General features: G+C 41.0%; 20 protein-coding genes, 1 long non-coding RNA gene and 1 other non-coding gene across 24 annotated transcripts; 14 read left to right on the top strand and 8 right to left on the bottom strand.

The window, feature by feature from the left end:
• Window positions 1-5,084: 5,084 nt before the first annotated feature.
• On the top strand, window positions 5,085-5,489 carry LOC119738287 (protein shisa-5-like; the record flags this gene model as incomplete). The annotated part of the gene is made up of 1 exon (XM_038213127.1): window positions 5,085-5,489. A coding segment is annotated over one exon (378 nt), but the record flags the coding sequence as incomplete, so codon positions are not given.
• Window positions 5,490-10,024: 4,535 nt separating this feature from the next.
• Window positions 10,025-16,798, top strand: LOC119736980 (neuropilin and tolloid-like protein 2). The gene is made up of 6 exons (XM_038211027.1): window positions 10,025-10,352; window positions 11,622-12,005; window positions 12,685-12,798; window positions 13,540-13,923; window positions 14,559-14,672; window positions 15,613-16,798. The coding sequence occupies exons 1-6, from the start codon at window positions 10,193-10,195 to the stop codon at window positions 15,990-15,992; spliced, it is 1,536 nt and encodes a 511-aa protein (XP_038066955.1). The 5' UTR covers window positions 10,025-10,192; the 3' UTR covers window positions 15,993-16,798.
• Window positions 16,799-18,470: 1,672 nt separating this feature from the next.
• Window positions 18,471-28,409, top strand: LOC119737759. The gene is made up of 2 exons (XM_038212331.1): window positions 18,471-18,727; window positions 27,354-28,409. Exons 1-2 carry the CDS (start codon window positions 18,532-18,534, stop codon window positions 27,716-27,718), a joined length of 561 nt encoding a protein of 186 aa, XP_038068259.1. The 5' UTR covers window positions 18,471-18,531; the 3' UTR covers window positions 27,719-28,409.
• A 3,641-nt stretch (window positions 28,410-32,050) lies between these two features.
• On the top strand, window positions 32,051-40,154 carry LOC119737758 (CUB and sushi domain-containing protein 1-like). The gene is made up of 6 exons (XM_038212330.1): window positions 32,051-32,280; window positions 34,735-35,118; window positions 35,775-35,888; window positions 36,636-37,019; window positions 37,670-37,783; window positions 38,724-40,154. Exons 1-6 carry the CDS (start codon window positions 32,121-32,123, stop codon window positions 39,101-39,103), a joined length of 1,536 nt encoding a protein of 511 aa, XP_038068258.1. The 5' UTR covers window positions 32,051-32,120; the 3' UTR covers window positions 39,104-40,154.
• Window positions 40,155-41,539: 1,385 nt separating this feature from the next.
• LOC119737756 (protein shisa-5-like) lies at window positions 41,540-52,123 on the top strand. Its single transcript, XM_038212329.1, has 2 exons — window positions 41,540-41,911; window positions 51,125-52,123. Exons 1-2 carry the CDS (start codon window positions 41,767-41,769, stop codon window positions 51,484-51,486), a joined length of 507 nt encoding a protein of 168 aa, XP_038068257.1. The 5' UTR covers window positions 41,540-41,766; the 3' UTR covers window positions 51,487-52,123.
• Window positions 44,773-45,451, bottom strand: LOC119737757. The gene is made up of 2 exons (XR_005272404.1): window positions 45,282-45,451; window positions 44,773-44,869 (listed from the first exon to the last, which is right to left on the bottom strand). It is a non-coding gene; the product is annotated as an uncharacterized LOC119737757 (long non-coding RNA).
• A 2,730-nt stretch (window positions 52,124-54,853) lies between the features above and the next one.
• Window positions 54,854-60,415, top strand: LOC119738752 (protein shisa-5-like). The gene is made up of 2 exons (XM_038213701.1): window positions 54,854-55,176; window positions 59,221-60,415. Exons 1-2 carry the CDS (start codon window positions 55,098-55,100, stop codon window positions 59,556-59,558), a joined length of 417 nt encoding a protein of 138 aa, XP_038069629.1. The 5' UTR covers window positions 54,854-55,097; the 3' UTR covers window positions 59,559-60,415.
• A 1,495-nt stretch (window positions 60,416-61,910) lies between these two features.
• Window positions 61,911-66,358, top strand: LOC119738085 (protein shisa-5-like). Its single transcript, XM_038212821.1, has 2 exons — window positions 61,911-62,185; window positions 65,209-66,358. Exons 1-2 carry the CDS (start codon window positions 62,107-62,109, stop codon window positions 65,556-65,558), a joined length of 429 nt encoding a protein of 142 aa, XP_038068749.1. The 5' UTR covers window positions 61,911-62,106; the 3' UTR covers window positions 65,559-66,358.
• A 5,033-nt stretch (window positions 66,359-71,391) lies between these two features.
• LOC119737847 (small integral membrane protein 5-like) lies at window positions 71,392-73,308 on the top strand. Its single transcript, XM_038212472.1, has 2 exons — window positions 71,392-71,666; window positions 72,268-73,308. Exons 1-2 carry the CDS (start codon window positions 71,588-71,590, stop codon window positions 72,507-72,509), a joined length of 321 nt encoding a protein of 106 aa, XP_038068400.1. The 5' UTR covers window positions 71,392-71,587; the 3' UTR covers window positions 72,510-73,308.
• Window positions 73,309-80,514: 7,206 nt separating this feature from the next.
• On the top strand, window positions 80,515-84,997 carry LOC119737066 (tolloid-like protein 1). Its single transcript, XM_038211138.1, has 2 exons — window positions 80,515-80,883; window positions 84,280-84,997. The coding sequence occupies exons 1-2, from the start codon at window positions 80,520-80,522 to the stop codon at window positions 84,435-84,437; spliced, it is 522 nt and encodes a 173-aa protein (XP_038067066.1). The 5' UTR covers window positions 80,515-80,519; the 3' UTR covers window positions 84,438-84,997.
• A 799-nt stretch (window positions 84,998-85,796) lies between these two features.
• Window positions 85,797-94,571, bottom strand: LOC119737711 (cleavage and polyadenylation specificity factor subunit 5-like). The gene is made up of 7 exons (XM_038212260.1): window positions 94,409-94,571; window positions 91,049-91,249; window positions 90,586-90,649; window positions 90,388-90,477; window positions 90,154-90,229; window positions 89,288-89,402; window positions 85,797-87,928 (listed from the first exon to the last, which is right to left on the bottom strand). The coding sequence occupies exons 1-7, from the start codon at window positions 94,528-94,530 to the stop codon at window positions 87,907-87,909; spliced, it is 690 nt and encodes a 229-aa protein (XP_038068188.1). The 5' UTR covers window positions 94,531-94,571; the 3' UTR covers window positions 85,797-87,906.
• Window positions 94,572-100,154: 5,583 nt separating this feature from the next.
• On the top strand, window positions 100,155-116,948 carry LOC119737508 (zinc finger protein SNAI2-like). The gene is made up of 3 exons (XM_038211924.1): window positions 100,155-100,514; window positions 111,709-112,600; window positions 113,404-116,948. Exons 1-3 carry the CDS (start codon window positions 100,415-100,417, stop codon window positions 113,678-113,680), a joined length of 1,269 nt encoding a protein of 422 aa, XP_038067852.1. The 5' UTR covers window positions 100,155-100,414; the 3' UTR covers window positions 113,681-116,948.
• A 460-nt stretch (window positions 116,949-117,408) lies between these two features.
• On the bottom strand, window positions 117,409-120,937 carry LOC119737509 (cytochrome b-245 light chain-like). The gene is made up of 5 exons (XM_038211925.1): window positions 120,745-120,937; window positions 120,357-120,423; window positions 118,572-118,646; window positions 118,186-118,269; window positions 117,409-117,794 (listed from the first exon to the last, which is right to left on the bottom strand). Exons 1-5 carry the CDS (start codon window positions 120,806-120,808, stop codon window positions 117,542-117,544), a joined length of 543 nt encoding a protein of 180 aa, XP_038067853.1. The 5' UTR covers window positions 120,809-120,937; the 3' UTR covers window positions 117,409-117,541.
• Window positions 120,879-134,340, top strand: LOC119737507 (probable D-lactate dehydrogenase, mitochondrial). Of its 3 annotated transcripts, none has more exons than XM_038211923.1 (13): window positions 120,879-120,980; window positions 122,051-122,196; window positions 122,605-122,714; window positions 123,577-123,718; window positions 124,633-124,774; window positions 125,504-125,663; window positions 126,606-126,711; window positions 127,219-127,312; window positions 129,539-129,667; window positions 130,319-130,446; window positions 130,634-130,724; window positions 131,114-131,225; window positions 132,287-134,332. In XM_038211923.1, the coding sequence occupies exons 2-13, from the start codon at window positions 122,056-122,058 to the stop codon at window positions 132,456-132,458; spliced, it is 1,527 nt and encodes a 508-aa protein (XP_038067851.1). In that variant the 5' UTR covers window positions 120,879-120,980; window positions 122,051-122,055; the 3' UTR covers window positions 132,459-134,332. The 3 variants fall into 3 exon arrangements, with proteins under 3 accessions (XP_038067851.1, XP_038067849.1, XP_038067850.1); XM_038211921.1 differs by having other exon boundaries at window positions 120,958-121,028; XM_038211922.1 differs by lacking the exon at window positions 120,879-120,980 and adding an exon at window positions 121,081-121,100 and having other exon boundaries at window positions 132,287-134,340.
• Window positions 134,341-135,227: 887 nt separating this feature from the next.
• Window positions 135,228-149,061, top strand: LOC119736533. Its single transcript, XM_038210545.1, has 12 exons — window positions 135,228-135,335; window positions 137,009-137,121; window positions 137,544-137,755; window positions 138,736-138,837; window positions 139,007-139,216; window positions 140,104-140,293; window positions 142,440-143,805; window positions 144,742-145,030; window positions 146,069-146,213; window positions 146,789-146,931; window positions 147,714-147,851; window positions 148,773-149,061. Exons 2-12 carry the CDS (start codon window positions 137,013-137,015, stop codon window positions 148,860-148,862), a joined length of 2,994 nt encoding a protein of 997 aa, XP_038066473.1. The 5' UTR covers window positions 135,228-135,335; window positions 137,009-137,012; the 3' UTR covers window positions 148,863-149,061.
• Window positions 149,062-150,936: 1,875 nt separating this feature from the next.
• On the bottom strand, window positions 150,937-152,176 carry LOC119738729 (beta-1 adrenergic receptor-like). The gene has a single exon (XM_038213664.1). It carries the CDS (start codon window positions 152,160-152,162, stop codon window positions 151,221-151,223), a length of 942 nt encoding a protein of 313 aa, XP_038069592.1. The 5' UTR covers window positions 152,163-152,176; the 3' UTR covers window positions 150,937-151,220.
• A 7,888-nt stretch (window positions 152,177-160,064) lies between these two features.
• LOC119737921 (lysosomal protective protein-like) lies at window positions 160,065-171,630 on the bottom strand. The gene is made up of 12 exons (XM_038212582.1): window positions 171,528-171,630; window positions 170,589-170,790; window positions 169,584-169,743; window positions 168,299-168,385; window positions 167,313-167,477; window positions 165,897-165,988; window positions 165,375-165,459; window positions 164,734-164,913; window positions 164,295-164,437; window positions 163,270-163,345; window positions 162,180-162,374; window positions 160,065-161,032 (listed from the first exon to the last, which is right to left on the bottom strand). Exons 2-12 carry the CDS (start codon window positions 170,765-170,767, stop codon window positions 160,949-160,951), a joined length of 1,446 nt encoding a protein of 481 aa, XP_038068510.1. The 5' UTR covers window positions 170,768-170,790; window positions 171,528-171,630; the 3' UTR covers window positions 160,065-160,948.
• A 952-nt stretch (window positions 171,631-172,582) lies between these two features.
• Window positions 172,583-199,803, bottom strand: LOC119737591 (probable RNA polymerase II nuclear localization protein SLC7A6OS). Its single transcript, XM_038212047.1, has 4 exons — window positions 199,418-199,803; window positions 181,285-181,713; window positions 177,491-177,812; window positions 172,583-176,962 (listed from the first exon to the last, which is right to left on the bottom strand). The coding sequence occupies exons 1-4, from the start codon at window positions 199,631-199,633 to the stop codon at window positions 176,793-176,795; spliced, it is 1,137 nt and encodes a 378-aa protein (XP_038067975.1). The 5' UTR covers window positions 199,634-199,803; the 3' UTR covers window positions 172,583-176,792.
• Window positions 199,804-200,049: 246 nt separating this feature from the next.
• On the top strand, window positions 200,050-208,079 carry LOC119738259 (mitochondrial inner membrane protein OXA1L-like). Its single transcript, XM_038213088.1, has 9 exons — window positions 200,050-200,175; window positions 201,986-202,171; window positions 203,164-203,368; window positions 203,779-203,922; window positions 204,449-204,534; window positions 205,093-205,257; window positions 206,472-206,576; window positions 207,474-207,636; window positions 207,733-208,079. The coding sequence occupies exons 1-9, from the start codon at window positions 200,101-200,103 to the stop codon at window positions 207,930-207,932; spliced, it is 1,329 nt and encodes a 442-aa protein (XP_038069016.1). The 5' UTR covers window positions 200,050-200,100; the 3' UTR covers window positions 207,933-208,079.
• Window positions 208,080-209,883: 1,804 nt separating this feature from the next.
• LOC119737589 (tetratricopeptide repeat protein 5-like) lies at window positions 209,884-223,226 on the bottom strand. Its single transcript, XM_038212045.1, has 10 exons — window positions 223,093-223,226; window positions 216,577-216,709; window positions 216,157-216,368; window positions 215,482-215,629; window positions 215,111-215,202; window positions 214,418-214,471; window positions 213,851-213,997; window positions 213,296-213,510; window positions 212,541-212,685; window positions 209,884-211,416 (listed from the first exon to the last, which is right to left on the bottom strand). Exons 1-10 carry the CDS (start codon window positions 223,132-223,134, stop codon window positions 211,297-211,299), a joined length of 1,308 nt encoding a protein of 435 aa, XP_038067973.1. The 5' UTR covers window positions 223,135-223,226; the 3' UTR covers window positions 209,884-211,296.
• Window positions 215,988-216,060, bottom strand: Trnas-gga. Its single transcript has one exon. It is a non-coding gene; the product is annotated as a tRNA-Ser (tRNA).
• A 38-nt stretch (window positions 223,227-223,264) lies between the features above and the next one.
• LOC119737590 (MIP18 family protein galla-2-like) lies at window positions 223,265-228,624 on the top strand. Its single transcript, XM_038212046.1, has 5 exons — window positions 223,265-223,421; window positions 224,507-224,586; window positions 224,880-225,005; window positions 225,867-225,912; window positions 227,948-228,624. Exons 1-5 carry the CDS (start codon window positions 223,295-223,297, stop codon window positions 228,040-228,042), a joined length of 474 nt encoding a protein of 157 aa, XP_038067974.1. The 5' UTR covers window positions 223,265-223,294; the 3' UTR covers window positions 228,043-228,624.
• The last annotated feature ends 22,187 nt before the right edge of the window (window positions 228,625-250,811 follow it).

The raw sequence follows: 250,811 nt of genomic DNA, 5'->3' as shown, positions 1-250,811 counted from the left end.
CAAATCAGTTGGAGACGATCTCGAGCCTTGGTTCAATCGTCCATGTGAGGTTTTGGGGTGGTGCTCATTATGTTAATAGCCTTAGCTGACCTTAAATGTCGATTTCTTATTGGTCGATCGTTGCGTGGAAACTTGCATAGTGAAACGTGGCACCGTACATAATCCATACACGTACACGTTGTGTGTCTCTGCACACGGCACCAATGCACAAAAACTGTGGTTCCTGCCACGTCCGCAAAAGGCGAATAGCTGCAAATAATTTGATGACGTCCGGATTTACCATGGTGTGATTGGACACTCCACATATTAGCCCCGCCTACATTATCTGTATTCGCATACGAGGTCGTGCGCTGGAAATCTAGCGCAAAGTAAAGAAAAACATAAGCTTTGGCCGACGATTGAACCAAGGCTCGAGATCGTCTCCAACTGATTTGCATAAAAATAGTGGCCGCGTGAGGTCGCTGTTCGCGCTGTATTTTTGTGCATAGCGCATGAGGATATATATATGCCGAAGATTGACCGCGTACGGGATGGGACGAATAACGACGAGAGCATTGACCAAGGTTATCCGTTGCCTTGACCAAGAAAAGACAGTGCACCAACTGGCGGATGTCAACATATTCAGGGATCTAAATAGCGTCAGAAAACAGCGTGATCCCTTGAACATTACATGTGCAGATCACATTATACTCGGTGATTATGAAAACGACAAAACGACGTGATAAAACGACGTGACACATGAACAGATCACCATGTTACATCGATCGTGAATACGTACATGTAGCTATACAAATTAAAAAATACTGAAAGTGTGAATTATGAATTCATTTTTGCACCACACTTTTCAGGTGTCCAGAACTGTTGATCCGTGTGCTTTGTTGAATTCATGAAAAACTTTACTTTTTTGTATGCCTATTGACGTTTCCTGCGATGATACCAAACATTTTTAATGGGTGAGTTCAGTATACTAAGCAACGGTGGGTAAATTAGTTGTGGCGATATAAGTCAGTAGGAAAAAAAATGATCTAAATAGCAATCTCAATCTAGTACATGTAAAAGCAGACAGTTTGAATACCCAACCCATGCAGGTTTTGCACATGCCCCCCCCCCCCGCCCCGCCCGTACAACCACATCCACGTACGCCACACCTTGAAAACGCATTACTCAGAACGGGAAATCCCTTGAACAGAAAACCTGAACAGGAATTTGGCAGTACAATATGTAAAATGACATTGCTCATTAAATGTTCTGTTTGTGGTACATACATGCATGTACATAAACGTACGCCAAGTACACGCAATCTGCAGCTGATGCTGAACCTCACACAGCGAACATCATGGCGGAACTCAAGCATCGTGGAGTCTTTGTCTGGAGCCTGCTGCTGACGTTACTGTACGCCAAGGGCGGATCCAGGGGGGGGGGGCCAAAGGGGGCCATGCCCCCCCCCCCAAAAACGAAACCAATTTTTTATTTTTTATGTGACATCGCAATAAAGGCAGACAATGAGTACACCACCATCTTTTCCTCAAAAAACCATTGGTTAAAGTGGTCAGAAATTGCCTCAGATCGCACCACAGAGCATCTAGAATCCAAAATTTTTTCGGGGCCCTTAAGCGGGCCCCGAATCCCACGCCGTAATTGTTTTGACCCACTTTTTGGGGGGACCAAAATTTTTTTTGCCCCCCCCCAAAAAATTGTGTTCTGGATCCGCCCTTGCTGTACGCGGCAAACGCACTATCCTCTGCGCCAGTCACGTTCCACCTGAAGGTTTTAGGTATGCAACTGAATGTTGTTGGAGGATTTGGGGCAAGTAGTTCTTAATCTCAAGGCAAAACATACTACCGACAAAACAACTCTTGCGAATCGTCGCCTTGCTCTGGAAGTGACAAAAACTTCTAAATCTGGCCAAAGTTCATTACGAGATAATCGCATTTGAATGCACGCAATCTGCAGCTGATAATCGCATTTGAAGTTAGGCTATTCCCTTTTTCAAAAGACATTTTTCAATGAATTCGGAAATGTTTGCATTGTCCAATATCTTATGATTTGCTCTTGTTAAACATCTTTTTGTTATTATTATTTTAACCGTATACTGATATGAATTCGAAAAGTTTTTCCAAAAAAATGTACTTTTAACTCTCCATTTGTAAAGCTATAAGGCGTGCTTTTATGGGGTCATTAGGCAGTGTTGGATTATGGGGATTGTTGGGATGATTAACCATCATCGTCCGTCTGGAAAATGCCAACTGGGTAGAAAATACCAATGTTCCCTAAGATACGTAAAATAACACTCGTCATACAATCCCCAGTAATAAGCCATTTGCGAGTTAAATTTGAATAAAATCTGGAACGCTGACTTAATCCAATGCTTTGCACATTTTAACTTTGCATTCTCCCGACCAAAGAGACTGTTACTACATCACGTGATTCGGGGCAAGCCTTATGCTAGCAACACCCAGCTCTGGCATGGTCTGGTGTCTTTGTGCCATTCTCACCCATTGTGAGCGATGTATTGATGCTGAGCGTCTCTTACGTAACTATGCAAGAGCTTGCCCCGAATCATGTGATTAGCAACAGTGTCTTTGGTCTGGAGAATTCAAAGTTAAAATGTGTCAAGCATTCTGAGCAAGTCAGTGTACCAGATGTTATTGAAATGTAAATCCCAAAGGGTATAGGTTACTCGCAAATGGCTTATTGCAATAGGCGTTTGGTCCCATTTATTATTTGTCCTCCGCTTACCCTTTTTACAAATCCAGGATCCGCCATGCAGGGTGGGGTTACACCATAAAAACTTTATCTGGTTTTTGTTACTTGAGGAGCAAAGCGAAACGGTGGATTGGCACACATGAAAATAGTACGAATTGCAATTATGCTGGGCTACCCTTCCCGATGAAAAAAGGATGCTCATCGTTTCATAGGGTCGTTTTTGCTTTTTATGCATTTGTTAATACCACTCAAAATCCAAAGAAGAATGTTCAAAACCTAATGAAGTTTCACCTCAATGCGTACACCTTTCGAGAAAACAGTGAAAAAAACATGCACAATTAATCTTTTTTCATCCATAGCACCCTTTAATTCCAACTTGACTGATGGAACTTCAAATCACCTACATTGCTTGATTTCTTCTAAAACAGCAAGCCAGCTGTTTGCTATCAGTTCAATCTTTTATCCAAATACGCTGTTCGATAATAATTAGGTAGGTTGCTTCAATTATTGGAATATATGCAATAATCCTTAAAGCATTGACACTTTCTATTACATGTACTACAATTTAAAAGGAAATATCTTATTACAAAGGAATTTCTCCATTTGAGAACAAAACACTGCACATCCTGTAACAGACCAAGCATATCCTGGTTATACTGGAACAATGGTGCCAGTCGGTAGCAGTTTGAATTTACGTCGGATGTCAGTAAACATCTGGTGAATGTTCAAGAAGCTTTTTTACTCAGTTTTAAAAACAACATAGGTTTCTGAGCGATTAAAATAATGATTATTTTGTTTCAAATAGTTTTTTAAATACTTTTTAAATTTTACATTCAATTCAATAAATTGAGACCTCCGCGTGAATAAACTGAATCAAGTATTCGTCGCTTATGTCATGTGCAGTGAAATGATTGGCCTATCCATGTGTTTTAAGGTAGCCTTGAACCAGGCTATCTGCTTGTTCCCATACGAGCTTGTTCCCGCTACCGCACACCGCGCGCGCAGCGACACAATGTTGTACTATACCGTTAGCCCCAGCGACCCTTGCGTGTGCTTTGTGTGCATGTACGTACGCCCCCCACACACTTCCGCAAACAGCCGTACAGTAAGTCGAGTTCCGCCTCGAATTACTGTACGGCTGTTTGCGGAAGTGTGTTTGGGGCGTACGTTCATGCACACGAAGAACACGCAAGGGTCGTTGGGGCTAATATATTACAACATTGTGTCGCTGCGCGCGCGGTGTGCGGTAGCGGGAAGAAGCTCGTATGGGAACAAGCTGATTGCCTTGGTCAAGGCTAGTTTTAAGGTAGCCATGATTTCCTTGACCTTTGACACTGAAATTGCGTGAAGTTGGGAAATTCCAAGTAAAGAAGTGAAGAAGAGTGGGGAAACCCCCATAATAATGAGCAATGGCCTACATCAGAAGCTGCTGTATGCATATTTACTGATTTGCTCTTTTATTTTTTTTAAATATGGACTCCAATCTAATTTTCAATACTTTTCGGAAGTGTTTTATGAATATGCGGTTACAAAGAAATACATGGAAAATGTTTGAAAATTTGGAATAAACGTTCATAATTTTTCCACAAAATGTGTGATTTTATCTCGGGGAGGGGATTTTTTTTGGGGGGGGGTGGAGTGAAAATTGCTCTGTGGCTTGTTATTAGATGAACTTCACCTGGGATTATAAGAATGAAGTTGCTGTCGATCACAATTACTTATTACATTATTTTGTTATTATCCCGTATATATAGAAGGATTGGGCCACAATTGTCACATTTTTTTTGCATTTCCAATTCCTCGCTGGGCTCATGAGTTATAACTGGCAATTGGCAATTTCAAATTTGATTTTATGTGACACATGAAGCTTTGACATTTATAATGCGACACGAATCAACGAAGACACTCCAACTATCAATTGTCATAAACGTCCTTTGCTTTCAAAACCGATTCTTAGAAACATAATTGATTGAACATAGAGTTAACGACAGTACCCACTCAAAAATATGATCATTATCTCGAGACTGTTCATCTCATACAACTTCCAAACAATGTACAATTTATACTTGCTATATTGAAATAGCTGATGTAAGCATTTTTGGTACAAACAAACTTTGGGCACATTCACGTCGCACTGTTGTAGGAGTCTGATATATGGGTTGGAATGAACTTTGGACAGCAAGCAGTATACATGCAAAGCTATTGCTAATACAAAAGGAGGGAAAAGATAACTCGCATACTATAGCTTATAGCCTTATAATACATTTAAGCTTATAGCTTATATACATTTAATGTTGCCACAGCCCTGACATAGTACACGGGCATCACTTAGATAGACAAACAGGCGTTAAGTAATTTAATTACTGTTTTATACGCACTCTGCAGAAGTAGTTGGCCCGGTCTTCGACGACACCACGTACACCATCCCGGGTTACGATGTCGTGTCTCTTAGCGTCGGTGTGATCATTGCCATTGTCGTGGGCTGTATCTTGTTCCTGGTCCTGTGCATTTGCTGTTGCTACTACTGCTGCTGCAGGAGCCCTCCTCCACCCCAGCAGACAGTCATCGTCGCTCAGTCCGCACCAGCGCAGTCCACCGTGGTCGTAGCTCAAGCTCCCCAGGCAGTGTACAACCCCCAGCCCATGGGTCCACCGCCCATGCAACCACCGGTCGGCTACGGGCAACCACAGGCGGGCTATGACGGGCCGCCACCCTACCCGGGCCAGCAGACGGGATACGGTTACGCTAAACTCTAAATTTGCAACCTGGTGCTGCATGCAGTTAGTTTTACTCGTCTTCCATTTGTATAGCCACTTTAATATCCATTTTTTTGTGTCGCCCAAACGAAGTTTGGGTGGACACTCACCAGTCCTAAATTCTGTATGACCGTATGTTTAAAGTTTAGGTTAAGTTTTTGAAAAACATGTACAACTCTATACTTTCATGGATTTTGCTGAAACTTGGATGCGGCGACCCTTGGGTGGGAAGACACGGTTCGTCATCGGATTACTGAGGTCAAAGGTCATGTAGGGGTCATAAGAGGTCATGGTTCAAATCTTCTTCAAATGTTTGTCTACAGAATTTGATGGATTTTAATGCTACTTGGATGGAGCGTTCCTTATGTGGGGTTCATTACAACTCTTCCAAAATTGGAGGTCAAAGGTCATGTTGGGGTCATTTCAGGTCGCTGTTTAAAAATGCACAAAATCGTGCTGACTACTTGTTATAAGGAAGAGCTAATTGGATGATAAAAATGACATAAAAAAGGAGCAGCTGATTTTCGTTTATGCCGGCAGTGTAGTTGACTGTGACAATCAGTTGCCCCACCTGGCAAAACCAACTTTTTTGGGCTCATGACTTTCTTGGTAACAAAATCAATCAGTCCGCGGAAGAGATTTTATTTGCCTGTTAGTTTTTTTTCTCAAGGGAAAAGGGGAACAAAAGCAACCACAGTAAATAGACTCTGAAAAGTTATTTAGGGCCCTAAAACATTTTAAACCATTCATGTTTCAAGAGGTGTAGGCACATGTAGTGCAGAAGAGACCCGTTTGTTGAAACAGTGGCGCACCCAAGGGGGGAGGGGTCGGGGGGCTTGAGCCCCCCCCCCCAAGAGGTTGTATTTTTTTTTTTTTTTATTGTTTTGTAATTTTGTTTTAGTCCCACAATTGGTTCTTGGTGATATGTATGTGGCCTATTTTCGAGTAGTATAATAGGGGTGTAAGTGGCGCCACCAATGAAAATAGTCCACCCCAAAATAAAAAATTTTCTGTGGCCAAATATTTTGGCCAAAATTTTCTGAATTTGTTTTCAAGTACTTCAACAAAAATTGGGGGGAAAAAATAATTGTGAGCCCCCCCAGCCAAATCCTGGGTGCGCCACTGTGTTGAAAGATGGAATCCCGTGACCACAACATCCAATTTTGCATACAAAGGTCACATGGCCTACATAGTCAACTCATAGCTGACCTTACATTGGCCTAATATTAATGAAAACAATTTGCCTTTTCCAATAAAATGTAGGCCTATACGTTAAGGAGAGAAAAAAACTTCAAGAATTGCGTTGGTCATTTTGGGAGTCCGGTAAGCCAACATATAATAATCGTGCGACAGAAAGTTTATGATAATTTTATATGCGGAGGGTAGAATGTTTTCTATAATTTCTCAAAAAACACGAACCATGTAACCTGTACATGCAAATTAAACTTTGAAGTAAACATGAATTTGATGTAGGTCTATCTACTCTTCGAAACGATCACTGTATACAGTACTAATGTAGTACAAATGTATAAAGATTTTAAAATACTGTATAGACTTGATGGCCATAAATAATAAAGGAATGGTATCTTCTTCTTTTTTTTACATAAAAGTACACCTTTTTATGAGTTTTTTTTATAAAAGTTATAAGAAATTTAGTACTTTGAAATTGACTTAAAGGAAAATTACGTCCTGGAATGCCCCAATTGGGCTACAAAACGCGTTTTAAACGAAATGATATTAATTGGATAGAGCGTTTAAAAGTAGGATGTAAACGTCCACACAACCATCCTGTAAAAACTCGGCCTTTTGTGTTATTCTTGTGAGAACCAAGCGAGAACGAATTTCGGGGTCACAGTTTTGACTCTCAAAAGCTGTTGGGTGCTAGTTGTAAATCCTGCCGCACAAAGCATTGTATTCTGCGGACGTGCGAGAGACATTGTGTATTGGTGCTGTGTGTGTTATGTGACACACACATAGTGTAGCGTACATTGAATGGACACGGCTGGATATACGTATGCGTATATTGCCACAAAATGTCATCCGCGTCCGATTTAAACAACCGGTTTTCCCCGTCTTTTTTTCGAGAACGGTAAGACATTAGGTTTGCTAACTTTCGACCGGACCTTCAAAGAGGATAAGCAAACAATCCAAACATAACATGTTGGGGGATTTCAGGCCGTAATGCCCCTTTAACTACTTTAATTACCTTTCCGTTGTCTTGACAACCTGAACCAACTGGCGCATGTCAACTTATTCAGGGATCTAAATAGCGTCAAAATACAGCATGAACCATGCACATGTGCAGATCACATCCCAACCGTAATTAATGCTCAGTGATGATGAACATTATGACACAAGGACACGAATGGATCACCACCGTGAACTTATGTAGCATAATGTTTCTTCTTTAGAACAAAAAAATATTTCAACTTCTTTTGTCTGTGGCTTTATATTAAACAAGCTGATTTACACGATCATAGATCGGGTATATAGGGCGTAGTGTTGGGGACGAAAATGTGGGGAGTTAAATGTAAATGGGGCCTTGGGATTTAGTTGAAAAGACATGCAGTTATAGAAAAGCAATTTTTGTGGTGTGATCTGAGGCAATTTCTGACCACTTAAACCAATTTGAGCAAAAGATCATCTTTTAAAATCATTTTCCAGCTTGGGATAATTGAATCAGCTACACGGTATTCTGAGCAATAGAATCATTATAGTAGGCTACAATTTTTATTCGGGGAAGAAAAAGTGGGGGGGGGGGGACCAAACAATGTCCCCGCTTTAAAATGGGGGGGGGGGTCCCTCTGTTCCCCAACGATTTACGCACATGATAATTATGTACCATGACAACTGTTTGTAAATGTTCCCGTTGGTCTGTTAAATTGGCATTTTGTGAGGCAGTCGTATTGCCGGGAAAACGTAGTGAAAAGGTTACCGTAGTAAACATGCGAAGGTTGATTGTACAGTTTTGACAATGAATTATAATGCAATCAAACGTGAAGTTGTCATTTACAATGAAAATGTTGAGTGTTACCATAAAATTACAAACGGTCTGAATGATGGAGGAAGGTCATAATTAAGTTTCAGTATTGGACTCTTCAACACACGTAAACTTGAACTTCTTACAATTTGCGAGACCGTCAGCGAGGAAAAAGTCGATTCAACTTTTATTCAAGTTGGTCAACCATCTATATAAGAGCAAGTTTTACTTGGCCTCCGAGAAATGTTCGCTCCTGAAAGGATCCGAGACCGGTCTCCCGCGACGCAAAAATGGCTCCACGTCCATAGAAAAATACGGAGAATTTCTTCCGCCAAATCAAGCACTTCAGGTCGTCCTAATTTTTCCGTACGGACCGGCGATCCGTTTTGTCGAGTTTTTTGTGACTGCATTCAAGATCGCGATATTTGAAGCAATGCATCGATCTTTCGTTGATCCCAAACAGGCCCCCGAACAAATTATAACGTGACACTGAATTATACCGTGACGTGGCGGGCAGCGAACTCACAACGCTCAGGCTTGGTAGAAGCATAGAGTTAGTGGAAGCATGGAGCTGTAATTAAACACATATCACGCGACGTCACATGCTTGTGCAATAGCGAGCACCGTAGACCCAACCTCGTTTTCAGGGTGTGGAGCAGGCTGCAAGGGCGGATCCAGGGGGGGGGGGGGGTCAAAGGGGGCCATGCCCCCCCCCCCCCAAAAAAAAAAAACACGAAACCAATCTTTTTTTATTTTTATGTGACATCGCAATAAAGGCAGGCAATGAGTACACCACCATCTTTTCCTCAAAAAAACATTGGTTAAAGTGGTCAGAAATTGCCTCAGATCGCACCACAGAGCATCTAGAATTCAAAAAAATGTCGGGGCCCTTAAGCGGGCCCCGAACCCCACGCATCCTGACGTATCATACGCTGACTTTAGGCAAAATAGTCAGACTTTTGCGGTCTAGTAACCAGACTTTGACTCTTAACGAAACATCGAATGAAAAGTGAAACATCAAATGCATATTGCAAAAGATCGAATGCAAACATACCGATGAAACATCGAATATAAAATAGCTGGAAATGTCGAACATATTTGTAAAACATTGCTCACATATTTGAGAATATCGCAAACATATTGTAAAACATCACACACAATTGTATCGAAAAACATCGCACATTTAATGCAAAACATCGAACATAACATTGAAAACATCGCACATATATATCGTCAAACATATCGCACATATAAATTGAAAATCGGATATAAATGTAAAACATCGCACACATATATTAAACATCGCACACATAATGAAAAAGTCGCACACTTATGTTGAACATCGCACATAAATGTAAAAGATAACAAACACATATTGAACATCCAACATATATATTGTAAAACATTGAATATTGCAACGTTTGACACGCCATACTTTTTAGCCTCGGGTAATTTTTTGTTGTTGATGAAATCGCTTGGCTGACATTAATGATAGCAAAAGGCTGTATAGTGGCGGACGGTATTCAGTTATTAATTCCTGGAGATAATCCGTATACGACGCCAAAGTTTTATAAACATTGTACATGGTCAGGTTCACTAACCTTGAACTATGGTCCAAGGTTCAAGTGACGGGCCGGGACTCGCAAAAGAATGCATGCTGCAGTGCAGTACGAGGCCTACGTGCAATTTGGAATAGAGAGCACTAGCTGGTACACATGTACAATGTACATGTATAACTCATCGGTCACCGATGCTTGATCACGCCGAATGTGTGGAAGACCCAACACATTTTGTTCATTCGCAGGAGCATCGGAAGACCATGGCAGGCTTCAATTACTGCACTCGTAATCTTGCCTGGTGGTTTCTGCTGTTAATGCTGGGTCTACTAGTCAAGTCATCGGCATCAGAACGTGAGCAAATGGGGTTTCTTCTACGATAAAAACTGAATGAGTTCAGGGTTATCATATGGGGCACAAAAGCCATGTTTGGTAATTTCTTTCAGGTTAATTATTGACATTTCATCTGATTTTTGAAAATTGTAATATCTGATCTGCTGTATTGGGATGAATATAATCAGTGTTCTCCTCGCTTTTCGCGGGTCTCAGGGAGAACGTATTAATTACATTACTGACATTATATCGTATCTTTATCAAAGAGTGAAGTTGAAATGAAACTTTGTTCCAGTCATGGGATCGGAAAGAGGGTGTCAAAACTACCTTTTGATGGTTAAGTCCAAATGATTGCCAGCCTATAGTCCTCTTTCGTGGCCCGGCTGACACACTGACCCTTGACTGACTGACTGTGGCTTTTAAAGCCCGCCGCACACGAGGGCTACGTGCTGAGCAAAAAGTCATTTGAGGCCGTTTGCTCAGCACAAAAAACTCACAAAATCGTGTCCGGAAGTTGCTGAGTTTTCTGCCTCGCGAGGCCGTTTGGCAAATTCTCCCCCTGTTCGGTTTCTTTCGCCTCGCGAGACGACAAACTCACCGTGTGCGGGCAATCCTAGCTATCTGAGCCAAAAAGATTAACTACCCAATGAAAGCACATTATTATTGTTTGTCGGTCGCGTGATTTAAAAAAAAAACGAGGGGACAAATACCAGCAGGGTCTAGAAGATTTGTACAAAAATATCTTAAAACCTCGCGTACAGAGAACATGATTTCATCGGCAAGTTAATCTTTTTAGCTCATCATAATGTAACTCATGTTGACCGCACACGGGGAGTTTTTCGCCAAGATAGATATTTGCCTCACGGCCTCGCAAGGCAGAAAACTCTGCAAATATTCACCACACACGGGGATATTTTGTGAGCTACGTGCTGAGCAAAACGGCCTCGAATGACTTTTTGCTCAGCTCTCGTGTGCAGGGGGTTTAAGTCACAGTCAGTCAGTGACTTTCAGCCGGGTCACCTGGGCTATACATGCTGGCAATCCCTTGGACTAGCAAAAAGTTACTTTGACAACCTCGTGTGCGGCGGGCTTCATGTTAATGTTAAAGTGTCACCTTGGCTCAAACATTTTGACAAAAGATTACCCCATTACGCCAATGACATCTAGCCCATTGGGCCGCGACAAAATAAATGAGACTTCCAAGTTCCCGTGCATATCCGTTCTCGATCCATTGAATAAGATTGTGTGCACTCTTGATCACAAATAAGCAGTTTTAAACTTATTAAACAGAGTACATGGCGGAACTGTGTGGTCGTACGATTCATGCCGAGAGCAGTGGTGGTGTCCTGCACTCCCAGCGCGGGCCACATTACCGAAATAACGTCGACTGCACGGTGACCATTACAGCCGACCCAGGCCGAAAAATCCTGCTCACTTTCTTGTTCCTGGAAACCGAGGGGATAGCGCCCAATTGTCGTTCGGATTATCTTCAAATTTGGGATCATCGTGATGGGGATGACCAGCCGGCGCCTGATCTAGTGAGTCTCTGTGATCGTTTCACGGGGAACGTTGCGTCGAAGACGAATGCTGTCTCTCTGCGGTTTGAGACTGATGGTAGTGTGACGTATCGAGGGTTTAAACTGGCTTACACATCCTTTAAGAAAGCTGAAAATGGTAAGGAGGTGGTCAATCTGTATAATAAGCCTAAGACCTAATGACGTCACGCTTTGTTTACATTGTGCGCTATCCTGTGTGGTAGACGGTTCCTGCTTCGTCTGGCGTCCCGACTTCGCTCCCATAGGAAAGCGCCTATGTAAACAAAGCCATGACGTCATTAGGTCTCAGGTCTATTCTTACCACCAATGGTGTGATGTGCTGTGGTGTCGTGGGGTGGGGTGAGGTATGTTGCGTTGTGACAATTGCATTGTATTGAATTGCGGTGTGTTTTATTACGTTGCGTTGTGTTGAGTTGTGTTGCGTTGTGTTGTGTTGTGCGGTGTTGTGTTGTGCGGTGTTGTGCGGTGTTGTGTTGTGTTGAATTGAGTTTGTGTTGTGCAAGGGCGGGTCCAGAACACAATTTTTTGGGCCCCCCCCCAAACAATTTGGTCCCCCCAAAAGTGGATCGTACAAAAAATTACGGCGTGGGGTTCGGGGCCCGCTTTGTTGTGTTACAACAAATAACGGCCCCCGTTATCCGCCCTTGGTATTGTGTTGTGTTGTGTTACAATGAATTGTGTTGAAATGTCTTGGAGCCTATAGGTACTAAGCGAATCATTTTTATATTCTTGTCACACGTGCTCGTGAATTGTCTTGCGTTAGGCCTATTTGATCATGAATGTTTGACTTTTTCAAGGTTCTTGTGATCTGGGAGAGTTTCTTTGCGACAACTCCCGATGCATAGATTCCAGTCTCAAAGATGATAATTTCAACCACTGTGGTGACTACAGCGACGAACGTCATACTTTCAGTAAGTATACTACATCTTCACGACAAAGGCTTGAAATCGGCCTTACTGCCAGGGGAGCACCCAGGGGGGGGGGGGGGCCTCGTGGGCGGAGGCCCCCCCCAAGAGGTTGTCAATTTTTTTTTAATAAAAAAAAAAAAAAATTGTCCCAAGATTTCACCTTGTAGATCTGTATGTGGCCTATTTTTGAGTAGTAAAATAAGAGTGTAAGTGACGCCACCAACGTCAAAAAAGGCCGCCCCCCCCCCAAAAAAACAATTTTTTTCTGCGGCCAAAAATTTTGGGCAACATTTTTTGAAAAAATGTTTACTTGTAAAAAATTTGAGAAAAACAAATTGTGAGCCCCCCCCCCCCAAGTCAAATCCGGGGTGCGCCCCTGCTTACTCCTGGTCATAAAATAGCTCCGATGTGATTGAAGATACTTTCTGCAAACTGCATGTGGCTAATATTCAATATGAGATTTTGAATGGTTCGCTCGAAATACGCTGCATCTGATGGCAGCCATCTTCGCTCGCTTAGTATGTATTAAAATGAGATTTTGTTAAGATTTTTTTTTAAATTTTGTGATTTTATCCCGCGTTCCTTTTTTTCGTCAGCCTTAATGGAACAGTTTTTTAGACCGCAAGAAACCTTACAACAGTGCTATCGTCATATAAACTACACCAACTTTCATTTTACTAAAGTTTTTATAGAAAGAGTGAATCCAATATGACTATCTCTGTATTTTCATCTTGGTATCAACAGAGGCCATGGATCAACTGTGTGGCCAGACCATCACTGCGGGAAAGAACGCTGGTTTACTGCACTCACAAGCCGCCGAGCGGTACTCCAACAACTTGGACTGTACAGTGGCCATCCAGGCTGATTATGACCGAACACTCCTGCTCCGATTTGAGTATCTAGACATCGAGGGGGACGGAGACGGGAGTGGTTGTCTTCATCGCGACGTCTTGATGGTCTATGACGGGGTGTCAGCTGGAACTGTAAATAGAACTTTGCTGTGCGGATCTCGGGCGGCTGATATCGCAACTAGCGGACGTGTGGCGACGCTCAGATTTAAAACCGATTCCTCTGTTGCGTATCGTGGATTTGTCGTCTTGTACACATCAATGAGGACTCCTGGAGCTAGTAAGTGGATATACAAATCGAAACAAACAAGCGTTGTACAGGGTGAGTCAAAACAAACGATACCCTAGTGTTAGGACCAATTTTTGAATAAAGTTTTGCCTGAAGCAGGATATGAAAGCCCAATCAATAAGCTTTCATTTAGTGTAAGAATCATTCAAATTACTCATGTACTTCTAAAGTTACGGAATTTTAAACACAAACACCGTTTTAAAGTTCTGTTCACGGATAAAAAAGGGTAAGTGTTCTTTCAGCAAAACGAAAACAATTCACATGGGGATGTATGGGAATTGTTTTCGTTTTGCTGAAAGAACACTTATCGGTTTTTGGTTTAAAATTCCGTAACTTTAAAAGTACATGAGTAATTTGAATGATTCTTGTTCTAAAAGAAAGCTTTTTGATTGGGCTTTCATATCCTAGATTTTAAAAGTGCTTCAGGCAAAACGTTATTCAAAAATTGGTCCCGCCACTATAGGGTATCGTTTGTTTTGACTCACCCTGTACACAACGATCATGATCCGCTCAATTACGGCATATTATTGACGGTACGGATCGCCAATAATCCCAGCACATTCCACACTGTTGCAGACTAATGTCCATACTGCCTTTGATAAATGAAATCATTTCCCGATTTTCAGGTGATTGTTACTGGACTGAATTCAGGTGCACCAACAACCGCTGCATCAATGCAAACCTCACGTTCAATTCCTTCGACAACTGCGGCGACAATAGCGACGAGCAACATTTCTTCAGTAAGTATTCAAACTCATGTAATTCAAACCCACGGATGGATCTATAGAGGGCGCGATCCAAATGTTAATCACTGTTTCCAGAGGGCTCCACTGGTCAAAATGTCATCGCAAAACTTCTGGATCCTGGCTCCCTGCTGTACGTAATGAATGCGCGCGGCTATTGGTTACCAGCGATGCAACCAGACCCAGTAGGCTGGTTCCGAATAGTCGACTAGCGTAGTCAACCATCGTCGACTAGACAGAGTTCGGACTAACTTTAGTCGAACTATGGTTAACCATTGGTCAACAATAGTTCTTGCGCGAACTTGCCCAAGGATTAACGCTTGCCTGGGTGCGTTTTGGCGGTCATAACCAAGAATTGGTTCGGTGGTTTCTCTTTGATTAATTGTTTTGGGGATTTGAGTACTACATGGTCATGTGTAATTCTAACCCAATTAAAATTGCCGAAGAAATTCACTGACAAGAAACTACCGAACCAATTCTTGGTTATGACCGCCAAAACGCACCCCAGTAGTCGACTGATGGTCCTTGCCCGAACTTGCTCCTTGTCTATAGACTTTTCTATCGCCGACGCGTGATTGGCAACCACGGGTTGCCAAACTAGGGAAGGCCCAACACTGCAAAAATGAGGAATAGTTATTGGTGATTACACAAAATTTTATTTGATTTTTGAAAATGCAAAATAATCAACTAACACACACAAAACAATTCCTAAACATGCCTTCTAATGAGTGTAGTGAGGACTTTTTTTGGGAAAAGTATGTTGCCAACGACGGCTTCAAGTTATGCCTCTGCGGCAGGCCATACAAAATGGCGCTCAATGTTTACAAACGAAAGAAAGGACTGTAGAGGATGGAGAAAAGCGTGAAAAATATAGAGGGACGTACATGTATATTTTTCACAGTTTATTGACCCGTCGATCTGTGATTTCTTGCCCCAGCTGTTGGTGGAGGGGACGATTCAATCATTACTACTCACTCTGACACAGTCTTCATAGTGGCTGCATGGGTCATCGTTGTCATAGTCATCGGTTGCATTGTGGGACTGGTGCTCATCGTCCTTTGCTGTGCTTTCATCTGCTACTTGGCCTGTAGGAGCAGCAACCGACCCGCACAGCAGCAAGCGTCGTACACCGCTGTACCAGCACCCCCACAGCAAGTTGGGGCACCGTCAACGGATTACAATCAGCAACCACCCATGGCCATGCAAACTACGGGTCCTCCTGCAAATCCTCAGCCCGACGGACAAGCAGCAACCTACCCGCAACTGCATCTCGAGCCCAGCGAACAAGCGCCACCACCGTACGAAATCAAGTCTTAAACACTGCGTCATTTAAAAAAAAAAGGACGAATGATAATCACAATTTGAAAAGGGGGAAAAACCAAACAGTCAATGTAGCAAGAGGGCGCTCTTTTACGTGTTAACACTATCTAAGCTTCTATGGACCATGCCCTGTGACATCATGCCGTTATGCCCTGTGATGTCATGCATGCTTTTGCATGTTATTTGACCCATAAACAGTTTATTATGTCAAAATTTTGTAACCTTTCATGTTTCAAGAGATATACATGCAGTACAGAAGAGAACCGTTTGTTGAAAGATGAAATCACGTGACCACAACATCCACTTTTGTAAACGTCACATAACATGGTCTACAGTCAACTGTAAATAGTAGGTTTCATTATCCTAATATTAATGAAAACAATTACTTTTTTCAATAAAATGTAAATGTTTAGGAGAGAAAACAAACACCAAAAATCGCAGTGGTCATTATAGCCACCCTCGTGCGACAGAAAGTTTGTGATTATTAATTTGTATCTATGGGGTGTAGAATGTTTTCTATAATTTCTCAAAAATACGAGCCATAATTATATCCTATACGTGTTACTTTGAAGTTAACTCAAAGCAAACATGAATTTGATATAGGTCTTATTATTATATTATTCAATGTAAAGATCTATACTGTATAGGCCTAATGGCCACAAATTATAAAGGAATTATATCTTTAAAAATACATCTTTTATGTGTGTTTGATTAGAATTTATAAGAAAATGAGTACTTTAGATTTGACTTTTGGACCGGTAATAAAATGCACTTTTTTGCGTGAACCAATTGGCGGATAACAACATCAGAGATTTAAATACCGTGATCCTTTGAGCATTATATGTATGGTGCAGATCATGTGCTCGGTGATGATTAGCCCCACTAGTGTGGCCGTCGGTATGCTGCGCTGAACCTTTGGCCACACACCGTGGTACCGCGCGCTACTGAGGACGAAGTTTTCATAAAAATTCAGGGCAGTTTCTTACATTCTCAGTTTCTTACTTTCTTATGGTTGTATTCTATGATGTCTCACCTGTCACTTCTGGGATGCTTAGGTCTAATGATGTTCCATTTTCCGAGATATTCTTCAATCTTTCTGGAGTCCATATGCACTCGTGAAACGTCTGGTGGTGGCAGCCATTTTGAATGGGACAAGAGATGACCTCAAGCTGTGACGTCGCGTGTATGCAAATTGCTTGTCGAGCGCGCGAGGGCGCGAGTTGCAAATGCATCATTAGACCTAAGCATCCCAGAAGTGACAGGTGAGACATCATAGAATACAACCATAAGAAAGTAAGAAACTGAGAATGTAAGAAACTGCCCTGAATTTTTATGAAAACTTCGTCCTCAGTAGCGCGCGGTACCACGGTGTGTGGCCAAAGGTTCAGCGCAGCATACCGACGGCCACACTAGTGGGGCTAGGTGATGATGAACATTATATGCCAAAACGACATGACACATAAACATCACCGTATTATATCGATCGTGAATTTATCATAGCTAACATTAAAAAATACCGAAAGTGTGATCGAATTATGAATTCATTTTTGTACTCAACGGTATAAAACTTGTTCATTTAGATTTCTTTTAAAATAAGTTATTTCCACTTCTCTTGTCATTATGCAACTCATAAACAACTCACTCTGTATGCCTACTTGGAAGTTTCCCGCCATGATACCAAACGTTTTTAACGGGTTAGTTCAGTATACTTACGGTGGGTAAATTAGATGTGGCGATATCAGAAATTGATATAAATAGCAATCTCCATCTAGTAATTGCAGACAGATCCGTGTCGCCGCACACCCGGCCATCAGAAGCCAGAAAAGATACAGTTTGCATACCCGACCCATGCAGGTGCAGCACATGCCCCCCACCCACTTGCTGGAGCGAGCACCTTTAATGTTTAATATCCAGTGGCTGGATGGAATGTTTCCATGACAACATGTAATTTGAGCCACCCGACCCTCACAACCAGCCCATTCACCCCTGATTAACCTCTGGCATGTCTGGAGTATCTCTCAGGCCCCAAACAGCCGTTAAAACCATAGCCTCGGTCAATGCTCTCGTCGTTATTCGTCCCGTACGCGGTCAATCGTCGGCATCCTCACGCGCTATGCACATGCATGTAAAAATACAGCGCGAACAGCGACCTCACGCGGCCACTGTTTTTATGCAAATCAGTTGGAGATGATGTCGAGCCTTGGTTCAATCGTCGGCCAAAGCTTATGTTTTTCTTTACTTTGCGCTAGATTTCCAGCGCACGACCTCGTATGCGAATACAGATAATGTAGGCGGGGCTAATATGTTGGGTGTCCAATCACACCTTGGTAAATCCGGACGTCATCAAATTATTTGCAGCTATTCCGGCTTTTGCGGACGTGACAGGAACCACAGTTTTTGTGCATTGGTGCCGTGTGCAGAGACACACAATACGAGTATGGATTATGTACGGTGCCACGTTTCACTATGCAAGTTTCCACGCAACGATCGACCAATAAGAAAACGACATCTTGTTCGTGGTACGGTGAGCACATTCATGTACTGTACATATACCGGCAGTACGCCCACGCATCAAGTACAGCGCAGTATGTGGTCTGCTGTTGAACCTCACACAGCGAACATCATGGCGGAATTCAAGCATCGTGGAGTCTTTGTCTGGAGCTTGCTGCTGACGTTACTGTACGCGGCAAACGCACAATTGTCTTCGTGGGAGGAGGCAGGGGAGAATTTTGGTAATGTTCCGAGCCCACATATATTTAATTACTGAATGTTGTAGGAGGAGTGGGGGTAAGCAGTTCGTAATCTCAAGGCAGAACATGGCACATAATTATTACGACGTACTGACAAACCCACTTGTGCAAATGATGCGGATTGGCAAACATGAGATACGAATTTGCAATTATGCTTGGCATAATTGGCAACCCGGTAAAAAAGGTGTTCATCTTATTGGTGCATTTTAAACTATAGGTATATAGGATCATTTGTTTTTATTTATGCATTATGTTCGTTTAAATAATAACACCGCTCAAAATCCAAAAAGAAGATTGCTCAGAACCAATTGAACTGGCTACACACCTATGTTCCGACACCCCTATGTACCGACACCCCTATGTTCCGACACCCCTATGTACCGACACCCCTATGTTCCGACACCCCTATGTTCTGACACCCCTATGTTCCGACACCCCTATGTTCCGACACCCCTATGTTCCGACACCCCTATGTTCCAACACCCCTATGTTCCGACTACACGTATTCCTATACCTAACCCTAACCCTATTAAAGGCCAAGTAAAAAAAGTTTATCGTCCTGCTTTTTGAAAAAAGGGAAGGAGGAGGCCCTTATTTTTCCCTTCCAAAATGGCCGCCCGACTGGTCTATTATTCAAGATGGCCGCCAGCTTTTTTTTCTCAAATGGCCGCCACTTGGACTCAGGAATGACATACCAGCTTTATATGGGCTAGATGCAACAGACAAAGAGGCCAGAATGATGTCACTGTTTAAAATTTATCATTTTTCGTGTTTAAAAAAGAAAAGAAAAAAGAAGGCAGCCTCCAAAGGAAGCGGGAGGGGACGCTAAACATGTTTTTTTTTTATTTGGCCTAACCGGGAGTAACACCATCTTATGTGTGGGTTGTCGAACATAGAGGTGTCGGAACATTGGGGTGTCGGAAGAATAAGATAGAGCAACTTCGCCTCAGCTCAGTGGGTACACCTTTCGAGAAAACAGTGAAAAACCATGCATAATATCTTAATGTCCAGCGCTCTTTATTCAACTTGACTAATCGTTGAAATTGAAAATAACTAGGCCTACTCCCATTGCTTGATTTCTTTTAAAGGACTACATAAGTCCTTGCTCTATGATGACAGCAAGCCAGACTGAATAGGTTCATAGGGTGTTTGGTGTCAGTATACGATCTCAGTGAAATGAACTCTTTCATAATAATTAGGTATAGGTTGCTTTTGGGATAAATGCAAATGAGTCTGGAGCAGTGACACTTTCTATAACACTGCAAATTCAAAAGGAAAATTCTTATTACAAAGGAAGTTTCCCCTTTGAGAACAAACACCGCACATCCTGACAAAGAGCAAGCATATCCTGATTACACTGGATCACTGGTGTACGTGTCAGTCGGTCATGTGTCGGTATCGGCAGCGTATCCAGCTGTTGATGTCAGGGGGGCAACCGCACATCCGCGCCGAAATGCAGACATGTTTTTTTCTCCGGACACTTGCTCTCAGATTATCATTTTGGTAAACATGTGGTAATTGTTCAGGAAGCTTTTTTTCACTCAGCTCTCGAATTACATAGGTTTTTGGAGTGATTAAAATGATATGTTTTAAACCTATTTCTAACATTCTTTTAACATTTTACATTCAATTGATCAATTCAATAAATTGAGGCATGCATGTGAATAAACTGAATAACATATTCGTTGCATGTGTCATCACGAATGAACACGCTCGACATTGTCAAGGTGTAAGCTCTATGCGTCAGTGACGTCATTGGCCTGTGCATCATTTTAATGTGTTTTGCGGTATCCATCGCCTTGACCTTTGGCGCTGCGTTGGGTTGGGAAATTCCAACTGCGCGCTAAAGGAGAGTTCATGGGGAAACTTCCATAATAATGAGAAATCGATATTAGGCAAAAAATAAATAAAAAATAGTCAGTCTCTGGTCAGCACGCGCGTCGATTTTAAAGGGAGTACTGCGTCCTGGAACATCCCAATTGGGCTACAAAACGCGCTTTGAACGAAACGATGTTGATTGGAAAACATTTAAAAGTAGGATATAAACATCTACACAACTATCCTTTAAAAACTGGCGTTTTTGTGTTATTCCTGTATCATGCATGCGAGAACGACTTTCGGGGTCCACTTTGGGACCCCCTAAAGTCGAGCAGTTTGGGTACTATTTGTGATTTCATCCGTGAAGTGTTCGCCTTTTGCGGACGTGTAAGAAACCTCATTTTGTGCATTGGTGATTGGTCACCGCTGTTCGCGAGCACGGTGTAGCTGTAGTCTGGTTCCCAGACCTGACAATTATTCCCGACGCTCACGTCTAAATTGTAGGTCAGGCAGCCTCCGTGGCTAAAAGTAAACATGACCACATTGACGGCCCTTTTTAAAAACTCGGCTTTGTTTTCCGATTCTCTCTTCCTTCATAATATCATACAGTTATGATAATACAGTTTGATATTTCTGTAAGAAGCATTGTCTGATGTTGACCTGAAATCTTCAAAGTTAGGCACCCAAATAGCACTGTTAGCAGGCGGAGCCGAATGAGGACCACACCGAGTTTTGGAAAATGCCGCTATAACGGTCGTAAAATTCAAAACAGTACATGACGCAGCAAAAACTTCGCCCCTCGTATACGATCCGAGTACAAAATCGTCGTTGAATTTCAAATTTTCTAACTAAAAGCAATGAATATTAATTATCATCTCGTTTCTAATAAGCAATTAGCAGTTAATAAAACCTATGTTATACTCGGGCGCTATCCGATTGTCGACAAAACGAATTCGGCAAACTTCGGAAATTTTCGGAAAAAGGAGGAATTCCTCCCGTTTTGGTCACGTGACGTTATTTGTAATACAATGTATTACCAGAGGCTACCTGACATAAGAGTCATCAGGAATACGCAGAATCATTTGGTCTGGGAGCCAGACTAGGTGTAGCTGTATACAGTGTTGTAGTCGAGACCGGATAGTCCGAGACCGAGACCAAGACCGAGACCTGAAGCTGCGAGACCGAGACCGAGACCGAGACCAGCCCCTTCAAGGCGGACCGAGACCGAGACCGAAATGGTCCGAGACTGAGACCGAGACCGAGACCGCGGATAATAAATAACAATAATCTAAATAAACAACAAGACACTAATTACAGCTGAACAGTCTGTCCTTGAGATGTTGATGTTCATGGGGATGTGAAGGAAGTGATTAAAAGTTAGGAATAACTTGTAACTGTTTAATTGTGTCATGCAAGTGCTCTTCGTGTTTGCTTCATGCCATAAATTACAACATGGCAACAGAGCTTGTTATTGTCACAATCAATTAAAAAAATATCGTTTAACAACTATAAAATGTAAATCTGATGAAGAAACTCTAACTTAGGAGTACGACAATTTGTACTAGTTTTTGCAAAACTTGAACATGTTGAAACTTGACAAAAGTAAAAAGTTAAAGGTGGATGTTTCATCTGTTATAGGAACTCGGACCCTAAACTCCAGAGCCATCCCTTGGTTTCAGCAATGACCACTAACGGATATTTAAATGCAACTTTAATTTTACATTGGACCTCCTTGTAAACCTGATTCGAAAAAAAATTTGGAGCAAGAAAATTTTGATTTATGTAGACCAATTTTTTTTTTTTTAGAGATGGTAGCCAGATATGGATTGGTCTGGCCCCCCCCTCCCTGCATGTTTGTGTGTCCCCTACATGTTTGTTTCTTGTTCCTCTGTAATTTACCTCTGAAGAAGGCCTGGCTAAGGCTGAAATGTAATGCCACTTTATTTTTGTTAAATGTCAATAACGTTACATATACTATAAAAGATCGATGAACCATATTTGCCTGATCTATCTTCTGTTCATCTGCCCGCCGTCATCATCGTCATAAGCCTGGCCGACACAATAGAAGGGCGCTGTAACAAACTGAATGTGGTGGGCGAGATGCACTTTTAGGATGCAAGGCTCAGGTGCACGCCTCTCTGTGTTTTGTACCGTGCCAGCGTATCGCTCGCATCGGCTACTTCGTCGGGCAATTTACTTGAGTATTTTAGTGACAAGTACGACATTGCCAATATTCTAATCGCTTATTGTGGTGGCTGTAAACATCATTAATGAAACAAAAGTCTTCTCGACTCATGCAAACGCAATTGACATTTAGGAAGGAGACGAGGCAGGCAATTAGACTCTAGAGAGGCGTGCGCACTGAGCCATGTATCATAAAAGTTCATCTCGCCCACCACATTCAGTTTGTTACAGCGCCCTTCTATTGTGTCGGCCAGGCTTATGACGATGATGACGGCGGGCAGATGAACAGAAAATACACAATCTGACGGTGAAAATAATGTTTCAGTCTGGATTCATAAGATTTAAATCTCATTTGTATTTGGAATCAATGAGGATGGCTATAAAGTGCTTGTTTCAACATATCATCCCACAATAAAAACGAGAAATTAGAAGAGGAGCAATGGTTATTGGACTATGCCTCACTCACTAGAAAGTGAAGAGAGACATGTCCATTAGCATCACACTGCAGTCACGTTTGCCCTAAATGGATTCTTTACTTATACCTAAAAGGGCCGGGGGCGGAATCCGCCCGCCCCCCCCTCACTTTTTGGCTGGTCTCGACTCGAGACCAGCCAAAATATCGAGACCAAAGGGGACCGAGACCGAGACCAAGACCGAGACCACAGCTCCCGAGACCGAGACCGAGACCGGCAAAAAGTGGTCTCGAGACCGAGACCGAGACCGAGACCGGTCTCGAGACCTACAACACTGGCTGTATACGAACACGCCAAATCGTTAGAATAGACACACACACACACATCCACCCACACCCACATGTAGCACATCGTACATTGAACGACAGCAAATAACGTACTCGTACTGCGACATGTCCGATGTAAACAACCGGGTTTTTTCGGGTTTTTTTTCTCAGGAACGGTAAGACATTAGGTTGGTTTCCTTTCAACCAGATGTTTGAAATAGGAAAAGTAAACAATCCAAAACATGAAATTTTCGGGGATTTCAGGACCTAGTGCCCCTTTAATCATACGCGTCAATCTTTTTTTCCCTTCCAATTTTCCGCGTTAGCTACAACAGCGCCCTCTATTGCCACACCTCCTCAAAGTTCTGTACCAAGGAATTGGGAAATTGCACAAAGGCAAATTATGGAGGACACCAATGTATATGAGGTCGAGGACACAAAAAAGCAAAATAGTACCCACCATGTCTGTACAATCCAAGCTTGGAAGCTTGGAAAAAATACAAAAAAAATAAATTAAAACGCGTCTCCGCATCAATTCCGGAATTTTGGTCTGACCAGAGACCGACTAGCCTATGTTGTTTTTTTGGGCCTTAAAGTCGTGTGAAGTCCTACATCAGAAGCTGCTGTTTAAATTTTTTAGGGGGCACTTAAAAATAACTTAGTGAAGAATGTCTTTTATACAGTCATAAGGACTCCAATCTGATCTTCAATAATACTCGGAAGTGCTTTGCGATAGAAAGAAATTCATGAAAAATGTGTGAAAATTTGGAATAAACATTCATTATATTTCCACAAAATGTGAGATTTTATCTCGGGGGAGTGGGAATGTCTTTTTTTTTGGGGGGGGGGGGGGTTGGAGTGGAAATTTCTCTGTAGCTTGCTAGATGCATTTCACCTGGGATTTCACAAATTGTCTTTCTGTAGTTCACAATTACATGTACATGTATACTTACACTTTTTTCATCCTGTAACGTATAGCCTCAATGATTGGGCCACAATTCAGTCATATTGTTTTCTATTTTTCCTATCTCCTATTTACTTTTTGGGCTGATAACGTAACTGGCAATTGCAGGGCAATTTCAATGATTGCATTTTATGTAACGCATAATACATCTTTGACATTTTGTAATGCGACACAGACCAATGTAAACACTCTAGCTGACACCTGTCATAAACGTCTGCTCTGCTTTCAAAACCGATCGTTAGAATCGAACATATTGTGAACGATACGGCAGTGGCGGCGCCAGACTCTGAATGGGGGGGGGGGGGGGGGGGGGATTGGGGGCAATGGTACTGGCACCCGCTCAAAAATTATCTCTACATTGTTCCTATCATGCAACTTCCAAACAATGTCAAGTTTATACTAGCCATATTGAAATAGCTGAGGTGACATTAACTGGGCCGCTTAATAAACATCGTTGGTTTTGGTACAAAAAAAAACTATGTGGTTCAAATAGGGCACATTCACGTCGCACTGTTGTTAGCCTGCGTCTGATGGGTTGGAATGGACTTTGCACGGCAAGCATAATTATGTGTAATGCTAATACAAAAGGAGGGGAAAAGATCATAAGCAAAACTAACAACTCGCATAGCTTATTTGCCCGTTTCCTTTCGTATAAATTTAACGTTGCCACAGCCCTGACATATAGCTCTGTTGTTGATGGCCCCTTGCGTGGCGTGGCCCTTAAACGTGGCTCGCTTTAATTTTTCACCTAGCGCTTTGCTAGAGCAAAGGTTTGACCATACATGTCACAGTAAGTGAAATTTCTTCAGCCGCAGGCTCTAAACATTCCCGTTCATACATCGTGAGTTTATCTACCCATTACAAAGTCAGCAGAGATATTTATTTTGGCGTGATTTTTCGATTTTATTTCGAAGTGCACACTGAACCTTTGACAATGCGCTCAAAATTAAGAAAATCATTTTCCGACATACTTCTCGTTGGGTCAAGGGCGGATCCGGGGGGGGGGGGGGCAAAGGGGGCCATGGCCCCCACAAAACGAAACCAATTTTTTTTTTATGTGACATCGCAATAAAGGCAGGCAATGAGTACACCACCATCTTTTCCTCAAAAAAACATTGGTCAGAAAAACAAGTGGTCAGAAATTGCCTCAGATCGCACAACAGAGCATCTAGAATCCAACTTTTTTCGGGGCCTTTAAGCGGGCCCCGAACCCCACGCCATAATTTTTTGTACCCACTTTTTTGGGGGACCAAATTTTTTTTGGGTCCCCCCCAAAAAATTGTGTTCTGTATCCGCCTTGCGTTGGGTATGTGAGTAGGGATAATAATGGTCCATCCGAAATCTTCAATGTTAATTTGGGATTTTCCGAGGCTTGTTCAAGTGTGCCACGTTAGGGAACACTCAGCCGATTGTGTGCCCAATTTCCGGACGCCACCGTGACCGTTTTTTAAACTTTCATGACACTGAAATAAATTATTCACAAAGGTTCAACAGCAAGCATTAAAAGGTAAAAGTACCCAGTATTTAACTGAATGAATTTAAAGTTTGTCAACAAGGAAGTTTGGCAATACTGCATGAGTAAAGTTGGGGGAAACGTCGAAGTGCGCCACGTTAGGGAACACCACTATATTAATGTGATCCAAATTACAGTACACATGGACCAACACTGAGATATACACGCGATCAGTAATTAAACTAAAGGGTTCATGCAATGTAATTTGTTTTAATGTTATCCTTCAAAATGCACATTTGTGTCCCATTTAATCTGAGAATCAAATTTTGTTGTTACAATCTGTAAGGGTATTTTGGTGCCTCTTTGGTTTTAATGCTAATGCTAATGCGAATTTCCATACTCATGAGCAAAACTGTGATGTCATTCTGGTTAGAAACTTCAATGTTACAGCTATTGCAACACCAGAAAAGGTGCTAGAACTTTGAATATTTGCTGTCATGAAATTTCTTTGGTGATTCCTTGTTGTATAAGTGCATGGCATGCAGTAAGCCAGTGATCAACCATTTTGTTTTTAATGAGCAAATTTTGGGTTCACAATTTGAACAGAAAAGCCCCAAAATGAACAGTGTCTTCCTGAAATGACATCGCAGCAAGAGCGCTCTCAGTTGTCCGGAAAAGCGTGGACAATTTTAAAAATTAAAAAAAATTGCACTTTTCGATAAAATGAACCTTAAAGGGATGTCAAATAGTTTTCATACATTTAAGAGGAGTAGAAAGTTACACAAAATGTGTTCCTAAGAATACTTTACGCAGAACCCTTTAAATCATTGTTACGCACTTTATAGTTTAAAGGGTTCGTGCGATGAATTTTTCTTCGGAACACATTTTGTGCAACTTTCTACTCCTCTTAAAATGTGTGAAAACTAATTTACATCCGTTTTTGGTTAATTTTATTGAAAAGTGCACTTCTTTAAACACTTAAAATGTTCCATTGTTTTCCGGACAACTGAGGGCGCTGCTGCTGTGTGATGTCATTCCAGGAAGACACCGTTCACTGTTTAGGGGTTTTCTGTTCAAATCGCGAACCCACAATTAATTTTGCTCATTGAAAACATTTAATGACAAAGGTTTGCTCAGTGGCTCACTGCCATGTACTGACAAAACAACGATTCACCAAAGAAAAGAAAAGTTACAAAATAGGCAAAATATCCAAAGTTCTAGCACTTTTTTGTGCTGAAATAGCTGTAACAGTGAGGTTTCTGCCTGGAATGACATCACAGTTTTCTCATGAATATGGACATTTGCATTGCATAAAAAACAAAAAGGCACGGAAATAAACTTGAAAATGGCAAAACGAAAATTGACAATAAGGTTAAGTAGGACACAAAGGTCCATTTTCAAATTACATTGCATGTGCCCTAAATTGTGATGTCTTATGTTTTCCTTCCAGTGGACCACTACTTTCATAATGACGTGCAGGACACAGTCCACGATGTCGTATCCCTCAGCGTTGGTGTGATCATTGCCATCGTCGTGGGCTGTATCTTGCTCCTGATCTCATGCATTTGCTGCTGCTACTGCTGCTGCTGCAGGAGCCCTCCTCCAGCCCAGCAGACAGTCATCGTCGCCCAGTCCGCACCAGCGGCCCAGTCCACCGTGGTCGTAGCTCAAGCTCCCCAGGCCGCGTACAACCCCCAGCCCATGGGTCCACCGCCCATGCAACCACCGGTCGGCTACGGGCAACCACAGGCGGGCTATGACGGGCCGCCACCCTACCCGGGCCAGCAGACAGGATACGGTTACGCTAAACTCTAAATTTGCCACCCAGAGCTGCATGCATGTTAATTTTACTCGTCTTCCATTTGTATAGCCACTTTAATATCCATTTTTTGTGTCGCCCAAACGAAGTTTTGGTGGACACTCACCAGTCCTAAATTCTGTATGACCGTATGTTTAAAGTTTAGGTTAAGTTTTTGAGAAACATGTACAACTCTATACTTTCATGGATTTTGCTGAAACTTGGATGCGGCGACCCTTGGGTGGGAAGACACGGTTCGTCATCGGATTACTGAGGTCAAAGGTCATGTAGGGGTCATAAGAGGTCATGGTTCAAATCTTCTTCAAATGTTTGTCTACAGAATTTGATGGATTTTAATGTTACTTGGATGGAGCGATCCTTATGTGGGGTTCATTACAACTCTTCCAAAATTGGAGGTCAAAGGTCATGTTGGGGTCATTTTAGGTCGTTGTTTAAAAATGCACAAAATTGTGCTGACGACTTGTTATAAGGAAGAGCTAATTGGAAGATAAAAATGACATAAAAAAGGAGCAGCTGATTTTCGTTTATGCCGGCAGTGTAGTTGACTGTGACAATCAGTTGCCCCACCTGGCAAAACCAACTTTTTTGGGCTCATGACTTTCTTGGTAACAAAATCAATCAGTCCGCGGAAGAGATTTTTTTTTTTTTTTTATTGTTTTGTAATTTTGTTTTAGTCCCACAATTGGTTCTTGGTGATATGTATGTGGCCTATTTTCGAGTAGTATAATAGGGGTGTAAGTGGCGCCACCAATGAAAATAGTCTACCCCAAAATAAACATTTTTCTGTGGCCAAATATTTTGGCCAAAATTTTCTGAATTTGTTTTCAAGTACTTCTACAAAAATTGGGGGAAACAAATAATTGTGAGCCCCCCAGCCAAATCCTGGGTGCGCCACTGTGTTGAAAGATGGAATCCCGTGACCACAACATCCAATTTTGCATACAAAGGTCACATGGCCTACATAGTCAACTCATAGCTGACCTTACATTGGCCTAATATTAATGTAAACAATTTGCCTTTTCCAATAAAATGTAGGCCTATACGTTAAGGAGAGAAAAAAACTTCAAGAATTGCGTTGGTCATTTTGGGAGTCCGGTAAGCCAACATATAATAATCGTGCGACAGAAAGTTTATGATAATTTTATATGCGGAGTGTAGAATGTTTTCTATAATTTCTCAAAAAACACGAACCATGTAACCTGTACATGCAAATTAAACTTTAAAGTAAACATGAATTTGATGTAGGTCTGTCTACTCTTCGAAACGATCACTGTATACAGTACTAATGTTGAATACAGATTTTAAAATACTGTATAGACTTGATGGCCATAAAAAATAAAGGAATGGTATCTTCTTCTTTTTACATAAAATTACACCTTTTTATGATTTTTTTTTTAAAAAAGTTATAAGAAATTTAGTTCTTTGAAATTGACTTAAAGGAAAATGACGTCCTGGAATGCCCCCAATTGGGCTACAAAACGCGTTTTAAACGAAATGATATTAGATAGAGCGTTTAAAAGTAGGATGTAAACGTCCACACAACCATCCTGTAAAAACTAGGCCTTTTTGTGTTATTCTTGTGAGAACCATGCGAGAACGAATTTCGGGGGTCACAGTTTTGACTCTCAAAAGCTGTTGGGTGCTAGTTGTAAATCCTGCCGCACAAAGCATTGTATTCTGCGGACGTGCGAGAGACATTGTGTATTGGTGCTGTGTGTGTTATGTGACACACACATAGTGTAGCGTACATTGAATGGACACGGCTGGATATACGTATGCGTATATTGCCACAAAATGTCATCCGCGTCCGATTTAAACAACCGGTTTTCCCCGTCTTTTTTTCGAGAACGGTAAGACATTAGGTTTGCTAACTTTCGACCGGACCTTCAAATAGGATAAGCAAACAATCCAAACATAACATGTTGGGGGATTTCAGGCCGTAATGCCCCTTTAACTACTTTAATTACCTTTCCGTTGTCTTGACAACCTGAACCAACTGGCGCATGTCAACTTATTCAGGGATCTAAATAGCGTCAAAATACAGCATGAACCATGCACATGTGCAGATCACATCCCAACCGTAATTAATGCTCAGTGATGATGAACATTATGACACAAGGACATGAACGGATCACCACCGTGACCTTATGTAGCTAACATTTTTTCTCAAATATAAAAAAGTGGTTCGTTGTTTTGCATAATGTTTCTTCTTTAGAACAAAAAAATATTTCAATTTCTCTTGTCTGTGGCTTTATATTAAACAAGCTGATTTACACGATCATAGATCGGGTATATAGGGCGTAGTGTTGAGGATGAAAATGTGGGGAGTTAAATGTAAATGGGGCCTTGGGGGTTAGTTGAGAAGACATGCAGTTATAGAAAAGCAATTTTTGTGGTGTGATCTGAGGCAATTTCTGACCACTTAAACCAATTTGAGCAAAAGATCATCTTTTAAAATCATTTTCTAGCTTGGGATAATTGAATCAGCTACACGGTATTCTGAGCAATAGAATCATTGTAGTAGGCTACAATTTTTATTCGGGGAAGAAAAAGTGGGGGGGACCAAACAATGTCCCCGCTTTAAAATGGGGGGGGGGGGTCCCTCTGTTCCCCAACGATTTACGCACATGATAATTATGTACCATGACAACTGTCTGTAAATGTTCCCGTTGGTCTGTTAAATTGGCATTTTGTGAGGCAGTCGTATTGCCGGGAAAACGTAGTGAAAAGGTTACCGTAGTACACATGCGAAGGTTGATTGTACAGTTTTGACAATGAATTATAATGCAATCAAACGTGAAGTTGTCATTTACAATGAAAATGTTGAGTGTTACCATAAAATTACAAACGGTCTGAATGATGGAGGAAGGTCATAATTAAGTTTCAGTATTGGACTCTTCAACACACGTAAACTTGAACTTCTTACAATTTGCGAGACCGTCAGCGAGGAAAAAGTCGATTCAACTTTTATTCAAGTTGGTCAACCATCTATATAAGAGCAAGTTTTACTTGGCCTCCGAGAAATGTTCGCTCCTGAAAGGATCCGAGACCGGTCTCCCGCGACGCAAAAATGGCTCCACGTCCATAGAAAAATGTAGAAGCATAGAGTTAGTGGAAGCATGGAGCTGCAAACACATATCACGCGACGTCACATGCTTGTGCAAAAGCGAGCACCGTAGACCCAACCTCTTTTCAGGGTGTGGAGCAGGCTGCAAGGGCGGATCCAGGGGGGGGGGGGCAAAGGGGGCCATGCCCCCCCCCCAAAAAAAAACGAAACCAATCTTTTTTTTATTTTTATGTGACATCGCAATAAAGGCAGGCAATGAGTACACCACCATCTTTTCCTCAAAAAAACATTGGTTAAAGTGGTCAGAAATTGCCTCAGATCGCACCACAGAGCATCTAGAATCCAAAAAAATGTCGGGGCCCTTAAGCGGGCCCCGAACCCCACGCCGTAATTTTTTTGACCCACTTTTTGGGGGAACCAAAATATTGAACGCATTGCGTATGCTTAAAGAATTACCCACAGGTCCGGTTTTTACCGTTTAGGTCTGGCTCTAATCACTTACGCGATCCCCTGACGTATCATACACTGACTTTAGGCAAAATAGTCAGACTTTTGCGGTCTAGTAACCAGACTTTGACTCTTAACGAAACATCGAATGAAAAGTGAAACATCAAATGCATATTGCAAAAGATCGAATGCAAACATACCGATGAAACATCGAATACAAATAGCTGGAAATGTCGAACATATTTGTAAAACATTGCTCACATATTTGAAAATATTGCAAATATATTGTAAAAATCACACACAATTGTATCGAAAAACATCGCACATTTAATGCAAAACATCGAACATAACATTGAAAACATCGCACATATATATCGTCAAACATCGCACATATAAATTGAAAATCGCATATAAATGTAAAACATCGCACACATATATTAAACATCGCACACATAATGAAAAACGTCGCCCACTTATGTTGAACATCGCACATAAATGTAAAAGATAACAAACACATATTGAACATCCAACATATATATTGTAAAACATTGAATATTGCAACGTTTGACACGCCATACCTTTTAGCCTCGGGTAATTTTTTTTTAGATGAAATCGCTTGGCTGACAATAATGATAGCAAAAGGCTGTATAGTGGCGGACGGTATTCAGTTATTAATTCCTGGAGATAATCCATATACGACGCCAAAGTTTTATAAACATTGTACATGGTCAGGTTCACTAACCTTGAACTATGGTCCAAGGTTCAAGTGACGGGCCGGGACTCGCAAAAGGATGCATGCTGCAGTGCAGTACGAGGCCTACGTGCAATTTGGAATAGAGAGCACTAGCTGGTACACATGTACATGTATAACTCATCGGTCACCGATGCTTGACCACGCCGAATGTGTGGAAGACCCAACACATTTTGTTCAATTGCAGGAGCATCGGAAGACCATGGCAGGCTTCAATTACTGCACTCGTAATCTTGCCTGGTGGTTTCTGCTGTTAATGCTGGGTCTACTAGTCAAGTCATCGGCATCAGAACGTGAGAAAATGGGGTTTCTTTTACGATGAAAACTGAATGAGTGCTAGGTTATAATATGGGGCACAAAAGCCATGTTTGGTAATTTCTTTCAAGTTAATTATTGACATTTCATCTGATTTTTAAAAATTGTAATATCTGATCTGCTGTATTGGGATGAACATAATCAGTGTTCTCCTCGCTTTTCACGTGCCTCAGGGAGAACGTATTAATTACATTACTGTCATTAGGCCAAAAAAAAAAAGTCTCTGGTTTCTGGTATGCGCGCGCGTCGCCGTAGCCATGCGCTTCGGCAAAATGAAAAAGTGTTTTTTTCAATACAAGATGGTGTCTCAAAACCGCCAAACTCACTGGTTTGACTGGAATGCTGCTGCTGCTGCACAATTTTAACGTGTTTTTAGATGGGGTTATGATCGAGAATAAGCTTCATGTGGCCTCTCTGGACTCCCATATATTTGCACTAAGTTTAGTCGGGCACCATTTGCAGTCATCAGCCAAACAGGTAAAAAAAAAAAAAAAAGCCGCGTCGCCGCACCACTTTTGGGGCAAGCTCCATACCAGAAACCGGAGACTTTTTTTGTTTGGCCTTATATCGTATCTTTATCAAAGAGTGAAGTTGAAATGAAACTTTGTTCCAGTCATGGGATCGGAAAGAGGGTGTCAAAACTACCTTTTGATGGTTAAGGCCAAATGATTGCCAGCCTATAGTCCTCTTTCGTGGCCCGGCTGACACACTGACCCTTGACAGACTGATTGTGGCTTTTAAAGCCCGCCGCACACGAGGGCTACGTGCTGAGCAAAAAGTCATTCGAGGCCGTTTGCTCAGCACAAAAATCTCACAAAATCGTGTCCGGTTAAAGGGAATATATACATCATTTGCTTTTGCTGTAATGTTCAGAAATGGATGGAATTGGGGGTTGGAAATATATCGCAAATATAGTTGAACTGACTTTTTTGAGGTTTTGGGTTCGAAAATGCTATAAAAACCAAGAAAAACAATCATTTTCCTGTAGTAGGCAGGCCTTAGGGCTCCAGTGTTTAAGTACACTTTTGTTTACCCTGGCCGGGTTGAAATGTTATATTGTTCTTGTTTTCCGTCCCTCTATCTCCTCTCCCCTGTCAAACTGTCCACCCTCCCTTCCCTCCCCCCTCCAACCCATTCCTACTCGCATCAGTCTTCAGTCTTGTCTGGTCATACTTTTCAATTTCCATTTTTGTTTACTTTCTGATATATATTTGCTTTGTCATTGTACTTTTGTTCATTTGTTGGCCGAATAAATAATAATAATAATAATAATAATATTAGTCTGGTTCCCTGACTCCATATACGAAGAAACAGAGCAGTTTACATACATTGGGGAATTGTAAGGTCAGGGAACCAGTCTAGCTGGCTTGTACCCGTTCATAGGTGTGTAATCGATTGCAAACAAGTGCGATGGTCAATTGGGGCCAGTATTTGAAAAAAAGCAATTTTTTTCCAACGCTGGTCGGCCGACCAGTGTTGGAAATTGATACAAAAATATCACTTTTCTTGAAAATGACAGTATACCAGGTGCCATGATTTTACAGGATGCTTTACACTGTCATTCACTTACAGTCCAGCAAGGTATTTCAAAATGATTTGGTAGTTTTATTTTTTGATGTTTGCAAATGTTGTATTTTCCCTTTAAGTTGCTGAGTTTTCTGCCTCGCGAGGCCGTTAGGCAAATTCTCCCCCGTTCGGTTTCTTTCGCCTCGCGAGGCGACAAACTCACCGTGTGCGGGCAATCCTAGCTATCTGAGCCAAAAAGATTAACTAGCCAATGAAAGCACATTATTATTGTTTGTCGGTCGCGTGATTTAAAAAAAAAGAGAGGGGACAAGCACCAGCAGGGTCTAGAAGATTTGTACAAAAATATCTTAAAATCTCGCGTACAGAGAACATGATTTCATCGGCAAGTTAATCTTTTTAGCTCATCATAATGTAACTCATGTTGACCGCACACGGGGAGTTTTTCGTCAGGATAGATATTTGCCTCACGGCCTCGCAAGGCAGAAAACTCTGCAAATATTCACCACACACGGGGATATTTTGTGAGCTACGTGCTGAGCAAAACGGCCTCGAATGACTTTTTGCTCAGCTCTCGTGTGCAGGGGGTTTAAGTCACAGTCAGTCAGTGACTTTCAGCCGGGTCACCTGGGCTATACAGGCTGGCAATCCCTTGGACTAGCAAAAAGTTACTTTGACAACCTCGTGTGCGGCGGGCTTCATGTTAATGTTAAAGTGTCACCTTGGCTCAAACATTTTGACAAAAGATTACCCCATTACGCCAATGACATCTAGCCCATTGGGCCGCGCCAAAATAAATGAGAAGACTTCCAAGTTCCAGTGCATATCCGTTCTCGATCCATTGAATAAAATTGTCTGCACTCTTGATCACAAATAACTAAATAAGCAGTTTTAAACTTATTAAACAGAGTACATGGCGGAACTGTGTGGTCGTACGATTCATGCCGAGAGCAGTGGTGGTGTCCTGCACTCCCAGCGCGGGCCACATTACCGGAATAACGTCGACTGCACGGTGACCATTACAGCCGACCCAGGCCGAAAAATCCTGCTCACTTTCTTGTTCCTGGAAACCGAGGGGATAGCGCCCAATTGTCGTTCGGATTATCTTCAAATTTGGGATCATCATGATGGGGATGACCAGCCGGCGCCTGATCTAGCGAGTCTCTGTGATCGTTTCACGGGGAACGTTGTGTCGAAGACGAATGCTGTCTCTCTGTGGTTTGAGACTGATGGTAGTGTGACGTATCGAGGGTTTAAACTGGCTTACACATCCTTTAAGAAAGCTGAAAATGGTAAGGAGGTGGTCAATCTGTATAATAAGCCTAAGACCTAATGACGTCACGCTTTGTTTACATTGTGCGCTATCCTGTGTGGTAGACGGTTCCTGCTTCGTCTGGCGTCCCGACTTCGCTCCCATAGGAAAGCGCTTATGTAAACAAAGCCATGACGTCATTAGGTCTCAGGTCTATTCTTACCACCAATGGTGTGATGTGCTGTGGTGTCGTGGGGTGGGGTGAGGTATGTTGCGTTGTGACAATTGCATTGTATTGAATTGCGGTGTGTTTTATTACGTTGCGTTGTGTTGAGTTGTGTTGCGTTGTGTTGTGCGGTGTTGTGCGGTGTTGTGTTGTGTTGAATTGTGTTTGTGTTGTGCAAGGGCGGGTCCAGAACACAATTTTTTGGGGCCCCCCAAACAATTTGGTCCCCCAAAAAGTGGATCGTACAAAAAATTACGGCGTGGGGTTCGGGCCCGCTTTGTTGTGTTACAACAAATAACGGCCCCCGTTATCCGCCCTTGGTGTTGTGTTGTGTTGTGTTACAATGAGTTGTGTTGAAATGTCTTGGAGCCTATAGGTACTAAGCGAATCATTTTTATATTCTTGTCACACGTGCCCGTGAATTGTCTTGCGTTAGGCCTATTTGATCATGAATGTTTGACTTTTTCAAGGTTCTTGTGATCTGGGAGAGTTTCTTTGCGACAACTCCCGATGCATAGATTCCAGTCTCAAAGATGATAATTTCAACCACTGTGGTGACTACAGCGACGAACGTCATACTTTCAGTAAGTAGGCCTATACTACATCTTCACGACAAAGGCTTGAAATCAGCCTTACTGTCAGGGGCGCACCCAAGGGGGGGGGGGGGCCTCGTGGGGCTCGAGGCCCCCCAAAGAGGTTGTAATTTTTTTTTTAATTAGAAAAAATAAAAAAATTAGTCCCACGATTTCACCTTGTAGATGTATGTGGCCTATTTTTGAGTAGTAAAATAGGAGTGTAAGTGACGCCACCAACGTCAAAATAGGCCGCCCCCCAAAAAAACCCAATTTTTTTCTGCGGCCAAAAATTTTGGGCAACATTTTTTGAAAAAAATGTTAACTTGTAAAAAATTTGAGAAAAAAATTGTGAGCCCCCCTCCCCCCAAGCCAAATCCTGGGAGCGCCCCTGCTTACTCCTGGTCATAAAATAGCTCCGATGTGATTGAAGATACTTTCTGCAAACTGCATGTGGCTAATATTCAATTTGAGATTTTGAATGGTTCGCTCGAAATACGCTGCATCTGATGGCAGCCATCTTCGCTCGCTTAGTATGTATTAAAATGAGATTTTGTTAAGTTTTTTTTTAAATGTTGTGATTTTATCCCGCGTTACTTTTTTTCGTCAGCCTTAATGGAACAATTGTTTAGACCGCAAGAAACCTTACAACAGTGCTATCGTCATATAAACTACACCAACTTTCATTTTACTAAAGTTTTTATAGAAAGAGTGAATCCAATTATGACTATCTCTGTATTTTCATCTTGGTATCAACAGAGGCCATGGATCAACTGTGTGGCCAGACCATCACTGCGGGAAAGAACGCTGGTTTACTGCACTCACAAGCCGCCGAGCGGTACTCCAACAACTTGGACTGTACAGTGGCCATCCAGGCTGATTATGACCGAACGCTCCTGCTCCGATTTGAGTATCTAGACATCGAGGGGGACGGAGACGGGAGTGGTTGTCTTCATCGCGACGTCTTGATGGTCTATGACGGGGTGTCAGCTGGAACTGGAAATAGAACGTTGCTGTGCGGCACTCGGGCGGCTGATATCGCGACTAGCGGACGTGTGGCGACGCTCAGATTTAAAACCGATTCCTCTGTTGCGTATCGTGGATTTGTCATCTTGTACACATCAATTAGGACTCCCGGAGCTAGTAAGTGGATATAAAAATCGAAACAAACAAGCGTTGTACAGGGTGAGTCAAAACAAACGATACCCTAGTGTTAGGACCAATTTTTGAATACGGTTTTACCTGAAGCACTTTTAACATATGGGATATGAAAACCCAATCAATAAGCTTTCTTTTAGTATAAGAATCATTCAAATTACTCATGTACTTTTAAAGTTACGGAATTTCAAACACAAACACCGTTTTAATGTTCTGTTCACGGATCAAAAAAAAAGTAAGTGTTCTTTCAGCAAAACGAAAACAATTCACATAGGGATGTATGGGAATTGTTTTCGTTTTGCTGAAAGAACACTTATCGGTTTTTGGTTTAAAATTCCGTAACTTTAAAAGTACATGAGTAATTTGAATGATTCTTGTTCTAAAAGAAAGCATTTTGATTGGGCTTTCATATCCTAGATTTTAAAAGTGCTTTAGGCAAAACGTTATTCAAAAATTGGTCCCGCCACTATAGGGTATCGTTTGTTTTGACTCACCCTGTACACAACGATCATGATCCGCTCAATTACGGCATATTATTAACGGTACGGATCGCCAATAAGCCCAGCACATTCTACACTGTTGCAGACTAATGTCCATACTGCCTTTGATAAATGAAATCATTTCCCGATTTTCAGGTGATTGTTACTGGACTGAATTCAGGTGCACCAACAACCGCTGCATCAATGCAAACCTCACGTTCAATTCCTTCGACAACTGCGGCGACAATAGCGACGAGCAACATTTCTTCAGTAAGTATTCAAACTCATGTAATTCAAACCCACGGATGGATCTATAGAGGGCGCGATCCAAATGTTAATCACTGTTTCCAGAGGGCTCCACTGGTCAAAATGTCATCGCAAAACTTCTGGATCCTGGCTCCCTGCTGTACGTAATGAATGCGCGCGGCTATTGGTTACCAGCGATGTAACCGGACCCAGTAGGCTGGTTCCGAATAGTCGACTAGCGTAGTCAACCATCGTCGACTAGACAGAGTTCGGACTAACTTTAGTCGAACTATGGTTAACCATTGGTCAACAATAGTTCTTGCGCGAACTTGCCCAAGGATTAACGCTTGCCTGGGTGCGTTTTGGCGGTCATAACCAAGAATTGGTTCGGTGGTTTCTCTTTGATTAATTGTTTTGGGGATTTGAGTACTACATGATCATGTGTAATTCTAACCCAATTAAAATTGCCGAAGAAATTCACTGACAAGAAACTACCGAACCAATTCTTGGTTATGACCGCCAAAACGCACCCCAGTAGTCGACTGATGGTCCTTGCCCGAACTTGCTCCTTGTCTATAGACTTTTCTATCGCCGACGCGTGATTGGCAACCACGGGTTGCCAAACTAGGGAAGGCCCAACACTGCAAAAATGAGGAATAGTTATTGGTGATTACACAAAATTTTATTTGATTTTTAAAAATGCAAAATAATCAACTAACACACACAAAACAATTCCTAAACATGCCTTCTAATGAGTGTAGTGAGGACTTTTTTTGGGAAAAGTATGTTGCCAACGACGGCTTCAAGTTATGCCTCTGCGGCAGCCCATACAAAATGGTGCTCAATGTTTACAAACGAAAGAAAGGACTGTAGAGGATGGAGAAAAGCGTGAAAAATATAGAGGGACGTACATGTATATTTTTCACAGTTTATTGACCCGTCGATCTGTGATTTCTTGCCCCAGCTGTTGGTGGAGGGGACGATTCAATCATTACTACTCACTCTGACACAGCCTTCATAGTGGCTGCATGGGTCATCGTTGTCATAGTCATCGGTTGCATTGTGGGACTGGTGCTCATCGTCCTTTGCTGTGCTTTCATCTGCTACTTGGCCTGTAGGAGCAGCAACCGACCCGCACAGCAGCAAGCGTCGTACACCGCTATACCAGCGCCCCCACAGCAAGTTGGGGCACCGTCAACGGATTACAATCAGCAACCACCCATGGCCATGCACACTACGGGTCCTCCTGCAAATCCTCAGCCCGACGGACAAGCAGCAACCTACCCGCAACTGCATCCCGAGCCCAGCGAACAAGCGCCACCACCGTACGAAATCAAGTCTTAAACACTGCGTCATTTAAAAAAAAAGGACGAATGATAATCACAATTTGAAAAGGGGGAAAACCAAACAGTCAATGTAGCAAGAGGGCGCTCTTTTACGTGTTAACACTATCTAAGCTTCTATGGACCATGCCCTGTGACATCATGCCGTTATGCCCTGTGATGTCATGCATACTTTTGCATGTTATTTGACCCATAAACAGTTTATTATGTCAAAATTTTGTAACCTTTCATGTTTCAAGAGATATAAATGCAGTGCAGAAGAGACCGTTTGTTGAAAGATGAAATCACGTGACCACAACATCCACTTTTGTAAACGTCACATTACATGGTCTATAGTCAACTGTAAATAGTAGGTCTCATTATCCTAATATTAATGAAAACAATTACTTTTTTTCAATAAAATGTAAATGTTTAGGAGAGAAAACAAACACCAAAAATCGCAGTGGTCATTTTAGCCACCCTTGTGCGACAGAAAGTTGTGATTATTAATTTGTATCTGTTGGGTGTAGAATGTTTTCTAGAAGTTCTCAAAAATACGAGTCATCATAATATCCTACGTGACACTTTGAAGTTAACTCAAAGCAAACATGAATTTGATATAGGCCTTATTATTATATCATTCGATGTAAAGATCTTAAAATACTGTATAGGCCTAATGGCCACCAATTATAAAGGAATTATATCTTTTAAAAAATACATCTTTTATGTGTGTTTGTTTAGAATTTATAAGAAAATGAGTACTTAGGATTTGACTTTTGGACCGGTAATTAAATGCACTACTTTAATGTTCTTTCCGTTGCCTTGACCGAGACAGTCATGTAAAGTTTTTTGTGTGAACCATTTGGCGGATAACAACATCAGGGATTTAAATACCGTGATCCCTTGAACATTATATGTATGGTGCAGATCACGTGCTCGGTGATGATGAACATTATATGACAAAACGACATGACACATAAGCAGATCACCGTGATAATAATATCGATCGTGAATTTATGTAGTTAAAAATACAGAAAGTGTAAATTATGAATTCATTTTTGTACTCAACTGTATAAAACTTGTTCGTTGTGACTTCTTTTAAAATAGGTATTTCCACTTTTCTTGTCAATGGCAATAATGTAATAATGTGTTGAATGCAATGCAAACGGAGCATATTTCACCAAACTGAAACTGTGCTTGTAGCATATCAGTGGCGTAGCCAGGAATTTTTCAGTGGGGGGCCGCTGGGGGGGGGGGGGGGGGGGGGCTGGAACATTTCATGGAGGGGGGGGGGGGCGTCATGTAGATCAATGATAATTTTTTTAGAAACTCAAAATCTCAGTGGGGGGGGGGGACAAGGTTTCATGGGGGGGGGGGGCGCCCCCAACGCCCCCACGCCCCCGCCCCCACGTGGCTACGCCACTGACCATTATGTAACTCATGGATAACTCACTCTGTATGCCTATACTTGGAAGTTTCCCGCCATGATACCAAACGTTTTTAACGGGGTAGTTCAGTATACTTACGGTGGGTAAATTAGATGTGGCGATATCAGAAATTGATATAAATAGCAATCTCCATCTAGTAATCGCAGACAGATCCGTGTCGCCGCACGCCCGGCCATCAGAAGCCAGAAAAGATACAGTTTGCATACCCGACCCAGGCAGGTGCAGCACATGCCCCCACCCATAAAAGGGTCAGAAAAAATGGCATCAAGTGGTTTTGAACTTCTGGAGGTATCTATTAGATCCTGAGAGTTTCAAAGAATGTACCCGAAAATGCACATGTCTTGAGATGTCATTTTCGACCGTAAGCCCACTGACTAGTACGCCACACCGTGAACACGCGTTACTCTAGCCTTTCGCCCAGGCCATCGTGGCTTAGAGCGGCGGAGTTGCGAATACCCGAAGCGACTGGAGCAAAGATTAAGTCAGCACGCACGAGTGGCAAAGCCACGAGGCCTTTCCCAACTTAATTTTGTTTAATTATTCATAGTTTTTATATGCAAATAAGAAGAGTGCTGAAGGTTAACCAATCACAACGCGGATTTTGCCTAGTCGCTTCCATTTTTAAAAGAAGGGTGAGTAAGGAAAACGTAAGAGCAAATAACTGTAAGTTCAGATGAAAAATAAGTCAATACACTAAAATAATTTCTTGAAATACTTCTATAAGTAAAATCTAAATAAGATAATGCAAGAACAATTACGCGGTCACAATCTCGTGGAAAACTAGACTCCCATTTTATGTTTTTAAATTTTGTGCAAGCATCCGGGCGCGTCGACGCGTCTGGGTAGAAGCCACGCACGCACTAAAAGGCAGATGATTGGTTGGAATTTTGCTACCCTTTTGGGGCGGTGAAAATCGAGATTATAAAGAAAAACAAGAATTTCTCGACAAGTTAGAAAAAACCCTCGTGGCTTCGCCACTCGCGTGTGTGGTCTCCATCTCCAGTCCCTTCACGGTTTCGCCGCTTTGAATGCGGGCAAGTTAAGCCACGATGGCCTTGGTGAAAGGCTAGCGTTACTCAGAACGGGAAATCCCTTGAACACGAAACCTTAAGGAATTTGGCAGACACCCAATCATTTTTATTACAATATGTAAATGACATTGCTCTTGTTCGTGGTACGGTGAGAACATACATGTACATATACCAGCAGTACGCCCACGCATCAAGTACAGTGCAGTATGTGTTCTGCTGTTGAACCTCACACAGCGAACATCATGGCGGAATTCAAGCATCGTGGAGTCTTTGTCTGGAGCTTGCTGCTGACGTTACTGTACGCGGCAAACGCACAACTGTCTTCGTTGGAGGAGGCAGGGGAGAATTTTGGTAATGTTCCGAGCCCACATAGGCCCTATTTAATTATTGAATGTTGTAGGAGGAGTGGGGGTAAGCAGTTCGTAATCTCAAGGCAGAACATGGCACATTTATTACGACGTACTGACAAACCCACTTGTGCAAATGATGCGGATTGGCAAACATGAGATACGAATTTGCAATTATGCTTGGCATTTTGGCAACCCGGTAAAAAAAGGTGTTCATGTTATTGGTGCATTTTAAACTATAGGTATATAGGATCATTTGTTTTTATTTATGCACTATGTTCGTTTTAATAATAACACCGCTCAAAATCTAAAAAGAAGATTGCTCAGAACCAATTAAACTGGCTACACACCTATGTTCCAACACCCCTATGTTCCGACTACACATATTGCTATACCTAACCCTAACCCTATTAAAGGCCAAGTAAAAAAAAGTTTAGCGTCCTGCTTTTTGAAAAAAGGGAAGGAGGAGGCCCTTATTTTTCCCTTCCAAAATGGCCGCCCGACTGGTCTATTATTCAAGATGGCAGCCAGCTTTTTTTTTCTCAAATGGCCGCCACTTGGACTCAGGAATGACATACCAGCTTTATATGGGCTAGATACAACAGACAAAGAGGCCAGAATGATGTCACTGTTTAAAATTTATCATTTTTCGTGTTTAAAAAAGAAAAGAAAAAAAGAAGGCAGCCTCCAAAGGAAGCGGGAGGGGACGCTAAACATGTTTTTTTTTTATTTGACCTAACCGGGAGTAACACCATCTTATGTGTGGGTTGTCGAACATAGAGGTGATGGAACATTGGGGTGTCGGAAGATAGAGCAACTTCGCCTCAGCTCAGTGGGTAAACCTTTCGAGAAAACAGTGGAAAAGCCATGCATAATATCTTAATGTCCAGCGCTCTTTATTCAACTTGACTGATCGTTGAAATTTGAAAATAACTAGGCCTACTCCCATTGCTTGATTTCTTCTAAATGACTACATAAGTCCTTGCTCCATGATGACAGCAAGCCAGACTAAATAGGTTCATAGGGTGTTTGGTGTCAGTAATACGATCTCAGTGAAATGAACTATTTCATAATAATTAGGTATAGGTTGCTTTTGGGATAAATGCAAATGAGTCTGGAGCAGTGACACTTTCTATAACACTGCAAATTCAAAAGGAAAATTCTTATTACAAAGGAAGTTTCCCCTTTGAGAACAAAACACCGCACATCCTGACAAAGAGCAAGCATATCCTGATTACACTGGATCACTGGTGTACGTGTCAGTCGGTCATGTGTCGGTATCGGCAGCGTATCCAGCTGTTGATGTCAGGGGGGCAACCGCACATCCGCGCCGAAATGCAGACATGTTTTTTTCTCCGGACACTTGCTCTCAGATTATCATTTTGGTAAACATGTGGTAATTGTTCGAATTACATAGGTTTTTGGAGTGATTAAAATGATATGTTTTAAACCTATTTCTAACATTCTTTTAACATTTTACATTCAATTGATCAATTCAATAAATTGAGGCATGCATGTGAATAAACTGAATAACATATTCGTTGCATGTGTCATCACGAATGAACACGCTCGACATTGTCAAGGTGTAAGCTCTATGCGTCAGTGACGTCATTGGCCTGTGCATCATTTTAATGTGTTTTGCGGTATCCATCGCCTTGACCTTTGGCGCTGCGTTGGTTTGGGAAATTCCAACTGCGCGCTAAAGGAGAGTTCATGGGGAAACTTCCATAATAATGAGAAATCGATATTAGGCAAAAAATAAATAAAAAATAGTCAGTCTCTGGTCAGCACGCGCGTCGATTTTAAAGGGAGTACTGCGTCCTGGAACATCCCAATTGGGCTACAAAACGCGCTTTGAACGAAACGATGTTGATTGGAAAACATTTAAAAGTAGGATATAAACATCTACACAACTATCCTTTAAAAACTGGCGTTTTTGTGTTATTCCTGTATCATGCATGCGAGAACGACTTTCGGGGTCCACTTTGGGACCCCCTAAAGTCGAGCAGTTTGGGTACTATTTGTGATTTCATCCGTGAAGTGTTCGCCTTTTGCGGACGTGTAAGAAACCTCATTTTGTGCATTGGTGATTGGTCACCGCTGTTCGCGAGCACGGTGTAGCTGTAGTCTGGTTCCCAGACCTGACAATTATTCCCGACGCTCACGTCTAAATTGTAGGTCAGGCAGCCTCCGTGGCTAAAAGTAAACATGACCACATTGACGGCCCTTTTTAAAAACTCGGCTTTGTTTTCCGATTCTCTCTTCCTTCATAATATCATACAGTTATTATAATACAGTTTGATATTTCTGTAAGAAGCATTGTCTGATGTTGACCTGAAATCTTCAAAGTTAGGCACCCAAATAGCACTGTTAGCAGGCGGAGCCGAATGAGGACCACACCGAGTTTTGGAAAATGCCGCTATAACGGTCGTAAAATTCAAAACAGTACATGACGCAGCAAAAACTTCGCCCCTCGTATACGATCCGAGTACAAAATCGTCGTTGAATTTCAAATTTTCTAACTAAAAGCAATGAATATTAATTATCATCTCGTTTCTAATAAGCAATTAGCAGTTAATAAAACCTATGTTATACTCGGGCGCTATCCGATTGTCGACAAAACGAATTCGGCAAACTTCGGAAATTTTCGGAAAAAGGAGGAATTCCTCCCGTTTTGGTCACGTGACGTTATTTGTAATACAATGTATTACCAGAGGCTACCTGACATAAGAGTCATCAGGAATACGCAGAATCATTTGGTCTGGGAGCCAGACTAGGTGTAGCTGTATACAGTGTTGTAGTCGAGACCGGATAGTCCGAGACCGAGACCAAGACTGAATCTGCCAAAGATTACTGACGAAAATATGCTGTGCGCAGATCCAGAAGATTTTATTGTCTTGTACAACTTCTGACAGTTTTGGTAGTCGTACACTTGTCAGGCTCAGGTATAGGCACAGATTGACTACAATAAATAAAATGGAAAATAAAATGTATGTGTTACAAGAAATTACATGTATCAAGAGTTTGTGTAACCTAATTAACAGAATCAGCTCAAATTACATATCACCTACATGTACATGTACTATATACACATGCACACAAATGTCCAAACTTAAAGCAATGTTTATGAAAATACACGTGTGTGTAGACCCATACAATGTACAAGGACAGATGAGTTTATCGGCCATGACCTAAATGCAAGAAGGGTTTATGTACACCCTGTATGATACTTGTACATGTGCTTAATAACAAGATCCAAAATAACATGCGTTGAAAATACATGTACATTTGTACATCTTTTAGGCTTACAAAATATCACTAAATATCACATTAATTACTGACTCATTGATATAAATTATTTAAGAGTAACCAACCGTTTAATAAACCTTGGCCAGTTAATGCTTTGGGCGAAGAATTCCACAGGTTGCAAATTCTGTCGTCATTGACATGATTGAGCTGAAGCCATGTTGCTTTTTGCTTAGCTCCCGTATTCCCGCAACAGCGCCCTCACTTGGCAAAACAAAAATAAGAAATCTATCTGAGTTTGGCCGCTACAAAGACCGAGACCTGAAGCTGCGAGACCGAGACCGAGACCGAGACCAGCCCCTTCAAGGCGGACCGAGACCGAGACCGAAATGGTCCGAGACTGAGACCGAGACCGAGACCGCGGATAATAAATAACAATAATCTAAATAAACAACAAGACACTAATTACAGCTGAACAGTCTGTCCTTGAGATGTTGATGTTCATGGGGATGTGAAGGAAGTGATTAAAAGTTAGGAATAACTTGTAACTGTTTAATTGTGTCATGCAAGTGCTCTTCGTGTTTGCTTCATGCCATAAATTACAACATGGCAACAGAGCTTGTTATTGTCACAATCAATTAAAAAAATATCGTTTAACTACTATAAAATGTATATCTGATGAAGAAACTCTAACTTAGGAGTACGACAATTTGTACTAGTTTTTGCAAAACTTGAACATGTTGAAACTTGACAAAAGTAAAAAGTTAAAGGTGGATGTTTCATCTGTTATAGGAACTCGGACCCTAAACTCCAGAGCCATCCCTTGGTTTCAGCAATGACCACTAACGGATATTTAAATGCAACTTTAATTTTACATTGGACCTCCTTGTAAACCTGATTCGAAAAAAAATTTGGAGCAAGAAAATTTTGATTTATGTAGACCAATTTTTTTTTTAGAGATGGTAGCCAGATATGGATTGGTCTGGGCCCCCCCCCTCCCTCTTTGTGATTCTCCTTCCAACCCTGCATGTTTGTGTGTCCCCTACATGTTTGTTTCTTGTTCCTCTGTAATTTACCTCTGAAGAAGGCCTGGCTAAGGCTGAAATGTAATGCCACTTTATTTTTGTTAAATGTCAATAACGTTACATATACTATAGAAGATCGATGAACCATATTTGCCTGATCTATCTTCTGTTCATCTGCCCGCCGTCATCATCGTCATAAGCCTGGCCGACACAATAGAAGGGCGCTGTAACAAACTGAATGTGGTGGGCGAGATGCACTTTTAGGATGCAAGGCTCAGGTGCACGCCTCTCTGTGTTTTGTACCGTGCCAGCGTATCGCTCGCATCGGCTACTTCGTCGGGCAATTTACTTGAGTATTTTAGTGACAAGTACGACATTGCCAATATTCTAATCGCTTATTGTGGTGGCCGTAAACATCATTAATGAAACAAAAGTCTTCTCGACTCATGCAAACGCAATTGACATTTAGGAAGGAGACGAGGCAGGCAATTAGACTCTAGAGAGGCGTGCGCACTGAGCCATGAATCATAAAAGTTCATCTCGCCCACCACATTCAGTTTGTTACAGCGCCCTTCTATTGTGTCGGCCAGGCTTATGACGATGATGACGGCGGGCAGATGAACAGAAAATACACAATCTGACGGTGAAAATAATGTTTCAGTCTTGATTCATAAGATTTAAATCTCATTTGTATTTGGAATCAATGAGGATGGCTATAAAGTGCTTGTTTCAACATATCATCCCACAATAAAAACGAGAAATTAGAAGAGGAGCAATGGTTATTGGACTATGCCTCACTCACTAGAAAGTGAAGAGAGACATGTCCATTAGCATCACACTGCAGTCACGTTTGCCCTAAATGGATTCTTTACTTATACCTAAAAGGGCCGGGGGCGGAATCCGCCCGCCCCCCCCCCACTTTTTGGCTGGTCTCGACTCGAGACCAGCCAAAATATCGAGACCAAAGGGGACCGAGACCGAGACCAAGACCGAGACCACAGCTCCCGAGACCGAGACCGAGACCGAGACCGGCAAAAAGTGGTCTCGAGACCGAGACCGAGACCGAGACCGGTCTCGAGACCTACAACACTGGCTGTATACGAACACGCCAAATCGTTAGAATAGACACACACACACACACATCCACCCACCCACACATGTAGCACATCGTACATTGAACGACAGCAAATAACGTACTCGTACTGCGACATGTCCGATGTAAACAACCGGTTTTTTTCGGGGTTTTTTTCTCAGGAACAGTAAGACATTAGGTTGGTTTCCTTTCAACCAGATGTTTGAAATAGGAAAAGTAAACAATCCAAAACATGAAATTTTCGGGGATTTCAGGACCTAGTGCCCCTTTAATCATACGCGTCAATCTTTTTTTCCCTTCCAATTTTCCGCGTTAGCTACAACAGCGCCCTCTATTGCCACACCTCCTCAAAGTTCTGTACCAAGGAATTGGGAAATTGCACAAAGGCAAATTATGGAGGACACCAATGTATATGAGGTCGAGGACACAAAAAAGCAAAATAGTACCCACCATGTCTGTACAATCCAAGCTTGGAAGCTTGGAAAAAAATACAAAAAAAATAAATTAAAACGCGTCTCCGCATCAATTCCGGAATTTTGGTCTGACCAGAGACCGACTAGCCTATGTTGTTTTTTTGGGCCTTAAAGTCGTGTGAAGTCCTACATCAGAAGCTGCTGTTTACATTTTTTAGGGGGCACTTAAAAATAACTTAGTGAAGAATGTCTTTTATACAGTCATAAGGACTCCAATCTGATCTTCAATAATACTCGGAAGTGCTTTGCGATAGAAAGAAATTCATGAAAAATGTGTGAAAATTTGGAATAAACATTCATTATATTTCCACAAAATGTGAGATTTTATCTCGGGGGAGTGGGAATGTCTTTTTTTGGGGGGGGGGGGGGGGGTTGGAGTGGAAATTTCTCTGTAGCTTGCTAGATGCATTTCACCTGGGATTTCACAAATTGTCTTTCTGTAGTTCACAATTACATGTACATGTATACTTACACTTTTTTCATCCTGTAACGTATAGCCTCAATGATTGGGCCACAATTCAGTCATATTGTTTTCTATTTTTCCTATCTCCTATTTACTTTTTGGGCTGATAACGTAACTGGCAATTGCAGGGCAATTTCAATGATTGCATTGTATGTAACGCATAATACATCTTTGACATTTTGTAATGCGACACAGACCAATGTAAACACTCTAGCTGACACGTGTCATAAACGTCTGCTCTGCTTTCAAAACCGATCGTTAGAATCGAACGTATTGTGAACGATACGGCAGTGGCGGCGCCAGACTCTGAATGGGGGGGGGGGGGGGGGGGATTGGGGGCAATGGTACTGGCACCCGCTCAAAAATTATCTCTACATTGTTCCTATCATGCAACTTCCAAACAATGTCAAGTTTATACTAGCCATATTGAAATAGCTGAGGTGACATTAACTGGGCCGCTTAATAAACATCGTTGGTTTTGGTACAAAAAAAACTATGTGGTTCAAATAGGGCACATTCACGTCGCACTGTTGCTAGCCTGCGTCTGATGGGTTGGAATGGACTTTGCACGGCAAGCATAATTATGTGTAATGCTAATACAAAAGGAGGGGAAAAGATCATAAGCAAAACTAACAACTCGCATAGCGTATTTGCCCGTTTCCTTTCGTATAAATGTAACGTTGCCACAGCCCTGACATATAGCTCTGTTGTTGATGGCCCCTTACGTGGCGTGGCCCTTAAACGTGGCTCGCTTTAATTTTTCACCTAGCGCTTTGCTAGAGCAAAGGTTTCACCATACATGTCGCAGTAAGTGAAATTTCTTCAGCTGCAGGCTCTAAACATTCCCGTTCATACATCGTGAGTTTATCTACCCATTACAAAGTTAGCAGAGATATTTATTTTGGCGTGATTTTTCGATTTTATTTCGAAGTGCACACTGAACCTTTGACAATGCGCTCAAAATTAAGAAAATCATTTTCCGACATACTTCTCGTTGGGTCAAGGGCGGATCCGGGGGGGGGGGGGGGGGCAAAGGGGGCCATGGCCCCCCACAAAACGAAACCAATTTTTTTTTTTTTATGTGACATCGCAATAAAGGCAGGCAATGAGTACACCACCATCTTTTCCTCAAAAAAACATTGGTCAGAAAAACAAGTGGTCAGAAATTGCCTCAGATCGCACCACAGAGCATCTAGAATCCAACTTTTTTCGGGGCTTTTAAGCGGGCCCCGAACCCCACGCCGTAATTTTTTGTACCCACTTTTTTGGGGGACCAAATTTTTTTTGGGTCCCCCCCAAAAAAATTGTGTTCTGTATCCGCCCTTGCGTTGGGTATGTGAGTAGGGATAATAATGGTCCATCCGAAATCTTCAATGTTAATTTGGGATTTTCCGAGGCTTGTTCAAGTGTGCCACGTTAGGGAACACTCAGCCGATTGTGTGCCCAATTTCCGGACGCCACCGTGACCGTTTTTTAAACTTTCATGACACTGAAATAAATTATTCACAAAGGTTCAACAGCAAGCATTAAAAGGTAAAAGTACCCAGTATTTAACTGAATGAATTTAAAGTTTGTCAACAAGGAAGTTTGGCAATACTGCATGAGTAAAATTGGGGGAAACGTCGAAGTGCGCCACGTTAGGGAACACCACTATATTAATGTGATCCAAATTACAGTACACATGGACCAACACTGAGATATACAAGCGATCAGTAATTAAACTAAAGGGTTCATGCAATGTAATTTGTTTTAATGTTATCAATGCACATTTGTGTCCCATTTAATCTGAGAATCAAATTTTGTTGTTACAATCTGTAAGGGTATTTTGGTGCCTCTTTGGTTTTAATGCTAATGCGAATTTCCATACTCATGAGCAAAACTGTGATGTCATTCTGGTTAGAAACTTCAATGTTACAGCTATTGCAACACCAGAAAAGGTGCTAGAACTTTGAATATTTGCTGTCATGAAATTTCTTTGGTGATTCCTTGTTGTATAAGTGCATGGCATGCAGTAAGCCAGTGATCAACCATTTTGTTTTTAATGAGCAAATTTTGGGTTAACAATTTGAACAGAAAAGCCCCAAAATGAACAGTGTCTTCCTGAAATGACATCGCAGCAAGAGCGCTCTCAGTTGTCCGGAAAAGCGTGGACAATTTTAAAAATTAAAAAAATTGCACTTTTCGATAAAATGAACCTTAAAGGGATGTCAAATAGTTTTCATACATTTAAGAGGAGTAGAAAGTTACACAAAATGTGTTCCTAAGAATACTTTACGCAGAACCCTTTAAATCATTGTTACGCACTTTATAGTTTAAAGGGTTCATGCGATGAATTTTTCTTCGGAACACATTTTGTGCAACTTTCTACTCCTCTTAAAATGTGTGAAAACTAATTTACATCCGTTTTTGGTTAATTTTATTGAAAAGTGCACTTCTTTAAACACTTAAAATGTTCCATTGTTTTCCGGACAACTGAGGGCGCTGCTGCTGTGTGATGTCATTCCAGGAAGACACCGTTCACTGTTTAGGGGTTTTCTGTTCAAATCGCGAACCCACAATTAATTTTGCTCATTGAAAACATTTAATGACAAAGGTTTTCTCAGTGGGTCACTGCCATGTACTGACAAAACAACGATTCACCAAAGAAAAGAAAAGTTACAAAATAGGCAAAATATCCAAAGTTCTAGCACTTTTTTGTGCTGAAATAGCTGTAACAGTGAGGTCTCTGCCTGGAATGACATCACAGTTTTTCTCATGAATATGGACATTTGCATTGCATAAAAAACAAAAAGGCATGGAAATACCCTTGAAAATGGCAAAACGAAAATTGACAATAAGGTTAAGTAGGACACAAAGGTCCATTTTCAAATTACATTGCATGTGCCCTAAATTGTGATGTCTTATGTTTGCCTTCCAGTGGACAACTACTTTCATAATGACGTGCAGGACACAGTCCACGATGTCGTATCCCTCAGCGTTGGTGTGATCATTGCCATCGTCGTGGGCTGTATCTTGCTCCTGATCTCATGCATTTGCTGCTGCTACTGCTGCTGCTGCAGGAGCCCTCCTCCAGCCCAGCAGACAGTCATCGTCGCCCAGTCCGCACCAGCGCAGTCCACCGTGGTCGTAGCTCAAGCTCCCCAGGCAGTGTACAACCCCCAGCCCATGGGTCCACCGCCCATGCAACCACCGGTCGGCTACGGGCAACCACAGGCGGGCTATGACGGGCCGCCACCCTACCCGGGCCAGCAGACGGGATACGGTTACGCCAAACTCTAAATTTGCCACCCAGAGCTGCATGCATGTTAATTTTGCTCGTTTTCCATCGGGATCCACTTTTTAATATCCATTTTTATAAGAGGGAACTAAATGGAATTAAGATCAAAAAGACGAAGCAGCTAATTTCGTTTATGCAGTGTAGTTGACTGTGATAGTTAGTCAGTTACTATACCCAATTGGCGATGCCAACTTTTTATGTTTTTCTGGTCATTTATTCACCAAATAAGTAATTTTTAATTACAGCATGACTTGTGGGGTTAAGGAGTCCTTTCATAATTCTTAAATATAATTTTTACTATATATTAATACATTAAAGTTATCACACTTTTGCTTTAGCTTTTTTAATACATAGAATACATCCATGATTTAATCTGATTGATAAGATTCTTGACCTTGGTTAATCATCAAGTGTCTTTTGGTTACTTTCATCTCGATAGTTAGAAAATATCAGATGACAATTTTATTTGGTTAAAGACCTGTTGACGATATGCCTAGTCAACTACCAAAACGTTTTAATTCAAGTAATTATTGTCGTGAGCTTTAATCATAATATTTAAGTCAACCTTTATCTGTCATTTCCTTTGATCTTCTTTTTCCTCGCATACTCATTGCAACTTAAAGATATAGTCCATCATTTTAAAATTATATAGATATAGTCCATGTTCGTTTGAATCAACAAAAGTGCTCAAAATCTAAAGAAGGGTACTGAACAACTAACCTGATGAATTTTCAGCTCAGCTTCAGCTGTATATTCCGAGAAAAACAGTATTCTAGGATCTCAATTTCAAATCAAAAGTTGCTGAATCATGTTTTAAATTGGGCCTGAATGCAGCGTCCGAGACACGTTCTCACTGAGCCGATTGCAGCTATGCGATGTCGCGCACTGATCTGACGAATTATTGCAACCGTGCATGTGCGTGCGTCGTGTCAACGCTTGCGCGCGCTTCGCCGAATAACAAAACGAACTACTAATTTAAATTTCCCACGGTGTGTCTTAAGAAGCACCGTTGGAAAGGCTTTCTTTCATTGATTACTTCAAAATGACAGCTTGCCAGAAAGAATAATTTCACAGGGAGTTTAGTCCCCTTACTATCTTTCAACCATGTATGTTTTTCAACAATAATTACGCCAGTTACTTTTCGGATAGCTGCAATGATGGACTATATAGCTTTAATTCATTATAAATTACACCTTAAGAACTCCTACCCCCGGGTGATGCTGATTATAATAGCTTTTGTGAGTGGACGGTGGGGCGGCGGCGGTGAAACTTTGAATCTGCCAAGCAGAAAATGGCTGCTGTCTTGTTGCTGGCACAACTATTACTGAAGCTTCACATGTCTCCCTGTACGTCTTGATTGTACAGGCTTCAGTGAATTTTCCATTGTAATTATGATTTGCATTTTCATGGTTATGTAACCACGTACTAAATGGGATTCAGCTTTCTGCTTTGTTTCCTGTGATTCTTATGTAACTACCATGTGCAGCTCACAACTCCTGTTGGGTTGTGATGCACTCAATTAAATGACCATTCATTCATAAATTTCATTAAGTGTTACTTAATTTATTTTTTGTTGCTCAGGACTTTATTGGAAACAAATCAATCAGTTTTTGGAAGAGGTTTTATTTGCCTGTCACTGTCAGCCATTTTTCTCAAAAAGCAACCATATCTGAGGACAAGCAGACTATTTGGGGCCCTTAAACCTGTAAAAACAACATTACACGGTCTCTAGTCAACTTTAAATACATGTCATGTTGTAGGCCTTATATTATATATGGGGGTGCTGTGGTCCAATGGTTATGGTGTTCGACTCGTGTGCCGTGGTACATGGGTTCGAATCCTGAACGTTGGAACATGGTGCTTGCGCTCCTGAGCAAGGCGCTTTACCATTATTGCTTCGTCCTTCAGATGGGACGTAAAGCCGTAGGTCCTGTGTGTTGTGTAATGCACAAAAGAACTCATTAACACTTATCGCTAAGAGAAGGGGTTTGCCCCGGTGTTTCTGGCAGTGGCTGCTTAATACGCCGCAGCACCTTGTAAACCATTATAAAGGTGCTACATAATGGTTCTCATATTTTTCATCTTAAAATACTTCATTTACCTGTCTGTAATAATATACATAATATCCAGCGCCTTGAGTACCTAATTGTTGGTAGATACGTGCGCTATATAAGACTTCGGTATTATTATTATTATTATATTATTAGCATATGTATCCTATTACTGTTTTTTTTTCAATAAATATAATAAATGTATTACTGTTTTTTTTCCAATAAATGTATTCGTTTGGGAAAAAATACAAATAAAACACAAAAAACCGCCTTTGTCATTAGGAGTCTGCATGGTAAGCCACCCTAATAATCGGGTTGCAGAAAGTTTATCATGACAATTTTATCTGCGGAGTGTAGAATGTTTGGATACGAGCCATGTAACCTATATAAAAGCAACTTCAGAGTGAACATGAATTTGATGTGTTTCGTTTCAACCATCATCGTGTACGAGTTAGTGAGTGACACTGTTGAATAATGATTTTAAAATACTGTATTAGGTTAATGGCTATCAATAATAAAGGAATTATACACTTTTTTACATTAAAAAATACGTGTGTTACGTGTTTTTGATCAGGATTTATAGGAAAATGAGTTGCTTTGAATTTGGCTTTTGGAAGGGAAATAAAATGCAGTTAACTACTTTAACGATCTTTCCGTTGCCTTGACCAAGACAAGACAGTCAACCAACTGGCGGATGTCAACATATATACAGGGATCTAAATAGCGTCAGGATACACCGTGATCCCTTGAACATTGCGGGTTCAGATTACATCACAATGCGCTCGGTAACAACATCATCCATCCGACATGACACATGAACAGATCGCCATGTTGCATCGATCCTGAACTTATGTAGTTAGCTAGCTTGTTAGCTTGTTCCATCCCAGGGTCCGAAGAAGCATGATAGTACACAACAGTACTTCTCAGGTGTCCAGATGACACGTCTGCTTATTTTTTTAAGTCAAATTATCGTTATTGTGCAATTCATGACAAAATCACTCCAGATCTGTACTGTATAGGCCTAATTGATGTTTCCCGGGATGATATCAAACTTTGTACTATCCAGGGAAAGTGGTAGGCCTACCCGACCTTTTACAACTTCTGGGTTTTTTTTCAGTTAGGGGTAAACGAGTTGTGGACATTTCAGGTTAATGGGAAAAATTCCGGAATTGATCCAAATAGTAATCTTCAGACAGATCCCCTGGACGAAGCCTGTCTCTCCCCCCCCCCCTTAGGCCCCGCCTGGAAGACAGGAAATAGGTTTTATTGTTTGTATGCCTGCAGAGCCCACAAGAGACACGGGGCTGCGGCACATTCGACCCCACGCGTCGTGCGCCGCGCGTAAACTCAGAACAGGAAATCCCTTGAACATGAAACCATGAGGCATTTGGCAGGCATGGACCAAATATATTATTACTGTATTGTTATCATGTACATAAACGACATTGTTCGTGTCGATCGTCATGTCTATGGTGTTCGTGGTGTACACGTAACGCCCACTCATCATCAAGTACAAGTACACGCAATCTGCAGCTGCTGTTGAACCTCACACAGCGAACATCATGGCGGAATCCAAGCATTGTGGAATCGTTGTCTGGAGCCTGCTGCTGACGTTACTGTACGCGGCAAACGCTTCACAAGGTAGGACATTATTGAAAACCCAGGAGCCGAATACCGGGTAATGTTTCGAGCCGATATGTAACTGAATGTTAATATAATTGTAGCAGGAGTGGGGGAAATTAATTCTTAATCTCAAGGCAGAACATGGCACATTAGACATACATGTACCACACCCAGTGACAAACCAACGTAAAAGTTGCAAATGGTGGATTGGCACACGAGAGATACTAGACCATGTCCCCCGCAGGCGCGGCGAGGCGTGATCAACCACGCTTGGTCACCCTTCCCGGTAAAAAAGTTCTCCTCGCTTTGGTGTATTTCTGTGGTGTATTTCTGTCCACCGTTTGCCTATTAAAACTAGGCATGATATAGGAGCATTTGCTTGTTGGGTGATCGGACACAACCCGATCTCCGTTTTAGAAGTCTTTATACACCTATAAATTGTTTCCCCCCTCCCCCCGGGCTGCCCCACCCAAGACGTGGGGACTGTCACTTTTGAAGTGACAATACCCCCACCCCTCGGGCAAATTTTAGTGACAATCCCTAGTGTTTGCGCACTAGTGATTGCCTTTCCGTGTAGTACGCCAATGGTAACAATGTTTTTGAGTGACCAAAATCCCCACCCTGGGGGCATGAAAAACGTGACCAAAATCCGACATCGGACCTGGGGAAGCGGGCGGGCGGGTAAGGGGAGGGGAAGGGGGTACATTTTGATAGGCGCATTACTATAAATAAATATATATTGGGCTCAACCCGATCACCGTCAATTTAAAATTGCTCGAGTTAAATTTCGATTTAAATAATTCTGTGCAACTTTTCTCCTGAACGGTATAAACATAAAACAAAGATCAACCCTGATTCCGAGTTGTGCATTTTACTCTAACGTCATGATGACGTCATTAAGTATCACATTAAAAGCTTAGATTTTGACAAAATGGCACTTTCTTTCACTTATAACTCTTGAACAAAATGATCAATCATGTTCATCATTAATTGATAAACATTTCTTTCCGGAGCTACCAGAAGGTCAAATTTAGGTTAAAATAATATAGACATTCGCCTCAAATCCAAACAAACCAAAATTTCTTCAAAACGGTACACGAGATGATGATAAAAATTTGGTATTAACTTAATGTCAAAATCTGAAAACAATACTTTGAACAGTAACTTTTGGATTGAATAAAGTACCGTTCTCATTTTTTGTAAAGTGGTAGACATCGCCTCTGGCAATATTTTGGATTCCGGGCACAAAACTGTACCGTTTGACCTTTACTTCCGGTGTCACCGGAAGCGCAATGAAAATTGAATATAACTTGAGAACGGAGGCATTTCATTATACAGTCAAACAAATTATGGATGTATAGTGAGGAATGTAAAAAATACAAAGCAGCTGTGATGACGTTATCACTCGAAAGCACGCCCTTTAGCGACACATTAAAGACACTAACTTTTTGAACTTAGAAACCATTTGCCAAAAGTTTACCAAATTTCCCCTATATATTCTTAAGACAACTGCAAAGACTATGTTTGTAGCACAACAATAATATTCGGTGCAATGTTAACCCTGGGATTCCAAATTCTATGACGTCATGAACAGGATATTTACAATTATTCTCAAGTCATAAAACTGATTATCAGTTTGTTAAGCTATATACATGTACACCAATTGTGCAGTACCTCGAATTGCTAGTAAAGAGGAAAACAATAAAGGTATATCACACACAAAATAATAAACTCGGTATTTCCTTCTCTAGCTCGGTTGTGAGCAATTCGAAACAAAACAACCCAAAAGAAAACTAGAACTATGTTTGCTCGATGGACAGAACACAGGGCTTTTCCGCAATAAGTTTTTATGAAGTTTTAAAAGCTTTTTTTGTCCATGTGAAGTGATGTATGGATTATCAATTTCAGGTGCGGACAAAGTCCATGAAAATGCGTCTTTTTCTACTCAGAAATCCATTTTAGTACATAAGGACGTATTTCTTTTGCACAATTCTGTGAGCATTAGCATGATCAACGGAGCAAGTTTTAATTTGTTTTTTAATGTACCATGTTCAGTGTGCTAGATGGAGTGAAAAGATTGTTTAAAATCCCGACAGTATTAACCAAAAATATAAATCCATATAAAATAACATGATGACGTCATCATGACATCATTTCAATTAATATCATTTCATTACGGTATCTGATGTTCCGAAAAATAGAGCAAGGAACAGAGCTCGGTACCGTAATGAAATTCGGACGTACATGTCAGACACTTTAATGAGCTGCTGTTGGAAAAGTGAATAAGATGCATCACTAATTTTGTGACATCTAATGAGTATTCTTAAGATGGAATTTTGCGTCGGGGTGAAGCAGGAGGTCGTGGGTTCGAGTCCCACCCGAGTGATTTTTTTCCCAACTTTCACTCGGGAGGTAACACACTGAGTATACAGTGTTTATACGTCGGTGAAGGGCAAAACCTAATTTGATCTAATGAGTAGAAAGCAATTACATGTACAGACCAAACTAATGTCTCACGACTTTGTACATCATGTGGTGGGACAACAGGGACATACACAGAGAACTGGATTTTACGGAATTGCCCTTTAGGGTAACATTATATTTAAAGTGATGACAACCAGGCGCTGAAGTAATCACATATAGTGGTTTCTTTAACTGTGCTTATGACGGTTGTTTGTTACCAACTTTCTGTTGATAAATGGCCACATCTCGTTTTCCATCAATCACTACTGACATTTTCCTCCCAATCGGATTTCTATACATAATTTTACTGGTGCTGTCGATGTCGTTTCCTTGTGACAAGTGTGTGATGGTTAGTGACTGCTGTCTTGTCATCTTTTGATATTAACTTGAAGATTATGGATGAAAACATTTTCCTCAAAACAAGATTTGTGTGCTTAATAATGAAGTATGGGATATCTGCTGCTGCATGATTTTCTTTAATTCAAGGTAATTAATACATTACAGTTACCTTGCTAAAAAATACTGTCCACAGTTACTGTCTACAGGTGTTTTTTTTTTAATTCCAAACATGCTGTGAGGAAGAAGAGTGGGAAACCCTCATAATAATGAGCAATTGACACAGAAGTCATGTGTAGGCCTACATCAGAAGCTACTGTTTAAATTTTGAAGGCACTTAAAAACAGATTAGTGAAGAATGTTGTAATTTATTAAGGCCCTCCAATCTGATTTTCAATACATTTGGAATTGTTTTATGAATATGCAGTTAGGCACTATAAAAGAAATTCATGGAAAAGATCTGAAAATTTGAAATATATATGTTCTTATTTTTCCATGCCTCTGCTTTCAAAACCGATCATTAGAACTGAACATGCAGTAAAAGACAGTACCCGCTCAAATCATATGGTCATTATCTCGAGACTGTTGATCTAATACAACTTCAAACAATATCAAGTTGTTTTTTTAAACATAGCTGAGGTGACATTATCTGGACGCATTATGATACTTGATAGCATAATAATCATCGTTGGTTTTTGGTACAAAGCAAACTGTGTAATACAAAAATACATTCACGTCGCACTGTTTATGTGTAAGCGATTTAGGTTGGAATGAACTTTGGACAGCCAGGAATGTAAATACAAACGGAAGAAAAAGTTCGTCACCAACATCAAGAACTCGCACAACATGATTGCCTACTTCCTTTCTTACACATTTAACGTTGTTTTGAGATTTTTTTATACAATTTTTGCCACAACCCTGACACTGCCTAAATATATATGTCTATATACTCTATTAATGCAATGCACACAGTGGTGTAACTACTGGAGGGGGTGGGGTGGGGGGGGGGGAGCACGTTCCCCCCAGTGGAGATCCGTGCCCCCCCCCCCCCGTGCCTACAAACAATGTATACGTTACCTTCAGTGCCCCCTGAAAAAAAATTGGTGCACCCCATGCAGGTGGCCCCCTATAAAAGCTTAACCCTATTACGTCGCTGGATGCACAGATAGACTAACGCTGAGGTAGATAAACACAGGCAAATAAGTAAATCCCTCTAGTAACGCAATCAGAAAATAAAAGGCGATATTTATGTTTTCCTTCCAGTTGACGACACGATCAACGACGTCGTATCCCTCGGCGTCGGTGTGATCATTGCCATTGTCGTGGGCTGTATCTTGTTCCTGGTCCTGTGCATTTGCTGTTGCTACTACTGCTGCTGCAGGAGCCCTCCTCCAGCCCAGCAGACAGTCATCGTCGCTCAGTCCGCACCAGCCCAGTCCACCGTGGTCGTAGCTCAAGCTCCCCAGGCAGTGTACAACCCCCAGCCCATGGGTCCACCGCCCATGCAACCACCGGTCGGCTACGGGCAACCACAGGCGGGCTATGACGGGCCGCCACCCTACCCGGGCCAGCAGACGGGATACGGTTACGCCAAACTCTAAACTTGCACCCCAGTGCTGCATGCTGCAGTTAGTTTTGCTTATCTTCCACTTTTTATTATCCATTTTTTATGAGTATTATTAGGGAGCTAATTTGAAGATAAAAATGACGAAGCAGCTAATCATTTCGTTCATATAGTGTAGTTGACTGTGACAGTCAGTTACCCCACATGGCTATAGGAGAAGCCAAGCTTTTGTTGCTCATGATTTTAGTGGGGAAAACAATTCAATCAAGTTTGGGAAGTGGTTTTATTTGCCTGTCAGCTATTTGTTTCTCATTGGAAAAAGGGGAACAAAAAGCAACCAGACTCTTAAAGTAATTTAGGGCCCTAAAACATTTTTTTTAACACTAGCAAGTTGAATGAATAAATAGGACACTCCATTTCCAACATTTTGCTATTTTTTTCAACCGCTGAAATGTAGCTTTTCGTTTAGTATCGCTAGTAACTGCTAATAACTATTGCCAACAAACTTTCGCTGCCTTTCTAGATAAACGTTTATACTTGTGTTATTATCTGCTACTTGTATAATTTTGCATGGTGGACATGAACAAAATGGTAACACCATGTGAATATTATCTCTTTTGAGCTGTGTGGTTCTGAGGAGAACCAGTTGGTGTAACTCGACGTTTCGAACAGTGTGCTCTGTTCGTCATCAGCATTCTGTTCGTCATTTTGCTCTGTTCGTCATCAGTCCCTTGATTAGGATAAAAGCACACTGTTCGAAAAATCGAGTTAAACAACCGGTTCTTAGGACTCAGAACCACACAACTCGAAAAAGAATAATATTCACATGATGTTATCGCAAACTTTCCACACTTGATCTACTCTAGAATAAATATTGGGCAGTAAACAAGACAACATTTTGTTCTCAGTTAATTTGCAAAATAACTAACAACGTCATTAACCGAATCTCCCTCTGATTCATCTAAAGTTCGTGATATTTGCGATTGGAATTCTGTTCAAATCTAACTTGTGTGAAAGGTTTTCGCAAGATTCACCGCTACCTTAATTAGGCACAAAGGGTCCATGAAATGAATTTTCTCAGGAACATATTTTGTGCAACTTTCTACTCTTCTTCAATTTATAAAAACTATTTCACACCTCTTTTTGGTTTAGTTGATTGAAAAGTCCACTTCTTTAACCTTTTTTTTAATTGCATGCGTTTCCGGACAACAGAGGGCGCTGTTGTTGTGATGTCATTTCAGGAAGACGCTGTTCAGTTCAAGGGTTTTCTGTTCACATTGTGAACCCAAAACTGTGCTCGTTGAAAACTTCTGTGTGAAAAGTTTGATCATTGGCTTACTGCCATGTACTGCCAACGAATCACCACAGAGAAAAATTCTGCCTGGAATGACATGATCACACTTTTGCTCATGAATATGAAAGTTATATTAGCATAAAACCAAAAGGCACCAAAATGACAAAACGAATATTGGAAAATAAGGTTAAATGGAACACAAGGGTTGACAGTATTTGTTTTTGGACAAAATAAATTGGGTCCTTAACTATGACATTTCGGTCCAAATCATTGATCCGCACCCTGCCGAAACTACGTCCCGGATGTAAGGTGCGGACCAATAAAAAAAAAACTTATGGTGGTGGTAGAGTGCGCGCGCATCTTAAAATTAAGAGAGAAAAAACAAGAAAAAGAGACGCAAAGTCATATTGGTTTAAATTTAATTGGTTGGGGGCGGGGGCAAAATGTCTTTGCCCCCCTCTAAAACTGATAAATCGAGAATATGTTTAGAAATACAGGAATTTTTTGGGAAATATATGTTTTGCCCCCCTCTCGAAAAAAAGTCTTTCAATTTCTTTTCATTTTTTGGTAGGTTGACCACTGACTTTTCGAGAAATTGTCGCCCAAAGAAGACGACCCCTATTTTCCCCAAAGCGGAAGGGCAGCCATCTTGAAAAACGATCCCTCCACAACATGGCAAAATAGCGCCACTTTCAAGCCCAATTGTATCCAAAATACTCAGAATTGGAAGCCCCGAGTCCGGGCCAGAAGTTTATTGCCATATCTTTTCAATTCCCCAATGTTATGGCTCCCAGAACTCTCTAATATAGAATATTTTGAGAGTATAACTTTTATTCATGAGCTCGGCGGACGGATTTAGGCCTATTTACCGGTGTGCACTCCACAACGTTTCCACGGTGTCGAGTAGTACGCTTCCACGCTATCCGCTTCTATTGGAAACTAGGTTCTATTTACCGGTGTGCACTCCACAACGTTTCCACGGTGTCGAGTAGTACGCTTCCACGCTATCCGCTTCTATTGGAAACTAGGTTGAAAATAAAGTAGGCCCTGGGAAGGAGATTGGTCCAAACGTACATTGTACGTGTACGATCCTGACCCGTACCCGGTGAATACCAGTCACGTCGAGCGCTAGCTAGTGATGCAAGAGTACGAGTACGTAATTTAGCCATGATTACACATATTGCTGAACGCGCGCGGTGACTGAGTACCAGCAGTTAGTATCGATATACTAATCACAAACCCTCAGTTTGTGAGTTAAATTTCGGGAAACAACGCCACATCGAACAGCATCATGGAGTATTTCACGCTTGGACGCTGTGTGGTGGTTTTGTGTCTGTTGGCGGTGGTTTGCAACGGGGTCAATGCAGATGGTAAGAAAATAACCCTTTAATTTAACCATGGAGGAATTCCTCCATGATTTAACACACTGTATGTAATAGGGCGACAGTGCATGTTGTGAATGTGATGTACTTTGTCCTTTTCATTGCGTGGCGGTACATGTTTGGCCTTGGAGCACCCTTGCTCTGTGCACGTACATGCATATGTACATGTATGTATAAGCCTGCGCCTCAAGGACTCGGATAAACATTTGGGCTGGTGATGATGTCGTGTGGTATCGCGCACAGTTCGTCAAGTTCTTTGCGAATGCGAGAGTACTTTCCACAGTTGCAAACATTAAAAAAATTAAAACTGTGCACAAATTAGTAGTAGTACCCCTATGAGACTGATCTGAAACATTGGAAAGTGTTCTCTCAGTAAATGCTTACATATTTTCCCTGCCAAATTTTAATTGAAGGACATGTTATGGCTCTCTGATGGCTGATACTCAGGTCACGCAGCAGGGGAAAATTAGTGATGTCCAAGTAGGGAACTCTTTCCATACATTGTAACATTGTTCAAGATCGGCACGGACCAGGCTTGCAAGTGTCTTTAAATACCCAGCACGATGTGTGAATTGTCCTCGCCGTATCACTTTCAGTGGAAGACTGCGGCTTCATCCCTACCCAATGCACTATCGAATCTCCCACTATCCACACTGGACCCGAACAGGCAAAGGCCATTAGGGCCGTGGTTAATCAACAACTCCCCTCGTCTGATAGTAGCGGGGTACCCCCAATCTCCATAAACATCCCCTATAGATATCTCACAAAAGAATTCCTGAGATTAACACAAAAGAGAAGGGGGGTCCCTCTGTCGCGCTTCCTAACGCTATGGTGTGCAGTATTGTAAAGCGAGGCCACGCAGGGAATAGGCCCAACCACAAAAGATCGTGAATAATATTAATAGTCATTGTGTTAATCTGTATAATGCCTTTGGATTTTGCTGTCTTCTATCGACATTGAACGATGTGTTCTGTGCAGTATTGTTAACAACATACCCTTTTTTTCACTACTTTCCCTAGCTATATGGTTTCAACACAGGGTGTATTTTTTGGTAATCCAAGTGCCCCCTTTTTCAGGAAAAGACTACACTACAACCTTACATAGTTAGTTAATTTAAAACCTCCTACAAAAGTTGGAGCCCCCATTTTTCCAGAACAAAAATTTAGACATATAGGCTACAACTTTGCCCACGGACCAACCCAAAGTGACCTTGATTATACAAGCAACACGGTGACCTCCTGTGTGTTCGTATATACATCCGGATCCGGCAGATAATATTGCGCCACCATTAGAAAGGCCACCAACTTGCAATGTTATTGTGCAATTGGCCATTTTGGTTTCGTCAAGGACGCGTTTGTGTACATGTACATGTACATGTATTTTATAGAATGTCATGAGCATGCGCCACTTCGAATTGTTTATAAATGTACATGTGCCATGTGCATATGAACATACATAACTTGGGTGAGTAAAAAAAACCCGAAACCCTAAATGTCGGGACTCGAGACCATTGTTTAGTGAAGTTCTGCATGTAGCACTTTCAAAATCTAGGGTATGAAAGCCCAATTCACAAGGTTTCTTTTAGTACAAGAATCATTCAAATCACTTATGTACTTTTCAAGTTACGGAATTTTAAACACAACCACCGTTTTAAAGTTCTGTCCACGGATCATATAAGAAGGTAAGTGTTCTTTCAGCAAAACGAAAACAAATCACATAGTAGGGATGTGTGTGAATTGTTTTCATTTTGCTGAATGAACGCACACCTTTTTTGTGATCCGTGGACAGAACTTTAAAGCGGTGTTTGTGTTTAAACTTCCGTAACTTGAATACTACATGAATGATTTGAATGATTATTGTACTAAAAGAAAGCTTGTGAATTGGGCTTTCATATCCTAGATTTTGAAAGAGCTGCATGCTGAACTTCACTAAAACAATAGTCCTGACATTTGGGTTTCGCTTTTTTTTACTCACCCTGTACATGTACTTTGTGTTTTGTATAGGGTGGTGTTAAAAGAAGGAAACCCACTACGAGTTCGACAGAAATGTTAACCTACTTACTTAACTTATTGGAACTGATTTTTGTTGTGAGGTAGTCTATCAGACCAGTTAAACAGCAGTGAAGTACATGTATAGCTCTTCAACCATACGTGGTGAAAAAAAATCTTTTTAACAATCGCAAGGATGGTGGTGTTATTATGCTAATTTTTAAATACAAGTCACCAAAAGTCTTCTTACGTGAGGCTTTTGTCTTCAAATCAAGCTCCGGAGCTCAGTCAAGCGGATGGAATAAAAGCCGTCCGTTGAAAAACACGTGTGGGACATGAAAGATTTTAATCTACCATTATCTCAGAGACGAAATATATGCGTTTTCAATTACTTTTCGTCACTTATGTTTAAAGATAAATATTTTGATACCATAACATTGAATTTTTGAAATATGCTCAACATGTAGGTGAGAATTGCTGTCAAAGTGGGTTTCCTTCTTTTTATACCACCATGTACTACTCGTATTTTATGTGTAAATATGCACATGGTTGGCATTCTTTTGGTACTTGTATAATTATAATGTGGCAAAAAGGATATTTTCTTTTAATACGGAGGGTTATAAAAAAACATTTTCACTATCTACATTTTGTTGAAATTTTTCAGGAATATTTTCGAAGTACATGTAGTTTTGTGGTATTTGTTTTAGTTCAAAACTTCAAATATTTTATTTTCAGAACCATGCTGTCCCTCGATTTTCCGAGCCTATAGTCGGATACAACATGCTCATGTGGCACTGTCTGCGTTTAATCTTGGATCTTTATTCTTGGCTCGACTCTTTCCTCAATTTGTTATTTCAGGGAATTATTTCGGACCTGATTTCACATTTTCGTCCTTGGCCTTGTTTCCTCGCCCTTGTTTCCTCGCAACACTCTATTTGGATAAATTCGCTCCCCTGTGTGCGCGTCGTTTTTGTAAAACGAGTCCTTTATTTCAATTGTTTTTTTTTATTTGTATAATTACAGTGACGGACGACCCTTTCAATTTCAACAACTTCGATAGTTTAGCCGATAACATTGAGGAGACTTACAGCAACGCCCTCAAACTGGGCGTGGGGATCATCGTCGCCATTGTCATCGGTATCATTGCCGTTGTCGTGCTTGTCATCGTCCTGTGTGCCTGTTGCTGTTACCATTGTTGTTGCAAGAGTCGCCCGGCGAGCCACACCGTGGTTGTGACACAGGGTGCCCAGCAGCGAGGCATGGTCATGCAGCAACCGGTGACTTACGAGCCAGTCCACGTACCGAGCAACGGGCCGGACGCGGTGCCACCCTACCCGGACCAGCAAGCATCTTACGGCTACGTCAAGCTCTAGATTCCTGCTCGACTGGACCTGCTTCGGACATAAGTTCTTCAAAAAGTTGACTTCGAAAAGCAACTATCGATTTCATTGCCACATCATAATCAAAAGTTTCTCCGACATCCTATTAACAACGTCCTTTGTCATTACGCACGTTTCAAGAGAAAGAACGTATTAAGAGAAAATAACCCGCTTGCATTTCAGTGAGCTATGATGAAATTCGGGATTTGCAAGTTTACTGTTTAACTTTATTTCGTGGAACTTTTAATTTAAAATAGTTATGAAAATAAGTTCGTTTTCTTCTACGTCAGGGTTCTAAATAGCAAGAATTTAGTGTGTGATTAACCTAAAATCGTGGTACTCAATCTGAAATGAACCATTTTTCTTTCTCAACTTCTGATTTTTTTTTTCTTAAGTCATGTATTTCGTTGTGTTAGTTTTACTTTTTGTAGTAGTAATAGGCCGTAGACGTAAAATAGAGAAAGCCACAGTTTGCCTGTTTGCTTGATAATGCAACTTACATCGAAAATTTAGAAATATTAATTTAAAGATCAAACTTTCTTGTCATCCTAACCATTTTGTAACAAAGGATGAAACAAACAAGGGGAACAAAGGTACACTTGAGTTTGACTGAAATAAAATTTCAAAACAAATAATGTTGTCAAAATCTGACAAAAAAAAGAATGCTACTCCATACTGTCAAAATGCAATCGCCGTAGTTCATGGTTTTCCAAAGTCCATTTGTTATTTTTCTTTTCCAAAAAAAAAAGTTGTTGAAGAAAACAGATTAAATTTGTTCTACTCGACAAAACACATTTTAATGTCTTGTCTATTTTACTTTCACAGTTCTTGTTGTTTATTGTTTTTTGTGTGCTAATTTTAAGATGATTCGTTGTGTTTAAAATATGTATGTTATTATTGATATACCATCAGCCGTGGCGGAACTGTTTTCAAACGGGGGGGGGGGGGGGGGGCATCACCAACAAGGGGCACATGCTCAGTAAAAAGCATCTTCCGTCGGTGCAGCAGCGTATCCAGCATTTTTTTTGGCACATCCGTGGTGAATTTTCACCGGACACTTGGCCTCCGTAAAATGGTGTTAGGGTCCGTGGACGTGCGTTTGTTTATGGTGTAAATCGAGGACACACACGTGCAACATCATTGATGAATTGAGGACAGGAACCAAAGCGAGGACGAGTTCGATTAGAAAACGTGTACAAAACCAACAAGAGCTGTTGCAAAAAAAAAGGTAGTTTAAATAAAAGAAAAGGGAAGAGGATCAATAGAAAATCCTCGATTTACGCCATGAACAAACGTGATGAGTGGGTGTGTGTGGGGGGGGGGGGGGGGGGGGGGGGCTTAATACTGTCTTCCAAAATAGGGGGCGCTCTTCAAACTTGGCCATTATGCAAACCACGCATTTATCATGTGCCCATTTTCAGGGTGTACTGTAAGGGTTTGGGGGCTTGGTTTTCATATTCTCTATACCTTTTTGAGAAATGGTTACTGAAAACAAAGTATCCGAAATTTTAGAGTCGGTTTTGTTTTCATCTCGAGGGGGCAATTTTTGTCCGCAAGAGGGAAACTTGGGTAAACCTGGAGTGGGAGGGGAGTCCTCCCCTTCCCACCCTGTTCTGCCGCCCCTGTATGCCATAATAATCGCTTTGTGTTAAGATCCATTTTCACCCGACCTCGTTTTTCCAACCTTGTCCTCCGATGAAATTATGGGCATGTTCGAAATCCCATTCTCGGATGGTTGCTGATTACGAACGCTTAAGTACGTGTGGAGTGTAGCTGGGTGAATATTCAAGATGGCTTCCGCCGTATTAAAACGCCAAATGAAAAGACTGGGGACCAAAAATCGAATGAACACGAAAGTATAATTGGAATCCCGAAACAGCTGTAAAAATTGGCAAAAACAAGGCTGACATGCCCACTCTATAACCACGTACAATTTTATTTTATATCATAACTGCTCCTGCACTAAATGCTTTAATTTGTATGCAAAAAAAACTAATGCGAATTCCGGGGGAATTTTTTTCCATATCACTAATTCGCTTTAGGCGTATACTGAAGCACTTTGAATTACAAGTCAGGTTCTCGGACTATATTTTCCCTTGAAAAAAATCCTCCAAACCACATATTGGTAAGAAAAATGTTCCAAATGACTAACAAACCTTTTTAAGAGAGAACAAAAAAGAAGAAGTGAAGAAGAATCAATTAAAAAAAAAACCATCCAATGGGAATCGAACTCACACCATCGGATTTGTAATCCAATGTAGTATCCATGAGTCTACAGCAGTGACTCGGTCGATGGGGTAGTTTTAAACATTATACTACTACATATGTAGGGCCCTCCAGCATAATTCTATAGTAGCGAGCATGTGGTATGGAAAAAAATGCTTCCGGAGGCATAAGTCCGCCATTTGTGTATATGGAGATCAATGGGTGCACCCATGTGAAAATTCCCATGCATAGACACCAGTGATAAATGGCCATACTTCAAAAATTATTTTTTTAAATACTCAGAACTGTCACAGATGTTCAGTCTGCACAGACAAGTGATGATCAACATATCATCTTTCATTTGCTTTTCAATTTTTGGTGGGTTGACCATTGACTTTTCAAGAAATCCTCACCCAAAGAAGACCGCCCCTAAAACGAGTGACCAACTGGAAAAGTAGCCATCTTGAAAAGGGATCCCTCCACAATATTGCTAAAAACGCCACTTTCGGCCCAATTGCATCCAAAAATGCTCAGAATTGGAAGCAAGTTTTTCAGGAGAATACACGAGAAACTGTGTACATGTAGGCCTATTCGTAATTCGTAAATTCACCATTGCGAGCGTATTCTCAGACTTGCGTCAAAAGAAGTATTGTAACGAACTGTCCAGTTGAGTGGAGATGAAAAGACTTGCGCATCTCGTATGGTGGCCATCGGGCGTAATTTACATGCAAAGGAGTTTTTCTAAGGCTCTTACGTAATCAAGCGCTGGATTAGGGTTAATGGGAAATGAATTGCCGTGGATTCCTCCTTAACTTGAATTTAGGCAAGATAAAAACCGTGAATTCTTTAGTTTATTTATGTGAAGGGAACAAATGGAAAATGTTTACAAATGTATATAGAATGCGTTAAAAAAGAATGAAAGTTAACGTGTGAAAAGTGTTATGACTGTACTCAGTAACATGTTTATAATAAGTACAATGTTTAAAGTAATAATTCGTAGTCCGAATTCACACTTTACTAAAGAATCGCCGTTCCGAATCCACACCTCTTTTTTTTTACCAGTGTAACAGATTCGTATTCTCGAATCCACACTTTAAATTACAGTGTGGCATCAAAGCAATAGTTCAACTTTTATTCATGATCTCGGCGGACAGATTTTGGCCTATTTACTGGGCTGTACCTGGACGTTTTCAGGATCATCTACTCCCCATAATGTGGGGATTGTAAATCTTGTTCGCGAACACGTACTGTCCGCGTGTTTGATTTCCGCCATTAATCGGAACCCGGTCTCGTGTTCATTCAACACGAGAACGTGGTTTCGACGCCCGGAAGTGTCCTTTATGTTATGGTTACAGACCAGTAAATAAATTTCCATAGACCCCAATGATAAACGCCCCCACTTCAGAAATTCAGGAAGAATACAACTCTCTGAGGTGTTCAGGACGTACATCAATTTCAAGCTATTTCATCATCTTTGATTTTCAGTTCAATTTTCTGGAGGTTAACCAATGACTTTTGGGTGACAATTCCATCCAAAGATGATCACCCCTAAAAGCAGCCGTGAAGCCCATCGCCATTTTGAAAATGGACGCTTACGCTCCATTGCAAAATAGAGCCATATTAGGGCCTTCATCCATATTTCACAGAAATACGAGCTCGCAGTCCTCTGTTCGGCTTCCACCCTTCTTCTTCTTCTTCTTTTTTTTTTGCATATCATCGAGTTCACGGCCTTCAAAATGCTCTGATTTGGCCGGCGTAGGCAATTTTTTGACCGATTTACTGTTCTGCACCCTTATGGACCTTGCCGTCATGTTTGAAAACATTAAGCGCAATTCTGCCGCAAGCGTAAAAATTGAAGCCGTGATTGGCAACATAATTCTTATACTTCAAAAAAAAATTTAAAAATCATAAAACACCCTCATTGCACAAGAAAAAGGCACGTTTAGGAATAAGTTTTTAGCGTTTGTAGATAATTTTGTATTTTCAACAATCAAATAATATGTGTGTATAATAATTAAAACTACTTTTCATTTTTTGCAGTGTTGGACCTTCCATAGTTTGGCAACCCGTAGTTGGCAAAATGTGCCATAAACACTCTGTTCCTTGGTCTAAACCATAGAGCAAGGGAATGTAAAACGCTCTGCTGTAACTAAGTACACCATGTAACTAAGCACACGCTCTGTTGTAACTAAGTATACACAATGATGTGTGATAAACAACTCGGGGGTGTAATGGTCTGTATTCTTATATTAACAATGGGTTGGCCATGTTAAATTCAATGCATTCACAGGTGGGTTAGGGATGGGATGTATTCTCATAAACTCAATGTGCCTATTTTGAGTCCCTCGAAAAAGCACAAACACTAGAACCGAGATATAACACCCCTCCCCCCAAACAAAATTAAATTTACCCACGCTATAAGCATAGAGCAATGCTCTGAGCTGACATTTCGACTCCAAAATAAATGTTAGTTTCTGGATTGGGCGTTAGACAGACATGGAGCTATAGTGAAAGACTGCACTCGTATAATATGTGCAGAGGTTGGCCAACTGATGGAATCACACCATTTAAACATGTGCTTTTGCTGTTATTTTCAGAAATTGTTTGGATTTGTAGGTTATTATTTGATACTTTAGCAAATATTGTTAAACTGACTTGTTTGACGTTTCGGGTTCGTAAATGCTGGAAAATCAAGAAACACAAAATCGTTTTCTTGTAGTCTGGTTGCCGGAGCCCACTTAACTTGAAAAAAAAACCGGAGCAATTTATAGACATCGGGGAATCATGTAAGGTCAGGGAATCAGTCTAGCTGGCTTGTACCCGTTCACAGTGTAAAATCGATAACAAAGAAAATGCGAACTATCAAATTTGATTAATTGGGACGAGTATTTGAGAAAAAAAACACCTGTTTTTTTCCCCAATAGTGGTAGTACTGGTCGGTCGACCAGCATAAATCATACAAAAATATCACTTTTCTTGAAAATGTCAGCACACCAGGTGCCCTGATTTTACAGGATGCTTTAGACTGTTATTCACTAACAGTCCAGTAAGGTTTTTCGTGACAATTTGGTAGTTTTCTTTTATGTTTGCAAATGTTGTATATTCCCTTTAATTTCGCTCATATAAACTGACGTTTTATAGATTATAGATGATATAGATTTTCAAGCTTTTGTCGATTGGGGTCCATTATTATGTAAACAATAGGCTGTGGATGTGTGTCAAATGAAACGAGTCTAACGTTTCCAAGACAACCCTGGAGCCATATTATTTTGTCAAGATTTGCTAAATGAATTTCAATGTGGGAGAAATAGCAACTGGTCCCTTTGTAATTCACGCACAATTGGCCTTAATTTGTTGCGTAAGAATCTTGCGGTCCAATGGATAGCGCAGTTATATTGTTGCATGGTTAGGCAGCCGGCATTGGCAAGGAAACCTTTGTCGCGCCCCGGAGCTTTATAATGACGTCAAGGCAGTGGGTATGTGACTTTTCTAATCACTTTGTTAAAACGGTCGTGTTCCTTGACTTCACATTGTTGGATAGACTCGAAAGAAGGGCACCCGTCTTATGCCGCTATCGCATTTTTCTGGGTTTTTTTTCCTGTAAGGTCGATGACATTGTTTTGCTGTCATGGCAACGACGATGCTGATCATCAGTCTGTAATGGGTAAAACCGCTCGCACAGAATCTGGAGCTCACAGAATCTTTTTAAACTTCTGACGAGCAAGGTTGCATACTAGACCTAGCAGGGTGTTGCCGACGTTTGGTGTCAAATTTGAATCCTTGTGAAATCCAAGCATTTTACTTCACGAAAAACAAACATGGCGAGCTATACAAAGCTTCAGTGTGTCGCCTGGTGTCTGCTGATGTTGATGGTCAACTTGGCGAAAGCACAAAGTGGTAAGTCATTTGAATTCTGTGCTTCCACATTTTTTGGGGGTAACTTTTCTAAAATGTTACTCCAGAAAAGTAAATAGGCCAAACCAAGCTGATTCGTGGGCCTGTAGAATTAGAAATGTTTTCTTCTCGATGGATGAGTTTCAAAGCTTTTGTTTCTTCCCCTGTTTATTAAATAATTGAGTTGTAACAAGTACGGCTCTGCGTTTCGATCACTTAACCCGTGAACATTAAGCGGCCAAGGAATTGCAGTTTTGTAATGCGTGATTGCAAAGTGACATTAATTAGGCGCGTATCCAGAGGGGGGGGGGGGGTTCGAAAACACATCCCCCTGCTCTGACAAAATATAACAATTATAGTAATAATACAAAAGATGACAATCTTCCAGTCCGCAACAATCTGTAATAAACAGATCTGACCGGCCTGACCCTCACCCCCCCCCCCCCGCAAACATTTCTTGATCCGCCCTTGCATTTTGTTATCGGGATCTGCATGGAAGGGTGAAAAAAAAATCGCTGTCCGGTAAAGTGTTTAGCGATTTGTTAAAAACCAAACCTTTGAAACTAAACCAGCCCTGTTTCGTTTTTGTTTTTTTCCAATACAGTCGAAGCCGCTGTCGGACTTGGCGTGGGAATCATTGTCGCCATCATCATTGGTGTCCTTGTCGCTGTCGTTGTCGTAATTGTCCTGTGTGCCTGCTGCTGCTACCACTGCTGCTGCAAGAAACAGCAAGTCACCCACAACACCGTGGTAATGGCAGGTCCACCTCAACAGCAGGGCATGGTCATGCAACAGGAGCACCAAATGCCGCCGAGCTACGATAAGGAGTCTCAGCAGGTAGCCTAGCTCCGCACATACCCGCACTGGAATTCGAACAGCGACACTGGGCCATCGACTAGCCTTCTCTCCAGCTCCCAAGGATGCATTCGTTAACAGTGACTTATTTTGACGCCTCGCTCGTTTTGAAAGGCAGTTGCATTGTACATCGATTCACACGGTGCTTTCTGTTCTTTTTAAAACCAAATGGTCAAATTTCTTCAGATTGCATTAACTTAAAAGAAATATGTCTCTATTGAATGGTACATGTATTCAATTGCACCATACGACCCTTAATGCCTGGTCAATTTAACTGTTGTTTTTTAAAAGTAAGATCTTACCCTTTTTTATGGAATTCAGAACATTTTTTTTTACTTGCAGTTGAAGAAACATCAGATATTTCAGTTGGTTTACAGTATTTGGACAGTCGGTAGCCCACTTTAATTTTTCTGTAAATTTGTGTAAATATTTTTAAAATGTTTAAGGTTTGGGGTCTGATTTTCAATCCGAGCTGAATCTTTCTCAAAGGCTGAATTTTTTTAAACTTTTTTAAACCATTCTTTGTGTAACTTTTTTTTGTAAATTTCGAAATCCTTTCCCTGTACGCAAGATGATTCAAAGACTGTAACGCAATATTACTGGCCTTAGACCCTGTTTCGGTGATCTTTACTTCAAAGCGGCTTGATACGAGACTAAAATATTTTAACATGTACATAATAACAATTGAAATTCAGAGTGCACAGGTTTGTTGAAGAATAAATGAATCGCTCGCCCTAAGTTGAAGGCTTTTAATAAAATTATGTCTAGACTCGAGGTTTGATTGACATTACATTTTGTGTTTAATTTTGGATTGCTTAAAATTTGAAATACGTGTGCATATTTAATTACAGTCCAGTCTCGTAAATACAAACTCGTTCGGACCTAGCCAAATTGTTTGTTATATCAGAATTTTGTATTAAGAGGAGCATCAGTCCCATTCATTGTGCACATAAATGCACAGTCGGGACTAAGGCTTTATGTTTGTTATAACCAGAATTTTGTATTGACAGAGTTTGCACTGACGAGAGTCGACTGTAGGCCTATACATTTTGTACATGTAGAACTTTGCACAGTGAAGGTCTATGATGCGCGAGCAGATTCGGCGATAAATTGTGCAAAACAAGACCGCTTCTTGATTTCAAGATTTTGCCCATTCAGCGGGCGCCTTGTATCGGGTCTTCCGTACAGGGGCTTAGCTACGGGGGGGGGGGGGGGGGGGGGGCACACCCCATTATCGTTCGGAGCCCCCCTACTGGAAATGTGGCAACCGGACAAAAATACAGTCCTATAAGTTAACGTGATTACAATTTACAATATACAAAATGTAGCTGGTTGAACAGAAATTTCCTATTTTTCACAATGTTTAATAAGTGTTTACGAAAACCTGTTTTTAGCGATTGGCTCCATCATTAACGGCCCGTGGAAAGCGAATAAACGCCACCAATTGTCTGACAATACCATGATGTCGGTTTTGAACAGCGGCCCCATGGGAAGATGGTTCCCCCTACACTTTTTGATTTTAGTGAGGACGGCTGTCCGGTGAAAAATAAAACCCTGTCAACCTTTCAGCACGCCTAAAATTGGGCGCCCCTCCTATAACGTCCAGCCTTCCCCCAGCATGAGAACTCTGGCTACGCGCTGCTGCTTCCGTAACCTGTTGTACATTAATGTGCATTGTACAACGAAGCATGTCAGCCGAAATGACCAATCAGCAGCTACATGTAGCAAAATTTAAATTGAGGTCGATTGACCGGCGCGCGAAACATGTTATGATTTTAGACGTGCACAGTTATTGAAGGAAGACGGGGGTATTAACCGGTCACCCGGTGTCCATACCCCCACCCTCACCCGGCGTCCATACCCCCCCCCCAAAAAAAAGAAAGAGTGGGGCTGGACATTAGCATATAATAGGCGGCGCTCTACATAGCAGTTGCCGACGTTCGTGGGGCGTTATGGTTGCAGACCAGTAAATAAACTTCCATAGACCCCGATGGTAAATGCTCACACTTCAGAGATTCGGGAAAAATACTCACAACTCTCCAAGATGTTCGAAATACACATCAAATTAAAGCTTATTTCATCATCTTTCATTTTCTTTTCAATTTTTGGGGGGTTAACTGATGACTTTTAGGAGAAATTTCCATCCGAAGATGATAACCCCTGAAAAAAGTCCTGAAGCCCATCGCCATATTGAAAAACGATGCCTACACTCCATTGCAAAATAGAGCGCTTTAAGGGCCCCAATTTCATCCAAATTGAACGGAACTACAAGCTCACAGTCCTGTGCACGGCCTCCACCCATATTTTTTTTACAAACCCTCAAGTTCATGGCCCACAGCATGCTTAAATACTGAATATTTTGACGGGCATGCAAATCGTGATTTGGCCGGCGCAGGCAATTTCGGACCGATTTACTGGTCTGCAACCTTATGAAAAGGGCATTCCTGAAAATAGGGCACTCGTGAAACAAAGGCACCCGTGGAAAAAATGGGGGTGGGGAGGGTTAAATAGTTGAAAATCTAGGTGAAAATCATGCTTGAATAATTCAGATAACATGATAACAGCACGTAACTAAGCAAAGAGTATGCACGTTGTATCGCGGAGGGGTGTGGGTACGGAATCTAACTCCCGAGGCCGACAAATATAGGAAAATCATGCAGAAGTATGTAGCACGTGCCTATTAACCTGCCTGCTTATAACACCAGCCCATCGCTGACCCCATCGACTGCTCCCTCCCGGCCCATGAGCAAAAGCTGGGTCCGGTGTAGCATGCATTTATGTTTTATGGTTGCAGACCAGTAAACTATAAGCTGCCGTAGACCCCAATGATAAATGCCCCCTTTTCAGAAATTCAAAATATTTTTTTTTTGGGGGGGGGGGGGTTAACTGATGACTTGTAGGAGAAATTTCCATCCGAAGATGATCACCCCTTAAAATAGTCCTCGAGCCCATCGCCATTTTGAAAAACGATGCCTACACTCCATTGCAAAATAAAGCGCTTTTAGGGCCCAATGTCATCCAAATAGCACAGAACTACCAGCTCACAGTCCTGTGCACGGCTTCCTGCCATATTGTTTTTTTTTTTACAAACCCTCAAGTTCATGGCCCATAATATTATGCTCAAAAACCGAAGAATTTGGCGTAGGCAACTTTAGACCGATTTACTGGCCTGCAAAGTTATGAAATACAGACTCCGATTTTTTTCATAGAATTTTAAAAGTATCAAACATCTAAGCCGCATATAAATGAATGTCAATCAAAACATATTAGGCATGGTTTTATAAATCCAAATAAGGCATCAATAATCAGTTTCATGTTGCGGGGCTTATTTCAAAAGTGCATTGTAAAGCACTACAATAATGGCAAAGTCATCATGTAGCGGCAGCACATTTGAAGAAAATAATGGATTCGTAGTAGATGGTATGTATAAACGATAAAAATAAGCCATTATTGTGTGAATGTCCATCCAGTGAACTCTGTGTTTCCCTTGTTCGATTCGGACGAGTATTCACAATGGCGTTTATATTTAAAACACTCCACTTTGGCCTCTTCGTAAATCCGATCGACCTCAGACTTGATACATACTTAGACCACCACCCACAGATGGTCCTAGAAGAAATTTGTGATCGTGACGTCATCAGGTGTTGGGTTACGCCACATTAAAGATGCATTTTTCCCCATAGGGTTTGTACACGTTATAAAACACTCCACTTTGGCACTTTTGTAAATCCGATCGACCTCAGACTTGATACCTACTTAGACCACCACCCACAGATGGTCCTAGAAGAAATTTGTGATCGTGACGTTATCAGGTGTTGGGTTACGTCACATTAAAGATGCATTTTTCCCCATAGGGTTTGTACACGTTTTAAAACATTCTACTTTGGCACTTTTGTAAATCCGATCCACGTTAGACTTGGTACACACTTAGACTACCACCCACAGATGGTCCTAGAAGAAATTCGTGATCGTGACATCATCAGGTGTAAGGTTACTTCACATTAAAGATGCATTTTTCCCCGTAGGTTTTGTACACGTTTTCTTCAAGTCATACTTTGGCACTGTATGTCTGATTGACCTTTCACTTGGCAGATGACATTCGAAGTGACTTCATCAAGTGTTCATCATGTGCACAGAGTATTTTAAATATCCGAAACAGCTTGTGTTTGTCCACAAACACATTTCTAGTTTTTTTTTTCTCCTTTTTCAGACTTTTTCTCCATAGGTTTAACACACGTTTCTTCCACCAGTCCACTTTGCCACTTTTTCAAATCCGATTGATTTCAGACTTGATACATACTTAGACCACCACCCACAGATGGTCCTAGAAGAAATTTGTGACCGTGACGTCATTAGGTGTCGGGTTACGTCACATTAAAGATGCATTTTTCCCATATGTTTTGTACACGTTTTAAAACACTCCACTTTGGCCTCTTCGTAAATCCGATCGACCTCAGACTTGATACATACTTAGATTACCACCCGCAGATGGTCCTAGAAGAAATTCGTGATCGTGACGTTATCTGGTGTTGGGTTACGTCACATTAAAGATGCATTTTTCCCCATATGTTTTGTACACGTTATAAAACACTCCACTTTGGCACTTCTGTAAATCCGATCGATGTCAGACTTGGTACACACTTAGATTACCACCCACAGATGGTCCTAGAAGAAATTTGTGATCGTGACGACATCAGGTGTGGGATTACGTCACGTTAAAGATGCATTTTTCCCCATAGGGTTTGTACACGTTTTAAAACACTCTACCTTGGCACTTTCGTAAATCTGATCGACGTTAGACTTGGTACACACTTAGACTACCACCTACAGATGGTCCTAGAAGAAATTCGTGATCGTGACATCATCAGGTGTAAGGTTACTTCACATTAAAGATGCACTTTTCCCCATAGGGTTTGTACACGTTTTTCTTCAAATCATACTTTGGCACTATATGTCTGATTGACTTTTCACTTGGCAGATGACATTCGAAGTGACTTCATCAAGTGTTCATCATGTGCACAGAGTATTTTAAATATCCGAAACAGCTTGTGTTTGTCCACAAACACATTTCTAGTTTATCATTATAATCGTCATCATCTGTCTAATGTCATTGCTCTTTGTTGCATCATCGGCTGTGTCTCTCTGTGTTACATTGGATGCTTCAAGCAACGACGAGGAAAGACGCAGACAAGTGTAGCATCGAATCCACAGCAGCCGGGATGTGATGGGGCTACCATGGCAATGCAGCAGATCGATCCTGGGGAACCAGCCAATAGTGAGCATCAGTCAATGGATGGGCAAGGGCGTATCCGGGGGGGGGGGGGGGGGGGGCCAAAGGGGGATATGGCCCCCCCCAAAAAAAAAAAACGAAACGAAACCAACTTTTTTTTTTTTTTTTGGTGACATCACAATAAAGGCAGGCAATGAGTACACCACCATCTTTTCCTCAAAAAACATTGGTTAAAGTGGTCAGAAATTGCCTCAGATCGCACCACAGAGCATCTAGAAACCAAAATTGTTTCGGGGCCCTTAAGCGGGCCCCGAACCCCACGCCGTAATTTTTGTGACCCACTTCTTTGGGGGACCAAATTATTTTGGCCCCCCAAAAATTGTGTTCTGGATCCGCCCTTGTGGATGGGCAGCTGGTACTCGGCGATCAACAGGCGGCCGAGGGGCACATTGCATGAGTGGAACTCATTGTAAAACATAAGCTGGATATGCCCATTGGCTGTTATAAATGAAGTTACCGTTCGCAATTTTACCACTCCCATATACAAGTAACAATGGAATTGTAAACACATCGTAATTTGCTGTTTACCTCTGCGACTGACTTATTTATCTTGTAATTAAATAAAAATCAAATGTGTGCAAAATTATTTTTCTGCCCCAATGTCTGCTGAAATACATTTTTTTTTTAAATGTAATTAAAGATATCTCTTGTCTATTACAATGTATACCATTTGAGTGGTATAAACCGGTTTCCGTAGAGTGGTGTTTTTATTTGAAGCTTACATCGTCAATGGATCATGATTATTCAGTTATGGAGAACTTGTGCACATTGTGCATAGCAACTACCCTGTGACGGATAATCTGAATATCTGCAAGCACAATGCTTTCGTTCAAGAGGCTTTTGTGAAAACAATTTCATAGAAAATGTGGGCAGTACTAGTGATCAATGCTTGTTTATGGCCCAAACAATGTACCCGACGGAACTTTTTTTTTTGGTGAGGATTGTTCAAACTTTCACGCTTGAGTAATCATGCACAGCACTGTGGCAATTAATGCCAACACTGAGCTGTATTTTGCACAAATTCCCATTCTGGGCATTCAGCATGATGTTCGACTGATCTACTCCCTTGTTCAATAATCTGTCAAGACAAGCGGAGAAAGTCTATCGTTGAGCACATGAACCAGCGGCTGGTAACCGTAGTATCAACCTTTGTCGTACTTGGCATCTGTGGTATATGTAGGTAAAGGAATTGTACGAGGTTTTCTTTTTTACTCCAATTGGGCAACAAGCCGATGTGATTTGTGACTAGCCGCATTCGTTAGAAATGACATGACGCATTACTTTCTGGCTTCCGCATTGCTCGTGTGTACGGTTCTTATTGTAATATAGGCATATCACGGAAACTATGGAGGAAACTGTCGCTATTTAATACATATTTTGAAAGAGCAAGGACTATACCGATTTTTCTTGGCAGTGACAATGTTGTCCCGAGGTTGGTGTGACGTCGTCTGTCTGTTGTTGGCCCTGGTGAATTTGGTGAAAGCAACGGGCAAGGAAAACCACAAACGTTTACTTTGTTGCATTTTCTAATTTAAAAGCTTGTTTAAAGTGAGCACAGTAGGCGTGGCTTATCATAGACTTAATGACAGGTCGTTAGATAGTCGTATCAGGCGCGGTTCTAGGGGGGGGGGGGGCTGGGGGGGCTGTAGCCCCCCAAAAATTTTGTCTAGCCCCCCCCCCCCAAATAAATTCCGTAAAAAAAAAATTGCATAAGCAAAAGGAAGGATTGTGATGTACATGCGAACGGTCTCCCCCTAAAGAAGAAATAGCCGTGACAAGGGTGCATTAGTCAATATAGTGTGAATGATTTTAGGATTTTATTGGCGCTCCCCATTGAAAATATGGCATGAGGCCCCCCCCCCCCCCACACACACACATATTGATTCTCGGAGGCCTAAGTGTCTGGAAAAAATAACCGGTCAACATTTCAGCACGCCTCCCTGAAAAAATTCTGGATCCACCGTGCTAGCCCCCCCAAAATATTGGTTCTAGAACCGCGCCTGAGTCGTATTTGTCCGTGAACTTCAGTCAAACTCCATTTCCATGTTTTAACGACCACTCAGCCAGGTCAATTGTGTATTGAAATGAAATGTGTCATTGTGATATTTTTTATTTGAGTCGTGTATGCCCTATAATGTTTTTTTTGTGATGTTACACAACATAATAAAGTACAAACCCTCGATGATCTTCCGTGGCGGCCTAGAATATACTCTGGAATCGGAACCAATCAGAGTGCTCGCATAGAATTCGCTAGCGATTCAAAATACTGCCATATGTTGTGTAAAAAATTGAAAACGTATTCGCCAAGTCGGCGGTAATTGAACATCAGTAGTCAGCATTTTGGTCTCCAATCTACGCGCAATTGCAGCGATATAGGGCGTGCGTGGAGCCATATGTATGCCGGTACCGTACGCAAAACAACCGACTTGGCATCAAGTCTAGGCTTATCATCGTATGCATCGTCAATTGTGATTCTTTTTAAAAATTTATACAGCTAGGGAGTGTTACCAATTTATAGAAGGTCGCATTAAAACAAAAAACACCCAAAAAATAAACAAAATAATGGTCTTTGTCTGTCCAATGTCTTCTCGTATAGGCCTAGAAATGTTTGTAATTTGTGCCGACTTTTTCAAGCTTATATTTGTCAATGATTTATAGAACCTGTGCAACAGCAAAATAATCAGACATTTTCTCCGTACACAACAGAGTACATGTGCGAAAGGTCGACGATAAACGCCGGCAGTTCCAGGGGAACGTTGCGCTCTCAACGCGGTCCGAATTACCGGAGCAATCTGGACTGCACCCTGACGATCAACGTCGATTCGGGTCGACACATTTCACTCAGCTTCCAAACAGTTGACATTGAGGGGTTTGAGAATGGCTGTGGCAGCTCAGACTACTTGAGCATTTACGATGGTAGTTCTATCCATTCCCCTCGTCTAGCAGTTGTCTGTGGTACCTCTTTACCCGACTATGACGTCGTCTCCGAGGGAAGCGCCATCACTCTGAGATTTCGGACGGATCATATGGTGACGAGGAGCGGTTTTGTACTGACTTATTCATCCATTAAGAATAGTGAGTACTTACTCAGACTCAGGAAAGTCACTGAACTGGCCAACCTAACTCACCCCAAGCAAACCCAACAACTACAATGTAACTTGCAAGCCCTACCAGCCCTACCTACCTAGACTCCTATAAACCCAACCCAGCCCAACTTAACTCGGCCTTTCCCAACAAGAATCGACCTAAACAGACCCGACCCGTCCCGACTCGACCCAACCAAACCAAACTCACCCAACCTAATCCAACTCATCCCAGCCCAGCCCAACCCAACCCAACCCAACCCAATCCAACCCAACCCAACCCACCCCAACCCAACCCACCCCAACCCACCCCTACCCAACCCTACCCAACCCAACCCAACCCAACCCAACCCTACCCACCCCAACCCAACCCTACCCAACCCAACCCAACCCAACCCAACCCAACCCAACCCTACCAAACCCAACCCAACCCTACCCAACCCTACCCAACCCAACCAAACCCTACCCAACCCAACCCAACCCAACCCAACCCAACTCAACCCAACCCAACCAAACCCAACCCAACCAAAAACCAACCCAACCAAACCCAACCAAACCAAACCCAGCCCAACCAAACCCAACCCAACCCAGCCTAACCAAACCCAGCCCAACCAAACCAAACCAAACCCAATCAAACCCAACCCAACCCAACCAACCCAACCCATCCCAACCAAACCCAGCCCAACCAAAACCCAACCCAGCCCAGCCAAACCCAACCCAACCCAACCCAATCCAACCCAACCCAACCAAACCCAACCCAATTAACCCAATCCAACTCAACCCAACCTAACCCAACCCAACCAACCAAACCAAACCCAACCCAATTAACCCAACCCAACTCAACCCAGCCCAACCCAACCCAGCCCAATCAAACCCAACCCAACCCAAACCAACCAAACCCAACCCAATTAACCCAACCCAACTCAACCCAGCCCAACAAAACCCAGCCCAACCAAACCGAACCCAACCCAACCAAACCCAACCCAACCAAACCAAACCAAACCCAACCAAACCCAACCCATCCCAACCAAACCCAACCCATCCCAGCCCAACCCAACCCAACCCAACCAAACCAAACCAAATCCAACCAAACCCAACCCAACCCAACCTAACCCCACCAAACCCAATTAACCCAATCCAACTCAACCCAGGAGCCCAACCCATCCCAACCCAACCCAACCAAACCAAACCAAACCCAACCTAACCCAACCAAACCCAATTAACCCAATCCAACTCAACCCAGGAGCCCAACCCAACCCAACCAAACCAAACCCAACCCAACCAAACCCAACCCAACCCAACCAAACCCAACCCAACCCAACCCAACCCAACCCAACCCAATTCAACCCAACCCAACCCAACCAAACCCAACCCAACCAAACCCAACCCAACCAAACCCAACCAAACCAAACCCAACCCAACCAAACCAAACCCAGCCCAACCAAACCCAACCCAACCCAGCCTAACCAAACCCAGCCCAACCAAACCAAACCCAATCAAACCCAACCCAACCCAACCAACCAACCCATCCCAACCAAACCCAGCCCAACCAAACCCAACCCAGCCCAGCCCAGCCCAGCCCAACCCAACCCAACCCAACCCAATCCAACCCAACCAAACCAAACCCAACCCAACCCAACCAAACCCAACCCATCCCAACCAAACCCAACCCATCCCAGCCCAACCCATCCCAACCCAACCCAACCAAACCAAACCAAACCAAACCAAACCAAACCAAACCAAACCCAACCCAACCTAACCCAACCAAACCCAATTAACCCAATCCAACTCAACCCAGGAGCCCAACCCAACCCAACCCAACCAAACCCAACCCAACCCAACCCAACCCAACCCAACCAAACCCAACCCATCCCAACCAAACCCAACCCATCCCAGCCCAACCCATCCCAACCCAACCCAACCCAACCCAACCCAACCCAACCCAGCCCAACCCAACCAAACCCAACCCAACCCAACCTAACCCAACCAAACCCAATTAACCCAATCCAACTCAACCCAGGAGCCCAACCCATCCCAACCCAACCCAACCCAACCCAACCTAACCCAACCAAACCCAATTAACCCAATCCAACTCAACCCAGGAGCCCAACCCAACCCAACCAAACCAAACCCAACCCAACCAAACCCAACCCAACCCAACCAAACCAAACCCAACCCAACCCAACCAAACCCAACCAAACCAAACCCAGCCCAACCAAACCCAACCCAACCCAGCCTAACCAAACCCAGCCCAACCGAACCCAACCCAACCCAACCCAATCAAAACCAACCCAACCCAACCAACCCAACCCATCCCAACCAAACCCAGCCCAACCAAACCCAACCCAGCCCAGCCCAACCCAACCCAACCCAACCCAATCCAACCCAACCCAACCAAACCAAACCCAATTAACCCAATCCAACTCAACCCAACCTAACCCAACCCAACCCAACCCAACCAAACCCAACCCAATTAACCGAACCCAACTCAACCCAGCCCAACCCAACCCAGCCCAATCAAACCCAACCCAACCCAAACCAACCAAACCCAACCCAATTAACCCAACCCAGCCCAACCAAACCCAACCCAACTCAACCCAATCCAACTCAACCCAACCTAACCCAACCCAACCAAACCAAACCAAACCCAACCCAATTAACCCAACCCAACTCAACCCAGCCCAACCCAACCCAGCCCAATCAAACCCAACCCAGCCCAAACCAACCAAACCCAACCCAATTAACCCAACCCAACTCAACCCAGCCCAACCGAACCCAGCCCAACCCAACCCAACCCAACCCAACCCAACCCAACCCAACCCAACCCAACCCAACCCAACCCAACCAAACCAAACCCAACCCATCCCAACCAAACCCAACCCATCCCAGCCCAACCCATCCCAACCCAACCCAACCCAACCCAACCCAACCAAACCAAACCCAACCAAACCCAACCCAACCCAACCTAACCCAACCAAACCCAATTAACCCAATCCAACTCAACCCAGGAGCCCAACCTATCCCAACCCAACCAAACCAAACCCAACCTAACCCAACCAAACCCAATTAACCCAATCCAACTCAACCCAGGAGCCCAACCCTACCCAACCAAACCAAACCCAACCCAACCAAACCCAACCCAACCCAACCGAGCTGGTGTCTCATGCAGGGCAACTTACCCAGCCCCAATCTCGGTCCCAGGGTGTCAAGCAGTACGCTCCCACCACTACCTGCTCTCTTTTTAACACTTTTGGATACGTATGCAAATGAGGAATAGGCCTAGTTATTTTATTATACTCAGTGTCTTAGTCAGTCGATCAGTGCACTCATTTAGAGAAAACGTATTAAAACTCATTTCCATTTTCCACCCCCCCCCCCTTATTCGTAGGCAAACCCAAACTGAAAGGCAAAGCGTTGGATATCGTCCTCGGCAGCCTAGCCGGTGTCATTTGTCTCCTTGCCTGCAGTGGGTACACCCTCTCAAGATTCAAGAAAGAAGAGGATGATTCCTCCAACAATTTGGTGGAAGCTGAATCAGTGGCGTAGGTTTACTCCTAAAAATAATGGCACTCCAGCTACAATTTCACAGAAACAATAATGACATGTACAAGTTTGTTTATTTAATGTTTTTAATAGAAACATCACAATTTGGGTTAGATTGTTAGTTTTTCAAGTTAATATGCAAGGGAACAAAAAAGGTTATGATTTGCCATGTAGGCCTAAACGTTCTATCCACACCCGTTCACTTGACTGGATGGGAAACAACACACCAAAATTGCCCGTTCCAGCTAGAATTTTTGTTAATACAATTAACCACCGACTTTTATAAAATGTGGCCCCACCCCCAAGAGATATATTTTTCTACAAAGTGACGATTTCACTGAAATTTGTTGCAGTGGCGCACCTGGGGGCCCTCGTGGGCATGAGCCCCCGCCCAAGACATTGATCGATTTTTTTGGCATTTTTTTTGGTCCACAATTTGACCGTGGTGATATTTATGTGGCCTTTTTTCGAGTAGTATAATAGGGGTGTAAATGGCACCACCAACGTCAAACAAATTCGCCCCCAAAAAACAAAAATTAAAAAAACCCAAATTGCAGCCAAAAATTGTGGGCAACATTATTTGAAAAATTCAAATTTCTAAAAAAAAAAAAAATTGAAAAAGAATTGTGAGACCCCCCCCCCCCCAGCCAAATCCTGGGTGCGCCACTGTCTTGCAGCATTTTGTATTATATTGCGGAGACTGTATTTTATTTCTGTCCTGGAAAAAATACGATACAGTGTAAAAACTTAAATCTCAAAAGAATACCTGAGATTCTGGTGACACAATGACCAACACAAAGGGGGGGGGGGTGGGGGTGGGGGTGGGGGTGGGGGTTCCCTTCTTTCACCTATTACGCTACATAATGCGCCTGGTTACTTTGTCCTTTCTATTGTAGGGCAACGGGTACGGGTACAGCATGCCAATCTCATGTTCAGTTTTTGTGAATTCTTATGAACGCCCAGATCTCTTGTTCGCTCTCGCGTTAACTCAGTAAAAGCAAACTCCCCACTCCCTAAAATAGCTTTGCTAGTTACTTCATTTTCCTTGGAATTCATGTACATTTTCCCCGTAAAATTTCTTGAAGACTTTGTTTTTTTTCTGGTTTGAAAGCACTGCTTCATTTAAAATAAAATTTGGAAATACAATGTACATCCAAGTACGTTATTTGCCCACTTTTAATTAGCATAATTAATAGAGGCTTTTGATATTTTGTATTATTGAAAACTTCTTTCTTGTTTCCAAACAGCCTGAAAATGATTCCATCACTTTGTCTTAAGGATCAATATCTATTCTGAAAAGGCAAACGTCTCATCTTCAACACTTCAATGATCAATCAATCAAGTTCACGAGGCAAACGCAAGTGGGCTTTCTCTCTTTTGAGTTTTGTTTTAATATCTAAAAGTTGGGTCTCATAAAAAAACCTGACTTCAAGCCTTTAAAAACGGTCTTTATCTGGACCAGAGTGTGAAGCATTTCATTAAAATTTGACGTTAACAAACTTGAGGATACAAGTGAGAGTGCTGTTTCAAATTAAAGACGGCTAATTCGTGAAAATATAAAAATTGTCTTTGAAAAGTACCAGAAAAGATGAAACGTAGAATTCAGAAAACCATGAATGGTGGCAAACCGAAAATGCACTTGACAATTGGTTATTTTTTTCACAAACTTGACAACCCTCTTTATATCTGAAGAAAAGACAGACATTTAAATGTTTATAGTAGCGGCGTAAGGAGGGTCAAACCTCTGGGGACAACAGAGAGTTTATCAAGTCTTCAAGAGGCACAACAGGTATGGTCAAAGGAAACATATCATTGTTTTCAATTCAAAATTTCAAATGGGGGACGTCAGGGGGTACGTGCCCCCCCCCCCCTTCCCAAGTTACGCTGCTGGTATATAGTCTACGAACCGATTTGGAATGTTGAGTTTTTAGAACATTTATGGACATTTTTGAAATCAGACTCATGGCCCGAATTCATCTAGGTAAACATTCACGGTAATATGATTGGTCAGTCTCGACATGTGATGACTGCCTGACTGACCAATCCAATCGACTTGTTCTAATGGAACTTGTCGAATTTCCAACACCTTTGTTTCATATGTACAGAGACTTGGTGGTCTTCAACGGCAATGTTGGAGTGCATGTACAGTTCAAAATCGTGTAATTATATGACATTACAATTTTCAATGAATAAACTGCAAAGGTACGAACATTTTCTCTACCATGACTATTAATTTGTAAACTGTAATGACCAACCAAAAACAACCTAGTATTTGAATTTTGCCTAACATTGCCCTTAAGTTTGCTTAACATTGCTCTAACACACCACTATCAGTAGCTACAACTACACAGCTATACAAATAATATACAAAAAGCTACGACAATTACAAATTTTTGATTAAAATAAAAACCCAAGCAAGTAATAAGAGCAATATTGGTAAAAAATATAAAACTCTTGACCGAGCCAGATACCAAATTTTCTTTTCACTCAAATTCTGGCAGAGTTTTTTTTTCAAATGTTTATCCTCTGAGTTTCAACATCATAAGATATTTTACCTCAAGAAAAATTTCAAGCGGGTAGCCGATACTTGTTAAAAAGCAAATGAATCCGGAGACCAGTATACAATCCGAGAAATTTGAGATTTCATTACAGCTTAGGGGTTCCCTGGAAAAGTCTTTCTGCCCTTTCAGAAACTCAATGACCAGAACAATGCTTACTCCTTACAGACAATGAAATTCGTGAGGCAAAAAGAAATAAATATGAAGTTGCATGTTCTCCAGTGTTGTTCACACAAGTTACAAACATTTTCAAGGTAAAAGTACAACCAAAAAAAGTCACGAACTGTTAGTTTTTGCAAGCAAGTGCTTCACTCATACTTTTTGTACTCATCAGAAAGTATTCGATTTGGCAAGTGAATGATCAGCCAGTGATAATTTCGACCCCTTGAACAAGAAAATTAAAACTGATGGAATTTTTGTTAACATTTTATCATCGATTTGTCTATTCATGTCTTTTACAAAGAACCATTGTCTCCAGTGTGACACAAGGTTCGAATGCATAACTGTCTCTTAAAAAGGTGGATTCAGATGTGCCCACACAAGGTAAAACAAAAAATCTCAAGGCAGCTTGTCCGAAAGCTTAAAAAAACGAATTTGCCTGCAAAGTTACGTAAAACGTAGAATGAAAGCAACCTTTAATGACATTAAATTGACAGTTCCTCATTTTACACAGTGATTGAGATGATGCTGACATGATACAAAAACGTAAAGGGGACAAAATTGTAACAATGTTACAAACTGAAAATGAGACAGCTGAATCCACCTCTTACTATCTTTTGGATGTGGGTTTAAAAATCGATTTTGATTTTGTTTTGTAGTGTACGGGAAAAAAGTCCCATTCTGTACAAAGATTTAGCAAGTATTGGTGCGATTCAGTTCAGTACATCAAAGTTACTGTTCCTCTCCGCTGGGCATCAATGGTAGTTGAAGTTAAATCTGGCAAAAGAATAAAATAGACACATAATTTTTTGACTTGGCAAAAGAATAAACAAAACGCATAAATTATCGACTGGAATGCAAACAGACTAAGATGAATAAATTAAAATGCTTTACTGATTCAATTTAAGTTCTATTGAGTCATGAGCTGGCTACAAGAAGTGATGGCCATCAGAGCAGAAATGCCGTGTTGACTCCACAACAGTCAAAATACATGTATTGATAAAACTTTTTTTTTTCTGTTGTACTTTTTGCACATGTTCAACATACAAACATGTTGAATGTGTATTAGGGCTTGTCCGAATATACCGAATACTCGAATATTCAATCTTCAACTGAAAATTCGAATAGCTTTTTGTCGGTTTGAATATTCGAAAACAAACAAATATGCACACAAACACACACACACGCCTGTGATGTTGTTTTATCATAAAGTTGCAGCGTTTTTTTTGTCTACTGGAACTTTTTGAGTGGACAACGGTTCATCGCTCATATCCTTTTAGGTTAAAGCCCGTTATAGTTATAATATGCTGACTGCGCAACACTCAGGCAACCCATATCGACTGCCGCAAGCACGCAGTTGCAGCTGGCAGTTTTGAATATCCGATATTCGGTAAAACACAGTTTTGAGTAATCGAATACCAAATTATTTGAACATGGACAGCCCTAAGATGTACAGGGTGAGTAAAAACGAAACACAAATGTTGGGACCATTGTTTTAGTGAAGTTCTGCATGTCGCACTTTCAAAATCTAGGATATTAAAGCCTCATTCATAGGCTTTCTTTTAGTACAAGAATCATTCAAGTCACTCATGTACTCCCAAGTTACGGAATTTTAAACACAACCACCGTTTTAAGGTTCTGTCCACGAACACAAAAAAGTTCATTGTTCTTTCAGCAAAACGAAAACAAATCACATAGGAATGTGTGTGAATTTTTTTCGTTTGCTGAAAGAACGCACACCTTTTTTGTGATCCGTGGACAGAACTTTTAAACCGTTTAAAAGTTGTGTTTAAATTCCGTAACTTGAAAAGTACATCAGTGATTTGAATGATTCTTGTACTAGAAGAAAGCTTATGAATTGGGCTTTCATGTCATAGATTTTGAAAGTGCTACATGCAGAACTTCAATAAAACAAAACTCCCGACATTTGGGTTTCGTTTTTTTTTTACTAACCCTGTATGTTCAACATACATACATGCAACATAAATGCACAACCAGAAGTGCTTGAGTCAATAAGTCATGTCTATAGTGAGACCGGAACTCTTATGTTGAATTGTAAACAATGATATCAATCAATGTAGACACCTGCCAGGCCAATTTGAAAGTAATACCTCCCTGGTCATGATGATAACCTACCTGCTTAATAACTGAGGTAAGCTTGAGATGATAGGCCCATAGCCCGGTGCGTTATCATAAAGCTCAAACAATGGGGCTGCTACTAGCTTGTAGTTTCTGGGCACGGCAAACAGGGCTGTCAAAGAGACATGGGGGAAAAAGGGAGAGTTTAAAGGAATGGACCTTTCCTGTCTGTCCATCAACAAGCTGCACTGACCGGATACATCATGGATTTTGTTCTAAACCACTGTGAGAAGTATAGCCAAAGTAAATCCAGACTGGGATCTTGAATGATGAAAAACACGCCAAACGAAATCAGGCCTACTTTACTGACTACTTAGAAAGCAAAATTCTCCAAAATTTTCATTGGGTAAAGAAAAGGTACTCAGTATTTCACCAACCAAGTTTGAAGACTCAACTCACTATTTAAAGGAGAGTTTCTTCAATATTTTGCAACATGAGAGGGAGTCGAGTGATTTCAAAATTAGGCTAAAGACTAGACTGGTACATGTCCAACCGTGGTCCAACTGTTTGACAAGACTGACCTCTACATTCAATGCCATAGTGGCTGACTATGGAGAAATGTGTAGAAATAGAGACTAGTACCAGATGTTTCTTTTGAAAAAGTTGATTGATGCAGTACTGAAGGGCTGTTGGACTGGTTGTTTCAGGTGCCAGTCTATTTTCTTGTATTGGACGTTTTCAATACCTTAAGTTTTGGGACTCTCATTCACAGTACTGAGAGTCCTAAACTTTCGAACTAAGCCAAATCATGAATGATTCACCAAGGAACTTTAGCAAGGACTTGAAATCAGAGAGTCCAACTAATCTATAAACCGTATGTTAAAAGAACTGAGTTTAAAGATGGTATAAAAAAGGAGGTTTACCTTTTTCTTGAAGCTGTACAAAATACAGTCTTTTGTGTTCCTTTGGCTTCGTGATGTGTGCTGGAATATAGGGATACTGTTGACAAAATAACAAGAATGACCTTAAATAAAACCCATTCAAACTTCAAAGTGACCCAAAAAGTACCTAGCAATATTGACTACTGGAGTACATGTATACAGTTTCTGAGGCTGCAAAAAGACGGAATTGCAACAAGGGACAAGATTTCCACGAACCTGAGGGGGCTCAAAGTTGGGTCGGTACCAGTTGGCTATGACGTCCTCTACCATCCACTCCTGTTGAATACCATCTTGCCTCCCTAGGATCTGGGGAAAAGTCAAAGAACTGTCAAATAACCTGCTCCAATTAGATAAAATCAGACACTGGGTAAGTCATCACGAAATTATGATTAGAAAGACAATCATTTTACAAACCTCTGTCATTAGTCTCTTGAGTCCCTCCACTTCATCCTCGCCAGCGTTCAACTCCCCTCCGGGCCTAAATGGAATGACCAATTTAGAAAGATTAATTGTCAACTAAAATCAAAGAATTAAGTATATAGCAAGTATATATTACTCGTAAATGTTTCCTAAAGTGGTGAATATGTGGTGAGAGTGGCGACGGTAAATAATTTATCAGTAAAGGAGTAAAGCCCGTGACTTGTAAAATCAGTAGGAGTAAGCCGGCGACTTGTAACATTAGTTTAGGAGTAAGTCCGCGGCTTTGACAAATTAACTTGAGACTTTACTAGAAAATTTCATTTAATCATGCAATAATTATTAGTCCACATTAGCGGACAAATGTAAAATCCATGTTACAGGCAAATGTATTTACAGGTAAAATGACTGCGATTGTAATTTGGTGATGAATTGACCACGGATATATAAAAGCGCTTACAGTTTGAAGAATGTCGTTCCAAGTTGCAGCAGCAGTACATGCGGTAGGCCATGCTCGTGAACGATGAGCACGCCCTCTACTGACCGACGAGTGCCTATCTTCTCAAAGTCTTCTCTCATGCGTTGGAATCGAGCCGACACTGAGGCATCTTTCTCGTACAATGGCTCCTTCGTACCAAATGTGTAATTTGTAAGCGGATAACTGCAAATGGGGTAAGAAGAACAGTTAACACACAAAAAAATTAGTTGTTTTTATTCAAAGTGCCCACTTTTTATCTTTAAACAGCAGCAGAACCATCTTTGGAAAGAAAGTTGTATCCAGACACCACTTCTGTGGTTGTTTACCAAATCTATGGAGAGTCGAGGGCATTTTCAACATGTTAAAAGTATTTTCTAACAACCTTAGAAATGTTTCACAGTCCTCATGTTTTTTTCAACGTTTTTTGCACCGACTGACCTTCATTGAGATAATACAACATGTATTACCTGTGGAAACTTACTTAAGTAAGTTTCCACAGGGAGAAATGGCTTTAAGGGAAATAAATAAGTTATCAGGACAGGAGAATCCCTGTACAAGGTCAAGAACATCATAAAGACTGTATTTAAAGTGTATCGAAATATGAAAATGTTAGGATCTCAGAATCTTAGACAGTTAACTAGCATGACTAGACATCCCCACTGTCGCTTTAGGCATCATCATCCAGGATTCAACATTCTTTCCCAATATTTGAGTTCTTTTTTAGAACTGTTATAGTTAAGCCAGATCATAGATCATGCTAGCCCCACTAGTGTGGCCGTCGGTATGCTGCGCTGAACCTAAGGCCACACACCGTGGTACCGCGCGCTACTGAGGACGAAGTTTTCATAAAATTCAGGGCAGTTTCTTACATTCTCAGTTTCTTACTTTCTTATGGTTGTATTCTATGATGTCTCACCTATCACTTCTGGGATGCTTAGGTCTAATGATGTTCCATTTTCCGAGATATTCTTCAATCTTTCTGGAGCCCATATGCACTCGTGAAACGTCTGGTGGTGGCAGCCATTTTGAATGTGACAAGAGATGACCTCAAGCTGTGACGTCGCGTTTATGCAAATTGCTTGTCGAGCGCGCGAGGGCGCGAGTTGCAAATGCGACGGCTGTTTCCTGTGCCGTAGATCCTGAATAGAGATCGGTGCACGTGGCCCCCTGACGATAAATGCATGGTACAGGAAACAGCCGTCGCATTTGCAACTCGCGCCCTCGCGCGCTCGACAAGCAATTTGCATACACGCGACGTCACAGCTTGAGGTCATCTCTTGTCCCATTCAAAATGGCTGCCATCACCAGACGTTTCACGAGTGCATATGGACTCCAGAAAGATTGAAGAATATCTCGGAAAATGGAACATCATTAGACCTTAGCATTCCAGAAGTGATTGGTGAGACATCATAGAATACAACCATAAGAAAGTAAGAAACTGAGAATGTAAGAAACTGCCCTGAATTTTATGAAAACTTCGTCCTCAGTAGCGCGCGGTACCACGGTGTGGGGTCGCACTAAAAAGCGTCAACACAGCGTCAACACATGACAGAAGCGTCAACACACCGTCAACACATCCAAAACACATTCTGAATTGACAAAAATGGTATATAATTGTAAAGCATAGAATAAAAGAGATTTTCCTTTGGATTGAGTTTCCATTTCGTGGTAACAAATATAGTATTTTCACGCGAAAAAACATGACCTTTCACTTGCACGGCCGTTGTCCGCCATCTTGACTTCGCACAAAGCTTGGACTACACCATTTCAAGTAGGGGTGTGTAGGTAATGACATTATCGTGTCATAAACATTAACAACAGAGGGATACCAGATCTGTAAGGACTGAGGATCGGAGTGGTGGATCATTAATTTGTGAGTTGTGTTTATGTTTCATTCATAAATACCTCAGACAGTTTAGCTATTCCTATTGGTCGAGAGCCCGTCACGTGGCCGGTCTTAAACGGATGATAAAGACATGGCTAGCTGATAAAGACATGGCTAGCTGGTCTTAAACACTTTTCCAGTGTCACAATAAAATGTGGACTCCTAAAAATCCAGTGCCTCTTACCGTTTCATTGGTTGAACGTTCACAATCCTCACGTAGGCATGCGCAACACTACAAGCGAGTCAGAATTTTATAGTTCTAAATTCAAAACGCAACGCCCCAGGTGCGTTCTGCGTGACATCGCGCAGAACATGTTACGCGCGCGTCAATCTCCATAAAAGGGTTGTTTACATCTTACTCGCCAGCTGAACACTCCATTCTTTTGCTAGAGGGATGTTTCAAAAAGCATGAAGTGAACTTGTTGAACAAAATCGGGATATTTTGAACGAATTATTTGATATTTTTTTACGGATAAGGTATTTATGAATGGGAATAAATATGTGCTCGGTCGGTATTTATCACTCTGTTTAATACCGCTTAGAGTCTGGGTGCTGATAATTACCCTCGCCTCCGGCTCGGGTAATTATCAGCACCCAGACTCTAAGCGGTATTAAACGAGTGATAAAAACCTCCGGAGCACACATTTATTCCCTTATTTTATACTTTATTGAAATGGACATCTTTTGGTATTGGCCGGCCGCGCCCTCTCTGTTGCTTTATTGTACAACGTTATCACCCTTTAGCATAATGGTATGGTCTACCGAGGCAACATGGCAGCCGATTTCGGAGCGGCACGGAGAGCCAATATTCTTGAACGGATAATCGCAATTTTCAGACGCTTAACAGACGTTTAACCTATTAATTTTAAGCCAAATCTTGTTTCTGTCCATAATGTATGGGTTACATACTGCTTTTGTCACTTTTGATGCATTTTGGATGTGTTGACGCTGTGTTGACGCTTTGGAGTGTGTTGACGCTGTGTTGACGCTTTTTAGTATGACCGACGGTGTGTGGCCTTAGGTTCAGCGCAGCATACCGACGGCCACACTAGTGGGGCTAAGATCATGCATGACCATGTTTCTTTTTTTATCACGTTTTAGGCCTATCACATTTATCATGTTTATGGAGCCGTCAGCATGGTCAGTGGCTGTGTGATTTTTGAATCTGCAAACAAATAGTTGACGAAATATCGGCAATATTTATTATTAATATTTTACATGTCAAATCTGACCCTGCAAACGCGGCTTGACTGGACTGGCTGACGTTGCTACACAAAAACGCAACACACAAGCAAACAGGTGGGCACGATATTGAATGACAACGGGTCAACGCGATGCGCGTCTCAATCTCATCTCGCGTGATAAACAAAACATGATGAACATGATGAATGTCAACCCAACTTTACAAAGCCGTTTCCCAACAATTCTTCAGTTTTACAGACACTGCAAGTACTCACAGGACAGCTGTTCTCTCCCTTGGTACATAATTCGACGTATCATTCTTCATAGATGCTGGGTTACTGTCTAACCGATCGTTTCGGTATTTCGGCCACCCTGCTGCACGCTGATTAGCCGCCATTTTGAGATTTTCCGCTCGCACTGTTTCGCCGTCTCTTGAGGGCGATCTACTCAGAAGGTGGCGCTCCGATCGCGTAATTTTTATTCCTAGGAGGGTTAGGGGCAATGTCATGAATAATTCATGTTTATCCATGAGAACGGACAATGACATCAACAGCATTGTTAGTTACTCAACTATAGTTACAATACATTAAAGCATTTTAAAGAACGGTTGTCGTCGAGCTACCACACAGTAGCCTAGTGGATAGCGAGATGAGCTTATGGATACAAAGATCCCTGGTTCGAATCCACGTCGTCGCTGCTCATTTTCATCAGCTATTTTTCTTCTCCAAATTTATCACTGAGATAATTTTAAATTAAGGGGAAAATAGAACGAGAACCTAAGTCTTGCAATGATTCAAAGGAAAAACTGAATTATTCATAACATTGCCCCTAACCCTCCTAGGAAAAAAAATTACGCGCTCCGATCTGTGCCGATTTCAGCTGCGATCCCAGACCGTACAAGTAAATAAACTTCAATAGACCCCAGTGGTAAATACCCCCACTTCCAACATTTTGAAAAAAAAAAATACTCACAACTCTCCAAGGTGTTTGAGACACACGCACATCAAAATAAAGCTTATTTCATCATTTATCATTCTCTATTTTGGGTTTTTTTTAGCGGGGGGGGGGGGGTAATCCAATGACTTTTTGGAGAAATTTCAATCAATCTAAGCATGGTCTAAGTAGTCATTAAGCCCATCGTCATTTTGAAAAATGATGCTGTAATGCAAAAAAAGAGCAATTTTCAGGCCCGATTTCATCCACATTTCACAGAAATACAAGCTCGCAGTCACGGCTTCCATCCTGTTTTTTGTGTGTGGCAAACTCTCAAGTTCATGGCCTACAAAATGCTCTAATAGCAGAACATTTGAGGGCATATGAAAATCGTGATTTTGCCGGCGTAAGCAATTTTGGGCCTATTTACTGGCCTGCACCCTGATGGTTTATCTCATAGACATCTTAAGATGGTTACGGCTGGAACAACACATGGGTCCATAGGCATAGGCGCGTGTGTGATTTCCAGCCGTATATAGCCAAGTCAGACTCACGCGGCCGGCCTAATACATGTACATTGTACAACAACGTCTCGACCCAAGACTAAAGACTTAAAGGAAATAGGGCATGATTTTTTTTATTCCTCCATGATACAACAGATATAATAGATAAGCTTCCCGTCCCGTGTTTGAGTCAAGTCTGCCTATGTATTTAGTCCTCGTCTGACATTGATGATTAAGTTGGATTTTTCGATGAAGTGACCCTAAAATTCTATAAAGCATAATTGTAAACCACGCCACGAAAGCAGGTCTTTAGGATAAAGGAGTTATTGCTTAAAATTATAGAATTATATAATGGGACCCGTGCAGTAGGGCCTGCTGTCCGTCATATATTCTGATAATTTGTTGTGTTGTTGTTGTTGTTGTTTGTTGCGTAATATTTATTATTTCTTAGGTATGGAATGCATGACATCACAACCTCATTACATTATATTAAATGCGTCTTTTCTTACACGAAAAGCATTCCGACTTGCAGATTGTCACATGTATGTTCGTGGTGATGCAACTCGTCCACTGCAAAAACAACATTTGCCTGAAATTTTAGCGTAATTTGGCCACGCGTGCCGCCTGACCAGCGCGCGCTGCGGCCCCGGCATGGGACTTTGCCTTTTACGGTAATGGAATGCATCGTGCAACAGGTTCTGATGTTTAGCTACCGGACACAGTGCACAAACGGAGCGGACGGTACTGGACGAGTGACCGGCGTGTGTGGGTCGCGTGCCCGGCAGAGTCGCGCCGGGTGGCATGGTGGTGATTATCGGACGAGGTTGAGGTGGGGGGGGGGGGGGATAAATGGTTGATTTCCTGACCAGGTTTAAATTTCAGATATTTGACAGTGTTTCGCAATTATTAGGAAGAGACGTTCTTAGTATGAAGGATTTTTTTTCTTCAGAATGTGACTATCGGAATTAATCCACGAAAAGAAAAGTTGTCGTTCACCATCGAATCCACTGAACTCTTTCATATTAAATAGGTCTGTAATATGATCGACATACCTATAAAGGGTGAGTCAAAAAGAAAGTGACCCGGATTAATGGGTTTGTTTTTTTTAAAAAGCAATCAAATTTAATACATGAATGAAATATGTCTTAAAAGAGTATGTTCTTCCACAAAATACTAAAATTGATCCATGCTATCAGAAATTATGCATTTTTTTTTTTTTTACTAAAGAACCTATTTTTATAGCTGTCCATTGAATGCCATTGGAAGCTATAGAGCTGACTAAGAATTACAAATTACACACGTATTCGAATACAAATAGGATTTAATCATTTGAGTCAAGACTGACACATTATTTTTGCTGTCAGATTTTGTGTTTTGAATTAGGCTATAAGAAACAAGTCCACTCTTTTTTTCCTGAAATATTGATGGCGATACTTGTCTGTTTTCCTTTGCAAGTTTTTGTTTATTCATGGAGGTGGGAAAACGTTTATGTCTCATGGTATTTTAATGGGTATTCATCAGTACGTAGAATGTTAAATGATCTGTGGTGGAGAGCTGAATGTTGTGATCTTTTTATTAAAATATTCATAACTTGGGAATAGAGTATGCAAATTAAGTGAAATTTTCACCGTCACTAGTCAATAACCTGTGCTTTATCCCTATGTTATTTTTGTGAAATAGAGCGAGCTACAAATTATTTAAAAAAAACTATAACACTGGATCAAAAGTGTAAAGGACAAACAGTAAAAGACGAAAACATCCTTTGAGTCAATGGACAAAAACGTTACAAAGTTTATTCTCGAAAATATAAATGAGGAACTTTCTCATTCTTCTGCCTGGTGATTCATTTTCAAGGGCAGCTCAAAACCATCTGTGATTGGAGACATTCCTCCGTACCAAGGCCCAGTCTGATCTTGAAGGAGGAAAATTGGTGGCACGCGCCAGAAACGAGGCGATTTCCATATATGGTCAAGCCGGCATGCGCCGCCGATGAGAGCCCGTCAAATCCTGGCCATCTGTCCACCCCAAAATGCCTCGACAAACAGTCGAATCCGGCACCTAGGGAAACCCCGAAGAGATGAAGTTGGGATATTTTGGGGTCCCCAAACAGCCTTGTAACTCCACAAATATGCCGAATGCTCATCAAAGGGCAATAATTGCAGAAAATGCTCGACTTAAACTTTGAAATTGAATTTCTCCGACTCCTTGTGAGTTTGCTTGAACCAGTTGGAACTTCTTGAACAGTTGAACTGACAAAAGATTACCCCTACATACCGGAGCACCAACACATTACACTTTCCTTTATATTCGTTCAAGTGTTTGACAACATGAATTTCATGTGTCTTCAAAAGGAAAAAAAAATATTCGTGGTAATGATTACTTGCAAATGTACACCTATTAACATCTTCCAAATGTAAAATGCTCTTAATTATGTGGGAAAACTTTGAAAATGAAAGGATCGGAAACTTAAATTAAAATTCCAGCGATCGATGTTGACATTGTGTAATAATGTCATCGATTCCTTCTTAAAGGGTTCATGCGATGAATATTTTTAGGAACACATTTTGTGCAACTTTCTACTCCTCCCAAATGTATGAAAACTATTTACATCCCTTTTTGGTTAATTTGATTGAAAACTGCACTAGACATTTCTTTTTTAATTCATGCTTTTCCTGACACTGAGGGCGCTGTTGCTGTGACGTCATTTCAAGGGTTTTCTGTTTAAATTGTGAACCCAACATTTGCTCATTGAAAACATTTTGTGAGAAAGGTTTGCTCAATGGCCTACTGCCATGTACTGAAACAACAACGAATCACCAACGATTTTTTTTACGACAGCAAAGTATCCAAAATTCTAGCAACTTTGTGTGCTGAAATGACTGTAATGTTAAGGTTTCTGCCCGGAATAGCATCACAGTTTTGCTTATGAATATGGAAATTCGCATTAGCCTAAAACAAAAACAGGCTCCAAAATATACCCTTTGAAAATAGCAAAACGAAAATTGAAAATGAGATTAAATAGGACACCAGGTGCATTTTCAAGGATTGCATGAAAAAATACATTGCATGGGAATGGGCCCTTTCATGTTTAATTTACTAAAATAATATAAATACCCAACCAACATGGAAGAGTCCTAACCCTAAATAGAATCAGCCATACTCTGTCAAATTCAATAAATCATCCGTGAAATAGAACATCAAAATCTGACGTTTGTTAGTAGAAACAAAACCTGTTCCTCTTTCTGAACTTAGTCGCAGATAATACGCACACCTACATGTATTTTGGCCACACACACTGACACACATCCCAAACCGCACAGCCAACATTAGCCCAGTAATGCTTGTTTATTGTTAGTAACACCAGCGATTCTGTACGCCACCCAAAGAAGTGCGGAGTATACTCCAGATTAGAACATTACTCTTCAAATTATTTACTTGATGTTACGTCATGCGTCAAGTACATGCCTGTTCGGAAGCTACTCGTACGCCGAATTGTTTTCGCAGGTGTTTTCCAGTAGTACCTTAGACCCTATGCTTGGATTCGTTGTTCGAGACATAAATGTGTGAATTTTGAGCAGCCTAAACGCTTGACAATATTTGTCATGGAATTTTTAATCGGTACATTTTTTAATTAAAACGCTGCAAATGAATACTAACTCTCTTCAAGCCCAGGTTGTGTTGCATCTCTTTTTTTCAAAGATTGTGCAAACTGTAAAAAAAATAATAATAACGAAGATTGTTAACTATCGGTATATATGAAAACACCAATTTTAAAATTTTCCTTTTCAATTTTGAATGCTTTATGGAAAAGAAAGTTTAGAGCTATCATCGCAAATTTAAAAAAAAAATCCCTATAATTTATCTTGACCTGTTGTACATAAATTTTAGATAATTTCTCAAGTCAGACTGGTTCGTGACAAAATATATTTTTTATAAACCTCCATAACTAATTAATTCTCATATTGTCTTTGACCTATTTTTATACTTTTCCTTTCTTCAATTTCTTACTGAATCAAATCGAATACTGCACTAATATTATTTTTAAAACTTTATTTAACGATAATTTTTTGATTGGACGCAAAGTCGGTTCTGCTTGGTGGGTGGGCATTGTCTAATGAAGCAAATCGTCAAAACCAGAACAAAGAGCCTCCCAAAAAATCATAAAAGAAATATCCAAAGCTTTGTTTGGCTTTCCTTAAGCCCATCAATTAGACAATGACAACCGAATAACATCACTAGTGACGAAATTTGATCTTCAAACTAGCCGACAGCTATATTCATAACGGCGTCTGGCAAAACTGGTAACCGCACAAAAGGTATCACAGTACATATACACTCCAGCTGATTATATACTGCAGCACACCATTGCAGAGCACACCCACAACACGAATCTTAATCATAATCTTATGATGTTCTTGAAGTTTACGCTCCCCACCCCCTTGGGGGTGGTCGAACCATTAAGCATGCGCAGAAGTTGTCCCCCACCGCACATGCCGATGCATTGCACGGATACCATTGGACATGTACGCCACGGGATACTGGAGCGGTTTTACCGCGTGTTTTTCCCCCGCGTCCACCGGCCGAGGTATCGGTGTCAGGCGGGTGACACTTGTTGCATGCGCGCGCAGTGGCTTTCGTTCCTTGATGATGATCACCGACTACCGACGACTGAGTGTAATCGGTGAAAAGCAGATGTGAGAACAAGAAAGTGGTCAGTTGGTCACAGGACACACAGAGAGAAGCATCGCCAAGTTTTGCCCCACGTCATCTTGAAAGGATATCCTAAGTTGGAGACCAATTTTCTTTTGAGATTGTTCTTATACCAACGGTCAGATCTAAATCACAATGCCTCGGTCTTTTCTGGTTCGCCGTTTTGTAAGGCCGCCTGTCGCAGAACAATCCACTAAATGGGACAAGTGTGCTACCCCTGCCAGCGACGATGAGGGTAAGATATCCTAATATTCCTTTCTCCATTTTTTATCCTAAATCACTGAAGATTTTACACTCCTAATTTCCGGAGCTCGTATATTCGGCCCTTGTTACTGTGTTGTGCAGTTTCTGTCCCGGTGTTGACCCCGTTTTGCCCCGGGCGGCTGTCCCAATATCCACGGTGCCCTGCAAGTTTCGGATCTCGGTGATTTGTTGTGTTTATACACGTTCTCAAGTTCAAGACAAAGAAGGTCATTATAACCTGACTAGTTTGACTGTTTTTGTAAGATTTTTTTTTCTGCCACTTTACACAACACAGTCCTGCATTATGGCTTGTCTATCGTTCTATGCTCATAAAACATGTATTATTTCACTCACCCCCCCCAAAAAAATTATGTATTGTTTTAACAATCTTGCCTTCTTGTTTCGGTATATTAGCCATTAGTCAATCAATTGGGAAAATTGTGACTCGGTGTATTATGGTTTGGTAAAACATTTCTTACGTTTCTACACCTGATCTATATCATATTTCGATATTGTTACTGATTTTTGTCATTTATAATTGTATCGATATACCTTTATAAGTTAAATGATCGTCGCATGCATAGAAACGTATCCCTGCATTGTGTCCTATATTCCCGTTGGTTGTATTTAATGTTATCAAAACAACCGAATCCAGAAAATGCAAAAAAAAAAAAAAAAAACCAAAAAAGAAACCCGCCGAAAATCCAGAAGACACTTAAATCAAGAAAAATCTTAAAATCGGGCCCAAACTTGACTACTCCTTATCTAAGAAATGATCGAAATCCTGCAAATCTGACAGTGGTTTCTGTAGTTATTCTTTGTGAAATCCACACCGTGTCTGTGCCAGGACCCTTGCCGATTTCAGCCACTTTCCCAGGCCATCGATAGCACCCATCTATTTCCAGCACCTCTCGTTAGCGAGCTAGTGGGATCCATAATAGTCGGCTCCATGTCTAGCCCTAATCAGTAATACTTGCTGGAGTTTCCTAGAGTTGTCGTGACAAATTCACTGGAGTCCGATTTCATGAAGTGATTCCTTAGAGAGAAAAAAAAGTGATCACGAATGAAGTAAAGAGAATGTGCATTTGAACCACACAAAGACAAAGACGACGTCTGCCAAATGCGACCAGTTCTTTTAAGTCTCTCAAAGACTCAAAACTTACCCGAAGAGCTTTACCCCTGAAGTTCACTTTTCTCCCACTTTTCTTGGTTATCAATAATAATATCCAATCTGCCACCACACCAGTCATTATATGTTTTCATACTATACACATACCCAGATTGTGTGCTATATCAACAAAATATTCATACTAGTTTTTCAAACAAAAAGAACATTCCCTTCTTTATAAAGATCATTATGAAGTTGTTTATATAAGACTCCACCCAGAAAGACATATTCCACATTTATTGTGCGAAAAAAAATGCCAGATACTGTCGCTGTTTTGGACATTTTGTTATAGTTGGTTGAAACGAGTTGCCAGATTTTCTCTGTTAAATATATTCTGTCCTGTACATAGTTGTCTCCCTTAATGGTTTGGGTTTTTTTAGTTGTTTTCTATAAAAACAAATCTCTAATCTTCATTGAGTTGATTTGAGCTCTTTAAATACATAGAAAGAATGTATTATCCAGACGCCACTTCTTTGGTCGTGTAAAAGTCTATGGCGATTCGAATTTTTTTTTTTAAAGTATTTTCTGACAGAATTGGAAATGTTTCTCAGTCTCAGATTCATGTCTTTGCAACATTTTTGCAATGACTGACCTTCATTGAGATAACATAATTTTATGATGAAAAATAAGGTGGCGTCAGGATGCAACATTCTTTCCAAATACATTAATGAGTGGTCCTTTTGATCGTAAATTATATTGAGTTTGGATAAGCAGATATTAAAACTTAATGCGTACTTAACGAACAAAGCCCAGCAAAAACAATTCCATACCCGTTGAAACTATTTTTCTTTACCGAACGAACTGTGTTGACTGCGCGGTAACACCCGGCCCGCAGTGGGATACCAACTCGACAACAAAGACTTGGCATTTACCTACCGAGAGAGGTAAAAAGTGGGCAACAAAACTTCATCAAATCAATCTTAAGGTCTGCTTTCTGCGAATTCCTCCCGATTTAGTCCCTGATTTACCCCGGTGGTGGTCGCTGCGGGGTGGACCAACGATGCAAAGTGAAAATTTAGGAATTTCGTTAACAATTTCAATGGGTTTTGGTCATATTTGGCGTCGGGATTTCGTGCGAGGACCGGGCCCGGCCGGGTCCGATTTGCTTTGCTAATGGCGCCCAAATTGTACACGGAAGGTGGTTGCGTTTCGCTGGTACGTGCTGGAATGCGACACAAAGTGGTTAATAATCACATGAAATTAACAGGTAACCAGCGTGAAACTTTGTGTTTATATTCCATAAATAAAAATCTTTTTTTCTAGAATTTGTGAAACAAACTACAGTTATGGTTATATGCGGCGAGAAAGAGGTATACCAAAGCAACTTGACTGATCGACTGTGGTGAAAAAATTAAACCCATACTGTGTGATCATTTATATCCTGAACGTTTTCACTGATTCTTTGATTGAATAAAAATAGGTTCCCCTGAAATTCTTATGGGATGAAAATTGAGAAATTTTACTAGAAAATTTGAGGTTAGGTGGGAGACACCCAGATAATTGACATTAGAACAACAAAGTCAGGCCTAACTCCGATGGAATGTCACCCAAACATTTGCAGGCAGATTTTCCAGTAATGTTCGTAGGTTAAACAAAAAACACATTAGCCTCAATTTCGGAAGAATTTGTAAAGAATATCATCCACGGTCATGGTCTCAAAAAAATTGAAGTAATTCTTTACCGATGGTGACAATTAATCTTTCAAGGAAAACCCACGTGAACAGTCTTTCAAGTAAATGTCATGTTTGACTTAGTTTCATATTGAGCACGATAATGCTGCCCCAAAATAATAACGCAATTTGCCGATTTAAACTAACCTTTGTAGCATTATTCTGCAAAAAGTTGAAGGCTTTCAAATTTGGTGAATAAATCGGATTCACGATTCAAAATCATGATTGTTTTGCCATGACATGACACTGTCGTTTCTCACAACAAAATCAAGGAACATTTTTATCGCAGTTTTCTACTCATTAAGTACTAAGGAAATTGGAGAGAAGTGAAGCAACATTCTAACAGTTTCTAGCGTCCATTGACAGAAACATGACACTCAGTTTTCTAAAAATCTTGCTGAAAAGTTAGGTTTTCAAGCGAATGGGGTGTACATGTATATAGGCTGAAGTATTTTACTGTACATTGTAATGGTAGACCAACGGCTTGGTATAGAACTCAATGCAGTAGTACACTGCACTATAATGGCCTATGATATTGCCTGTTGAGGCAAGCATACACACAAACACCATGCGAACACTGTACGGAGTTGGGCTCGTACGGTGTCCGTTCCCCGACCATATTTGGGCATGGAGTCGCGTGCCAAGCTCCCGGTCGCGAGCGAAGAAGGATGAAGAGAAAGAGAAAAAAATGAAAACAGCAAGGAGCAAGTATGTGAGGGTCTCGTGGCGTCAATTAAGAAGTGGCCAAGACCGCGACATAACCCCCTACCCCCCTGGGGGAATCAGTCAACTTTAACAGGCCATTTGAGCTAGGGGAAAACTCGCTGGTTGACCTTTATCGGCAGTCGAGTTTATTGTCGACTTAAGATTACTTCAAATACTTCCTGTAACGTTTGTTTCTCTTTCATTTTCGATTTTGGCTTTTTTTTCTTTCTTGATTGACAATTGAAAAGGAACTTCTGGTTTTTGACAGCTTCAAGTTCGTACAACGTGAAAGTTTTGTTAAGTTCTATTTCAATTGCATGCTGCGGAATACCCTCAACTTTTCAAACTACTTTGATAATGAAAGACATTTGAGTCTTATCCAAAAAGATCGCAAACTCAAGTATTTTATTTGTAAACTTTTTCAGATATGTCCTTTTATTTTGGAACCTCAAATTCTTTCTGGATCTCTCAGAATTCGGCAAAAATAATAAGCCTCTATAGTCAGCTTTTTTCTTTCAAATATTGGTATTTGGTAAATAATTGTTTCTGACTGTCCTACTTTTTTTTTCTCTTAAAATTATAGCTTTAATTTTAATCTTGAAATGAAATACTGGCCTCCCACGTCATTTTAATTTGCAGTCTTTGTATGTAAAAGTTCTTGCGCAAGGGACAGTGGTTTAATCTCAGAGAAAGTGTGACGACCATGTGACTCACATTCAAAGAAGACATTCCAATCAGCTTATAACCCAGTCGTTGGAAAGTTCAAAATTCTACCGATGGTTTTTGTCTGCCAAATATTTTCTGACAAGACCAGTGAATGAGACCTCTGGACCACCACTGGGCCTTTATCTATTGTCATCTGTTTTCTCCGTTGGTGCAAGCGGAGAGAAAGAATCACGCATCCCCTAGTGACGTTGAGTCACAGAGAGAGAAATTGCTCTTCAAGATGTCAAGGCGATGGCCTCGGGTCTTGATGAGGAAAAAATGGCACCGAGCGATTTCAAGATGCTTTATACTGGTGACTAATCTCTTTTTAAGAAACACTGCACGGTTAACTTTGAGGTTTTAAATATTGAAATTGAATTTCAAAGATGCTGATGCTTTTTGAATTGCGAGAAAAGTTTAGGAGAAAATCTGGTTTGGCATATGGTTTGGTATTTTGCCCAATGTTGGTCAGCATACCAACTGCCGACGCTCTTGGGCAAATTCTTCCTAAAAGTTTGTCAATTTCTACCCGAATTAGCCAACAATGAGGTATCTTCATTCCAATGTTATAGGCAAATACCATTGCCCGACAGCGTTTTACCCACCTTTTTTTTTACACAGTGTGTTGGTTTCCATTATAGAACAAGTTTGAATGAAACAAATTTGAGCAGTAAGTTTTATTCAATTAACAAGAAAGCCTGCAAATAATTTGTATACTTTGTTATTTTACTGAGATACGTGAATACACATTTTGGAGTTCTACTTTCATGTTCATTTTAGGGACGTATTTCTCGAGAAAGATGATCCAGAAAATGTACGCCAAGCGTGCCTCTTTAAGACAACTGCAACCGGAGGAATGCCGAGCGCATGCATACGTACGTGAGCAGTGTGGTTGATGTATGTCAACCACCGGTAGTCGTCATCAGTGATGACGCAGGAAGGTTTCCTCCTCAAGCCAACAGGCTGGAGGACGGAGGCCAGATGAGACTCAAGGAGAAAAATAAAATATCCTCCGCAAAGATAGTTTATCTCGCATGGATAATTCTTGGAAGCAGTTTTGGAAGGATGTGGGCTGTTAACATGGTGTTGTGTCAATATACCATTTTTGAGGTATGTTGGGCACAATAGTAGGAGGACGTTCTTTGTTTCGGGTAAATTTGGATAATTACCAAAGAGTTTATCCAAACCAAATAAAAACAGCTTTATTGTGGAAGTTTCGAAATGTATTGATGTGATGTGTTTGTGGTCCGGTTCGAGTCCCTTTTGGTTCTTTTTTTTCCTTCAATAATATGGAAACTGGATTAGAGTGTTCTGTAACTAAATAAGCACACGTGATGGCGTCAATTATTATAGGCTATGGATTGGTTTGGTTTGGTTTGGTTTATTCCATTCATCCCTGCAGGGGAAAATACGTAAAGGTGGTGAAAAGTAGATATTTTTAAGCATTATAGCCAAATGTTCACAATAATTTGACAACACTCTTTCCGAATGTAAACCGAAAGGGATAAGCGCGTTCCACATTTAGCAATCTTAGATCATTTGACTGATCCTGTGAACATTCCTTCGACGAAATTCTGTCCCCGTTATTACCCCACAATCTTGCTTCAGTTCTTACGCCCCGTAAATCCTTCATTTTCCCGGATTTGTTTTCGATTTCGATGAAATTTAGAGCGTGTATAAGCTCCCAACATTTTCTAGAACAGAATTGTGCAGAAAGTCTGGCACACGTTTTTGTCACTTGTCACCGGTCGACTTGTCTTGCTTGAGAGTTGCAGACAGAATGTGCGATTTCTGACAAGTTGCGGCAAAACTGAATCCGTGCATACCGAATGGGTGATGGATACCAGCGATTGAGACATAATCTCTTTACATACATTAATGAAGTGAGGAATGACAGTCTGTTAATGAAGTTTTCTAAATCACGGCCTCGTCTTGAGGTGCGGCTTTAGGGGACTACAGGTCCCGAGTATAAAGTTGTTGTAAGTTTTTTTTTAACTGTAGTGTTGACGGAAATAGAGCGGTAGAACCGAAGCTGTGCTTTTCATATTAAACTAAATACGTTATTATTGAAACAAGAAGAAGAAATGTCCGAGATCAATGTTCACGTGTTCCTAACAAGACAAAGGGATAATTTTAGAGTAAAAAATAGCAGATTATGAAGATAGTCAATTAATACAGTGGGTGAACTTACTATAAAAGAGATCAAGATGTAAGTCTAGAGAAATTTGAGTACATCCCCAACAAATTTTGAAGGTTATCTCAAAGTCCAAGATAATGTTACGACCAGGCCACCTCATGGCATATCATATTCTTAAGCTTTGCTTGCAAGCACGCATCGCAGCTACCAGCTCGCAATGATCTCGATAAACCTCAGGACTGATCTTAACTGATCTTATCTCATAGAATTATGAATGTTTACCAGACTGGGACACAAATCTTCCATGGCAGGTGGGGAGACAACTCGACAAGTCAGGAGCTACATTCCTGGCTTTGGTATAGGCTGTACTGCTACCGTTCTAGCGAGAGTGGGAAGTGTTTCGACTCGACCATATTTGGCCATGCGTGTGAATGTGTGGTTCTCGTTTCAGAAGTACGAGAGATGTAATGTAGCGCGCGTGGGGAGAAAACCACGCGGTGCGAGCCAGGCTGAAGCCAGCTGACACTCCCGGTGTATGATCAATCAACGGGAAAAAACGAAACAAGTGTTCTTTATCTTCTACTAGTGTCCTGGTTTTTTTTCTGGTTGCCGGTTCCACGGCTGCTTTTGTTTGTTTGGTTTGTAGGGGAAGGGGGATGACTGTTGTGTTTATCAAAATATGGTTTTCGTCATCCCATGACTGTTCGGCGGTATTTTTATGACGATGATCTTGGAGAATGGGGAGGCGTAGACGTACGTCTTCAAGACCACAATTTATCTCTTCCGAGCGAAATGTTTATAGTAAAGTTCCAGTGGCTACCAGTTTTCATTTTTATAATCGCACTGTATTTTCCGGCACTTTGAGGTTTTATCACAAGCTATAACTTTACCATTGTGAACTTCAAGGCATCAAAATGTAATGATTTAAATGCATGTTTGATAACAGGAAAAACGTTTGTATTAACCATACTCGGTACATTTTGAGAGAAACAGTGTCTGAACTTGAACTCACTTTTCCTTCAAAACCTATCGCATTCTTTCATAACAATATATGCATGCGCAAAAAGATTCCGAAACCAATAACTTTAGAAATTAAAATTCTGATAGATTCAGACAGCGCGGGCATTAAATTAAATTTTGCAGGTACTGATGTAGCCAGGGGCCAACCAAGGGCCCATGGGTCGCGAGACCCACAAGCCACGCAGCCAGCACCCGCTCACAGCCGATGCTATCGGAATGCCGAACATTTCGCCGCCTCAGCACTTTACACTCTCAATTTCCACTAGTTTTACCTCGCAATATTTACAGGATCTTGGGTAATATTCTTCAGGGTAGTTGGGGCACTAGTGGGGTGCCTTGGGCCTCGCGTGGCCTATAGTCGACGTGCGCCAGGGTTCTGCCCCTCGCCCGTGCCGGTAATTTATGAGGGTTGGTTGGTCTGACAGACCGCACGCGCGTTGCTGATTGATGGAGTCTGTAAACTGCAGTGCCGACGGTAAAAAGTTTGGTGCCGCCCATACAAAGAGCCAGTAAACCACAGCTGCTGTATTTGAAAGTAAATTTGGGGTTTGAATTTTCATAACAAATTTTGTGTAACAATTGTGATGAAATGTTGATTTGGAAGCTTTCTCTTTGGTATATTTAAATGCTTGCTAAGACATTAGAATGCAATGCAAGCCGACAAATTGATGTTAACATTTGGATCGATGATCTAAAAGATTAGAGAAAAGAAATAATTCAAACACACTGTGACAATCACCAAAACCATGATAAGGCTCAAGCACAAATGCCGAGGTCATAAAACGACTTCAAGGTTGCACGAAAACAAAAATGAAAGTAAAGATGTCGAAATGCATTGACCGATTTCACCACTTACTTCTCCCTAAAAGTTGATGAAAAGTGGAGGCTACATTGTTGGAAACAATTCTTGAGTGGGTGTAAAGTTTTTTTCTTCTAAAGGTTAATACAAAACACGAATTATTTTGAGCGTAAACCACGATGTATAGCACCTGCCCAGAACCGTCGGGTTGTCGAGCGCGTCTGTCCCCGATCGTCCTTGGAAATTACCCGACCACAAATTGCTTTGACTCGTGGGTTGTGTCCCCGCTCAGGACAAGCGCGGATCACTTTCATTTTGGAGTCCTGCCTTACGTCAAAATGTACGTGTGTGGTGTGAGACCACTGCAGGTCATGTTCTTCTCGAGATATGACATTGTCTGAAGTGAAATCTTGAGGCTTTGAAGTTCAGGCAGTAGGCAGCGGTAGATTTGGTGCCTCACCGTGGGCGTCGCCAGATTTTTTTTGCTAGAGGGGGGCAAATCACTCACCAGAAGCGAAGGGAGAAATCACTGGCCGTGGAAAAATAGACTCCCATGTCGTTAAATATATACATTCAATTAACAGTAATATGATTTTCTCCTCGTCTTCTTTGTTGTTTTTCTTTTTCCTTTTCGTTTCTCTTTTCTTTTCTTTTGCCCTCCCCCTCGCTACACCCATGGGCCTAGCTGAAGTTCCTATTCTGTTGTTCTTGACTTGCTGAAACATTACGTAGTTTGCACGAGCATTTCACGAAACCATGTCTTCATATCTGGCTTTTGGTATATTTTCACAACTCTTCAAACCAACAACCAAGTACTCTAGACCATCTAAAACTGCTTATAGGTTATTATTTATGGAACCGTGGCTTGAAAGGAATTATGCCCATTGACTTCTTAAAGCTTTAGTTTGTTTGCAATGCCAAACGAAATAAGGCAAGAAGATCAACACTATCATGGACCAAACGTTGACTCCCAACATATTATTCTGAAGCAACACAACTTCTGTTTGGGTTTTGGGTTTGCCATTAAAATAATCACCGGATCTGGGGTTTTTATTTGGTAATGAGGTAGCCATATTTCCCTCAATCTCGGGGCCAAAAACTTCGTTAACATAGGTCTCTAATTGTAGTAATCAGCGTTAACCTTGTCCTCAGAGGGGAACTGTACTTTCTGTAGTCATTCGGCGTGATGAGGTTACGGGTTGAATTTTAGTATCCATTGTCTCCTTCCTGAATTGTTCTTCAAGGAAAACATGAATATTTGATGACTTTATCTCATTTTTCGGAGAACACTGATGTTTCTGTTTTGATTCAAGCTAATCAACTTCAAAAGCATATCATCATATACAGGCCAGTTACTGGGCAGCATATTCTTCCATATCGTTTGAATATTGAATGCAAAATATTGGAAGCAAGAAACCTGTGTTAAGTTTAAAGTACTTTAGCCCAAGAAAACTGTCTCATTTCACGAGTCTACAAGGGACAAAAACTAATCATTAAAATGGTAATTCGAGTTGTAAAAAAATCTTTCCAGTGTCGGCATTTTTAGTAGTCAACATGACGGCAAAATTCGGCAGCACATCAGCGAAGAGTCCAACACTAAATGGAAAAACCAAAACTTCCGATTGAAGACGCCTGGCCGTGTGGATATCCACTTAAATCTCTTATAAGTTATCGAACAGATTTGGTTATTCATACTTAACTTCCGGAACAGCACGCAGCGGTTTACTTATAAGTATCCATTTAATTTCATCGCATGAGCAGTTGTCTGTTCCCCTGTTCGTTCCATTGAAATTGCGGGGTTGGGGGATTGCCCAGTTTTGATCGGTTTCCCAGGCAAGTTAACCCACCAGCCCACATTAGGGGTTCAGGATAGGCACTAGAGTATATAGGCCCTGACCTTAACTCCTTGCCCCAAGGTTATATGTAATAATTGCTGCAATTGATTTCCGGAATTGGTCCCCACGGCTTACTGTGATAACACAATCAACGGTGCCGGAAACCAGGCAAAGATGAATATGCAAGTATGAATCATGAATAATTCAACATAAACAAAAATGTGGCCCCCAGAAAAAAAGGAAGAAAATGGTTGCTCATTGCGTCAATTGGTATGTTTGTTTCTGACCACGACTGCTTAGGTGAGAAACAACAAACTTAAAGCGTTTTTGCCAAAACAAGTTTTCTTTTTCCCTTACACCTAATCATGCAATGGGGCTTTATTAGGAAACAGTGGGAAGTTTGCAACTGGTTGCCGAACACCTGTGGTGAGGTTTGAGCAACCACGTTGGCATGACAAGTGATAACAGGTGACATATAGCATGATACCAGCGGGATCAGCCGACAGCCACTGGTACTCCGCAGTTGATAAAGCAAGCGCGTGTAGAGCAGTGTGTGGTATAATTGTGACACGCGAACATGACCTAATATGGAAGCACCCACACGTGCCCAGCTGGTACTGCACGAAATGGCGCCAAAATGTACACACCGGTTGGAAATCTAATACAAGAAATTGAAAGAATTGAAAAAAATCCTCCTTAAGAGTTAAAAAGCACACAAAAAATGAACGAATGAACGAAAAACCAAAACAAACCAATGAGTGGTTTCAGTTGAAACAAAATTCAAAAGTGATTGTGATCATTGCATCGGAACCAGCTAGGTACAATTTAACTAATTTATTAGTTATAATGTTAGAAATGTTCCCTTTCTAAAAGTGCAGAAAGGATTAGAATATTCGAGAGATATTATTTTGTTAAATGTTGAGAAGAAACGTTGTAAAAAAATATCAAAATTCTTTGGGTCCAAGTAGGATTATGGGACTATACGAGAATATGACGAGGGGTCTTGTATATATGTGCCTCACAAGAAATGTATGATTTGTTGACAAAAATGGGACGCCTTTCTAAACATAGCCTGGCAGAATTTTTCCGCGGTTGAAATGACTGAATTTGTATTTAAAATGTTGTATTTTTGGTGTCATTATTTCAGATTACGGACCATTCAGCCCCAGTTGTTTACGCATCCCTACAACACCGACCAAAGGACAGACAGTCAGCGCCGCCTTGCCTACCACGCATCGCATCATCAAGCCACTTCACTTCCACACGACCACCAACCCGTACGAGACCATCAAGAAGACGACACCCAAGAAACATAGGAGCAAAGGAGGTAAGAAGGGGCCCAGAGGTGCAGTGGGGAGCAATCCATTGGAGGAGATATCAGCGGGGGAGAATCTCGCCTCGACACCGGCGGGAAAGCAGTACATCAGCCGCTCCGGTCGGCCCGTGGGACGCCGCGTTTCAACCGAGAAGAACGATGCTTACAAACAGTTTGTCATCAAACGCAACGACATCATCGTGCGTGATGACAGGAGCAAGTACTCCACATCGACAACTTCGACAAGCTTCGCCGACAACTCCCAGCTGTACATCGACACATCAGTTTTGAATCTGTCGATGAATGGCCCGCTGTCGCAACAGAGCTATGGATTGGTGGCAGCGACCGCCACTGCCACCTGCGTCCAAGCTGGTCAGACATCACCGACGTCTGCTGATGAGGCTACCCAACCGGACATCGGCCGCTCTTCCCCCGACAACCAGCCTCAGATGACGGTCCTCCGGAACGTCTTCGTGTCAACTCCTCCGGACTCCAAGACAGACCTCTCTGATGTGCTCAACCTTCGGCCGGATTCTCCTCGTGAACTCTCCGTGCTGACTGCAAGCAGCCATGTATGCCCAGAGTGCGGGAAGGGGTACAGTACCTCCAGTAACTTGGCCAGGCATCGACAGACACACCGCAGTGTCAACGATCAGAAGGCGAGGAAGTGCCCCCACTGTGACAAGGTGTACGTGTCAATGCCAGCACTCAGCATGCATATCAGGTAAATTAATTGACATTCCTTGCGAAAAACACAAGAGGGCGTTGTACTCGTTTAAAGATGTAACTATAATACCCTCTTCTTGTGAAGTTGAACTCGAGCATGAAAATTTCCTAGCCTGTGTAGATAATGTTTTTGCTGTAAACCCTTACCGTTTAGCCTCAAAACGTCAACACTTGATCATAACTCTTTCAATTCTTAAATCTGTGTTTGAAGTTTCGATTCAAAATGTAAAGAAGACAACGCTTATCCTCCCAATAATAATGCCCTGAGATGTTGCCTGAAACACTATCCTCTTGAGGTATGGTGGATACAATAGGAGGGCGCTATTTGGTTTGTCTAAACTTGTTGTCTACCATGGGCAAGTTCGCGCAAGAACTATTGTTGACCATTCATTGGTTAACCATAGTTCGACTAAAGTTAGCCCGAACGCTAGTCGAGTATTTGGAACCAACCTTCTGGGGCTGGTTGCATCGCTGGTAACCAATAGCCGCGCGAATTCATCATGTACAGCAGGGATCCAGAAGTTTTGCGATGAGTGACATTATCACCAGCGTTTGACTAGAGACGTTTGCATGTTGCTATTAGTGCGCAGGCGTAAAATACGTCACAAATCAACCACTAGTCGACTAATGGTCCTTGCCCGAACTTGGCCCAAACTTTTGCCAAATCAAACAGCGCCCCCTGTGTCCGCCACTTCTGAAAAGGCTATTATCTATAACCCCCAAACTTCTAAACTTCACGAAGTTCTCAGATCAATCATATAATATTAAATGTCTCTTTTATCTTTCCTCTTCTATATACAGAACCCACAAGTTGGGCTGCAAGTGCAACCTCTGCGGCAAGTGTTTCAGTCGACCGTGGCTGCTCCAGGGCCACATCCGGACCCACACGGGGGAGAAACCCTTCACCTGCCCCAAGTGCGGCAAGGCCTTCGCGGACAAGTCCAACCTGCGAGCGCACGTCCAGACTCACTCCAACGTCAAGCCTTACGTCTGTAACAAGTGCAACAAGGCTTTTGCTCTCAAGAGCTACCTCTATAAGCACGTGGAGGCAGCGTGTATCAGGGACGTTCGGAATTAGAGCATTTAAAGTTGCAGTCGTTTCCTTTAAGAATTCAGTTGATTTTAAGTTATTGATTTAAAAATGGATGGACGAGAGTGCCAATTTAAGCTGTGTTTGTGTCTGTTTTCAGTTGATTTTAAATTATTGATTATTGATCAATGTGAGTGTCAATTTAAGCCGGACTGTTGTCCAGTTGAATATATGGAACCTTGTATTCAAGGGGATTGGAATTCTAATTTTTGAATTTTTTAGCTATATTAAGCGTTCACGTCAGTGCCTTGTTACAAATTTTCTTACACGTATCACTGCCTGACGACCTGGAACATTGTATTCATGATATTAAAGATTGAGTTTTTTTTTCAATATACATCATTACATGTATCATTTTTCTATAAAATTGCCAACAAAAACACAAGCTGTCAAATGTTCCCCTCAATTATATATTGCAGCTGTTGAAAACCAGTGACTGCTGCTTTAACATTTTATGAAAATGTCTCGTGACTGATGTCGAATTTTTAGGATATTGTGTCTTCTGAACATATTTTTTCAAAGGGACGATTCCATACAAAATTGTGTCAATTAACAAAATCCAGACGACATCAAGTTTTGAAGGGCGATAATTAGATCACGTTTCAAAGTTCCCCCAATACATGCGCATTAAGTAGTTATATTGTCAAATAATATTAGGATCAGTTGTGCAGTATTTAATGCTTAAGGTGTCTACACTAAAAAGCAGGTCGTTGGTTCGAGTCCCGCCCAGTAAACTCGTGCCTATTTTAAGATGGCCCCGGAAAGCACCACTTTCTGTACTCAGTTGATTCAGAATGGCGATTCTCTGAAGTATTTTCCTACATAATGTGGTCCACATACTGGGCCGGATGTAGCCCACCCATTGGTGCTACACCGGGAAATCCTATACAATAGCACTGCCCAGCTCACATGTGACGGTCCGCAAGTCAGAGAGTCGGTTAGCCAGTTTATGAAACTTGCACAAAGGTCTGGTCATCTTGGACCAGTAAAAAAAAAATCCTTGTCCAGCATAAACAAAACCTTTTTCATTAATATAATAATCAGACTTACGCAAATGGCATCGACTTTTGACATTTGGCTTTCACTCCCGCGTGTTTATGTCCAGTAAATGCAATGTCGGCCAGATGCAATGCTCAACTTCAAAGGATTAACCGCGATCTCAAAACCCAACTGCTTGGAGCATAAATTGTGAGTGTTGACTATACTTGACACAGAGAAGAGGTTTATTTGAACAATTCGGTACCAGAGCCGAGCTGACTGGACTCGTAAAATCGTAGAGATACTTGGAAAAACTTTCAGACCAACTATGCAATTTACGATCAGCACTTTGTGTCATTATTTTATAGGCGTGACATTTGAAGTGAAAGAAATAATGTTTAATTTATTGTAAATAGTCATCTTCTGTATTTATACACACTTTCACAGAATGTTTTTTTCTAAACAGACATCGCAATTTTGTATAAGAATTTTCCACCGTTTTTAGCCTTTTCGTATTATAGCTTTAGAAACCAAACTATGCAATGGTGTTTTCTCACAAGAATTTGACGTGTGTACAGATTGATGTGTCCGACCAAATCTGTTTTTTTATAAACAACTTTTTTTGTATAATCTTTCACCGACATAAAAAAGTACTTTGTAATAAACTTTTGAGTGGACAATTTAATAAAGTTTTGGACAAAGAATTAAGAAAGTGAAATAATACTCCACTGCGTTTATTCGTGTTGTTACGTCAAAGCTGGTGCACGCGTTTTTATAAGGGCTTTGATAACTTATCATCAAGGAGTTTTGCGAGACATCAGGGTTGGGGATGGGCATGGCTCGGCGTGGCCGGGGCGTGGTTGGGCTAGTGGGGTTGACACAATGAATACGCAGCACTGCATCTCTTTTTAAAAGGAAAACTAATCTTTGAAAATACACGGCGCACAATACTGTCTATCCGAGGGTCTCTCAATACAGGAGTCCCCAAAAAGTTGTGGAAGCAGATATCCTTTAATTTCTCAAAACTACTGAACATGAGTATTTCATCTTGAATACTCCTGTGTATAATCAGTGAAAATCTAATGGAAATCCGTTCATGCAAACCAGAGTTCCGTAGACTGTAAAAAGGTTATATGGGGTTTTTCACCCATTCGAAAGGAATTTATTAGTGATATCAGTGCGTACCAGATTGTCATGGGCCTTTTCACTCTGATGTTACAACTGTTAACTGTGTAAATCCCATTCCGTTGGAATGGGTGAAAACCCCATAGCTTTTTATAATGTGTTAGATCTCTGGTTTGCATGAACAGATTTCCATGGCATTTTTACTGAATATACACAAGAGTATAATTAATATGCTCCATTAAGATGAAATACTCATGTTAAGTAGTTTTTGAGAAATCAGAGGATATCTGCTTGTTTGGGACACCCTGTGCAATGTGGAAGATCAAAATTGTAACATTCTGTTCATCAGGATTTGCAGCCACTGCCTGCCGTTCCCTTACCAAACCACTAGAGGGCGTGAGACAAACACTTTCAATATGAACACCAAGGGAACAAGTTAGTGTGCACAGTCTTTATTAAGGCAACAGCTTCAGAAATGCACCCACATAAATTTGACGTGGGGAAGATTATGACATGGTAACAGATTTTGCAGGGCTGGGGGTACAAAAATCCTCGATGTATTATGTTGTGAATGAGATCTTTGGTCTCTTCCCCCCCCCCCCCCCCCCCCCATTCGTAAAGATAAAAACCCCACAAGTTTAACAAAGACATTTCCCTGAACTGTTGGTTGTTTTTCACCCTAACTGCCGCCCGGCCCGATTCGAAAGTTTTTCCTACGAGATAGAATTACTGGTGGGTTCGATTGCATTTTTAAACTACATGTAAAAGCATTAATACAGGAAATGATTTGCAAAACCTACTCAACACAGAAACCAACCAAACATCTTCTCCAGGAAAACCAGCTTCCTTCGAACACAACATAAACAAACTATGAACAGAAAGTGCATTGTCACCATAAATTCATAACTGAAACAAAATAAAAATCATTACAAATTTGTAAAAGTACTACATTGTATTTTGTGGGTTAACATTTAGTTAAAAACTATTGGTGCAATGCATTTCATGTTAGTTATTAAAAGTACATCATGTAATTGAAATTCTTCCTAATTATTTAACTAAAAGAAAGTTAAAAAGTTATTGCATTTTATCATTACAATTATTTCAAAATCTCAAAATTTCACATTAGCATTTACCTAGTACCTAACTGCAAATATTAAAGAAATTGCTGAGCGTACAAAAATATATATGTAAACATTACTATTGGCTGGAGATTGCAATAAAGTGTACAACCATATAAAAATAATAAATTCCAATTGTACAATGGTAATGCTGGTGAATTTTAAAAATCTAAAAATGGAATGTGTAGTTTACATCATCTAACTAATGTTTCATTTTATTTTACTTTCCTTTTTCATCATTTTATCATTGAAGTTTAGGCCCAAAATAATTAAAATAGTTCTGCTTCCAATTACATGGCATTTGAAAATAGGGATTTTTTTTTGGGGGGGGGGGCAATTTTTTGTGTGTACGATCATATGGAGGTGTCTGCATGTAGTCAAGGGTAAAAGGTAGTAATTGTTGGTTTTAGGTGTTCTTTTCCTCATTTTTCCAATAAAAAAATTAGGGTAGGGGCTGTCAGAATAGGGTAGGTAGGGAAACCGGAAGCAGAACAATTTTTTTGGCCTAAATACCTGATAAATACTAAACAGCAAGTTCCAAGATCCAAAATTCCACGAACAAAAATCACCGTTTAGTGAGCAAAGAGTATTGTTGATCAATTCTTGTCACTCTGACATTACAATATATTTACTGCCCACTGACATTACCCAGGGGGATCTCGGTGAAGTTATCATCAGGTTTGGCAGCACCCTGGGGTGGGGGACGGGGCGGGGGATTAGCAGGGGGACGGTTAGTCAGCGTCTTCTGACGAGCCAGCGCCATGCTGTCCACGTGCCAGCCCTCACCCCCGAGGGCGGCCTTGAAATAAATGAGACCGGCGATGAAGAGAGACGCACCGCCGAGCACTGTGGGCAGGGTGAAGATGCTGGGTACCGACATGCTGTGAAATGTGAATGAGAAAACAATGGTTCCAGACCTCCATTTCGTATACCTTTGTCAAAGGCTTTACAAATTTTCTCAAAAATGTGCAAATAAAAATCTTCGTTTTTCCTTGAGGTACATCAATTTAAAAATCCACTTTGTTTACTTTCCAAAATACTAGTTGGGCTTTTTTTGTTTTATCAAAACTCTCTCTCGATTCTGTCATGTAGGCAATTTAGCATAAAGACATTTGCCGAAAGTATCACTACCAATTTAAAAGTATTGAAACAAGTTATGATAAAAGCTGACATAGTCCCACATAAAATGCACAACTACATGTAGTTGGTGCGATGTTTCCCCTGGGATGCTTCTGCAGATATGGATACGGAAATCAGTAAAAGGTAACTTACAGCAAATACAGGACAAAACGAATGTAGTAGTTTTTGGTGATTGGTCCACCTAGGTTCATGATGGGATGCAGTATATGCTGAAACCTATCACAAAATAAAGAACAATATCAACATTTTACAGAAATAATTTTCAATGAATATTGCTGACAAAAGCGAGGCCAAGAATTTAACAGGGAAGTAGACTAATTTTGAGAAATGCTTTTAAAATCACAAAAACATTTAAAAGCATATAACAACTTTTGAAAAGTTCTCAACTGGAATTTTGCAAGCTAGAAAATCAGTATTCTATGAAATCCGAATTTGGCTATGATGATGTTCAAGGTGTTTGAAAGAAAAATGAAAAATCAAGCCATATACGTGGACCGATATTTGTTGAGAATTTGTACCTTCTGGCTACAAGAGATCCCTTCCTCCGTTGGCTCCGAGGATACTCCAACAACGTAATGAAGGCGCCAGCAGCACTGATTAATTCAGTCAAGGTAAACATGGTATGGTTGTGTTCCCTAATGTGGCGCACTTCAACGTTTACCCGACTTTTCTTGTGTAGTGTTGCCAAACTGCTTTGGTGACAAACCTCAAATTCATGCAGTGAAATTCTGGTACTTTGACCTTATTAATGCTTGCTATTTAACCTCTGTGAACAATTTCGGTTTCATGAAATTTAATCCGAAATTCAAAAACGGTGGCGTCTGGAAATTGGGCACAAATTGGCGGAGTGGTCCCTAACGTGGCGCAATTGAATAAATCTCGGAAAATTCAAAATTGACATTTAAGAATTCCTGTAAAGTTGATAGATTCTGATAAACCATTATTATCTCTACTTACAAATGTACATACCCAACCAAAAGTTTGTCAGAATTTTTTTTTCTTATTTTTCGGGGCATTTTCAAAGGGTTCACTTTACACTTTGCACATAAAATTGGAAAAACATGTCAAAATGATTTTTTCTTCTAACTTTGTAATGGGTAGATAAACTCGCGATTTATGAACGGGAGTGTTAAGAACTTGATGAAATTTCCCTTTCTGTGAAATTTCAGTTAAAACTTTTGCTCTAGCTAGGCGCTACAGGCGAAAAATCAAAGTGCGCCACGTTGGGGGCCGCGCCACGTTAGGGTACATCAACAATATCAAATTAATAAAATCATTCTATTTATCTGAAACTGACAAATGTACATCGACTGTAGCTGGAGTTACCTCAGCCCTATATTTTATCATTAGGTTGTTGTAATAGGGCTAGAGGAAACTTTCAACATGGACTAGCATCTCTAAAAATTGAATTGCAAAATGTGCCATTTTGTCCCTGTGACTCACTAGTTCCCCTTGGGACTCACCCAAACCTTGTCAGGCATAACCACTACACAAGTCCTTGAAGAAAAAAGGCAGTGTATATTTTGCCGGAGACGGCAAACCTTTAGTAAACGTTAGTTTGCCGGATATGCACTGAACATGCGCAGTTACTGTTTTTTGGTACTTAAACATTTTCCGGTGACAAATTTTAGTCTGGCTCCATGCCAATATTATCGTTGTATTTTTGTATTTACAAGATGGGAATCAGACCATTTTATAATTTCGGACTTTATTTCCCTTTAAAAAAAATCCTCCAGAGCCACAACTCTGAAAAAGAAAAAGCAATACTCTGCAATAAAATGTTTTGAGACATTTTAAAATAATAAAAGAAGAATATTCTTATTTATTTGGGGATGGGAAAAAAAACCCTTAAAATTGTGGCGGGGATCAGGATTCGAACTCTGGACATCCCACACACTAGAGCCATTGCTTAACCACTGCACCGACCGTGCTACACAACTTGGGTGGGAATTTATTACATGTTATAATTCAGCCCTATCTTAAAGAGTACAGCGCCCTCTGTTGATATGGATTGTCGCCGGCAAACCTTTAGTAAACATTAGTTTGCCGGCGTTACCTCCGGCAAAATATCCACTACCAATACCATTAATAAATAGGAATAAAGGAAAGGAAAGGATGAGAGTAGAGGAGGGAAAGTGGAGGGAATAACCATAAAGGATGCAACTGTTGGCGCTTGAAAATTAATTGAAAAAAGAGGTGGCCCAGTACGGAAATTTTTCCCTTTGAAAAGAAATTGTAAAAAGATTCTGGATGTCTCTAGCAGTTCTTAACGATAGTAGTTAATGCTAAATCAATAAGGATACATGGTGTATGCTGCAAACTCATATCCATCAAATCCAAAGACGCCAGTTATGCCTCCCATCAGCATCACTGTACAAAATGAAAAGATTAGTTAATAAAACCTAAAACTGGGGGGGGGGGGCAGAAAATTAAAAAGAAAGAACAATTGAAACATACATTTTTCATGGAATAAAAGAATAAAAATTATCCTCAACACTGCTCATTTTGATAGGACTTTTTGATAGTAAGGATGCCAACAGTTTGATGAATAGACACAATTATTTAGGAATGGATGGAACTTGGAAGATTAATCGGTGTCACATGCACGGTCACTCAGTCAGAGCAAATAGCAAGGCAAGAAAAGAAGTGTCCGGAAAGTGGACCATCCGTAGATTGTTCGTGTTTTCTTACCAATTCCACTCACGAAGCCGTGTTCGTTGGCCCACATGGCCCATTCACTCTTCATATCTGCCATTTCGACGTCGGATCGTTTTTCTTTTCTGAAAAATTACTGCAAAAATCAGAGAGCCCGTCGTCACTCCCCGAGCAGTGCCGAGTAGAACTAAAAGATTTTCAGATTTCACTTCCTTGTTTACGATGTGACGTAAGAATGTTGCAAATGTAGTCAACAGAGGGCGCTATAAAAGGTAAACACTCGGGCTAGCTGATTGATGAGGGTTTGGTGAAGAACTGAGGTTAGAATTGTTATTTGTGTGTGTAGAGAATTAATTTATGTATAACAGACAATTTATCCTGTTTTGACACACGTAAATATAATGTGGAAAGAATGTTGCAACCTGACGCCACTTCAGCTGTTGTGTACAAAGTCTAAGTCTATGGAGAGTCAAGAAAATTTTCTGAGTATTTCCTTACAACAAAATTGGAAATGTTTCTCAGTCCCAGATTCATGTCTTATCATATTTGCAATGACTGACTTTATGAAGAAAAAGCAGCGCCTGGTTGCAACATTCTTTCCTAGTACAATGTTACAAAAACATTTAGTGTACTGTCGCATTTAAGTTGTGATTCGTTGACCAATCTTGTTGTCGAGTCCATTCATAACTTGATAAGTCCTTTCACTTTTTAGTAGGGGCCTAATCAGTTTCACACATACTTTCATCATAGAGCAAGTGCTTTCACATGTCTTTTGACATGTTTGAGTTTCACAAGTCCTTTCATAAGTCCAGTCACGAGAGACAGGATGAACAATAATAAAATGAATGCTTTTTTAACAGTTCATTTGAATACTAAAAAACTTGTGATGGACTTGTGATGGACTTGCAAGGACTTGTGATAGACTGGACTACGATTACAACACTGTGTCATTGACTCATTGTTTGAGCTGTTGAAAGGCAGTGTAACTGTCTAATATGTGTGTGTGTGTATTTGACTGTGAACCAGTCCCCGATTTTTTGTTTAAGTAGCTCCATTACCAGCACGGCACAGAACATGCGAACAAAGGAAATTCAAAGGTTAATTTGAAACAATCATAACTGGTTTTCAACGATTCTTGGTATAATTTTTTGTCAACTTCATTTATGTTTTTCCTATCCTTAATATATATATATAAAAAAATAATAATAACACTATCCCAAAATACAAAACTTTTTTCAAAGAAAAAGTTCCGAATTATGGTAGGCGTAATTAAACAATAACATTTCTATGTTATCCACATCATGTCCAAACTAATCCTATACGTTAATGTTTTAATCCATAGCCACAATGGCTCCGTCTAAACTTCTCAAGAGTATTTGCCTCATCGCCTCCAGAGTTCTGACTGAGAGTGGCAGCAGACCGACGTTTACTCCAGCATCTGTGCCAAGATGTCGGCAGTTCTTGGCAACATCTTCCGCCGTTCACCAGGTGAGTGGTTAAAGCACATAAGGGGAGTTGCCTATAGTAGGGAGGGGTTTATGAGGTGGAGTGGGAGATTGGGGGGGGGGAGGTCTATCTCGTTACCCATTTTAGTGTTAAAGCCACAGTACATTTTGGTGTGGAAAATATGATTCGGAACTATTTGTTCAAAATCAGTACAGAGTTTACTATTTTGGAAAAGTTCAGACTGTGTTTTCTTTTCATGGTGAAGCGGGGCCAGGGCGGGGGCAGAACCAGGGGGTGCGCAGGATGCGCCCCCCCCCCCCTTTTTCCCCCTCCCCAGTCAGTGACCGAAATTCTCACAAAGAGGCTGTTTTTCATAGCAGTAACCTTTCTGGACCTGCATACACATCCTTGCAGGGTTGTCACTTTTGATGTTGGTCTTTTTATCTTCAGTCAGTGCCAGCCTCAGCTCTGAAGGCTCTTCAAACAACTCTTGGGGATAAAAGCGTCTCATCAGCTGAAGCAGTCTGTGAGCAGCATTCGCACGATGAGTCCTACCATCGGTGAGAAAGTAGATTCATCGTCTGATGTAGTCCCCGAAGGTTTCATAGAGGGTCAAGCAGTGTTGTAGTTGAGTCCATCACAAGCCCATCATAAGTCCATCACAAGCCCATCACAAGCCCATCACAAGCCCATCACAAGACCATCACAAGTCCATGACAAGTCCATGACAAGTCCATGACAAGTCCATCTCAAAGTCATCACAAGTCCATCACAACTCCATCACAAGTCCATCACAAGACCATCACAAGTCATCACAAGTCCATCACAAGTCCATCACAAGTCCATGACAAGTCCATCACAAGTCCATGACAAGTCCATGACAAGTCCATCTCAAAGTCATCACAAGTCCATCACAACTCCATCACAAGTCCATCACAAGACCATCACAAGTCATCACAAGTCCATCACAAGTCCATCACAAGTCCATCACAAGTCCATGACAAGTCCATCTCAAAGTCATCACAAGTCCATCACAACTCCATCACAAGTCCATCACAAGACCATCACAAGTCATCACAAGTCCATCACAAGTCCATTACAAGTCCATCACAAAGTCATCACAAGTCCATCACAACTCCATCACAAACCCATCACAAGACCATCACAAGTCATCACAAGTCCATCACAAGTCCATCACAAGTCCATCACAAGTCCATAACAAGTCCATCTCAAAGTCATCACAAGTCCATCACAATTCCATCACAAACCCATCACAAGACCATCACACGTCATCACAAGTCCATCACAAGTCCATCACAAGTCCATCACAAGTCCATCACAAGACCATCACAATGGACTGGCATCCCATCCAGGGGAAAATAGACTTTACTTTTGACTTTATAATTTGCTTTATTTGTGCAGGACATTTCTTCCAGACGTCGTGGTTTACCCAAAGAACACCCAAGAGGTTTCAGAAATAGCCAAGATCTGCAGCCAGCATAAGTTACCCATGGTGCCCTTCGGCACTGGCACAGGGCTAGAAGGAGGGGTCACAGGGTCAAAGGTTAGTGTACATGGGTCAGTGTTGCTAGTCTTAACAACATACGTAGTCATAGTTCATTTATTGTGCTTTCAGATTATTTAAATTTTAATATTGGTTTTGCCCATCACTGGAAACATTTTGTTAAGCAATCCATTCTCAATGCCTTGCAAGACTTTGTGAGAAAATGACAAGCTTTAAACCTTTTGGGACTTGAACCTAGGACCTCCTACTTACTAGTGCAGACGTCCTATGTACAACCTTGGGTCGGCTGGCCAGTTCAAATTTGATATAACAGCAGGAACCACAGGAAAGAACTACAACGCATTCAAGCTTTCCACGTGCAGTGTCAGCTTCGCATACTTGGAATCCAATGGTTCGACTTCATTTCCAGTGCAATCATCCAGCAGCGTACGGGGCTTGGTAGCATTTCGTCTGAGATCTCAGGGAGGCGACACACCCTTTTTGGTCATGTTGGGCGCCTCCAAGCTCCTGCCCCTGCTTGTCTTGCCCCAGATAATGTCGTCCAGTTGACCTTGGGCAATGGCTTGCCACCTGGACAAGGCCTCGTGGTCGTCCCCGGCTTACCTGGCTTAAGCAGGTTGCGGATGCTGTGCAGCTGTCACCAATCGAGTGCTGGTCCCTTGCCCTTGACCAGGGAGGTTGGAGGTCACTATGACCCGTTGATGGTCAAGTGCAGCAGCAGGAGTAGTAGTAACCACAATGAAGCCAGAGTCAAAATTGTAAATCACAAATCAGTTTTAATGTCAAGTCACAAGTAACAGGGGATAGGAATGACATAGGAATGCCGTTTGTCACAGTGCATTTAAATAGCTTGCCATTTGGCACGAGACTGAAGGCTTGTGTTTGACTCGTGACCAACTTGATTAAAACTCTGGCAAAATTACTTTCTGATATGGATCTCTCCTCCAACCCAGGGATCAGTTTGCATCGACCTGAGCCACATTGACCAGATCTTATCCTTGCATAGCGAGGACTTTGACGTGACTGTTGAGCCTGGGGTTACGAGGCAGGATCTCAACAACCACCTGAGGGATGCTGGTCTGTGGTTTCCTATAGGTAAGGTAGGGTGATTGGCATGTTGGGCGGCCTGCTGGCTGATAGACTGTCCGACCACTCATGGCTACACATGGTTGGTTGACTGGGTAACTTGTTTGTTGGCTTGTTGGTTGTTGGTAGGCTTACTGGCAGATCTAGGGGGTGCGGAGGGGTGACGCCCCCCCCCCCCCCCCCCTCCCCGGGCAGTGACAGAAATTGTCTCAAATAAGGCAATTTTTTCAATTGTGAGTGCCCTTCCACCCCTGGCACAGCCTCACCCCCCTCCCGCACACTAACCTCTCTGACACCAATGTTGGGCTTACTGGTGTTAGTTGGTTAGCTGGCCGACTGGAACTTGGATTGACTGGTTGACTCACTAGTTGGCGAGTTGGCTGGTTGTTTTAAGCCATGGGTACTTTTAACATTCCCTGATGAATTCATACAATCCGTATAGTGCTGGGGCGGTTCCGGGGGTGGTACAGGTAGTACTAATGGATTACTGATTAGATTGTGGGGCTAATTAGATAACATGTTCTGAACGTGATTGCTGTGCATTGGTATCTCTGGACAAGTTTCTCTGAAGTTTGAGGCTGTGTCCAAATCGGCTGTTTTGTGGCTGTGGCTTCAGAATGTATCATTGACTTCCTGCAGTGGATATCCATAGCCATTGGTTTTGGACATGGCCTTATTTTGTCCAAGCTGACAGTGCTTCCCAAACTCTTTCTTCCTCTCTCCTAATAATAACTGTAGATCCTGGCGCTAATGCCTCGCTGTGTGGCATGGCGGCTACCAGTGCGTCGGGTACCAATGCCGTTCGCTACGGTACAATGAGAGAAAACGTGTTGAATCTTGAAGTAGTGTTGGCTGATGGTACTGTCGTACACTCTGCCGGCAAAGACAAAAGGGCCAAGTATGAAATGTTTTACTGATTTTATGGCATACGTGATCATGAAAATCTGACATTTTTCAACTATGATTTACTTCAGGGATGTAGTCCGGTCCATCACAAGTCTATCACAAGTCCAGTCACAGTTGAATCATGAATCCAGTCACAAGCCCAGTCGCAAGTTACAGCGGATGAACAATAACAAAGGAATGCCTTTGTCAAAGCTCATTTGAATAGCTTGTGACTTGAATTGGGACTGGAGGACTTGTGATGGACTTGCAGGGACTTGTGATGGACTCCCCTACATCCCTGATTTACTGTGAGACTAGCGTTGTGCATCTGGTCAGGTTGATGACTAGGACAAACCAACCCGAAACATAGATATAAACCAAATCCGAACCGAAACCGATTTGAACTCCTAAAACCGACCCGATCCGACAAAAATTCAAGGAAACCCGAACCGACCCGAAATCGAACCGACCCATAAAAACCCTGAAAATCTGGCTTGGGAAATTGTGTCTGCTTTTTGTGCCTGAACTTAACCGTGTTGTGCGAAAATCATCTCTCAGTAACTGAATCATATCGGACAGTACTCACAACGTGACCTACTGGTGGGCCTACATGTTATAGACAGTGCGTGACAGACGGCGAACCACATTTGGTCACACTGGGCACAGTGACTCTGCAGTAAATATTGCATCTGTGTGAATATCCCAACTGGTTCGTTTTTGTTTTGGTTTATTTCGGTTTATTTCAGGTTTTTTCAAAATGGCTTAACCGACCCGACCTGACCTGAAAACCACAAACGCAAAACCGAAACCGACCCGACCCTACTGAAATGATGGGCGAACCGACCCGACCCGACTCGACCCGAAGTCAGTTTCGGGTCGGGTCGGTTTTGGGTCAGGTTTGCACAACACTATGTGAGACCACTTGTACTGAAATATTGGCTTTTGGGCTTTTCAGGAAAACTGCTGCTGGGTATAACCTGACAAACCTGTTTGTTGGGTCAGAGGGCACGCTGGGCATCATCACTAAGGCAACACTGAGGCTTCATGGGATACCTGAAGCTGTAAGTGAGATATCCACTGTAGTTGTCATTCTGCATTAGGACGATCTCTCTGGTTTTCAATAAGTAAAGGGTTTTCGGGGTAGTGCAATGTGTGTTAATCACTGCACTTGGTCCAAGGCGGATAATGGCATAATTTAAAATGCCGGGGGGAGGGGGGGGGGGGGGGGGGGGGGGGCGGAAACAACCCCCTAAATAAAGTACCCTTCCCCCACATAATTAAAGGCACACTTCTCAGCACAAAAATTTGCAAGGCACCAAAAGATTTTGCTTAGTAAACATAGGTTACCAGCCAAAATGCCCCACAATTTACATTGCATGTGACTGGTTCGCTGCTGATATGGGCTTAGCACATCCATTTGCTTACCAAGATTTTCTTTTGCTTTAGATCTAGAAGCTGCATGATATATTTAGCCCAGAGCTCATCACACACCGACTGCGCCTGCAGTTGCTGCCTGTCTAGATCAAACTATTTTTATTAATCGTTTTTATTTTCTGGCTTTTCTTCAGACCTTAGCCGCTGTGTGTTCCTTTGACTCTGTCCAAGAGGCCGTCGACTCAGTCACCCAGGTCATGCAGTACGGGGTACCAATTGCTCGCATTGGTAAACAACCAACATTGTAATCCTCTCATATAATTATCAAAGAGGGCTCTTTTGACTGGTTACCCTTCGTGGATCAAGCCCAAAAAAATTACGCGGTGGACCCAAGTGGAGAATTTTAGCACCACATGTGCTTATGGGTCAATAACCCTGGCATGCCTGTACATGCACAAGATATAGGTCATTCACATGGCCAGGGATTGTTTACAACCTGTCTGAGCTCTGGGCGGCACGAGGGGTTGACACAAAGGGATCGGCGGCACAAAGGGGTTGGCCACTAAGATCTCCCATTACTGCACAAAGGCATTAGCCGCCATCTTGGCTTCTGTCTTTCAACACTCCTTTTTTAACTCCTTTTTTATGCCCCGCGGCGAAGCCGAAGGGGCATACTGTTTCCGCCTTGTCCTTCCGTGGGTGGGTGGGTGGGTGGGTGGGTGTGTGGGTGTGTGTGTGGGTGTGTGTGTCCGGACAAATCTTGTCAGCGCGATAACTTGAGAAATACTTTACATATGAACTTCAAATTTGGTTTGTGGATTGTCCTTGGTAATCCTAAGAAGCCTTTTGCATTTGGGGCCGAAAGGTCAAGGGTCAAGGTCACAGTGGCTGAAACAATAGAAATTTTGTCAGCGCGATAACTTGAGAAATACTTTACATATGAACTTCAAATTTGGTTTGTGGATTGTCCTTGGCAATTCTAAGAAGCCTTTTGCATTTGGGGCCAAAAGGTCAAGGGTCAAGGTCACAGTGGCTGAAACAATAGAAATTTTGTCAGCCCGATAACTTGAGAAATACTTTACATATGAACTTCAAATTTGGTTTGTGGATTGTCCTTGGCAATTCTAAGAAGCCTTTTGCATTTGGGGCCAAAAGGTCAAGGGTCAAGGTCACAGTGACTAAAACAAAAGAAATTTTGTCAGCGCGATAACTTGAGAAATACTTTACATATGAACTTCAAATTTGGTTTGTATATTGTTCTTGGTAATCCTAAGAAGCCTATTGCATTTGGGGCCGAAAGGTCAAGGGTCAAGGTCACAGTGGCTGAAACAATAGAAATTTTGTCAGCGCGATAACTTGAGAAATACTTTACATATGAACTTCAAATTTGGTTTGTGGATTGTCCTTGGCAATCCTAAGAAGCCTTTTGCATTTGGGGCCAAAAGGTCAAGGGTCAAGGTCACAGTGGCAAAAACAAAAGAAATTTTGTCAGCGTGATAACTTGAGATATACTTTACATATGAATTTCAAATTTGGTTTGTGGATTGTCCTTGGCAATCCTAAGAAGCCTATCGCATTGGGGGTCGAAAGGTCAAGGGTCAAGGTCACAGTGGCTAAAACAATAGAAATCTTGTATTTATTCTGAGATCATAGGGATTAGGGATTAATTCATATAAAACCTACAGAAGACACTAATGCTGTCAATGAACGTTCCATTTGACCAAGGTACATGTAAGTTGATGTTAGAGTGGTGTTATGTCATGGAAACAGTCACGGTTGCGGGGCATTTGTGTTTGTAAACACACCTGACTTGTTTACTCCTTTTTTTACTGGCTAAGGTCTGGCCAATGAGAGTCTACAGGCTTGTGGTTTATAGAAGGGGTGAGGATTACATGGAAGCTTGGCCTGATTGGCCCATTGAAAAAAATTATGCCCTTATTTGGAAAATGTGGAGAATTTTATTGCCGCGTGGCTGCTGCGAGGGTTTGGCCCTGGTAGACTGGCAACCGGGCTGATTTGTTCAATTCTGGGTACCAATCTAGGGTTGATGTGATAGTCCGAGTGAAATACATTGTATTTGCTGCATTTATTCACAATTCAAAATCGTTTCCTACCAGTCGTCAGTGAATATGTTGCAAACTAGCAGTTGTATGATTATACTCATTGAAATAATAAAACTGGCTAAAAGTAATACATATCATCCAACTCCCGAGGCTTCTTTGCTTATAACCTTTCTGAATCCAGCAGAAACCCAAGTGCACATTATATGTACTGCAAGGAGCATCAAGCCCCATTTAAAATCTAAAATCTTCCCAGACGTGTTGGAGAATTTTAGGAATTGTTGAGGATGTGTTAGGATGAATGGTTTGGGAGTTAGCCTTTTTATTCTGACCAAAAGTGTGCCTGGTACTTATTACAAAGTGACTCTCAAGTAGGCAAATTTCAGCCTTTTTTTTTTTTATAAATTGGTGTTTTTCATGATTGGTTCTATTTTTTTTCTCCATTTTTTGTCAGAGTTTTTGGATGAGGCTATGATGGAAGCTTGCAACCATTACAGTCACCTGGACCACAAAGTGGCTCCCACGCTATTCCTAGAGTTTCATGGCTCGGAAGAAAGTGTCAAATCACAGGTGCAGTACGTGGGTAAGGTGAAGCATATTGAACGACTCCCTTTGCAGAATTGTGTTGGTTGACTTGGTTCATTTGTCTACTCTGTTATACTTGGCGGAATTCAGAGAGAGAGTTTTTGCCGGACCTGAATGACAGACCTACTGTCCACTGACAGACTGAGTCACTGAGTATAAATAATTTCTAAACAGAGACTTTTGGGGTCAGTTGACTCGAACAGGGACGTAGTCGAGGCCATCACATGTTTCCTGCAAGTCCATCGCAAGTCCTCCAGTCCCATTTTAACTCACGAGCTAGTCAAATGCAATTTGACAAGGGCATTCCTTTGTTATTATTCATCCTCTTGCTTGTGATTTTGGAAAGATTTCCATATACGAAGTTCACTCAACACCCTGTGTACAAACCCTATGAGATTGGACTGAAAAATTCTAAGTGTTTTCTAAGAAAATGCTTGTATGTTCTCACTGCTCAAATTGACTTTGATGACATGAAATTGCTATCTGGGGGCTTGTTAGTCAATACAGAGGAAAATTAGTGAACTTCGTATATGGAAATCTTTCCGTGATTTACTCATGGCTGGACTTGTGTTTTACTCGACTACATCCCTGAACTAGTCGAGCCTAGTCTTGTTTAAACTCCTTTTTCGTATTCTATTTTGATTTGAAGAGGAAATAGTGAAAGCCAACAATGGGTCTGACTTCCAGTGGGCTGACAGACCCGAAGATCGGAGTAAACTGTGGAAGGCGCGACATGACTGTCTGTATGCATCACTTGCCGAGAGGCCTGGATGTAAGGTACGTATGTATATACTGATGGAGTTATACTTGTCACAGTTTTGCTGTCAAAGTTCATAAAAGGACATCATTTTCATATCGGTCTTCATGCCAAATTTGTCTCTTCAATAAATCAGCGACAGTATGCGGTGTCCCGCATATCTGGAATGGAAACTCATGTAACTTTTTTGTTTGTTTACAATGAAAGGCTTTGTGTACGGACGTCTGCGTACCAGTCTCTATGCTGCCACAAATAATAGTACAGACGCAAAATGATCTGAAAAACTTTGGACTTTATGGTGAGTTGTTTTTGTTTCATTTTCTAACAAATTTCCAAATACTTTGTCTTTGTTACAATGCTCAGTCAACATCTGTGATTACAATCACAGTTTTTACCGCTTTTTGTCAGGAAATGAGACAACTTTTCTTAGAAATTTCTGCCTCAGCTTGAGATCAGCATAATCTGGTCTCTACCTAGGTCATATACACTTTGGTGGAAAGAGGCAATTGAAGTAAAGTGTCTTGCCTGAGAACACAAGTTCTAACTCATTCACCTTTGCATTTGTTCCCTATGTACCAGTGCTCCACCACGGTCACATTGTCAGCGTCTTTCTTCGAGTGCTCAGAATCAATCACACCCATGCCTTGTGGCTAAAAACAGAATTCTCTTTTATCCCTACTCCAATAGGTACCATCGTGGGCCACGTTGGAGATGGTAACTTCCACGTTGCAATCCCTGTCGATACAGACGACCAATCAGAGATGGCGACCGTCAAAAGTTTCTGCAGTCAACTAGGAAGGTAAGAGAATTGAATGATGAAACCCAGTCATAAATTGTACTGAGTGATCCGTCACAAGCAGAACTCCGACGTGCCAAAACTTTTGACTAGACTTGTGGAAATCCCAGCTTGTTTGTTGTAAACAGCGGAGCCTTTTTAATGGAGCCATTGTTTTGAACAAGGGTCAACAACCTGGAGCTGCTAAGCTCACAAATGTGCTTAGCACAAAAACAAATTTCCTTTGCCAAAATAGGTTACCAGTTAAAATGCCATACGTTGTATATATCTTTTGACTGGTTCTCAGCTGATCTTTGCTTATTACATAAATTTGCTAAGCAGTATTTGTGCCCTTAAAATTTGGCCCACACTTTTTTTTACCATCCCATGGGGCTGAGAAAACAGTAAGTTATAGCTAGGTTAATATGGCTAACAATGACACAAATCCATTACTATATTTGTTCATATATTGCTGTTGCCGTTGTAGCCACAACCCAATTTCATATGGCTTGGCTTACCGAAAGCAAAGAATCTTCACTAATATGCAGAAATGTCTGTGGTTATCAATATTAGGTTTTGCCCTTCTGTGGTTATGATAAGTGCGTTTCTCAGGTCTATCATAGAAACTTGGCTTGTGCACATGCGTACATCCTATAACTTAGGATTCTGTGCTTCCAGGTTAGCACATAATTTTTGTGCTAGCGCTGTAAGCACACAATGGAATTCTGCTGTGCAGGGGTGAGATTTATCAGGATTTTTCCAGGTTTCAAGATTTTGTTTATCAGGATTTTTTCCTGATTTCAGGATTTTTAAAGAATCCCTCTTGAAATCTGGAATTCCTGAGGTTTTACCAAAAAGGTATTTTTACTTATAAAAACATTTATTTATTAAAACAAAATGGATATTTTAAGGGGAACCTTTAGGCATATACAAATACCATAGACCCTACGTTACTATCAGGCCCTCGACGAGACAGCGACTTTCAAACCCTCTGCCGATTGTTTCGTGGATTTTTTATTTTCCAACAATTTCACCCCGGAAACCACCATGAAATAGAGCCTCCTTTTCCCCTCCTTTTTTCACAGACGTGCTCTGGAGTTGGGCGGTACTTGCACAGGAGAACACGGGATAGGCATCGGGAAACAAGAACTACTCCTTAAGGAGGTTGGGGAAGAAGGCGTGGCTACAATGAGAAAAATCAAGAGGGCGTTAGATCCGGATAACTTGATGAATCCTGGCAAAGTCTTCTCAGTGTGAATACAAATCACGTATTCAAGGGATTTTTTTTTTGCAAACTGCCATTTTTTATGCTATGAACAATGCTTGCATTTTCAGTCCGCTTGTATAATGATTAAATCATTAAAAAAATGATGATTATTTTGAATTGAAAGGGATTAAATAAAGCTTATATCTTGAGCCTGAATTATGCATAAATTCTGAACTTGTGCTTTTGGTGTTTTTAATTGAGCTATTAACTTGTCGAATTAAGTTCACAATGTGCCAAAAGATGATTTTTTTTTGATTTGTTAATATCTTCACTATATTCCTCTTAATTATATCTACTCGAATTACATTTGAGCATGTATACACTTTTTAGCAACTCATATTATTCGTACAATCATCTCGTAAATGTTTTAATTGAAATGGATGAATTAAAACTACTTTAAAAATATCTTATTTACTTAGATTTAAGTTTTAAAATAAGTGCAAGATGTGTCAACTTTTTATTTTTATGTGATCACTTCTTATATCTTCAGTCAACGCCTTTTCATTGTATCCGCTAAAATGAGAAGATGATATGTAGTTTAAAGATGATTCCCTGTGCTATTTTCAAGTTTCACCTTGGAAAATAGATTTGCTTTCTTCGATTGCTATTTTCCTAGCAATATAAAAGTTATTCACTTTTGAATGAGACAGTGAACAAAAAAATTCACGGATGTTTAGTTATTGAATTATTTCTTCACAAAATTTGAATTATTGGCTGCTAGACAATAATTCGACTCTCGCAGGACGGGTTCATTTGTGCACAAAATGAAAAGCCTTTTTCAGAGAGTTGCAGACGCCCCAAATGGGAATAAAGCTCCTTTGTTAAAACAAAACATACAAATTGAAAATTGAAAATTTGTTAGAAAAAAAATGTATTTTTTGAAGAGCGTGGGTATGCATCTCTGATGTTTTATATGAACTGTAAATAATCATGAATTTCAGACAAAAAAGTTTGCAGAGAGTACATTGCTTCTGCAGTTATGATCCTGAACATAAAAAAAATACCAGTTGATCGGCTGGGTTTTCAAAAAGAGGAGGATGAGGGCCTTTTTATTTTTGATTTTTTATTGAAAAATGGGCTAAAATAGCCATATTTAGCTTACACAATGTGTGCCTTAGAAAGGAGGAGGCCCTTTTTATTTGATAGTTCTGGGTAGTTGTCTACTAGTTTTGGACCACAAAACCTTCTCAAAGTGCTTATTGAACATTAGTAAAAATATTGAAAGCATCAGACCTTCTGAAACATCTTTTCAAAAATGTTATGCCTGAACGATCAGCTGTTTTTTTTTTTTACTTGGCCTAATAACCTTGTACTTGATAGATGCATTATATAGACTGATTAACAGTGTTGTAGTAACATCCATCACAAGTCCTTACAAGTTATCAAGTCTCAGTTAAGTCAAATCACAATTTATTCAATGAACTGTGACAAACAGCCTTCCTTTGATATTGTTCATCCACTGTTGCTTGTGATTGGACTTGTGATTTCAGTACTTTGGACTTCGGATTTACTTTGAACTGGACTTGTGACCGACTTGTCTATGAAGCCTTTTAGTCCATAGGCTACTTATCAAGTGCCATCCAATTCGATTCCATGATGGTGGAAAGCACAGTTGTGTCTTGATACTTTTTTTGAAGGGTGAGCTGTGAATTTTTTACAGTATAAACTTTGGAGGACTGATGCAAATGTATTTTTCAGTTTTTTTTACATAATGCAATTTGACATGTTATTGCTTTTGTAAACTTTAAGGCTGCATTTAGTATTCCTGCTACGTAGCACTGATACAAAATTTACGATATAATAGTGAAGATATGATGTTGGTTGTTGAGGTTATATTCTGAAATAAAATCTTTATTTGAATACAGTCATAAATCATTTTATTATGTGTTGCAGCATGGAGCAAGGAAAACGTTTTCCTTGCTCCATGGTTGCAGTAGAGTCCTAATTGAGCATTTTAACACTAACAATTAATTTAACACTAACAATTAAAATTACAGTGAAAATAAAAGTTTAATATCAGAAAATCCCCCTCGCAATAAAGGGGAAATGTTAGACAACTGAAATTATATTGGTTTAGGTCTTTTTGCCCCCCCCCCTCCCCTTCTGTCCCACGCTCCTCCCCCAAGGACAAAACAGCTAGTGCGGAACATGCATTTATGAACAGCACGCGCGCACGCGGACAGGTGCATGATGTGGTGGTATGGGCTGGTGTTTCGTCTGGCTCCATTTCGACTTGGTTAAAACTATCATCTTTTACGACAGTTGTGCAGGGTACCACACCGACAGGGTGACCGTTTTAGCCGAATTTCAGCTAAATTTAGCAATTTTTCGTAAAAAGACGAGTTTGACAGCAGATATGACAGAATGGATTTTTTTGGCAGATTTCTGGCAGAATTCTCTAAAAATGGTTATTAATTTTAACAGAAAATACACAGCAAATTTAAAAAAAAAAGTGGTAAATTTGTTTTAAAAAGCTTCAATCTATTCAAGCAAACCCTTGCATAATGGGACAGGTTGCCTGGTCTAGCTGCTGAGGTTCACTTGTCATCGGATCTTCGTCGTGGGCACATTTTGCCTGAAAATTTTGCAACTTCATGACATCGTTATGTGACTATAGATTGTTTATAATGTAATTTAAACCTTAATTAAGGCAATACTACAGCACCTGCATGTGATTTTAATTGTTTATAGTGTATTTCGAGTGATTCTGGGGAATTTGGCAGATTTTTGATTAATCTGACAGATTTTTGAAGCGCATTTAGCAGAATTTTGGCATGACCTTACGGTCACCCTGCACACCGATTCTGAAAACTTTTTTGGGAGGATTTTGACCGACAATTTAGGAGGGAATATCGCCGTTGCCTGAGGTACTATTACAATTTACAAAATCTTCTTTTCAAACCTTTTAAGTGGAAGTGAAGTATATGCATTACATTTACAGTAACTGGTGATATAATGAAAAGGGAATGTGAGCATATTGTAACAATTTTCGCGTGGACAATTCGTGTTGCTGGTTACACACTACACAGCCGCACAGGTTTTAGCCGGATATCGTGAAATTGAAAACTCTATTTTCATTGTTAATTATGGTAATACGGATGCGAATTTCTGTGTGCGGAATGGAGTGTACATTTGATCAGTTTGGAAAGATTCCCATATCTGGCCATCACCGAATTTTTAGCCATCAGAAATGATAATATTGTCCAAAATTTCAAATTTAGCATGGAAAATATTGAAGTATTTAACCATGTTTACTGAGAAGAAATTTTCAGACCAGTCTCATCGCCGTTTCATCATGGAGCGCCATGGTCTCATCAATCATGCTCATGATGCTCATCTCATTCTCATACAGTTTGTGCACAGGGTGAAAAGAGATGGCCAGATATGGGAATCTTTCCCTGTGAGGAATTTAGGCCCCATGATAAAAATATATCGATATTTTTAGTTTCCATTTTAGTCAGAATTGGGGGTTTTTTTTGGGGGGGGGAGGGGTGAAAGTCTGATTGCTATTAGTAGTGTATAATACAGTGACATTTAATGACGACACATACATGCTACATGTCGACTGCTGTGACTGCACATGCAATCAGTGCACGTTAATACAAGGCCATGTACATATAGGATCGAGAAGAAGAGCTGTGGCAAAGATTTTATGAGACATTGATGGCAAAAATGTCCTTGAGTTTGCGGTGTCGGTGATTCTAGACAATTTATAAGTTACCTACAATGATGTACACATATTTTTGATTAATCTGACCAAGTGCTAGAACTGGTCCCAAGCGCGTGCTGTCACGTCGAGCAGGCCCTTTTTTTTTTACTAATTTAGATTACGGAATCGCCGCTTAAAAGAAACAAAATTGGATTTTGTATATAAAATAAAAAATCGCTGCCGGAAAAGACGCTTTGTCGATCAAGAAAAAAGTTCTTGCCTTTCGATCATTAAAAAACAAGCTTCTTTATTATTCACTTTTAAACACACAATCCCGGTTTTGGACTAAGTGTTAAGAGAAAAGAATGGTAGTTCCCATCACCAACAATATCCACAAGACCACGATGCCGATCACCTATCGATGCACAAGTGTATTTTGTAGTTTGGCATGATATACGTAGGCCTAGTGGCCTAGTTTTTGTTTTCGTGTTATTTCATTGTTTTGACGCTCATACATGACAGTGCATTGTAAGCAGCGTACGAACCAGTCACTCTGACAAGACTGAAATAAACATTCACAAGTCCTGAAAGTTGCATACTGGCAGGCTGGGCAGGCTGCACAGCAACTTTTTACTATTCCTTTGAAAATAAAAGTAAAAATGTTTTGCATCAGCAATACTGATGCGGGCAGGGATGATAAACTAATAATTTTTGTATGGGGCCTGATATATTTTTTAACAATAGTGGAATTTTTACCCAGCCCCAAAGGTTTTTCAACATAGTTCGAATGACTGACATCATGTAGGTAGGCAGTACAGTTACGTCTAACTGCTTAATTTTTGCACAAGGAAAAAATTGTTCTCATTTCTTCCCTTTCTTATTTATGGACAGCAAAATGGCCGTGTACAGATGTCCTAAGAGGAGTACAGAAAAAGATCGCGAGACGGTAGAGGAGTTGATCCTCGATTATGCATGCAAGAATTATATGGATCATGTTATCGCAGGTATGGTAAAGTCAAATGTTTTTTGTCGAGCAAATATTGTTTTGTGATTGAGTGAGAAAAAATTGGTTGGAAAAGTGAATATAAAAGAACTTGGGAAGAATTCCGTACATGGACATATCTAATTTCTCCCTGCATGCAGTGACCAATCAGCCATCAGAAAGCGATAACATGTCCTAAAAAGTCAAATTTAGCAAGGAAAATATTGAAGCATTTACTGAGAAAACACTTGGAATTTTTCAGACCAGTCTTATCTAGGTTTGTACATAGAGTGTCAAGTAATGTCCAGGTATGGAACTCTTTCCAAGAACTTTATAAAACCACAATGTTCTGAACTTATACCTATCCTCTTATGTATTTGTCAATAAATGGTTTAAACAGCAATACAAAAATTGATTTACTTTTCAATTATTTGTTATTTTCAGCCATTGTTGACCATCAAGGGAATGCATCCTTCAAGGAAAACGATGTTCCTCATCTTCGTGTAGTGGCAGGCACCCTCCATTCCATCGTCAAGCGTGAAGACATTGCGGAATTCGACCACGCTCTGCTACTCCTGGACATCATCAACAAGGCAGCCCCTGATTTAGTGCCGGCCAAGCAGTTTGTCAAACTGACGACTGGTATCAAGACTAAGGTCAATATTAGTTTAGTCTCTATTGTTAGGCCCATTAGTTGCCATCCCTGCCTGTGTCAGTTTTTCTTGAATGGAATATTTTTTGTTTACTTAAAAAAAAAATTGTAAAAAGTTACTTCATAATGCTACATAAAATCCCAAATCAAAGTGCAAACATAGAAAAGGGTGCCCCCTATCAACGAAAGTTGTTCAGCCCCAGGGTTCCCTCCCCCCCCACACTTTTTGGGTTTGCAACAACCAGCAGGCATCACCGTTGTTTTGTCTCCCTCCTCCCTCCACTTTCAAAACTATTCCGCTGCTGCAACATTCAGTATACCATCACTACATACTTTTCATAAAACGGTCTATGGAATTTTATCGCTGTCAAATTTCAAGATGAAACCTGCAAGTCTACAGGGCTGTGTCTAAATTGAAACAAAACAAAACAACACAGAAAAAAAACCTAAAAAAATACACATTTGCAACTTGAATTGAAAAAAAAAAGTTTTTAGTTGAAAATATCATGGGTAACTCATGCAGATTATTCTTATACATGACAGAAATTAAGCCCTATAGGAAAAGTGACAGAGCTGCACAGTTCCAAAGTTATCAAATTACTGCAAAATGTGGTGCTAGATTTCAAGATTTAAGGTAAAACATATGTGATGCGATCAAGCTACATGAGTCGTTTGTCGACCCTAGTCAAAACATTTTTTATTACAGATTTCAAAAGAGCACAATCTCAGCATTACTGCTGTGAAAATTGCATGCTGATACCATCTTTAGTTCAAAAATTATGGAAGTCGGAACACCAAGAGATGTGATGAAGTGATGTGATAAAGTGGTCCTATTTTGGCCTGTATCTCGGATTCTCCACATAAATATTCCCGACAAACGACTCATTTAGCTTGATCGCATCACATATCATATTTCACATCATTACTAAAAAACTACTAAAATAATTTCTTTGCCATTGATGACCCATTTCCTTCTGATGACAGGTCATGCTCCATGAACTGTTACAGTCAAAGTTTGACTATTGCAACGTCTGCGCCCGTCTCAACAGGTACTTTCCTAAAGCTGAACTCAAGACGACAGGAGTGGTGAGTTTTCCTTTCTCTGACAACCATCTCATGAGCTTGTCTGTATTTTTTTGCCTCTTGACACTTTTTTCATGAAAGTAATAGATCGTTTGCATTCGGCAACCATCTTTGAGGTGTATTTTGTTATTTTAAGATTTTTTTGCAATTTATTTTATTTTTATTTTTTTAGAGTAAAGAAGACTTCAAACTTCACAGTTACCAGTTGCGATATCGTCGTCTGCTCACCAGACTAATGCTCAGTGCGTCCGAGAGAGAGGCGTACCTGCGCAATGAGATGGACGCGGAGCTGGGTCCGGCTTATACTGCAGCCATTCAGCGACTGTTACGATACTATGTCGATCGACTCAACGAGCGACTTAGCGTTCCTGTCATTGAACAGGTAATTCAGTGTTGAAATAAGTCTAATTCTGTCCCAAGCCAATATGGCTCATCTGGCTGGCATTCATCACCTGTTTCTTTGGAATAAAATGACTGAGAATATTTCTATTACTTCCCATGATGGGATGCCATTCCATCTTAGGTTACGCCCCAGCTAATGTCATTACCAATGTGTACAACTGATTGGAGAGAGGCACGTGGGGGTAAAGTGGCTTACCCAAGGACACAACATTGTAGCCAGTGGCAGGATTTGAACCCCTGACCCTCTGAACGCAAGCCACATACCCTAACCCTACGTACATATACAATGTTACTCTGGCACGGTATTATAAGAGCTGGGTAACAAGTAGTTCATGAGTCCATCCTCTTTCATCAGCGTATGTCATGGCCGTAACAAGCAACAATATGGAAGCTGGGGCCATTGCCCAGGTTTAAAAAATCTCTGTAAGGCCAAAAAAAAAAGTCTCCGGTTTCTGGTATGCGCGCGCGTCACCGTAGCCATGCGCGTCGGCAAAATGAAAAAGTTTTTTTTTCAATGAAAGATGATGTCTCAAAACCGCCAAACTCACTGGTTTGACTGGAATCCTGCTGCTGCATAATTTTAACGTGTTCTTAGATTGGGTTATGGTCGAGAAAAAGCTTTATGTGGCCTCTCCGGACTCCCACCTATTTGCACTAAGTTTAGTCGGGCACCATTTGCAGTAGTCGGCCGACATTTGAAGCAAAAAAATCAGGTAAAAAAAAAAAAAAAAGCCGCGTCGCCGCACCACTTTTTGGGCAAGCTCCATACCAGAAACCGGAGACTTTTTTGGCCTAATGCTGCATTTACATGTAGATCTCCATAATAGTACAGAGTTGTACGATTTCTCATTGCATTTCTTTGCTCAGATTGTCTCTGAGGGTCCTGACTCCCAGATCTCCCACGACATCATGGATTCCCAATCCGACTACATGGACAAGCTTCTAGCAATCAGCTTCTGTAACCCTCCCACTGAGGACCAGCTGCTGACCATCCTCAAGGAATGCTGGAAAGAGGAAGAAGAGAGGGATACAGAGGACAAAATGGAGATGTCTGATGGTAAGATGATGATTGGGGTTGTAGTCGAGTCCATCACAAGCCCAGTCACAAGCCTGGTCACAAGCTTTGTCACAAGGAAATCACAAGTCCTTGAAAGTTCAGTCACAAGTACGAGGAGATGAACTATTACAAAGGAACGCCTCTGTCACAGTTCATTTGATTAGCTTTTGACTTGAGTTTGAAGGACTTGAGATGGACTTGTGATGGACTTGTGATGGACTTGTGATGGACTTGTGATGGACTTTTGATGGACTTGTGATGGACTTGTGAGGGACTTGTGATTGACTTGTGATGGACTTGTGATGGACTTGTGACGGACTTGTGACGGATTTGTGATGGACTTGTGATGGACTTGTGATGGACTTGTGATGGACTTGTGAGGGACTTGTGAGGACTTGTGAGGGACTTGTGAGGGACTTGTGAGGGACTTGTGATGGATTGGTGATGGACTTGTGATGGACTTGTGATAGACTTGTGACGGACTTGTGACGGACTTGTGACGGACTTGTGACGGACTTGTGATGGACTTGTGGTGGACTTGTGATGGACTTGTGATGGACTTGTGATGGACTTGTGATGGACTTGTGATGGATTTGTGATGGACTTGTGACGGACTTGTGAGGGACTTGTGAGGGACTTGTGATGGACTTGTGATGGACTTGTGATGGACTTGTGAGGGACTTGTGATGGACTTGTGATGGACTTGTGATGGACTTGTGATGGACTTGTGAGGGACTTGTGAGGGACTTGTGATGGACTTGTGACGGACTTGTGACGGACTTGTGATGGACTTGTGACGGACTTGTGACGGACTTGTGGTGGACTTGTGATGGACTTGTGATGGACTTGTGATGGACTTGTGATGGACTTGTGATGGATTTGTGATGGACTTGTGACGGACTTGTGAGGGACTTGTGAGGGACTTGTGATGGACTTGTGATGGACTTGTGATGGACTTGTGATGGACTCGCGAGAACCAATTCCATTGATTTTGTTCTACCATTTTACTCCATGTTCAGTCCATTTCTGTTGTGCGCGAGGACTTACTATGCGCTCAACCCCTCCTTGAATGCAGACCGCATGAGTGGTTCTCAAGCACTCACTTGCAGCCGGGGTGCATGCGCATACTGCGCGCATGACGCTGAGCATGGGGTCTCTCAACTGGTTTTGAACATTGGTGACCAGTGTTTAAACAGCAGTTTAGAACCTCCCACGTGACTGGCTCTCGACCAATAGGAATATGTAAAATGTCCCAGGTATTATTAATGTACATTTGATGGCTCTTGACATACTTTCAATGGGCTAACTTGACAACCTCTCCAGGTGATCTGAAAATTGCAAACAGTGATGACATCTGGAAAAAAAAATCCAACGTACCGGTGAAAATACTGTGGAATAAGAACAATCTGGTAATTTGTTTTGAAACAAATTTTGGATCGATATCAGTTAACTCGGAATATAACTAACTAATTTAGTCATTTTGCCAGAGCCTCAGGTTCTGCAGTTTTAAAAAAGAAATTGGCTTTTTATTTTTTTCTAACAGTATTCACATATTTAACAATTTCAGAGTTTTTTAAAGGTATTGTTATTAACCTTTTAACATTTTTTTTTTTCCATGAGCATTGTGGGAGAAAATACCCGTTGGTTTTGGTATTGCGCCCAATCATCGTCCCATTCAAACACTTCAAACACCTCTAAGTATTCTCTGTTTTCGACATTCATTGATGTTTTGGTCTTTTGTGGTCTTTCAATTTAAGTTTTTTCATATTACTAAATCAAACTTGTTTCAACGGAGTGCGTACTAATTCTGATTGTTTCCATATAAAATTCAACGTGTATTTTATTGTTAATTTCTCAGCTGATTTTGACCAGTTTCACTCAAAGCAAATTCAAAATAAACTATTTTAATACTTAGTAACTTTGACGCTTTTGAGTGGTCTAAAAAAGTTCCATAATTTATATTTCTTTACTCTCTTTTTGCTGAATGAAGAGGGCCAACCCATTGTTTCTTGACTGACTGAGTCACTGTCTGAGTCACTGCCTGAGTCACTGAGTACAAAAAACATTCCAATCCTAGTCTTTGTTTCTTTTATATGAATTGTTCATAACATTCTGATTAAAATGTAAGACATTTTCAACTTTTCAGGTGATGACGATGATGACTGGCAGAGTGCATCGGATATCTTTGACTTTCCCGCACCCCCAAACAATCCCAGCAAAACATCCAACATTTCTTCCAGACTATCAGACCCTCAAGGACGTCTGTCACTTCCCCAAGACATCAGAGGCAGTGCTCCCCACGCAGCTCACTGTGAGAGTGGTCCCAACGATGAACCGGCCCGAGATAAAAAAGGGTCCAGTGACGCTGAGGCTTCTCAATTTGCTGACTGTTTAGTCGTTGATTGCCCGAGCAAAACTTCACTCCACCCTGTTGGAGTCCATCGTAAACCCCCGCCTTCAAAGTCTCCAGACCCTACTGATGATATCAAAGACGCTGTTTGCAGTGTGACATTGGCAGAAGCAGCATCCAGTACAAGAGCCGGTTTCTCTGAGACAGATTTTTCGCAGAGGCCTGAAGCCTGGGACCAACAACAGATAATTGGAAGTGCTCCTAGAGAGCTAGAGGTTCTACCCGAACGTCTTCCTAATCTGGAAACGCCTGGAACAAGTCAGATTCTTCCTGAATCATCTGCGCTTAAATCTGTCTTGAAATCAGCTCTGTCACAGAGTCTTGAAGCCTCGGACCAACAACAGATAGGTCGATGTAGTCCTAAGGAGCTGAAATCTCTGCCAAATGGTCTTCCTACTCGGGAAACGACCGGTATCAGCGACGTTCTTCCTGAGTTGTCCGTACATCAGGAAACAGATCTGATGTCAAATGCTTCGAGACAGAATTACTTCACAGCAAACGAAACCGAATCTCTGAGTTTTCAAACACATTCGTCTGGTACAGAGGCTCCCCAGCCAAGCTATCAAGCTGATAGTTCATTTCCTAATCAGGAAGCTACATTGATAGGCTCGTCTGGTGCAAAAACAGTCAGCAAAAGCCGAATTTATCTCAGTAAAAGCGGACTGCAGAGCCGATCACAGTGGAAACAGGTGCAGTACGAAAATGCCGATAGCTGCCTCGATCCCACTGAGGTGAAAACCAGCAAACACTGTGAGGTGATCAAAGGCTACAAAGCTTGCATCAAGAGAAACGCAACACAGTCCCGAAACGGTCAAGAAATCGGCGAATCGCAGATCAACGTAAGCAGCGACGAATCGCAGAGCTCCAGTGACAAGTCCAGCACCAGCGTGTCGCTATTGGCTGGACTGTGCGGGTTTGACCACGCCCCGAAACGCCCTCGCAGCGACTCGCCGGTGATGACGATCATTCAGGATGATGAGATAATGGGCTTGACTTCGTTCAGTCCATTTGAAGATACGGTCATCTCGGACATTGAGGTGTATCCGGTCACAAGACTAAAACACGGAGTAGATATTGGCAGCATTCGATCAACTAGCACAAGGTGATTGAGTAAATTTTGTTAAGGAAGAAATCTTTGGTTGCACCACGAAGTGACGTATCATGTGAACAGTCATAGACAATTATTAGACAATGTGTCTCTTGGTAGTGCTACAAAACTATCGCATTTGACATTTCTTGGTGCATCAGACAGAATATTTCACTTCAAGACTGTTGTCAGCACAGGTGTCTTTGTACATATAGATGTTGTAGCATTCTATTAATCTGTTTATCGGAGTTCAACTTGGATGACAGTCTGAAGTTTCATGAGTAAAACCAAACAATACAAAATTCCTTCAAAATGGAAACCAACAAATATTTGTTAAAGCTACAAGGCCAAATAAAAAAAAAACATGTTTAGCGTCCTGCCTTTTTGAAAAAAAGGGAAGCGGGAGGCCCTTTTTTTTGTTTTCCCTCCAAAATGGCCGCCTGACCGGGCTTTTTTCAAGATGGCTGCCAGGTTGTTTTTTTAATGGCCACCATTGGACTCGGGAAATGACATACAAGCTTTATGTGGGCTAGATGCAACAGACAAAGAGGCCAAACTGATGTCACTGTTTAAAATTTACAAAAAAAAAAGGAAAAAGAAAAGAAGGCTGCCTCCAAGAAGGAAGCGGGCGGGGATGCTAAACATTTGGGGGGGGGGGGGCTAATGCATTTAAAAATAGAGTCAGAATGTTATACAACACCTGCATTTAACCAATGACGTGCCCTTTGTATTTAAACACATTTGGGACATTGAGACCCATGTAAAGTCAAAGTAATTTTGGCTGTGCAATTGTGAGTTGGTCAAAACACTGCCATGGGCGGTGTTGGTTTAGGCAAATCTTTCCCTCATTTTACAAGAAATGAGGGCTGCTACATAGATTCTAATAAAGTGCACCCAAACCAAGTGACATACCGATTCAAAATTAATTAATTGAATATGTTTCATTTACAGAAACTGTGAGCTTTCCACGATACAAGAGACGCCGCAACACAGCGAGGCCGTCAGCACCGCAGCTTCGCAGCTCGCAGCTCAAGACAACACAGTCAGCAGCAGCAACAACACGCTCAGTCTGGACTCCAACAGCGCTGGCCAGTCACAGCCAGAAGAGGTCAGAGTTGAAGAGGTCGTAGGTCACAAAGAAATCCTGGAGACAGAAGAAACATCGTGTCAAGATGCTGGTGACAGTAGGCGTACAGTAAGTGAAGAGTTATTGTCGCCTAGGTTTGTAGTTTGTGAGATAATTTCTGAACCTTTTTGAATATCTTAGATTCTTGAAAACCAATTTCAAGGGCCAACTTTTAGGAGCTACAGTTTATTGTCTCAGAATCAGGAATCAGGAATATTCTGGGAATCAGGAATACCTATTCAGCTTAGTGCAGCCGGCAATTTCATGGCCCTGCTAACCACAACATTCCACGCTTACGATCACCGTTCTGTGCTAACCGCGCTAGCAGAAAAATTCTGCGCTCACCCTGTAAGCACAGATTCCTAAGTTACGGGATGTATGCATGCGGGTAAGCCAAAATTCCTCGCTCATCCGTGAAATATGTTAACCCTAAGCATGGAATTTTCTGCTACAGTAAGCGGGGATTTTTCGCTAGCGGTAAGCAGAGCCATAAAAATTGAGCCTGGTTACTAGGTAAAAAGTCATATGATTTGTGTTGCTCCTAAGCAACAAAATTATTTGTTTAGCAAAAATGTGTGCTAAGCGTGGATCAGCGGAGAACCAGCCACACACCATATACATTGAATGAGATTTTGGTTGGTAACCTGTGTTTGCTAAGCAAGTAATTTCCATGTTTAGCAGATTGTTGTGCTTAGCCGGTCTGTGAGATTTGGCCGTGCTGTTGTATCCTTATCTTGAATGTAAATGGACATCACTAATTTTTCCCTGCAGTGACTTATCAGTCATCAGCTGGGGAAAATATTGAAGCAATTACCGAGAAAACTAGCTTGAATGTATAAACTGATACACATTATTTTACAACAGTTGGGTTGTTGTGGGGCTTTTTTTTAGTGTCGGACAGAGTAGTCCAGAACCACCAGTCAAAGGTAACGGTTGACTGGCATGCTAATTATAGACCTTTGTGGATTCTTTCAACGGACCCTTCCTGTCTGTCAATCAAAGGGCATTGACCAATTAGATCATGACTATTGGTCAGGTGACCATGTTACCTCAGTCTAACTAGCTGGGCGGGGCTTATTGCCAGATTCGGAACAGTCTATGTGGGTGTCTTGACTAAAAGTAATGTTGGTGTAAAATATGTTGTGTTTGTAGGAACCAGCAGCTACAGTGGATGATGAGTCTTCAGGGTCTTGCGTCCAAGATGTTACAGAAGTCCCAACTCCAAAGAGGATTTGTTCAAAGAAGGCCGTCGTCAAATTGAAGAGATTGAGTCAGGACAGCAAAGTCAGGAGATATCGTGAGTCAAATTGGACACTTTTATGATGCTTCCGTCAAGATACTTTTTTAATTGAAATTATTAGATTCTTTCTGGTAATTGATGGGGGATTCTTACAAAACTACGTACAACCTTTGAAAGTCGCAGAATATTAAACACAAATGAACAATGTCTAGTTTGATGATGTGGGAGGAAGACCCCTGAATGATATTCGGGAGAAAGGCTTAACATCTGGCCTCACACTGACAACCAAATCATCAACATGTTGGTGTAAGTGGGATTGGAACCTGAGTCACAGAGATGGAAGGCGATAGTACACGTCAGTCACTTCCCTCATTTTTTGAACCAAATTCTTTACAGATGGGAATTGTCTTATGGAATATCAATCCCGAGAACTGACTAAAAGTCAGTTTTTGTTCAATTGAATATTTGGAAATGTTGGTTTTGCATGTACACATTTAGGTGCTCGTCTGCTCTTATTGAAACCGGTGAAATCAAATGTGGAAAAAACTGAATCAAATTCACCACTCATTATGTGAAAAGAGGGTAGCCACGCTACAACACTTCGTATTTTTTTTCTTGTCTGAATTTTCTAGTGGAGAGCTCTACACTGAGTGAAGCTATCATGTCATCGGACGACGTCAACGAATCATCAGACAGTGAAGACTCCTTCGTGCCAGACTCTGACAACGAAGACTCGGCATCCACATCGGACAGTAGCAGTCTGCCCTGCATTGAGGTAAGGAAACTATCAGATATGTGCATGGATGATAGAGGGGGCTGTTTGGGATGTCCACAGAGAAGAAAAATGAGGGCATGTTGATGCATGTTAAATTATACCTTTGTGTTCTGTTTTTCTCTATTTACGCAAAACGCAATGTAGAACTTTTTTAATACTCTAAATTATACTGTTTATTTATTAAGTGTACATATCTGCTGTATTGGCAGTCAATTCACTATGTTATTATTACCCCTTCTGGTCAGGCCTATAAAACTTTCCTCGGACCATTTTGATTCTCTGAAGGTATATGGGCCATTCTGTAAATTTGGGATCTAAAGTGTGACCTGTTTTTCCTGTTGTATAGGTAGTTAACTATTCATAATTGCACTTGGAGAGCGACTGCATTATGGAATGCATCAGAATTATAAAATCATAGATTTCAGATGTAACAGCAGCAGGAAAAAAAAAACTGGACCGCAAATTTAAGAACGACCCATATAGCTGTACGCTCCCGTTTTGGTAGAAATGGCCGACTTCAACACAGTAACCATCTCTGTCCTCACAGGTACCCATTTTACTCCTGGGTGGAGAGAAGCAATGTGTACCAAAGTGCCTTGCCCAAGGGCACACGCACCGCAACCCCAGGCTGGACTCGAACCCACAACCTGCAGAATTACCCACAAGATCTTACTTTGACACACCATTTTACAACACAACATCACCCGAATGTCTCTATTAAATGTCATTATGATGCCTTTATCATGGATTTCAATGAATTGTTTTGTTTTTCACTCCTGTAGTTGCGGCCAGATTCCGAGTGCCAACTGGTGCGTCGTTTCCCCTCACTCATGGAATACTTACAGGAATCATCGGAGGAGGACGGAATGACTAAGGATCACAGGATGAGAGAATGCACTGTGCGACTACGAAGGCTAAAGGTCAGTCTGAGATTCTGATTCTCTGAATTAAAGTGTCCTCTTTTGCAAAATGGACTCTTCCTGCCTGTCAATCAAACAAGTACCCATTGACCAATCAGATCAGGACTTTTGATCAGGTGACCCAAGTAGCCCAATCAAACTTGGTTATCCTTGGTGGGAGGGACCAGAACTGGAATGATCCATTCTTAACTCTGTGTAGTTTTTCTGATTTATCCGGTTTGTAAGTGTGACGTCATTCCAAACTTAAACCAAGCACACTGCACACTGAGCACTATTGGAACCAGAAGTAGTACAAATCGGGGTGTTTAGCCAATGGGTGCAGGACACAGTCACTTACGCACCGGATAGAGGTCATACAACTCTTTAAAGATGATCTTAGATCATAAAAGGACCTCTTAGGTGGCATGGGTGGCTTGTGCGTAAAGCGCTCGCCTCTCACCAAGGTGACTACGGTTCGAATCCTGGCCGCGGATCACAGGTGAGTAGAGTTGTGCGTTGGTTCTCCTCCTGTGCCACGAGGGTTTTTCTCCGGGCCCTCCGGTTTTCCTCCCTCCAGAAAAATCAAACACTTTCGATCTTAGGCTTTGCTCTGTGGTCATATATGGGTCGATGTGGCCGGCAGCCATAGGCGCCTTTACGTGCCAGCGGCCCGACCACGTTGTAGCCGCGTCCTTCACAATTCAGCATACCAGCTGCGAGTAAGGATGATTAGCCTCCCAAATTATTATTATTATTATTATTATTATTAATCCAAACTTTGTAATATATCATGTGAATAAGGTATTTACCGCAGTGGCACTTTTTTTACCTTTTTTTCAAACACTTCTTCACTTTTACAGAGCTAGTTCTTTTGTTTTTCAGCTTCAGCTGAATATAACTCACACAAACATCTTTTTGACTTTTATATTTTCAAACCATCAGCCGACGGAAATCGATGCTTTTACTAAAGGGAAGTGCAACATCAATCTGGGACGCACTTCAGTTAACAGTAAAAGAAGTGCCAAGATGTGAGAGTAGAGCCGGACTGTCGGTATGGTATGGGTTTAAAGATTAACTTTGGTGCGGTTGAAAGCAATTTGTGATTTGCAGTTCTCACGTCTTTTTAACAGTATTGCCCATGTGCCTATGAAATGTACTAAGTCATATAAAACCAGGCGTGTTGTTAAGAGGCAATATTACAATAAAACGTTTTACCACTTTGAACGTTTAACCGTGTTTAGCCACTATATCATATGATTCTGTTTTCCAGTGATAGTTTGCTATCATTTTGATTAGATTTTACTTTTCTTGTATAGTCGGCATTGTTTTAAAATGCAAGCGTTTGCAGAAATTTCTAGCGTGTTCTTTTGTCAGGGCAGTTATTTTCAAACTCGACATGCATGGAGAAACAGTTTTAGACACAGATTTGAAAATGTGGTTGTCAAATTCAAAGTGGTTTGAAAAGAGTGGTACTTAAGATAACTTATCTTGGATGTTGGGTGCCATGGTTACACATCTGACCTTATTAGACCCTTTTTTTCAACAGCATTCACGACATTTACACAAGAGGAGAATTTTGTTTTCTTTTGTCAGAGGAGTTATTTTCAAACTCGACATGCATGGAGAAACAGTTTTAGACACAGATTTGAATGGGGTTGTCAAATTCAAAGTGGTTTGAAAAGAGTGGTACTTAAGATAACTTATCTTGGATGTTGGGTGCCATGGTAACACATCTGACCTTATTAGACCCTTTTTTCAAACAGCTTTTTCCTCTTTTCCTCAAACTTTTTTCCTCTACATTCGCGACATTTACACAAGTGGAGAATTTTGTTTCACATTGGACTGAAGATCAGTGGCATAGCCAGGAATTTTTCAGTGGGGGGAGGGGCCCACTGGGGGGGGGGGGGCTGGAACATTTCATGGGGGGGGCGTCATGTAGATCAATGATAATTTTTTTAGAAACTCAAAATCTCAGTGGGGGGGGGGGGGGCGACTGGGTTTCTTGGACTCCGTTTCTTTCTCGCGATTTTCTTTTTTGATATTCAAAATTGATCCAATGATGTATTTTTCTGCAATAAACAAACTTTTAAAGGTAGAGTAGCTCATTTGTCATTTGTGCATTTGTTTCGTTTGAAGCAACAACATTGCTCAAAATCTATAGACGGATGCTTAACAACTAACCTGAGCTCTGTGAATGCTGTACATTCTGAAAAAAAAAACAGTATTCTAGGATCTCATTTCAATTCAAAATTTGCCTAGTCATGTTTGCCCAAATCAGCGTCTGGGACACGTTCTCATTCAGCCGATTGCAGCTACGTGATGTCACACACTAAACTGACGAATAATAGCAATTACCCACGCGTGTGTGTCGTGTCAACACTTGCGCGCATGCCCCTTCACGGATGTGCCGAATTACAAAACCATTTACTAATGGAAATTTCCAACGATTCATCACTTGACACATCGTTGGAAATGGTCTTCTTTCATTGTTTTCATTAAAAATGACAGCATGCCAGAAAGAATAATTTCACAGGGAGTTAGTGCCGTTACTATTTTAAACCAAGTAAGCTTTTCATCAATAATTTCGTCAGTTGCTTTTTGGATAGCTGCAAATGATATACTCTACCTTTAAGCCATCTTAATATAACATGTACGTACATGTAAAAACTTGAAATCAGATTACAACAAACTTATGAACTTACAAACATCATTAATTGTCAAGATGACATGATCTTTTAGGCCAAAAAACAAATACTCGGTCACTGGTCAGCGCGCGCGTCGATTTTAATCATGCGCGTCAACCTTTTTTTTTCTTCAAATTAACATGGAAGCTACAACAGCGCCCTCTATTGCCGCACCACCTCAAATTTTTGTACCAAGGAGCACCAAGGAATAGGGAAATTGCACCAAGGCAAATGATAAAGGGCACCAAGGAATATTATGGAGGACACCAATGTATAATGAGGACATAAAAAAGCAAAATAGTACCCACCTTGTCTGTACAATTGAAGCTTGAAAAAAAAAAAAAACCACCAAAAAAAAACACACAAAAAAATGCGTCGCCGCATCAATTCCAGAATTTCGGTCTGACCATAGACAGATTATTTTTTTTTGGCCTTAATTAAAAACAGTATTATTCAATGAAGATTTTTCCTATAGTGACAATTTCCGTAACAATATTAATATATTTTTTTTTGGAAGAATGTGTCTTTTTTAAAGCTACCAAAAACTCTAGCTTTTAAACATAATTTTCATTGCTAGCTTTTCCAAGTCATCCTGTGTTACATTAACACAATTGTAACAATTTTAAACAGATTTTTATTTAACGCCTTTGAATTTGCATTATTGTCCGTTGTTCGTATTTCACATCCACCTGTCAGAAGTTTTCATTCATAGTTGAATGTTCATTGGAGCTACTGAACCTTTACAGCAGGGAAGTAGCCCAACAATCATTTTCTTAGCCGTCCGACGATACGACCGATTGAAAAGGCAGTAAATGAAGACATTGAAACCACTGTTGCATATGGAAAGCCAGTAGACTGTGCACAGTAACCAGTCAGGGATTTTCACGCTGGTATAAGCCTGTACAGTTCGAGTGATCACGACGGGCAAAAAACAAAAGGAAAAGGTTAAAGTCACAGCTAAGAATGTTTTCAGGGCTTTGTTGTCATAGTGATTGTTCGCATCATCGTGGCCGTTGTTCTGGCGGCGTTCGTGCCCACGACTGATTTTGATAAGACGGTAGTAAACGGCCGACATCAGAATTATCGGTATTATTTGCAAGAAAACGAGGACCAAAATATTAACCAATGCAGAACTGTTATCGTAAAAGCAAGTAGCTATGACATTGATGTAAACGAAAGAAGTTTCAAAGATAAACGGTATAACACAAGCTGCTGTTAAGATGAATGATGATGTTACGAAAACAAGGGTAATAACACGGCGTCTGGAACACCAAACGGGGAAACGATAGGGTCGGGTGACAGCAATGCATCGCTCGATATTCAGAAAAATAAGAGAAACTCCCGACATGCACAATGCTGTGAAGGATAGGGCCGTAACTGTTTGGCACATGAAATCACCAAAGGGCCATCGGTTCAAGGCCGAGGAAGTCACAACGAAAATCATCGTTAGCAAGCCGACCAGGAGATCGTAGATAGCTAGTGATGTCATCAGGACTTTTGTGCTGTCCGCGATTTCCCGCACACTGTGCGTCACGGCAATGGAGATAATGTTGCCCGTGATTATTAGCAGTCCAATCAGGCTCAGGAAACTGGTGCGAAAACCAATGAAGGCTGGAGAAAAGCTAGGCGGAGCTATGGAAATGTTCATTTTGACTCAAGTTGCCAAATTTCAAGGAATCAAAGAGTTCTAAACTTGAATCCAATAGCTGATGTTGTTCAAGAGATGTTCAAAGCCAAGTAAATTTCCACATTTAGAAGTGCTTTTTTTTATCGACGGTTATTTTGTGTACGTGTCAGTACCAAATAATCTTGTCCATTGTCATCAAGTTCGCCGTCAGTCGACTGCATAGCAGGCAGCCACGATATGTTTCCATTTGACGTTATCTTTAGAAACACAGTAGATCTACAGGTATCTTGGATTCGAGGTCAAATTCCACACTGATAAGCCTGGCAATGTACTTTTCCTTTTTCCGCATGCTTGGTTGTTGGTGAACTGCTTACTGAGATATGTGCTCGAATCGCCTCATTCCAAAATCCAGTTGATATTTCCGTAAATGGCTAGCCACACTATTGATTATTCATCTGAAAACTGTAAGTGAGAAGAAAGATGTACCGACGCTTGTTGAAAAAGGCATCTTTTGTTTCTGCCTGTAATTTATCAGTTTTGATAAAACAGAATTGTAAATTTCTGCGATGTTCACTGGGTCGTCAATGAAGCTACGTATGTTGAAGATGACGCTGTGATATCTTCGCAGCTCGAGATGTTTGTGCATATCTCTCCGTCATGTATATTGTCAAGGGCCCATTAATGGTGTGGCTGTGTCAACACATGGTGTTTGCACTCTTGAGCATTTCCATCAACCAAAGTCAGGGGCTAAATGTAGTCGTCGTTCCGCTTGACTTGAATGAATCGGAGGAATGATGAAGGGTCCAATTTGCAAATTTGGTTGATAAATTACTGTAATTGTTGACTTGATCGGGATAAAAGGAATTCTGGCCTGATTTTAAAACGACGACGAGATCATCTTTGAATCAATCAACTGGTACTGGTGAAACTGGGTAAGGCTAGAGTTGATGGCTTTCCGGATAGCCGCCAGTTCTGTTTTTCTTTAAAGATACAGTCCATCATTTGCAGCTATCCAAAAAGTAATTGACCTAATTATTGTAATAGGACTAGTAATGCTTCTAGAGACGCATCGTAGGAAATCTCTGTTTAGTACCGGTCGTTCGGTTTTTAATTCGGCGAAGCGCACGCAAGGCGTTGACACGATGCTGCCTGCGGTTGCTATCATTTGTCGGTTCAGTGTGCGACATCGCGTAGCTGTAATCAGCTCAGTGAGAAGGTGTCTTGGACCCTGAATTCAGGCCCAATTCAAAACGTGACTCGGCAACTTTTGATTTGAAATTGAGATCCTAGAATATTGTTTTCTCAGGGTATACAGCATTCACTGAGCTGAAACTTCATCAGATAAATTGTTCAGCACCCGTCTTTAAATTTTCATCACTTTTGTTGCTTCAAATGAACATAATGCACAAACTGCAAATGATGGATGCCACCTTAAAGTGCCACTCTACTAGCCACTAAATGGCAAAGCAGCACAGCTTAATGTCAGCGGCTCAGACTTGATTCTCTTGCGAATCTTAATTTCTGGTGCCTGTGCTGCAGCTGGTGTCTTTTTGTGTAAGCGTTCTTAGCTGTCATGTGAAAACAGTCTGGTTTTTTTTTGGGGGGGGGGGTAATTATACTTTTTAGTTCATTAATGTCTGTCAGTGTTGTAGTCGAGTACTTTTTTCCGAGTACCGAGTACCGAGTACTGCCGAGTACTAAAGTGTACGAGTACGAGTACTTGTACTCCCCCGAGCACAAGTACAGGTCTCCGAGTACGAGTACAAGTACTTCCGAGTACGAGTATTGTATTCCATAAACGGGTACGAGTACGAGTACATGTACTTCTATTTCTGAATACGGCCATGACAAATGGCAAATTGTGCGTAATTGGCCCAGGCCCAGTCAGACCAATATACAGACCCACTCACGGCTAGCTGTTGAATGTGTTTGTCCAGACGTGCACAGAGAAAAATCAGGAAACTTTGATTTCTCCGAAAGTCAATCAACCATTTCAAACTGAAAATGTCGATAAAATAAGGCCGTGGTAAGTCAAGCTATACAATTTTTTTTCCAGTACTGCTATTGGAGTACAAGTATTTGATGATCGAGTACAATTTCGACATGTTGAGTATGAGTACTTTGCTGCCCGAGTACTAGTACCATCATTTCGAGTACAAGTACTTTGACATAAGAGTACGAGTACAAGTACTCTAAAAAAAAAGTACTCGAGTAGTACTTGAGTACCGAGTACTACAACACTACTGTCTGTGCAGTCAGTTACCAATGCCTCCAGGCACAATTTCATAAAGCTGTTAAGGAGAAAATACTGCTGAGCAAATTTTCATTGAAGATTTTTCCTGTAGTGACAACTTTCCGTAACACTATGATTGTTTTTGTTTAGGAAAAATTTGCCTGTTTTAAAGCTACCAAAAACTCCGGTTTAAACATTTTGTTAGCTTTTTTCAAGTCATCCTGCATAAGAGTAACATAATTCAGGCTTTCAATTATTCATACTTTTTCCTATTGTTTTTTTACCCTGCCCTTACTTTTCCTACTTTTTTTACTGAAATTCCTACTTTTTTTCTACTTTGTCCCACAACTCCAAAAATGAAATCTCATTGAATATTTCTCATGACAGTGTTACACACTTTCATATTTTAATCACACAATGGTAGGCTTGAGCACAGGAGTACTGCAACTGTACTTCCAAGAGCTTAGTTGAGGATGGAGCACAAGTGTTGTGAGTACAGAACATGCCAAAATGAGGTTAATGATGCTGTAGACATGGGTGAGTACCGTTATCAATGAAAAGTAGTCCTGAAAGCCCGCAAAAAATAGTTTTATCCTGATTTTGTCCTCCAAAGCCCTACTTTTGTCCTTTGTAATTTTTTTTATTTTGATCGTACTGTTGTCCTACTTTTTCCCTGGGTGTGCTTGAAAACCTGACAGTGATTTATCACCCCTTACTCTGGTGAATTGTAACAGTTTTGAACAAATTCTCATTTAAGGCCTTTGTATTTGCATTTTCGTCTGTTGTTAGTATTTCATTCCTATCCGTCATACTGGGATGTTCATTGGAGCTACTGAACTTTTATGGAAGGAAAGTAGCCCAACAATCATTTTCTTAGCCGTCCGACGATACGACTGATTGAAAAGGCAATATATGAAGACATTGAAACCACTGTTGCATATGGAAAGCCAGTAGACAGTGCACAGTAACCAGTCAGGGATTTTCACACTGGTATATGCCTGTACAGTTCGAGTGATCAGGACGGGCAGAAAACAAAAGCAAACGGTTAAAGTCACAACTAAGAATGTCTTCAGGGCCTTGTTGTCATAGTGATTGTTCGCATCATCGAGGCCGTTGTTCCTGCGGCGTTCGTGCTCACGACTAATTTTGATAAGGTGGAAGTAAACGGCCGACATCAGAATTACGGGTAGTATTAGCAAGAAAACAAGAATCAAAGTATTAGTCAGTGCAGAACCATTATCGTCAAAGCAAAAGGCTACAGCAGGGATGTAAACGGAAGATGTTTCAAAAATAAACGGTGTAAGGAAAGCTGATGTTAAGATGAATGATGATGTTACGAGAACGAGGGTTATAACACGGCGTCTGGAACACCAAACGGGGAAACGATAGGGTCGGGTGACAGCAATGCATCGCTCGATATTCAGAAAAACAAGAGAAGTTCCCGACATGCACAATGCTGTGAAGGATAGGGCCGTAACCGATTGGCACAGGAAATCACCAAAGGGCCATCGGTTCATGGCCGAGGAAGTCACAACGAAAATCATCGTTAGCAAGCCGACCAGGAGATCGTAGATAGCTAGTGATGTCATCAGGACTTTTGTGCTGTCCGCGATTTCCCGCACACTGTGCGTCACGGCAATGGAGAGAATGTTGCCTGTGATTATTAGCAGTCCAATCAGGCTGAGGAAACTGGTACGAAAACCAATGAAGGCTGGAGAAAAGCTAGGCGGAGCTGTGGAAATGTTCATTTTGATTCAAGTTGCCAAATTTCAAGGAATCAAAGAGTTCCAAACTTGAATCCAATAGCTGATGTTGTTCAAGAGATGTTCAAAGCCAAGTAAATTTCCACATTTAGAAGTGTTTTTTTTATCGACGGTTATTTTGTGTACGTGTCAGTTCCAAATAATCCCTTGTCCATTGTCATTAAGTTCGCCGTCAGTCGATTGCACAGCAGGCAGCCACTATATGTTTCCATCTGACGCTATCTTTGGCAACACAGTAGATCTACATGTATCTTGGATGTGAGGTCAGATTCCACAATGATAAGCCTGGCAATGTACTTTTCCTTTTTTCGCGTGCTTGGTCGTTGGTGAACTGCTAGTTACTGAGGTATGTGCTCGAATCGCCTCATTCCGAAATCCAGTTGGTATTTCTGTAAATGGCTAGCATCACTATTGATTATTCATCTGAAAACTGTAAGTGAGAAGACAGATGTATCGACGCTTGTTGAAAAATTGGATCTTTCGTTTCTGCCTGTAATGTATCAGTTTTGATAAAACAGAATTGTTACTGGTACATTTCTGCGATGTTCACTGGGTCGTCAACGAAGCTACGTATGTTGAAGATGACGCTGTGATATCTTCGCAGCTTGAAATGTTTGCGCATATCTCTCCATCATGTATGTTGTCAAGGACCAATAAATGGATTGGCTGTGTCAACACATTGTGTTTGCACTCTTGAGCACTTCCATCAACCACAATCTGGGGCTAAAAGTGCATTGTCTGTAGTGTTAGTGCTGCATCCGGTGTTTTTTCAAGCATTCATGTACTCGGCCGTCATGCCGTTTCTCTTAATTAATAAAATCTGTGTTATCAAAATGTTGTTATGGGGAAGTTTTTTATTGTTAGGCAATTTAGGACCGAGTTATGGGGACTTTCTGCCGTCCCCACAGCGTCTTTGGTCCCTATAGTACCATGGGGACTAACGGAACAACTACGGAACGAGAATGTGTGTACAGGTTATCCTATACGACTGAGGGCTTGGGACAATGGGGTGTGTGCGACAACAATGACCCCGAGGACCTGTACAAACCTTATGGGAGCTGTTGAGAAAAAGTTAAGAGTACAAACAAATTTAAGGGAACAAAAGGGAACAATGGACGGTCCTCATGAGTATAGTAAAACATGACTGCATGGGTGTCCTGGCCGCACATTTTTTCCCCAACCGACATAAGCAAATGGGGAGTACGCTCCGAGGTTTTTCTGATTGGATAGATTTTGCGTGACCTGTGACCTGCAAGTCATCACGGCCACGACCCTGCAATGTTTTAAATGGCCGTTAAGACCGAGTCATCACTCTTTTATTCCCATTCATAAATGCTTTTTTCGTTGAAAAGCATAACGATGTGGGAAAATCTGTAAAACTTATGTTTTGAAAATTTTCAATTCCCGTCACTTGCTCAGGCTCCGTTTCGAATTCACGAAGGGTCAAATGGCATATTATGCGACGCTCAAAATTTGTCCCCATGGTCTGCAATGAAAAAGAAATCACATCCGGTGTGGAATGTATGCATTTCTGTGAGCAAGTTTTCGGACAGCATTTGCACGCATTGGCTAACTGCGGTCTTAAACAGCTGCAGCCAGATGTCTTTATACACAGGTCATGATAAATTACCCAGAATGCCATCCCCACTTCCTTCACAAGATTCTGTGAAGCTCATCAGCGTGTCCCAGTGCCCCGTTTGCAGGGGGGGGGGGGGGGGGGGGTTATGAGCGAATACCTGCATATGTAGAGGGCGTATCGTAGAGGGCGCTCAACAATTATCCATACGATGTTGTTTGGGAAAAACTAATTCCTGGCCTGTGTGCGAACTATTTCTTACCTTCGTGTAATAAGTTATGGCATTTTTTTTTCAGTTGTATATTACTTCTCTGTGCCTTTCTGTACATTGTAACTCTACTATAAATAGTGCATTCTTTTATGTTGTTTATACTATGCATGACTGTACAAGACCTGCCCAATAAAGTTGTGTCATACTGAAATGCATTTGAGTTGATGCCAGTAAGATCCTTAAATTAAAAGCCCTGATAACTTAAACAGAAAACTGTGATCTGAACATTTCCAACAATTTAAGGATGAGGGAATTTGTAATTAAGTTCTTGTTGTGGCAATATTTTTTTATGCATTTACAATGCTCTTCTTCAAAGTGGTAAGCCAACACAGAAACACACAAATTGATAATTCATAGGTTGTTATTTAATATCAGAAAATTTAACATCATGATGAATACAGTGGACACGGCATCATGCCCATAATTGATTTAATTTTAAATACATAATTATGCTGAGCATCAAATATCACCGTTTTGTGAATAAAGTATAACTTTGTAATACGAAAAATAGGTGTTTAAAACTGCCTTTAGTACTGAACGACATAATTAATTACAATGCTGAAACATAAAAGCCCAAAATTGTCATTTTAAAAGCCTTCAGCATTACATGTATATAGAACAGTTGCATTCAGCTGCCATCTTTGAGGTGTTTTGTTATGTTAATTCATTAACAATGAATGCACAACAGGGGCCATTTTCATGGCGCTGCTAAGCACAGGATTTTCTGCTAACAGAGCCTCTGTCTATTTCATGGAGACCGTAAGCAGTAAGCACAGCAAAAGGCACGCTAACCTCAGAGGAAAAATTTGCTTAACTTGACGTAACAATAGAAATCTCCATGCAAGCGCGACCGTTAGCACACACACGCCGTGAAATAGTGCTTAAGGTTAGCAAATTTTTCTGCTATGCTAAGCACAACTTTTCTGCTAACTGTTAAGCAGCGCCATGGAATTGGGCCCAGGTATAGGTCTCGTTCAAATGACGTCATTTCCTACAGAAATCCACGTGCATCGGCATTTTGAGCGTCAACTTGCATAACGCGCATCGGCTGCGTCGTATTTCGAACACATTTCGAGCAACAAGCACGCGTGTTTGGAACATTTTCAACACTGCGCAATGCATGCTAGATTGTTAAAATACGTAGTTGCACTCCTACAGAGATGGCCGTCATTGAACGAGCCCTAAACTCACGTGCACCCCTGTTGAACAAAAGCAGGGTCTATTCCTCTTTTCCAGACAAATTTTTACTGTCAACATCCCAACCAAGTTTCAAGTAAAAAAAGGTTAACATGTCAACAACCATTACCTTTGAACTACCCTATCATATTTTAACTTATTACAAATTACTGTAAAGAGTTTAATTTAAGGTGTCATAAAAATATTGTGTAAAAGTATAGAAAAAAGTGGGTTGCATATATCATACATGAGGTGCTACCAGTTGACCTGCCTGTACATGTACATGTAGCTGTAAGCAACAAGGTGCCAGTTTTGTTTATCGCCTATCATTTTTTGCTAAGGTGGAACATCTTTGTAAAATGGCTTGTAGGCTTTGGGCTAGCCTCATGTCAAATTGCTTGGCCCATGACAAAACTAGTTTTTGTCAAGGTTTTACGTCGATTGTGTCCTGGATGGTATCTTGCCGCTAAAAAACACAAACACTAGTTGCGGGCTAAGCACTGTACGAAGTGCAAACAGCGACCTCACGTGGCTACAATATGCAAATCAGATGGCAAAGAACGAATGTTCGTTCTCGCACTGTATAGCGCACAGCTACCATCACGGACACTATCAACGAGTGCCTTGACCAAGGCTAGTTCCGTTGTAGAGCGATCAAATCACAGGACAGCCTGAGGCTAACCTTAAAGATAACTACGTGATTCAAAAGTGTAAAGGCCAGTAAGAAAAGAATTGTCAAGTAAATCCAGAAAAATGTTTTTTTTACATTGCTGTTTACATGCTGTATAAAAGAATATATAAACTGTACAAAGTACTACTTAAGAAACCTTCGTTATATTTGTACCCTACACGTATAATGTAAGCATCATGTGATGTTAATGGCTGAAATGTGTTTTTTTTTTTTTTTACGGGTGCAAACAGTTTCTACTATTGCTTTTATGTGGAACTTCTTAAGTCAATAAAAAATTGAAAGATCAAACTGTTGGTGCAAAGTCTGTTTTCTTCAGTTGAACATGTGTTGTCTGAAATAAAATAAAATAAACAGTTCTAGACGTATATGCTAGACTCTTACATGAATACACAAGTATCAATACACTTTCAAATTTCAGCTGCGCCGAAATAAAAACAAAAATGAGTTCCTACAGACTTACTTTATTGGTTATAAACCAAACATTCACAATATATACACACTATAATTCCCTTGTATGATTTTCATACTATAATCCACCTATCAAAAACATATTATTTAAAATTACCACAAAATATTGAATGACAATATAAAAACAACATGCACCAAAATATATCCCTACACCAAAATATATCCCTACACCCAAAAATATATCCCACCCGGTAAATCTATTGGTGGTCCTGTGGGTAAGACAACTGCACCAGTAAGCAGGAGGGTGGGGGTTCGACTCCGAACCAGAAGGAAAGTTTGAAGGCAGTCTCGGCATTCAATGCTAATAATACGTCAGTTATAGTAATTACATTACCTCATGCACAACTCAATTGTCTAATAAGGAATTGTTGCCAAAATCAATTAATGTTTTTGGAATATCATTTTTTTATTGGCAGATTAAGTAAGAAAGACGGTGCTATTGCACTCGGAGGTTTTTTTTTACATGTATTTGTCCTTGGCGTTTTGCTAGGAACCTTGCCGACTCCTAAATTCACCACTATGCAAGAATCCAATGGCACAAACTTTTGAATGAAACTTTCAAGAGTCATCAAGACATACGTAATGCTGTAGCTGGGTTCTACCTTCCTCAATCCTGCGTTGTTGATGTCTTAGTAAGGCCTCTTGTAGATGAAGTTATAGATGAGTAGGCTGGTTGCGAGAGGCTGGTCCTGTGGTGCCCAGAAACCCGCGTTCTGATAAAAAAAAAATATATTAAAAAGGAATAGAAAATCAGAAAATGTTAACGATGTATCCACTGCTTATTAGATTGAAATCGGCCAGCTGACCCTGTTTGACAGTGTTGTTGATGGGTCCATCACAAGTCCTCCAGTCCCAAGTCAAGACACAATCTATTCAAATGAACTGCGACAAAAACATTCCTTTGTTACTACTGTTCACCCCTTGTTACTTGTGACTGGACTTGTGATTTACTTGTGATGGACTTGTGATGGACTCAACTACACATCCACGAAGTTAACTTGCACGTTATTCAAATGAACTGTGCCAAAGATATTCCACTGTAGTTAACCCTAACCGCCCTGAATCCTTCAAAATCCTCTTTGCCAAAGTGGAATAATTTGGAGGATTGAAGTTACATGGCCAAAGTGCGTTACTGATTTCTTAGGATGCACTTTGACAAGGTCTTGGGTGGGACCTTGTGTTGTTTTTGCTCAGCCATGCATAAATAATACGCCTGGAGTATGCTTGAAATCCTCCGTACTGCTCCAGGATGTCACTGGCCAAGCCTCAACATATTGACAGTGGTCACCCTTCCACGGACCATATTCAAGAAATAATGGAGGAATTTGCAGGATTGAGGCTACATCCTAGCAAAAAGGCCCAGGGAGTTTAAACACTTGTTGCTTGTGACAGGTTCCAGTCCCACCAAAACCAACTTGCGATTTGTTTTCACAAGCTGTGGGACAACACTTCTGTGTAGGGTAAAGCCTGTTAGTAACTCTATGAGTAATGAATTAATTGTCTTAACCCTAACTCTCCAGGATACCTTGATCTAGAGCCCTACCCCACGCAACAGCATGCAACACTTGTCCAAGTGAGCAGCCTACCCAGTGTAACAAGGTGAACGAGTAAAAGATTCCCAAGGCCAATTTGCTTCAGAGTCTGTGATTGCCAATTGTGTCAGGATACAACGGTGGCTTTGTTGAATGGGACTAGTCTCAGAATTGGTAGTTTATGCACCGGTATTGATGGCTCAATGCAGCAAGGTCCCACCACAATGCACCATGATGTCCAAACCAATACTTCCGATATATTGCCAGCTTATCATCCCTCTTTATATTTGGCTCACAGTATGCAAGGAGTTCAAACGTACACTTTTACCTTGATGGATAGGTAGGCGATGTTATCGTATTCCTTGACAAACCCCGCTACCTGGTCTTGACCTAGAGCGTTCTTGAACAGCCAGGGACGCCACTGGACCTCCGCCTGCCGGCCTAGACCAGTCACGAACCACTCATTGCCCAGGAAGTTATGTGTAGCGTCCTGGTCACCGCTGTAGACTAGCAGACGATATTTCTGCGAGATGGAGAAACACATCATGATGGAAGGAATGACAGCGATCATTGGCCCTTATCAGTCAGTTAACGAGATATGCCATAACAATGCCATATTCTCGTTACAAACAATGGAAATATCACATTAATTTTCTCAAGGCACTTCAGCACCTTCGCTCCAATCTAAAAACTGGAGATTGTCGAAATTGAATCATAGTAACACATAAGCTTGCATAAAAAAACCGAGATTCATGTCACTGTGTACCCCAAATTGACGTCTTTATAACGTCCTCATTTGCTAAAAAAAAATTGCCTCTTTGGAAGTTCCAATCCTCAATTCTTGGACGAACAGGGCGCTGCAACTATAATCAATAGAGGAGCGAAGATAATTCACCTCAGTTTACACAATACTACAGCTCAAAAATGACATTGTTTTCCATGTTTAGTTTTTGGAATTGAGTAAATTACTTCAATAAACAGGATTTCTCTAGAGTTGATACCCAGAAAGTGCCGTTGTAACAGCGCCCTCGTCCTCTTCTCAAATAGGGCCCAGTTGGTCATGGAGTGGTTTTGAAATTGTTCATTTGTTTATTATCAAAAATTACCTTAACGTTCCTTGGACTGTGTGGCTACTCAACCCTTCAGTAATACAGAGAGGGCATATTCTTAGACAAGTATTGGACTGATTTCTTGAGTCTAGTAGATCAAGAGGCCAGATCTGTTTATGGCAGTCGTAGCCTACTCACAAGAACCACAAGAAGGACAAATCGCATGTGTAGGGTTCATGTCCATGCATGGCATTAAAAGCGTGCAACTGATTTTCAACCAACTGTACCCAATCTGTATCATGATTTTGTGACTGGTACGCATGCTAGTTGTGAATGTGGTAATCTAACTTTTAAAACGATGGTACTTACAAATGTGTTGAGAAGATCCGTGTATACACTGGACATGTCGGGATACTGCTGGGTGTATAGCTGATACACAGTGGCACTAAATAGGAACAGACACAAAAATTACAACTGAAACGTTGGATCTTTCTACGTAGACACTATTACAACATCTCACCCACAGATTCTGCATCTTGATTGGCCAAGAGAGAGTCACATGGCATTCGCTATTTTCGCTATCTTACTGTGCACAGCAAAAAGTACTATACCCTCAACAACCAGAGTACTATGCATACGGGTGTGCGTATTAAAAGCGCTAGCGCTACAGCATGTACATGGCTGTGTTCTAATATTTCGTGAAGGGGTAGTTTGGAAAAATGCAAGGAAATTTCCCACTAATTTCCTATTCAAATAGAAGTACATTTTAATTGAACTTCGATTACATTAATCAGTCATTTCTTAAAATCAAGCAGATCTGTGAGAAAGGTGTAATAAAACAAATACTGACTGCTTCATTTCGAGGTGATCCATGGAACATTCTATTTTCCCTCGGCTTTGCCTCGGGAAAAAAATGTTTCATGTATCACCTCGGGAGGCTAGTTTTACTACACCACTTGAAGCAGTCAATACTTGTATACTATTTCCAATATTTAACTGTTCATGTACAAACCAAATTTGAGGAAGAAATCGGTCCGATTCAACTCTTGGAGCCAACAGACCTCCGATTCTGAGTGAAACAATAAAATTACCTAAGCACCTTTGCCTGCTGTACTTAATTGCACACAAGTGGCGTATAAACAGGGGGAGAACGTGCCCCCCACCGGAGGTCTATGGCCCCCGGATCCCCCCCCCAAAAAAAAAAAAAACCCACAATAAATCTTGAATTGTATAAAAACAATTTAGTTTCCTTTAGTGCCCCCCTTGAAAAATTGCCTCCCCCCCCTAAAAGTTTAACCTTAGTTACGCCGCTGCCTCCCACTTGCGTGATTGGCATACCTTGTTACCCAAAATGCATCAAATTACCCATAACCACCTCTGCTTCCTGTACTCACTTGCATACTTCCCACTTGGGTGACTGGTCAACTATATGCAGAGCTGAACGGACTAAGGCATTATTCAAGTAGGTAGTCACGGGGGTAGTATCAACGCAAGTCAGATCTGCTTTGAGTTTCCACGAAGGAATCCCTTTAATACTCTATTACAAACAACAAAAACATTAAAGGTACAGGCAGTGATTATTCAGTTCTACTGTGACAGCAGTATGATCTGGGCTAAGCTTCCATGAAGGAATCCCTTTAATTCTCTGTTAACGGTTAAAACATTAAAGGAGCAGGCAAGTTGTTGGGTTTATTATTTCAATTGTGACAGCAGTAACATCAATAAGATTTGCATTTAATCTTCCTGAGTGGAATCCCGTTAATACTGGATTCAAAAAAGATGAAAACATTAAAGGGGCATGCAACTTGATGGACTTATTTAAATTGTATGTACCTTCTGTTGCTCCTGCGCAAAATCGTTGTTGGCGAATATGTGCTGCACCCCTGGTGCATAATGGTAGAAGCCATTTTTACCCATCATTCCTGCAGCCACTGGTACCCCGCCGGCGCAGTCACCGTTGACTTTGAATGGATTGATGCCAATGTTGATTACATCGTTAACTGTTTGGTTTACCTGTGTGAAAAAAAAAATTGTCAAAGTCACATTCTGAGCGTGACTATTAAACAGGCTTGTCACCAACAGTCAGATTACATTTTGAGCAAGCACTGTGGCAAGTCAAATTCAGTCAACAGACAAAAGCAGGCAAGTGGTGGGCACAGCTGCCTTATCATTCACCTACAGTCAAAGCATAGTATCAAGTTACATAAACAGTCACAGCCAGTCAGTCCTGCTTTATGTAGTCTGGCAGCTGTTAACTGTTAAAACAGTCACTTGATTGAATTTGACTGAAAGGACAACTTGGCATAGAATGTAAGTTTGCATAGGAGGGTTAATGTCTTAGTTTTTCCCTTTTAGATTTGCATTGCAAAAGATGCATTTAGTAGCCTCAGACTTATCTTGAAGAAATTTTTGTAAAGAAATTGGTGATCAATTTAGGCCAAACAACTTTCCCAATTGGCACAAAATCTACTTACCGCACTAACACACTCCTTATTGGTGTTGTTGTGGAAATTACACTTCCCTTGAGAACAGCAAGATATGTTGAGCTCAGCCCACAGCCTGAACAAAAAAAAATATCATTTATTATCTTAATTTTTTTTTACATCATTTCTTAATTTTTATTCATCATTTTCTTATTCTCATTAAAAAAGAAAAAAAAGCAGAAAGTGGTCATAATTGAATTGAATTTTTTTTTTTAAAATACTGAATATTAACTGTGTCCTAATTCCATAAGATGAGAGCAAAGTCAACATATAATAATTTGATGATGAATTGAAAATTGTAACATTTCTCCAACACTTCAGAGACCCACAATAACCTGATGCCGTTGTTAACAATTCAGTTCTTTGAAATGTCAAAACTTGAATTGATGCCATTTGTACTCATTTGGCTTATTGCCACGTGATGACAGTATAAGCGACGTGAGATAGTGTACCTCTCACTCTTTGCATTTGCAAAGTACACAAATGAAACGGGTGCCAGACTGTACTACTTACTGTTCCCCAATGATGCCATGGTGATATGCAAAACCGATCAGTGAATTGTCTTGCAAGACTTGACTGGTGTGTGGATTACCAACAGCAAAGCCCTGCACGAAATAAGAATCAGAATATATTAACGCTCATTGAAGTGTAAACATCTGTTCTCGATAGTTTGGGGAAAATTGGGACCTAAAGCTGTAAGTAAGTCAATCACAAGTCAATCACAAGCCAATCTCAAGGCCCTCCGGTTCTTTTCAGAACCACACATACTCACAAAAGAGATTTATTCACATGGTGCTACCGCAAACTTATCTTGTCTTACAATCTCAAGTCAATTACAAGTCAAGCACAAACCAATCACAAGTCAATCACCCAAGTCAATCACAAGTCAATCACAAGTCAATCACAGGTCAATCACACAGTCAATCACAAGTCAGTCACAAGCCAGTCACAGGTCAATCACAGGTCAATCACAAGTCAATCACAAGTCAGGCACAAGTCAATCACAAGTCAATCACAAGTCAATCACAGGTCAATCACAAGTCAATCACAAGTCAATCACAAGTCAATTACAAGTCAAATCACAAACCAATCACAAGTCAATCACCCAAGTCAATCACAAGTCAATCACAAGTCAATCACAAGTCAATCACAAGCCAGTCACAAGTCAATCACAGGTCAATCAAAAGTCAATCACAAGTCAATCACAAGTCAATCACAAGTCAGGCACAAGTCAATTACAAGTCAAATCACAAACCAATCACAAGTCAATCACCCAAGTCAATCACAAGTCAATCACAAGTCAATCACAAGTCAATCACAAGTCAGGCACAAGTCAATTACAAGTCAAATCACAAACCAATCACAAGTCAATCACAAGTCAATCACAGGTCAATCACAAGTCAATCACAGGTCAATCACAAGTCAATCACAAGTCAATCACAAGTCAATCACAAGTCAATCACAAGTCAATCACAAGTCAATCACAAGCCAGTCACAAGTCAATCACAGGTCAATCACAAGTCAATCACAAGCCAGTCACAAGTCAATCACAAGTCAATCACAAGTCAATCACAGGTCAATCACAAGTCAATCACAAGTCAATCACAGGTCAATCACAGGTCAATCACAAGTCAATCACAAGTCAATCACAAGTTAATCACAAGAAGTGAAGAGTGAAAAAAAATGCTTTTATCAAAGTTCAGTGGAATAAGTGGTCACTTAATTTGAAGCTAGACAAATCGTCATACACTTTGTGATGACTTGTGATGACTTGCGATGACTTGTGATGACTTGCGATGACTTGCGATGACTTGTGATGACTTGCGATGACGTGTGATGAGACCTTCACTGAAACCAACGCTCTGATTGACACCGTTGTTAAAGACTTTTGATGCCAAATTAGGAATCAAATAAAAGTTTGATCTTTACCCCAAACTGCAGTGGTAGTTTCTGTGAGACACTATCCAGCTTGGCCAGTAGGAGAGGCACATAGACACCGCTATACCCATCCCCGGCTAGGTAGATGTTGTTCAGTGTGCTGTTGGGATACTTAGTGAAGAAAGACAGCAGAGCCTGATAGTGATCCTCAGTCACCTACAAATAAAATAAACAAAAGGTTATCAAAAAGGCCACTTTAACTAACCTATCACCACAAAATTAGTTTAAATTCGGATTGTTTTAAGGAATTGATTTCTGGGTTTTACGGACACAAGAGCTTTCCATGGTTATTAACCTTTGCAGGTTCTGAGTTCAGTAACGGACATACGGCCGCCAGCTTTATTGAAGTTTAGAAATGGTGTAGTATAAAGTCTTTGGGCTTTGGGTCTTTGTTTTTTACTTAAAATTTGCTGTGGACAAGAGAAAGCAAAGATAAAAAGATTTAAATCTAGCTTTTGTTCACGTTCGATGGAACTAAAAAAAGGGGTGGGGGGAAGGCAGTGAAGTGAAATTGTGGTTCACCTATGAACAAACAATTTATAAGATGAACTTGTGTCGGGGTGATGTAAATCAAACTAGGTTTTACCCTTCACCGACGTATAAACACTGTGTACTCAGTGTGTTACCTCCCGCAGCTACATGAACATCAGATTTGAACCAGCCAACTGATCCCGTTAGCTCGGTGGTCAAGTGGTAAGACGTCTGCACTAGAAAGCAGGAGGTCGTGGGTTCGAGTCCCACCCGAATGATTTTTCTCACTTTCACTCGGGAGGTAACACACTGAATATACAGTGTTTATTAATTGGTGAAGGGCAAAAGCTAATATTGATTTATAAACAAACAATCGAGAACCCACTCCAATATCGGCTTTGTCTACCGTCAGTTGAAAATGAAATTGACTCAAGTTGACATTGAACCTGCAACCTCATAATTACCACCAGAGCTCTACTAACTTTAGTTACGAGTCACAAGCTTACCGCAGTGTCATTTGATGCATATAAGTCATTTGCAGAGTAGGAGAAGCCCGTCCCAACCGGAGCATCAATGTACAGCAAGTTGGCATTCTATAAGAATGACAGGAAAAGAGACTGATTAAAGTCTTAGAATATTGGTCTAATAGTTGTATGGGCTCTGTGCGCAAACAAGAGAGGGCGTTTTTTCCCCCCTCTTTTGAGAGTGCCAGTGGGACACACTGTGGGTGTGTACTGCTCCGCACATGCACGGTGCGAAGTACGCATGAGCAGCCTTATTCTGAAAGTACACAAAGCCATAGCGTCTTCACATGAGCATCAGGCACCGTCGGCTATGCGTTCGAATGCGTCTCCCAATGGTCTCCCCCAACTCTCCCTATCTTACCGTTGAGGGGGTACTTGTGCACGGAGCCCACTGCAAATGATTCAATATCCCCAATATAGAAATACTCAATAAGGGAATAAATGTGTGCTCCAGAGGTTTTTATCACTCTGTTTAAGACCACTTAGAGTCTGGGTGCTAATAATTACCTGAGCCGGAGGCGAGGGTAATTATCATGTTCTACGCGATGTTGGCAGAACGCACCTGGCGCGTTACGTTTTGAATTTAGAACTATAAAATTCTGACTCCCTGGTAGTGTTGCGCATGCCTACGTGAGGATTTTGAACGTTCAACCAATGAAACGATAAGAGGACCTGGATTTTTAGGAGTCCACATTTTATTGTGACACTGGAAAAGTGTTTAAGACCAGCAAGCCATGTCTTTATCATCCGTTTAAGACCGGCCACGTGACGGGCTCTCTACAAATAGGAATGCGTAAACTGTCTTAGGTATTTATGAATGCAAGATGAATTGTGTTTGGTGAAGAATGGAGGATATTTTCAAATTAAAGGGACTGTCCAAAACAATTTTCTTGCTCTCTTGAACAAAGATACATGTATTGGTGAAATGGGGAACCGCCAACATACAACTGCATAGCTAATGGAGTACTCCTTGCCCTAAGGAACTTTTCATCTCAAGAATTGGACCGAATCAAAATTACTTGGCTACATCTACGTCACTCACAAGGCCCCCTTCAATGGAGAAACCGTCGTGCACGCTAATGAACAAAGAAACTGCCCCGTGACAGATCATCTGAACAATAGCTAGCACAATGTTTTTCGCCATTGAAGGGGGCCTTCATGATAGAATTGTTAGCGTGTTGGAACTGTCCATAAAAGTGGATGCAGCATTTTCCATAGGAAAACGTGGCCAATCGATGCAGTGGCTGTCATGCTTTGCAATCCTCACCAGATTCCAACTGCTGGGGTTGTTATCCAGGTGGACGCCATCTGACTGAACCCTGAACGGACCGTTGCTGGTCAGGCCACTATAGAGGGCGCTACAGCCTGGTCCGCTGCTCAGCCAGATGATGAGTGGATCCGTCACTGCATGCTGTGATTGAATGTACCTATGAAAACATGAAAATCCATTTACGATTTATATGTTTTGGAACATTTCTTTGAATTCTGTAAATACATAAAATGTGCAAGACATTCAGAATCTTTTAATGGTTACTTTTCTACTTCCCAGTTTTATTTCTTTAAACTGTCAAGTAAATTAGTCTAGAGTAGTGAATGGTACATCAGAGCAAATCATGAAAAACTGGAGCATAAATGAATTATTTGACTTCATTGAAGTCAGGCTTCCCACAGATATCTTAAAATACAATTCCATGGCTTCCAGGTCAAAATTAAGGCTTTCCAAGACCTACATTTGTATTTTTATGCTGTTTTGTCATCTAAGGGGCCTATTGCTCGAGAGGCAAGGGACCCCACTCCGTTTCAGCCTTCCAGTTTGACGCAAGACCACTGAGCACCACAAAAAGCATCACAAGTATGGGGTATACATGCATACAGAGGAAATATAGTAAACTTGAAGACTTCGATAGGCAAATGTTACACTGTACACATCATCATTTACGAGTTGTGCAAAATTCAATAACTTTCCTTGATTTTTTCTTGGGATATCAACCTTCCATGAATACTTGTGAAATAAACAAAATCCTGTGACTTATCCAAAACTTTCCATGATAGGCTACTAACTTTAAATTCCAGGACCTTCCAGGATTTTTGCATGACAGCTGTGAAATTGACACCCTGTGAAATTGACACCTGAGGGGTCCTAGAAAAGCAAGCAAGTCTGACCTGAGGCTTTTGGCAGGGGAGAGGATCGGACACCCGGAAAATGCGTAATTTTACCAAAATAACACAATATCTAAAGGGAAATATCTAAACCTCTTCTGTTTACACCTACCAATAGTGCAATTTATTGGCGCCGGTCCCATCCAGATAGCCTGAATACATTTCAAAACTTGGCTGCTTCAGCAATCCAGGCATGGACTTGATGAGATCTGGATTAGTGGCTTGACTTGCCTGACATAACATGATGGATGCCAGGCTAAGCAATGCCAGAATGGTAGCTGTCCACTCCATGGTGGTCCGAGGATACTTGAATTCTTTACAAAAATACACACAACAGTAAATGAATCAAATATTTATTTTCCCCCTAAACTTATGAGTTTTCTTCCTTTATTGTTTTGAATCGAATGCTATATATTTAAATTTTAATTGCAGAATATTTCATCGCTTTTTTTTCTGATTCCTGGTTCTGATGTGTTTTTCTTTTTTTTAAGGGGAGTACGCCTAGGCCTAGGCCTAAATTCAGAAAATGCAAAAAGTCCTACATGTCATGCATGTAGGTCTGATACCCGTCTCTTGAAATTGCGACGACGACAATGTAAGTTTGGAACCAGCCTGATCTGTGCAGTGCCAGTATGAGCAAAAACAAATTTAGGGACCGATTCACGGTCCACTCAACTTGTCTTAGGCTTGCTTTGGACTAGAACTTACTTAAAAGGATCACGATCTGATTGCCCGCTTTCCAGACATTCCAGAATTTAGGCCTACTAGTAGAAAACAATGGAAATGTTTCTCAATTCATCTCATTCTCAAATTTATGGGGCTTTTTGCAACTGTACTAACTGCGGTGAAACAAAAGAGGAATCAGGATACAGCATTCTAGCCCCCCCCCCCTCGTTCCCTACCCCGCCCCCAAAAAAATCATCGCCGGCACTTTATTTTTGATGAAAACCCATGTCAAAATACTCGGGAAAGAGTTCGTTTTATTGTAGAAAAGAGAACAAAGGTATCTGTAAATTATGTTAATGTTTTGTTAAATTCACGAAAGTCATACTTGCGGGAACACCCAGGCAAAACTTTCCAAATTCTAGCTCCGCTTCGTGCTGAGAAAAATATCATGTGATGACATAAATAGCAGTAGACGGGGTTCCGTTTGGTCTCACCTTAGCAAAAAATACAAAGGAAAAGGGTACAAGACAGGTGCTTGCTATAAGTTTAGTACCCCCTCAACGGTTGGAAAGCGTAAAGGCGTGGCCAAAGTTTTTCTTTCCAAAAATTAGTTTCTCTTTTGCTCAGAGATGTGCGCCCGTGCTCTATATAAAATGGAGTATTTCTCCCAACGAATTTTCAATTTGTATGTTTTGTTTTAACGAATAAACTACTTTTTGAACCTTTTTTGGGCGTCTGCAAACCATCTGATTATTATTTTTGCGCACTATTGAACCGTACCGCGCCCCGCAGCATCACAGAGCCGAATGATTGTCGGGCCGCAAATTGAATTAAATCGAATTCTGTCAAGAAATGATTCAAAAGTGAATAACATTTATATTGCTAGAAAAACAGCAATTGAAACAAAATTCTAGTTTTGGGGGTAAAAACCGAAATAGCACAGGATTTCATTTATAATTTAACTTGAACTTGATAAAGGAAAAACGAAACGTTTATTTGAAGGAAAATTTTAAAAAGAACAAAAAAAAAATCGGTTTTTTTTCGTTTCCCTATTTTTTCTTCATTAAAGAAACTTAAAAGGTCCCAATTAATGTAAAAGGGCTAAAAGCGTTTTCTTTTTCTTTATTTATTCAATATAAAGAAAAAAGAGGAAAAATGCTTTTGTATTTTTTATTCAATTAGATTTTAGAGTCGACATTCATCAATCACACAATACACGTTTCCTATATCCCATCAACCACAACTTTTTTACCTCATGAACAATTTTTTTAAATAAAGTTTAATTCAAAGGAAGGTAGATAACAACCCCCTCCTCAAAACAAAAGGGATGACACAAACTTTGTCCCACGACTTAAAAATTAACTCAAGTAGCTCTCCATTTACTTTGCTTTTATTCCCAACAACATTAACACAACACAAAAAAGAAAAGGATAACGCATATCCGATTTTATTACGAAAAACACCAACTTTATTTCATACTCCTCGTCGAAAAAAAAATCCAGATACAAAAACAGTACTTTCTTCAAAATAATTTCCCTTCGCAATATGAATAAAATTTAATAAGAAAAAGTCTGTAATATTAAAGCATTTTCTTCTTTACATGAAAAAAAATCAGCAATTAGATGATAGAAGCTTAAAGAATACAACAGTTTTAAACATCTAAGCAAACTTTTTTTTTGTAATACTAATACTGTTGAACATGCACTGTTTTTTCCCTTTAATTTCCTAGATTTTACGCAGTTTTTTTTTTCAAAACCAAAAAGAAAGAAAAAACCCCAATGTAGGGCTAATTTGCAGCTTTTGAACAAAACTCCCAATCAACTAAAAATACTTTTTATAGACCTTTATCATGCTGCCACCATTTCAGTCATGTCCCCTGTATTCAATGACAGTACTGAATGATGTTTTTTTTTGTGCAAAAAGGAACCAGACTATTTTTCTTCCAGCCTCGCTTTGAATATGTTGATTTGAATGGGACAAAAATAAAGATGGCCGCAACATGATAATGGTCTATTGTACTTTTAAATGTCAAAAACTCTTTTAAAACATTCGCAGCAAAACACAAAAAAAAATTTACTTTATAATTACACTGAGCATTCACTAAGTTTACATGATTTCGTACATTGATGCCAAAAAAGTGATAATAACACTAGTGATCAAGGCAAGAAAAACAAATATATTTACAAGGCTTTAGATGGCTCTGCGGCAAAGAAAAATTACCGGTACTTAAAAACAAAACAATACAACTAATTCTTAATTCTATATTTTACTGCTCTAAATATTTCCAATACAGTTTCATCATTCTTAATGTCTTGGCAAACAAAATCATAACAAAAGGTTACTACAGATAACATAGCACTCTATTCAAAAATCAATTAATTAATAACTGGATGCAACATGCTCACTACAGACGATGAAAAATAACTTGTATATAATTCAATACAATATCTGGAATGAATTTTATTATAATTTAACAATCTACCTAATAGCAAATATGAATAAAGAGGCTTCGTGTCTTGGTTTACTTGTAATAATATAAGCCTCATATCGTAGGGACGAAAAGATAAATGTTTACAAAGCTCTCCATATCACTGTGTAATGTTATCATTTCTGCAAACTCAACGTTCTTAAATTTACTCATAAAATTTGCAAAATATCCAGTGCCAACAAGAGCTTACGCCATAGTTTGGATGGCACCATTATTATATTGGGAGGGGATGGTTAAAGCAATCATTTTAATTTAATTTAAACTTGCTTTAAGAATAGCTTTCAAACATAAACCACACAGTATCTTGGTAAAAAGGCAAATAATGCACCTTATCTAGCCATCATGTTTACATACATGTGCATGTATTTCCCAAAACCTCTACAGAAAAGCACCCTCAACTGTTCAAAATTCCAAACTCCAATCATTCTCTTTTCAAAAACAATATCTGTGTCTTAACAACCAATGGTTTAGTTCAACAATCAACCAACGTTTAATCAGATTTCTTTTTTTACAATCTTTAATTTTAATGTGTAACAGATAAAATACGAGTAGTTTAATGGGATTGTCTACAACCTCTGTCAAGAGTCAACAAATTTTTCTCGCTACTTCAAAATTGGCTTTCCAAATTTAAAATACAAGTATTGCACATTTTCACATGAATATCAATAAAGAAAGCAAAATGTGGCAAAATTTCAACCCCACTGAACTTGATACTAACTAAAATTTTGACGAGTAGGAATATACCAAATTGCAAAGAAGACAAAGGTTCACTAAATTCTTTTTACATTCGTGCAGAAAAATATCATCTCCTTAATACAGGGGTGCAACCTTTTTTTCCTACAAAATCAGTCACTCTTCCAAGATAACAAAATAAAGTGGAATCTCTGTCCAAACGTTTGCATCCAATTTCTTATTTGAAATATTACAATTTTTGACTTCATATTTATACAGTACTGTCATCACACAACTCAACAGTTTTACAGAGCACTTAAGGAAAGGAAGTACTGAGAAATGTCGTTGGAAATGAATGTGACTTTGTACATACAACATGTTATGTGGTTTTTGTCATTTGACAATAAAAACCAATTTTTTAAGCAAGTGCCATTTAAACATGCGTAAACTTTCATGAATCATTTAGTCAAACTAAAGGGTTTCCCAGAAGACAGAATTGAACCTGTGATCTCTAGAATACCAATCTAACACTCTACTGTCAACTTCTTCACATTAAGTCAACAAAATCAGTCTTTAGGTGGAATTTACTCAAGTTACTAATGAAACAGTTTCTTAAACGTAAGATGTGAACATATAGACCTTTATCATGCTGCCACCATTTCAGTCATGTTCCCTGTATCCAATAACAGTACTGAATGAATTTTGTTTTGTGCAAAAAGGAACCAGACTATTTTCCTTCCAGCCTTGTTTTGGTTACGTTGATTTGAATGAGAAAAAATCAAGATGGCCGCAACATGATAATGTCTATAGGCTGCCAAGACTGGTACGGCAAACACGATTTTTTGCCAACATTTCCTCTTGAGAATGGCTGTGCTTTGCACGTTTTGAGTCCAGCATAGACCAACTGCGCTGATATAATTGAGTCAGCTTTGAAGTGTTTTCTTTCAAACCTGTCCGTAATTATCATTTTTTTTTTAATCAAGCGAAAGATTCTTACGAAAGTAATCGTTGCTCAGTGATTTGTCAATTAACAAGTGAAATAAGCAATCACACTGTGTCCCTAATTGCTAATTAGTCGCTCACACCAATTAACACCGTCTCGCTAAGAAATTATCTGCATTAGGCTCCAACGTGTAAGCTAATTATCAAACCTGACAATTCCAAACGTACTGCCAATGGCTCTTTATTATAAAGTGAACTCTGATGTCTGATATTTTATTTTGCTGTAGAGCCGCCGTTTTTATTAAACTTCTTATAATTATACTGTTGTAATATTAAGAATTTCTATCTGTTTAAAAAGGTTAGAAGATAAGCTTTAAGCACGTTACATGTATCTACAGGTCATATGATATAGTGTACAAAAGTCGTTATCATTTGTAACAACAAAAACAGAAGAGTATTTAATGTTACATTTGGCATGTTTATTTCTTCGAATGTCCCACAAAAAAATACCCAGAACAGAAAGAAAAATTAACTTTCTTTGAAGAATTTGATGACTGAAATGTATACTGAGTAAAAGTTAACAAAATCTTTATTTACAAAACACAACTGGAAAAGTTTATCACTTTCAGCATGCAGACCTTCAAGTTTCATTGTGGACAGAATATATCGCTTAAAATACGTGGATACTCTACGTTTGAACATTTAAGAAGTACATGTAAGAGGTTCGCAGTTATACAAATTGGCATTCAGAACATGATTGTTATTTTCAGATGTTGAAGGATATAATAGTTACTATAATTTTTTTTTATACTACGAACATTTCATGAATTCAGTGAAATTTGAAAGTGTTGAGCAGATGGTATTGAATTTGTGAGTACAGCAATTAATGCTATTTATTTTTGACTATTTGGGGATTTTTCCTGCTTTTTTGGGGGGGCAGGGGACATATGACTGGGGAGGCTGGCGTTCACTACAATGCTAAATTACAAAGTTTGCGGGTAACACCACGTGGAAAGAAATCTCTTCCTCACCCTCCTGAGGACGGACAGAGCACACTGTCCAAAACGTCAAGTTCTACACTCAACCAACCGGTTCTTTTCAGAACCACACTTCTTCCAAGAAGATATTTCTTTCCACATGGTGTTACCCGCCAAATCCATATAATTGATCTCATCCCCCATGCAAAGCTTGAAGTCATATACACTACAATGCTCTGAAATTTTCTGCAACACTAATTAGTAGTAGAGTAGGCAGGGATGACGCCTTTACCAACACAAGAATGCAATTGATCATCCGCTATACATCTGCATGCTTCTGCTAGTGAAGTTATCTACATTATATCCCTTCAGATCACGAGGTTACTTTTATTATGAAAGTTTTGATACATTGCAAGGTAATAAGCTGTTTTGAGAGATACATGTACCTGTTTTGTATGGGGGAAAAATATTAGGGACAAAAATGTGTAACTGTAGTTTACCAGTTAAGATGGTAACCAATTCAAACCAAAGTACTTTAACACCAATCGTGGCAGCTTGCTCGGTACTCTGCTCAAGAGTAACATCCCAGATCGTCATCACTCCCACCGTAGGCGTTGTAATTCAGCACTCGCTTGCCCGTTTTCTTCTTGATGTCCGAGTACTGGCCAAAGTCCTCGTCGCTGGACTGGCCCTCCCCGTAGCAGTAATCATCAATCAGCTCATCAAACAAGTCAGGGTGCCCTGCAGGGGAACAAGGTTTTTCATTTAAAATTATTTTGTCTTGTGAAGTTTTGCTACGAAACAATTGGTTATTGGCCAAAATGCCATGCCCCCCCCCATAAAAAAACCTAACCCCAATGTGATTTTTAAAGCGACGTCGCAATAAAGGCAGGCACTGCGTAAAAAAAAAATTGGTTAAAGTGGTCAGAAATTGCCTCAAATTGCACCACAGAACATCTAGAATCCAACAATTTTAGGGGACCACTTTTCGAAGACCAAAATTTGTTTTGGCCCCCAAAATTGTGTTCTGGATCCACCCTTGGCCCACTGTACCAACCATTGCCTCTGTTGTCTGTTGATGCAATTTGACGAGTCACACTGTTTAGACGAATGTGATCTGACTGTTTTTTTACTAGCCTGTATACACATGCATGGTAGGGGAAGTGGAAGATTTTTTTTGACTGTGTGTGTCTGATCAAACAAAAGTAGGATTTAAATGGCTTTAATTTGTTGGTGGGATTAGTCAATTTTTAAAGATTGTTTCTGTACTTTTATCTGGTTCATCCTCGGGGTAATCATTCCTCCAATTTCCTTCATCGTTGCTATCGCTGTCGTCTTCATATGTCTCTTCCAGTTCCTCCTCCTGCGACACAAAGTACTCCATGATGAGCTCTTGCTCGGCCTCGCCCATAGACAAGGCCCCGTTCAGGTCCACGGGCCCCTCCTCGATGTAGTACAGATCGTAGACGTAGTCCGTTTCCTTCGTCTTGTCGTCGATGACAAGTTTTTCTCGGACCATCTGAACGGAATTGCAGAGAATGACGTCGGGGTTGGCGGGCGGGGATTTCTTGTCCGGTGATTTACATTTTGCCTGATCAGAAAAGAAAAAGAAAGGTACAAGTATTGATTATAAATTTTAATTGTTTGGATTTTAGTACCTAATTGTGCTGTGAAATGATTTGAAAATACTAAAATAAATGAATGAATAACATTAAATGTAATAGAGTCAATTTGAATTTCAAAGACTGTCCTGCATTCAGATGTAAATATTTCTCGAAGTGGTAGATTCACCGAAAAGAAAGTGCTCGTTTTTCTGACTTTGTTTAAATAGCCTGTAAATATTTTCAATTTAACAAAATATGTAACTTTTTTTGTTCAGGAGACTCCTGCATATGAAAAGAGTGAAATTTTACTTTTGTCTTATGGTTTTATAGTTAATGGTTTGCTTTCTTTTAAATCATTTTACAAAATGTATAAAATACGGTACCGATAGTTTCATAAATGTCTATAGATAAGAATTTAGAGACTGAGTGTGCTGGAAAAACACAGAGCGTGCCAGAAATGCAATTTGCACTTCCACGTTAGTAGACTTCTACACATCTTTTCAATAAATGGATTTGCAGGCCTAACATGTTTTCTCGAGTTACGTGACATGAACAACTATATAGAACTAGATTTTTTAAAGTTGCAGCAGAGAACATTCAGCAATGTGAATGCTGAACTCTTTTTAACAATGTACATGCATGTATTTGAAAGCCATTATTTTATCTATTAAGGAACACAAAAGTAAATTTAAAACTACGACCAAGCACGTACATGTATCTCAAGGTTTATCCCTTCAGAACTCTGGTAAAAACCCAAATGATATATTTAGCTCAAAGTAAATAAACAACCTGGAATGATAACAGTGACATTTACTGAGAATCTATTAATGATTGACATTTGATTATTGCTTTAAAAAGTCCCCTGTTGAATTCTGAAAGTTGGCGTATGACTGTACATTTGACACAAGGCGTAATAAATTATGATACCTATCTTGGAAGATTCATGAACTCAACTTGAAGTTGAAAGTTGTTCTGTACTATGACAGACTTTTAAGACAGAAAAAGTACCTGCATGTAACTGCTTAAAGACATGTTAAAGGGAATGTACAACATTTTCTCTTGCTGCAATTTTCAATAGTAAATAGATTTGGGGGATTAGAATGTTATAGCAAATATTGTTTAACTGACTTGATTCACGTTTTGGGCTTGAAGATGCTGGAACCAAGAAAAAACATCATGTTCTTGTAGTCTGGTTCCCTGACCCCACTTAAGATGAAACAGAGCAGGTCGGCCGACCAGTGTTGGAAAAATACCATTTTCCTTGAGAATGTCAGCACACCAGGAGCCACGATTTTACAGGATGATTTAGACTGTCATTCCCTAACAATCCAGTAAGATGTTTCGTGATAATTTGATCATTTCGTTTTTCGATGTTTGCAAATGTTGTCACCACTCAGCCAAAATGTTAAGAGATTTACTAGTATTTTGCTTGCAACCACATATAAAGTTTGTCAGCAGATTTTTTTGCTCTGTGATATATGGTCTACATTTGTATACAGGGAGAAGATTAACTTCTCTTGTTTATGCTTGTTTGTTTGTTTGTTTGTTTACTTGTTTACTTATTGAAGGGGAGAAGCAAGAAAGAACTAAAATCACAAACCAACCTACATTTATGTGGAACACACCAAGAGCTTCCCAAAACAAAAACAGTGCAATAATTCAACATGAATGGCCAACTTTATTGCTTTGAGTAACTTGTAAACTTTGAAACTCTTCAAAGGTAAACTGTTTACAAAGCTAAAGTACACCTTTCTATCATCGACGAAGGCTGAACTTGGCCAATGAAAACAAAACCAAGGGTCTGTTTACTGACAGATTCTCGATCACCCTGTTTTTTTTTCATTACCAACATTCTAACTGACCTTGGGGCCATAAAGTAGGTACTCACAAAATGCAGACTTTTTAGAGCCCCTCCCCCTGTACGCATGACATATGCAGTGGTTCCCACCCCCCCTATACGCACACGCATCCTTTTGTACACATGTACACGTACATTACACAAAGCATTACGATTACGAACACCCCTCCTTCCCAACCCCACCCCCCTTTGTACGTACATACTTCATGGACGGCCCCTTGTAGTAAAGGTTCCCATTTAAGAACCCTAACATGAAAAAAGAGCCATGATAACTACAACTGAAATATTTTTGAAGAATTAGCCAGAAAAAATATCTACAACTTTCTGCTTATTATTAAATTCTTGCTTACTAATTTTGCTACTTAGCATAATTCTGTCTGGAACGAAACGTCAGGTTCTCTAATTTTAACGGTTTAATGTTCATAAATTCACTTTTCCATTAAAAAAATTATATCTTTCTTTTAAAAATACATGAACAACTCCTTCGTCTTTGATATTATTTTGTGAAATGCATTATTGCAAATTCCATAAGTACGAGTATATCAGCTTTATTAATGTACATTTGTGCACCCCAATTTATCAAGCACTGCTTTGTGCCTCTAGACGCATAGGCTCCCTACTGTCTGCAAGTCCGTACTTGTACATCCAGCGGCTGTCCGCATTGCATATTTGATTGTAAGGGGCTAGGCCGTTTTTAACCCACATGAATATGTCTGGAAATGCCAAGAGGCCAGGGACAGGCATAATTCTATTGACTAGCTTGCGCTTTGTGGTTGTACCTCATCGGTAATCAAGAGAATCTGGAGTTGATTGGGTGACTTGAACTATATCACAACTGCCTTTGAATTTACTATTTGGAGAATTGTTACTGATTCAAATTTTGCCTTTTTGACTAAGAATCGGTGGTTTACACGTGGGTCATTTCTATAAATTTACAATGTACATGTAGGGTCCAAAGTGTGACATTTTTTCCAGTCCCTGTTACCTTGATACTTTGTAAGTTGCCATTTAGCTATCTTTAAGATTTGCTTCAAACAAATTTTTCATTTGTTGGGTAGGTAGTTTGCTATTCGTAATCACTCTTGGAGGATGACTGCATTAAGAAGTGTGTCCCGAATTATAAAATTAAATAGATGTCAGATGTAACAGGGACAGGACAAAATGTGGACCCCAAATTTATGAACAATGTATAAATGTACATTTCTCCTATGCAATTTAACCTATACAGACACTGAAATTGTTAAACAATATATCGCCTAAGGTTTGTAGAGGACTCAGACCATGGGCTTCAGCTTAATTCTTTAATGGGGTCCAAAAGACATCCATTTCCCCTCTGACTGAAACAATTTTGAAGACCCAATTGCAATCCCCCTTCCCATTTTTTTCCAGGTAGATAACAATTCCAACATCTCTTCTAAACTAAAGTTTTTTTGGTTATAATTTCCTGTATTTTCCTGATCTATAGTTATAATGAAAGATTATCTTATTCATGGATGCTCCGCAAAAAATACAAAATCTTATCAGTTGATCATCTGTTTAGAAGCTTGAAGTACATTGTAGACGGCCCATAAAGGACTTTTACAACATGTTTGTAACATTACCTGTGATTGGCCATTGGTTGTTGCCACGCCGTCCTCCTGCGTAACATCATACAAACAAAACAGTTTCTTTGCTTCATCCTCAGCAGGCGTTTCCGAAGTCTGTGAGGACTTCCTCATCCGGTTCCACAGTTTCAACTTTGACGGCGTCCTCTTAACGGGAGCAGCCTTTTTGGGCGCTGGGTTCTGGGACGCGGTGTCCAGTTCGTTCAGGTCGATCCCTCGGAAACTGGAAAGGACCTGGAAGCGACGCGTCTGCGAGGACTTCTGTTGGATGCTGCGGGCTTTCTCGCGAGATTTGGACTTGGATTTGGAGGATTTGGAGGATTTTGACGACTTGGTGGAGGATTTGGTGGGTTTGGAGGATGTGATGGCGGGGTGCTGCGTGCCTTTCTTGATAGCTTCTTCGATCTGTTGGGCTATTGGCTCGTCCTATCAGGAACAGGAAACAAAGAAATCTCAAATTAAACAGTTTTCAAAATATCAAATAACGATGAAAAGCTGAAAAGATTCATAACCAAATGGTTATATACATGTACACTGCTCCCCTTTTGATATTGAAGGACCTGTCCTCAGAGGGGGACACTATGCAAGAGGTCTATTTGCTGAGCATATGTACACAATTAGTTGTCTTCAACTGCAGGACATCCAAAAAATATGTGTTTTTCTTCCTTGTTTACATAGGGGAGCCGTTCCGGTGTATTTTTCTGATTGTTTGATTCCAATATAATGCTTCATAATCAAGTTATGACAACTGAACGATTGATACCTGATAACACCATTCAATTAGCTTATTTTGGCTGAAAAAAAAACTCATATTTTATTGGCCTGACAAAAAAATCCATGACCAAAAAAAAAAAAATGAAAAAAAAGAAGAAAGAACAATTGGGGGAAAAAAAAGTTCAATTTCTCAAGGCAAAATAATTTCCACGTTTTCTGGTTAATACTACAATACAGGATTAGAGGCCAACATGAAAATATAAGTACTCTAAAGTCCACACAATTCATTGCCACTTTAATAATCTCTACCTAAAATGCACTAGTAATACTAATCGGTTTCTGGCCTTCCCTTGTAAATTGCAAGGTCAAATTAAGCACGTTTGCATAACACAATCAAGCGCAACGAAATTATAAACATCACCAGGCCATTCAGTCAAGGAACGGCAACACCTCAAACACAAACCGTTAATCAAAATCCGCCAAACGATATGCAAACAGATGATTCCAATACGATGGGTAGAACTGCTGTAGAATTACCCTTTGAAATATTAAATGCCGTAGCACATGGTTGGGAGTAAGGCTGGGGGGGGGGGGGGGGGGAGAGGGGTGATAATTGATGGGAGTAGGTGTTTCCTCACACATTGCCTGGGTATGGTACGTCAAATCGTTCACATCGCAGAGGGGAAGAAATCAAAGATGCATCAGATGATAACACTGGATCCCTCATCAGATCCATGGAGAAGGTCTTAATCAGGAATTTAAAGAGGCAATTTTAACAAAGTACAAAATTTCTCGTAGCTACATAAAAAGGTTTTATATTAAACACTTGCATAGGCCTTTATGTACAATGTACATGAAATTTACTGAATTAGAAGTATACTTGTACGCGTACTGTGCATTTACTATTTGCAGTAACATTGCAATGACCATTCAAAAATAATGTAAAAGATAAAACACAAAATGCTGTTATTTTATTGATTCATGAATTCAAACTACTACATATGAATTTTGAGACACCATTCATTCTTTTTTATTCCTACAAATGTATGTTCATCATGCAATAAGCAACTTTTTTTTCGTACTTAAAAAAAGGAATGATCATGCTAAGGATAAGACATGGATTATTTGAAATGAAAATACCATCACACACAAAAATGGTGCAACCATCTGTTTTGTTTTAGCAATTTCTTAAAAACACGCTAAATTTCAAAGATTTCATATCCAGAAAAAAATATGTTTTTGTGTAACCGTAAACTTGTTGGCACTCGCGCCAACATTTGCAAGAGATTAACATGCCTGTGTTTGTTTTTAAGCAAAGTATCATATATCGGGGTGCATTTCCTAATCATGATTTGGGACCAAAATAATCAACCATACCCAAATAATTATGAGTTGTATTAATTTCCCTGAAGGTTGAAACCTCACACCGAAATGATCTTAGGTGTTTTGATGCAGGGTTATTATTTCACTCATCGCGAAAGTCGCGACACTTTTCCAGCCAGGAGCAGGTCTTAGGGAAAGGCCACTGCTGCCTCAGTGTCACGTTTTCAGAATATCCCTCCGATTTTCTCAGGTGGGGGGGGGGGGGGGGGGGGAGGGCTTCACCTGTGCAAAGTGTCAATAGCTTTCACGCAGGTACTTTCATCTCCCTACGGTAACGTCGGCTGCGTGAGGTTGCCATTTTCAATCACCAATCACCTTGGCATACCATTAACCGCTCAGTGAACCTTTAACGCAGACATGCCTGCGGGATGCGACGGATAGGTAACAATACGGGGAGTCTGGATGGAACAAAGGAATCGTAAAAGCAATCTACGCAATCGATATCTCAATTATAACAAAGACGGAGAAAAAATGTCCAACAATCATCTTTATCACACAGCATCCATCTCTGTATATTGCCGAGACAAGACACTGACGAAACATTCATTGTAGATAATCGCTCTCTGCACCAGCCTTTCACTAATTTAAAGGGAATATACATCATTTGCTTTTGCTGTAATTTTCAGAAATGGATGGAATTGGGGGGTTGGAAATATATAGCACATATAGTTACACTGACTTTTTTAAAGGTTTTGGGTCGAAAATGCTATAAAAACCAAGAAAAAAAATCATTTTCCTGTAGTCTGGTTCCCTGACTCCATATAAAAAGAAACAGACCAGTTTACATACATTGGGGAATTGTAAGGTCAGGGAACCAGTCTAGCTGGCTTGTACCCGTTCATAGGTGTGTAATCGATTGCAAACAAGTGCGATGGTCAATTGGGGCCAGTATTTGAAAAAAAGCCAGTTTTTTCCAAGGCTGGTCGGCCGACCAGCGTTGGAAATTGATACAAAATTACAACTTTTCTTGAAAATGACAGTATACCAGGTGCCATGATTTTACAGGATGCTTTACACTGTCATTCACTAACAGTCCAGCAAGGTATTTCAAAATGATTTGGTAGTTTTATTTTTTGATGTTTGCAAATGTTGTATTTTCCCTTTAACTCCAGAGTAATCAAAATATTCTCTACACTCCTCCATTTTAGATCATCAAATATCATCCATCTTGGAATGGTACCCTGAACACAACACTGTTTTTAACATACATTTCAGCCGTTAAATTGTACCAGCCTCTCAATAGTCAGGTTACCACAGGCCAACAAAATTGGCCTTAAAACCTCTGTACTTAAAATATCTATCACATAAAGCATCCATCTTTGTATGGTGTCCTAACCTAGACAGGCCAATGATCTACACTGCAACCAATGTGATAAATAGCACCAGCCTATAATGACAACTTTTAAATTACAAAATGAAAATATAATTTATCCATCTTGGTATAGTGCCCGAAGGCAAAAAATGACATGACCAACGAAATATGAAATTATAAATGGTGCCAGCCTTTCATTTATTATTTACCCAACACACCGGCTAATTGAAATAATCCCTCATTCTTCGCCATGTAATAAAAATCCTGATTACATCTTACATTCCATGTTATGATGGATTGTGCTGTCAACGCTTGACATCTCAACTATGACGCCATCACAATCAGCGATTTAGCAGATTGAACGCAACCCGCTTATTATCTTTTCTTAAAGTAGTGTTGTCCTGAGTTAGTTGCCATATGTTACCAGTCTCAAGCAAATGAATAGCTGATCAATTAGGAAGAACCGGTTGCACCTTTTGCACCAGAAAGCATGGGCGTCGTCGCGAGGGGGGGGGGGCAAGGGGGGGCGCTTGCCCCCCCCCCATTGGAAAAGCAACACACAAAAAAAGGAAGAAAAAAAAAGAGAAAAAAGAAAAGAAAAAGAGGCGCGAAGTCATAGTGGTGTAAATTTAATGGCGGGGGGGGGGGGGCAAAATGTCCCTGCCCCCCTCTAAAACTGATAAATCAAGAATATGTCGAGAAATACAAGAATTTTTTGGGAAAAATGTGTTTTGCCCCCCTCTAGAAAAAATCATACATATAGCAGTCAGCAACAACTTGCCGAAAGGTTGTCCACTGCATACGTGTGTATTTAACCCTTTTAATTTAAAAGGACCTATGCAATGTTATTTTTTAAAATTCTATCTTTGAAAATGCACCTTTGTGTCCCTTTTAACCATATTTTCAATTTTCGTTTTGCCATTTAAAGGGAATTTTGGTGCATTTTTGGTTTTTATGCTAATGCCAATTTCCATATTCACTAGCAAAACTGTGATGTCATTTTGGGCGGAAACCTCAATGTTACAGCTATTTCAGTCCAAAAAAAGTTGCTAGAATTTTGAATCTTTTGCTGTCACAAATGTTCTTTCTTTGGTAATTCGTTGTTGTGTATTAGAGTACATGGCAGTAAGCCAATGAGCAACCCTTTCTCACAAATGTTTTTCAATGAGCAAATTTCGGGTTCACAATTTGAACAGAAAACTCCTAAACTGAACAATGTCTTCCTGAAATGACATCACAGCAACAGCGCCCTCGGTTGTCCAGAAAAGCATGGCAAATTTAAATGTTTAAAGAAGTGCACTTTTCAATAAAATTAACTAAAAAGGGATGTCAAAGAGTTTTCATACATTGAAGAGGGTAAAAAGTTGCACAAAATGTGTTCCTAAGAAAACTTCAATGCGTGAACCCTTTAAGCACAGTCTGAATTAAACGGCTACGACTTGCAATTACACATGTGCCAATGGAAGTGGCTGCAGCCACTTCCCATAGACATGCATGGTATTGTCAGTCATAGCCAAGTAATTTGAACGCGGCTGGCAGTACTTTGAAATTCTGGCCTTGAATAAAGAATGATGGCATCCTCCGTATCTCTTCCAGTGAGTGGGAATCGATGAAAACTTGAATTTACTCTACTTTGGCCTTGTTCAATTCAAGAACACTACAGCCTTTTTCCCCCAGTGCTTGTAATTTTCCTCTGTAACCATGGAATGATATAAAACCTTGATTCAGCAGCTACTGACACAGTCAGATGATTTAGGTCGTTTCACCTCTATCTTTATGTCATCAACGACCTTAGACAGATGCGACAAGGCCGGGTTGTCCTTTTGAATGTCGGCATGATATTAGCCTGCCACTGAACCTGAACATTGGCCATTTGGCAATGGTTGGGGGAAGCTTTGGCTTGACTAAAGGCGTGCCGTGCAAAAAGAATTACTCAGAAAAATTCCTGTCTGTGGCACTTTGCATGCTGTATAGCTTCACCAACTTATTACATTGTATTTCATTGTGGGAGGAGGAGCACTGAACAGTCTCTTGGGATTGGTGATGGGGAAATGCTTAAAGGCGTATATCATTTTCTGTTCAAACATTTTGTTCATTTCCAATAAAAAAAACACTCCAAATCCAAAGAAACTTGTTCAAAACGGCCAACCACCCTTGGAAAAACCTAACTATTTTTCAACTTCTGCTCAAACTTTACCCTTTTTTCAGTCCAAATTTTGTTTAGGACTGAAAAAATTGGTTGCATGTTTATGAACAGGTGCAGGCCAGCTAGACTAGTTCTCTTACCTTACAATTTTCTGGCATCTATAAATTGATCAATTTTATCATTAGTGGAGCCAGGGAACCAGACTACTTGAACATTTCTGTTGTTCTTGGTTTTTCAAGCATTTTCGAACACAAAATTTCAAACATGTCAGTGTAACAATATTTGATCTATTATACTAACCTCTCAAATAGTTCATTTCTGAAAATAACAGCAAATGCCAATGATGTACATTCCCTTTAAACTAATTTGCCATTAAAAAACACATCTGACTGATGACAATTAAAGACAAAAAAAGGGAAGTGGAGAGGCTTGAAAAGCTGCAACAGACGCTGAAGATTTTACTCCTCGATGTACAGTAGGCACACTGTAGCAATACAGCAAGATAAGTCATGATGATAAGACATTTCAAATCTAAATTCTGAGATTCTGAACAAAATATTACACAAATATTACAGGAACATACCATAATGCCCTGAGTAAATATGCATTATATCGTGTTTTCCCTGAATAAAAAGAAATTCCTTTCAATTTACCCCAATCCCAGGGTGGTAGAATCTGATCCAGAGTTTATCCTTAGCAGGTGGGATGATTTGTAGCTCAAGAGAGGGATTGATTGATTGATCTAGGCAGGTAGTCCAACGGAGCATGTGACCCTGACACGGAATACGTGAGCAAAGTACGGACATCTTAAATGCAAGATTCGTAGCTCTTCGTTCCAGTCGATAACTGCTCAAGCCTGACAAAATGGTGGATGACCAATTTTTCACTGGACAAACAGTTACAAGGCCGCAGACTTTTTTGTTTACTTATTGAATTTAATATAATTTTAACTAAATTACTGTACATTTAGAATTTCATTTTTAAAATGTGTTACCATGACAAGTACTTATAAAGAATTGTTGCTTGGAAACACTATTTGTATGGAATTGACCTACAAAATTTTAATAATAGAAGTGTTAATTGTCGCAGGTTTAAATATTCCCCAATTAATTTCTGTTTTCACAAGAAATTCACAATAAACCAATGAAATTAATTAGAATATACAGGACAGCTCTTATCTTATGTGACTTTTGCCAGTGTATACACACGACCTACTATCACTAAAGATAATTGCCTCCCATTACCTAGCAACAATGAATTCATAATGATCGCATCACTTTAATTCTTAACATTCAAGACTGCCAGGAAATGCCACAACTTTCATGGAAATACTACTGTATGATAAGTAACACAAGTCAAAGGAATTCAAAGATAAGATTAAGGACACGGACATCTCTTTAATGCTCAGTAACAGCTGGTACAAATTCACTGTACAGCGCAGCGCGACCAACACACAAGAATTAACCTGAAATTATCACGAGCGCATGCAATCCCACAATGCATTGCTTCTGAACTTAACCTCTCCCCCACTAGCCGTGCGCGACACCGAACGCAGAGCTGGGGGTAATCAAGCAAACTGGAAAATAGACAAACAAGATTGGGACCCTGGGAATCTCATCCTCAAGTCCTGTGAAAGGTTTTGCCTCTCACTATGAGCTGTATTGAACTTGCACATTTCTACAACACTCAAAGACAGTGCGTGCATAAAAAGACAGCGGAGAGTTGTGCATGTGCTTGCATTGTAATTACATGAGCTTATGCCTGTTTTACATTTCTTGGCATATCTTACATCAAGCAATACAACCATACATGTGTATGTATTGCTAGTGCCTCAGCAAACAAAATTAAACTGCACTCAATTGTGTGTAAAGACAGGTAATTTCTTTTTTATCTTCATTGCAAAAGGTAAAGGGGTTCTCATACATGTAATGGCTTGCTTCGATACATTCCGTGAGTTTCAGAAGCAAAAAGCACATTTTGGATCCATATTTTTTGTTTTGAGAAAGGGATTATCTCAACTACTTATCTTTCCAACAAAGACATCTTACCTGTCAGAGTTGATTAAGAAATTTTACGATAAAGAAAGAAAGTTTTACAATTTCACAAAAATTGCATAGTGACATTACTCAATGACCTTAAATAAAAAGTGCAATGAGTGACTTATCATACGACAAATAATTGAAATTTTCGTTATTTATTTTCAACTTTGTTGTTCCATAACCCAGGGCACTTTAAATTTTTGATGACCTAAAGATGAATGCATGAATATTAATGAGGTAATAACAATTTGCACTATCAACACCTGGGGCAGAGCATGGTTGCCTTGACAACGTTATTTCAGGAACTTTAATTGGCTTAAATGCATTTTTTATGAATGTCATTACATTTATGTGAATTTTTTTTGATGTACATGTCGAGTTTCTTGATATTGAACAAAAATATAACATTTCTAATTTTTAATGTTGACTTCTTCAGTGAAATATGTATGACTCAAAATGCATTCATTCCTTGGGAAGTGTTTACTTGCAATTTGTTTTGAGTGAACAAAAAGTCTTGAAATGTTTTATAAAAACTCCCAACTCCTAACAAGAAACTTTTTAGAAAGTGTCTGGCACAATATAGACTGCACCAGAGAATCCAGTACTGCATTGAAGAATAAAAGATTTTGTGAATAAACTGTTGGTTTATTCAATGCTCTCATAAAGTTTGAATAAACAGACCACCAACCACTTGAATTAAAAAAAAAGAAGTGAAAAACTAATAATTATATAAAAAGGAAATAAAAATTGAAAACAAACACACAACTTGCACTCTTCACCTCGAACTTCAAGTCAAAGACGTTATTTCTGTGGTTACTTTTTTAAGTTCATTGCCCCTGTCCGAGTTCGCATTAAAATCACTTTATTAACGGAATCCCATAAACAGACCTGAGGCTTTTTACTACACGAATTACACTCACAAATTCTTTATCAGATATCAAGCCTGGAGGAGAGAATCGCTTGTTCAATTGACCGGGACCAAACTTAGCGAGAGGAGGGGGGGGGGGGTCTAACCGTTATACGAGACAGACAGTCTGGCTACCGGTACTTTAAGAAACAAATAGCACCTCAGGGCTTGGACTAGATCTACTTTGAATACTGTCTGTGTATGTACATCCCTAACTTAAGTAGAAGGTTTGGATCGACACACTGCATTCATTTTAATAATCTTAACCCCTTATTTCAGTAGGGACTGTGAACGGCTGTAAAAGGTTGCTTACAAATCTCTGGACAGCTTGACCAAGATAACGAGATTTTCTAGACAGGCTTGTCACTTTTTTTGTCATGGCCTAAGAAGTTTTAATGCTCTTTCAATTTGGACCATCAGATTACATTAGATTTGAAGCGCGGAAACTAAAAGCTTTGATAATTTAAGTTACAATGGTTACTCATAGTTTTTGTTTGTTTGTTTATTTGGAAAATGACAAATTTTTTTTTTCTGTTCACTATCGGGATATCTTTCGTTCTTAAAAATTCCAACAACAAAATTTATCACAAAAGCTGGTATACATGTACAGTACTTCAGCCCATCTGTCTGCTCAAGACTATTTTCACACAGATATGAATTAATGGAAGAATTAATGAAAGGGGAAATCCCGATATATATATAAATCAAACACAAATTTATCAAACATGGACTTTGTTGCTATGTCCCATATGTCTACAAAAGACTATTTTTAAATAATGTACAGTGTATATAAACAGAGATACGTGCCATGGGAAATCCCAATAAAAAGATTGGTTGCAAAATCATAATTCTGGAAAAACCCAGGTTAGTGTTAGCTTTGGGAAAACCCTTCCACGTCCACAGGTTGGGACTTGACTACCAAACCACTAAGTGATTGATTTGGAAACCAGCCAAGCCCAGTTAAATAAAAAGTGAACTGAACAACGTGTTCAAAATGTTCTAGTACACAGACTGATCTAAATTCAGTAATCCGATATTTTCTTTTCAGTTTTCTCAAAGCAAAGGGTTAATCCTCAGGTTCTTGCAGGCATTGGTTTTGCACTTTGCAGCTGCCTACTGTCATGTGTATTTTATTTTTCACAAAGGGCTCTCTACATCTAGTGCAAGGAAAAAAGGTCAAATTTTGGGGTAAATATATACAAATATACATTTTGTGTACATGTGAAGTGTATTCCTCAAAATCGATTGCACATTATGGACCAGGGAACAGAACTCTTTCTAATCACAGAAATCCTTTGTTTTAGGAACCCATTACTGACCATCAGCCAGTGATGTTTGTCATTGCGCAAAAAAAAAAAGGTATTCTTTCTATGAGATTTCTATGTCACCAGTGGAAATTATCACGAGATCTGGTTCACAACTCTTCCACTGCAACAAACCAAGAACATAACTGAAGGTTGAGACAAATACCACATCCAATTGATATTTCAAGAAAATAAGAAATATTTCTTATTCACAAAGGAATATTAGTGACTGGTTATTTTCCATTCTAATTCGGAAGGGTGACGCCCGCTCCCCCCCCCCCCTCCAAAAAAAATCCAGAAAAAGAAACTACATAATTTGCCTCAGTAAATACGAATGCACATTGTGACTCTCTTCTTTCATCACTTGACTTTCACAAGATGTAATTCCATCAGGATAATGTATCCGGTTTGTCTGTCAACACACCACTAATGAGCCGTGATGTCAAAAACATGTCACACAATCACAGCAATTTTCATTTCTTCATGATGAAAGAAACCAACAAGTTGCTTTTCAGACACCAGACACCCCCTACTGTACATTGTGCCTAGTATACTTGTGTTGGAGTTGTTGCTTGTTGAACAAGTCTGGAACAAGTTCACCTTGAAAGTGGAATAAAGAAAATAAACCTACATGTACCCAATTCATTACCTTTTTCTGGTAAAAACTCCCAACTGCCCACAAGCATTTAAAGAAGTGGTGCAGTTGGAAAAAAAAATTTCTCTTGTCAAATGAAACAAAGTTTACTATGAAAAACAACCTGTAGTGTTAATTCGGATAAACAAATAACATTGCATACATGTAGCTGCATAATGATTCATTTGAATGAAAAAAAAAAACCACAAATGGCTCATAAAGTTGCTTGAATTATTCATAAAACTGAAAAAGAAAATGAAATTATGAAAATACATGTGTATGCAAGCCTAGTAGAATTTCTAAACCTACTCCTGTACAATGTCAAACTCCACCCCTACAACCCCCCCCCTCCCCAGCCCACTGAGTGCCATAGGTACACATCACTGACATCATGTCCCTCATTGACATACATGTAAATTCCATATTTTATGCATTATCATGACATTTCAAATCTTTCCTATGGCCCACATTAGGACATTTACGGTTCACACTTCATTAAATACATGTACAGAACCAAGGAGCCTCGCTCCAAATGAATGTTATCCACTCTGGTGTTAAATCCGTCTGCCAGATATGAAACCGGGGAAGCAGGGAACCGGGCAGACCAAGATTGACGACTCGGCGTCTGTGGGCAGGTGAAATATGTACGCAATCTCCCATATGCTTACACGGTAAACACACCCGCCAACTGACTATATATAAACTGGCCATAAATATTTTCGCTCACTTTAGAGCTGAGGCGCACACTGAAATTGATCCAACCTACATGTAGGTTTTCCGAAGAATGAGGAGGCAAATTTCTAGCGAGACATCGCGCTACATTAAATATGCTCACATTTCTCATTTACATTAAAAATTGTTATTATACAGTTTGATTTTTTTTGTTGAAGCGACACTCAGCACAGCCACAGAATGCCAATAATTCTTCAAATTTTCAGGATAATTGAGAGGTCTCGATCTTTTTCAATTAAATAATATTAAAAAATTGTATAAATTTAAGACAACATTTGGAAAGAAAAGAAATTGTTGATCCAGGGTTTTTTATTTTCAATTTTTCAAAAGTGAGTAAACAAAAGACAAAAATGATATTGAGATTTCAAAGTGGTGAAACAAGACACAAAAACTTTCCATCAGATTTGAGCTGTAATCTTCAGGGTGTCAAATTCCTAGCGCAACATAGAAAGATGACACCTGTAAATCAGAAAATGTCCAATGCCTAACCAAAATATCACAATCTGGGATTGAAATAGCCTCCATCTACTGCAACCTCAATCGGTAAATAAAATGTGCCAGTCCATACACCCTTGTGTATTCCTAAAGCCTCCTGCAAGCCCTGTTATGCAAATCTCATAAAAAGTGTTCAAGATTACGCCAGGGCGTCTGGCAGAGAGTTTCCACGTCTCAAGCTGTTCTCCCAGGGAAGCTGCGAGTCTTACAGGGAGGATAATGAAGGTCTTGGCCTTATGCTGACCACTCAGGCAGAAATTGAAGTCTCGACTCGTCCTTCTTCATTTCTTGGCGATATTAAATGGGATTGTCACACTTCAGGGATGCTTCAACACATCTCAAAAAAAAAAAAAAAAAAAAAAAAATCCCAATATATTGAATTTTCTCCTTGAAACACACTGCGTCAAATAGTTGAGAGGAAAAATTATCCCAGCATGGTACTTGTGAAGCTGTTATTTCTCACATGACCACCTGCTACGGACAGTTTTTCTCAGGGAATGGTTGATGCCGCACTGAAGATGTACTTTGTGAATGCACTAACTTGTATGTACATGTATGTAAAGAGTTTGTTCCCAAAATGCAGTAAACACCCATTTGTTACATAGATCCCACACTAGCTGCTTGTTGCCTAATTCAATTTTTGATGGCTGTGATATAGTTGAACACAATTTAATAATACAATAAAGCGAAAAAAGGAATTTAGAAACAGCTGTCATAGTACATGTATGTTCTTTAAGTTACATAATTGAGCAACTTTTTCCATCTTTTTTTCCCAATGGATATATTGCATAAATTTGCATTGTGGGAATTAAATCTTCATATTTTATTAAAGGAATGTTATGATCTTCCATATAGGCCTAATTCTTTGCTTTAAACTTCTTGAATCCTCAAAAAAAAAACCTGACACTGTGCTCTCAACAAAGTAAAATTGTTTGTCCTACCTGCAACATTTCAAGAGATGTTACATGTAATGACAAATTGGGGTTTTCCATTTATTTAGGATTATAACAGATAACAGTCATGAAGTACATTGACCTGACAAAGACAGTGGCTTAGTACCGCAATGTTCATTTGACAAAAGCTTTTTTTCTTTAACCTAAAAAAGTGACATTATTTATGTTGAAAAGGGTGTACTGCAGCACTCAGCAAGAGTGATGGACCTAAAATGTATGCGTTTATGTAATTTCAGCAACTGCCTGATGTATGGAACACACCAACAATTACAAGGAAGAATGGGAAAAGTCACAGAAGGCATTTCATACAAAGCTTTCACTGTTCCAGGAATACAGGAACACCCCGAGGGCAATTCCAGGAATACAGGAACACCCCGAGGGCAAATATTCATAAATGAGAAAAAGTACAGGTGGCTTTTGGGATACCATTTGTTATGGACGCCGGGTAAACAAGTACACTTCATCACTCCCGATTACAGTCAGCTCCAAAGCTTTTCCTCATTTACCCCTCCCCCCCCCCCCCCCCCCCTCTCTCCCTTGGTTCTTGTAATAAGCGGCTTGCGTGTGAAATCGGCGGCTGGAAGTTGCAATCATTTTAAATGCGCCAAAGGGACTGCAAATATCGATCCAAGCGGGGTATTAAAGTAATTATAGCTTCTGGGAATGTCATCTTGGTCTCAAAATTGGAAGGAAAAAAACCCAGAAAATTGACTTCAAGGCTGAAGGGTCGAGTCCAAGGGCACTGGAGTGTAAAACAGGCTAAAGTCATACTAAAATCTTGTAGGTCTGGGTCTAGTAAACCAACAACTGCAAGATTTTATTCTGAACGCAAGACACGTCATGAACGGAAGAGTGCAGAAAACTAAGTATTATAATTCTGTAATTCTGTTACAGTTCAGTGATGTTGGTAATGTAGACTGAGGTCAAAATGATAATGATGATGATGTATTATAATAATTCAGGTGTAAATTAACCTATGCATAAAAGAGTGATATATTTTCTTCTAAGCCTGTCCGTAACTTGTAATTTACAGAGCTGCCATTATTCATAAAAAAAATCCTTTATTATGGGAAAGAAACCATGTTAAAAAACAAAACAACGTCCTCATTGCCTCAACTCTTTATAAAGATAAACTCCTGAAAAAGTCTGAAATTATTGTTTAACAATGGAGCTACATGTATGACATGGTTTATCTTGGCGCAAACTGAATTGAATTTGACCCCACAATCTAAATTCGGGCAAATGATCACTGTACACACACGACTCACGAGGTCCTCTTCAATATCTGCCAGCCAGACCCTGGAAAGCTTGGTGGTCGAGTGGCAAGACGTCTGAGCTAGTAGGCAGGAGGTCGTGGGTTCGAGTCCCACCTAAGTGATTTTTGTTATCACAACCACTGGGGGCAACATTGAGTATACATGTACAATGTTCAATAGCGAAAGCACTGTGCAAGTTATTGTGCACAGCAACAACCCCATGGTGAATTATCTGAACAAAACACTAATTCGGCGAACAAAATTTGAAGCAATAAGTGAGAGGTTTGCGGTAACACCATGTGGAAATATCTCTTTTGTGAGTAAATGTGGTTCTGAAGAGAACCAGTTGGATTGACTCTAAGAACCACAAATACTCACACAAAAGATATTTCCACGTGGTGTTACCGCAAACCTCTCACTTAATGATCTTTCCACCATGCAACCCTCAAGTCTCATTTAAAATTAGAAGCAATTTTTTGAGGTGGAACCACATTAGCGTGCATGCCGTAAGTGTTCCTAAAGACAAGACACGTGAGCATTTTTGTAACCCCATTGGTCGAAGGAGCTCGGAGTGCGTGGCTGCGTGCATACTATCTGAGTGCAACTCGCTGTCGCCGATTTAATCTATAGCTAACACAATACTTTGGCCATTGAAGGGGGCCTCTGTCATAGAAGTGATAGGGTCAAACAGCAAGAACAAAGGATCTTTTGTTTCCTGCTACTAAAGATAAAACAAAATCCCTAACAAATTTTTGCTATTGGATCTTTTTGGACTTGGCAACAAAATTTTACCAGTTAGAGACCAGAGGCAGACAACACTCTTCCCCATGAGATGACACCTGCCCAGCACATCTCAATTCGTTCAGGTAACAACCTTGAGTCTTTCCAATAAACTGTGAAATATCAGGTACATGAGTCACTGCAGAGTGTTCAGATTGACAGCATAGACTCCAAGTCAAATTTTACGCACCAATGCACACTGCCTACGCATGTGTTCCAAGTTATTCAGAATTATGCACACTACAATAGTTAATGTGGGTGATGATTCTCAGAAAGTGAGAGTAGTTCCTCATTATCCTAAGCAGTAAAACTAACGATGCGAAACTGCTGCTATAATCTTTCTTTTATGATAATTTGCCATGCGCGCATAATTATAGAGCAAGAAAATGTGGTGTAACATGTACTGAATACAACTTGCATTTACTGCATTCAGAAATGTTAATGAAATTATCGATTCTGACATATCAAGTCATTTGAAATCAACTGAAATCTTGCAGTTTACGCATTACACTTGTCAGCATAACTGCTACAAAATTAATAGCCATCTTTTTCAAAGAAAATGCATTAACTGCTTTTGCAGTAAATACAAGTTTGAAAATTTCTACAAAATTTTCTACCAAAATGCCTGCAAACCACAGAGCACAGGGCAAACATTCAAAATTACAATAAAACATAGCTTTTTACACAAAAAAAATTGTTTAGCAAGCCAAAAATATTTTCTTCAATAATTTGTACACCCCGTCCACCATGTCCACACAAAATACTCATATTCAGACATGCCTTTTAAATGGGTTACCCAGAATTACATGACAAATAGATCTAACAAAACCTAGCCCAACAAAGGATTATTAGTAATTGTATGCGCATTGTATTCCGCTGGGGCATAGCTGTGGGGTTATTCATCATATCAACAATGCAGGCCAACGTGTCTAGAGTCAACAGTGATGTCATGCCCTAGGGGAATGCCCTTGTGTTCTTTTGTCGGACACTCCAATTTCGAGAGGTCAATTCTACCTGTGAATAGTGGCCGTTTCCGAAAGTACAAACATGCAGGCCTACGTTTTATGTATTGTAACCACCGAAAATTATAAATCAATATAACGACAAGACGACAATACAAGACCATGACAAATAAACTGTTAGTTTATCATGAAATAGTCCGGACAAAATGATGGAGGCAATGGGCATACATGTACATGTGTAATGAATTTTGTTTTGTTTTGTACATGGGAATAACTTACTGTAACAGTAAGCAATACAAAATGCTGTCCATCTGCTACCAACTACGGTACAATACAATTTTACAAAGTGTACATACAATGTACATGTACATGCCTCCATGAACAAATAGCAGTTATCAATTTTAGAAAAAAAAACTCTTGAAATTTAAATTTCATCTCGTGCCATCGCCAAAACTGATCTGGGCAGAGATAAAAAACAAAACTATTTATGTTAATGGGCTCTTAACAATATATGAACATCATGCACATGTACAGGTACATGTAGTATCTATGTGAGCACATGTACAATGTACATATGCACGTATGTAGGTGGGTCATTCTATAAATTTATGGTCCAAAGTGTGACATTTTTCCTGTCCCTGTTTATGCCTCTGAACTTTGTAATTTGCCATTCAAGTATCATTTGGAATGACTTCAAACATTTTTTTTTATTTGCTGGTTGGGTAGTCTGCTATTCATAATCGCTCTTGGAGGACGACTGCATTATTGCAACAGAATAGTAAAAATCATTAATGTCAGATGTAACAGGGACAGGAAAAAATGGACCATTTATGATCCACATACAGTATTTATTCCAGGAGATTTGGATCAATGTTTGGAGAATGATATTCCGTCAGGTCATCAAACAAAATGAGAATACTAATGTGAAATGGTGAAAATACAATAGGAGACTCACAGTCAATGGGCTAAATTGTCAGATGAGAGGATAAAACTGCCAAATATTGATTGATAGAAGGACAAGAAATGGAGTTCCATTGTTATTACTTGCCTAGGGACATCACAGCATTATAATTTATGATTATGATAATCAACTTGATGGCAAGACTCACAAAGTCAACAACTACATTGTACAGGTGTTGTTTTCTGACCCATACAAAGGAACAATGTGCATCCAATTATCAAGGAGTCTAAATACTGTTACATTTAATGATTTATGCCACTTTTTGGTCTCTGCAATGTACACATGTATACGGATACAGATACCAGTATGTTTTCAACCATCAGTTTTATTTCTTTGCCAAAAAATTGCAGTCTTTCCATTTGCACCTGAATGAATGTATGGCCAAAAAAAAAAAACTTGGTCTCTGGTCAGCGCGTGCGTCAATTTTAATCATGCGCGTCAACCTTTTTTCTTCTTCAAATTAACACGGAAGCTACACAACAGCACCCTCTATTGCCGCACCTCCTCAAATTTTTGTACCAAGGAGCACCAAGGAATGGGGAAATTGCACCAAGGCAAATGATAAAGGGCGCAAAGGGAAATTATGGAGGACATCAATGTGTAATGAGGACACAAAAACCCAAAATAGTACCCACCTTGTCTGTACAATTCAAGCTTGAAAAAAAAAAAAAAAAGCCACCAAAACCCCCCCCCCCCCAAAAAAAAATGTGTCGCCGCATCAATTCCTGAACTTCGGTCTGACCAGAGACCGATTATTTATTTTTTTTGGCCTAATCACACGTGTATCACTGTCACCAATTTTACAGCATATACAAAAATATACACGTATAAATCCATGTATGCACATTCATGTGTACACGTTTACATTATGTGTGATGTCATTCGCAAACAGAGATTGGTGACTCATCACAGACATCAGATCCATTATGTTACAATGTTCAGAGACGGAGTAAAATCAACACGACTTTTGAACATTTGCATATGATTATGAAAAATAATTCTTGTTTTATTCTAATCCAGGAAATGATATTCAGCAATCATCAGGAATCCGGGAGAATGGGCTCCGACAGTTTCTCAATCTCAGGAAATTTGAGGTGTCTAGGATTATTAAAGTAAACACATGTATGGCACAAATGCTGACTTGAGTTAAAAAATACGTGAAGTCCTGTAAAACTTAAGCATGACATTAATAATGCATCCTTGACAAAATGAAACATCCAGATTTCATCAAGGAACATGTTTATTTCTAATTCCTTTGTTTTTATTAAAAGAAAAATAAAGAAAATACAAATAAAATAAAGTAAGATTTTTTTATACAATTTTAATTTAACATAAGAAAAACTATGCAAATTTTATTGTGTTTGTGGTTAATTAATATTATTCATAATATTTTTAACATTTAAATTATGGAGTTTATTACTTAAGTCAACATAAAAAATATTCAGACATGAAACAATTATTTTCATTTTCAATTTTTTCAAAAAACATGGAGAACACATCACATATTATTTCAGAAAGAAAATCATAAAAAAGGAAAGAAGATTAATTTTACCTTTTTCCCCACTGTTCCAGCGAATTTGAACACCTTTTTCACATCATCCCCCGATTCACCCCCCGTGGTCGATGTCTTGCTTGCCGCGGCAGACCCACCGCCGGTCCCGGGCGCCGATTCCCCGTCCGCCGTGCGGGCTTTCTTGCTGCACGAAAACACGAGCGATTCGGCAGGGTCGTTGATTCGTTTGCGACGAACTCTCAATACTGTGGCCATTATTTCGGCGGATTAATGTCACAGGATTTGAAAGATGGAATGTGTTTGTTAACTTGCTTGGCAAGAAATATCTGATCGGCTATTTCAGTATCACTTTATATCAGAAACAGCTAGCTCACGTGCACCGTGCCATGCAAATTGTCAACAATATGAAATCGTTTTAATATGCTGCACTCACTTCCGGTGGTTGTCATATTGCGCGCGCCATTGCTTCATACCTAAATGAAAAAGTGGAAGATCCTGAAATATCCTAAACGACAATTTTTTTCACTTTTGAGTTGTACAAATGTCTTTTTTCCCCAAAAATTACATCGGTGATGTATTTGTTTTGCTTATCACCTTTCTTAAAATGAAATTTTTGGACTGTTTATTTAAAGGGTGATCCCATTTTTATCAGACAGAGGGGTTTGGTCAAACTTGGATTAAAGTAGCACGCTTCGCTGTTTCGCTAGAGGGCGTTAATCAACATGGCAGCGTTCACGGTGGTTCGTCGTGCACAAAATCATGCAAGGGTTGTTGGTCTATTTTCGTACAGCAGACAGGTAATTCATGGTCACTTTCTCGATTTTGTGACCAAGTTAGAATCAAAATTATACAACTGTATAGTAGAGAAAAAAGTGTCACCTTAAGTAGCGTATCAGAAGCTCAAAATCTTAGATGGCAAAAGTCGAACACTTTTTAGAATTTTACATGTGAATGTAATGTGTGTATTTGAGGAGGGCGCCCTCATTCTTTTTTTAAATTTTTTTTTTATAGATTTTCCTAGGTTTTTTTTGGGGTGGGGGGAATAGCCAATTTGGAGTTTCGCTCACGCAATACGGTAAGCTTACACAGCATCACCCCACAATTCTTTTCGCGAGTGAAACTCCGAATTGGCTTAATCAACTGCATTGTTATTCCTTGTCACGCATTATGCCAGCAGCAGCATGCAGCAGGAGATATGCAGATGTTGAAATCGTTTATCATTTGGTGAAATTGGTGACACAGCTAGAATGGGCAGTGGAAATGTTGCCGTGACTGGCAATATACCTCCAACTAAATGCTATTTTGCTGTGAGCTGTGATTACTCCTAGAACTATGAGGCTCCACGTAGTGGAGCCTCATAGGTTCAGAACCCCGCAAAATTGTTGTCAGCACAAAACACTAATTAAGTACAAAAACGTCCATCCCAACCAAGCCGTTTCCCACAGAACCGCTGCACAGTTTGCCCCTAAACTCCGTACAATACCTCATGACATACTCACGTTATGTGCACCCAACGAACATCGGTGGATTCTGTCGGTTTTTCGGCAAAATGATGAAAAATATGCCCTTTCCGCACTGAGCCAACCTGACACTTGAAATTTGCACGCGCGCAGAATGATCGCAGTCATTTTCGGGTTCGATATCGATAGCTCGGAGCGCGCCGGGGGGGGGGGGGGGGGGGGGGGGGGGGTACGTACTCGCACTTGTACGCATGCGCATACTATCGTTCCGCTCCTACACCATACCCCCCGCGGCGCGCTCCGAACGATCGGACCGAAAATGACTGCGATCATTCTGCGCGCGTGCAAATTTCAAGTGTCGGGTTGGCTCAGTGCGGAAAGGGCATATTTTCCATCATTTTTGCAAAAAACCGACAGAATCCACCGATGTTTGTTGGGTGCACATAGCGTGAGTATGTCATGAGGTATTGTACGGAGTTTAGGGGCAAACTGTGCAGCGGTTCTGTGGGAAACGGCTTGGTTGGGATGGACGTTTTTGTACTTAATTAGTGTTTTGTGCTGACAACAATTTTGCGGGGTTCTGAACCTATGAGGCTCCACTACGTGGAGCCTCATAGTTCTAGGAGTAAGCTGTGATTGGCTGTTTTGATGGGAAATTTATGTTTATTCATGAGAAAAGAAAATGACGTCACGCTATAGTATTGTTTTACCTGTACTTAGTCAATGTTAGTCAACTGGTTACGTTACGGTTCATATTTAAAGGATTTGAAAAAAACCAAAAAAACGGCTATCATCGAGCTACCACAGTAGTCTATTGGATAGTGAGATTTGCTGTGGATCGACAGATCCCTGGTTTGAATCCACTAATGCCCATTTTTCATCCACTTTTTTGCTTCTTCAAATTTATAGTTGAGAACCTAAGTATCTTGCATTAAAAGTACTGACTCGGGTTCTCGGAGTTCACTCACGGCAAATTAATGTCAGGAAGGTACCGCCGGTCACGGCAAAATATCCACAGCCAAAAGAATAATACAACTAGGCCATTTGAAAAGTTCGACTTTAGTATGAAATAGGAGGAGTGACTTTTTTCCAAAGAGTTTTGAAATGTTTGCAAATTGACAAATGCTTGCTTTTTTTCCTAATCTAGCATGGCATTCACATCCAGGCGTGCTGCCACAGAATAGTCAGACAAACAACTGTCCACAGATTCACCAGATCGACACTCGGTTCAAGATGGCAGGCCATGCAACACGTCCCATCCATAGGGGGCGCTCTAACCACAGCCAGACACAACAGTACAGACACTGGGCAAAGTGCGCAAGTCTCAGAAAACGTAAGTTTTTTTCTAATTGTCTGTTTATTATTTTTTTTACGTATTTGTTGAAGTTTAAAAGAAAATATACCCTGCTCTTTTTTTCTCAAAACATGACATTTGTGTAACTCACTCCAAATTCGGGGGCTGGGCTTGTTGATGTGATGTGCCGTGGCCTCGTGGTCTGGAGCATTGAATACTGTACACGGTCTGCGGGTTATCCTGCAGGTTGTGGGTTCGAGTCCAGCCAGGGGTTATGGTGCGTGTGCCCTTGGGAAAGTCACTTTGTCACTCATTGCTTCTCCCCACCCAGGAGTAAATGGGTACCTGTGAGGGCAGGGATGGTTATTTTGATTGATTTTAGCTGATTTGCGCTGAAATGGCAGCATTGAGCTGTACTCTCCCCAGGAAGCTGAGATGGTTTTTGGCATGTTTCATTGGCCCAATGAGTAGCGTAATAATGATGTAGCACCTTGAGCACCAATACTGGTGGATACCTGCGCTTTAATACATGTTATTATAATAGGTGGGGGCTTCTTACATTGCCTTGTCTAGTTCCCAGACCTATTTTACTTAAAACTCCATGGTTCTTGAGTCTGGAGTTTTTAATCGTAACTCATCGCAACTGATGAAACTGGTGTGCAAATGAATAGAAGTTCTATTTGGCTTATGCAATTCCCCCCACACCTACATGTATACCAGCTATCAACTTAATCTCAGGTTTAGATTTCTGGTTAGGGACCTTTTTGTCAGGCTGGTTGCAGATGGTTTGAAGCTTTTCATTGTGAATCTGATAACGGAGGAATGATTGCAGTGACACGAGATGATTAATCTCTTTCTCAAGGAAACTGTTGATTCTTGAAAGAACCAATTATCATTTTCACTAGTGGTCCTTTCAAAAATCAACACCGAGTGTGACCGTCAATGTTCCATTCAAGGGTGGCGTTGAAACACGATAATGTCCACACCTTTAAGTGATTATTAGTCTTAGATGTTCTATCTCATTGAAACAGCTTATAGATGCAGCGACTCCATTAATAGACCCCTCCGCCATCACCGAGGTAGCCATGACCGCCGAGCAGATCTTACAGCCGGTCAAGGAGATCCCGTTCGCTGAGTTAGGTCTTGGTGGCTTCTCGCCCGTCGGCCTACTACAACACGCCCTGGAGTTCCTGCATATGTCTGCTGGTTTGCCGTGGTGGGCTGCCATTGCAACAGGTAGGCACTGAAATCAACACTCCGAGGCCCCGCCACAGAGTGATATTTGCTAGACGACAGGCCATGCACAGCGGCCACGTTCAAGTTTGAAACACGGCCTGTATGAAACCAATGGGAACCACTGACATGTATACACGTCCACCGCCGGCAACTCGGGGAAAACTTGACGATTTATCCGTCACCTGCCCCTGGGATTTATACATAGGCAGATCGTGTCTACATATCCTTCAGCCTTAACTGATTAACTACATCCGTGCAAAGTGTAATTCATTTGCTGCAGTGTGTTTAATTTTTTGAGTTTTCAGGGATATTCCTAGTAAATGTGTTTGATTTATTCCTAAAACTATCCCATGCTGTAACTTCTCCATACTATAAATTTACAATTCTGTCAATGAATATTGTTTCTCCAGGTACTGTTATCGCCAGAGTCTGTGTATTTCCACTGATTGTGAGGAATATGCGGTATGCAGCCAATCTCAACAACGTCATGCCAACGTTCCAGAAACTAACGGCAAAGATGAATGAGGCCAAACAGACGGGCAATCAAGCAGAAGGTATGTATGAGGTTTTTTTTTAAGTTGTGTAAACCCTAAATCCAGAGGAACACTTGCCTCTTGATTCCTCTACAATCCAACATTGTGTTGGCCACCAACTGCAACGTTTGAGTGAAATCTAGGACCAAGTTTGATCATGAGCTAGTCTTGAATGTTTACTAGTCAATGATAGTTTTTTTGGTCTAGTTGACAGTTTAAAACCAGCCAAATTAGGTCTAACATCGTTGGTTACAACGGCCTGGTGCATCATAATACACAGCAGGGAGACGGGACCAAGACGTTTTGTAAGGATGTTTCGATCGTCATTTGACTGGAGGCATATGCATGTTGCTATAAGTGTGCAAGTTGCATCACAACTGCTAGTCGACAAATGGTCCTCGTTAAACTAGTTCCAATTACCCCGAATCTTGACAATAACACCCATGTTTAATAAGTAAAAGTGCCAGGGTTGTACAATCCACAGTTCAATGATTTTTACTCTTGGAGCTGTTCAGTGTTGATAACCGTCTTGTTTTTGGTCGTGCAGTTATGAAACGGAGTTTGGAGGTGCAGCAGTTCATGAAGAAGCACGACGTCAACCCTCTCAAAAGTCTCTTGGGGATCGTAGTACAAGTAAGACAATTGCCGTTAAAAAGACAAAACTATTTTGTATTTACAGTGAAATCCTGATAAGTCAAACTCTGATAACTCAAACAAAGAATCCATTCCTTTCAGTAATATAACAGCGATATACAACCCTGCTTAACTCAAAACTCTGCTTAAGTCAAATTTTGAACCTGTTCCCTTGAGGTTTGACTTATCGAGATTTCACTGTATTTACTTACAGTACTGTTATTATTTATAAATACCTGAGACAGTTTATCCATTCCTTTTTGTCGAGAGCCATAATCTGCTTGAATAAAAAGTAGGATTTGATTTCAAATATACAATTTAAGGAAACATAAAAAAAAACACTATATAAAATCACAGATTTGATCCCTCCCAGTACCTTCGGCATGGTAGTCCAACGTTTAACCATTGTGTTACCAAAAGGCTCTGTTTGGAATTGCAGTTAAAAATGTATGATATAGATTCGCAATTTGGTTTGCAATACCCTGACTACAGCCATTGAAAGTGATAATAGCCACTACTTTATTCAAACAGTAAATTTTTTTTGCAATTTCTTGACAGGCTCCCATCTTCATCTCATTCTTCGTCGGCCTTCGCAGGATGGCTAGCTTACCCGTGGCAAGCATGACCACTGGCGGTCTGTGGTGGTTCACCGACCTGACGACCTCTGACCCCTATTACATCATGCCGGTTCTTGCAAGTCTCAGTATGCTGGCTGTATTGGAGGTCAGTAAGGCCAAAAAAAAAAATATTCGGTCTCTGGTCAGACCAAAGTTCCGGAATTGACGCGGCCACGCGGCTTTTTTTTTTTTCAAGCTTGGATTGTACAGACAAGGTGGGGTACTATTTTGCTTTTTTTGGTGTCCTCATGTACACTGGTGTCCTCCATAATTTGCCTTGGTGCTCTCAATCATTTGCCTTGGTGCAATTTCCCATTCCTTGGTGCTCTTTGGTAAAAAAAATTGAGGAGGTGCAGCAATAGAGGGCGCTGTTGGAGCTAACGCGGAACATTTTGGAGAAAAAAAAGAAGATTGACGTGCATGATTAAAATCGACGCGCGCGCTGACCAGAGACCGACTTATTTTTTTTTGGCCTAAGATTCAAAGACTCTCAGTCTTCCTGTCGAAAAACTTCACAATTTGGCGGCAAAAAACAAACACTGTTTGAAAATGGTACAAACTGGTATGGGCTATTCCTGCTTCAATATGCATATGATAATTGCAAGCATTCCTGAATATTCCTAGTGGGAACAGCATGTGTTTGATATTGCCAAAGGTTTCATGTCTTGAGACACTACCTAAGTATCAGTGTTTTTGGCAAGTTCACCTCAAAGACACAATCCTCAGAGTTTATGAGATTTTAATCATGTTGGAATTTCGACTGGTATACTTCAGTTTCTTGTGCTTGTCATTCTAATTAATTCAAATATATATGATAACATCACGTGATTTCACCTTTTGATAGTCTGTAAGGAACCTCTTCAATTGTCATATAATTTGGTCCACGTTCGATATTTGCTATTACATGGAGATTACGCAAAAACAAAATGCACACATTCCATGATGATTTTTTAACCCTAACCCTCCAGGGTATTTTGGCTAGAAACCCTGCTAAACGCAGCAACATGCAACACTTGTCAAAATGACAAGCCTGCCCAGTGTAGCAAGATCCATCAGGTCAAAAGTCTCAAGGCTGAACTGTCTCAGAGTCTGTGGTCAGCGGATGCTGCAGGATACAACTGTGGCACTGATCAATGGGACTAGCTCTCATTGTCACAGAAGCGGCCGTTTATGCACTGGTGTTGATGGCTCAATGCATCAAAGTGCGCAGACTTTTGCACCTGATGCACTGTATTGCATCTGGCAGGGTTAGGGGTAAACTTTGTCGTTACAGTTTAACATAAAAGGTTTGACTTTTGTTGCTTTTTTCCTGACTTGTAGCTTGGTGGTGAGGCTGGGGTAAGCAGTGCCCAGATGCAGAAGATGAAGACGATCTTCCGCATCATGCCGTTTGCTCTTCTCCCATTGATTGCATCCATGCCAAAGGTAGGATTAGTCCCACTTCGTGAACGAACAGTGGACAAAGACCTTTTGTTTCTGTACTCTAAGATTCTATTGGATTCTGTTAGTTTCAATTGCTTTCAGTCATTTTTGGTTGGATTATACTACGTTTTCACCACTTTGTTACCAAATCAAATGAAATCCAACAAAAATGTATGTAACCTTATGAATCCAACAGAATCCATTTGAAACTTCAGCAGCCGATTTCACGAAACTTTACGCAATTGCATACGTCCACAGGCCCCACAATTTATTGCATAAGGTGCGAAACATTTCACACTGCGCAACATTTCTGTTGTGACAATTTCGCGAAAGTTCCATAGTGCGAAAGTTCCATAGTGCGTAAGTTCGCGACTTGCGCAACAAACTATAGTGTGACTTGGGCAATCATTTAAGGTAGTGTAAGTTGTTGTGTAGCAACTGAAAATGAACCTACTTAACAGCAACTTGTGATCATCGTGGAGCCCGTTATTGCTCAACTTATCTAGGTTGATACAAGACACTCACAGCTTGGCGTTGGAAGTAAATAATTTGCTATTTTACTCGTGACAGAGTTTTTAGAGTTGCCGCACAATTCTGAAGAATAGTTTCATAAACGAACAAAATCATACACAAACAGCCGTCATAAATGCTGTTATTACCCTCGTCCAAGATGTTAAAATTATTTAAAACGTTGCTAAGCCACGCCAAGTTCGTGAAAAAGAACAAATAAATGCAATAAATGTGTTGCACAAGGCCTATGCATGGCGTAAATTACGCACTGTTTCGTGAATTCGGCTGCAGATTCTGTTGAATTGAGTAGGTTTCAACCTTAACTGTTTGATCCAGCAGACTTCCCACTTTGCTCCTAGATTCAAATCCAGTTTCAATCTTTTCCCCCAGGCTGTCTTTGTCTACTGGTTGACCTCCAACATCTTCTCCATCAGCCAAGTGGCCATCCTGAAGATCCCGGCAGTCAGAACCAGACTAAACATCCCCGAGAAGATTAAACACAATCCGCAAGATATGCCCAAGTCCGAAGGGTTCATCCAGAGTATGAAGTCAGGCAAGTTGAGGTTTCCATCATTGGCTACAAAAAAAAGTGATGCAAATTTTTCAATTTATCTGAAATTATTCATGAATCAAATGTTCTGATACTCAGGTTGGAAGAACGCACAGACGAACCACGAAGTGGAACAGAAGGGCAAGGCTCACTTGCAGAGTCTGAAAGAGGCCGGCACCGGACCCGTACCCCAGACTTTCACCTATGACCCGACCCGGCAACATATCGGCAGCCCAGCCCAGTCAATCTCTACGAGCAGCAAGACGGCGAAAGATGTCAGAAGAAAGAGAGTCCACTGATAACTTCAATATGGGAACTTTTTTGTTGACATTGGAATAAATGTATGTCAGTGTTGTAGTTGGGGTAATTACGACGGATCGCAAATTAATCACAAGTCAATAACACGTCCTCCAATCACAAGTCACTTCAAGGTAGAGTAGATCATTTGCAGCTATCCAAAAAGTAACTGAACAAATTATTGTTGAAAAACTTACTTGGTTTAAAGATTGGGATGGCAATAAACTCCCTGTGAAATTAGAATTTCTGGCATGCTGTCATTTTGAAGAAAGCGGTAAAATAAGGCCATTTTCAAAGATGCGTCAAGTCCATTTTTGGAAATTTCCGTTAGTAGTTTGTAATTCGGCAAATCCATTAATGAGTGCATGTAAGCATTGACAAAACGCACACGCGGATGCGGTTACTACTATTTGTCGGTTCTGTGCGTGACATCGCGGCTGAATGAGAACGTGTCCCGGATGATGATTTCGGGCGCGATTCAAAACATGAGTCTGCAACTTTTGAATTGAAATCAAGATCCTACAGTATTGTTTTCTTGGAACATACAGCATTCACAGAGCTAAAGTTCATCAGGTTAGTTGTTAAGCAACCTTCTTTACATTCTGAGCACTTTTGTTGCTTCAAACGAAACAAAATGCACAAATGATCTACCCTACCTTTAACCCACAATGCGTTCTTTTGTTGTTCATCTCCTGTTACTTTTGACTAGAATTGTGAAAGGACTTGCGATGCACTTGTGATCCATCATAAATGTCTTGACTATAACACTGATGTATATGATAATATGTTTGGAAGTTTATTGTACAGCAGCTCGTTTGTACTAAGCAGAAAGTTTATCAACCTAAAAGTTTCTGCCGATTTTAATTTAATTTTTGTCCGAGTAGGCTCTACTGTCTATGGGATATTTGTATTTGCCTAAATGCAACCCTTAAATTACCCATTTCAGTTGTTCTGCATAAACTTTTAGAAGTAAAAATATCTTTACAGTAAAATTTCAGGAATTCCAAAAGATTTCAAAAGGGATTCTTTAAAAACCCTGAAATAAGAAAAACTGATAAATCTCACCCCTGAATAAGCCAGTTTGGTATCGCGATGAAGTAGTCCAAGTCAAAGGGTATTCGGGATAAACTTGTTGGCGCCACGTTACCAAACGCCCATTCTGATCGTAATTAACACTCGTGCGTCGTGAGACTGTCTCCTTGCTTGTTCATGAGTGTTCGATTTACATATCCTGATGACCCGTGACCCATATCATGGTGTGCAGGCGCAGTTGAAATGCCGAACTGGCCTATTCAGTATGCACTTTAAAGGGAATATACATCATTTGCTTTTGCTGTAATTTTCAGAAATGGATGGAATTGGGGGGTTGGAAATATATAGCAAATATAGTTACACTGACTTTTTTGAGGTTTTGGGTTCGAAAATGCTATAAAAACCAAGAAAAACAATCATTTTCCTGTAGTCTGGTTCCCTGACTCCATATAAGAAGAAACAGAGCAGTTTACATAAATTGGGGAATTTGTAAGGTCAGGGAACCAGTCTAGCTGGCTTGTACCCCTTTCATAGGTGTGTAATCGATTGCAAACAAGTGCGATGGTCAATTGGGGCCAGTATTTGAAAAAAAGCCAGTGTTTTCCAACGCTGGTCGGCCGACCAGCGTTGGAAATTGATATAAAAATACCACTTTTCTTGAAAATGACAGTATATCAGGTGCCATGATTTTACAGGATGCTTTACACTGTCATTCACTAACAGTCCAGCAAGGTATTTCAAAATGATTTGGTAGTTTTATTTTTTGATGTTTGCAAATGTTGTATTTTCCCTTTAAAAGCACTCGTGTTATAATTCTTCAAACATAATGTAAAATTGTTCAAAATTGTATTTGGTTGGTCAAATATGTAAACTTAAAATCTCTGAACTGGAAATACTCAATTTAAAAAAAAGGGGAAATTGTTTGGAAACTCTCACAATTATGATTATAAATTCTTCAACAGATTCTTGAGATAAGTTACAATTTCAATCTTAAATAGTGTTTTTATTTTGTCTTGAGAAAGTTACAGGGACTAATTGTAAATTATGTGTGTGTACTATTGTGTTGGCCCTTGTCTTCAGTAAACTAGAACTGCAAAAACTGTAAAAATAAAACCTTTTTAAAACTTGAGCAAAGTTTATTCCGCTATCACAGCTTCACATCAAACAGTGTTATACATATTGCTTATAAAAACTATGTACACTCTCTGAACAATTTTTACACAAAAATGCAACAATGAACTTGCACATACATGTAGCTTCTTTGCTTTCAAAATGTAAATACATTGCAGTCCTATTATGTTGCCTTTCTGTATGTGGTGCTGGTCTATTTTGTCCACGTTGGTTATTTATATGCCTTTGTATTACAAATTTACCTAACAATGGAAATGAAATAGTCAAAATACCTCAGCAATGGAGGGCTTCAGTTGGGTACAAAAGAGATAGGGTTGTCATTTTAGTTGGCCGTTCTACTACTCGTACTGGCCAAAAATGCAAAGTTCTTTTTTTGGTTGCCAAACTGGAAGTCAGTTTGAATGCCATAACACATTAAAAAAACAAAACCAATGATAAAACTGAGAATGAAAGACCGGAACAGCCCCAACTTCCACATGATAGCCTACTTGATAATGTACAGAAAGCCACAGAAGACATCCGTTTGACGCCATATTGGAAAGACTGGTTGGTGATCTATAAAGGACAAGTTGCCGTCTGTATAGGCAGTTGTGATTCACTTTTGCAACATCGTGGCTCACCTGGTTTACCTCTTGTTCACCACCAATGACCTTTTGTTCACCACCCATGACCACGTTCACAATTTTTCAAACGTCGTGGTTTACTTTCTGAATGCCACAGTTCACTAGTTGCGACATTTGGAATTATAATCACGATGGAAATTTGTCCTTTTTAGAACATCATAATACGTGTATGTGAACAAAATGCCCATTAAATCTACACATAAAAATGTGTTTATTATTGGCGGCTTTTTTACGCAAGACCGGGGCGACCTGGTCAAAATGCAAAATCAACCATGTGATTGATATATGGGCATCTGCTATCCAGTCTTTATATAGAGATCAGTGCTGTATACCAAGGAAATTAAGTGCCTTTCCCTTGCCTGCGTTGTAATGCTATACAACGCCCTCTGTAGTTCCTGTGCAAAGCCTTTAATGGACCCTTCGTGCCTGTCAGTCACACAGTGGACATTGACCAATTGGACATTGACCAATTAGATCTCGACCATTGGTCACAAACACTGTGAGAAATGTACACAAACCAAAAGGTGGGAGGGGCTTATAGCTGAATCTTGAACAGTCCTTTTCAAGACATTTGATTGGCTCATTCGCTCTTGGCATATAATGAGACCACTGCAGGTGCTTGCTTCTCCAGTCCAAGCTTCTTGCCGTTGACAACCAGTGCCACAGGTGTATCAACTCTGATGCTGGAAAACTTGACGTTCTATGTGATAAAAAATAATGGAAATCTTGAGTATCTACATGTATCTAACCGAGGAGTCACAATGAAACAACAGTACTACTGTAGACTACAGGGTGAGTCCGAATGATCTGGACTTAAATTAACGAAAATATTAAAACTATGTTGCAATTATCAAAACAAGTGCAAATGAGATATGTTATAGCATATTTTGGAAATATTTGGTGAAAGTTTAATGTATATCCATTGTACGTTTTTGAAGAAAAGTGCTTGCAAATTGATTGAAATCGCAAACTGATGTACACGATTTCGATAAATTTGTTGATTCTTGGGACCGTGGTCAGAGTGTTTTAGCGTGTGTTCTTTGCTGGCGCTTCTCTTCAAAACTTTCAACAAATATGTCCAAAATACCAGTCTATAACAGATCTCATTTGCACTTGTTTTGATAATTGCTACATATTTTTTAATGATTTCTTTTATTTGGTTCCAGATAATACTGACTCGCCCTGTAACCCTAAGTTTAGGACATTACACTCAGTGACTCAGTCAGTCATAGGGGTGTGCATTGAACCAAGTTCCGGAGTACCCGACCGCTAATGTCAAGAACCGGTTCCAGATTATGGGATCAGATACCAGTAACAAACTTTACAAATTACTTAGTAACTTCTCAGACAATGAAAAGGAGAGGTTTTGAATGCCGTTCATGGGAATTTTCAAAATGATAACCAGGCTATGTGGAAAACCAAAACAGATTTCACGTTTGAGTGTTTTTTCAACGCGCGACAGATGATGCTAGCAAAAGTTGCAGTTTAACTGTAAAGCTTCAAAGCCCTCCATCCAACATCCGGAAGTTAAATTGTGGGGTTGGGTTGCTTTTACTGGTACCGTACTATTTTACTTCAATTGAATACCCGGTTCCCGTACCACCCGAGAATGGACACCACTAGTCAGTTGGTCAGTCAGTCAGTCTTTCAATAAGTGACTCAGTTTGTCAGTCTGTGACTCGGTCAATCACTGACTCAGTGACTTGGTCAGTCAGTGACTCAGTTAATCAGAGACTCAGTCAATCTGAGGACAACAGACTGGCCCTTCAGATCAAGCAAATTAAAAATGAACCTAAAAAAATAATCTCAATGCAACTTTCTCACCGTTTTATCAAACACAAAGTCGTTATGCTGCACAAATGGTTCAGGGACGGCCACAGAATCTCCGATGATGACCCCTTGACCTTTAGCTATGTTGTAGATATTGACGGCAAAACACGATCCCTCGGCATCCACCATCGCAAAGGTGCTGTTCAAGAGATTACCAAAATAAGGATTTATTTCCAAAATCTTGAGAAACTTTGTAAAAATTGAGCTTTCGCCAGATCAGAATTGAGTCAACTTTACCATTTTGATTTACTAAAATCTTAGATTCAATTTTATTTTTAAACCATTAAAAATGGCAATCTAATTAGAAGAGTTTATGAATATGTATCTTCAGGTTTTTGTATTATTTAATATTTTGGCATCAAGGGCTGTTTAGCTCACAACATGGCAAATCCAGTAAGCCGTGAAAGTCCAAAAAATCTCAAATGCTTCAACGTCGCCTTAAAATGTTCAGAAAAAGCACGCAAAATAACATCTGTATGGGCTCCATGCGCCAACAAGAGAGGGGCGCTTTTTTTTATGACTTTCGCGAATCCAGTGGATGGGGCATATTGCATGTGCGTACTGGTTGTTTGCGCACGTATAGCGCAACATACACACAACTTATTTTACTCTGAATCTGCACAAAGTAACAGTGTCTTTGCTTGAGTGTCCGGAGTCATCAATGCGTACAAATGTCTCCAACTCTCCCTTTTTTACCGTTGAGGGGGTACTTGCGCACAGAGCCCATAAAGAAAACTGTAAGTACTCACAATGGTATTGGTTCGTCCGTTGCGACGCTGCACACCACTTTACCATGGACCACTTTCTCTGGGTTGGGTCCCGCTGCTAGTCTAGAGAGAGGCATGAGCTCAAGCTTGACTGGATCTCCCTTGGGTGGGGTATAGGAACCCCCACCGTAGGGACCCAAGTCAGTCTCCTTGATTGATGCTAGCAGTTGCTGCAGACGCTTAGCTTTTAGCTTACCCTGTACACAAAAATGCAACAAAAGTTTCAAAAGGATTAAAAGCCAGCGATTTTTTTCCAACCATTTTAGGTTTATGGAAAACAATCCACAACTCTTTTAATGAATCTAGCCCCTTTCGTTTTGAAAATGTTTTGAAGACCTGTATGATGAAATGAACCTGTTGTGTGAGTGTTTTACCAATGTATGCTGCGTCCGTGCTTAGGAAACAAATGGAAATGTGAGTCTTGAAGGCTGGCATTATGGAGAGTTAATATGTATGGAGATTGCCGTAGCATCATATACTCAAATCTCTTTTTTTCACTTTGTGTGGTTCTGAAAAGCGTGCTCCGAATTCTTGTACCTTTTGTTGGACTAACTGTGTGACATTCTGTAGGTAGGTGACGAGTTCCGATAGTTTCTCTTTTGGCTCAGGCCAGGTTGGGTCTAACGACTGAGCCATTCGGTAACCGTCCAAGGACGCCTGGTAGTCCTCTTGGAATTTAAATATCTGTAAAAATAATGCAAGGTAAGAAAATGCTGATGAAAGGATTAAATACATTAGAGCAATATTACACAATTAAAACTTGTTCCAAATCGACTGTTTGGGCATAAGCCCCGCCCACTTTTGGTTTGTGTACATTTCTCACAGTGCATGTGACTGAGTGTGGCTGAGCTACCATGGTCACCTGATCAAACGTGGTTATCTAATTGGTCAATGTGCACTGTCAAGCCCCGCCCACCTTTTGTTTGTGTACATTTCTCACAGTGCTTAGTGACTGAGTTTGGCTGAGCTACCATGGTCACCTAACCAAAAGTCATAATCTAATTGGTCAATGGACAGTGCTTGATTGACAGGCAGGGAGGGGCCATTAAAACTCCAAGATTTAGAAACCCGAATTAAATGACTAACAAACAAAATCCAACTTACCGTTGCTCTGTTGAAGTACAAATCTGGATTGGATTTTTGTATCGTATCTTTTTCCTAAGAGCAAAAAACAATGTTTATTTGTAATGCTTGTTAATAGCAACATTTAACAGTGAGTGCCAAAACTCTGGTGCATTTTCTCAGACACTATGAGCTTGTGTACATCCATGCAATATAAACGCTGAAAACAGTTTGCGCACGCAACTCTCCTGTATGTGATAAATCCCCCACTTCCAAAAATCGGGACAAAATACAGCTCTCCAAGGTGTTTGAGATGCTGACATGCACATTAAATTAAAGCTTATTTTGTCATCTTTAATTTTTTGTTCAATTCTAGGGGCATAATCTGACGAGTTTTGGGAGAAATTTCTATCCAAAGATGATCATCCCTTAAAGTAGTCCTGAAGCCCATCACCATTTTCAAAAATGATGCCCCTATATTCAATATTACAAAAAGAGCAATTTTAGGGCCCAATTTCATCCAAATTTCACAGAAATACGAGCTCGCAGTCCTCTGCTTGGCTTCCACACTTCTTTTTTTAACAAATCCATAAGTTCATGGCCCTCAAACTGCTCTAATTGCAGAATATTTGAGGGCATGCAAATTGTGATTTGGCTGGGGTTGGCAATGTTGGGCCTATGTACTAGCCTACAGTTCCTGCAGATAGTCAGGCTCCTTAGGGTCCTATGTCTTACCGCTTGTGAGTAAGCTCCCAGACACTGCTTCAGGATACTAGACTTTTGACCGCCGTTGAAGAACACTGTCAGATATGCATTGCCAGCAATGACTGTATACATAAACATGGAGGGAAAAGAAATAAAAGCTAATAAATATTTTTACACTAAAACTGATGCAAATTGCAGGTAGCAATCACTAGTCTATCTCAAGACGGGTCACAAGAAAGTAACAAGTCCAGTCCCAAGCAATGGGGATGAAAAATAACAAAGAAATGCCTTTGTCAACCTTAATTTAAATGACTTGTGACTTGACTTGGGACTGGAGGATGATGGACTTGTAATGGACTTGGCGCAAACACTCCGGTTTAGGGTTGCAGAGCAGTACTCACACCATGAGGTCCCATCTGAATAGTCCATCTGAACCGCCTCCTTAGCATGATCCACGCTGTCTTGGATGAACTTTGACCTTTCCTCCTGGCTCTTACCAAGCTGTCTCATCACCATGGAGAGATTCCTCAACGATACCTTGTTTCTTGACTAAAGACAGAGAGTTAGTAATGTGACGCTTATACGGCCCTTAATATGAATGTCTAAAAGCTGTTCAAATGTAGTAGCTCTGTTCATCAGGCAGTGACCATTATCTACAGCAGCTCAAGATAAGGTCAATCTGGTCTCTACCCTCACAGGTACCCATTGATACTCCTAGATGGAGAGAGGTAATTGTGGTAAAGTGTCTTGCCCAAGAATCACTGTTTATGGTGACCACATCAGAATGAAAACAATGCATTTTATATGAATATTTGGTGTTTTTTTTATCAGAAGGAAAATCAACAAAGTTTACATTATTTGTCTCTGAACATCTCACGATAATTAAAAAAAAATTTAACAAGGAAATTGACTGGAGCAGGGTTTGAACCTGCAACCTCCGGATTTCCGCTCCAGTGCTCTACCAACTGAGCTATCCAGCCCCATGTTGGGGGTTCCCCATTTTGTCAATGTCTTTGTTCAAGGGGCGCTAGTCAAAAGCCATACGCCTGATCATAGATGGAGTGTTTTATCCTTACATGGTTCAGTGCACCAGTGAAGCAATTCCGTGCGGCCTCAACGTCTTTATTCTTCCAGTAGCATTCCCCTAGTTGGTTCCACGCCTCGACTGACCTGGGATCCAACTTGACAGCTTTGGAGAGACATTCCAGGGATTCTGGGCTGAAATCTGGCAGGACGTTAAGAGCCTTGCCGCGCTGGAGCATGTACTCCGAGCGATTCTTTATTTGGCCTATATACGGAGAAAAAATATCGTCAGTCACAAATTATCAAATACAGTTTTACTTCGAGATTGAAATTTGTGGAATTGGGGGGGGGGGGTGGGTTGGGAGGGAGTGGGGGCGGTTTCCATTATATTTTCCATGTATTTTCCAGCACCTGCTCTTCGGAAAATTACAAATCCTCAAATACTACCACGTATGATGCTGAGGTCAACGTACTTTGTAACTCATCCAAGAGTTCAATGACCTTCTTGAGCTCTTGACCTAGTTCCTCTGTCTTGTGAATCGCTCGGTCGATGCTGTTCTTCTCAAAGAAGTGATCCCTGAAGGCGTAGAGATCTTCCACGGCTTTCTAGAAAGAGAAAAGGGGAAAATGTGACAGTGCCACATATTAACAACAGGTGATTAAATTACTGTTTATTTAGCCTCCAAACCAAAGCTAGGCTCAAACTTCAACAACCCCCCTCGAAACTCCACCCCTCAAAAGGATCCATCCTCATCATATCCTTTAACGGGAATATACAACATTTGCAAACATCGAAAAATAAAACTACCAAGTTTTTACGAAATACCTTACTAGGATGTTGGTTATACCCCGCAAGATTTGAGACCAAAAATTTTTGCACTATGTGCGTGTAGATACACTACACCCTACACCAATAAAGCGCCCTCACAAGGCAGCAGGGATGAAGCTAGATTGATCACGGACAACCTGCTTATGACGTGACACATCTTTAATATGGAAGCATGCGCATCGGTCATGAACATGTAATTCCAGAACACACAGTTCAATATCCAATCGTGTACCCTCTCTTACGGTCACATGCACACAAAAAGATATACACTCTCTACACAGTGCTAAAGAGGTCTACAGTATCTACACAGTGCTAAAGAGGTCTACAGCATCTACACAGTGCTAAAGAGGTCTACAGCATCTACACAGTGGTTAAGAAGTCTACAGCATCTACACACAGTGGTTAAGAGGTCTACAGCATCTACACAGTGGTTAAGAGGTTTACAGCATCTACACAGTGGTTAAGAAGTCTACAGCATCTACACACAGTGGTTAAGAGGTCTACAGCATCTACACAGTGGTTAAGAGAGTACAGCATCTACACAGTGCTAAAGAGTTCTACACTATCTACACAGTGGTTAAGAGGTCTACAACATCTACACAGTGGTTAAGAGGTCTACATCATCTACACAGTGCTAAAGAGGTCTACAGCATCTACACAGTGGTTAAGAGATCTACAGTATCTACACAGTGGTTAAGAGGTCTAGCTACAGCATCTACACAGTGGTTAAGAGGTCTACAGCATCTACACAGTGGTTAAGAGGTCTACAGCATCTACACAGTGGTTAAGAAGTCTACAGCATCTACACAGTGGTTAAGAGGTCTACAGCATCTACACAGTGGTTAAGAAGTCTACAGCATCTACACAGTGGTTAAGAGGTCTACAGCATCTACACAGTGGTTAAGAGGTCTACAGCATCTACACAGTGCTTAAGAGGTCTACAGCATCTACACAGTGCTAAAGAGGTCTACAGCATCTACACAGTGGTTAAGAGGTCTAGCTACAGCATCTACACAGTGGTTAAGAGGTCTACAGCATCTACACAGTGGTTAAGAGGTCTACAGCATCTACACAGTGGTTAAGAAGTCTACAGCATCTACACAGTGGTTAAGAGGTCTACAGCATCTACACAGTGGTTAAGAGGTCTACAGCATCTACACAGTGGTTAAGAGGTCTACAGCATCTACACAGTGGTTAAGAGGTCTACAGCATCTACACAGTGGTTAAGAGGTCTACAGCATCTACACAGTGGTTAAGAGGTCTACAGCATCTACACAGTGGTTAAGAGGTCTACAGCATCTACACAGTGGTTAAGAGGTCTACAGCATCTACACAGTGCTTAAGAGGTCTACAGCATCTACACAGTGCTAAAGAGGTCTACAGCATCTACACAGTGGTTAAGAGGTCTACAGCATCTACACAGTGGTTAAGAAGTCTACAGCATCTACACAGTGGTTAAGAGGTTTACAGCATCTACACAGTGGTTAAGAAGTCTACAGCATCTACACACAGTGGTTAAGAGGTCTACAGCATCTACACAGTGGTTAAGAGAGTACAGCATCTACACAGTGCTAAAGAGTTCTACACTATCTACACAGTGGTTAAGAGGTCTACAACATCTACACAGTGGTTAAGAGGTCTACATCATCTACACAGTGCTAAAGAGGTCTACAGCATCTACACAGTGGTTAAGAGATCTACAGTATCTACACAGTGGTTAAGAGGTCTAGCTACAGCATCTACACAGTGGTTAAGAGGTCTACAGCATCTACACAGTGGTTAAGAGGTCTACAGCATCTACACAGTGGTTAAGAAGTCTACAGCATCTACACAGTGGTTAAGAGGTCTACAGCATCTACACAGTGGTTAAGAAGTCTACAGCATCTACACAGTGGTTAAGAGGTCTACAGCATCTACACAGTGGTTAAGAGGTCTACAGCATCTACACAGTGCTTAAGAGGTCTACAGCATCTACACAGTGCTAAAGAGGTCTACAGCATCTACACAGTGGTTAAGAGGTCTACAGCATCTACACAGTGGTTAAGAAGTCTACAGCATCTACACAGTGGTTAAGAGGTCTACAGCATCTACACAGTGGTTAAGAAGTCTACAGCATCTACACAGTGGTTAAGAGGTCTACAGCATCTACACAGTGGTTAAGAGGTCTACAGCATCTACACAGTGGTTAAGAGGTCTACAGCATCTACACAGTGGTTAAGAGGTCTACAGCATCTACACAGTGGTTAAGAGGTCTACAGCATCTACACAGTGGTTAAGAGGTCTACAGCATCTACACAGTGGTTAAGAGGTCTACAGCATCTACACAGTGGTTAAGAGGTCTACAGCATCTACACAGTGCTTAAGAGGTCTACAGCATCTACACAGTGCTAAAGAGGTCTACAGCATCTACACAGTGGTTAAGAGGTCTACAGCATCTACACAGTGGTTAAGAAGTCTACAGCATCTACACAGTGGTTAAGAGGTCTACAGCATCTACACAGTGGTTAAGAAGTCTACAGCATCTACACAGTGGTTAAGAGGTCTACAGCATCTACACAGTGGTTAAGAGGTCTACAGCATCTACACAGTGCTTAAGAGGTCTACAGCATCTACACAGTGCTAAAGAGGTCTACAGCATCTACACAGTGGTTAAGAGGTCTACAGCATCTACACAGTGGTTAAGAAGTCTACAGCATCTACACAGTGGTTAAGAGGTCTACAGCATCTACACAGTGGTTAAGAGATCTACAGCATTTACACAGTGGTTAAGAAGTCTACAGCATCTACACAGTGGTTAAGAGGTCTACAGCATCTACACAGTGGTTAAGAGGTCTACAGCATCTACACAGTGCTAAAGAGGTCTACAGCATATATATCCGGTCAACTCGGACCCAAATCAACTAAACTCATGCCAACTCAGACCCACGCCAACTCGTACCCATCCAAACTCGGACCCACTACCAATTCAGACCACTACCATTTCGGACCCACGGCCAACTTGGAACCACTACCAAATCGGAACCACTACCATTTCGGACCCAAGCACGACCAACTCTGACCCAACGATGATTCAATTATTAGTTTCAGGGATTATAGGTCATCTTACAGTGTCGGATGTATTCTGTATTATATTCGGCTTTTATTGTTTTCTTTTGCCGTCGCTGAGCGGTACTTTATGATGTGTACGGAAGTTGTTGCTAAACGCTTATCGTTTTGAACGTCATGAAACTCAACGTGCTTAGCTTTTCGAAACCGTGACTTAACCATGGCGGGAATATTATATCTGTATATGAAGCTAAACCAAGAGATGTGTACGTACATGTAAAGCAGGTTAGGCCCAAAGATTAGGCCTACCATATGTCATTTTGTACAGGCTGGTATATGTTTTAAGGAGCGTCCCGCCAAAGTTGAAATTAATTAGTTGATTTACTCGTCATGGGCTGTTTTTGTTGTGTGATGATTCATTGGAAAGCTCATTACTAAAAATTATCAACTAAATTTGAAAATGTTTGTTCAAGGTGCTTCACCCAACAAAACATGTATACATGTACACCAACTTTAAATCCCTTTAAAGCCTGGTTCCTTACAAAATGGTAACCTTAAGCCTGTTGAAGCAAAACATTATGTAACTGTAATCGATTAAGAGCACAAAATCATATTTTTCGTTGTGACTGTTGGTCCGCCATGTTGGGGTATTTAATTTTGACTAGGCATTTGTAATTATGTTCGATGTTTGAAGACACTGCCGCGCTTATGCAATGCTAACGTAACACTAAATCAATTTTATTCGACACGGCATAAGCACATTTGAAAGAGGCCTTACCAAATTGTTTATATTTTTGATCTGTGATGAACGGTAACCTGCTCGCATCCAATTACAGATGTGCACAATGTAGACCTACATTGTACATATATCTTTGATATACGATCACTACGACGAACGGTAACCTACACATTTGTTGTTATTTTAGGATGTGAAACAAATGGCAACCGAACAGTATTTTTTATGTACTACGAGGCAGTGAACATGTTTCAGTGAGGTCAGAGGATGTTTTTCATTTGAAATTACTATTTAGGCAAAAAAGTAATTGACTATTTTTTTTTATTCACATGCTTACTTTGATTTTTGTTCTTTTATCTGATTTGTTTAACTTTTTATACTTTTATATAGATTCATATGTAACCTTCGTTTTTCTTATAAAGTGTATGCAATGGTGTTGATGTATCTTTTAAATCAAACGTTTTTTTATTTTTTTCATATTTTTTTGGCACTTGGAAATGGCATGTTTCGTTTATTCAAACTGTAAGGTAGTTTTATAGTTATTTATATTATTTGTTACCCATCTAGGCTGTTAATTTCATATTCAAAATATGCTGACTTTTGTGGGTGTTTTGAAGTTGCTTATAGTTTAGATCCGTGAATGGTTTATATCTTATATTTTATTTATTGACTTTAGTTTTATCCAGTATTATATACAAATGAATAATGTTTTGTTTGCAAGTGTTTATATTTCAATGTTCATGCTTTCTGATTTTATTTTTCTGTGAAGATCTGTGCTGGATGTGTTAATTTCGTTATGTATAAAGTTTGGATTAAAAATGAAATAACATGAGAAAAATGGCATGAACGATATCACTTAACATGTGTTAATTTAAAAAAAAAATTAATAAATAATAAAATACAATTTTAGTAAAAGTTTTACTAGAGTTATCGCATTACAATTACAATGAAAAATTATACTAAACAGCATCACTGTAACACATGTAACTTGAACGGAATGGGGAATGTTTGAAAACGTGCATAATGAGTTCGAGTTGGTTGTGGGTCAAATTTGGTAGTGGGTCCGAATTGGCATGGGTCCGAGTTGGCTTGGGTCCGATACGTACACGTACACAGTGCTAAAGAGATGTTGAAGACCCCTTTAGCATTATGTAGATAGTGTAGACCTCTTTAGCACTGTGTAGATGCTGTAGACCTCTTAACCACTGTGTAGATGCTGTAGACTTTTTAACCACTGTGTAGATGCTGTAGGCCTCTTAACCACTGTGTAGATGCTGTAGACCTCTTTAGCACTGTGTAGATGCTGTAGACCTCTTAACCACTGTGTAGATGCTGTAGACCTCTTAACCACTGTGTAGATGCTGTAGACCTCTTAACCACTGTATAGATGCTGTAGACCTCTTTAGCACTGTGTAGATGCTGTAGACCTCTTAACCACTGTGTAGATGCTGTAGACCTCTTAACCACTGTGTAGATGATGTAGACCCCTTAACCACTGTGTAGATGATGTAGACCTCCTTAGCACTGTGTCGATGCTGTAGACATCAAAGCTCTGGCACTGTGGCAGAAACTAGTTCCAATCATGGAGCTGTGTTTTAAAGCTCCATGTTCCCATTAATATTATATTGAGGGGTGTTTCGCATGCTCAGTATGTGTAGCGTGTAGTGTATCTACACGACGTGTGGTCTGTGAAAAGTGTGTAGCGTGTAGTGTATCTACATGACGTACAGTCTGTGAACCTGGTCTCAAATGTTGCATCATATGATGTTGGTAAATGACAGTCTCAAGCATCTTGTAAAATTATGGCACCTGGTGTGAAGTCATTTTCAAGAAAATGGTATTTTTGTAAACATTTCCAACGCTGGTCGGCCAACCAGCGTTGGAAAAACCTAACTATTTTTAAACTACTGCTCCAAAGTTACCATTCTTTCAGTCCAAATTTTGTTTGCTATTGGTTACATGTTCATGAACGGGTGCAGGCCAGCTAGACTGGTTCCCTTGCCTTACAATTTTCCATCATCTATAAATTGATCCATTTTATCTTTTGTGGAGTCAGGGAACCAGACTACTTGAACATTTTTGTTTTTCTTGGTTTTTCCAACCTTTTCGAACACAAAACTTGTCAAAAATGTCAGTGTAACAATATTTGATCTATTATACTAACCTCTCAAATAGTTTATTTCTGAAAATTACAGCAAAAGCCAATGATGTACATTCCCTTTAAAGTTTAATTAAAAAAAAAAATGACCTGCAATTTAAACCAATAATCATACATGTTTCCCGCAATATTAAACTCAATATAAATTCTTTATTGTTACAAATTTATAAAATACTTATTTTTAGACCAATATCTATGCAATGTGACAATGAAAAATTCACCTGAATTCTGCCCAAAGCTTCATCTTTTTCATTCGCCGCCATTTCTGTACAATAAATAGTTTACGTCAACACAACTCTAGAACGTATAGACCAACAGTACCGACACCCCCACATGGCTAAAGAAAAGCTGCAAAAGTGACAGCTTAACCGCGCCTCCCCTTACTGTGTCATATCCACTGTAAACGCACGCATTGAAATTAACATGGAAGATGGTGAGAGACTTGACAACGTGAATCCCACGATTCACAAACGGTTACCGGACAGGGAAATCACCGCGGACGATGATAACGATGATGTCGCGGACAAGATCGATGCCAGGGAGATTTTCGATATCCTTTTGAGTTATATTACCAATGCATTTTGTTAACTTTCCCGGTTTTTAACATGACGCGTGAGACTCGGATGGTACGCAGTGCAGTGTCGGCGTGTCATGGTGTTTGTGTAGAGACAGTGGCCGGGGCGGGGCGTGACGCATGATTGGGGGAGGGGGGGGGGGGGGCGAGGGGTGATTTTCAGAATTGAAGAATCAGGGGACTTTACCTAGTATGTAAACAAGGCAGATACATGCAAAGTTTTTCCACGGCGGCCATAGAGAAGTGAGCAAATAAATAAGTTGAAGAAGAATTTTTTAAAGGTCATATTTCAGTAGGCCTAATCCCTTATCTGTTTTCGAAAATTCAAACAGCTAATGAGCCTAGATATATGTCTTCTCTCACTTGACACAAAAAGTTGCTTTAAAACCCTTTAAAAAATTGTGTGTGGTCCCTACTAAAAAAGTGAGTCTATTATTATCTTAATCTTCTTAGCAAAGTGATTACCATGAACTGGTCCCGCAATTCCTGGCACAATTCCCGGCACATCATACAACACCCTCATGCGCACGTTGAAGTAGGCCCATCAATTCCCATCCAAACCCAAGCAATCGTGTGGCCTAATGGGTAATGGGAGTAAACTCAGAGTCAGAATCACGACAGTGCAGTTCGATCCTCCATCGTCGATCCTCCATCATTGCCCTCATTTTTAATTTTTTGTCAATCTCCCCAAAAAAAGTAATAATTGTCTTCTTTTTTGGTTGTAAATTGAATCCTACATTTAATTGCAGAATATCTCATCTTCGTTTTCTGATTCGTGGCTCTGGATTTTTAAAAAAAGGAAATAAAGTCCGAAAATGCATTAGGTCTCATTTCCATCTCGTGAGTACAAAGTCACAACAACAATGAAAGCATGGAACCAGACAAACATTCATCATGGTAAACATGTCTATGTCCCAAAAATCACTCACTGTGCATGTTCAGTGCTTTGCGGGTAAAAAAAGAGCCAAAATAAATCGGGACCAGTTCATCACAGTCATATACACTGCCCTTTTGTATAGTTTCATCTTTTGGATAGTTTGATTTCTTGACCATCTTTCCACATCTTATCAGGCACATTAATGACCCTGAACATCCGTACAGCTTGGAAGATTTGAACGTCGTGTCTCATTCACAAGTTGAGGTAAAACAGTTAAAACATTTAATTATGGGGGACTTTTTGGATAGGCAGGGGTGATACATTTGTTTGATTAATTTACAACTTCAGGAAAACTTTTTGGCTATTAAAATCTAGTGAAAATTTTGTGATCACATCAGTGTAAAAAACAAATGTAATTTGAAAGATTTATTTGTTTATTGATTCTGTTTCGAGGCTAATTTTTTTTTTTGGGGGGGAGGGGTTGGGGGCATAAGCATTTTCTGTCTTGGAAACAAGTATGAGCCAATTTCTGTGTTTTTTTATTGTCTTAATTGTAGGTTAACGATGAAGAAAACCGGGTCAAGATCATGTTTACTCCCACAATACCTCACTGCAGTATGGCCACTCTGATTGGTCTGTCCATCCGGGTCAAGCTTATCCGATCGCTACCACCAAGATTCAAGGTGAGATCTTGACACTCTATTATAACCTCCTCAAGGCTAAAATGTGGCGCGCCTTGGCCTGGTGGTGTGGAGCATTGAATTTTTTGGTCTGCGGGTTATTCTGCAGGTTGTAGGTTCGAGTCCAGCTCAAGGGCGGATCCGGGGGGGGGGGGGGGGGGGGGCCAAAGGGGGCCATGGCCCCCCCCCAAAAAAAAACGAGACCAACTTTTTTTTATTTTTATGTGACATCGCAATAAAGGCAGGCAATGAGTACACCACCATTTTTTCTCAAAAAAACATTGGTTAAAGTGGTCAGAAATTGCCTCAGATCGCACCACAGAGCATCTAGAATCCAAAAAATGTTCGGGGCCCTTAAGCGGGCCCCGAACCCCACGCCGTAATTTTTTTGACCCACTTTTTGGGGGGCCAAACAATTTTTTTGGCCCCCCCCCAAAAAAATTGTGTTCTGGATCCGCCCTTGGTCCAGCTGGGGCTATGGTGCTTGTGCCATTGGGCAATGCACTTTGTTACTCATTGCTTCTCTCCGCCCAGGAGTAAATGGGTACATGTACCTGTGAGGGCAGATGTGGTTAAATTGTGGTTGATTTAAGCTGCTTTGCGCCGAAATGGCAGCATCGAGCTGTATACTCCCCAGGGAGCTGAGATGGTATTTGGAATGTTTCACTGGCCCAATGAGCAGGCTAATAATGATGTAGCACCTTGAGCACTAATAATGGTGGATACATGCACTTTCTAAACACTCATTATTATTATCAAAGGATTTCTTTCTTCTCCTCCTTTTGAGAATCTCGTTGTTTGTCATCCAAAGTTTTCTTTAGAAATGTTTCATTGCAAGTTTTATTGTTCACCCGTTTTCTTCAGGTTGATGTCAAGATAACTCCTGGAAGTCACGCTTCGGAAGAAGCAGGTAAGAAAACTACGAAATAAGGAATTTCTTATTGATTCTCCTTCCCTTAAAGGTAATGTACAACATTTGCACACATAAATAACCTAATAAATGACTATGAAGTACCTTACTTGACTGTAAGTGATTAATAGTCTCAATCGTGCTGTGAAATCATGGCACCTGGTGTGCGGTCATTTTCAGCAAGTGTGAAATTGTTGTATCAATTTCCAACGATGGTCGGCCGACAATTGTTGGGAAAAAAACTGATTTTTTTTCTCCAATACTGCCCCCAATTGACCAAATTTAGTAAGTCCACATTTTCTTTGCATTCGTTCATGAACACATTCATGAACGGTTGCAAGCTAGCTAGTCTGGTTCCCTGACCTGACAATTCCCCGACGTCTATAACTTGCTCAGTTTTAATAATAATAGTAAAAAACAATTCTTAGAGCGAAAAATACACAAAAAAGGTCTCTTTGCGCTTCTGAAAGCATTAAACAAGTGTGTCTTAAATTGTGATTTGAAATTTTCCAAAGATGGGCTGATCTTTATTTGGTGAGGTAATTTATTCCATTCGTCTGGTGCTGCATAATGAAATGTCCGTTGGCCATAGATTTGGTATGAATGTGATGTGAGTTGTAAGCACCGTCGATATATCGATTTTATCGATATTGGTTTGATATCGATATCGCCGATGTTACTTATTTGATAAAATCGATAAATCGAAAATATCCGATTTTGGAGAAATATCGAAATATCGAAACTTCGAAAACATCGATATTGAAATATACATCGAAAATATCGCTACTGAGGAATGAAATTTATTAAAAATAAGAAAGTACATCGTCACATTACCCTAATTATCGATAAGCCACGGCTTACGTTGGCATGGTTCTCACGCTGAGTGAAAAATGTCCCTGTAGCTTATATTCCAGGTGGCGTATACGGGGACATTTGAAGAATAAATTCAGTCACCTATCTCAGTCTCGCACTCAAAACTCGCGTACACTTTGCCTCCAAAATATCACCAAATTTATCCTCCAAAACAGAGATTTTTTTGCTAACCAAACATACGTAGACTAGCACCACGTGCAGATGATATCACAGCAACGTGTATCCCAGGCCCATGTCGGCAACGTACGTAATACGGACGCTAGAACCGCAGGCGGCGTCAGACGGGCCAATCAAAAACACTGGAATGAAACATTTCATCTGTCACCTCATGAAATTATTCTTACCATTGCACTCACAAACATTCATTATTTGTATAATATTGGATGATGTTTTGGAGAGGATTCGAGCTGCGTATTAGGCGCTCAGAACTATACATTATCCGAATAATGTATAGTCTGAAATAGGGTCAGGGAGCCAGACTACAGGAAGAGCTTTTTTTCCCTTGGATTTTCCAGCATCTATATGAACACAAAACTGTAAACAGGTCAGTGTGACAACATTTGCTGTAAAATACTAACCCCCAAATCCATTCATTTTTGAAAATTACTTCAAAAGCAAATGCTGAATATTACCTTTAAATCAAAGAATTAATCCCCCTCTCCATTTCTTTGCTTTGGTTCAGAATTTTATTCCATTCACTGCATGATCTTGAGAACAAAACAAAAAGGAACACTGTACAATTTTGGTATCAGGTTTTTTGAGGATTTTAGATGTCATTTCCTTTTGTTTGTGATCTCCTTTTGATAAGAAAATGTTAAACATGGATAACAAAGCAGTTCAGTATAGACAGATCCGGAAACGTGAACACTCTTTACTCACGAGGCCCCCTTCAATGGAGAAACCATTGTGCATGCTATTGTACAAAACAACTGCCCCATGACGGATCATCTGAACAATAGCTAGCACAATGCATTTGCTGTTAAAGGTGTCCTTTGCGATAAAATTGATATTATGCCTTATACTAACTTAACACAGCTCTGTGTTTTTTGTACATTTCAAAAAGCTAGTTGTTTTCTTAATCTTCAAAGTCTGAACAATTCTTATCGACACTAGCTAGTAGAAGAAGTGACGTCTAGTTTCGTCATCTGTGTTTCTCCATCAGTGAACAAGCAGCTTGCAGACAAGGAGCGTGTGGCAGCAGCACTGGAGAACAACCACTTACTGGAGGTCGTCAACCAATGCCTGGCTGTCTCATGATGGAGGTGATGCAAGAAGATGAAGCTGAAGTCTTTGAAAAAAATCCAAACAATTAATGACATAGTAATGTCAGTCATATGTGAAGTTAACACAAAACCTTGGTTTTTTTTCTTTCCATTTTACCAAATTTTTAAATGCACAGAGGGTGTAATTTTGTCAAAATGTTGATTTTGTGTGAAATTCAAATAGTGGAGGGGGGGGGGGGACTGTGTCTGATTTTCTTTTGTTTGTCTTGAACTTTTGCAATAGATGCTTGATCGTTTTTTTTTCTATTTTTTTGGTGTAGCAAAATAAAGCTTTTAGGTCACAGTGTCACACCTGTATTTAAGAAAGTCAAATGTAATTATGTAATGTACAAATTATTTCAAATATTCATATCATGTGTAAGAAATTAATTTACTGTGCAAGTTTTTGCCTTTTTTCAAAATCAATCCTGCTCTGCTAAAGTCACCCAAAGGTAAACGAGACCTCAAAATCAGTGATCTTTTTGAAGTTGAATTTCACTGTGTGTAATTACAAATGAAACTTTGTGAAAAGGATCTTAAAATAATACAAATATTAAAAATGTAAAGTGAAAGATTCTGCCTGGATGTCTGTCTTGCTCCTGTGAAATTCAGATTGGGGAATAGGGGAAAGCAGTTGCATCCTGACGCCACGTTTTTTCATTATATATCTCAATGAAGGTCAGTCATTGCCAAAGGTAGAAGACATGAATCTTGGACTAAGAAACATTTCCAATTTTGTTAGAATACTTTGAAAATGTTCTCGACTCTCCATAGACTTTGTACACAACATGAGAAGTGGTGTTTGGATGCTACATTCTTTCCTTCTTTTCAGTGACTTGCTTCCACACCCTCCCCCCCCAAAAAGTTTTTGACACTCCCAAAATGTCCTTCCATTACATCTGGTACTTGGTAATCAGCATTACATCGTGTTGGCAAGGTGCCGAGTTGGCTAGGTGCCAAAGTTACCGACATCAGCACAACACACGATGTAATGCTGATTACCGAGTACCAGTTGTAAAGGAAGGAAATTTTGGGAGTGTCAAAAACTTGGCACGTGCCAACTCGGCACCTTGCCAACTCGGCACCTAGTTGGCACCTAGCCATCTCGGTACCTAGCCAACTCGGCACTAGTCTTGGCCCAAGACCGCCTTTGATTTATTTTCGTCCACGTGCAGTTCATTGGTGCAGTTGGTATATAGCGCGCGCTGGCTGGCAAGCACAGCCAAACGACATCAACGGTAGAGGGCGCTATTGACGAGACAAACCAAATTAAGGCCAAGTTCGCGCAAGGACTATAGTTTGACCAATGGTTAACTAACGTTTGCCCGAACTCTGTCTAGTCGACGATGGTTGACTACGCTAGTCGACTATTTGGAACCAGCCTACTGGGGTTGGTTGCTTCGCTTGTAACCAATAGCCGCGCACATTCATATCGCTTAAGTTTTGCGATGACATTTTGACCAGCGTTTGACTAGAGACGTTCGCACGTTGCAATCAGTGCGCAGGCGTAAGGTACGTCACAAATCAACCACTAGTCGACTAATGGTCCTTGCCCGAACTTGGCCCCTGATTTGGTTAGTCTCGTCGATAGCGCCCTCTACGTTGATGTCGTTTGGCTGTGCTTGCCAGCACGCACTTTATACCAACTGCACGTAGACAAATTAAAAGAAAGCTGGTCTTGGGCCAAGATAGCCCCATAAATGTGGCCTATTTACTGGACTGCCTCCGTTAACATAGGCCACACATCCACATGTACAAAAACGTGTCGCACTTTGCCAAATTTTGATTTTCACATTTAGGCTTAGTTTGTAGGTTTTTTTTGCTTTAGAAGCATACTCACCCTCTTTATAGGCTAATCAGAAAGTGCTGCCTTTTCCAGATGTCCATTTTTCGTGAAATTTCCAGATACATTTGCACACGTTTGCGTATCAAAATTTCAACATGAAATTTCACAAAAATTAGACATCTGAAAAAGGCAGCACTTTCTGATTAGCCTATAAAGAGGGTGAGAATGCTTCTAAAGCAAAAAAAACCTACAAAGTAAGCCTAAATGTGAAAATCAAAATTTGGCAAAGTGCGACACGTTTTTGTACATGTGGATGTGTGGCCTATGTTTACGGAGGCAGTCCAGTAAATGGGCCACATTTATGGGGCTGTTGTGCCCATTCTTGAAAATCACGCATTCTCGAGAATGGGCGCGCATTCTTAAGAATGAGCGCCAATTCTTAAGAACGAGCACGCGTTCTTAAGAATGAGCGCTCATTCTTAAGATTGGGTGGGAATATCACGTGCACAATTTATGAATTTTGCCCAATCTTAACAAACATTGCACGACATAATTATGTATTGTGTAGCGGTTAAAAGGGAAACAATTCATATAAAGAAGAAAGAAAATGTTCCATGCTTCCGTACTCGTATAACTACGATAATTTGAATCAAATTAAACCTGTTATTATTGCTTTTTTCTGCCCACTATGGGAAGTTTTGTAATAACGGAGGACTGGGAACTAGTCTGGGAAGTGCTTTGTTTAGGCTAGACAAGTTACAAGTCCCTGCATGTATCATATGCGTGCCACGAAAAAAAAACGATGTCCAGAAGCTGCCAAAATTGCTCTTTTGACTAGATAGAATCCAGCTCTGCGACGTTATGGTGGGGTGTGAACAATAAATTGGTGGCAATTTAAATGGGAAATAGCATTAGCACTATGGGATGTCGCAGTATTCATTCTCATTCTTCACATTCTTCATTCTTACGTCCCCCCCCCCGCTTTTATTATCCCAAAAATCAGAATTCTTTGCACTAGTATTATTATGTCTCTTATTTTTTCCCGCCCCCCCCCCATATCAATACGCCTTTACTTATCATATCCACTCTACTTTTCAGCGCCTTATAATTATTGAGAATCAGTGAACGAGGTCACGAGGATGCAGCTAGACTTGCCAAGCGCAGCCGGTGCTCGGCATCGACAAGACCGTTATCTTGTCGCGCATTCTCAAGAATGTGCGCTCAATCTGGAAGAGTTATTTTTTGCCAAGATTGAGCAAGGATGCATGCCCATTCTCGAGAATGCGTGATTTTCAAGAATGGGCACAACAGGGCTAGGGCCAAGACTACCTGTTTGCCAGCTGGTTGGCCTGCTCATAAGCTTACAGGCATTACTATTGGATGTACTGCACAAAGAGGTAACTACATGTAGTGGCATCATGTGCTACATCTTGCATTTTCTCCAAAAATCTTGGGTCTCAAGCCTTGCCTGTGTGCCAGCTTGTTGGCCTACTCATAGGATTTCGAGCAACGTATAGTTTGTGTAGAACTTCTCATGTGAAGCTACCTTTTGACTGCGATATAGAGAGCGCGCATCGCTGGCGCTTACAGGCATTATTATAACACCTCCCTTACAGATTCTGTGTCTTGATTGGCTGAGAGCGAGTCACATGTTACTTTCTATTTTTGCTATCTTTCAGTGTGCTGGCCAAAAGTACTACATTTATAACCATAGCAACCAAAGTACTATACGCACTGTTTTTAAAAAATGCATAGGGGGTGTGTGTTGCCCGTTGCGCGCTACAGAGCTGGGTTCAAACATTTCGTGAAGGGGTTGTTAGAAAAAGTTCAAGTTCACTTTCAACTAATTTCGTATTCAAATACAAGTTATATTTATATTATATATTCAGATTAAAGTAATCAGTTATCGTCCTAAAATCAAGCATAATCTATGGGAGAGGTGTTATAAAACAAATACTGACTGCTTTATCTCGTGGTGTAGTAAAACTATCCTCCCTCGGTGATCCATGGAACACTCTAGTTTCCCTCGAAGCAGTCGATATTTGAATGCTATTGGATTTACTGCGCAGAGAAAACTACTGGCATGTACTACATCTTGCATTTTCTCCAAAAATCTTAGGTCTCAAGACTTGCCTGTACTGTGCCAGCTTCTTGGCCTTTTCATAAGCTTTCAAACAATGTATAGTTTGTGTAGAACTTCTCATGTGAAGTTACCTTAATATTTTGACTGCGATATAGAGAGCGCGCATCATTGGCGCAACAGACACTACTATTGGAATTACTGCGCAAAGAGGTAACTAGTGGCATCATGTACTACGTCTTGCATTTTCTCCGTCCAAAAATCTTGAGTCTCGAGACTTTCCTGTTCAGCCTTGTTGTTGCGACGGGTGATTTCTAAAGGTTACGTAACACTTAATTTTGAATAAAAATACATGTACACAGACATGTTCACGTTGCCGGGTGAAATCTTTGAAAATTAATTTCTGCAGTTTGGAAGACAGTATCTTCAGGTAACTTTCAGAATATATTTCCCTAATAATGATCCAAGTATGTGCTAAAATCGTTGTGATTATGTTCATTGTTTTTCGTTGAAATTAGAAAAATAGGCCTGGCTACGTGCATTTTTGAAAGTTGTAACACTGGCGTTTGCAATACATGTATTTGTCAATCGTTCAAAGCCTCACGGATATTAATAAGATTCCTATCCATTGTTGTGCAGTAAAATTTGGAGAAAATCCTCCTTCATGAGTTATTAATTAATATGTATCACCCTTGTTGCCGGCTTCCATTGGTCGATACCGAAACCCAGGCCAAAACACGCCGAGGGACGCTAATGAATATGCTAATCTACCATACGTTATTGTGTTGCTTGGCCGGAATCGGTCAACTGTAGCGCCTACAGCGCTTTGCTGAACAATGCAAATAATGGTTGAAACGTCAGAAAATCGTAGTCAAAATTTTCCTTGGAGATAGTTCAAGGTGTAACACTAGCGTTTGCAACAACAGATTAAACTGAAATTCGGAATATACTTGCATGATATAAGTGTTTCAACTACTCGTGAAATAATTTGGAGAAATTCCTAGCAATTGATATAAATACCTAGATTTGGGGAGGTTTTCGAACGAATTCTTCCAGACTTGAAGGTCAGCGTTATCAGTAACCAGTATTGACGTTTCGGCATCGATGACGGCGATTTTTCACTGACATGAAGTTTAGAATTTCTTCTTCCGTTATAATTTAACATTTCAATCGTACTGAGCATATTTTCTGAGAAACACAACGCTCAAAAGGCCATGTTTTCTTGTGCTGCATGAATTTCACTGCTCTGCTAAAGCGTCTAAGTACTTATCGGATTTGCTACTTAACTTTGCTGAACAAGGCAGACGGTTTGCCTTAGCAACCACATGACTGTGTTTGCCACCTTAGCTTGTTGCCTACTCATAAGCTTTCGAACAACGTATAGGTTGTGTAGAACTTCCCATGTGCCGCAATATAGAGAGCATCACTGGCGCTGACTGGCATTACTATTGGATTTACTGCACAAAGAGGTAACTGATGATGGCATCATGTCCTACATCTTACATTTTCTCCTGAACTCTTGGGTCTCAAGACTGCAGCTTAACTGAACAAAGAGGAATAATGTTCTGTATCTTGAATTTTCTCCCAAAGTCTTTGTCCTCAGGACTTGCCCGTTCGCCAGCCTGTTGGCCTACTCATAAGTTTTCGAACAATGTATAGTTTGTGTAGAATTTCTCATGGGAAGGTACTTTTAGACCGCGATATACGAAGTTCGTGTCGCGGGCGCTTGCAGGCATTGCTGTTAGACTGACTGCGCATAGGGGTACTACTGGCATTGATGCGCTATATCTTGAATTTCTCCGCGAGTACTGGGTTTCAAGACCTGTCCTTTTGCCAGCTTGTTGGCCTCGTCACAAGCTTCCGAACAAGGTATAGTTTGTGCAGAACTTCCCAGATAAAGGTACCTTTAGACCGCGACATACGAAGTTCGTGTCGCGGGCGCTTGCAGGCATTGCTGTTATAGACTGACTGCACATAGGGGTACTACAGGCATTGATGCGCTATATTTTGAATTTTTTCCGCAAGTACTGGGTTTCAAGACCTGTCCTTTTGCCAGCTTGTTGGCCTCATCACAAGCTTCCGAACAAGGTATAGTTTGTGCAGAACTGCCCAGGTTAAGGTACCTTTAGACCGCGATATACGAAGTTCGTGTCGCGGGCGCTTGCAGGCATTGCTGTTAGACTGACTGCACATAGGGGTACTACTGGCATTGATGCGCTATATCTTGAATTTTCTCCGCAAGTACTGGGTTTCAAGACCTGTCCTTTTGCCAGCTTGTTGGCCTCATCACAAGCTTCCGAACAAGGTATAGTTTGTGCAGAACTTCCCAGGTAAGGTACCTTTAGACCGCGATATACGAAGTTCGTGTCGCGGGCGCTTGCAGGCATTGCTGTTAGACTGACTGCACATAGGGGTACTACTGGCATTGATGCGCTATATTTTGAATTTTCTCCGCAAGTACTGGGTTTCAAAACCTGTCCTTTTGCCAGCTTGTTGGCCTCATCACAAGCTTCCCAACAAGGTATAGTTTGTGCAGAACTTCCCAGGTTAAGGTACCTTTAGACCGCGATATACGAAGTTCGTGTCGCGGGCGCTTGCAGGCATTGCTGTTAGACTGACTGCACATAGGGGTACTACTGGCATTGATGCGCTATATCTTGAATTTTCTCCGCAAGTACTGGTTTCAAAACCTGTCCTTTTGCCAGCTTGTTGGCCTCATCACAAGCTTCCCAACAAGGTATAGTTTGTGCAGAACTTCCCAGGTTAAGGTACCTTTAGACCGCGATATACGAAGTTCGTGTCGCGGGCGCTTGCAGGCATTGCTGTTAGACTGACTGCACATAGGGGTACTACTGGCATTGATGCGCTATATCTTGAATTTTCTCCGCAAGTACTGAGTTTCAAAACCTGTCCTTTTGCCAGCTTGTTGGCCTCATCACAAGCTTCCCAACAAGGTATAGTTTGTGCAGAACTTCCCAGGTTAAGGTACCTTTAGACCGCGATATACGAAGTTCGTGTCGCGGGCGCTTGCAGGCATTGCTGTTAGACTGACTGCACATAGGGGTACTACTGGCATTGATGCGCTATATCTTGAATTTTCTCCGCAAGTACTGGGTTTCAAAACCTGTCCTTTTGCCAGCTTGTTGGCCTCATCACAAGCTTCCCAACAAGGTATAGTTTGTGCAGAACTTCCCAGGTTAAGGTACCTTTAGACCGCGATATACGAAGTTCGTGTCGCGGGCGCTTGCAGGCATTGCTGTTAGACTGACTGCACATAGGGGTACTACTGGCATTGATGCGCTATATCTTGAATTTTCTCCGCAAGTACTGGGTTTCAAAACCTGTCCTTTTGCCAGCTTGTTGGCCTCATCACAAGCTTCCCAACAAGGTATAGTTTGTGCAGAACTTCCCAGGTTAAGGTACCTTTAGACCGCGATATACGAAGTTCGTGTCGCGGGCGCTTGCAGGCATTGCTGTTAGACTGACTGCACATAGGGGTACTACTGGCATTGATGCGCTATATCTTGAATTTTCTCCGCAAGTACTGAGTTTCAAAACCTGTCCTTTTGCCAGCTTGTTGGCCTCATCACAAGCTTCCCAACAAGGTATAGTTTGTGCAGAACTTCCCAGGTTAAGGTACCTTTAGACCGCGATATACGAAGTTCGTGTCGCGGGCGCTTGCAGGCATTGCTGTTAGACTGACTGCACATAGGGGTACTACTGGCATTGATGCGCTATATCTTGAATTTTCTCCGCAAGTACTGGTTTCAAAACCTGTCCTTTTGCCAGCTTGTTGGCCTCATCACAAGCTTCCCAACAAGGTATAGTTTGTGCAGAACTTCCCAGGTTAAGGTACCTTTAGACCGCGATATACGAAGTTCGTGTCGCGGGCGCTTGCAGGCATTGCTGTTAGACTGACTGCACATAGGGGTACTACTGGCATTGATGCGCTATATCTTGAATTTTCTCCGCAAGTACTGGGTTTCAAAACCTGTCCTTTTGCCAGCTTGTTGGCCTCATCACAAGCTTCCCAACAAGGTATAGTTTGTGCAGAACTTCCCAGGTTAAGGTACCTTTAGACCGCGATATACGAAGTTCGTGTCGCGGGCGCTTGCAGGCATTGCTGTTAGACTGACTGCACATAGGGGTACTACTGGCATTGATGCGCTATATCTTGAATTTTCTCCGCAAGTACTGGTTTCAAAACCTGTCCTTTTGCCAGCTTGTTGGCCTCATCACAAGCTTCCGAACAAGGTATAGTTTGTGCAGAACTTCCCAGGTTAAGGTACCTTTAGACCGCGATATACGAAGTTCGTGTCGCGGGCGCTTGCAGGCATTGCTGTTAGACTGACTGCACATAGGGGTACTACTGGCATTGATGCGCTATATCTTGAATTTTCTCCGCAAGTACTGGGTTTCAAAACCTGTCCTTTTGCCAGCTTGTTGGCCTCATCACAAGCTTCCGAACAAGGTATAGTTTGTGCAGAACTTCCCAGGTTAAGGTACCTTTAGACCGCGATATACGAAGTTCGTGTCGCGGGCGCTTGCAGGCATTGCTGTTAGACTGACTGCACATAGGGGTACTACTGGCATTGATGCGCTATATCTTGAATTTTCTCCGCAAGTACTGAGTTTCAAAACCTGTCCTTTTGCCAGCTTGTTGGCCTCATCACAAGCTTCCGAACAAGGTATAGTTTGTGCAGAACTTCCCAGGTTAAGGTACCTTTAGACCGCGATATACGAAGTTCGTGTCGCGGGCGCTTGCAGGCATTGCTGTTAGACTGACTGCACATAGGGGTACTACTGGCATTGATGCGCTATATCTTGAATTTTCTCCGCAAGTACTGAGTTTCAAAACCTGTCCTTTTGCCAGCTTGTTGGCCTCATCACAAGCTTCCCAACAAGGTATAGTTTGTGCAGAACTTCCCAGGTTAAGGTACCTTTAGACCGCGATATACGAAGTTCGTGTCGCGGGCGCTTGCAGGCATTGCTGTTAGACTGACTGCACATAGGGGTACTACTGGCATTGATGCGCTATATCTTGAATTTTCTCCGCAAGTACTGAGTTTCAAAACCTGTCCTTTTGCCAGTTTGTTGGCCTCATCACAAGCTTCCCAACAAGGTATAGTTTGTGCAGAACTTCCCAGGTTAAGGTACCTTTAGACCGCGATATACGAAGTTCGTGTCGCGGGCGCTTGCAGGCATTGCTGTTAGACTGACTGCACATAGGGGTACTACTGGCATTGATGCGCTATATCTTGAATTTTCTCCGCAAGTACTGGGTTTCAAAACCTGTCCTTTTGCCAGCTTGTTGGCCTCATCACAAGCTTCCCAACAAGGTATAGTTTGTGCAGAACTTCCCAGGTTAAGGTACCTTTAGACCGCGATATACGAAGTTCGTGTCGCGGGCGCTTGCAGGCATTGCTGTTAGACTGACTGCACATAGGGGTACTACTGGCATTGATGCGCTATATCTTGAATTTTCTCCGCAAGTACTGGTTTCAAAACCTGTCCTTTTGCCAGCTTGTTGGCCTATCATTAGCTTTCGAACAAGGTATAGTTTGTGCAGAACTTCCCAGGTTAAGGTACCTTTAGACCGCGATATACGAAGTTCGTGTCGCGGGCGCTTGCAGGCATTGCTGTTAGACTGACTGCACATAGGGGTACTACTGGCATTGATGCGCTATATCTTGAATTTTCTCCGCAAGTACTGAGTTTCAAAACCTGTCCTTTTGCCAGTTTGTTGGCCTCATCACAAGCTTCCCAACAAGGTATAGTTTGTGCAGAACTTCCCAGGTTAAGGTACCTTTAGACCGCGATATACGAAGTTCGTGTCGCGGGCGCTTGCAGGCATTGCTGTTAGACTGACTGCACATAGGGGTACTACTGGCATTGATGCGCTATATCTTGAATTTTCTCCGCAAGTACTGGGTTTCAAAACCTGTCCTTTTGCCAGCTTGTTGGCCTACTCATTAGCTTTCGAACAAGGTATAGTTTGTGCAGAACTTCCCAGGTTAAGGTACCTTTAGACCGCGATATACGAAGTTCGTGTCGCGGGCGCTTGCAGGCATTGCTGTTAGACTGACTGCACATAGGGGTACTACTGGCATTGATGCGCTATATCTTGAATTTTCTCCGCAAGTACTGGGTTTCAAAACCTGTCCTTTTGCCAGTTTGTTGGCCTCATCACAAGCTTCCCAACAAGGTATAGTTTGTGCAGAACTTCCCAGGTTAAGGTACCTTTAGACCGCGATATACGAAGTTCGTGTCGCGGGCGCTTGCAGGCATTGCTGTTAGACTGACTGCACATAGGGGTACTACTGGCATTGATGCGCTATATCTTGAATTTTCTCCGCAAGTACTGGGTTTCAAAACCTGTCCTTTTGCCAGCTTGTTGGCCTACTCATTAGCTTTCGAACAAGGTATAGTTTGTGCAGAACTTCCCAGGTTAAGGTACCTTTAGACCGCGATATACGAAGTTCGTGTCGCGGGCGCTTGCAGGCATTGCTGTTAGACTGACTGCACATAGGGGTACTACTGGCATTGATGCGCTATATCTTGAATTTTCTCCGCAAGTACTGAGTTTCAAAACCTGTCCTTTTGCCAGTTTGTTGGCCTCATCACAAGCTTCCCAACAAGGTATAGTTTGTGCAGAACTTCCCAGGTTAAGGTACCTTTAGACCGCGATATACGAAGTTCGTGTCGCGGGCGCTTGCAGGCATTGCTGTTAGACTGACTGCACATAGGGGTACTACTGGCATTGATGCGCTATATCTTGAATTTTCTCCGCAAGTACTGGGTTTCAAAACCTGTCCTTTTGCCAGCTTGTTGGCCTCATCACAAGCTTCCCAACAAGGTATAGTTTGTGCAGAACTTCCCAGGTTAAGGTACCTTTAGACCGCGATATACGAAGTTCGTGTCGCGGGCGCTTGCAGGCATTGCTGTTAGACTGACTGCACATAGGGGTACTACTGGCATTGATGCGCTATATCTTGAATTTTCTCCGCAAGTACTGGGTTTCAAAACCTGTCCTTTTGCCAGCTTGTTGGCCTACTCAGTAGCTTTCGAACAAGGTATAGTTTGTGCAGAACTTCCCAGGTTAAGGTACCTTTAGACCGCGATATACGAAGTTCGTGTCGCGGGCGCTTGCAGGCATTGCTGTTAGACTGACTGCACATAGGGGTACTACTGGCATTGATGCGCTATATCTTGAATTTTCTCCGCAAGTACTGAGTTTCAAAACCTGTCCTTTTGCCAGTTTGTTGGCCTCATCACAAGCTTCCCAACAAGGTATAGTTTGTGCAGAACTTCCCAGGTTAAGGTACCTTTAGACCGCGATATACGAAGTTCGTGTCGCGGGCGCTTGCAGGCATTGCTGTTAGACTGACTGCACATAGGGGTACTACTGGCATTGATGCGCTATATCTTGAATTTTCTCCGCAAGTACTGGGTTTCAAAACCTGTCCTTTTGCCAGCTTGTTGGCCTATCATTAGCTTTCGAACAAGGTATAGTTTGTGCAGAACTTCCCAGGTTAAGGTACCTTTAGACCGCGATATACGAAGTTCGTGTCGCGGGCGCTTGCAGGCATTGCTGTTAGACTGACTGCACATAGGGGTACTACTGGCATTGATGCGCTATATCTTGAATTTTCTCCGCAAGTACTGAGTTTCAAAACCTGTCCTTTTGCCAGTTTGTTGGCCTCATCACAAGCTTCCCAACAAGGTATAGTTTGTGCAGAACTTCCCAGGTTAAGGTACCTTTAGACCGCGATATACGAAGTTCGTGTCGCGGGCGCTTGCAGGCATTGCTGTTAGACTGACTGCACATAGGGGTACTACTGGCATTGATGCGCTATATCTTGAATTTTCTCCGCAAGTACTGGGTTTCAAAACCTGTCCTTTTGCCAGCTTGTTGGCCTACTCATTAGCTTTCGAACAAGGTATAGTTTGTGCAGAACTTCCCAGGTTAAGGTACCTTTAGACCGCGATATACGAAGTTCGTGTCGCGGGCGCTTGCAGGCATTGCTGTTAGACTGACTGCACATAGGGGTACTACTGGCATTGATGCGCTATATCTTGAATTTTCTCCGCAAGTACTGAGTTTCAAAACCTGTCCTTTTGCCAGTTTGTTGGCCTCATCACAAGCTTCCCAACAAGGTATAGTTTGTGCAGAACTTCCCAGGTTAAGGTACCTTTAGACCGCGATATACGAAGTTCGTGTCGCGGGCGCTTGCAGGCATTGCTGTTAGACTGACTGCACATAGGGGTACTACTGGCATTGATGCGCTATATCTTGAATTTTCTCCGCAAGTACTGGGTTTCAAAACCTGTCCTTTTGCCAGCTTGTTGGCCTACTCATTAGCTTTCGAACAAGGTATAGTTTGTGCAGAACTTCCCAGGTTAAGGTACCTTTAGACCGCGATATACGAAGTTCGTGTCGCGGGCGCTTGCAGGCATTGCTGTTAGACTGACTGCACATAGGGGTACTACTGGCATTGATGCGCTATATCTTGAATTTTCTCCGCAAGTACTGGGTTTCAAAACCTGTCCTTTTGCCAGCTTGTTGGCCTACTCATTAGCTTTCGAACAAGGTATAGTTTGTGCAGAACTTCCCAGGTTAAGGTACCTTTAGACCGCGATATACGAAGTTCGTGTCGCGGGCGCTTGCAGGCATTGCTGTTAGACTGACTGCACATAGGGGTACTACTGGCATTGATGCGCTATATCTTGAATTTTCTCCGCAAGTACTGAGTTTCAAAACCTGTCCTTTTGCCAGCTTGTTGGCCTCATCACAAGCTTCCCAACAAGGTATAGTTTGTGCAGAACTTCCCAGGTTAAGGTACCTTTAGACCGCGATATACGAAGTTCGTGTCGCGGGCGCTTGCAGGCATTGCTGTTAGACTGACTGCACATAGGGGTACTACTGGCATTGATGCGCTATATCTTGAATTTTCTCCGCAAGTACTGAGTTTCAAAACCTGTCCTTTTGCCAGTTGTTGGCCTCATCACAAGCTTCCCAACAAGGTATAGTTTGTGCAGAACTTCCCAGGTTAAGGTACCTTTAGACCGCGATATACGAAGTTCGTGTCGCGGGCGCTTGCAGGCATTGCTGTTAGACTGACTGCACATAGGGGTACTACTGGCATTGATGCGCTATATCTTGAATTTTCTCCGCAAGTACTGGGTTTCAAAACCTGTCCTTTTGCCAGCTTGTTGGCCTATCACAAGCTTTCGAACAAGGTATAGTTTGTGCAGAACTTCCCAGGTTAAGGTACCTTTAGACCGCGATATACGAAGTTCGTGTCGCGGGCGCTTGCAGGCATTGCTGTTAGACTGACTGCACATAGGGGTACTACTGGCATTGATGCGCTATATCTTGAATTTTCTCCGCAAGTACTGAGTTTCAAAACCTGTCCTTTTGCCAGTTTGTTGGCCTCATCACAAGCTTCCCAACAAGGTATAGTTTGTGCAGAACTTCCCAGGTTAAGGTACCTTTAGACCGCGATATACGAAGTTCGTGTCGCGGGCGCTTGCAGGCATTGCTGTTAGACTGACTGCACATAGGGGTACTACTGGCATTGATGCGCTATATCTTGAATTTTCTCCGCAAGTACTGGGTTTCAAAACCTGTCCTTTTGCCAGCTTGTTGGCCTACTCATTAGCTTTCGAACAAGGTATAGTTTGTGCAGAACTTCCCAGGTTAAGGTACCTTTAGACCGCGATATACGAAGTTCGTGTCGCGGGCGCTTGCAGGCATTGCTGTTAGACTGACTGCACATAGGGGTACTACTGGCATTGATGCGCTATATCTTGAATTTTCTCCGCAAGTACTGAGTTTCAAAACCTGTCCTTTTGCCAGTTTGTTGGCCTCATCACAAGCTTCCCAACAAGGTATAGTTTGTGCAGAACTTCCCAGGTTAAGGTACCTTTAGACCGCGATATACGAAGTTCGTGTCGCGGGCGCTTGCAGGCATTGCTGTTAGACTGACTGCACATAGGGGTACTACTGGCATTGATGCGCTATATCTTGAATTTTCTCCGCAAGTACTGGGTTTCAAAACCTGTCCTTTTGCCAGCTTGTTGGCCTACTCATTAGCTTTCGAACAAGGTATAGTTTGTGCAGAACTTCCCAGGTTAAGGTACCTTTAGACCGCGATATACGAAGTTCGTGTCGCGGGCGCTTGCAGGCATTGCTGTTAGACTGACTGCACATAGGGGTACTACTGGCATTGATGCGCTATATCTTGAATTTTCTCCGCAAGTACTGGGTTTCAAAACCTGTCCTTTTGCCAGCTTGTTGGCCTACTCATTAGCTTTCGAACAAGGTATAGTTTGTGCAGAACTTCCCAGGTTAAGGTACCTTTAGACCGCGATATACGAAGTTCGTGTCGCGGGCGCTTGCAGGCATTGCTGTTAGACTGACTGCACATAGGGGTACTACTGGCATTGATGCGCTATATCTTGAATTTTCTCCGCAAGTACTGAGTTTCAAAACCTGTCCTTTTGCCAGCTTGTGGCCCTCATCACAAGCTTCCCAACAAGGTATAGTTTGTGCAGAACTTCCCAGGTTAAGGTACCTTTAGACCGCGATATACGAAGTTCGTGTCGCGGGCGCTTGCAGGCATTGCTGTTAGACTGACTGCACATAGGGGTACTACTGGCATTGATGCGCTATATCTTGATTTTCTCCGCAAGTACTGGGTTTCAAAACCTGTCCTTTTGCCAGCTTGTTGGCCTACTCATTAGCTTTCGAACAAGGTATAGTTTGTGCAGAACTTCCCAGGTTAAGGTACCTTTAGACCGCGATATACGAAGTTCGTGTCGCGGGCGCTTGCAGGCATTGCTGTTAGACTGACTGCACATAGGGGTACTACTGGCATTGATGCGCTATATCTTGAATTTTCTCCGCAAGTACTGAGTTTCAAAACCTGTCCTTTTGCCAGTTTGTTGGCCTCATCACAAGCTTCCCAACAAGGTATAGTTTGTGCAGAACTTCCCAGGTTAAGGTACCTTTAGACCGCGATATACGAAGTTCGTGTCGCGGGCGCTTGCAGGCATTGCTGTTAGACTGACTGCACATAGGGGTACTACTGGCATTGATGCGCTATATCTTGAATTTTCTCCGCAAGTACTGAGTTTCAAAACCTGTCCTTTTGTCAGTTTGTTGGCCTCATCACAAGCTTCCCAACAAGGTATAGTTTGTGCAGAACTTCCCAGGTTAAGGTACCTTTAGACCGCGATATACGAAGTTCGTGTCGCGGGCGCTTGCAGGCATTGCTGTTAGACTGACTGCACATAGGGGTACTACTGGCATTGATGCGCTATATCTTGAATTTTCTCCGCAAGTACTGGGTTTCAAAACCTGTCCTTTTGCCAGTTTGTTGGCCTACTCAAGCTTTCGAACAAGGTATAGTTTGTGCAGAACTTCCCAGGTTAAGGTACCTTTAGACCGCGATATACGAAGTTCGTGTCGCGGGCGCTTGCAGGCATTGCTGTTAGACTGACTGCACATAGGGGTACTACTGGCATTGATGCGCTATATCTTGAATTTTCTCCGCAAGTACTGGTTTCAAAACCTGTCCTTTTGCCAGCTTGTTGGCCTACTCATTAGCTTTCGAACAAGGTATAGTTTGTGCAGAACTTCCCAGGTTAAGGTACCTTTAGACCGCGATATACGAAGTTCGTGTCGCGGGCGCTTGCAGGCATTGCTGTTAGACTGACTGCACATAGGGGTACTACTGGCATTGATGCGCTATATCTTGAATTTTCTCCGCAAGTACTGAGTTTCAAAACCTGTCCTTTTGCCAGTTTGTTGGCCTCATCACAAGCTTCCAACAAGGTATAGTTTGTGCAGAACTTCCCAGGTTAAGGTACCTTTAGACCGCGATATACGAAGTTCGTGTCGCGGGCGCTTGCAGGCATTGCTGTTAGACTGACTGCACATAGGGGTACTACTGGCATTGATGCGCTATATCTTGAATTTTCTCCGCAAGTACTGGGTTTCAAAACCTGTCCTTTTGCCAGCTTGTTGGCCTACTCATTAGCTTTCGAACAAGGTATAGTTTGTGCAGAACTTCCCAGGTTAAGGTACCTTTAGACCGCGATATACGAAGTTCGTGTCGCGGGCGCTTGCAGGCATTGCTGTTAGACTGACTGCACATAGGGGTACTACTGGCATTGATGCGCTATATCTTGAATTTTCTCCGCAAGTACTGAGTTTCAAAACCTGTCCTTTTGCCAGTTTGTTGGCCTCATCACAAGCTTCCCAACAAGGTATAGTTTGTGCAGAACTTCCCAGGTTAAGGTACCTTTAGACCGCGATATACGAAGTTCGTGTCGCGGGCGCTTGCAGGCATTGCTGTTAGACTGACTGCACATAGGGGTACTACTGGCATTGATGCGCTATATCTTGAATTTTCTCCGCAAGTACTGGGTTTCAAAACCTGTCCTTTTGCCAGCTTGTTGGCCTACTCAAGCTTTCGAACAAGGTATAGTTTGTGCAGAACTTCCCAGGTTAAGGTACCTTTAGACCGCGATATACGAAGTTCGTGTCGCGGGCGCTTGCAGGCATTGCTGTTAGACTGACTGCACATAGGGGTACTACTGGCATTGATGCGCTATATCTTGAATTTTCTCCGCAAGTACTGGGTTTCAAAACCTGTCCTTTTGCCAGCTTGTTGGCCTACTCATTAGCTTTCGAACAAGGTATAGTTTGTGCAGAACTTCCCAGGTTAAGGTACCTTTAGACCGCGATATACGAAGTTCGTGTCGCGGGCGCTTGCAGGCATTGCTGTTAGACTGACTGCACATAGGGGTACTACTGGCATTGATGCGCTATATCTTGAATTTTCTCCGCAAGTACTGAGTTTCAAAACCTGTCCTTTTGTCAGTTTGTTGGCCTCATCACAAGCTTCCCAACAAGGTATAGTTTGTGCAGAACTTCCCAGGTTAAGGTACCTTTAGACCGCGATATACGAAGTTCGTGTCGCGGGCGCTTGCAGGCATTGCTGTTAGACTGACTGCACATAGGGGTACTACTGGCATTGATGCGCTATATCTTGAATTTTCTCCGCAAGTACTGAGTTTCAAAACCTGTCCTTTTGCCAGTTTGTTGGCCTCATCACAAGCTTCCAACAAGGTATAGTTTGTGCAGAACTTCCCAGGTTAAGGTACCTTTAGACCGCGATATACGAAGTTCGTGTCGCGGGCGCTTGCAGGCATTGCTGTTAGACTGACTGCACATAGGGGTACTACTGGCATTGATGCGCTATATCTTGAATTTTCTCCGCAAGTACTGGTTTCAAAACCTGTCCTTTTGCCAGCTTGTTGGCCTACTCATTAGCTTTCGAACAAGGTATAGTTTGTGCAGAACTTCCCAGGTTAAGGTACCTTTAGACCGCGATATACGAAGTTCGTGTCGCGGGCGCTTGCAGGCATTGCTGTTAGACTGACTGCACATAGGGGTACTACTGGCATTGATGCGCTATATCTTGAATTTTCTCCGCAAGTACTGGGTTTCAAAACCTGTCCTTTTGCCAGCTTGTTGGCCTACTCATTAGCTTTCGAACAAGGTATAGTTTGTGCAGAACTTCCCAGGTTAAGGTACCTTTAGACCGCGATATACGAAGTTCGTGTCGCGGGCGCTTGCAGGCATTGCTGTTAGACTGACTGCACATAGGGGTACTACTGGCATTGATGCGCTATATCTTGAATTTTCTCCGCAAGTACTGAGTTTCAAAACCTGTCCTTTTGCCAGTTTGTTGGCCTCATCACAAGCTTCCCAACAAGGTATAGTTTGTGCAGAACTTCCCAGGTTAAGGTACCTTTAGACCGCGATATACGAAGTTCGTGTCGCGGGCGCTTGCAGGCATTGCTGTTAGACTGACTGCACATAGGGGTACTACTGGCATTGATGCGCTATATCTTGAATTTTCTCCGCAAGTACTGAGTTTCAAAACCTGTCCTTTTGCCAGTTGTTGGCCTCATCACAAGCTTCCCAACAAGGTATAGTTTGTGCAGAACTTCCCAGGTTAAGGTACCTTTAGACCGCGATATACGAAGTTCGTGTCGCGGGCGCTTGCAGGCATTGCTGTTAGACTGACTGCACATAGGGGTACTACTGGCATTGATGCGCTATATCTTGAATTTTCTCCGCAAGTACTGGGTTTCAAAACCTGTCCTTTTGCCAGCTTGTTGGCCTACTCATTAGCTTTCGAACAAGGTATAGTTTGTGCAGAACTTCCCAGGTTAAGGTACCTTTAGACCGCGATATACGAAGTTCGTGTCGCGGGCGCTTGCAGGCATTGCTGTTAGACTGACTGCACATAGGGGTACTACTGGCATTGATGCGCTATATCTTGAATTTTCTCCGCAAGTACTGGTTTCAAAACCTGTCCTTTTGCCAGCTTGTTGGCCTACTCATTAGCTTTCGAACAAGGTATAGTTTGTGCAGAACTTCCCAGGTTAAGGTACCTTTAGACCGCGATATACGAAGTTCGTGTCGCGGGCGCTTGCAGGCATTGCTGTTAGACTGACTGCACATAGGGGTACTACTGGCATTGATGCGCTATATCTTGAATTTTCTCCGCAAGTACTGAGTTTCAAAACCTGTCCTTTTGCCAGTTTGTTGGCCTACTCATTAGCTTTCGAACAAGGTATAGTTTGTGCAGAACTTCCCAGGTTAAGGTACCTTTAGACCGCGATATACGAAGTTCGTGTCGCGGGCGCTTGCAGGCATTGCTGTTAGACTGACTGCACATAGGGGTACTACTGGCATTGATGCGCTATATCTTGAATTTTCTCCGCAAGTACTGAGTTTCAAAACCTGTCCTTTTGCCAGTTTGTTGGCCTCATCACAAGCTTCCCAACAAGGTATAGTTTGTGCAGAACTTCCCAGGTTAAGGTACCTTTAGACCGCGATATACGAAGTTCGTGTCGCGGGCGCTTGCAGGCATTGCTGTTAGACTGACTGCACATAGGGGTACTACTGGCATTGATGCGCTATATCTTGAATTTTCTCCGCAAGTACTGGGTTTCAAAACCTGTCCTTTTGCCAGCTTGTTGGCCTACTCATTAGCTTTCGAACAAGGTATAGTTTGTGCAGAACTTCCCAGGTTAAGGTACCTTTAGACCGCGATATACGAAGTTCGTGTCGCGGGCGCTTGCAGGCATTGCTGTTAGACTGACTGCACATAGGGGTACTACTGGCATTGATGCGCTATATCTTGAATTTTCTCCGCAAGTACTGGGTTTCAAAACCTGTCCTTTTGCCAGCTTGTTGGCCTACTCATTAGCTTTCGAACAAGGTATAGTTTGTGCAGAACTTCCCAGGTTAAGGTACCTTTAGACCGCGATATACGAAGTTCGTGTCGCGGGCGCTTGCAGGCATTGCTGTTAGACTGACTGCACATAGGGGTACTACTGGCATTGATGCGCTATATCTTGAATTTTCTCCGCAAGTACTGAGTTTCAAAACCTGTCCTTTTGCCAGTTTGTTGGCCTCATCACAAGCTTCCCAACAAGGTATAGTTTGTGCAGAACTTCCCAGGTTAAGGTACCTTTAGACCGCGATATACGAAGTTCGTGTCGCGGGCGCTTGCAGGCATTGCTGTTAGACTGACTGCACATAGGGGTACTACTGGCATTGATGCGCTATATCTTGAATTTTCTCCGCAAGTACTGGGTTTCAAAACCTGTCCTTTTGCCAGCTTGTTGGCCTACTCATTAGCTTTCGAACAAGGTATAGTTTGTGCAGAACTTCCCAGGTTAAGGTACCTTTAGACCGCGATATACGAAGTTCGTGTCGCGGGCGCTTGCAGGCATTGCTGTTAGACTGACTGCACATAGGGGTACTACTGGCATTGATGCGCTATATCTTGAATTTTCTCCGCAAGTACTGAGTTTCAAAACCTGTCCTTTTGCCAGTTTGTTGGCCTCATCACAAGCTTCCCAACAAGGTATAGTTTGTGCAGAACTTCCCAGGTTAAGGTACCTTTAGACCGCGATATACGAAGTTCGTGTCGCGGGCGCTTGCAGGCATTGCTGTTAGACTGACTGCACATAGGGGACTACTGGCATTGATGCGCTATATCTTGAATTTTCTCCGCAAGTACTGAGTTTCAAAACCTGTCCTTTTGCCAGCTTGTTGGCCTCTCATTAGCTTTCGAACAAGGTATAGTTTGTGCAGAACTTCCCAGGTTAAGGTACCTTTAGACCGCGATATACGAAGTTCGTGTCGCGGGCGCTTGCAGGCATTGCTGTTAGACTGACTGCACATAGGGGTACTACTGGCATTGATGCGCTATATCTTAAATTTTCTCCGCAAGTACTGGGTTTCAAAACCTGTCCTTTTGCCAGCTTGTTGGCCTACTCATTAGCTTTCGAACAAGGTATAGTTTGTGCAGAACTTCCCAGGTTAAGGTACCTTTAGACCGCGATATACGAAGTTCGTGTCGCGGGCGCTTGCAGGCATTGCTGTTAGACTGACTGCACATAGGGGTACTACTGGCATTGATGCGCTATATCTTGAATTTTCTCCGCAAGTACTGAGTTTCAAAACCTGTCCTTTTGCCAGTTTGTTGGCCTCATCACAAGCTTCCCAACAAGGTATAGTTTGTGCAGAACTTCCCAGGTTAAGGTACCTTTAGACCGCGATATACGAAGTTCGTGTCGCGGGCGCTTGCAGGCATTGCTGTTAGACTGACTGCACATAGGGGTACTACTGGCATTGATGCGCTATATCTTGAATTTTCTCCGCAAGTACTGGTTTCAAAACCTGTCCTTTTGCCAGCTTGTTGGCCTACTCATTAGCTTTCGAACAAGGTATAGTTTGTGCAGAACTTCCCAGGTTAAGGTACCTTTAGACCGCGATATACGAAGTTCGTGTCGCGGGCGCTTGCAGGCATTGCTGTTAGACTGACTGCACATAGGGGTACTAATGGCATTGATGCGCTATATCTTGAATTTTCTCCGCAAGTACTGAGTTTCAAAACCTGTCCTTTTGCCAGTTTGTTGGCCTCATCACAAGCTTCCCAACAAGGTATAGTTTGTGCAGAACTTCCCAGGTTAAGGTACCTTTAGACCGCGATATACGAAGTTCGTGTCGCGGGCGCTTGCAGGCATTGCTGTTAGACTGACTGCACATAGGGGTACTACTGGCATTGATGCGCTATATCTTAATTTTCTCCGCAAGTACTGGGTTTCAAAACCTGTCCTTTTGCCAGCTTGTTGGCCTACTCATTAGCTTTCGAACAAGGTATAGTTTGTGCAGAACTTCCCAGGTTAAGGTACCTTTAGACCGCGATATACGAAGTTCGTGTCGCGGGCGCTTGCAGGCATTGCTGTTAGACTGACTGCACATAGGGGTACTACTGGCATTGATGCGCTATATCTTGAATTTTCTCCGCAAGTACTGAGTTTCAAAACCTGTCCTTTTGCCAGTTTGTTGGCCTCATCACAAGCTTCCCAACAAGGTATAGTTTGTGCAGAACTTCCCAGGTTAAGGTACCTTTAGACCGCGATATACGAAGTTCGTGTCGCGGGCGCTTGCAGGCATTGCTGTTAGACTGACTGCACATAGGGGTACTACTGGCATTGATGCGCTATATCTTGAATTTTCTCCGCAAGTACTGGGTTTCAAAACCTGTCCTTTTGCCAGCTTGTTGGCCTACTCATTAGCTTTCGAACAAGGTATAGTTTGTGCAGAACTTCCCAGGTTAAGGTACCTTTAGACCGCGATATACGAAGTTCGTGTCGCGGGCGCTTGCAGGCATTGCTGTTAGACTGACTGCACATAGGGGTACTACTGGCATTGATGCGCTATATCTTGAATTTTCTCCGCAAGTACTGGGTTTCAAAACCTGTCCTTTTGCCAGCTTGTTGGCCTACTCATTAGCTTTCGAACAAGGTATAGTTTGTGCAGAACTTCCCAGGTTAAGGTACCTTTAGACCGCGATATACGAAGTTCGTGTCGCGGGCGCTTGCAGGCATTGCTGTTAGACTGACTGCACATAGGGGTACTACTGGCATTGATGCGCTATATCTTGAATTTTCTCCGCAAGTACTGGGTTTCAAAACCTGTCCTTTTGCCAGCTTGTTGGCCTACTCATTAGCTTTCGAACAAGGTATAGTTTGTGCAGAACTTCCCAGGTTAAGGTACCTTTAGACCGCGATATACGAAGTTCGTGTCGCGGGCGCTTGCAGGCATTGCTGTTAGACTGACTGCACATAGGGGTACTACTGGCATTGATGCGCTATATCTTGAATTTTCTCCGCAAGTACTGAGTTTCAAAACCTGTCCTTTTGCCAGTTTGTTGGCCTCATCACAAGCTTCCCAACAAGGTATAGTTTGTGCAGAACTTCCCAGGTTAAGGTACCTTTAGACCGCGATATACGAAGTTCGTGTCGCGGGCGCTTGCAGGCATTGCTGTTAGACTGACTGCACATAGGGGTACTACTGGCATTGATGCGCTATATCTTGAATTTTCTCCGCAAGTACTGGGTTTCAAAACTGTCCTTTTGCCAGCTTGTTGGCCTACTCATTAGCTTTCGAACAAGGTATAGTTTGTGCAGAACTTCCCAGGTTAAGGTACCTTTAGACCGCGATATACGAAGTTCGTGTCGCGGGCGCTTGCAGGCATTGCTGTTAGACTGACTGCACATAGGGGTACTACTGGCATTGATGCGCTATATCTTGAATTTTCTCCGCAAGTACTGGGTTTCAAAACCTGTCCTTTTGCCAGCTTGTTGGCCTACTCATTAGCTTTCGAACAAGGTATAGTTTGTGCAGAACTTCCCAGGTTAAGGTACCTTTAGACCGCGATATACGAAGTTCGTGTCGCGGGCGCTTGCAGGCATTGCTGTTAGACTGACTGCACATAGGGGTACTACTGGCATTGAT

The sequence above is a fragment of the Patiria miniata genome, unplaced genomic scaffold, assembly GCF_015706575.1.
Source record: "Patiria miniata isolate m_02_andy unplaced genomic scaffold, ASM1570657v1 HiC_scaffold_3, whole genome shotgun sequence".
Lineage (NCBI taxonomy): Eukaryota > Metazoa > Echinodermata > Asteroidea > Valvatida > Asterinidae > Patiria > Patiria miniata.
The sequence above is the reverse complement of the archived record's forward strand: the minus strand, read 5'-3'. Positions and strand labels throughout refer to the sequence as shown.

What these genes read in the sequence shown, in the direction of transcription:
- LOC119737847 (XM_038212472.1), top strand. Translation starts at nt 71,588, where the DNA reads ATGGCGAGCTATACAAAGCTTCAGTGTGTCGCCTGGTGTCTGCTGATG. An exon ending in CTTGGCGAAAGCACAAAGTG is followed by an intron (nt 71,667 to 72,267) that starts GTAAGTCATTTG and finishes TTTCCAATACAG; the next exon opens with TCGAAGCCGCTGTCGGACTT.
- LOC119737508 (XM_038211924.1), top strand. Translation starts at nt 100,415, where the DNA reads ATGCCTCGGTCTTTTCTGGTTCGCCGTTTTGTAAGGCCGCCTGTCGCA. An exon ending in CCCTGCCAGCGACGATGAGG is followed by an intron (nt 100,515 to 111,708) that starts GTAAGATATCCT and finishes TCATTATTTCAG; the next exon opens with ATTACGGACCATTCAGCCCC. An exon ending in GCACTCAGCATGCATATCAG is followed by an intron (nt 112,601 to 113,403) that starts GTAAATTAATTG and finishes TTCTATATACAG; the next exon opens with AACCCACAAGTTGGGCTGCA.
- LOC119737590 (XM_038212046.1), top strand. Translation starts at nt 223,295, where the DNA reads ATGGAAGATGGTGAGAGACTTGACAACGTGAATCCCACGATTCACAAA. An exon ending in TGTCTCATTCACAAGTTGAG is followed by an intron (nt 224,587 to 224,879) that starts GTAAAACAGTTA and finishes TCTTAATTGTAG; the next exon opens with GTTAACGATGAAGAAAACCG. An exon ending in TCACGCTTCGGAAGAAGCAG is followed by an intron (nt 225,913 to 227,947) that starts GTAAGAAAACTA and finishes TTTCTCCATCAG; the next exon opens with TGAACAAGCAGCTTGCAGAC.
- LOC119737711 (XM_038212260.1), bottom strand. Translation starts at nt 94,530, where the DNA reads ATGGCGGCTAATCAGCGTGCAGCAGGGTGGCCGAAATACCGAAACGAT. An exon ending in AGGGAGAGAACAGCTGTCCT is followed by an intron (nt 91,250 to 94,408) that starts GTGAGTACTTGC and finishes CCCCATTTGCAG; the next exon opens with TTATCCGCTTACAAATTACA. An exon ending in TTACCTCAGTTATTAAGCAG is followed by an intron (nt 87,929 to 89,287) that starts GTAGGTTATCAT and finishes TTCTTTTGCCAG; the next exon opens with ATTTAACTTCAACTACCATT.
- LOC119737921 (XM_038212582.1), bottom strand. Translation starts at nt 170,767, where the DNA reads ATGGAGTGGACAGCTACCATTCTGGCATTGCTTAGCCTGGCATCCATC. An exon ending in AACTACCACTGCAGTTTGGG is followed by an intron (nt 165,989 to 167,312) that starts GTAAAGATCAAA and finishes TATTTCGTGCAG; the next exon opens with GGCTTTGCTGTTGGTAATCC. An exon ending in CGGATCTTCTCAACACATTT is followed by an intron (nt 162,375 to 163,269) that starts GTAAGTACCATC and finishes TCCATCTCGCAG; the next exon opens with AAATATCGTCTGCTAGTCTA.
- LOC119737589 (XM_038212045.1), bottom strand. Translation starts at nt 223,134, where the DNA reads ATGGCGGCGAATGAAAAAGATGAAGCTTTGGGCAGAATTCAG. An exon ending in CACAGTTAGTCCAACAAAAG is followed by an intron (nt 213,511 to 213,850) that starts GTACAAGAATTC and finishes TTTTGTGTACAG; the next exon opens with GGTAAGCTAAAAGCTAAGCG. An exon ending in ACGGACGAACCAATACCATT is followed by an intron (nt 212,686 to 213,295) that starts GTGAGTACTTAC and finishes TCTCTTGAACAG; the next exon opens with CACCTTTGCGATGGTGGATG.
- LOC119738085 (XM_038212821.1), top strand. Translation starts at nt 62,107, where the DNA reads ATGGAGTATTTCACGCTTGGACGCTGTGTGGTGGTTTTGTGTCTGTTG. An exon ending in CAACGGGGTCAATGCAGATG is followed by an intron (nt 62,186 to 65,208) that starts GTAAGAAAATAA and finishes GTATAATTACAG; the next exon opens with TGACGGACGACCCTTTCAAT.
- LOC119737759 (XM_038212331.1), top strand. Translation starts at nt 18,532, where the DNA reads ATGTACTGTACATATACCGGCAGTACGCCCACGCATCAAGTACAGCGC. An exon ending in GGAGGCAGGGGAGAATTTTG is followed by an intron (nt 18,728 to 27,353) that starts GTAATGTTCCGA and finishes TTTTCCTTCCAG; the next exon opens with TGGACCACTACTTTCATAAT.
- LOC119737591 (XM_038212047.1), bottom strand. Translation starts at nt 199,633, where the DNA reads ATGGCCACAGTATTGAGAGTTCGTCGCAAACGAATCAACGACCCTGCC. An exon ending in CTGGAACAGTGGGGAAAAAG is followed by an intron (nt 181,714 to 199,417) that starts GTAAAATTAATC and finishes TGTTCCTGATAG; the next exon opens with GACGAGCCAATAGCCCAACA. An exon ending in CGAGGATGAACCAGATAAAA is followed by an intron (nt 176,963 to 177,490) that starts GTACAGAAACAA and finishes GTTCCCCTGCAG; the next exon opens with GGCACCCTGACTTGTTTGAT.
- LOC119737509 (XM_038211925.1), bottom strand. Translation starts at nt 120,808, where the DNA reads ATGGCAGATATGAAGAGTGAATGGGCCATGTGGGCCAACGAACACGGC. An exon ending in GAGTTTGCAGCATACACCAT is followed by an intron (nt 118,647 to 120,356) that starts GTATCCTTATTG and finishes TGAATTAATCAG; the next exon opens with TGCTGCTGGCGCCTTCATTA. An exon ending in GGATCTCTTGTAGCCAGAAG is followed by an intron (nt 118,270 to 118,571) that starts GTACAAATTCTC and finishes ATTTTGTGATAG; the next exon opens with GTTTCAGCATATACTGCATC.
- LOC119737066 (XM_038211138.1), top strand. Translation starts at nt 80,520, where the DNA reads ATGTGCGAAAGGTCGACGATAAACGCCGGCAGTTCCAGGGGAACGTTG. An exon ending in TTATTCATCCATTAAGAATA is followed by an intron (nt 80,884 to 84,279) that starts GTGAGTACTTAC and finishes CCTTATTCGTAG; the next exon opens with GCAAACCCAAACTGAAAGGC.
- LOC119736980 (XM_038211027.1), top strand. Translation starts at nt 10,193, where the DNA reads ATGCTTGATCACGCCGAATGTGTGGAAGACCCAACACATTTTGTTCAT. An exon ending in CGACGAACGTCATACTTTCA is followed by an intron (nt 12,799 to 13,539) that starts GTAAGTATACTA and finishes TGGTATCAACAG; the next exon opens with AGGCCATGGATCAACTGTGT. An exon ending in CGACGAGCAACATTTCTTCA is followed by an intron (nt 14,673 to 15,612) that starts GTAAGTATTCAA and finishes TTCTTGCCCCAG; the next exon opens with CTGTTGGTGGAGGGGACGAT.
- LOC119736533 (XM_038210545.1), top strand. Translation starts at nt 137,013, where the DNA reads ATGGCCGTGTACAGATGTCCTAAGAGGAGTACAGAAAAAGATCGCGAG. An exon ending in AACTCAAGACGACAGGAGTG is followed by an intron (nt 138,838 to 139,006) that starts GTGAGTTTTCCT and finishes TTATTTTTTTAG; the next exon opens with AGTAAAGAAGACTTCAAACT. An exon ending in GCGTTCCTGTCATTGAACAG is followed by an intron (nt 139,217 to 140,103) that starts GTAATTCAGTGT and finishes TTCTTTGCTCAG; the next exon opens with ATTGTCTCTGAGGGTCCTGA.
- LOC119738752 (XM_038213701.1), top strand. Translation starts at nt 55,098, where the DNA reads ATGGCGGAATCCAAGCATTGTGGAATCGTTGTCTGGAGCCTGCTGCTG. An exon ending in CGCGGCAAACGCTTCACAAG is followed by an intron (nt 55,177 to 59,220) that starts GTAGGACATTAT and finishes TTTTCCTTCCAG; the next exon opens with TTGACGACACGATCAACGAC.
- LOC119737756 (XM_038212329.1), top strand. Translation starts at nt 41,767, where the DNA reads ATGTGTTCTGCTGTTGAACCTCACACAGCGAACATCATGGCGGAATTC. An exon ending in GGAGGCAGGGGAGAATTTTG is followed by an intron (nt 41,912 to 51,124) that starts GTAATGTTCCGA and finishes TTTGCCTTCCAG; the next exon opens with TGGACAACTACTTTCATAAT.
- LOC119737507 (XM_038211922.1), top strand. Translation starts at nt 122,056, where the DNA reads ATGGCTCCGTCTAAACTTCTCAAGAGTATTTGCCTCATCGCCTCCAGA. An exon ending in GAGGGGTCACAGGGTCAAAG is followed by an intron (nt 123,719 to 124,632) that starts GTTAGTGTACAT and finishes CCTCCAACCCAG; the next exon opens with GGATCAGTTTGCATCGACCT. An exon ending in CCGAGAGGCCTGGATGTAAG is followed by an intron (nt 130,447 to 130,633) that starts GTACGTATGTAT and finishes TTACAATGAAAG; the next exon opens with GCTTTGTGTACGGACGTCTG.
- LOC119738259 (XM_038213088.1), top strand. Translation starts at nt 200,101, where the DNA reads ATGGCAGCGTTCACGGTGGTTCGTCGTGCACAAAATCATGCAAGGGTT. An exon ending in GACGGGCAATCAAGCAGAAG is followed by an intron (nt 203,923 to 204,448) that starts GTATGTATGAGG and finishes TTGGTCGTGCAG; the next exon opens with TTATGAAACGGAGTTTGGAG. An exon ending in CATCCAGAGTATGAAGTCAG is followed by an intron (nt 207,637 to 207,732) that starts GCAAGTTGAGGT and finishes TCTGATACTCAG; the next exon opens with GTTGGAAGAACGCACAGACG.
- LOC119737758 (XM_038212330.1), top strand. Translation starts at nt 32,121, where the DNA reads ATGCTTGACCACGCCGAATGTGTGGAAGACCCAACACATTTTGTTCAA. An exon ending in CTTTAAGAAAGCTGAAAATG is followed by an intron (nt 35,119 to 35,774) that starts GTAAGGAGGTGG and finishes GACTTTTTCAAG; the next exon opens with GTTCTTGTGATCTGGGAGAG. An exon ending in CGACGAGCAACATTTCTTCA is followed by an intron (nt 37,784 to 38,723) that starts GTAAGTATTCAA and finishes TTCTTGCCCCAG; the next exon opens with CTGTTGGTGGAGGGGACGAT.
- LOC119738729 (XM_038213664.1), bottom strand. Translation starts at nt 152,162, where the DNA reads ATGAACATTTCCATAGCTCCGCCTAGCTTTTCTCCAGCCTTCATTGGT.